This window comes from Chionomys nivalis, chromosome 4, assembly GCF_950005125.1.
Source record: "Chionomys nivalis chromosome 4, mChiNiv1.1, whole genome shotgun sequence".
Classification (NCBI taxonomy): domain Eukaryota; kingdom Metazoa; phylum Chordata; class Mammalia; order Rodentia; family Cricetidae; genus Chionomys; species Chionomys nivalis.
In genome coordinates, this window is record NC_080089.1 from 53,931,040 (window position 1) to 54,168,187 (window position 237,148).

General features: G+C 42.6%; 3 protein-coding genes across 7 annotated transcripts; 2 read left to right on the forward strand and 1 right to left on the reverse strand.

The window, feature by feature from the left end:
* The first annotated feature begins 61,447 nt into the window (after positions 1 to 61,447).
* Ube2q2 (ubiquitin conjugating enzyme E2 Q2) lies at positions 61,448 to 121,113 on the forward strand. 3 transcript variants are annotated; one of them, XM_057768182.1, is made up of 13 exons: positions 61,448 to 61,571; positions 75,277 to 75,378; positions 80,482 to 80,586; positions 89,220 to 89,276; positions 96,900 to 97,040; positions 99,995 to 100,079; positions 101,758 to 101,818; positions 102,471 to 102,561; positions 106,955 to 107,013; positions 111,540 to 111,588; positions 111,994 to 112,089; positions 117,060 to 117,126; positions 119,435 to 121,113. In XM_057768182.1, exons 3-13 carry the CDS (start codon positions 80,557 to 80,559, stop codon positions 119,464 to 119,466), a joined length of 768 nt encoding a protein of 255 aa, XP_057624165.1. In that variant the 5' UTR covers positions 61,448 to 61,571; positions 75,277 to 75,378; positions 80,482 to 80,556; the 3' UTR covers positions 119,467 to 121,113. The 3 variants fall into 3 exon arrangements, with proteins under 3 accessions (XP_057624165.1, XP_057624164.1, XP_057624163.1); XM_057768180.1 differs by lacking the exon at positions 61,448 to 61,571 and adding an exon at positions 61,664 to 62,404; XM_057768181.1 differs by lacking the exons at positions 61,448 to 61,571; positions 80,482 to 80,586 and adding an exon at positions 61,660 to 62,404.
* Positions 121,114 to 122,840: 1,727 nt separating this feature from the next.
* Fbxo22 (F-box protein 22) lies at positions 122,841 to 140,631 on the forward strand. Its single transcript, XM_057767205.1, has 7 exons — positions 122,841 to 123,032; positions 123,194 to 123,332; positions 128,578 to 128,665; positions 130,441 to 130,536; positions 134,749 to 134,913; positions 137,536 to 137,701; positions 139,704 to 140,631. Exons 1-7 carry the CDS (start codon positions 122,899 to 122,901, stop codon positions 140,119 to 140,121), a joined length of 1,206 nt encoding a protein of 401 aa, XP_057623188.1. The 5' UTR covers positions 122,841 to 122,898; the 3' UTR covers positions 140,122 to 140,631.
* Positions 134,966 to 202,356, reverse strand: Nrg4 (neuregulin 4). Of its 3 annotated transcripts, none has more exons than XM_057767209.1 (10): positions 202,261 to 202,356; positions 202,004 to 202,109; positions 201,355 to 201,420; positions 199,570 to 199,663; positions 160,582 to 160,728; positions 154,812 to 154,888; positions 148,653 to 148,731; positions 146,329 to 146,456; positions 141,252 to 141,462; positions 134,966 to 137,886 (listed from the first exon to the last, which is right to left on the reverse strand). In XM_057767209.1, the coding sequence occupies exons 3-7, from the start codon at positions 201,362 to 201,364 to the stop codon at positions 148,715 to 148,717; spliced, it is 345 nt and encodes a 114-aa protein (XP_057623192.1). In that variant the 5' UTR covers positions 201,365 to 201,420; positions 202,004 to 202,109; positions 202,261 to 202,356; the 3' UTR covers positions 134,966 to 137,886; positions 141,252 to 141,462; positions 146,329 to 146,456; positions 148,653 to 148,714. The 3 variants fall into 3 exon arrangements, with proteins under 3 accessions (XP_057623192.1, XP_057623189.1, XP_057623191.1); XM_057767206.1 differs by having other exon boundaries at positions 148,643 to 148,731; XM_057767208.1 differs by lacking the exon at positions 202,004 to 202,109 and having other exon boundaries at positions 148,643 to 148,731.
* Positions 202,357 to 237,148: the final 34,792 nt, after the last annotated feature.

A 237,148-nucleotide genomic window follows, 5' to 3' on the forward strand; every position in this document is an offset into this window, starting at 1 on the left:
CCAGGAGAAAACTGTTCCTTTATTAAATGGACATGGTGTCAAACTGCCTTCTCAATGAATCTTTATGCTTATGCCCATATATTTGTGCTGCCTTTGGTCTTGGTTGGAGAAACTTCTGTTTGCAATAGGCAATGGTCAAAATGCTGAGAATAAGTGACTGTTGAGTTCTGGGCCCTGTTCTGACATCTCTATCACCCCCACCCCCCAGGAATAGGGAGCATTGTAGAAGAGAGGACAGAAAGAATGCATGAGTTGGAGGGTGGGAGGAATGCTGGAAATCACTGTTTTCTGGACATGACATGGACGTGGCTGTTATACCCATGGACTCCTAACAACAGTGACTGCTTGTGCAAGGCCAACAGAAGACTGAACCCAGCTGGGCGTTGGCGGCACAGATCTTTAATCCCAGCACTCGGGAGGCAGAGGCAGGTGGATCTCTGTGAGTTTGAAACAGCCTGATCTACAAGAGCTAGTTCCAGGACAGGCTCCAAAGAAAAAACAAAAACAAAAATAAAACAAGCAAAAACAAACAAACAAAAACAAAAATAAACAAACAAAAAGCCCAGAAGCCTGGACCCATCATCTTTCCATCGTTGGTGAGAAGGAACTCCAGAATGCCTATTCCTCCCTGAGGAGACCTGAGCAGTTAACGGCTGCAGAAAAACGGGAAGTCATTCTTCAGGGGTGCACACACTGGTAAGTTGTTAATTAAACCTCATCCGTGCTCATGCAAGCTCCCCTGATTAGATGCAGTGGGTCACTGGGGGGGGGGGGGGTGACAAGAAAATGACAAGGAGAGGGCTGGAGAGATGGCTCAGGGGTTGAGAGCACTTGCTGCTCTTGCAGAGAAGCCAGGTTTGCTTCCCAGCACCCACATGGTGGCTCACAACCATCTGTAACTCCAAATCCAGGAATCTGATGCCCTCTCTTGACTTCTGCAGGCATGGCATGTTGCACATACATTTGTTACAGAACACGCATGTAAAATAAAGTACATAAACCTAAAACATTTTTTTATAAAAAAAAAAAAAAGAAAAGAAAAACCATGAAAGTAGATGGAGGACTTATTGGAAAGAGGAGATTTGGCGGGAGAGAAAAGCACATCCTGAGAGGGATTTGAGCCAAGTGTATGCGCATGAGGTTGTGAAGGAATGCTTACATTTAACGAAGACCTGGTATTCCTGAGTCATGCTTCCTGAGTCAGGCAGGGACCACGGATGCTTACTGACAGAGGCCCTAAGTGCTGGCTTCAGCTGGGCTGAGGCAGAGAGGAGGGCAGGGTGATGGTTGGTACCTCTACACCTCCGCCTGCTTTACCTCACTAGCCAAGGGGTGACTGCTCTGTCCCTCTCAGAGGCTCTTCAGGGCTCCCACTATGCTCCTGCGGATACATCCGCTCCCAGGGAGGCAGAGGGGTTGGTTCTGCCCTGAACTGCCCCCAAGTTAATGCTCTAAGAGCTCAGGCCTGAGTACCTCCTGGTACTGAGGTAGGAATCCCTGTCACTACAAAGGCCTCAGAAAGTTCCTTCCTGTCTCTGAGTCTCACTCGCTTCCCGCATTGCATTTGTAGGTCTCTCACTTTCAGAGAGAAATACCCTGTGTGGTCAGTTCCCAGAAGCTAGGCCTGGGCAAAACTAATTAGAGCCTCTAGAGGGCAGTTGGTTACCCAGCTTCACCCTCCCAGCATTGCCCAGGCCTGCAAGGTCCAGACCTCTAGAACTAATGGCTAATGCCACTAAAGAGGTCAGAGCTCTTCCCAGATGGACTGCAGAGTTCCAAGGAAGTGCTTTCTACAGACTATTGTAAAAACTGACAATGGCTTTACATTCAGTAACCCCACTTATGCTGTTATCATAGAAAAACAGCTTCATCTGGGCTCCCTCCCCTGTCTCAGAAACTCTGAAGCTTTTTCCTTTATTTCTTAGCACATTACCCCTGAATGGATCGTTTAGTGCTTGTCCTGTGTACTGGTGTGGTTCCTTTCTTAGACCTGGAGCTCCAGGGTAGATCTGGTGAGGCCAGGAAGGAGGAAAAGGACAAGACAAAACAAATTGACCTTTACTCTCACATGGGGTTGCAGGGGGAGGGTGTGTGTTAAGATGTGTGTGGGGGTTGGGGGCTATGGGATGTGGGTGTGTTTTAGTCAGGCAGGGTTTGTTTGTTGATCGGCTGGTTGGTTTTTGAAATGGGATCTCACTGTGTGAGGACTTTAGCCAAGACTGACTTCAAGCTCAAGAACCTCCTGCCTTAGCCTCTCAAGTGCTGGGATCATGCACCACTATGCTCTGCTCAAGAGGGTTCTTTTTAATTGTGGTAAAATACACACAAAACTTACTATTCGAATCCTGTCAGTGTAGACTCCATTGACGCTTTCTGTTGGGTCATCACCCCATCTAGCTCCAGAACCTTCTTATTTCAAAAGAAATCCAAACCCAAGAAACTCCCCAACCCCTCCCCCAGGCAGTTTCTCTGTGGCTTTGCCTGAGTCAGAAAGATGTTTCCATGTTTGTGGTCCATTTAAAATGCAAATAACCACAGAGGGTGCAGAATTCGCATTTTCTATTTCATTCATTTCCACAACACAGGCCATCTGCCCTCCTCTAGTTTAGGGGTGACTTCATCCCTGTGCCGCATTGCTGACACTAGTCTAGACCTGAGGAGGCCTGTGAAATATCATGAAGGCCTCTGAGTCTCTTGGGTCTTCCACACCCCCATCTGGAAGCAGGAGAGGAGAGCTGCATGAATGTCCATCCATCCTCCTGATCATGAATGTCCGTCCATCCTCCTGATCATGAATGTCCGTCCATCCTCCTGATCATGAATGTCCGTCCATCCTCCTGATCGTGAATGTCCCTCCATCCTCCTGATCGTGAATGTCCGTCCATCCTCCTGATCGTGAATGTCCCTCCATCCTCCTGATCGTGAATGTCCCTCCATCCTCCTGATCGTGAATGTCCCTCCATCCTCCTGATCGTGAATGTCCCTCCATCCTCCTGATCGTGAATGTCCCTCCATCCTCCTGATCGTGAATGTCCCTCCATCCTCCTGATCGTGAATGTCCCTCCATCCTCCTGATCGTGAATGTCCCTCCATCCTCCTGATCGTGAATGTCCCTCCATCCTCCTGATCGTGAATGTCCCTCCATCCTCCTGATCGTGAATGTCCCTCCATCCTCCTGATCGTGAATGTCCCTCCATCCTCCTGATCGTGAATGTCCCTCCATCCTCCTGATCGTGAATGTCCCTCCATCCTCCTGATCGTGAATGTCCCTCCATCCTCCTGATCGTGAATGTCCCTCCATCCTCCTGATCGTGAATGTCCCTCCATCCTCCTGATCGTGAATGTCCCTCCATCCTCCTGATCGGCGCACTCTTTCCTACTGTGGCACAGGGGACTGGGTTCTGTGCTCTTCCCAGGACAAACATTTCTCTTCAACCCTCCTCAGACCCTTTGCTTGTGGTTCTTGGCCTCCTAGATATTGTTGTGTGGTGAAAGGGGGCAGAACAGAAGCTGGGAGAGGCGAAGCCAGGCCATCTGAGGGGAACAAAAGGGTGGCTGGGAGGACAGGTGTTGTGATAGGAGCGGTGGGCTGCATTCCCACCCAGCTCTGCACAGCTAGCTGCCCCAAAATAATTACACGGAAACTGTATTCTCTTAAACACTGCCTGGCCCATTTCTATTAATGTGTGTAGCACCTTGGGGTGCGCTTACCAGTAATATTCTAGCCTACGTCCATCCTGGGTCGGAGCTTCATCGTGTCTGCCCTGGGGAGCAGCTGCATTGGCATCTAAGCTCACTTCCTCTTCCTCCCAGCATTCTGTTCTGTTTACTCCACCCACCTATGTTCTAACCTATGAGGACCAAGCAGTTTCTTTATTAATTAATCAATGACCTTCCTCCATCAGACAGGGGTTGGCCTGGTGTGACAGGACAGGGTCAGAGGGGAGGGTGAAGCGAGCAAAGGATTACAGGACTGGGCTGAGCATTGAGTTTCAGTGAAAACAATGAAGAGAGAGTAAGATTTGGACACTTCTGAAAGGCCTAGGCTTGGAGACAGCAGTACTTAGAGGAGGTGTGAGGGATGCTGGATTGCACAGTGTAGTATGTGACATCAGTCCCTCCTCTGTGGGTCCCCAGGAAACCAGCACTGGGAAATTCTGTTCCAGTTCGGTACTTTTGCTCTTGAGTTGGCTATTTTTTCTGGTATTGTATTGTCTTGGCTCTGTCTGAATTACACAGAAACCTCTTCAGTAGGTTTTGTCGCTGCTCAATTTGCCAGATACTGAGTTTCCTGTTCTGCAGGTTATGTTAACCACTTTAAAAGTCTGTCCGAAGGGGAGATACCTTACAGGTCACCTCCGGAACTCTATCTCCCTAGTCCAGGTTCTCCTGAATAGAGAGACATTCCATCCAAAGGATAAACTGAATGGGGTCCTATGCTGCCAACTGAGGCCCCTCACTCCTTCCTGCCCCTTATCCATAGGCTCCTACTTCCTGAACTTCAGGACTTTCCCCCAGGTTCCCTTATACCTGCTGGAGAACAGGTGTAAAGCTTCCTTTGCCTGCCCTTATGCATATTGAATCACTGTGGCAGTCACAGGATTCCAACCAGGGACAGGCTACCGGGACCAGCAGGATAGATGTCCTTGGTATAAAAAGTTCCTCCAGTGTTGCTTGCATTACTCCAGCAACACTGGAGGCTGGTGATGTGGGATTCCCCTCTGTATGCTGTGAATACCATTGGTGAATAAAGAAACTGCCTTGGCTTGTTGATAGAGCAGAACTTAGGTAGGTGGGGAAAACTAAACTGAATGCTGGGAGAAAGGAGGCAGAGTCAGAGAGAAGCCATGGAGCTGCTGCCAGAGAAAGATATGCTGCCTTGCCGGTAGGCCACGAGTCTCATGGTAAAATATAAAATACTGAAAACGGGTTAATTCTAGATGTAAGAGCTAGCAAGCAATACACTTAAGTAATTGGCCAAGCAGTGATTTAAATAATACAATTTCTCTGTGATTATTTTGGGAGTCTGGGTGGCCTGGAAATGTACAAGCAGCCCCCTTACTACAAATTGGCACTCCAACGTATGCTAGCTAAATCTACATAAAACCTGAGGGGTCTTGGAAAGGAATTCTAGACACTGAAAACCAAAGTTTAGTCGCATTCCCCCACCCCATGGACTTTGCTTGCTGGTGGCATGCTGTGACTCCTTTAAGAGAGGTTTTCCTGATTCAGTGGTAGCAGAAAAAAGCCATGCTCTTTTGAAACTGCGGCTTCCTGGCCTGTACTGCCAGCATGAAGTCTGACAAGGTCTGGCTATGGAGACATGCCTGTGTGCCTGACAATGGGGCTGTGAGCATGGCTCGTGCTATACAGACCTCCGCCCCACCATGTTGGACTGGGAGGAACCAAAAAGACAAACCAGTCTTAGTTGCTATTTAGCATTTTAAGAAGCACTCCTGGACAGAAAAGAATTACAGATACACAATAGGACAGATTCAGACATAAAAGACCTCTAAATGAGTCACAGTGTTGGATAAATGTACATAAGCTTGGGAGAGGGAAGGAAAAGGGGTATAGAGAGTTGAAAATAAGTAAATAGTTTAATAAAATAAAAATAAATCTTTAAAGAGACAGAGTAAGACAGTCATTGATTAAAAGGAGTTAAAAAAAAAGCCATGTAAAGATGGAACATTCACAGAGTCTGGATTATGTATATTATTGTGTTTTCTTTGAATTTTTGACTGTGAAGGAGCTAAGTAACCAACGTATATACTTTAAAGGTATTTTGTCTTCAGAATTTGGGTCTAAGGACACGTTGTTTTAGAAAAGAGATTCTTCTTTGGTTTACACAGAGGATGAGAATCTGTGGAATGCTTTCAGACTAATATGGTTTGATGGACAAAGACCCTCTGAAAGGTTGCCATGAATACCCCCGAAAATACTTTACCCAACAAACAGCAGGAAGCAGTTTGGAGAGAACCACACCCATATTCCCAAATATTGTTTATAAATGTTTGTTTACATCTAATGAGGATATGCTATAGATATTTGTATTGGTATGGATCTTGGTTTATTGGTACAAAATTTAGGTCAATTTTGTTATATGTGTATTTCTGCTCTTGATTAAGGTATTGTGTTTGTGTAGCTCATTTTTTAAAAGTAATGTATAATTAAGAAATATAGGTTAATAGATAGTCATCTATAGTAGTCAAACTTGTAATCATGTTAGTTAGATTTTCTAGATGGACAGATGTGTATTTCATATGAATAGGCATTCTTCAACTCTTTCAGAGACCTTCAGAATATGGCATTTAAAATGTTTTAAGAAGTTAGAACTTTGCATGACAGTGAGACATATCTACTCCTGGCGATACCAGTTGCTTCAAGAGGAAGATGGGCATTGAAGAGGCTCCTCATGGAGTTGGTTAGCCATTTGCAATAGCAATAGCAAGAAAATGCTATTGCCTGGAGTGCTTGACTGGACATATAGAACTCACAAAAAAAGGACTGCTGAAGTTGACTAAAGAAGGCAAGACTGACCTTCAGGGTTCCTACTTCATGAAAGAGTCTGTTAGACATTCTGCAGGACACAGAGGAAAATGACAGACAAACTACAAATATAGGCAGAACAGTCTTTGAGATTTCTTGCTTCATGGAAATGTCTGCTGGACACTAAGGGCCTGTAGTCTGAAGATGGTTGCCCCAAGGGTACAGAAGAACTTTGGGTGACTGTCCAGGCAGCGAGATGTCTTTGTCAATTTTAGAGTTTTGGAAGTTGCTTACAGTGTGCTTCCTGTTTACTTAGGTAATATTATATCCTTCTGGAGTCTTTGATGGAGTTAAGAAATTTATAGTGATAGTTATAGTTTTCCTTAATTATGATAAAAAATAAAGTAGATATAAATATTATAACTGTAATTCTTGCTTGATACCTGTCTTGTTATATGCAATTTTACTATGTTAAAGTTAAAGCCTTCCTTTTTATTTAAACAGAAAAAGGGAGGTGATATGGGATTCCCTTCTGTATGCTGAGAATATTATTGGTTAATAAAGAAACTGCTTGGACCTATAGCAGAACTATAGGGGAACAGAGCTGATGGGGAAAACTAAACTGAATGCTGGGAGAAAGGAGGCAGAGTCAGAGAGAAGCCATGGAGCCTCTACTGGAGACAGAAGTTCTGAAACTTTGCTGGTAGGCCACGACTTCGTGGTGATGCACAGATTAACAGAAATGGGTTAAATTAAGATGTAAGAGCTAGCCAATAAGAAGCAAGAGCTAGTCAAGCAGTAATTTAAATAATATAGTTTTTGTGTGATTATTTTGGGACTGTGCAGCCGGGAATGACCACAGTCTCCTTGCAACAGGTTTGAGTCTGTGTCTGCTCTAGCCAGCTCTAGCCCTGCCAATGTGGCCTTCTGGGAAGATATGGGTTCTTGACCTAATCACAGCTTAGTCTCAGAGTCAATGAGCCTATTTCTTTTCTCAATGGCCTCATTATGACCTCTGGCCACTTCTGAAATGAGGCAGTTATGTCTTCCTCTGTGGGCTGCTGGGTGGACAGAGAGAATAGATGCAATATGGTAACCCCATACTCAGTTCAATGGGACCTTGAAATGCCAACCCAGAACTTGGGTGCACAGCTGGTGTGTGTGTGTGTGTGTGTGTGTGTGTGTGTGTGTGAGCATGCATGCATGTGTGCATGCCTATGCACTCCTAGAGGCCAGGGAGGACATTGGGTGGTCTGTTCCATTGCTCTTTGCCATATTTCCTTTAGACAGTATCTCTTATTGAACCCGAAACTAGACTGGCTAGCCAGCAGCTCCCAATAATCCTCTGGTCTCTGCTCCCCCAACCCCAGTGCTAGGCTTACAGGAGCGTGCACGATCGTGTCCAGCTTCTTGCTTGGGTTCCCAAGTTTGGCTTCAGGTTCTTTTGGCTTACACAACACAGTCTTTACACCCTTACCTCCCCAGCCCCCACCCTTGATCTCAAATGAAGCCTTTGAATTTCTGGAACAAAATCTTTTTTCCCTGGGCAGTCAGGTGGCCCTTAAGTCTGTGGTCCAACGCAAGGTCAGGAACTTGTAGTGTGCAGAGAAGAGACACCTTTGTCTTTCTACCCAGCTTGCTCCTGAGATGGCCATATTTCCAGACATCATTTCTATTCTGTGGGGGAGCTTAGGGTCATTTTTGATATTCTACACTGCTGATGGTTAATGGGGGGGAGGGATGCTGGTTCTGTGGTCAGGAGTCCACCCTGTTTCTAGCTCCCTCCCTCTACTTGTCATATCCCACCCCATCCCTATCAGTGAGGTGAGCTGCCCCTGCCTGGGGGACAAAAGAGAGGACAGAAGCAGAGAGAAAAGCAGATATCTCAGGACCAGGACGTGATCCTGTTACAATTATGTCCATGTGGGAGTGGAGTCCTTTCCCTGATTATCCCTCCGCCTCCCCCCAGCAGTGGCCCTCCTGGACCAGAAGGGAGGTATTTGTAGACATAAGTCTCAATGGGGAGGGTACCGGGAAGTTCAGAGCCCTCCCTATGGTATGCTTCCCACAGCCCCTTCCTAATTACTCTGCTTGCTTTAAAGCTAATTAGCTGAGAGCAGTAATGGGCTTTCATAGTGGGGTTCCTAGGCCATATGGCTCAGTGCCTCCTGGGTTCTCCAGGGATGGCATTTGGGAAGCTGAGGGGATGACAGATGGGCCTGGTGACATTCAGGAAATCATGCAGACCTGCTCAGCTGTGGGCCCGAGGCCCTGATTCATGGTGGGCCTCCGAGGCCAGGGCCTGAGAGGGAGAACAAATATGAATTAGTGATCACGGGAGTGTGTCCAGCCAGCTGCTTTGAAACTCAAGGGCCCCTTAAATAAAACTGATAACAGATGAGCTTCCAGGGGGCCCTCCCAGCCCAGGGACTGACTTGTACAGGCAGTGGAGGAGTAACTTCACTGGATTCCTGCCAGACATGCAGCCAGATCACACATCTTTGTCTGTCAAGCGGGGTACAGTTACCTCTCTTAGCTGAGTCTGGAATGAAATCCTGTGTGTATATAAACCTCTCCAGAGCCGGTACAGAGAACTGACTGGTTAGTCTTCCACTCACGGACATGTACTGCCTTCTTTGCTGTAGGAAAAATGGCTAACATTGTGCAATTGTCACCAGCAAGGGGCACATGGAAGAAGGGGAAACAGTCACATACACACCCCCACCTCCACCCCTGAACCAGGAACTTGGGGAAGGAGGAGGAAGGAGGAGGAAGGAGGAAGGCTGGCCTAGTGTATGAAGCCACAGGGGCATCTGCTGCCAGGGAATCGTCATGTGTCAGAAATGACAAGAGCCGTGGGCGTTAGGCACCTAGTAAAGAATGCAGACCTCTGCTAGCCATGGAGAGTCATGGAGACTTTTGAGGAGGTAACAGAGCCGGAGACACCATGGAGAGAAGGTCAGAGGGACTGAGACCCAAAAGTCCAAACCAGGTGCTAAGGGCTAGGGGGGCATGGAGAAGACACTCATCACAGAGGTTGGGATGGTACAGCCAACAGTCACGTAAACTGTGGCCATAGCTGATGGGAGAGGGGTCTAGAATTATGCCCTAATGGGAAGTCTGAGGGCCGGACTAGGAAGGGGCCTCACAGTGGGTTTGAAAAGGGTGATGGGATTGTGTTTGAACACGGAGTGCCTGAGAAGCAATGCAGGAAATGACCAGAAAGGCTGATGGGTCAGACAGAATCCCAGGTTTACATACTTTACTTGGGATTTCCACCCACCCCTTGCTCAGTGACGGCAGTGGAGAATTAGGGCAGCGAGGCTGAGTGGTGTTTGGTACGCACTGCAGTCCTCCGCCTTCTGCTTAAGCAGAGAAGAGGAGATGAGAAGTCATTCTGCTTCTCCATCCCACAGCAGAGCAAGTGTCCTTGCTTGGGGCTCGGCACCGTGGCTCTGCTGCCCTGGATTCTGTGCTCCCAGTCTGCCAGGGTCTCTGTGCTGGCTTCAGAGAATGCGTCTCAGAATGGAAAACTAGGACTCAGCCCCCTCCCGTTAGATTAGAAAAACTAAAGTCCTGCCCTTTCAAATCTCAATTTCTTTTTCATTTCCATAAAAAAGACCACTTCAAGATAAATTTAATCTTCTTTTTGGCCTCAATGACTAAATCTGAAATTGGAATTTTAAATCTCACGCTCTCTGGCTGAAACGAGCAGTGTCAAGCCAACACGAGGCAGCCTCGTAATGCAGCGTGATGTCTAGCAAGGGGTTCTTGAGGCTCTCACTGCTGCTGCTGGAAGACGGAATCGGCTTGCTGGGAAAAGGCAAAGACCTTGTTGGCTTTTGTTAGGAAATGGCCACTAACTGCACAACAGCTTTAGAAAATGAACATGCACACATATTCTCTCTTTAGATTCTGCAGTCCTCACTTAATGATATTGCTTCAGTATCTCCTGAGTGTCTACATCATCAGTAGGTTTTGTAGGACATGTATGAAGACAGGAGTCCACACAGATGAGCCTAGAAATTAGGGTACCTCAGGACATAACAATCTCACCCATTGTAGTCTATAGCTAAGCCAATCAGAGTCTGGCATACCCCCAGCCCTAATGATCACCTGGGAAGTAGGTTCTTGACCTGAAGTGTTCTGTCAGAGTCAAAACTAAAACTTTTGTTAATAGTTTAGAAAATGAACACACAGACACACATATTCTTTTAATATTCATTTAATAGTTAAAGAAAAATGAAAGTTTCCTTTTTTAGATCAGGACTCGCAGTCTTTCCCACTAGGAACCTTTCCACCAGAGGGAGTTGTATGCAGCCTGGGTAGGTAGGTATATAAGTCAAACGTTTACTGATAATAAATCACAAATAAATTTATTTTAATACAAATATTTAGTATACAGACAGTTTTAGCTGTTATAAGAGATGAAAGCAAAGTTGTAAACCACACGAGGTAAATCTGCTTATTTATTTTTATACAAGGAATTAAATCTTGACTGATGCTGCAGGACACAGAGCATCTTTGATGAGTTTTAGAGTCGGTTGATATTTTGATTCTGTAATTTGCAAAACTGAGAACGCCACTTTACATAAATATTCAGTTCAAAAATGGAAGTAGTATGTTTGGGCTCATTACAGAATTTGGAAACTCTGTTGTGATTGCTGAAGCTATTCTTGGGCAGATTCTGCAGGAGGGGCTCGGAGCAAGGGGTCTGTACTCTAAGCAAGATCCAAGAGACATTGCCTTTACAATGATCTGTCTTTGAGCATCACAGCGCTACCGTAGAGAATTCCACACATTAATTAATGGGCAGGCTTGGATTACCTGGTTGGTCCCTAGTGGCCCATGGTGCCTTAAACAGATCGCCAGTTCCAAGAAGAAACAACCCATACTATAAAAAGTCTTCCTAGGCTGGCAAGATTGCTCCATGGGTAAAGGTATTTGCCTTCAAATCTAATGATCTGAGTTACAATCTCCACGTAGAAGGAGAGAACCTATTGCCACAAGTTGTCCTTTGACCTCACACAAACTCTGTGTCATGTGCATATGTGTGCACACACACACAATAAATAAACATAAAAATTAAACCTATTCCTCTACAAAATAGTGAAATGTCCATCTAATCACCCAGCTATGAACTTTACACAGGTGTCCATCCAGTAAGACCTAAATCGCTAGGATACTGATATGGAAACATCAACTCTGTTGTCTGCCCTTCCCTCACCCCCTTCCCCACCCCATAAAAACTACTCAGAAGGAGGCTGCAGAGTTTCCCTCTGCTATCTTGCCTCAGTGGATCAAATAAACTCTCTGCTTGTGTCTTTTTCTGTCTTAGTGAATTCTTTCATTTCTCATCCCTCACTGGCATGTCAATGCCATGACACACTAAACCTAAGTTCTCTTGATATTATATGAAGTTCAAGTCAGTCACTCTATCAGCAATTTTTCTAAGCTGCTTTTTTTGTTTGTTTAAGACAGAGTCCCACTAGGTAGCCCTGTCTGGTCTGGAACTTACTAGACCAGGCTGGCCTCTAACTCATAGAGATCTACCTTTCTTTACCCCTTGAGTACTGGGAATATACCACTATGCCCAGCTTAAAAGAAATTTAGAAAAAAAAAACTGTTTAATTTTATTTTACGAGTATGAGTATTTTGCCTACATGAATATGCACTGCTTCCATGCAGATCAAAAAGAGGGTGTCAGACCCCCAGAAACTGTAGCTATTGACAGAGCTATAATGTGGGTGCCGGGAACCGGTGCTGGATCTTCTGGAAGAGGCAGTCGGTGCTCTTAATTGCTGTACTATCTCTCCAGCCCATCAAACAGCAATTTTCAAAGTCAAAATTGTAATATGATACAGCCAAAACATAGACTAATTTGGTACTTATGTGCTGAGGGATGCTGGTAGAAAAACATTATAAGTCTTTGCTTTTTAAAAAACAAATCATTTTCTAAAAGTAGAAAAATTTGTTCGTACAGTAAGAACAATTGTAACATACAATGGTCTTGAATCTAAGCCAGATGTTAACAAGCATTTATTGGCACGTGCTTTCAGAACCAAAGTTGCAGTGAAGTTCCATAATAGGTCACAGGCAAGTGTATCCAGAACCACCTTGGCTTCTTTATAGATTTGAATTTGCATTATTAGCAATGTGAATTGTATTACATTGTTTTACAGAAACTTCCCAGCTTTGTCAACTTTTTGAAAGCCCCATATTTATCAATGTGATCCCATACGGGGTTTCTGTCACTCAGTTTAGGACGCTGTACTCTGGACGACAGACACAGAGGGTAGAAATGAGACCTGAGCTGGGTGTGGTGGCACATGCCTTCAATGCTTTACCGTGAGTGTGCAGCCAGTAAGTTCCAGGACTGCCAGGGCTGTGTAGAGAGACCTGTCTAGAAGAAGCAGAAGAAGGAGGAGGAAAGGGGGCGGGGGATGAGTCCTGAAGCAGCTTCCGCCATTGCGCGGCTGGGAGGAAAGCTGGATGGAAAAGTAAATGGCTATTCAGAAGAGGGCCAATCTCTGGGGAAGTCATGAAACACTCCCCTAGGTCCCAATCAAACTTTGACCGGTTGCCAGATTTTACTGGCCAGTCTACACATTCCTCCTGCTTAAACCAATTTGTACCTGAAAGAGTTCTAATCGAAACAGGCACATACTGTGTACCTGCCATTTACATGGTGAATCTAATCCAGCCCTTAGAACAGCATTTTAGTTATCGAGCTTGGCAGCCTTGTGGAAGTGCAGAAGCCAGAGGTGAGTGATTCCCTGAGCACTAGGATAAAGGAGTATGTCAGCACAACTGGCCGGGGTTTCTGTTGTCTATAGAAGGAGAGGAAGGACCTGGTTGTCCACAAAGGTTGAGTGGACAGAGGCTTACAGGATGCACCAGCAAAAGCAGCTCAGACCCTTGCAGACGGTTTGAGGATGGTCTCACCCATGTGCCATTGCTGATTTAAGACCACAGGTTGCGAGATACCAAGAGGCAGGGGCCAGGATGAAGGCTGAAATCATAACCTTGCAGAGAAAAACAGCCGCCCCTTGCACACAGAGGAGGCTTGACGTTTATGCAGATTAATTCTAGTTTGACATTTGGACTAAAAGAACGGTTAACCCTTCCCCTCCTGTAGGCCTGACCGGCAGGTGACCCCATCAAGCTGTTTGAAGCCCTTGCCTCGCTTCACATCTTTCTCTAGGACACAACCCTGAGGGGAAGGGCAGCTGCTGTTTCCTGGGCTCATTTGTCACCCTGGCTGTTTGGTTGGAAAGACAGTCAGAGCTAGGTCTCGGTGAGTGAGCCGAAGGGGCAGATGGCGGCAAGCTAAGTACTGGGGTTGCTCAGGGAACTTCCACATGCCCTTTCGCCCTTTTGTAGTCCGCTCTCAAGGCTGGAGAGGGATGGCTTCTTTGACAGCTTTCCAATACAATGCCCCCTCCCTTGTTTCCCCGAACTGTGTGCTTTTGTTCTGTTGGTTCTTCTGGCCCTAGAGACAGACTTGAAAGGAGCAGGCTTGTGTTCGAGTGGAGGCCTGGGAATTAGCAGAGCCCAGCGAGAGCAGGTTGGTTAGCTACCTGGTGGTTAGCTACCTGGTCAAGCCAATGCTTCTAGCTACCAGGTTGGTTAGCTACCTGGTGAGTCAAGCCAATGCTTCTAGTTCTGAAGGAGACATCTCTCTATACACCATACTGCTTCCTTCCTGCAAATAGAGAAAAAAACTAAAAGACTCGGGCTGTAGAGGTTGCTCAGTTGGCAGAGTGCTTACTTAGTGCATACAAAACCCTGGATTTGTTTCCCAGCACTCCGTGAACCAGCTATGGTAGCATATGCCTCTAATTCCAGTATTTGAGAGGTAGAAGCAGGGGAATCAGAAGTTAAGGGTCAGGGCTGTGAGTGAGTTCAAGGACAACTTGGGACACGTAAGACACTATATAGAAAGGAGAGAGAGAGAGAGAGACAGAGAGAGAGAGAGAAGAGAGAAGGAGAGTTGAAACTTAGTATTCATCAACTGCTCCCAGCCAGTTCTTCTCCCAGCACAGCTTCCAGTGCCCTTTCTCTCATGTGCTTCATCAGTGCCCTGTAGACACTGGGCACCACCCGCTTGATGCTCAGAGAATCCATCTCCACTGGGACTGTGAGCTGATCAGGGGATCCCTCCTGACAGCACAATAGAGAATGTTCCTCCATGGGTCATCCCCGGCACACAGTTTTACAGATGTGTAAATGGTACCATGAGGCCTTTAACATTCATGACCCTGACCACTAAGCCCTCTTTGTTCCTCCTCACTCTTTAAAGCCCAGTGGTGGTGGGAGTTGGTAGAGAAGCAGTGGTCTGTTCTCCTGTCTGTAAGCTGAGAATATGGTGTTTGAAGTAAGTCGCCTGAGGATCCAAGCTTTGCTCTACTTTCCCTAGCAGAATAGACTTGGAAGTGTAGCTTCCAGATCTGGAAATTTTACCCCAGAGAGTAATCATAACTGTGACATGAGTTGATGGGTTAAAAACACAAGACTCTATGCCAACACAAAATATTTTTGAAGAAGTCGGGCAGTGGTGGTGCATGCTTTTAATCCCAGCACTCAGGAGGCAGAGGCAGGCGGATCTCTGTGAGTTCCAGGCCAGCCTGGTCTACAAGAGCTGGTTTCCAGGACATGCTCCAAAGCTACAGCAAAACCTTGTCTTGAAAGAAAAAATTTAAAGAGCAATAACAGAAACAGTATTAAGTCCTATTGTTTTAGGACATGCCTATGTACAAAGTAGGAAATCAATAAAGAGGACTTGATTTTTCATTCTCAGAATCTACCTCAGCAACCATGGAGTGGCTTAAATGAGAATGACTCCCATAGGCTCAAGTGAATTGCACTATCTTGAGGATTAGAAGGTTGTGGTCTTTGAGTTTGTGTGGCCTTGTTGGAGTAGGTGTGGTCTTGTTGGAGTAGGTGTGGTCTTGTTGGAGTAGGTGTGGTCTTGTTGGAGTAGGTGTGGTCTTGTTGGAGTAGGTGTGGTCTTGTTGGAGTAGGTGTGGCCTTATTGGAGTAGGTGTGTCCTTGTTGGAGTAGGTGTGTCCTTGTTGGAGTAGGTGTGTCCTTGTTGGAGTAGGTGTGGCCTATTCCTGCCCTATTCCAGAACTTTTGTCATTCCAAAAGGAAAATCGCAGCTCAACACCAACTCTGACTCCCTTCCACCCCAGCTGCTAACTAACTGTTCGACTTTCTGCCTCCCCTGAGTGAGAAGCCCTCTGTTTTGATCCTTATTTTATTAGCATGCTGTTCTTAAGACCCATGCATATTGAGGGTGTATCAGTAATATGCCCGTGTTCCTAGAGAAGATGGACACACAGAGTTCAAAAGTCAGAAGGGACAAAGGAGGGCTGGGAGGCAGTGCATCTGTCAAGCGCTTATTTTGCAGGCACAAGGACCTGAGTTGATAGCAGAACCTGTGCAAAAATGCTGGGTGTAGTGGCACTCACCTGTGATCCCAACATGGAGGACAAAGAGGAGCTTACTGGCCAGAGCCAGTCTAGCCTAATCGATAAGCTCCAGTCTGACCAGAGACCCTATCTCAGAGGAGATGGACGATGGTGTTCCTGAAGATGACACCTGAGATTGTCCTCTGGTCTCCACATGCATACACACATGCATACACATGCTTACATACACAAACACACACACACACACCACAACAGCAAAAACCAAGATGAGGAAGAGGACCTAGCATGCAGAGCAAGTCTCTCCATTCTGCCCTCCGTGCCTCAGCTCCCCTCCCATGACAGCCGCTGCTGGGATTCTGTGCGTCCTTCCTGAGTGTCTGAGCACTCTGCACTCATGTTTATGAGGCATCTGTAAGTTCATATTCACATCAGGGTGGAAAAACCAGACATGTCCTTTTGGCATCTTGTTGATATTTCTGACAGCATCTTGAGGCATTTGTGTCAGTCTTTTCAACAACTACAGATAATCCTACCAGATGAATGTGCCATCATTTATCCATCCTGCTATTTATAAGCATGTAGATTGTTTTGGGTTTTTTCTTCTCAGTCATTCACAGCATCATAATTGTCCTCATCTATTGCTTTTCTTTGATAGACTCTTGCTGTGTAATAAAATGGCTTCAAATTCACGGTCCTTTCGCGTTAAATGACTGGTCATCCCTTTCCCCTTGTTTGGCTTGTAGAATTTGTAAAGATGTGTGTGTGTGTGTGTGTGCTCATGTGTGTGTGTTCATTGATGCTGGGATTCATGAAGAAAGAAGTTGCCACTCAAGTGCCAAGGTTCATGTTATAATGAGAGGGCAGTAGGGTGCAGGAGTCTCCCAGTAAAGGCATTGCTCAATGTGGGGCAAAGGTCCTAGTGTCAGCCGTGCACCACATGTTCGTTGAGTGGCCAGAGAGGCAAGGAAATGCTCACTACAGCCCCCAGTGACGGATGTCTAAGTCCCAGGATGGCAGCAGTACCTCCTGGGATCTGACAAGCCAAGTGTCTTAGGGTTTTTACTCTGTGACAAGACACCGTGACCAAAAAGCAAGTTGGGGAGGAAAGGGTTTATTTGGCTTACACTTCCACATTGCCGTTCATCACCGAAGGAAGTCAGGACTAGAACCCAAATAGGGCAGGTTCATTTCCTGGCTGCCCAGACTCCTGAAATAACCACACAAAAACTGTATTAATTAAATCACTGTTTGGCCAATCACTATAGCATATTACTAGCAAGCTCTTACATATTAAATTAACCCATTCTATTATTTTATATTTTACCATGAAGCTCATGGCCTATCAGCAAGGTTTCATCTGGCAGCTCGAGTCTTTCTCCTCTGGTGGCTCCATGGTATATCTCTACTCCACCTTCTTTCTCTCAGTATTTAGTTTAGTTTTTCCCGCCTAGCTCTACTCTGTCCTATCACAGACCAAGGCAGATTCTTTATTCATTAACCAGTCATATTCACAGCATACAGAGGGGAATCCCACATCACCTCCCCTTTTCTGTTTAAATAAAAAGGAAGGTTTTAACTTTAACATAGTAAAATTACATATAACAAAAGAGTTATCAAGCAAGAATTACAGTTACAATATTTACATCTACTTTATCTTTCATCATAACTAAGGAAAACTATAATTATATATTCTTCAGCTCCATCATGAGTTAAAATGTTTAACATTCTTACATGCTAGACAAACAACCATGCTATGTTTCCCCTGAAAACAGAGATTGACTGTCCCTCTCCATGAAGCAGGGCCTGTGGATTGAGGCTCCCAGCACTAAGCAGTTTACCTGAGCTGGCATGGTTAGTGTTTAGCATCAGTGTACTGAGACTGAGTAGACAGCTTCTAGGGCCACACTCATACCCAATGTTCACTCAGGACAGAAGCAGCTGCATGGAGGTGGTATGTGGCTGAGGCTAGAGGGGCACCAGGGCTACGGCTGAGAGAAGCCCACTGCCTTCATGTCATGGGCAGTCCCAGGTCCTTGGTGTCACTATGACAGAACCTCAGCATGGTGAAAAAGGGTATCAGGGTGTTCTTGGTAACCCTGAATGTGTTCTGTTTTACTATTTTTTTTTTTTGAGACAGGGTTTCTCTGTATAGCTTTGGAGTCTGTACTGGAACTTGCTCCATAGACCAGGCTAGCCTTGAATTTGAGATCCACCTGTCTCTACTTCCCAAATGCTGGGATTAAAGGTGTGTGCCACCACCCAGCTTTGAATGTGTTCTGTTGGAGGGAATTTGCTTCAACTGTTAACTTTTGAGTTCTTGGCAGATGTTCTGTCCAGGCATTCCACACTGCACCCACTGTTACCATGTACTTATGTCCCTGCTTCCCAAGCGTCACTCTCAGATGATTTTAGGGTAGTGTCAAAGTGGACCCATAATCCCTGAGCTTCTGGGTGCTTGCAGCCCACGCAATAAGGACAGTGCTGATCAAAACTGTCTCTCCTTCCTGCTCTGGGTCCAAGCCGGGGATTCTTCTGTTCACCTGGATTTTCCCTGACCCCGGCTCAGCTCTAGCATACATTGAGGTCCAAGTCAGCAAACTGGCCTGGTGACCCCAGATGAGACGGTGTGACCTCCGTGAATGAACTTGTTGGGCTGTTGGGGTGTGGTGGGGGTGGAAAGGTGCTGAATAGTAGGAACACAGGGAATGTCTAGTGGCAAAAGCCACTAGAGGCTCCAGCTGTGCTACCCACCCCTTGGTATGCATGGTGGTCCCAAAAGCCCACAGGGTGAGAGATGCACGAAATGGGTAAATCAAGGCAGATGCAGGGTAAATACAACGCTTGTTCTCTGGAAACCCTAGTTGAGTTCAGGGGTAGGCATTTGATTCTACAAAAAAAAAAAATCTGTTTCCAAATATTTATTCAGACTTTTGTGAACAGAAATTTTCAGGAGAAAAAGCCAGTGTCTTTGAAGCATAAATAGAAAGATTTTGCTGAATTACTGGTATGCTTTCATTTGAAAGATCCCTTTGGGAGAGACACTAAAATTTCTTTAATGCTTAGAGTGCCCAAGGTCAAGGTCCAGACTGGAGAGCTAACCACAACCACCAAACCCCACTGAAGGATGGGGCCGGCAAGACTCAGAACTGAATCCCACCCTCAGATCTTGACAACCCAGCCAGTCCAGGAACCTCCTCCTGCTTCTGTGAACAAAATCTCTGGAGAAGCAGGGAGCTGGAAGGCAATGAGGAGGAAGAGGGGAGGGGTTGAGAGCCAGGCCATGGGTTTCAGGCTTCTCTATGCCTTCCTGAATGCAGGATCCATGAGTTTGGTGTCTGCATTTCTCACGAAGGATTAGTGCCCTAAGAAGAAAAGACTCAAGAGCTTGCTTTCCAAGAAGACATCTGTCTGAGGGAATGGGGATCATTGTCCACCAGAACTCGACCATGCTTGTGGCCTGGTCTTAGACCAGTAGCTCCCAGGATTGTAGGAAGTCAAAGTCTGTGGTATAACCCACAGGTCTGTGGTAATCTGTGATAGATATCTGAGATCTGGCTAGGACAACAGGCTGCTAATGCAGCCAGGCTTCCTGCTGTCCATCCTTGCTGCCCACACACTCAGGGCTTCATTTACACTAGGAAGTGTAGAGGCCAGAGGTCAACATTTGGTATCTTTCTCCATCCCTCTTCATTTCAAAGACATGGATTATATGCTAGGTCCCCCAAATAAGAGCTTCTCTTACTGTCTGTCCATGTGGGTCCTCTCCACACCCAGCACATCACAGCACCCAGTAACTTGAATGAGTACATGAGCGGACAAAGTAGAACAAGTCATGAATGCTGCGGGAGTTCTGAGGGCAGGACTCATCTGCAGGGCCACAGTCAGGGAAGGTTCCCATCGGAAACTTTTAGAGAACAAGAAGTCTGCACAGGCACAGGATGGAGACAGAAAGATCTCAGAAGTGGTATCATCAAGGCCCGATGGAGACAATCAATCAGGTACCAGCGGGACCAGAGCAGAGGCTCCCCAGAGAGACAGGAAATGGCCTGGAAAGAAGGACTTGGCACTGCCAGTCACAAAGGCAGAGGAACGGTCTTAATGGCCTTTGGAGATAATGATTTGAACCTAGATGGTTGATGCAGGCATCATCTTTATCATTTGAGAGCTCCAGAGTGGTCCTTCAGAGCGAAGCTGTAATTACGTGCATGTAGCTCAATTAGCAGAGAGGTTGCCTAATGTGCATTAGCCCTGGATTTGGTCCCTAGCACCATAGAAAACTGGGGGTGTGCAGCTGTAACCCAGCACTCAGAAGGCGGAGGCAGGAGGATCAGAAATTCAAGGTCATCCTTGGCTGCACAGCAAATTTGAGGACAGACTGAATGTCTTAGTTACTTTTCAGTTGCTATGATAAAATATCATGGCCAAGTCAGTGTCTAGAAGAAGTTTATTGGAGGCTTATGGTTCCAGAAGGTTCTGTGATGGTGGAGCAGCAGCTGAGAGCTCACATCTCCAACCGCAAACAGGAAGCAAGGAGGGTACACTGGAATGGCACGAGTCTTTTGGACTCTCAAAGCCAGTCCCCTCCATGCTATTCTTCTAACAAGACCGCACCTTCTAATCCTCCCCCAAATAGGGCCACCAACTGGGGATCAAGAATTCAAATGCACAAGAATGTGGGTGCTATCCCATTCAGACCGCCACCCTGAGCTATATGAAAACTTGAATGGACGCACACACACACAATGAAAGAGAGAGAGATTCAGAAAGACAGAGACAGACAGAAGCAGAGACAGACACACAGAGAAATGAACCCACCTGTATTTTCTGGAGAAAGAACTTTGCTCAACGAAGCCCTGACTTCCACACCCCCCCCCCGCCCCAGTGCCACCCAAACTGACTATGACAGTACCTACTTGTTTGTTGGCACTCAGGAGGTGGAAACAGGAAGGTCGGAAGATCAAGGTCACCCTCAGCTGAGCTCTGGGAGACTCTTTTTAAACAAACAAACAAACAAAGCACAGCAAGAAGAAAGGAGCATGCGAGAGTCTAGGGAAAGCAGACACCAGCTTCTAGTTATTCTCCCACAGACCTGGGCAGTAACCCTCCCAGGACAATGGGTTCAACTCGTGTGGCGTGTCATCAGTCTTGGACTCAACACCTGAACAGAGAGTTGGAGCAGAAGATCCACTAGACCCTTTCAGTCCTGGCCTCAGCAGGCTTCCAGGACATCTAAGGAGACTGCAAACTGTTAGAGTCACACTGTGGTTTATAACAGGAAAGGATGTAGATTAAATCATCCAGGGGCCAGAAAAGCCCTGGGCATGGAACCCCTCTTGTCCCCTCCCCAGGTAATCAAAACGACCACTCCCTAGCCTTGACAGGTGACTGTGATCACCAACCCGAAAGGTCCTAAACTGCCACACAGCCATCTAGTAATCCCAACCCCCCGCTCTAAATTATATTAGTAGATTATCCTTTGGGACATGAGACCCCTGCCATGAAACACGGATGCTCCAAAGGGGTGTTACATACTGGAGATTGTCTCCTCGGAGCTGAGAACAAAGGCCAAACCTTTTCAGAAGCAAGAACAAATGTTTTATATGCACCATGCCACTGCTTTGCTGTCTTTCCCACGTCATCAAAGTATCTTTAACCGACTTGCTAAGGATGGTGTGCTGGTTTGAAAGAAAATGGCCCCCAAAGGGAGTGGCACTACTGGGAGGTGTGGCTTTGTTGGAGTAGGTGTGGCCTTGATGGAGTAAATGTGTCACTGTGGAGGCAAGCTTTGAGGTCTCATATATGCTCAAGTCACATCCAGTGTCTCAGACCACTTCCTGTTGTCTACGAGGGTCAAGATGTAGGACTCTCAACTCCTGCTTCAGCACAATGTCTGTCTGCACACTACCATGTCACACCATGATAATAGAGGTTATTACCAGGATAATAGAGGACCAAACCTCTGAAAATGTAAGCCACCCCAAAGGAAGACTTTTTTCCTTTATAAGAGTTGCCTTGGTCATGGTTCTCTTCACAGCAATAAAAATGCTAACTAAGACAGGTGGTATTGTTAGCTTTCATTTCATAGATGAGGAAACCGAGATTTGGAAAGGTTGCATGAGTGACATTTCACACACACACACACACACACACACACACACACACACACACGTTTCCATTCTTAGAGGGCCCTGAGTCCTAAGAATGTGGGTGTCTGTTGGGGGTGTCAATGTGTCTGTCACAGAGTGTTGTCTGAGTCTTGTTAGTGTGTATGTTTATATCTCAGCAACACTACTAAAGAAAGACAAACTCTCAGTGATCCATCTTACATATGGACGAAAACAATCCTGAGGCTGAGTGGAAAAGCACACAGCACAGCACAATGAGGCAGAGATGTGTCTAATCAAACCTGAGGAAGCAGGGCCCTGAAGATGGCTCAGTGCATAAAGCGCTTACCGCACAAGCCTCATGATGACCTGAGTTTGACTTTTGCTGTTGTTCTTGTTTGGTTTTTAGTTTTTCAAGACAGGGTTTCTCTGTGTAGTCCTGGATGTCCTGGAACTCACTCTGTAGACCAGGCTGGCCTTGAACTTAGAAATTCTCCTGCCTCTGCCTCCTGAATGCTGGGATTAAAGTATGGTCCACTACTGTCTGTCAATGACCTGAGTTTTATCCTTGGCAACCCCATAACGGTAAGAGGAGAGAGCAGACTCCACAAAATTGTCCTCTGACTTCCACATACACACTGCTGTACACAGTGTACGTGAACACAGGCATATGCACACACACACACATACACACATGTACGTGCACTAATATATATACCATTTATCAAGAAATCAAATGTGAAAATAAGTGAGTTTGTTTATAAGACAGATACAGAGCCAAGTGTGGTGGCACATGCCTGTGACTGTAGTTCTTGGGAGTCAAGGAAGAAGGACAGTAAGCTGAAAGCCATTCCAGGCTCTGTAGAAGAATCCTGTTTTGTTTTTTTCATCTGGAACTCTGGTCGCATTGGCAGACATTCTTCAGCGTCTGTACGAGCACCTCTCAGGACCTGGAGGGACGGCTTGGTTGGTAAGGGTGCTTGCTACTCTTCCAGAGGACTTGAGTTGGTTCCCAGTACCCATGCAGAAGAGGCACAACCTCTTCAAGGGATTCAGTGTCATCTTTTGGCCTCCACAGGCCTCTGCACATACATGGTATACACACAGATGAACATATAATAAACATTTAAATTTTTTTAAAGAGCACGGGCCCCTGTACATACAGATGAACATATACATAAACATTTAACTTTTTTAAAGAACACATTCATATTTTATTCTGTAGAAAAGACTCTACACACATTGTCTTGTTTGTTCTGAGCTAGCCTAAGTCTCAGTGTTGTCCAGATGGCCGCTCAGGGGCCGTGTGAGACTTGGTAGCCTTGGTGTAAGCACCACCTTGCTCCCCTTCTACAGAGAGATGAGAATGAAGGAAAAGCAGAATCTCAGCCACAAAGCCGACCTCATGGCCAGAGAGGTGAGACTAAGCTATTGATTGACAGTCACAAAGTCAACCTCATGACCAGAGAGGCGGGACTAAGCTGCGGATTGACAGCCATAAAGCCAACTTCGTGGTCAGAGAGGTGGGACTAAGCTGTGAATTGACAGCCAGAAAGCCAACCTTATGACCAGAGAGGCGGGACTAAGCTGTGGATTGACAGTCTACCTTTGTTTCCCCTCCCTAAATAACCTGTTGGTAAAGATGGGAAACAAGACAGAACTTCAGGCGCCTCGTCTGGTCTTCTAAGGTTGCTGGATCTTAGATAAAGTTCAGTTAAAAATTCACTTCCTAGGGCTGATGAGCAACCTCAGCAGGTAAAAATGCTTGCTGCTAAGTCTAATGACCTGAGTTCAAGCCCTAGGAGAGAACTGGCATGCTCCCACATACGTGTGCACATGTGCCTGAGCACACACATACACACACAAATAAAAAAGACTCATTTCCTTCCCCGCCCCCATGAACCAGCACCAGGAAATCACTGATCACATGTTAATGGACAAAGCTCAAATGACCCCACTTGAAAAATCATCTTTCTTAAGTACTTAAGTAGCATTCTCTCTTTCTCAACAAACTAGGATTCCACAACGCCCCTCCCACCCCACATTGTTCCACAAAGGGCCAGGCAGAGTCTGAGTTATCCCCATGCTGAGTCCAGATCCTCATATTAAGGAGAGAAAATTAAGCTTGGCGTATCACAGTCCTGTCTGATTTCAGTCACAGGATAAGCAAATCATTTTTATTTAAAACCAGAGAGCCCTATAATTTATTCATGAATGCCACACATTAGATCTCCCATTCTGATTTAGCTGCCTTCTTTGAAGCAAATTTATAAGATCTGAATTATGTACAAAATGCTCCCAGGCTAATAGAAAATACTCAAAATATTCCACATTCCAGTGCAGTATGGTGGTGAAGGACATGAGCTCTGAAGCCAGATCACAGTGGGTTCAAATCTCGGCTTCACTACTGCGGGCGAGTTACCCTCTCTGTTCCTCGATTTCCCCATCTGATGACTGGTGCTACAGATAATAGTATCCAGTTCATAGAGCTGCTGATAAGGTTAAATAACAAGCGTGTGTGTAAAAACACCAGGAACCATAACAAACTGCTGAGGAGGCTTTCACTATTTTTATTTCAATTTCTGATGTGAGTCTCTGACCAGTGAGAAGCCTTGGCAGGTAGGAACACTTGCTGCCAAGTCTGATGGCCTGAGTTTGATTCCTCGGACCCACACGGTAGAAGGAAAGAACTGACTCCTACCAGTTATCCTCTGATCTCCACAGTCCCCCCTCCACATGCGTACATGCACATATATGCATACACACACAATAAGAAGTGAATATCTAACATCTTACCCAGAAGACAGGCATCCCTAGGCTGATGTCCCAGTGAAGAGGATTTCCTTAAATTCTCAGCAACCACACAAGGAAGAATCACAGAGGCTGGCAGGAGGAGGGACCTGGTCAGAGATAGGAGAGTTTGGGTTTTGGTTTGTTGGTGCAAAGAATATTAGCTCTCGTCTCAAGGGAATAAGAGACAGTTTATTCCGGAGCTAAAATTGAGTGACCATGGAACAAAGTCATCCCAGCTTCTGTGTTCCCTTGTGGAAGCAGTTTCATAGAGAAGAACAAAGTCAGAAATCAAGGCAAGTTTAAAATGCATTGGTGGGTCCTTCAGAGAGGTGGTTACAGCAAGGTGAGGGGGATCTGGCCTACTGGTCTTAGATGACAGGCTTAGCTTTTGGGTTGGGGAAGTTAATGTTCATAGATGTTCTGTTGGAACCTCCTGCATGTTCCGGAAAGCCCTCTCTCTCTCTCTCTCTTCCTCCCCCTCTCTCCCTCTCTCTCCCTCTCTCCCTTCCTCCTCTCTCCCTTCCTCCCCCCCTCTCTCCTTCTCTCCCCCTCCTTCCTTCCCTCCCTCCCTCTCCCACCTTCCCCCTCCTTCCCCCTCCCTCCCTCTCTCCAAACCTCACCTGCTCAGAGAGTCTACAAACAAAGGAAAGGTTCCAAAAAGCCCAGTTCTGCATTCTTAGCTGGTACTACAGCTCCCCGACTCCCCACCAAGTTGCCAATCGTCCAAGTCCCCAACAAAAGCAGTGCTCAGCTTTGACCATACTTGGGCACAAACCTGGCTTGTATTGGACACATCATCCCTCACCTACAACCTATAAAACTTCTCTGCTTTAGCTTGGGGGTGCAACTTCTTTGGCCTCTATCTCTGGGGTTGGAGAACTCTCCTGGGAGTTGCTTTGCTCAATATCTCTGTTGTTATACTTTTCCAACTCAGCTTGATCTGCCTTACTGTGTTGGCAGAAAAACTGATTATGGGGGAGGGGTTCAGAAAAACCTATTAATATATTCCAAAAGGTTTTATCTCTTAGTGACAGGATGTTAGTTCTGACACGGAGTGGCTATTCAGGAAGTTAAAGCTAATCCAAGGAAAAACAACTAGCTTCTGGACCTGCACAAACTCTCCACCTTACTCAAGTTTATCTCATGAGCATTCTGCCTCATAATTTTGTTATCAAGAGAGGGGGTTCCCCCTTGGGGGTTCTTAGCCTATTTAATAAGAGAATTTAGAAATGGAATTAGAAGAAACTTGAGGGTATTTTTATTAGAGCTTGAGAAAAAACACCAGGACAGGCGAGTTGAAAATCCTGCCTGCTGCCAGGAGGAGGGAGGGATGGAGCTATTTAAGTTATGGCCCAAGAAAACAAGCAGGTTCAGCAATGGAGGTCAGCAAGCAGCTGAGTGTTAGCCCACCAGTTAGATGGCAGGAGGGTGGGAGAGCCTCAGAGAGAGACCCAGTGTTGGGGAAAGCTAATTTAGGATTTAGGATTTTGGCTAGTATACAAAGGAAAAAGATAGAAAAAAAGAAAAAAAATCAAACAGTTTTCTGAGAATTCAGTGTTGCTTGATGAATGCTCTGCAGGCAACCATACTGGTGGTAGTGTGTGTGTGTGTATGCATGTGTGTGCATGTGTGTGTGCACTGCGTGCATGCGTGTGTATGTGTGTCTGTGGTGTGTTCACCTGAGTGTATATGTACTCCATGTGTGCCTGCTGCCTTTAGAGACTGGCAGAAACTATTGGATCCCAGTGTTCTGGGGAGGATGAGTGCGTGAGCTCATTGTTGAGATAATTAGTCCTCTCATGCCCTTAACATGTCTTTAGGTGAACCAGCTTTCTTTTGGGGCGGGGGGGGAAGGATAGGAGGTGGCTCTTCACCAGGTGATTGATGGGGTCAGGTGAATTAACTCTTTTTTTAAAAAAATTATTTATTTATTATATATACACTTTCCAGAATACAGTGCCAGATCTCATTACAGATGGTTGTGAGCCACCATGTGGTTGCTGGGAATTGAACTCAGGATTTCTGGAAGAGCAGCTAGTGCTCTTAACTGCTGAGCCATCTCTCCAGGTCCCCCCCCCCCAGATTAACTCTTAAAAAGGAAGAAACTAGTATGCAATGTTTGGGTAGTTTAGAATGTCAGGTCTCCATATCCAGAGCCAGGGGCAGAATTTAGGCTCTAGTCTTTCTCTCTTTCTTTCTTTCTTTCTCTCTCTCTCTCTCTCTCTCTCTCTCTCTCTCTCTCTCTCTTTCTTTCTTTCTTTCTTTCTCTTTCTTTTTTGAGCCAGTTTCTCTGTAGCTTTGGAGCCTGTCCTGGAACTAGCTCTTGTAGACCAGGCTGGCCTCGAACTTCCAGAGATCCATCTGCCTCTGCCTCTAGAGTGCCGGGATTAAAGGCATGCACTACCACTGCCCAGCTTTTTTTTGGTGTTTTTTGAGACAGAGGTTCGCTGGGGAGTCCTAGGCTCTTTTCTTTACCTTACAGGGACTTAGCAATGTGTGGATGCTACCACCATTTCTCATGTGAAGGAGATCCTGAAAGTGGGCTGCCCTTTCTAGAGCTACAAGGAAAACACAAGGTGGGGTCTGTCAATGGCCTCCAAGGCTGGTGTTTCTAACATTCATCCCTCAAGAGCAGAGACACCAAATCAATCAGGAATCAGACCACTGACCAGAGTCTTTCTGGCTTTTCTGGCCTCCATCCAGGATGGGTTCTGGCTTCTGCCAAGGACCTGAATTGGCCCCTAACCCTAACTCTACATTATCTCTCCTGTCCTCCACAATGTAATCATCTCCTAATGTCACCACTAGAGATTAAGTTTCAACATGAATTTCAGGAAATACAAACACTGAAATGTCAGAAACAATATTTCACTGAAAAGGAAAGGCCACGGGACTAGATGTAACAGTACATCCCAGCCCTCAGGAGCCTAAAGAGGGTCTTCAATTTTGAGACCAGCCTGGCTACAAATTAAGTCCATTCTTGGACTACTTAGTACTATCTGGTCTTAAACAAACACACACATACACACCAAGGAACAAAAAGGTAAATCTTGTCTCTGAATGTGGCCTTTCCTTGGATTTTATGTATTTACAGCCCAATGTCTTGCTTGTCATGTGCTAGCAACCCAGAAGTCTTTCTTAGAGAAGGGTTTCAGTGATTTCTGAAGCTTCTCATACTTATATTATTGAGATAAATCCACAATTTCTGGTTTTTTTGAGACAAGGTTTCTCTTTGCAACAGCCTTAGCTATCCTGGAACTCACTCTGTAGACCAGGCTGGCCTCAAACTCACAGAGATCCGCTTGCCTCTGCCTCCCGAGTGCTGGGATTAAAGGTGTGCACCACCACCACCTGACTATAGACCTACAATTTCTAACTTAGATTTGTTAGGACAGAAACCCAAGGTCATTTGTAGCAATGTATGCATGCCAGCGAGACCATGAACTAGCACAATCCAGCTGTAGAAGCAAGTGCTAGGACAGGACTCTCAACCCAAGACTCCTTCAAATTCTTTGCTCGAATAGCAAAGAAACATCTAAAAATGGACACGAGGAAAGTTCTAGCCCTTAGCCCTTTCTGCTGTGGATGAGTGTTCGCGGCTATTTACTGAAGAGGGTTCCGGAACACAGGATAAATGGCTTGCTAATTCGGTGCTGACTGCAGTAATGGGACACTCTTGGAAATTTAAGAATCATTCCAAATGGAACTTGCCTATTTGCAGTTCAACAAGCCAGTATACTTAAATTCAGAGATAAAGGAGGCTACTCAGAACAAAACGAGAGAAACAAATTTAGTAAGGGGGACCAGAACAGGCAGAAATTGAGATAGGGGTTAAGGTTTCACCCCAACAACTCTGTTTTCTAATTCGCTAGGGATCATAACCGAGGGGCTGTGTTCTAACTAGAAGTTAACACAGTCCTTGGGGCGGGTGATTCGACCTTGGAAACGGCAGGGGCAACGGCTGCCGTTGCCAGGTCACCTTCAAAGACAGGGACGCTTGGGACCGAACGTTAGATGTTTGTAACGAGGAAACAAAATGAAAAGGAAGAATGAAAACTGGAGAAAAGGTGACCAGGGGCCTGTGAGCATACTTTCCAGTTCGTCAGGGACGTGGAAGTTTATATCTGCTGTCAGCCTCACTCGTCCTAGTCCCGCCCTGCTCCCTTCCCCACTCCACCCCCTTCGCTGAGACGGCTGGACTAGGGAGGTGATTCTTCCGCGTTGTTCTGGTGCCACCTGCAGGACATGTTCGGGAATTGCCTCCCCGGCCACAAACCGTGCTTTTATCTAAACCATATGATCCCGAACCTGCAGTAAAGCCCAGATTAAGGAAGACCCAGCTGAAGCCAACCAAACTAAGTTCTTTTCACTCATTCATGTTCTGTGTAATTTTCCAGAAGGGAAAAGAAAGTCTATTTAATGCGTAGGTTTGTGGCGCCCCTGCTGTAGCCTCCCAACCCCTTCTTAATTTGTCTCCAGAACTTTAACAAAGAAGTTAGATAGGAAGGAGAGCCCCCAAACTGAGCGGAGATAGCAGGGTCTGGATGGGCTACTAAGTACTCTTCTCTGCTGGAATTTGAACTCGGGAGTTTTTGTGAAACTGGCCCTAATTTGAGCAATATTTCAAAATTGCAAAAACCAAAAGCCTCATGGGGGAAGAAATCTATTATTGGCCCACATGAGGCTGTGTTGTGAATAAAGAGAATGTCTTTCCTTTGGCCTGGAATTATTAATATGGAAAATCTCCTAGGACTTTAAATAAACCCTGACTGTGACTGCTGTTTGATAAAACTTGTCAAGACAGAGCTCAGGGTCCTAAGGGTCTTGGCTGGTGCAGACAAGCGAGTTCTGGGCTCACCAGTTTTCAGGGTGTTCGTTACAGAATGACTGGGTCTGCGAAGTTTCTCTCTGTCCGTAGGAGGTTTCCTTACCTACGTTTATCCTGCCTGGAAACCTGTCTCCCATGCTTGGGCTTTGTCTCCGTAAAGTAACTATTGACAGGGGTCATTTATAGCTATTGTTATTCTCCGGCTCTCTGTGTCTTCAAGCCAGACCTTTCTCATTGTATACTAGGAAGCCAACAAGGTCATACCAACTCCAACAAAGCCACACCTAGGAGTGCCACTTCCTGTGGGGGTCATTTTCTTTCAAACCACCACACACCTCCTCAGATTTTTTTTCCATTTAAACATGTTATCTCTCCCATGAGACAAGGGTCATTTGTATTTATTTCATTTACTATTGTAGCCCTATTACTTGGAGGTGTATCAGGCCCAAGCCTGATTAAGCGCATAGGCTATGCAGACTTGTGTCACTTTTGCAAATATGACTTAAAACAGGTGATTGCTCTACTGAGTGTTTCTAGTGTGGTGTCATGAGCTGCAGGTGTCAGGAGCTGGAGGTGCCAGGTGCTGCAGGTGTCAGGAGCTGGAGGTGCCAGGTGCTGCAGGTGTCAGAAGCTGCAGTGCCAGGTGCTGCAGGTGTCAGGAGCTGCAGTGCCAGGTGCTGCAGGTGTCAGGAGCTGCAGTGCCAGGTGCTGCAGGTGTCAGGAGCTGGAGGTGCCAGGTGCTGCAGGTGTCAGGAGCTGCAGTGCCAGGTGCTGCAGGTGTCAGGAGCTGGAGGTGCCAGGTGCTGCAGGTGTCAGGAGCTGGAGGTGCTGTGAGCTGCAGGTGTCAGGAGCTGCAGGTGCCAGGTGCTGCAGGTGTAAGGAGCTGGGGGCTGAACCCTGCTTTCCCTTCCTAGGAGAGGAAAAAGCAAAAGAGAATGAAGACTCAGATGCAGGGTTGCAGAATGTCTGCCCTGCTCCACTCAACTCTAGTTGAGGCTCTTGGGGCCTGGAGATGGGCTGTGAGTCACCTTCCAGGGCCTACATCACTGCCTCTACAGGTGTGGAAGGTCACACTTCTCATCCTCACACTCACTCACTGGCACCTCACACTTGAGCTGCACTAGCAGTAGCATTAGACAAGTAAAAGATGAACCCCTTGCTCGTCAACTTGACTCTGGGGCAAGCTGGGTGACAGGGTACGAGGAGGTTGAACATTCCAGTGGAGACACCTGACTACCTTTAAGGATCAAGTGTGTCCCAAATATTGCATGGGGCACACTTACCCACCCCCCAAAATGACTTGATGCTTATTCACCATTCTAGTTTAGCTGGACATCCTGTTCCTTGCTCAATCTCTCAGTCTTCACGCTGGGACTTGCTCCATTCCTATACTGCTTGCTGCCATGCCTAACCTCCACTGCACGCTATCCTAGGCTCTCTAAGCACAAAAAGGAATAAAGCAGGACCCTAGCCTGAAGGAAGATGCTGTCTGGTGTAGAAGGCATAGATGAGCATAGATTCCCAAAGTCATGCAAACTGTTTTTGAACATTTGGGTCCTTGTTGAAACAGCGACAGCATTAGAAGTAATAAGAGACCACAGAACAAGAGGTTCAAATCCAGAAGCAAACCTGAATCTGTAGAAGAATATATATTGGACTGAGATGACATAAAATCCCAATGAAGAGGGCAAGATGGCCAGTTATTAAAGTGCTTGCTGCCCACAAGGACCTGAGTTCAAGTCCCCAGAACATACATAGGAAGCCTGCTGTGGCGGCACATGCTTGTAATCCTAGCACCAGGGAACAGAAACAGGCAGGGCCCTAAGGCTCCCCGCTAACACCTAGCATAACTGGTGAGCTCCAGACCAACAAGAGACCCTGTCTCAAAATCTAAGTTTGCTTGCACCCAGGGAACAACATACACAAGGCACAAGGTTGACCTCTGGCCTTCACATACACAAACAAACATATGTGCCCACATACACCATGCACAAATTCCCCCAAAAGATCACTGAGAAGGGAAATTGATCAATACATTCTATTTAAGCATTTTTTTTAACTGCCTGGAAGGAAATCAAGTTAAAATCATCGTTGCCTTAAGGGACATACCCCAAATTAACAGCCTCTATTCTGAAGGTGTAGCTGACACAGAACTGCAAATGCATTACCAACCAGCAGAAGGGGAACATGAGTATTTATATGGTCTTGGAGAAGATAAGAGACTTTGTACGCTAAATACACAGAACAGGAATTATAAGGAAAGCCAAATCACTATCTTATTGTTTTCTCTCAGTGTCTCTTCTACCCTTTCTTCTGATATTTCCACAACATGTAGAAGTTTTGGATTTTATGTAATGAAATATATCAGTGTGGATATTCCCACTATAATATAAAAAATACTTATCAACTGATGGGGGAAAAGATGGGTCTATTAATGAAAATTTGATCAAGAAAAGGGATGGACAATTCAGCAAAGAAGACACAAACTCACACTCACACACACTCACACACTCACACACACTCACACACTCACACACACCACTCACGCACACACTCACACACACGTGTAGGCAGTGAGGGGCTGGTTCAGTGGGTAGAAGCATTTGTTATACAAATATGAGGACTTAAGTTCAAATCCCCAAGCCCCATGGAAAAGCCAGCTGTGTAATGCAAGTGTCTGCAATCCCAGAGCTCCTATGGAAAGGTGGTGGGCAGAATCCCGGGAACTCACAAACCAGAAAGCCTGGCTTACGTGGCAGCGAGCAACATAGAGTCCCTGTCTCAAAATGGAAGGTGAGGATGGGCACTAAAGATTATCTTCTGGCCTCATCATGCCCACTGTAGCATGTACATCACACACACACAACCCAGCAGTATTCAGTTTCACTAGCAATAATAAAAGGGAAAACCAAGCCTAACCTTCAGGAGGGCTTGAGGAAAGGACATTTGTCTCCTGCTGTACAAATGTAAACACTAGCATCCTGTACTTCCTATATAGTCTGATATATGAAATTTAACCAGTAACTACTAATAATTTATTGTTGCATACCAGAGAACTTAAATAGGAGATGCTTGTTACAGTACAGTTAACAGTAGTCTAAAGGACGAAAGCAATGTGCACATCCGCAAACAAGGTAACTGTTGAGTGTATTGGATATTCAGCTTCCTCACAATTCCCCATCCTGTTCTGAACAGCTTGAAGTGTGGTCTTCCTGCCCTACAGCTCTCAGAGCATGCCCAGTTTCCTATATCCCTCTAATTTGTGCAAAGATATAAACAGTATTCCTTTTAAAAAATAGGTATTTTGTTTCAAACATCAAACACAAAGCTTTCTTTTTTTGAATATATAGGTCAGAGAATTAGTCACAATAGCTTATTATAGAATAATTTTGTAAAAATAGCAACTGTCTGGTGACTCAAGAATATTTTATTCTTCTAAGAGGATTAGAAAAATCAGGTCTCAGGGCTGGAGGGATGGCTTAGAACACTTGCCGCTCCTACAGAGGACCAGGGTTCAGTTCTCAGCGCACACATGGTGGCTCACAACTGTCTGTTACTCCAGTTCTAGAAGAGGATCTGATGCCCCCTTCTGGCCTTTGCAGGCATTGAACACATGTGATGTGCATACACACACTCAAGCACAGACATACACACAGAAGGAGCTCAAGTCTCCCATGCCCACCTGCAAAAGTATTTGCTCATCTGGGATCTTTCTAAAAGTGTCCAGACATATCACTAGCTAAATTGGAGGTTCCGATTGATTTCTGGGGGTGTGGCTTGACTTCTGTGGCCTGGGAGAGAACATTGGGCAGAAATACCAAGGCCCTGAGAACTAACCGGAGGTGGGATAGCACAGCCACCATCTAACGAGGCCATCTTAGACAAGCTACCTACTGTTCCCAAGTCTTCTTATTGCTCATTAAGTGGGTACAATGGCCATATTTCTTTTCTTTTTAAAATTACTTATTAATTTTGTGTGTAAGGGTGTTTTGTCTGCACACCAGAAAAGGGCATCAGATTCTGTGGGACTACAGTTATAGGTGGTTGTGAGCAGCCATGTGGGTGCTAGAAACTGAACTAAGGATCTCTGGAAGAGCAGCCAGTGCTTGTAACCATGGACCACCTCTCCAGCCCCTGCCTCATTTCTAATGAGGCCAGAAAGGGGAATGCCCACACAGCATGCACCATGTCAGCACACAGCAGGCTTGCCTGTTCCAGGATTCTCATTCTCCAGTAAGATTATTCATTTCTTGGTAGTCACCAGCAGCAGGGTATCCCCAGTAGGCTAGCATTCAAGTTGTAGGTGTCTTCATGCTATGTAGTATTGTCTTGCCGGGGTACACCTGAACAAGGCCCACTGTCTTTGATATGTGTGTTGGGGAAGAGCCTGAACACACACTACAGGCTCCGACTACCTCAGTGCTTATGACCAGTGTTACCTGAGTCCTACTTCCTCTTGTGCAAAGAATGAGACCAGACCAGCTCCTTCCCAAGCCTTCCCTGGGGCTCTCAACAGAGGAATGCTGTTTCCACCTGGAAGAGAGGCTGGTTCACTTGATGTTAAGTTGAACCTAGGCAGCTGGCAAGGTTATGATGTGTCCTCTCATCATTCAGGGAGGAGCTAGATGTTAGCCTTCTCCTCCCCCATGACCTTTCAGAGGTAAAAGGCTGCCAGTTTGGGGCACTAAAGTTGGCCATCCCCAGATCTGGATAGCATCCTCCTTAAAGGCAATCTCAAAAGTGGACACCTTTGTTTATCCATCTTCCCTTCAGCCTCTGCAGCTACTGCACGGGGACTGGTTCACAGATTCCTACAATTCTATCTCATTTCATTTGTCCAAGAATTCGGAGTGAATAGGTTTGCCCAGAGAATACTGTTCTGGTATTCATGGACGCAGATGGTGGGAGGAGCCACCTTAAGCAATAACATGGAAACTGCTCCAGGTTGGCTGTGGGATCTGGGGTTGGCAGGTGTGCCCTTGAAGGAGACACGGGGACCCCAGTTTCTCCTCCCTGTCTCGCATCCTGATTGCCATGAGGTTTCCTGACAGAAACCCACAAACTACAAGCCAGGACAAGCTCCTCACTCTTTCAGATGACCATCCCAGCTATTTTACTATAGCTTGAAAAGCTGAGGTGAAAAATGACTCAGCAAAGGGCCTGCTCGACAAGACTTAGGACCTGGATTTGGGTCCCCAGAACACACGACAAGCCAGGTATGGCAGCCCACATCTGTGATCTCAGCCTTGATATGGAGTAACATGGAGACAGACAGATCCCTGAAACTCATTGGTCAGCCAGCCTCACCAAACTGATGAGTATCAGGTTCCATAAGAGACCCTGTCGCAGAAGATAAGGGTAGCAAATGATATAGAAAGACACCCTGCACCGACCTCGGGCCTCCACATCCGTATGCACAAGCGTGTACACACTACATACAATCAGCCCCACCATGCACACAAATAAATACACAAAACTGGAAAGCTGACCATCAGACCATTATGACTATTTTCTTTTTATTGTCTTTCTTTTCTTTTCTTTTTTTTCAATACAGGGTTTTTCTGTGTAACAGTCCTGGCTGCCCTGGAACTCACTTGGTAGACCAGGCTGACCTCGAACTCACAGAGATCCATCTGCCTCTGCCTCCCAATTGCTGGGATTAAAGGCGTGCATCACCACTACCCAGCCATTATGACCATTTTCAAGTGTGCAATTCGACAGTATAACATATGCTAAAAGTGCTACACAGTTTCTTGAGCCATCTTCGTGCGAAACTGAAACTGCCAGGTAAACAATCCTGAGTCCTCTTCCCTGACCTGCCACCCACTCTACTGTTTTTCTGTGTTTGACTGAACATCTGAAATAAGGTGAATCACACAGGATGTGGCTTTACGTAAGGATCCTTAGTGTAGCATTCTGAAGGTCTGTCCTTGCTAGAGCATGGGTCACAGTCTTCTTCCCTTTTATGGTCAAATAATAGGCCATTGTATAAGTGGACACCTTTGTTTATCCATCCATCAAGAGCACCCGGTTTGCTTACACCTCTCAGCTATGTTGAATAAGCCTTCTGCATCAAGAGAAAGTAAAAGCATTAACATGGAACTGTAAGGTGTTCTGCCATAAGGGTGGACACTCCACTCTCCGTCCTCTTGAGTTCTTTTAGATCCAGTTTTGTTTGTTTTATCTGTGTGTAACCCCACAGCGTATCCACGCACCTTCTCCACTGTTTCTTGGGTCTTAAAAAGAATGCCGTCTTCTTCCTCCTTGGGGAACTTCCCTTTTTCCACTAGCTGTCATTGCTAAGGTCTGTACTTCTTGCTCTGCGGGTTCTTTTTAATTGCTGTGTGACATACCAGAGGGTGCAGAGCCTGAGGCTGCTCACACTGCCTCTTGGGTACGAGCTGGTGTGGCCACTCAGGAAAGTAGCTTGTCTCAGCTTCAGGAGGTCAATGTCTCTGCACCTCACACCCCGACAGTGCCTCTCCACACGGGGAAGCTCCTGCCTGCGTGAAACCAGAGATTCGCAGAATGCCCCCAACAGCTCAGCCGGTGGTAGTGGAAGGGTCAGACGAGAGCAGCTGGCTGCACCGCGGTTCAGCAGGAAGGTTTTCCTACTCTTACCTTTCCTTTAGTCATGCGATGGCAGGAATTCTCCTGTGATTAGCTTGAGGACAGGAGTCTCGCAGCTGTCAGTACTTTGGCGATCCTCATGCTCAGCTGTGGAACAACAGCTACAGACCCAAACAAGAGCAGAGCAGATGGGGGTCCCCTGAGACCCACTGAACAAATGGCCAGGTACTGGGGGGGGGGCAACAAAGAGAGAGAAATAGGTCCCTCTAGAATACAGACACACTAAAAATCAGACTTTGTGAACACTTGGGTCACTCAGGTGAATCCAAGAGGCGCGTATCCCCTCAAAACCCTATTGAGTTTATTGGGGTGACCATTTACCAAGCACCTACCATACCTGACAGTGTGCTATGCCATATTACGTCATTTCATCAGCATCATCCTGCAAGAGTTTGTGACAGTGTACCCCAACCAGCTGTGTTATCGCCATCCATAGATGAGGAGCCAAGGCTCAGCATGGTCGACAGACAGCTGGAGACAGCAATAAAACCCAGGACCCCAAAACCAACCCCCTAGTAAAAGCAAGCAATGTCTGAGGGTTCAGGCTAGTTCGCTATCAATAAACCTTTCTCCGTGTGCCCTAAAAATAGCAAATGCCCATCTTTTATACAGCAAACTAAGCAGCAGCCCTTCCTCTTCGCAGGCACTTTCAAGGGAAACTTCTAGAGCAGTGCTCCAAGCCAAAGAGCCCTCCTCCACATCCGTGTCTGCAGGCCCTGGTGTGTCCATGTATGGAAGGGTTTCCCAAGGTGGCCTTCAGGCTTACAGCGCTGTTCTCAGATATGGGTCAGAGGCAGCATAGCACAGCCTGACCATCACCATCACAAGAGGCCGCTTGACTTTTCAACCAGTTGTCTGTTGTTTTCAAAGACTCCCTAAGCAGCAGGCGATGTGGAGATACCGTCTAACCTTAGCATTATCACGGACACGCCCCCCAGTCTCAGAGCCCAAGTATGCCATCTGTACATGCTGCCCCAAGCCATGTCCCAGCATGTCTTCTGCTTAAACAGATGTTGCCCTCTGCTTCCCTCTCACAGATGGCTGGAGCTGCCAGTGGTCCCTTAACACGTGCAACTTGGCGTCTGGCTTAGTTTCAGAGAGGTGCCTGGAGGAACAGAGGTTGGGCTGGACTAACTCCATGAGGGATTCCAATTTGTTGTAAAGTATTAGTTTAAGATGTGCTACATTTGTTTATGCTCTGGAACATTTGTTTAATGATGCAAAGATATGTTGCATTTGTTTAACTCTGCAAAACTGTGTTACTTTGCCTGTCTAACACCTGATTGGTCTAATAAAAAGCTGAACAAACGGCTGATGGCAAGGCCGAGAAAGGATAGGCAAGGCTGGCTGGCAGCGAGAATGAATCGGAGGAAGGAGCAAAGGGGGAGAAGGAACGAGAAAAGAAGGAGGAGGACATCAGGGCCAGCCACCCAGCTACACAGCCAGCCACGGAGTAAGAGTTAATGAGAGGTATACAGAAATAGAGAAAGGTAAAAGCCCAGAGGCAAAAGATAGATGGGATAATTTAAGTTAAAAAAAAAAAAAAAGCTAGCTAGAAACAAGCCTACCGAATCTGGGCATTTAAAAGAAATAGTTACCTTCCGTGTGTGTGATTTATTTAGGAGGTGGATAGTGGGCCCCCCAAAAAGTAAAGAGCCAAAAGAGAAAAAAAAAAGCAATTACACCAGCCCCCTTTCTTGGTTTAGTGACCCCCACCCCTGAATGCTTATTTTCCACATTTCAACATGATAATTCACTATTCTTCCCCAAGCTGGATTGCTCATTAAAGTCAACTGAGGCATGTTCTTCTCGTGTGTGTGTGTGTGTCCAGATGCGTTCACCTGTGCTGACTTCATGTATCTTCTTCTCTCACTCTCCTTCTTATTTTTTGAGATTGGGTCTCCTACTGATCCTGGTCAGGCTGGCTCAACAGTGGGGCCCCAGGGATCATCCTGTCTCCACCTCCCCCGGGCTGGGGCTTCAGGGGAGTACCACCATGTCCTGCTTTTTACTCAGTGACGGAGATGCAAACACAGACACTCACGCTTCCATAGCAAGTACTCTACCCAACGAACCACTTTCCTGCTAAAACTAAACAAATAAAAAGCAGGGCGTTGTGTCCACTTCATTTATCAGTCAAAATGCCAGCTGTGCTGTGAACTAGGGAGTGTGCTGGTTTTTTATGCCTATCTCTGTTAATAAACCCCACTTCACATATCAAGAAACGAAGACAGTAAACTGTTGTGTATGTCACAGCTTGTGTGTGTTGAGCCCATCTTTGAGCTCAGATCCTATGCCATTGGCCATTAGAAATCTAAACTCAGCTACACAAAATTAGAGGTGTGTGTGTGTTTTCAACTACTTCTAAAGTAGGGACTGTGAGTTTGGAAGAATTCTACTCAGACAAGCCATTGAAGTTGAGATTAACTGAGAACAGTAAAAAACTAAGGATCTCTGAAAAACATAAAACAAAAGCCACACGATGTCACTACAAGAGATGAAAATGGTGGCTTTCTTGTGATTGTCTTTTGTTGGCAGATCTTGAGTCACTAGTCAGCCTGTAGCCAGCTGTGCCGGTTCCTGGGACACACACACACACACACTGCTTGTTTGTGCCACCTATGTGAAGTCAGTGACTACCTTGGGTTAAGAGATGAGCATTTCACCAGGCGGTGGTAGCACATGCTTTTAATCCCAGCACTTGGGAGGCAGAGACAGGCGGGTCTCTGAGTTCCAGGACAGCCTGGTCTACAGAGCAAGTTTCAGGACAGCCAGGGGTACACAGAGAAACCCTGTCTTGAAATAGAGAGAGAAAAAGAGAGAGAGAGAGACAGACACAGACATACAGACACACACACCCAAACACATCCACACACATGAGAGAGAGAGAGAGAGAGAGAGAGAGAGAGAGAGAGAGTCATTTGCAGAGAAATCAACTTTGAATCAGGTGACAAGAAAGATAAGGAAATGCTGTGGGAAGGAAACAAGCTCCTTTTGGCTCAGCGACTTGAGCAGGGCCATGGAAGGAGCCTACCACCTGAATCCAGGCTTCTCTCCCATCTCTTTCTTGGGGTCTTGTCTTCCCCTGTTGAGGAACCTCAATAATTTTCGCTTAGATTACCTAATCCAAGATACAAAGCGAAAATTATTGAGGTTCCTCAACAGGGGCTGAAGAGCTAGCCTGTGGACCTAAGTTCAATCCTCAGAACCCACGTACAAAAGCTGGGTGTGGACCATCAAGATGGCTCAGCAGGTAAAGGGACCTGCTATCAAACACAATCACCTGAGTCTGATCCCTGGGACCCACATGGTGGAGGAAGAGAACCAGCTCCTGCAAGTTGTCCTCTGATCTCCACATGTGTGCCATGGCTTGTTTATCCCTCCCTGATAAACAAACAAATAAATAATTTTAGAAAACTTCCAAGCCAGTCATGGCGGGAGGCTGTAACTAGGGCAGTAGAAACAGGCAGATTCCTAGGGCCTAATGCATGAGCACAGGCCAGTGAGAGACCCTGCCACAAAAACCAAGGCAGGCGTCTCAGGAGCACACTGGGCTTGTCCTCTGGCTTTCATGCCTTCACACACACACACACACACACACACACACACACACACACACACACAGACAGAGACAGACAGAGACAGACAGAGACAGAGAGACAGAGACAGAGGCAGAGAGACAGAGAGAGAGAGCCCTCCCAATGCAGACTGTACATTTGGGCTGCCTAGGGATGGGACAAAGACAAACACACACGGAGGAAGAGCTGATTTGAAGGGAGAACAGCCATGGTTTCAGGGTCCTTAGGTGCTCCACAGAGGAATAGGAAGTTCAGTGTCAGCCTTACTCTCAACCTCAGCCCTAGTCTCCCACTCTGGTTTGCTCTCTGACCCCCAGCACAGATGCTGAAGCCAGATTGCCTAGGCTCCAAGCCTAGCAACAGGTGGGTGAATGCAGGCGGTTCCCCCCAACTTCTCTGTGCCTCAGTTTACTTATTATAAAGTGGGAACAATAACAACATCTCTTCTGAAGCATCGCCATGAGTATTAAAGATCTAAGTGTTTACGAGTTTCAAGTAGTGGGCAATACTTAGTGGAACTGATTGTAACCCAGGCCTCTGCTGTGTTACAGTTACCTCAGCTCCTGCATCCAGATTTCTCTGGTTTTTGATTTTTTTTTCTCTGGCTTTGTGATTCTATCAGTTATTTCTGCATAGCGCAAATTTCATATTTGGCTAATTCCAGGATATAATCAAACTTCAAGTCCCCAACTAAGGTGTCCCGTGAATGGACCAGACTCTCCCATCCTGCCTCATCTTTGCCTTCATGTCATTTGGTTTCTGTCCCCAATACAGGCCACGCCCTTTGCTAACAGCCCCACCCCAGCCTCCACCAGCTTCTCCTGGGTCACTGCTCTTTCTCCGCCCCTTAGCTCAGATATCTCATGACCTAGGCTTCCACTGCGTCCCTGACCACTCTGCGTGGATGCCCAGGCTGGGTTAGATAGGTAACCCCACTTGTTCTTCTGTAGGGCACTGGTATCAGGTGGTCTAGCTTCCTGTTACCTACAAAACAATCAGCACCTTGGGACATTGACTATAGCTTTTATCTTTGGTCTTTGTGTCCTCTTAGATCCGCATCTCCCATTCTCCATCCTGTCATCTGTCCTGGAGACTGACCTACTGGTTTAGACTCCCTAGGTTGCTTGTGGTGGTTTGAAAGAAAATGGCCCCCAAAGGGAGTGGCGTTTTAGGGGTGTGTGGCTTTGCTAGAGAAGGTATGGCCTTGTTAGAAGAAGTGTGTAACTGTGGAGGCAGGCTTGGAGATCTCATATGTGCTCAAGCTTCATTCAGGATGACACACAGTCTACTTCCTATTGCCTGTGAGATGTAAGACTCCCAGCTACTTCTCCAGTACCATGTCTACCTGCATACTGGCATGCTCCCCACAATGCTGATAACAGACTGAACCTCTGAAACTGTAAACTGCCACCCCAATTAACTTCTTTCTTTTTGTTTTTGTTTTTTGTTTGTTCTTTCAAGACAGGGTTTCTCAGTGAAGCCCTGGCTATCCTGGAACTAGCTTTTGTAGACCAGGATGACCTCGAACTTATAGAGATCCACCTACCTCTGTCTCCCGAGTGCTGGAATTAAAGGTGTGTGCCACCACCGCCCATTAGATGTTTTCTTATAAGAGTTGCCGTGGTTATGGAGTCTCTTCACAGCAATAAAAACCCTAAGACACTGCTTCTGGTTAGTTTCAACCAGTTTGAGTGAGGCCAAGAGACTAGAGGGAAGGGGTGCAGTCAGGGTCTTTTCCTCTCTCCTAGGAGATAGTCCAAGTGTGGGTGTATCCCTCAGCGGTGGCTGAGGCTCAAGGCTCTTCTTAAGTGACTCTGCAAGAGAATTTCTTAAACTGTCTAGGATTCAGCTAGTGTGTTTTATTTTACTTCCAACCAAGTACAAGGTAATACTTTCATATGTAAAAGATGAACTGTTAAAATACTAATAGAAAGATTAAAAAGCAGTGACTAGAGGCCAGGGAGATGGCTCAATGGGTAAAGTGTTTATCCTGCAAGCATGAGGATTTGAGTTCGATCCCCAGCAGCTGTAAAAAAGTCTGACACACCTGTAATCCCAGTGCTGGGGAGGAGGTGGCCATGAAGATCCCTAGTGCTCACTGGCCAGCTAGTCTAGGCAAACAAGCTCCAGGTTCAGTGAGGGACCCTGTTTAAAAAAAGTAAAGTGGAGAGAGATTAAGGAAAACACTGGACAACTGCCTCTGGCCTCTTCATGCATGTATACCCACAAATACATGTACCCACACACATATGCCCCACCTCCTACATGTACATATATGAACACAAATACACACAAAGATAGAATGAAAAAAATGACTAGCAAATGTAAGATGGGGTTTTATCACTAGACTCAATGTCATAGTTATATTTGAGCACATAACCAGAAGAAATACAACAGAGAGTATACCTGCCCAAACCATGCATGTTACTCAGTGAAAGTGCATGTGGTGGCAACTGTGGGGACTTGCTGTCACTCTGCTAAGACCTTGCCATTGCACAGTCAGCTCTAAGCCAAGGCATTGTGAGGTTACACAGTGGCCCATATTAAATGCTTACTCATTGTGGTAGTTTGAACGTAACTAGACCCCGTGAGATCATAGAGTGTGGCACTATTAGGAGGTGTGGCTTTGTTGGAATAGATGTGACCTTGTTGGAGGAAGTGTGTTACTGTGGGGACAGGCTTTGAGGTTTCCTATGCTCAGAATATTGCCCAGCGACACAGTTGACTTTCTTGTTGCCGTCTAATAAAGATGTAGCCAGAACCAGGTCTGCCTGCTCATGGCCATGCTCCCCACCATAATGATAATGAGCTGAACCTCTGAACTGTAAACCACCACCTCAACTAAATGTTTTCCTCTATAAGAGTTGCTGTGGTCATGGTGTCTCTTCACAGAAATAGAAACCCTAACTAAGACACCCGTATTCTGACAAAACAATGTGGATATCATCACTTTACATTGAAAATTTTTTGTTTTGTTAATTTATCTAACCTAGGTTGGAGTGGCAAAACTAATATATGTATAAAAAATTTAATATTTAAAGAATTACACTAGTAATAGAAAGATCATTATTAACAATGTATGTTGAGCCAGGTGGTGGTGGCCCACACTTTTAATCCTAGCACTCAGGAGGCAGAGGCAGGTGTACCTCTCTGAGTTTGAGGCCATCCTGGTCTACAAGAGCTAGTTCTAGAACAGGCTCCAAAGCTACAGAGAAACCCTGTCTCAAAAAGCCACAGGAAAAAAAAAGTATGCTGGCTCTATTCTGGTTAGTTTTTTTTTTTTTTTTTTTTTTTTTTTCCCAACTTGACACAAGCTAGAGTTATCTGGAAAGAGGGAACTTCAGTTAAGAAAACACCTCCATCGGATTGGCTTGTAAGCAAGTCTGTAGGGTATTTTCTTGATAGTGATTGATGTGGGAGGGCCCAGCCCACTGTGGGTGGTGCCATCCCTAGCAGGTTTTATAGGAGAGCAAGCTGAGCAAGTTATGCCGAGCAAACCAGTAAGTAGTGCTATTCTGCATGGTCTCTGCTGCAGCTCTTACCTCCTGGTCCCTACCCTGAGTTCCTTCCTGGGCTTCCCTTAGTGATGGAGTGATTGATGGACTATAAGCTATATGTGGAGATAAACTCCTCCCCATGTTGCTTTTGGTCATGGTGTTTATCACAGCAACAGAAAGCAAATTAAGATAGACATTCATGGAAGAAGGACCCTAAGCAATTTTAGAAAGCTTAGACTATTTACTTTTTAATTTCTAAATGATGCAAATGATTCTGATTTCAAAATTCATTTCTAATCTCTGTCATCAGCCAATATGAGCAGTTATTCCTATGAAATCATAGTTCTGGATTCATTCATTTCCTGTGTGACCCCTTTTGATATGGGAATCCAGTGCTGTTGAGTTGAATATGTTCTATCAATTGCATGATGTGTTTGGTGTCAAGGTTTCATTACATGTGATGTGTCACGTCAGTGTTATTATTTATAAACATATGGTGGGAGGGAGGCTGGTGCCACAAGGGGCAGCTGTCCCATTAGGGGCAGTGGTGGGCCACATGAGGCCTCGGTGGATCCCCTTGGCAGGTGGGAGACCGCGGTGGGTGAGAGACAGACAGATACACCATGGAGAGAGAGAGAGTTTGGGTATAGAGTTTAGTTAGTGGGTTATGGAGGGAAAAAGAAAAGGGGAAGAGGGAAAGGGGAAAGAGGGGAGAAGGGGGAAGAAAGGAGAGGGGCAGTAGTTACCTCTTCAGAAGAGGGATAGGAAAAGAGAGATCAGGCTGTTGAGAAGGCTGGGGATCCACTTGCCTCAGCAGAAGGGGGAGAGGTTGGCAGTGGGTGGAGCTTGTGTCTTAAAGGGGCAGGGTACACAGGTGACAGGAAGATCAGCAAAATGATAACAGTCAAAATTAGCATCAGCATCTCTGGTAAATAATGGAACTTGCAGCTTGAACTGGTAGAAGGTCCACTTTCCAAGTGTCTATTCTTTCCTCACATGAAAATTCATACTCAAGATCTTAAGCCAAAAGGCAAGTCTGGTGGTCCACAACCTGAAAGTTTTGGTACCAGATGAAATACTAAGAGTTTGGCTATCATTCAACTCTTGGTAGACGGTTTCCTTAGACAACCAGCAGACCTCAGCATGTAAGCACAGCTTCCCATATCATCACATGAATGCATTAGCCTTGATGGATCTTGGCTATGTCTCCTAGCATACCAAACGTTTGTAGAGGTTGGGTTAGGAGCATGATGTCCCCTGTGAAGGGGACCACAAGTTGACACACATTCTGCTGCAAGTGTCTTAGTCTGAATACAGACTTGGGGCCATTTGCCTGTAATCTTGGCCACATTACCAGTCTTCCCACCTGGAACCTAGCTGCATCAGCTGACACAGTCATGTACTTTGATGTTCTGTTAATAGCCAACTACTACACAATGTTCTAAATGTCCACTTGTGATTGCCATCCACATCTCAGCATGGACTGGTGGCAGCACACAGAGCTACACAGCTCTGCATGTCACACTTCAAATGATATCTCTCCACCTGATTCCCTTATTTCCAACTCCAGGACACCCACACTTTCTCCTCTCCTTTGTTCTCTCTAGGCTCCTGCTCTCTTCTGCATGGGACCCTCACAATCACACCTTCATAAATTATTATCTTTTATTTACTTTTAAAGAAACAAGGTCTCACTATGTAGCCTTGGCTGGCCCGTAACTCACTATATCAATCAAGTTGGACTCTAACTCATAGAACTCTGCCTGTCTCTGCTTTCCAAGTGTTGGGATTAAAGGCATGTATCACCACATCTAGCTTTAGGTATACTCATGCATGGGCACATGTGTGAAGGTCTGGGTTGACTTCAGGTGTCTTCTTCTATCACCTCTACTACATCATCACCATCATTATAATTATCATGATCATGATATAATATATTATAATATAATTATAATGATCAATGATGATTATCATCATTACTGAGACAGCCTCTCTTATAGAACCTGTGGCTTGACAATTTGGCTAGACTGGCTGGCCAGCATGGCCTTGGCATTCTTCCTGTCTCTGCCTCCCCAGTGCTGGGCTAACAGGTGCATACTCAGCTTTTCTAAGTTTTTTTTTTTTTTTTTTTTTTTTTTTTTTTGGTTTTTCGAGACAGGGTTTCTCTGTGGCTTTGGAGCCTGTCCTGGAACTAGCTCTGTAGACCAGGCTGGTCTCGAACTCACAGAGATCCGCCTGCCTCTGCCTCCCGAGTGCTGGGATTAAAGGCGTGCGCCACCATCGCCCGGCCATACTCAGCTTTTCATGCGGGTGCTGGGGATCTGAACTCAGGTCTTCGTGTTTGTATGGCAAGCACTTTACACACTGATTGATCACTACAATTCTCCACAGTTATCTTGGGTTTTTAAATAAAGTTCCTCCTTGAATTAGCCTAGGATTTCTGTTTCTGTTCTCTTTGAAAATGTCTTTAATAAAACCTATTAATGTAGCATTTCACCAGTCACAGCAAAGACAGGTGATATGTGTTCACTGGGTAAATGATTGGATAACTGTTTTGAAGAAATAAGATCATGTTTAGAAGGAGGTCAAATAGACAAAGAGTAGCCTGGGGGACTCCTAAAATGTCCGTTTTCCTCTGAATCTGGAGTCTTTGGCAGGGTCATTACTACTTTATATAAGTTGGAATAAGACACAGGTTTTGGAAGGACACAGCCCCTCTGAGTCCTAGGACTTGAAGTGGGGAGCCCTGAAACTAGCTCTTGTAGACCAGGCTGGCCTTGAACTCACAGAGATCTGCCTGCCTCTGCCTCTGAGTGCTGAGATTAAAGGTGTGCAGACCACGACCTGACAAAGCTATGCACACAGTCTTGGTCATTCCGTCTTAGATGGTGACATCCTAAGTGTGATTCTCTGGGGCAGTCTTCTGCTGCTCAGAATCTGTGGAAATATGTTATCCTTGTTTGCAGGATGATATTTCCCCATGCATTTCTTCTTCAGCTTCTTGAATAGAAGAGGACGGTATTTGCTGGCATAATACAAATAAGTAATATTGTAGTTTGAGGGACACAGGAGTTCTGGGAGCAACTACTTACGTTCTGAATATAACCATGCCACCTTTGGGAGGGCCAAATGTAACCAGAGACTGCTCTTTCATTTCCTGGCCACTAGACCCAAATAATCACACAGAATCTATATTAATTACAACACTGTTTGATCAATGGCTCAAATGCATTTCTAACTAGCTCTTCTATCTTAAATTAACCCATTTCTATTAATCTGTGTATCACCATGAGGGAATGACCAACAGAAAGGTTTCCAAACTGGCATATTTTTTCCTTTGGCAGCTACATGGTGTCTCCCTGACTCTGCCTACTCTCTCTTTTTATCCCTGTTCTAATTTCCCACCTGGCTTTGCTCTGCTAAGCAATTAGCCAAAACAGCTTTATTCATTAACCAATGGTAATAAAGTATATTCACAGCATACAGAGGAGAATCCCACATCATCTCCCCTTTTTTGTCTAATTAAAGAGGAAGGTTTTAACTTTAACACAGTATAATGACATGTAACAAAATAGTTATCAAGCAAGAATCTAATTTATCTCTTATTATAACTAAGGAAAACTATAACTATCTGTCTTCAACTATTCAAAGATTATATAATAAAGATAAGATACTATATTCCAGAAGGATATAATATTACCTAAATAAACTTTGTAAGCAATTTACAAAGTTCTAGAATTGACAGAGACATCTTGCTGCCTGGACAGTCACCCAAAGTTCTTCTGTAATGTTGGAGTATCCATCTTCAGCCTACAGGCCCATAGTATCCAGGAAACTTTTCCATGAAGCAGGAAATTTGAAGATCTGTTCCGTCTTGTATTGGCAAAGTTCATAAGTTGTTTTCTTCTGTGTCCTACAGAATGTCTGACAGTTTCTTCTGTAAAGCAAGAACCCTGAAGGGCTGTCTTGCCTGCTTTAGGTAAGTTCAGCAATCATTTTTCTGTGAGTCCTGTACGTCCATTTCATAGAGCATATACCAGAAAGCAGCATAGGTGAAAGCAGTTTCTTGTTCAAATGGCTAGGCTTGTCACATTGAAGGCAGATTCCAAAACAAGTTTCTTTAATGCCCATCAACTTCTCAAAGTAATTAGTGCTGCCAGAAGCAGACATGTCTCACTGTTGAGAAAAGTCTAAGTTCTTAAAACATTTTAAATGGCATGTTCCGTAGGTCTTTGAAAGATTTGAAGAATACCTATCCGTCTGCAATATATTTCTGTACATCTAGAAAACCTAACTATCATAACTAGAAGTTTGACTATTTTAAATGACTATCTAATACATAATTATCTAATAATGTATTTAATTATACATTACATTTTTAAATGAGTGTATAAACATAATATCTTAAATAAGAGTATAAATATACATATAACAAAATTGACCTTAAATTTTTGTATTGATAGACCAAAGTCCATACCAATGTAAAGTATTCATCTCTATATCATGTCTCACACTTCTTTCTAAAAAACGAGATTGACTGTGACCATTTAACCATTTATATCCAATCCCTTTTAAATGAAAACAAGCATTTATAAGCAATCATTTGGGAATTTGGGCATAGTTTTCTCTAAACTGCCTCCTGCTGTTTTTGGGGCAAAATATTTTTAGGGTTCATGGAGATCTTTCAGGTGGTTCTTGTTCCATCAAATCACATTAGCCTGGAAGGAATCCACAGGTACTCATCTTCTGTGGATAGAAAAGCAGAACCTCTTTTCCAAAGCAATGTATCCTTAATCTAAAATTTTGAATATTAAATTTTGAAGATACCTTTAAATTATATATTTTGGTTTAGCTTAACAGCCCCCAGAATCAAATGTCTCTCTGCAGTCAAAAAATTCAAAAAGAATACAAAAATATACATAATCCAGACCCTCTGTGTATATTTGATCTTTACATGGCTTATTTTTCTTTGCTCCTTTAATCTATGATTGTTTGCACTCTTTTATATTACTTTTACTGTCTCTTTAAAGACTTTGTTTTATTTTTTAAACCTATTTCTTTTCATAACTGTCTGTATTCTTTTTCTTCTCTCTCCCAAGCCTACATACATTTATCCAACACTGTGACCCATTTAGAGGTCTTTTTCATCAGAATCTGTCTTTATTGCATAGCTGTAATCATTTTCTGACCAGGAGTGCTTTTTTTAAAATGCTAAGCAGGTGTGACTAGGACCAGCTCTGCAGCACTGTTTGTCTGCTGCCCCATCCAACATGGCAGAGGTATGCTCACTGCCTCTGCAAAGCATGTGCACTGCCCTAGCTCCAGGGACACAACAGGTCTATAGTAGCACACTGCTCACATACCCCATTTAAAATGCAAGGCCTCCCAAAAGAGCCAGAGTTCACGCTGCTAGCATGAACCAGGAAGCCTCCCCATAAAGAAGCCAGTACAGTTTTTGCCACTAAAGCTGAGTCAGGAAATCTTTTAAAGGAGCCACGCCTCTGCTTGCTGCCAGCAAACAGAGCCTATCTGAAAAAATGCAGCTGCCAAGAAGCTGTGCTTAGCTCTGTTCTTTTGTGTCTGGAATCCCTTCCCAAGCTCTCTCAGTTTTTGTGTGGATGTAGTTGCCCCACGTTGGGCACCATTTGTAACCAGAGAGTTCTCTTTTGCTTCCCACCCACTCAGATCCAAATAATCACAATTACAACAACACTGTTTGGTCAAAGGTTCCAGCATATTTCTAGCTAGCTCTCATATCTTAAATTAATCTACTTCTATTAATCTGTGTATCGCCACAAGGCTGTGGCTTACTGAAAAGTTTCTGCTGGCAGCGTCTTTTTTCTTTGGCAGCTACATGGCATCTCCTTGACTCTTCCTACTATCTCTCTATATCTCTGTTCGTACTTCCCACCTGGCTGTGCTGTGCTAAGCCATTGGCTGAAAGAGCTTTATTCATTAACCAATGGTAATAACGCACATTCACAGCATACAGAGGGGACTCCCACACCACCCAAAAGACCCTGTGCTGCCTGTCTGTGACTAAGAGCTGCTCTAGGGGGCAGAGTGGGAGAGAGCTGGCACTGTAAACCAGTTCTTTCTGGCTAGAATGCTGCTTCACTCCCATGGGTATGTAGATCTCAGGAGTGGGCTAGGGAGCAGGAAGGAGGGGTTCAGGAAAGCGGGGTGAGGAAACCGAACAGCTGTCAGGGCCTTGTGATTCAGACCTTCCAGTTGTAGAGGGAGTGATTTGGGTTGACATGAATTCCCAGAATGCCTGACACACCCACGAGCAAGCGGGCCTCAACCCATCCCAGGGACCTTCTGTTAACCAGCTGAGGGCTTGTGTGGCTTCTGCTCTCAGTGCCACTTCCTAGTCTGCAATAAACAGCACGTCCCCGTGAGAGCATCGGTGAGAGTTCACATGAGAAATGGCCAAGAGGCGTGCAGGAGATCAACCCCTTGGTTTTCAACAGGGGAGACTGTTTCAGGGGAACTGGTGCCCTGCCTTTGCTGGCAGCTAACACACCTTAGCTTCTATTATTTCTTATTGCTTAAGCAGATTGGTCAACTGTTGGTTCGCTGGTAATGACAGGAATATTTACTCTGTAATCAAACCAAAAGTGGTGACCCTGGGAGGACATGGGATGGCGCATCTGGGAGACAGGGGGAAGGGCTTGCTCTGGGGCCTGCAGAGAAACACCTTTCCCTGCAGCCGCTGGAGTCAGCACTAGAAAGGAATGAATTCTCAGCATCATGGAAGCTAAAAAGAGTTCTGAGACCACTGCCCCTTTGTTTTAAAGACGGGGACACTGAAACTCAAAGAAGTGTATTACTGCTGAAGATTACCCAGGAAATGATAAAGTCAGGATTAGAATCCCGGTCTCATGGCTGCTAGTCCAGTGTGCCTTCTAGAATGCTCTGCTGGCACACAATGTATCATTCTCTCCATTCATTTGTTCATCATTCTTCCATTCATTCAATACCCAGTACTTATTGAACACTACTATGAGTTGACCCTGTGATAAAAACATATAAATCTAGAGCCATAAAGTTTAGATGTTATAAGACACAGTAAGCAGGTGACTAAATAAAAAAAAAAAAAAAAAAAAGAATTTGAGTGTGCCAATGATACCAGATCTCACAGACCTAACTTGGCCCTGGGGAAGTGATAGTGAGTGTACTGGCTAGTTTTTGTTTGTTTGTTTGTTTGTCAAGATGACACAAGCTGGGGTTATCTGGGAATACCGCAATTGCCTGTCAGATTGCATGGAGGAAAGTCTGTAGGGCATTTTCTTGAGTAATGATAGATGTGGGAGGGCCCAGATTGCTGGGGGTGGAGCCAACCCTGGGCATAGTCCTGGGTTTTACAAGAACGCAGGCTGAACCAGGGTGTAGTGGTACATTCATACCTTTCCCAGGAGGCAGAGGCAGGCAGAGCTCTGTGAGTTCGAGGCCAGTTTGCCCTGTGTAGTGAGTTCCATCCAGGTCAGCTACTGCTAGGTATGTGTGAGACCCGATTGGGAAAAAACCCAAGAAAACAAGATAAAACAATAACAGAAACAATGCAAACAAAAAAAATCAGAGTGGGGGTATAAAAGAGAGAGAGAGAGAGAGAGAGCAAGAGAGAGAGTGAGAGAGCAAGAGAGAGACTGAGCGCGTGAGTGCAGGCTGAGCAAATCGTGTTCCCTGGGGAACAAGGCAGTAAATACTGTTCTTCCATGGCCTCTACTTCAGTTCATGCCTCTGTGTTGCTGCCTTGAGTTCCTCCCTTGGTTTCTCCTGATGAACTGTAACCTGTAAACCAAATAAACCCCTTGCTCCCCAAAATGCTTTTGGTCACAGTATTTGTCATAGCACGAGAAACTTGACTAAGATAGTCAGCTCCCGAAGGCTGTCCCAAGACATTCAAGTGATCCACAAGCTGAGACTTGGATGGTGACCAGAAAATAGTGAGGTGAAGGGAGAGAGGAAGAGAATTTGAGACCAGAGAAAGAATATGCAAAGGGTCTGAGGCAGGAAAGAGGTGGAGCTTCGAAATAACAGAAAACAGGATCTCGGGCCTAAACTACAGATGGAATAGGAAAATGAAATGGGTTTGGAAGAGAGGAGTTAGCTGGGCCACTGAAAGTCTGGCAAATGGTGGTCAGGATTCTGGATTTTATCAGAACCATTGGAGGGTTTTCAAGCCCCAGTGTTAGAACCAGAGCTTTAAAGCTCACTGAGCTGAGTGCCCTGTGGGGAGCCAAAGAGGATGCCAGGAGTCACAAGGGTGACTATAACAGCTCACAGGAGAGAGAAGAGGGCGTGCCTCAGGTGGGGCTGGCGGATGGCGAGGAGTGAAGGAGATATTTAGAACAAAACTTGGTAATGAATGTGAAAGTAGGGAGGAGGGGCGGCATCAGGAGTGACTCTCAGGGTTGTTGTGAGATGGGAAATTTCTGAAACAAACTTGACGGAGAAGTCACGGTAGGCGTGTTTCTGAGAGGCATGGTACCAGTCTGAGGCTAAGAGGAGAGATTTGCTTTGGAAATAGCAAATGAGGAATTGTGTGTGAATTGTCCCTCTCATTTAGTGTGTGTGTGTGTGTGTGTGTGTGTGAGAGAGAGAGAGAGAGAGAGAGAGAGAGAGAGAGAGAGAGAGTAGGCCAAGAAGAAAGGAGATGAAGGAAAGGCCTAGGGATGCAGTTCATTTGACAAAGTGTTTGCTGGGTAAGCATGTGAACCAGAATTTGATCTCCTAGAATCCAAAAAAAAAAAAAAAACAGGCATGGTAGGTACTTGCTTGTAATCCCAGCACTGGGAAGGTAGAGACAAGAGGCTCCCTGGGCTTGCTAGTCAGCTGGTCTAGCCGGGGTTGGATGCGCTCCAGGTTCAGCAGGAGACCCTGTGTCCAAAAATAACTTAGAGAGGACTGAGGAAGACACCTGACATCAACCTCTGGCCTTACATGTATGCACACATGTGCAAGTACATACATGTATACATACACACCTACGGAGATATAAATTCTGAAAAAGAAAGCACGTCTAAGAACCTACTTTTGCTCTTGAGACCTGTGGCTTTACATTGTTCTTTATTGGCCTGTACTTCTGTGCTCGCCTTGGGGAGCTGGGCTACAGACCATCTTTTCCCATTGCTTATCAGGCTGCTGGGGATGCTCAAAGGAGGCTGGAAGGTTGGAGAAAGGAGAATGGATTGTTCTTTTTCTGCTTTCGCCCACCATTCCTGTTGGCATTGTCCCAGCGGGGCAGTTGGTTCCAGGGGCAGCAGATGATGTCATTTGTGGTAGGCATGCACTCCTGCCACATTCTCTAGGAACACCAGACTGGTTGCCCCCAAATTTCAGCATTTTTACCACCATGCTTGTCCAGAGGGCATTCTCCCTGGGCCTAGCCTCTTCCTCATGTTGCTGCACAGGCCTTCCAGCAAGAGCAGAGCAGAAACAGTCAAATGTCTTTCCCTTATCTGTACAGAGACCAGTGAGCGAATAGGGGAGGTATGAGTTCCCTTGCTCTGGGGAAGGAGAGGTTATAATGGGGGAGCTGAGAACTGCAAGAACTCTTAGCTCCAGACTCTGTTCCAACTCCTGCATTGAGGGACTTAACCCAAGTTGAGTATGACTTCAGGCTGCCTAAAAGAGAACACTTTGGAAGCCCAGTCCTCTTTTCTCTTTTCCTTTACTTGCTTGCTTTAAAAATGTTTATTTTGTGTTATTTTTGTTATTATTATTTTGAGGCAGGGTCTCAGTATTTAGCCCTGGCTGGCCTGGAACTCACTATGTAGGCCAAACTATTCTCAGACTCATAGACATCTGCCTGCTTCTGCCTCTCAAAAGCTAGATTTAAAGGCATATGCCACCATATCTGGCCTCCTTTGTTTTTTGAGACATGGTATTTTAATGGTTAGAGTTCACCAATTAGGCTAGACTAGACTGGATGGACAGCAAGCTCCAGGACTTCAACTGTCTCTATTTTCCCAGAGCTGGGCTTCAGGAATCTGACCATACCTGGCTTTTTTTTTTTTTTTTTTTTTTTTTTTAAACATGGGTTCTGGGTATCAAACTCAGGTCCCCATGGGTTCTGGGTATCAAACTCAGGTCCCCATGGGTTCTGGGTATCAAACTCAGTCCCCATGGGTTCTGGGTATCAAACTCAGGTCCCCATGGGTTCTGGGTATCAAACTCAGTCCCCATGGGTTCTGGGTATCAAACTCTAGTTTGCATGCTTTTACGGTTAGCCTTTACTGACTGAGTTATCCTCTCAGCTCCTCCTGCCCCAGTCTTCTCTTTCTTTCTTTCTTTCTTTCTTTCTTTCTTTCTTTCTTTCTTTCTTTCTTTCTTTCTTTCTTTCTTTCTTTCTTTGTATGGAACAGCTCAGAATTGTCAAAAAAGAAACAGCATTATCTGATCTGTTCTGGCCAACACCTGAGATAGACCTGTGTGTGTGTGTCTGTGTGTGTGTGTGTGTTTGTAGCCTTCAACCTAGGACTGTTTTGCTCATGGACTGGAAAGTCATTCCTTTGTGATGTAGTCACCAGGATGGACAGGGAGGAGAGAATCCCAGCTGTGATAGTGACCAGCCAACAGACACAGCCGACACAATTGCACGTACGTAGCCCTCAGCAAAATCTCCTCTTAGAACCTGTTCCCTCGCTCCTCCACCCCTTTATCCTCCATTCTGGCATGCCCAGTCACCTCTGCAAAGCTGGAATGGAGCTGGGCTTTTTCTACTGTTGTCAGAAGTCACGGAATAAAACCTGTTTTCATCACTTTAACTACTGTCTGGTGGCTTTATCGGTCATAGTCAGAACCTGCCCCCAAATAAAGAGATTATTTAAAGAATGATTGGCAGTAATGGGTAGGGCAAACATCAGTAACAGGGCTTTATTTGTTCTTTTCCTTTCACTTTGTGTCTTGTTTCTTTCCAGGAAGGGCACAATCCAGAAAGAGTAACACAGTAAGGCCAGAAGGAAAGCCAAACGGTCCTGAGAGGAGCACACTGGTGAGGGAACAGGAGGAGAACAAAGAACTCAACATAGAGAGCTTATTTCTCTCTTACATAGCAGCTAGGAAGTGAGTTCAGGATCAGAAGGGCAGAGGGATCCTCCGTCACTAGGAGGGGACATGGAAGTGATGTTCATCTCCTCCAGGTGTCTCCCCTTGTCCATCTTAGTTACCTGGCCCCACAGTCTTACAAGGGATGTTGGAAAAGACAGCCTTTGGTTAGGTGTCCCCAAGACCAGTGAGAACTCTTACTATAAAATGAGAAATAGGTGGAATTGGGGGCATATAAATATCCAGAACAGGACATGAGTAACCCAGAGTAAGAGTCAAAGATTTGACTGTCAACATTTTCAGTCTTTCAACACGGGGGGATGTCAGCCACGCACAACACCAGCATAATGTGTCTGATACAGAAAGAGGGAACACCCATGAAAGCAGATTAAAGTTCAGATTTCTCTCACATGGTTGGGATCCTGAGGCATTCTAGAATGTTCCCAGAGTTATCAGAGAGATCAAACTCCAGTTGCCTGCACGATAATCTGATTTGCTTTCCTCTCTCACTCCTCCAAGCCTTTCTACCTGCTTCCTGGGATCAACTTCAACATAAAATACTGTACTGGAATCCTTAATTCTGTGACAATACAGTCTAAGACCACATCTGGGATCCCTTGAAATCCAGAGGGAAACTAAATGACATGACTGTCATATCTAGAAAGTAGAAGAGAAGTCAGTTCTTCAACCAAGACAAAGCATTTCTCCCTGCCCTTCTCCATTCCATGCCGAGAAGCATGACTACCCTGCTTTCACAGGCCCAGTCTGTTGTGGTACTCACGTTTGCTCTGCCTGCACGATTCTGGGCTCCTTGACTCTTCAGACCCTTTGAGCCAGCAAACTCCCTCACACGTTCTTGGAACTAAGCATGTCTGGATGGTGGAAAATAGGGACTCTGTCCAACACCTCTTGACATACAAAGAAACCATGCATTAGAGAATGTGACTGGCCACATGTTCCCTGGAGAGTGACCAGGGGAGCCAGCTCGGTGCCAGTCTGGTTTTCTCTACCACAAGCAGGTTTGTTTTACCCTCTAAGAGGAGTTCAAGGCGTTTAGCTGGAACATGTCTGTAACTGGTAAAGATACCTCCATCCTGAGAGAGCTACGTCGTCTCCTCTTGGCCATAAGGTCTGGAGAACTGTGCTTGTTACTACTTAATTTTTCATATCTTGCAAGATGAGACCTAAATGTAACTAGAGAGATGATCTATTGATTTCAAGCTATTCAAAATCCTATAATGCCTTCACTGATTATGGAAAACGACAAGCAGAATCAAGCTCTTGCTTCCAAGAATTTCTCCTGGAAATCACACCCCTTGATGCCTCCTCCATCCTGACGCCAGAGGAGGAGGATCCCCTAACCCAAACCCAAAGCATCAAGGGTCCTTACTCTGCTTGTTCGAGGGAGAAGGACTTTCTCTGAAACAGGATACCAGTCGTGAAGTGTTAGTGAATTAGCTGTTTGTCTAGGAGCCTGAAGTTCAGGTGTTTGTAATTCAACCTGAGTCACTTCTATTTCAAGTGGCCTTTTGTGATTAGAAAACAGATCAAACCAGGAACTGGGGAAGCAGCTCAGTGTAAACACGAGGTCCTGAATTCGATCCCCAGCAGCCACATAGAAAATATGGGTGTAGAGGTACAAAAGCCTGTAACCCCAGAACAAGGGAGGCAGATAGAGGAGCTCTCCCGAGTTTGCTGGCGAGCTAGTCTAGCTCAGTCTCCAAGCTTCAGGCTCAGTGAGAGACCTCAAAAAAGTAAGGTGGGGCTGGAAGGTGGTACAGTGGCAGAGTGCTTACCTAGCAACCTGTGAGGCCCTGGGTTCAAACCCCAGTATCACCCTCCCCCCCACCCAAATTAGGTGGAGAGTAATACAGGAAGAGACCTATTGCTGACTTCTGGTCTCCTCATGCACATGCATCCAAGCATACACACACCAAGTACACACACAAACACACACACCAAACCAAACCACTATGTATTGGCTCTTTAAAATTTCTTTGCAAAATTCTTCTATGACTGACATCTCTCTACCTTATATATGTATAGACTAACTTAAAATTATGTATTTATGTTACTAACATGTATCTATTCAATACCAATATTTTGGAAAATATAAATAAGCAGATGGAAAATTGAAATAGTCTGAAAACGATTGCCAAGAAATGTTCATTATTAATATGATGGCACATTCTCCTAGGTATATACACAGCCTTTCTAAAGGCTCTCAGTTATTCCACTGGGTAGGTAGATCCAAATGTTCGAAAGGTCTGGTTCTAAGACTCTGGATCCTTTTTTGTTTGTTTGTTTCTTTGTTTCTTGTTTTGAAACAGAGTGTAACAACCCTAGCTGTTCTGGAACTAGCTCTTTTAGACCAGGCTGGTTTTTGAACTCACAGAGATCTGCCTACCTCTGCCTCCTGAATGCTGGGATTAAAGGCGTGCACCACCACTGCCTGGCTTCCTCTTTGTCTTTTACAATAATAAAAGTGTTCCTCTATACACATATTTGTGTGTGTGTGTGAGAGAGAGAGAGAGGGAGAGAGGGAGAGAGAGGGAGAGAGAGGGAGAGAGAGAGAGGGAGAGAGAGGGAGAGAGTGCATAGTGCATGTGCTGTGTGAAGATGAGAAGTCAACAGCAGGCATCTTGCTCAATTGTTTTCAACCTTATTTTTTGAGACAGGGTCTTTCACTGAATCTGGAGCTCACTGACTCAGTTGCTCTGGCTGGCCAGGAAGCCCTGGAGATCCTTCCATTTGTCTCTCCATGCTGGGATTGGTTTCATGTTATCAAGCCCAGATTTTAAAGGTTTAACTAACTCCAGGCCTGAGGTCAAAAGTCTATCCTAAGCCCACGGACAGATCCACACCTCCTTAGGCTGAGTGCGGACACCACTGCCGTCCCACCACGTCTTCCAGACTTTTCAAGGTTCCTTTGAATAAAGCTCTTTATGGACTATTATTGTTTATCAGATCCAGTGGGGTCATAAAAGACATCTCTGGAACTGGTGTGATAGTTTCAAGTCTCACTGACACTCGACTTGCTTCAGTTTTTTTCTCACTACTGACTTGGGCTGGTCCAAAGCCTCTTTTTAAAAAATCAAAATGGTTTTAGTTGGTGTATAAAGTAATCATTTCACCCTAGCATTCTGTCTCTGTCTCTCTCTGAACTGTGTGTGTGTGTGTGTGCATGTAGAAGCCAGAGGACTACCTTGGGTGTTGTTCATCAGGATTTGTCCACTATTTTATAGTCTTTCATTAGTCTGGTATGTTAGACCCCCAAGGAGTGTGCCTGTCTCTGCTTCCCTAGTGATGGAATTACAAGCATGTACTACTATACCTAGTTTAAAAAAAATTGTTTTTGGAGTTATCCTAGCTTTCTATTGTTGTGATAAAGCACTATGACCAAAAGCAACTTGGGGATCAAAGGGTTTCTTTCAGCTTACAGCTGCAGTCCATCACCCAGGGAAGTCAGGGAAGGGGCTCAAGATAGGACACTGGATACTGGAGGCAAGAGCTGACACGGAGGCCATGGAGGAGTGCTGCCTACTGGCTGGCTCCTCATGGCTTGCTCAGCCTGCTTTATTTTACCACTCAGGACTCTCAGCAGCGGTGGTACCATCCCCAGTGGACTAGGCCCTCCACATCAATCCTCAACAAAGCCTGCCCCACAGGTTTGTTCACCATCAACTCATGGGACATTTTCTCAGCTGAGGACTCCCTCTTCTTAAGGGACTCCAGTTTGTATCAAGTTGACAAAACAAACAAAGCTAAACAGGTCAGGGGCTGGGGGGCGGGGGCGGGGGGTTAAGGTGGGGAGGTAAGACAGACAGTCAGAGTCGGGGGTGAGGTGGGGTGGGGGTGGGGAACGGGACAACTTTGAGAAGCCAGTTTTCTCTTTCTAGTTTTACATAGGTTCCAGGAATTGTCAGGCTGCAAGGCCAGCAGGTGTGTTTACCTGCTGATCCATCTTGCTGGCCAATACTTGGTCCCCTCCCCCACGAGGGGTTCTAGATATCAAATTTAGGCCCACCGTGCCTGCAAAGTTCTTGTCTTCTTCCTAACTCCCAGTCCTGACAATGTCCCCTTCCTATTCCCATATGTTCTATTAGCCCCGCCCACCTTAGGATTTCTTCTCTTTTTCTATAACCCTCTTTTCTGCTTTTATGTCTTCCACTCAAACCAGTCAGAATGTCTGCCATCAAAGGCTCAGTGTTGTTTGGAGTTGGAGAGCCTCACGGATGCGTATAGACTGCTCTGTTGGATTAGGCGTAGAAAACTAGAGAGCTAGGTCACTTGGAAAAGTGCTTGTCACATCAGCATGAAGACCTCAGTTTGAACCCCAGAGCCCATGTAAAAGTCTGGGCACGTGTTGGAGACAGAAGAATCCTTGACTTAATGACCAGCCAGCCAGTTTAGAAGCCTGCATGTGCAAGTCCCACGCCTGTAAGGCACCCTATCTCAAAAAGCAAGATGGACATCTCTGAGGAATATCACCAGAGATTGAAACCTTGGTGTGCACATGTGTGTGCATGCACGCACACACAACACATAAACATACACATAAAACAATAATTAAAAAAAATAACTAGGGGCAGATCAAATCTCGAGAATCTGGGTTTATTGTCTCCCTTTGATGGTGATTTTGTCCTCTTAAAAGACCAGCATTAATCCTTTTTGTACAGTAATGCCAATCTACTTTAAATGTGGTGACTCTCACCAGATGAAACTATAGTCCCTGGCGTTATATGCCAAGGCTTCAAAATCTAGTCACAAATGACATATCTCAGCTTGACCTTTCTCCTGGCCCCTGACTGTAGTGTACACAGAAAGGATGTCTACTGGGAGGGTTCTTGACAAGGTTCCCATGTCTCCTTCTGAGACAATAAACCTTTCTGTCTCTAGATACTTGGTCTGGATATGACCAGACATTCAGTCTGGTAGACCCCTTTACCCCTTTCAAAGAATCTGAGTTCTTACAGCTTGCTCTTTTTCCTTCTTTCCTTCCTTCCTTCCTTCCTTCCTTCCTTCCTTCCTTCCTTCCTTCCTTCCTCACTCCCTCCCTTCCTTTTTTCTTTTCTTTTTCTTTTGTTTCTCGAGACAGAGTTTCCCAGTAGCTATGGAGCCAGTGGTGGAACTTGCTCTGTAGACCAGGCTGGCCTCGACCGCACAGAAATCTGCCTGCCTCTGCTTTCTAAGTGCTGGGATTAAAGGCATGTGCCACCACCACCCAGCAGAACCTGAGTTCTTGATGATATTATTAAGCACCAACCCAACCAATCCTGCAGACAACTTTGCTTTTTGATATCTCATTACATGAAGCAATATTTTTTTATTGATTATGCCATTTTCAACCCCATTCTTGTTATTTGCATCACAACATACCAGGAGACAGTATTTTTCCTTTTGATATTTTATACTAAGCTTCTTGAGTTCAGACACTCTCCTCATCTTATGCTGTTAGGGCTTGGGGCACACAGATCCCTATGACAAAATAATTATGTGATAAATATTTGTACACATCTCTGAGATATCATAGATAAGATTGGTCGCAGTACAGATGCTTTTTATCATCTTATAGCACTTAGAGATGACCAAATAAACCTTAGCTTGTTTAGCAATACCTGGTTCTGACCAGAATGGTCCCTTTTGTCTCCAATCCTTGTTTATAACTACTATGTCTGTTAGGATCTTGAGGACCAGGGACTGAAAGAAAAAATGAATGACAGGTTACATCTGTGCTTAGGGCAGCACTCACAACAGCGCAGTATGGTACTTCTTTTTTTTTGTTTTTTGTTTTTTGTTTTTTGTTTTTGTTTTTCGAGATAGGGTTTCTCTGTGGTTTTGGAGCCTGTCCTGGAACTAGCTCTTGTAGACCAGGCTGGTCTCGAACTCACAGAGATCCGCCTGACTCTGCCTCCCAAGTGCTGGGATTAAAGGTAGTATGGTACTTCTAGCTCAGAACCCAGGACTGGAAAGCCTTCTTTCAGCCCGGTGCATGATAGGTGCTGCGGCCACAAGTCTCTACAAGTTTCACAGGGGAAAAGTAATTTTCTGGAAAGATAAGATTGCAACATTTTTTAGGTCCTCAGTGAAAACCATGACCCTTCGGAAGCACCACAACATGGTACCTCAGAAATGAAAATAACCCCAAAAATGTCTCTCTGTGTTGTTATCTTATAATTTAAGGAGTCTGAAGTAGGAGGCATTTAGACGGCAAGGCTAGGTACCTCAAGATCAGTGTAAAAGAAAAAGCAGGGTCCCTTATCTAAAATATTAGAATTTCAAAGCTGGATGTAGTGGGTCACACCTTTAATCCCAGCATTCCAGAGGCAAAGGCAAGGCCAGCCTGAACTACAGAATGAGTTCCAGGACAGCCAGAGCTACAAAGAGAAACCCTGTCTCGAAAAATAAAAACAAAGAATTTCAAGATGGTGACAGCAGGGCATTAAACTAGGCCCGGGGCCTTACTAAGCTAGGAGCCCTGGTACTGTATAGGTTGCATGCGCAGGAAGCTGGTCTTACCTCTGGAACACATGACTACATTTTTATGTGCCTTCCCAATTACATGGTATTCCTTTAGACTGCAATGTAGTCTTTCTTCTCTTAGTGAGGGCACCTCGAATGTGCCAGGAACTGTGTCAAGCACTGGGGATTCTGGATAAGAGCGAGTATTCACTAAATGACACTGGTGTCTACTAGGCTCTCTCCATCCTGGGAATGCTGCCCTGAATTAGATTTCAGTGTAAGCAAGTGACAAGCAACAAACAGAAACAAGTTAACGCAGTGATGGGATACAGGGTATCTACATGGCTCCCTAAGCTTGGTTGATCAGGAGGGATCAGTTTGACACATTTGAGCTGCGACTTCAACAAACCGGCCAGCCCGTGCAGCACAGTAGGAACTCAGGATGCTGAGTCTCTGTGTTAGCGTGAGCACAGAAACGTTTCCGAGAAAGACTGAAATAATGAAGCAGAAGCACGCAGGCTCCATCATCATCATCTCTGGCAAACGGGAGCGAAGGAGGGAGCACAAGTGGGGCGAGAAGGACCTTTCAGGAGCCACACTTAGAAAAGTGGTGGGTGGCTCAGCGCTGAGCGAGAGCAGCAGAGGTGAAGCAGCGAGGCGTGCATGCATCCCTCCTCTCCCCATGCTGGCCGCGCCCAGCCCAGGTGAGTGGGTGGCCCGGGGACAACCACGCGGAGGAGCCACCTCCAGGGGCCCGCGCGCTTCCTGCTGGAGCCGACGTGGCCGGCGCGATAGGCCGCGCACGTGTCTGGCCGGAGGCCCGGGCGCAGAGGCGCGCGGGGGCTTCAGGCTCGTCCGCCCGCGTGTGGTGCGGCCGGCCCAGATCCTCCGGGCTGCGGGTGCGGGGCGCAGGAGCCCCGCCGCGGGGCGGAAGGGGGCTGGGTCATGAGAGGAGGGGGCGGTCGGGAGCGCGCACGGAGCTGGCGGGCGCGCGCCGGGGCGGGGGCAGCCCTCTCGCAGGCGGCGACGGGGGCGGCGTCGCTGTTGCCCTTTTAAGCCGCGGGGCCACCGCCTCTTGCGGGTGGAGTCGGTTACAAAGGCAGGAGCCGGCCCCGGCTCCCGCACGCCCGTTCGCTCGCTCGCCCGCCCGCCCGTCCGCCCGCCGAGGCCTCGCGCTCCTCGCCATTTTCCAGCCGCGCTCGGACGCGGGTCGCGGCGGCGGGGGAGAGGCGGAGCCGCGAGAGCGCGGCCCGGGCCGGCCCCGCGGGGCGGTCGCGGCCGTGACGGCGGCTCCCGGCCCCGGCTCCCTTTCCTCACCCCTCCCGCCGGAGATGAGGGGAAGATGTCCGTGTCAGGGCTCAAGGCCGAGCTGAAGTTCCTGGCGTCCATCTTCGACAAGAACCACGAGCGATTCCGCATCGTCAGCTGGAAGCTGGACGAGCTGCACTGCCAGTTCCTGGTGCCGCCGCCGCCGCCGCCGCCAGGCAGCCCGCACTCGCCGCCGCCGCCGCCGCTCACACTCCACTGCAACATCACGGTGAGGCGCCGGGCCGCAGCCCCTCGGGGCCAGGCGAGGGCGGACGGGGAGCGCCGCAGTCCCGGGACAAAGGGCGCCTGCCCCGGAGACCCCCCGCGCCCCGGGCGCGGCCGGTTGGCGGCTGGGCCCCGGGCCCGGCCGGGAGCTCGGGGCTGCGTGGCCGGGAGGCGGCGGAGGCGCGTCTCGGCTCTGCGCGGGCCGGCTTTGCGCTGTTGGCCCCTCGCGGCCCCCGTCGGGCCCCGAGGTCGCCATGGCCGCCCGCAGCCGGCCTGCTCTGGGGACCGCGGCGCATCGGTGGGCTCCGGTCGTCAGCCCAGGTGGAGAGGCGCTCAGGTCTTTTTTAGCTCTTCATTTCCCCGTCAGGTTTCAGACCCCTTGTCCTTGCTTGTTGGACCAGTTTTTTTTTTGTTTCTGTGCTGGTCTCTGAGGACAGATGAACGCCGAAAGCTTTTGCATTTAAGGAAAAAGTTTAGGACGCAGCCCCGGGGATGGTGTGAACCATCGTGTAGCCCTGACCTGGCTCTGCGCTAAGGCGTTTCGGAAAAGCTCATGGAACCTTCCACGCGGCAGGTGGTGTGGCGAGTGTGCGAGCTGTCCCACTTGTGCGGAAGCTTGGACATTACCAGGAGGGGAAAGGAGATGCTGTCCAGTTTACCACCCGGAAAGAATCAGGTTGGAATAGAAAGCTGGAGAGACACGTGGAAACTTCTTTCTATTTAAGCGAAAAGCGAACAGCTTGGTGAAATACCGAATTTTCAATGAACTCCCTACCCCATCGAAGTGTATCATGAGGCTGGCTATTTATTGTTGACTTGACGTTATGTGCAGAATATACTGTATTACAACAGGAGTTAGGGTGGAAGTTTAAATATGTCTAAGATTCCTTCTGTTAATTCAATACCTAACTCCCAAGTGTGGGAGTTTGCAAAGGCCTTGGCATTATGCTAATTGACCTTAACATAGTTACCAGATTCTACAGGAGAAGGTGGATACTGTTTGTCCTGTTAGTTATTATTGTGTCCGAAAAAAAAAAAAAAAAAAAAAAAGCCTCAGTGTGCTTTAGTGAGGAGAGAATGCACTTTCTGAATATCTGGTTATGTTGTCGTGGGTATTGGTGTTTGAGAGCTTGGCAAACCAGTGCCTACTTGGAGAACTCACACTTCTTGGAGAGTTTTATATAACCATGACAACTACTGCGGTGTTATGAACTCTAAAGGGAGCATCTAATTTTGAGTAGGGAGCTGTGCCGACTAGTTTTTTGACAACTTGGCAAAGGTAGAGCCCTAGGGGAACCTCAGTGGAGAGAAATACTTCCTTAAGATTGACCCGTAGACAAGCCTATGGGGGCATTTTCTTCATTAATGATTGACGAGGAAGGGTCCTGACCATTGTGGTGGTACTGTTCCTGGGCAGGTGGTCCTGTAAGGTAGTAAACGAAGTGATCAAGCCACGGAGCCAGTAAGAAGTGCTCCTCCTCCTCCATGATTTCTGCTTCAGTTCCTGTTTGAGTTCCTGCTCCGACTTCCCTCAGTGAAGGCCCCTTCCCCGGCAGGTTGTTTTAGCACAGCAACAGACACCCTTAGACAGGAACTGAAGGTGTGCCTCGGGAAGCTTGGAGGGGCTGGACAGGTGAGTCCAAACTCAGAAGGCTAGAGAAAGGGTGTTCCAGAGAGGAAATTCCACCCGGATGAGACGCTGAAGCTTGAGAGAGTTGAGGTCTTAGGAGCTGACAGTTAATGCACAGATTTGAGAAGCCCAGGGCTGTAGGCTGGTGAAGATTTCCCAAGCATGGAAGGTAGACAGTAGTAGTCACTGTGAAGTAGGTGGCTAAGTAGATTGGCCTGAACAGTTGGAGGGTATTATTCAGGTAGAAGTTGAAGGTACCAGGACAAGGTACAACTGATCTAAATGATAGGGTACTAAATTTTGTAGACTGACGAGCCACACTTTCATTCTGGTAAATTGAGAAAATATGTCAGCTTTCAGAACTCTTAATAATGGTGTGATATTAGAAAATACATGAATGTGTAGTTTTGTTTATTCCAGTGGGTGTTGGCTGATGCTCTTGGCATGCTGGCATTTACTACCATGGGTACAGGGATGCTAATGTTGTGTAATGTTGGGCAGTCTGCCATGTCAAAGAATTATCTGACCTAAAATGCCAGCAGCATCCCATGGAGAACCATTTTGGAGACAAATATAGGACAGAGAAAGGATAATGATGACTTGGATTAGGCAGTGGCAATGGAAATGAAGACTCATATTCTAGGTGAAATGATGCTTTGGTCTGTACTGGTGCAACGTTGTTGCCAGTAGACCTTGTCACAGTTGAGCTGCTAGTGAGTAATGAGCAGTCGTTATCAAGACAATTACAAATTCTCAGTAGGAGTGTATGTTAACTTCACTATGGAAAGCTAACAAACACCCAGAGCTAAACAGAGACATTGTGTACCCAGGCTCAGCTTATTTATTTATTTTTTTATTTCGTGTGTACTCCTGTTGGATTAATTTGAAGTGTGCTTCGGACATACTTTTTTTCTGCTAACATTTTGGTATGTGCTTATAAAAGGTATACTTTTAAAATAGTGTTTTGATAATCTATGGGGCCTGCTTATTTAGGTTTTTTTGCTCAGAAGGGAAATAGCAAGTGAAAAAATGTGGGTGGGATTTAAATACAAGGACCCTGTCTACTAGGTTTGTGATTTGTTATTTTGTAAAAAGTTATAGGTCCTGAGTATAGTGAGTTTGACCCATTCTTTAACTTTCCTTCTTTAGATAGCAGGAGTATTTATTGAGCACTCTACACACCAGGTCACCAAGCTACCAAAAAGCATCCTTGTGCAGTTTCTGTGATGTTTGGTTGATGACATCTTACTTTTATATACTTATGTACAGTTTCTGAATAATCCTCTGACGATACTGTACCCACTTTTCCTCCTAACCTTCTGGTCAGCTGTTCTTCCTGTTGTAGAATGTGCTCCTGACTCCTGCCTTGTACCCTTCCCAGTCTGCCTGTTCCATGGTTGATTGCCCCTCAAGACTCTTTGTGGGTCATGTGCAGTTCATGGTAACATTTCCCGTTCCTCCCTTTAGGTTTTATTTCTGCTTTATGGTTTCTCATGTTCTCTCATAGTTCTGATTATCTTTTCTCCAAGCTAGTTCTTAATGGTGTCGGGAGAATATTGTGTAATTATAATTTTATGCCTTATCTTTTTTTCCCATTCATACTTGTTTTATTGACTATAGCCACTGAGGACTGAACCTAGGGCCTTGCACTTGCTAGGCAAATGCTCTACCACTGAGCTAAATCCCCAACCCATGACCACTGTTCTAATTATATTATGTTTTAGAAGAGAATTTTCCCTATCTTGAAAGCTAACTGCTAAGAATTTTATTGGAAAGAGTGAGAACATCAGAAAGTATCATGGGTAGTAGCACACAAATGCTTAAGATGTCACTGAGGACTTGATAGGAAATCTGTAATTTGGCTACATATGAAGAATAGTGTCAGAAGTAAAAGCTCAGGCATAAGTGTTTTCCTTTCTAGTCCATGGAAATTGGGCTGTTTGTTTTCTTTTCCCCATCGTGTTTTATAAATTTGTCCTGCTCTTGAATATGAACCTCAAGGAGTCTTTATTTCTTTTCTGTGAACTCATGAAAGGTTATCTGTTATATAAACTTAGGTATTGTTTTTTCCATTTCAGTTAACAGGCTTGGTTGTCAGTCAGTACTAATACCCAGTTGTTATACTCATACTTCTTTAATAGCCTGTGTGACTGTTTTGGGAGTTGGGATATGGCTTTCTTTTAGTCTTTTAAAACTACTTAAGCTGGTAGTTCCATTATGTCTTTTTGGGGAGTAAAGGGATGTTGAGATAGGGTCTTCCTATATTGCCTTGGCTGGCTTGAAACTTGCTATGTAGACCAAGCTGGGCCTGAAACTTCATACCTGCCTTTAGAGTGCTGGGGTCATGGAAAACTGTGTCTGGCTCCATTGCTTCTTGTATAGACTCGTTGGAATTTTAGGAGTATGAGTATGAGTGTGTGTGTGTGTTCATGTGGGTACATGTATTTGTGGATACAGGCGGAGGCCAGAAATCAGCTTTAGGTGGTTTTGGTGGTTTTTTTTTTTTTTTTTTTTTTTTTTTTGAGCTATCTACTTTCTTTGAGACAAGGTTCTTTGACTTGGGGTTCACCAATTAGTTAGGTGGCTATCCAGTGGGCTCCAAGGCTCCATCTATTGTTACGTCTTTGGTGCTGTGCTTAATAGAGTATATCAACATGCCTGCCCCCCCTCCCTTTTTTAAACATGGATTCTGGAAATCAAACTCAGGTCTTCATGCTTGTGTGACAGGTACTTTATAGTCTGAGCCATCTCCCAAGTCCCTGTACTGTGTGTGTGTATGTAGGTAGGTCAGAGGACAATCTCGGCTTTTGGTTCTTCTTGCCTTCTGCCTTTTTAGAGGCAGAGTCTCATTGTTTGCTGCTTCACTAGGTACACCAGTATATAGGCGTATCCTCCTGTTTCCACCTCCCATTTCACCAGATTAATGCTGGCTTGGATTATATAGGCAAGGTGCTACCTAGTTTGGGGGTCTAAACTCCGGTGGTCAGACATGCATGACAAGCAGTTTTACCTGCTGAGCCATCTTGCTGAGAGAGTTTTTCACTATTGTGAGGCTTGATAATTGGCCTAGGTAGTTGGCTCATGAGCCCAACTTGTTTCTGTCTCCCCAGCACTGGGGTTATACAAATATACCACCACATCTGTCTGGCTTCATGTGCATTCTGAGAATCAAATTCAGGCTGTCATGCTTTTGTTGCAAATTCCCAACTGAGCTGTCTATCCTCCTCCACCTTCTTTTTAAGAGTCTTATTCAGCATTGTTCAGGCTGGCCTTGAACTTGCTTTGTAAATGAAACTCCTCCCCTCTGTATGTGCGTGTTGTACTACACACCCAGCAGCGGCTGGAGACTCTTGGGAGTAAATTGCTGTTTCAGAGTTAAAAAAAAAAATCTCCCACAGGAAGTAAATTAGTTGGTATAAAATTATTCTTTATGTTACTTGTATACATATTGGTGTTTCTTCATGAATGATTGTCAGGCTAGTTTTGGTGAATAATTTTTGTTTAGCTAATTTCTTTCATAATTGCTAGAAGTCTCTCCCTCAACAGCAAGCTACTAAATTAACAAATGTTAGCTCTGAATCTGGGAGGGAGAGGTTAGGCATTACTTAATTTTTAGGATCTTAAATCATTTCACTTATTGTGTTTTTCCATAAAAGAGCCCCTTTTTGTTCTGGAATATTATTGGAAAGCTTCTTGTCAACAGTACTGTACTATACCATACAAATGAGAAAGCAATAACCATTATTTTAAAAATACTTTGTGCTGGATAGCTCAGGGGTAGAGTACTCCATCTTGCCGAGCATAAGCAAGACCCTGAGTTCAAGACCAAGCTACAAAGAAAGGAAGGACATAAATTATCTGCTTTGTAATATCTATTCATGGGAAATAAGGCAATGCTGTTAACTTCATGTTTTGTTTTTCTGGTCTTTATACTGATAAAAAGTAGTTCAGTCAAACTTGTACCAAGGAAATAATGAACAAAATGACTGCAGGGTCTAAGAATCTTTCTTTGACTTATTCTCTCACAACAGATTGCCTTTCACATTGAATTTGTAGAGAAGCTGTTGGAAATACCAGAGCTGTCACGTTAAGCTCCTGAATAGTACTTTGAGACCAGAAAGAGCCATTGTTTTCATTTGCTTGACCAGCTAATAATATAGGATCAGATTCCTTGTGGTTATCTGGCTTCTCCATCTCTGTTTTTATGCACTTTCTTGAGAGAAATGAAATTATGGAGAGGTTGGGTTTCCTTTTTGTGAATGATGGTATATACTTTAGTAACTTTTTTTTTTTTTTTGGTGGTGTCTGTAGGATGGGAGTGTTGAGCTTAGACCTGGGAAGGGGCAGTGTTAGGTAAGGTGTAGAGATTGAATGGAAAAGATATTGCCAAATAGAAAACATTACTGGAGAGAAACATAACAAGGCTTCCCCCTTGACCCTCAAGGCTTTTGTACTAGAAGTCTCTAATTGCTTCTAAAGATAATTATGTAAAACAGTGCCTAATCAGAACTACTGAAATCATCCAGAGAATTTGCAGCACAGTTGATTTCAAATCATCTTCATTATTTTATCTGCCTCAGTTCACTTAGGAAGATGTTCTGAGAAGCTGTGGTTTGTTCTCTACTTTGGATATTGAAATAGTTTTTAGAACATGATGCAGAGTTTATGCTGAAAGTTGTTTTCAGTGGTGGATATTTTGTAACATGGTAAACAAAACATTGTTATTGTGAGAAATTTAGAAACCAGAGAATCAGAACTGGGGGATAAAAACCAGAAAAACCACCTCTCTAATTTTAGCACCCATTGCTCTGAATTTTGGTGTCGTATCTTTCTGATTATCTTTTCCCTCAATGTTATGTGCTGATTTTTTAAATTTTTTTTGAGTCAAGGTCTCTCTGTGTAGCCCTGGAACTCTGTTTAGACCAGATTGGCCTCAAATTCACAGAGATCTCCATCTCTGCCTCTTGAATTTGCAGTTAAAGGTATATATACTATCATACCTGACTACTATTTTGAAAAATAGTAAACGAGATTGTTTTGTGACATTTTTCTCACTTAGCAGTGGATTTGTTCCCTGAGGTCCTTCTCCAGTGTCTCCTCTTATGTGATACTGACAGAATTATCTAATGAATTCTGTCTCCTAGTATTGGACATGCAGGTGGTGGTTTCTTCTCTCCTCCTCCCCCATTTTAAGTAATGCTCTGAGCATCAGTAGGTGGATCCTTGTGTATATAGGAAATGTCCTTGGAAATTTTCCTAGAGGTGGTTGCTTCTAATTCTTGTTGCTGATTTGGTTTCTGAAGGTAGAACAAATTATATTGTACTGTATAGAAACTTTTCTTTCTAGCTACCAGCTTTTAGTTATCAGATTGGTAAAACTGTTAGCATTGGGTAAGGACTGAACATCACCACAGACATAACTACACGTCATGACAGACATAGTTATCTACAGCCCTCTGGGAAGAAATTTGACCTTGTGAATTCTCTCAGTTAGGGCAAGGTGAATACTGATTACCCCAGGCTAGCCAGAATTATACCTGTGACCCCAGTTGTCCCAGAAAAAGACTTTTAGTCTGAGAGAAGACACAGATTTTCGTGGCTTTCCCACCTGACCAGCTCATCAGTGGGAGTGGCTAGATTGCGTTCTGGCTAGTTTTATGTCAACTTGGCACAGGCTAGAGGTATCTGAGGAGAAAACCTCAGTTGAGAAAATGCCTCCTATATATGATCGGACTATACGCACGCTTGTAGAGCATTTTCTTAATTATTGATTGATTGGGAGAGGGTCCAAACCATTGTGGGTGGTGGCATCCCTGGGCTAATGGTTCTGTGTTCTATAAGAAAGCAGATTGAGCAAGCCAGTAAGCAACACGCTTCCATGGCCTCTCTGCATCAGCTCCTGCTCCCAGGTTTTCTACCCTGTTTGAGTTCCTGTGTAGACTTCTTTCAGTGGACTGTGACTCAGGATATGTAATCCAAATAAACCCTTCCTCCCCAAGTTGGTTTTAGTACTGGTGTTTCATCACAGCAGTAATAACGCTAACTAAGACAGAATGCTAGAGTTCTTTGGCTAGACCTTGTGTCAAGGGAGGAAGGTAGCAAAGCCTGCCCCAGTGGAACATGTAGGTTAATGGAGAATGGAGAAAAGGATATGCTTCTTCCAAGAAGGAAAGGATTGATGAAGGATAAGGGATTTGGCAGGAGAGAAGGTGAAGCAGCAGTTCTCAATATTTTGGGGGTCAGGACTTAGTTAAACTCATTTTTATCAGTTATACTTTTGGTATTTATCATTAGAGATTATTAAAACAGCCCTCTCTTAAGGAGGGAGTGGGAGGGAGGAGGGTGAGTGGGGGAGCAGGAGGGGATGGGAGGAGGGGAGGAAGTGTAAATTTTTGTTTGTTTGTTTGTTTTTGTTTTTTGAGACAGGGTTTCTCTGTGGTTTTGGAGCCTGTCCTGGAACTAGCTCTTGTAGACCAGGCTGGTCTCGAACTCACAGAGATCCACCTGCCTCTGCCTCCCAAGTGCTGGGATTAAAGGCGTGCGCCACCATCGCCCGGCCGGAAGTGTAAATTTTTGAATGGAAAAATAAAGTTAAAAAAGATTATTAAAACATTAACAAAGAAAACTAGTCTTACATACTACAGGTTTCTTTGGTGCATGTTCTGTCTTTGTTTCTACATTTAGTTTGTTTGAATTTAAAAAAATACATTTTATTAACTGTATTTTATGTGTATGTTTTGTCTCTATGTATGCCTGTGTATCATGTGCATGTCTGGTGCCTGAAAAGGCCAGAAGAGAGTATTATATTTCCTGGAACTAGAGTTAGAGATGGTTATGAACCACTATGTGGGAATTGAACCCAGATCCTGGAAGAACAGCCATGCTCTTAACCTCTTAGCCATCTCTCCAGCCCAGTTTTTTGATGCTTTAATTGAAGTGATGTGAACGAAACTCAACCTCAGATAACTGGTTGGAAAAGAAATATTTTAATAGCAATAGCCTCTTTAAATAATTGGGATCTCTATTCTTATTCTGGGAACGAAACCTAGGGCCTCAAGCATGCTAAGCAAGTGTTATTACCACTGAGCAGCTTTCCCAGCTTGTGAATATTTGTGTGTGTGTGTGTGTGTGTATGTGTGTGATACTTCACAAAAATTTGATCTTATTCTTGCATGTTATTATAGTATCATTCATTGATCATTGGGAAAATATTTGGTTGACATATCTTCTAGACAGTGATAAGTTTCACTATACAATATTAAAATCTAATCACACCACCAGTTTCTTCATAATACTCTGTGAAACTTCTAGCTTACACTGGTGGGTAAGTGGTCCAGGGTTTGAGTGTTTTTCTCTAAAGTTTGACTTTACTATTGGGAAAATGTACCATCCTTTGTTTTGGAAGTGACAAGACTGTCTCTTATTTTTGAGAAGATATCTCCCCAAAAGCCTTGCACCGTCATCTTTTCAAGTAAAAGTGTCTGCTCATGTCAGTTCATCTCAGATGAGTCACACATGCCTACTCGGGTGTCATCCGGGGTGCTCGGGTCTGCTCCTGTTTCATTAGCACAATAGTAAGGGGTATAGAAATAGAAGATGGAATGAATATCACCTTCACTGCTTCATCACAGGCGTTCTGAAGTAAAACCCGGTCTTGTCACAGCTTTGTCTGTTTAAATACTAGCAGTGCAAGATTCTGGCCCACTGGAGTTAGGACCTTGGCTTGTGCAAAGGTAGTAGCAGTTTTACCTCTGCTGAATTTCTTGTGCCCTAGTGAAAATTGAGTGGAATAAAGAAGACCATCAACGGTGTAGTCTTCTTGTACTGAGGGGTCTAAGGCCTCTGAGAAACACTGAAATGAGTGCTTAGACTTGCTACCTAGCCTGTCTTTTCATGTATAGGATTTAAAATATAACATCTCAGGGGGAACTGATCTCCTCTCCCTAAATTTCTCTTAATGTGGTGTGGGTATTTCACTCTACATCAATAGCTCATATGCTTATTCATTTGGACATTTACTAGATAAACACTAATCTATACAGTGAACTTGTAGATCTATTTTTAGTTTTTAAAAGCTAAAGAAAATACAAAAACCAAGCAGTAAAAATGGTCTAGATGCTATATTCCCAAACTAGGCAGAAGAATGAAATTACACTACTCAGTAAGTGCCTTTCTTTAAGAACAGGATTAATTCTGAAGATACTTTACCTTTTAGCCTGTGAAGAGATTTGGAGCCAATAAAAAATGAATGAGAGCCAGGTGGTGGTGGCGCACACCTTTAATCCCAGCTCTTGGGAGGCAGAGGCAGGCAGATCTCTGTGAGTTTGAGGCCATCCTGGTCTTCAAAAGCTAGTTCCAGGACAGACTCCAAAGCTACAGAGAAACCCTGTCTTTTAAAACCAAAGTTGTGTGTGTGATGGGAAGGGGGAAAGAAAGAAATGAATGAGAACACAAAAATAAACCAGCCATTGCTGGGCATACATGTAGATACCACTACTGACCACTAATTTCAGTAGTTCTTTTTTTTTTCCCTAGGATTTGGTAAAATGCTTTAAAATTTTTTAGTTTTGTGCTGCTGGTTCTGTTATAATGAGGTTATAGTTCCTATATAGTGCTAAAGAACTATTTGTGTAATACAGTTTTCAACTACAAAAGTGTATTCAGTAGCTGATATCCACCAATAATGTATTTTCCCAGAGTCCCAGTAGAAAACAGTACAATGGATAAAAAAAAATGTCTGTTAGTGGATTAAAGGATGTAATGCTTCCTTCATTAACTCACTTGAAAAAAACTTAAAATTAAAAAAAAAAATAGTAGTAGCATTTCTCAGTACTTTGTGTGATCGGATATTAGAATTTTATTATGTGATTAGCAATAGATGTATTATTTCTTTCTATCAAACTTAGAAGTTTGTTTTACTTAATTTATTTTATGTGTATAAGTGTTCTGCCTGCATGTATGTTTGTGTACCATGTATGTAATGCCTGCAAAGTCAGAAGAGCATCAGATCTCCTAGAACTGGAGTTACTGGTGGTTGTGAGCACTGAATCTGGGTCTCCTGGAAGAGCAGTCAGTTTTTTTAACTGCTGAGCCAGTTAGACCTTTGGGGAAAAAGGAGCATATGCTTGCTTGCATGAGTATACCATATGTGTTCAGGAGCCTGTAGAAACCAGAAGGTGTTGGGATCCTTGGAACTGGAATTGCAGCTGGCTGTCAACTGCCTTGTGGGTGCTGGGAACTGAACCATGCTCCTTTGCAAAGAGCAGCAAGTGCTCTTTAACCACGGAACCATGGCTTCAACCTCCTAAGTTTAGAGTCTTTAGACAACAAACTTTACTCAGTTTTGTGGATCAGTATCTGTGCACCACTTCCCTTGGTTCTCTGGCCTGTGCTCTTTCCTGGCGCAGGAACATGTTGGTGGAGGCTGCTGTGATCAGAGGGCTGGGAAGGTCATAGTTGTTGGCAGGGTTCTTCTCATAGACTGTTGGCTTAATCTGAGGATTTTGGTTTCATTCTTAGATCTCTTTTTCAATTTCTTGTGGCTCAGAACTCTCCATAGGGTAGCTCACCATGTGGCACTGATTTACATCACCAGGATTAATTGCAAGACAAGAGTTGTATTTTTGTAATTTGATTTCGAAAGTGATATTGGTACTTTGCTGTATTTAGAAATGAGTGGCTAAGGACAAGGAAGATGTGATTACAAAGAGGTGAGAATACCATTGATGGTGTCTGTATTAAAATGGCTAACTCAGAAACGCACTTGTGTGGCAGGTGAAATCTGAATGAGGACTGTGGCAGCCCTGTGCTGCTGTTCACGCTACTTCTAACACCTGCTTTATTTAGAAAGCAGTCTTTAATGCTGATGCAGGTCAGTGGTGGAGCATGAACCTAGGTGTGGCTTTATGTTTGATCCTCAAACCCCCAGAAACAAAACAGGTAGGAGAAACTATCAACACCAAGAAAAGGATTAGGCAAGATCAGATGAAGGTAATCTTCATTTAATATGTCTGTTCTTTATAAAATTGTATTCTAATGCCAGTCTGTAATCCTAGCACTTAGGAAGCTGAGGTAGAAGGATGGTCAGATTTGAGTTTACATATTGAGACCTGGCTTCAGAAAACAAAAGGAAAAACCAAAGAAATAAATTACATCCTCTGTTACAGTCTAAGAAGGGATGGAAAAATAAATGGAGTAAGTTCCACCTTTAGATTTCATTTTCTTTATTTTTAATTATGCGTTTGTGGTATGTGTGGAGGCGGAGTGGTGGGTATATGCACATGAGTACAAGTGTGCTGTATCCTTTGGAGCTGGAGTTAAAGGCAGTTGTGAGCCACCTGACATGGGTGCTGGGTATTGAACTTAGGTCCCCTGGAATGAGTAGTACATGATCTTAACCAGAGAACCATCTCTCCAACTTACCCCCACCTCCCTTTTTGAGACAGAGATTCTCTGTGTATCCAGACTGGCATCAAACTCATGGGCTTCCTACCCCAGCCCCTAAGGTTTCCACTCCCATGCGTGGCTCAGTGTAATACATTTTATACTGGTGCAGGAAAAGAAAACTGCCAAGTAGATTCTGTAATTACACTACTTGGAAGGTCAGAACACTGTGAGTGGAGCATCTTGAAAAGTAGTGTTTGGAGCATTTGTGAACATTTGGAGATATGTATTCCTTGTATTTATTTTAAAAATTCAGAACTAGATATCTAGATAAAATTTAGGAATGTAGCATTATTAAAAGGTAAAAGGTACTGTTCAAATGTATAGGCTGAATTTTAAAGTGGGATTTCTTTTTAACTTGCCTTTTCACTTTGAGAAATTATTGTGATTCATATTTTCAAGCCCTGGAAAAAAGGTGAAAGCTAGAGATTCAGGTCAGGCTAGACCTGCTGTTGCAGTCTTGAGTGGTGCTTGGGTACATTTCCTCCTCTTTGGTAAAAGGAACGCTTAAGGTATATTTGATTTTTATTCATCCTGCTCATTTGGTAAAGCTCTGTTGTCTGATTTTAAACTTACAAATTGTATAACATGGACTAGGCAAGATTAAACTGTTAAACTTAGCAACTTTAATTTTTAAACTCCACAGAGGTATCTGATCTCTCCACATGAATTTCAGTGTTGCCTTTCTTCCTTTGATGCATTTTGTGTAGATCATAATCTCCTTGTGTTTAGTGGTGTGCTTTTGACTGCATATCTGGGCCGGTCTGTTTGTAAGTGTGTTTCACCTGCTGTCTCTATAACAGGAATCTTACCCATCTTCTTCACCAATATGGTTTGTGGACTCTGATGACCCAAATCTGACATCAGTTCTGGAACGCCTAGAAGACACTAAGAACAACAATTTGGTAAGGAGATGAACCAGTCTTTCCTTTTTTCCTTCTCATGGTCTTATAATAGAAATTAAGTATTAAGAGGTAATATGATAAAAAAGTTTATCAAATTAAACTTTACTTCATTTATTTCCTTTTCCTAATATTTTCCATCCCTTCTTAGATCATGACACAAGTTGTTACAGCATATTTAATAATTATAATTTTAGCTACAGCTTTTGAGTCCATCTCCCTCTTTCCATAGATACATTTCCTTTTTACATTAGGAATTGAGGTTCTTTTTTCTTTCATTCTAACTGTTAAACAAGCAGACATTTTTGATAGACTGTGTGGCTGTGAAGGGAGGTCAGGAGAGAATTTTGCTGACAGGGCTCACGAGTCTGCAGTAAAAGCCAAATTTATCGAAGAAAGGTTTGTTTGTTTGTTTTTGTTTGTCCACCTGCCTACACATTCCAAGACCCCTAGTAGAAATCCAGGTCTGTGAGTAACTCTGAGCTCTATGTAAATGAGTTTTCTTCAGTACATGGAACACTAAGAGATTAGTGGTAGCCAGTAGTAAAGCAGAACAGTGAATACCAGGCTCCATGTTAAAAAAATCTTCAAAAGTTGTCTAGTTAGCGTATGTGGACCTTGATTATTACCCTTGGAAAACTAAAATTGTAGAATGTTTATCTAGGAGTAAAGGGGAACAGCTGTGTAAAGAGATTATCTTTTGGGGCTGGAGAGATGGCTCGGGAGTTTAGAGCACTGCCTGCTCTTGCAGAGGAGCTGAGGTCAGTTCCCAGCACCAAAGTTGGGCGGTGACACCTGCTTGTAGCCTTAGCTCCAGGGGATCTGATGCTTTCTGGTCTCCATAGGCATTGTACTCAGGTGTACAGCACACACACACACACACACACAAATCTTGTATCTTTTTTTAATTAAAAATGCTTATTTATTCTTTGTAAATTTTAAAGTTACCCATTGTGAGAAAACTAATAAGTTGTAGACAAACAAAAAGAGAACATTTAGCGTTCCTATAATTTTCTACCTAATATGACCACTGTTGACATAATAGATATTTTTCTGCCAGTTTTTTCTTTGCTAGCAAAATACATACACTATTTCATATGTATTTAAATAGTTGGGGTCATAGTTTGTAGTCTTACATCTCTTTTGAAGTTACTTTGTTTTTTCCATTAAATCCTAATGGAAAAATAATTGTTCTTTGTATATATTGTGGTTTTTTTTTTAATACCCCTCTCAGACCCCTATAAACTGTAAAGAGAGCAGCTAGAGAAAAGCAATTAAATTGTTTTCTTGAAGTGTATTTTATAAAAATATATATTTTTCCAAATGTCGCTGATTACCAGATAGAAAATACAATGTTATTTTATTGATGATTACAATAAAAACTAAACACCTAGAGAATAAACTTAAATGTGGGAGACTTACATGAAGAAAACTACAAATTTTTCCCCAGTAGAATGTAACGACTTAGATATTATGTTCCTGGATGGGAAGACAGATGTCTGAGCTGTTACAAATGTCATTTACCTTCGTGTATTTATATTTATAAATCTAATGCAGTATCACTAAAAATTACTTATTTATTTTGACTTTTTTTTTTTTTTTTTTTTTGGGTTTTTCGAGACAGGGTTTCTCTGTGGTTTTGGAGCCTATCCTGGAACTAGCTCTTGTAGACCAGGCTGGTCTCGAACTCACAGAGATCCGCCTGCCTCTGCCTCCCGAGTGCTGGGATTAAAGGCGTGCGCCACCACCGCCCGGCTTATTTTGACTTTTGAAGACAGGATCTTGCTGTGTATTTCTGGCTGGCCTGGAACTTGCAAGCCTCTTACCTCAGCCTTTCCAGTACTGCGATTACAAGCTGTGTCACTATGTGTAACAAGACCAACAGATTTGTTTGTGGTATTGACAGAATGACTCTAAGACTAAATAATAAAATACAAAATTTAGAAAGGTAAAAGATTTATCCAAACAGATACTAAATGAAATAAAATATTGAATATTGGAACTAGACCATCAGACAATAGAAGTTTAGAAACAGTCATGCAAATGAGAATTTAGAATAAGTAAAGCTGATATTTTAACTCAAGAAGGAAAGATCTTTCTATAGATAGTTAGAAAGTTAGACTCATTAATTCTTTAACTTGTCAAAATAAATTATAGGTGGTTTGAACTTGTTTTTAAAATTCGGAACACTGTGGCTATTGAAATGGCTTAGCAGGTGAAGGCATTTGCCTACAAGATTGAGAATCTGAGTTCAGTCTCTGAGTCCCATATAGTAGGAGAGAAGTTGTCCTCTGATCCCCACACGTGTGTTGGGCACATGTCGTCCGTCACCCCGCAACCTCCATAAGTGTAAAAAATTCAGGAAAAAAAAATGAAGAACCTAAATTTGAAAAGTTTTAAAAGAGTTTAAATCTTAAGAGCCGTGAAAGTAGGAGGTAAGTTAGAAAAGCTAGGCAGGTATGTGTTGACATCTCCAGCAGAGGTGATGGGAAAGAAAGACAGACACAGCCCCCTGTTCCTCAGATTGCTTCTGAGCTAGGCCTGGTGGCACAGGCCCCAAATCACAGCTACTTTGGAGTTAAGGCATGGAGATTGCAAGTTCAAGGCCAGTCTGGTCAACAAGTTGAGATCCTGTCTCAAAAGTAAGAAGATGGTTGAAACTGTAACTCAGTGGGAAAATGCTCACCCACCTTGTGAAGGATCCAAGGCATAATCTCTGGTACTATCAAAAAAACAAATAAACTTGTCAAGTTAACTGGAACAGGACTTAACATCGGACCTAATTATAGAAGGTAAATACTGAAGGAAAAAGCAACACATTTCACTCATAGCCTCTGCCAGTTTCTCATAATAACCTGGTTTCTAGAGAGAGGAGTTGTTTTGTTTTGACTTTTTAATTTACTTACTAGAGTCTAGACTCTGCTATTTTATGGACACTTATTTATTACTTGTCCAATCCAGTGGCTCCTTTTTTTATTATTCAAATTGTTTTTTCTGTGGTTGAAATATTCTTCTTGAACATGTATTACTTAATGCCAACCAATAAAGAATTTGTTAAATTTAAAAATGTGACATATAGTTAAATACTCCACTGTAGTAACAAGGAGTGCGACCAGTCTTTCCCCATAGTACACATAGGACATTCCAAGATACAAGGCATAGAATACTGAGTAATTGTCCTCTTTTGTATACAGTGTTGTAAAATACATATTAGTGCTGGCTTTCTCTGTGCCTACTCCTTCCTTCCCGTAATTGTAGGAAGCTGTTAACACAGAAAAGTATTTTAAGAACATTGATTAGCTTCTCTGAAGCTCTGTGATAAGTGATGTGTATTCAAAGACAAGATGTGTTTGTCCTGAGCAAATTGCTAACCTAGTGGGGACTTCTATGAGACCACCATTCTGATTCTATTCCTTATTATCTTTTCTTGGTCTCCTGAGATGCTCTTCCTTGGTATGTCTCTTTATATAATCTTTTTATTCTGTGCTTTCTCTGTGCAAGCTCTTGTACTCTCATTACTTAAGTCATACTTTATTATCACAGGGATTCCTAAATCTGTAGCTCTAGCCAAAATTTGTCTTCAGAGTTTGAAATCCATACACTTACATATATAGATCCTCTGTGTCCAGGGGATCTTGCATGGATGTGCTATGGGATGTGAATATCAGTTTACATTAGTCTCCATCAGCTCGTCATGCTTTCCCTCACTAATTCTCTTTGTAGAAATGAAATAAAGATACTGGTCATCTGTGCCTGGCCCTGGGAACTTAAGAATTTTTTTTTATACTTCTGTTCCCCTAACCATAAACTCTCTAGTAAGCACCAAAGACTTGTCCATCTACCTTCTAAGTCCCTCCCTATGATCTTAGTTTCTTCCACAGTCCCTGAAGAGGAGGGAAGTATTAAAAATTAAACTTCCTGGAAGATGAACACCCTGTTTTTCCTGTTGCTTGATATGATGCCATCACACTGCTGCCGCCTACAGTACTCCTGCAGGATCCTGTGCCAGGATCCGAGGTCAGGGCTTGTCCTGGTCACCCTATCTCATCTCATTATGTACTACACATTCTGACTTACTGGATGGAGAGCAAATCCACAGTGGTGGGCCCTTTACTTCCCTTCAAGCATGAGGACATTTGTTTGGTCAGATTTAGTGTTTAGCCTTCCTCATGTTCACTTGGTCCTTACCCACTTTGGAAAGGCTTGCTCTTTGCTGGGTTTAACCCATTCTAATCCCGTTTCTGTTTTCTTAGTCCTCCATAGACCTGCTTCTTCTTCGTATCTTTTCTTGGTCAGAGACACTGAACTGTCCAGTGTAGTAAGCTCCTATCTAAATCAACGTATTGCTCATCTTCGATGTTGGGATTTAAAAGCCCAGAATAATAAAAAGTATGTCTAAACATAGTTTGCCTTATTTACTTCCTTAAAGTATATATACCTACAAAATTTAAAATGGAAATTTAAAGAGCTGATTCTATTATGTCAGTTTTCCTAATGATTTCTTTCTTTTCTTTTGGAGAGTGTTAATTTTAATTTTAATTTACTCCTTACTGTCTGTCCTGAGACAGTCTTTATTTCTTTGTTTTGCAGATGGGGAGACTAAAGCCAGGAGCTTAGGTATACAAGGTTATTTATTTCAGGGCTCAATCTACTAGGTCACACTTGTCTTTATAGTTTTAAACAAATATGACTGTTGCATATGTAATTTCATAATCCACATGCAACATTTCCTTTAGGTTTTTTATAATTTTTTATAGTCTTATGAATGCATTAATGTTCTCTTGTCTAAAGCTGCAAGTTTCCAAGATGTTAGCTACTAGACACTAGACAATGTCTGAACCTTCCTTCTGTGCCTTTCTGTTGGTGTTATTTCTAGTTACCATGTTGTAAGGACATACTAAGCTGTAGTAACTCTTTAAGAATAGTGATTTTCTTATACCAGCCGCTCTAAAATGTGTAAAAGACTGTTACTCCATCCGTAGGCTGCAGTTGAGCAGGGACACATTTTCATTTCCTTCTGGATTGATTAACAGTAGTTATAGCATTATTCAATGTCTTCTAAGGGCTCTTTAACATAATGCTTATTTACTGAAATGTGTTTTGTAGCTTCGTCAGCAATTGAAGTGGTTGATATGTGAACTCTGCAGATTATATAACCTCCCTAAGCACCTGGATGTTGAGATGCTAGATCAGCCACTACCCACGGGTCAGGTAAAGTAAACATTCTCTAGTGTTGAGCTGAAATCAATTGTCTTAATCACAAATTAACTAGGATAATTCAAAAATTATTATACAACCTGTTTGGAAGTTAGTTTTGTGTCCTTAGTAAATTGCTTTAGGTACTAAAACAGCCTTTTCATTTCTTGGAGTTGTTTGTGTTTTATTGTGACAGGTGAGCACTTGCTCCCAGACCCCACTATTTTGGTTTCTGTTAAAATTTCTGATTTTTGTGTTTCTTCTTTGATTGTTTGCTTGTCAGTTACCTTCCCTTGACATACCATGTCCATAAGTCTGTCTGTGCTTCTCAAGGTCGAATGCAAAGTTACCTCTCCTAAGCAATGAAAATTTCCACCAATTGAGCAGTTACTCATGACTTCTAGACTTATCTGTTTAGCTAACAGTTACTTTTTATTATAATAAGTCAGGATTTAGCTCTTATACTACCTACCTAACCACCCAATGCTTCCAAAACATTGTTTAGTTATGAACGATCAGTTTGCCATCAGGACATTGGTGTTTTCTGTTAGGGCATTTCCTTACCTGTGACCATGTTTTGTTTCTCAGTGTCTTTTATAATAATACTTCCTAGCTTCTAAAGTTACGTTCTCTTTCTATGGTTTTCTCTCTTTGGAGCCATTGGCTCTTCTGTATTAGTTCTTATGAGCCATTCTCTGGGCTGACTGTACAGTTGTCACCTTGAGGTCTTTCTTATAAACTCTCCTAGAATGGATCCTGGATCATTGATTCCTGGATCTCATGTCATCTCTGGCTTTCCCTCTCGTGCTTGTCTCTTATTACATTGTCAGATCAGAGCCAAAGCATGAAGGAATGGCTTATTTTCTGAGTTAGCTTTTGGAAAATCTGGTTCAGAGTTGGGGTTTCAGAACAAGCTCACACTGGTCTTGAATCTTGGTTCTGCTTACTAGCTCAAGTTCTTGGGTTCTTGAGCCATTTTCCTAATCACTCTGATCATTTCTTATTTGCACAAAGTAGTTTTAATAGTAGTTTGGCAGCACTGTGGGATATTCTGGAAATAGTGGTCAGTGAAGTACATGAGATTGTCTGGGACATCCTTCGTATTAACTGCCGCTATGTTCTCTTTTTACTCAATGTTTGATGAATTCATACATCTAGGATGAAAATTTTGCCTCAGAATTTCAAAAGTGTGCTCTTGCCTTCTAGCCAGTGTTGCTGCTGAGGCTGATGCCATCCGGAATCTTACTTCTGGAAGCTTCAGGGAATTTGTGCTTTCTTTGGTGTAATGAAGTACTACAATGGTGTCCTTAACTTTGGGTCTTTTTTCTTTCATTGTGCTAGGCATTAGTAAGGATATTCCTTTTCAGATTTGAGTTTCGATCTTCTTATCTATTTTTGTACATTAACTTTGCTTTTCCATCTTGATTATTTGGAATTTACTGATTGGACTTTTAAATTTTTGTTTTCATTTTTTGGAGACAAGGTCTCATGTAGTTCAGGCTGGCCTCAAAAAACCATGTGTAACCAAGGCTGATGACTCTCTTGTGTCTGCACCTTAAATGCTAGAATTACAGACTTGTGCCACCATGCCTGCCTACTTTTAGATTTTAGATCTCTTAGTTTGAGTCTTTACATCTTTTGTATTATTCCTTTTGTTAATTTTATTATATTTTTATTTGTGTGTGCATGTTGTGTATGTATTGGTACACACATTACAGGAGTTGTTTCTCTCTGTCCATCATCTTCGTCCCAGGGTTCAACCCCATGTGGTTAGGTTTGGCATCAGATACCTTTATTCACTGAGCCATTTCACTTTTTCTCTTAAAAGATCTTGCTGTTCTTTCAACTTTTACTATTTTTATATGGACAATAGTAACTTTTAAGGTTTTTTAAAAATAAACGCTTTTATGTGTATGAATGTTTTGCCTACATGTATGTATGTGCACCATATGTGTGTAGTACCTGCAGAAATCAGAAAAACCTGTTGGATCCACTGGAAATGGAATTTCAGATGGTTGTGAGCTCCTATGTGGGCACTGGAAATCAAACCCTAGCCCTCTGCAAGAGCAGCAAGTTCTCTTAACCGCTGAGCCACCTCTTTAGCCCCTCAGTTTTGTTTTTAATATATATCTCTGTTTACCACATTTTTTCAAAGTGGGATGGTTTTGAGGTGGATATGGTGGCACAAGTTTAGAACTTCAGCACTCGGGAGGCTGAGGCAGAGTGAATGTGTGTTGAGGCCAAGCTAACCTACAGATGAAGACCCTGTCTCAAAAAGCAAAAACAGGCTGGGCATGATAGTGCACACCTTTAATCCCATGGGGCATTTGGGAAGCAGAGACAGGCAAATCTCTTGCATTTGAGGCCAGTGAGACTTTGTCTCAAAAAATTAAAACAAAACAAAACCTTAATGCCTTAAAATAGTAATTCTTGCTATTGGGTGGATTATCGAGGCTTAGCTGGGTAGTGTCTGCCCGCTTCATTTGAAAATTATTATTATGCACGTTCAGCATAGTATGGCTGTAGACAACTAGAGTGATCTTTATCCCCGAGCTGCACTCAGGTGTCCAACATGGCTTCTTTTTTCTTTGCCCCCCCCCCCCCCTCCCCGCACTCCTCGTGTATCTGGCATCTTTGGCATTTCTTCACATGGTTTCTTTCTGTACATGGCGTCATTTCTCGATTGCCTCTTCAGAAGGCTTCTGTTTCTTCAGAGGTCCTTCGGAACTCTCCAAGAACACAAGAGTGGGCGTTGCTGCACATTCTTAAGGCTTCAACCTGGAACAGATCCAGCAGTCTGTGAGTTAAAGCAAGTCTCAGACCAGCCCAGGTTCTCTGTGGGCTGGGACACCACAGGCTTTGAATGCCAGGGGAGTGATTCGTCTCCAGTTTCTGAATGTGAGCCTGAGATCAGGAGCTTCTGATAACCCCTTCTTCATAGCAGTCTGTATTTGTTGTCTAGGTGTGACAGATTCATGAAGCTGTGTGTTCTAACACTTTCGTCCTCTCTAGTGTCTCTATTTTCTATTTACTATGTATTTTTTTCAGTTTAATTATGTCTTGTTTTATATATTGTAAAGCCTGTCCTGAAATATTTTTTTATTCTTTGTTTGCTCATTCACATTTTAATTGCTTTTTACATATTTTTCTTTTGTACCAGATGATTTGGCATTCCTTATAGTCAAGATCTTACAGCATTATGCTGATTCTCAGCCACCCTTCCCCCTACTTTCCTACTTCTTAGTACTGGTGCACTTTTGTCTGACAGATAAATCTTCCCAGGTTTTGCTTAAGGAGGTAGAGGTGGGAATGCTTTGTATGTGAGTCTGTAGGCTTCCGTCCTGCTTGCTGTTCCTGTTGCGGTGTATGTGGTATCTTCTTCAGGGTGCTTTACAGATGTGCTTTTGTCATTGCTGTCCCCTGACCTGAAGCTTCTCCATTGATTAGTTCCTGTTTGCAGTCATCTAAGGGCAATGGAGTCTTACCGCTCCTGGTAGACCCATTCCTTTTTCTCTTTTTATATTTTTTATCTATACAATGTTTATTCTTTTGTAATTTAGTGGAGCCTAAGAGATGATAAGAAAAAGGTTTTAATTTTGTATCTGTTCAACTTTTATTTTCTAGAGTGTCTGTGGTTTAATTTTTTACCTACAATATATCCTGGACTTGAAGTCTGCCTTGTTTCTCCTGATTGTACATAGGAAGCTCATAGAGATATCTAAGATTATTTGTGAATTATGTAACAAAATGCCTTGATTTTGAATCATCTTTGCATTTTTCTAGTAACATTGCTAGGATAGATACGGTATTTTTTTTTCCCTAATTTTACTTAGACTCCGAGATTATAGAATGGTTTTGTTTCTTTTTAGGCTTCTATTTCTATGTCAGGGTTATGATTTAGGAAGCTTTGCGTCTTTTTTCCATTATACAGTTTAAATTTAGTAAATTTCAAACAAAAGCAGTTTGCTTCCATTGGACAATTGGAAATACCTGGAAGCATTTTGAGTTGTCATCCCTAGCTGTAGCAGAGAGGTGGGATGCTGTTGGTATATTATGATTTGATAGGATGGTTTTTAAAGTGCTGTGATGAGGTGTAGAACCCCACAATAGAGTAGTAGCTGGTTGAGTGTGTCAACATTGCTGAAGTGGATAAACCTTGTTTTAACAGGGTCAAGGCTGATCCATTTCTGAAACTGTTTTATTCTGATGATTAACCAGAGGCTTTTCTGTTTTAATATCTTAGACCCTTGGAGGAATCAGTTCTTTTAAAAATACAATGTGTTATCTTTTTCACCACCCCCCCTTCCCCTTCCCCCGTATTTTAATTAGCTCTACCTCTGCCTTCTACTTTTATTGGTCTGTTGTCATTAGAATTGCTTCTCCGTATGTGTGTGTGCACGTTCTGTGTGGAGGCCAGAGAACAACCATGGGTGTTTCTCAGGTGCCCATCCTTTTAAATTTCCTTAAAATTTATTTGTTTGTATGCGTGTAAGTCTTTTACCCTATTTAAGTGCTCTGTGTGTGCCTTGTGTTCTTGGAGGCCTGAAGATGGCACCAGATTCCCTGGAACTGGAGTTGCAATGGCTTGTGAGCCACCATGTGGGTGCTGGGAACCTAATCCAGTCTGTTGCTAATTCTTGTTAAATGACTGTCTCTCCAGCCCTCAGCCCCCTTTTTTGAGACAGAGCTTCTCACTGGCCTGGATCTTATCCAGTAGGTGAGGCTGCTGTCCAGCAAGCCTCAGTGATCTGCTGTGTCTGACTTGGACACGGGTAGTGAGGATCCGCACTCAGGCCCTGTGCTTACATGACAAGGGCTTTACTCACTGGGCCATCTCCTCAGCTCTTAACATCAACTTTTCTTAACATAGTGCAAAGCTGTATTTTGTGTTTGAGTGCTGGTTGACTTCATGTGAACAAGGTTAACACTTTCATGTGTTTGAATAGCTTGTATTTCATCGGTCTGCTCCACCATCTAGTCACATGCCTATTAAGACTATAGTATGAAATACAACATATGTTGAAAATATGGAAACTTTAAGCTTAGCATAATGTTTGGTTACAGTGAATCCCTGGGAGCTGTTCTTCAGCCACCCCAGGGGAAGAGTTGGAAGGTTGTTAACAGAACAGAAGCCTTCATTATATTCCTTCAGGTCTGCATAGCTAGCCATCTTCTCCTGTTTTCTCTGCTGTTATCATCATGTGTCCATTCTTGTGTAAATTTAGTGTTGCCTGTTTTTGAGCTCCATGTTAAGAGTCACACTATGTAGTTCATGTTTTCTTTTGAAGTTCCTTTTTTATTCATTGTTCAGGTAGAATGTTTACCCTTTTGCCATTTGAGTGTTGATGGATGTTTAGGTTGTTTCTAGCCAGCGCCCCCCGACTTTAGGAAGAATCTTATTGTGGATTATCTATTTGGTTTGTATTTCTGGATACTCCTATGCAGTCATTTCCCTGGGGCACATATGTAGGAGTTACTTTGCTTGAACATTTTACATGAATGTCTATTTTTTACAAAACCAAAAACAAGAGTTATCTAGACAAAACTTTCAGCTGACTCTGGGGGCTACTTTTGCTTTTGTTCATCAGTACATGTATTATCAACAGTTACATAGACTGTGCTATTGGTGTAATTGCTCTTATTGCTCAGGCAGACCCCTAAATAATACATTCTAGCCTTGTTTTTCCTAGAAAGGTTTGGTTTATGAGATGTGTATGGTATGCATGGAGAGTGTTGTATACTTGGTGTCAGTTTTTAGCTATAAAGTGTGTCGGTGTAGGGAATCCACTAGTATACTGATGGAGCTAGTTACAGAGTTCAAAGTTCTTTTTGGGGGTTTCCCAGTTATTTACATTTTTACCTCTCATATTTATTGTTATAGATGAAACTCTAGTGACTGTGAGATTACTATTTCTGTGTGTTTCATTGTTCCTGTCTGAATGTTGGTTTGGTTTCCTCTGTAACTGTGGACTCTGTTTTGCTTTTTAGCATTTCTCTGGAGTATCCAGAGTCACTTGATATGATAAACTCTTTCTCAGATCTTGCCACCATTTGTCTCTTCCTTTCATATTTTCCTTTCATTCTCTGGATGAATATTAGACCTTTATATTCTTGTCCTCTGCATCTCTCATGCTTTCTTTCTAACTCCTCAGGCTTCCACTCATCTCCTTTCTTCATATTCTTGTCAGCTTGGTTGTCTTCATTTTAAATGCTTTGTTTAGAGGAGCTCTTTGCCTTTTTACTGTTTTTCTTCAAATGTTTTTTATTTCCCAAGACTACCTTGTCCTTTTTTTTTGTAACTTGTTCTTGGTTTGTTCTCAACAGTGCTAATGATTTCAGTAAGATTTTAGCTCTGTCTTGCCTTGCCTTAGCTCTCTTGTGTGACCTTTCCGTGTGGCACCTTTCAGGATCAGTTTTCTATTTGTGGTACTTGGTTATTTACTCATTTTAGGAAAGGTACGGTATCAGTTAGTACAGTTGCCCATAGAGCTGTCCACAGGATAGTTACTTTCCTCTGTTGTCCAATATGTAGAACCTGTACTGTCCTGAAGACAGAGGATGGGGCAGTCCTGGCAGGTGTGGTTTCCAACTCCGGAGTGTGTTAGAAAATTCCACTGTTGTGTTGAGTTATACTGAAAAGATTTCTTCTTTTCTCTTTGGTTTTAACACCTGTAGTAGTTGAGAGACAATCGGTTTAGATATGGTTCCTGTAGAATAGAGCGATAATATTAATTGGGACACCTTAACTTAGCAGTTCCTCATGCTAGACTCCTGTGGCTTTCTCAGCCAGAGTGGCTAAAACTTTGTTAGTAACAATAGTATCCATTTGCTTTATGTCTGCTGTTGTCTTGTAGTTGTGGGTCTGTACACTATTTTTCTAATGTAGCAATGTTGTTTTTATCAAAGTCCGTCACCTCCCCCAAACCCTGTTTTGTTTTTGTTTTGAGACAGAGGGGTTTCTGTCCCCTGCTCAGGCTGTCCTAGAACTCACAATGTAGCTGACCTTGAACTCATATCAGTGCTGGGATCACAGGCTTGCCCTACTGTGTTTGTTTTCAGTCTGCTTTTGGAAAGAAGCCTATCAACATGTTCAAATGAAGGCCTTAGGATTTCATGTGCTTAATTGGCTTTGTGTTTTTGTCAAATTACTAATCCTTTGGGAAAGAGTATTGCTCATCTTTCTCACTTATAAAATGCTAGACAAGGACTGGTTTGGTCACTTGTACATGTTTTTCAGGGCAGACCATGTTGTGCTCTTCCGTGGGGAGGATTATTTCTCCTGCTGTTCAATAGTTCTTTGTCAGTGCCCCTTCTACGTTAGTGTTTCTGTTGGTGTCTCTCATGTTCAGATCTTACTTAGGTAGCCATGATGGTAAGACTTCATGAATGTGGCCTCTGTGATATTTCTAGGGGACCAAAATCTCATAGCAAACTTCTTTTTCCTTTCTTTGGCTCTTAACAATCTTTCTGACCCTTCTTTGCTATGCCTGAGCCTTGATGCGTGAGTTGTGTTGTAGATGTGTCATTTAGGGCTGGACACTGCCAGCTCACTTGTTTGTTCTTTGCAGTTTGATTGGTTGTGGCTTTCTATAATGATCTCTAAGTCTTGCATTAAAGTGTATTTGAAGACAGATACTTTGGGATAGGTTCTGAAATTAGATTTCAAAAATGCTTTTCACCCTCGGTCACTCAGACTTGTATTTGGGACCTTGGGATTATTTGGATGGCTATGTTTTCTTTTTGTTTTTGAAAAGATACCAAAAATAATCTGGTTTGGAAATGAAGAAAAGGGTGAACCACAATAATTTTGGGAACTGCTTACTTTTCTCATTTAGTCCCAAGGAAAGGAATAATAAGTGTTTAAAGAGATTTGGATTTAAAACAAGCCTAAGCTTATGCTGTCTATACCTGTACACATTTTCCAGCTCACTGAAGAGTAATGTGCTCTGTGACAATGGACTTTTTTTTCCCCTTAAGACTTGTGTTCTTGGAGCATCTAAGAACAATATACCTTGAGGCTTCTGAGGTCCTGGTTGGTCTGATTTGATCTCTGGTCCTAGTTTCTTGATATTTTAGACAGCAAGTTCCAAACTAAACCCACCTTTATGAATATACATTTCCATATTGAGAGCTGGCAAACTTCGCTCTGGCCGGAGACTTCGTGTATTACTGTTTATGAAGACCCTTTCTTAAACCCCATTTGACTCCTGTGCAAGTGAATAGTAAACCGTGTCTTAGGAGAGGTATTTCATCACAGGCAGACCGGCGCTTCAGTCACTGCCTTATAGTGTCTGTTTCTTCGTGACCTATCTGACCTTTCAAATAAAGATTGTAAGGCAGGTGGATTTATTGAAAGATTAAGGTTTTTCAGGTTAAAGGAGTAGATAGATAAAGGAAAGAATAATTTGGAGCATTTATTATATGCAGAAACCTTTGGCCATATACACATATAAGTAAACATTTTTTTAAAATTAAATTATGCTTTAGTTTTTGAATTTTCTTTATATTTGATTGCTTTTGTTTATTCTTAAGGCATCTAAGCCCTGCTCATGGCACTGCAGTGACAGTGGTTAATGGTGGCCAGCTTTGTGATGTGTTCTGTGTGTCTGTGTTCTGTGTAGCTTTGGCACATTCTTTCTCTGTTTCAGAATGGGACAACTGAAGAGGTAACTTCAGAAGAGGAAGAAGAGGAGGAGATGGCTGAAGTAGGTATTTATATAAGAATAATATTCCATGAATATTTATAATTTTCTCCATTTAATTTTTATCATTTTTGGTCTGTGTGTTTGTGCTATGGCATGCACTTAGTGGTCAGGGGGCAACATTTGGAAGTCCATTCTCTGTTTTTCAAGGATTGAACTCAAGTCATCAGATTTGCAGGCAGTTGCCTTTACCAGCTTATCTATACATCACAGTGGGTCACAACTCATGCATATATTAGTGTTTGACACATTTTATTTAGTAATTCTTAAATCTCCTTTTTGAAGTAGTGTTAATATTGAATAACATTTGTATTTCAAATGGGATATACTTTCTAAGCCCTGGCTTTGCATCTAACTAAGTTATGTCTTTGAACAAATTATTTTATCTGAGGGCAGTAAAAAAATCTTTATATTTAATAATAGTATTTAGCTTATAGTTTGGTTAATTTTAGGAAGAACTACTAAGTTTAACATTTGTGTTTACAGCTGGGAAGATGCCTCAGTCAGTAAAGTACTGAGTTCAGATTTCAACAACTCATGTTTAAAATAGAAAGAGCTTGGTGGTATGGCTTGCATCTGTAACTCCAGCTCTGGGAAAGTAAAGATGGGGGAATCTGTGACTATTAGCCAGATAGTCGGTTAGATTGACTCAGTGAGACTTTGTCTGAAAAAGATAAGGTAGAGAGTGATTGAGGAAGACTGAAAATTTGTGTGAATGATTGGGCTACCAGCTTACAAAAAAGGTCATGTAGATTTACTAATTTGAAAACTTGGCCTTAGCTTAGGTCTGTCCTCACTAGCTCTTAGAACTTAAGTTAACCCATATTTTTAAATCTGTATTCTCCCACGTGCTCATTACTTCATCTCTATTTGGCCCAGCCAGCTTCCTCCATTTCTGGCTATCCTCCTTTTATCTTCCCAGAGCTCTCTGTCCCTGGAAGTCCCGCCTAACCACTTCCTGCCTAACTAATGACCATTCAACTCTTTATTAAATCAACCACAGTGAGACATCTTCACACAGTGGAAAGGAACATCCTACATTTCCTCTTTTTTGTCTAAATAAAAAGGAAAGGTTTTAACACTAACATAGTAAAATTATATAAGATAAGAACAATTGTCAGGTAAAAATTACATTTACAATGCCCAGTCCATTTGCATTTGGCAAATTCAGAGAAAATACCCCATTATTAATATTATCGTGGCGAGTCCAAAGTTTTGTGCCTAGTTTACCACCTAGCATAACTAATGAAAACTATAACTATCTGTCTTTAACCCCATCAAAGACCCCACAAGGATATACTATTGCCTGAGTAAACAAGAAATGCAGAACAAGCAATTTCCAAAACTATGAAATGACAGAGATGTCTGGCTTCCCGGACAGTCATCCAAGGTTCCTCTACAATGTTAGGGCATCTATCTTTAGCCTACAGGCCTAGACTATCTGGCAGACTTTTCTGTGAAGCAGGAAATTTTTGAAGGACTGTCCTACCCTATCTTGGCAAAGTTAGGCAGATGCTTTCCTTTGTGTCCTGCTGGTCCAGTTTGGACAGTATACTGCCAGCAGTTGAAGCAAGGGAACTTTCTTTGCCCAGGGGCTACCTTTTCCCATAGAGAAAGCAAACTCCATATGGAGGTTCTTTGATGCCCATCATCCTTTTTTTTTTTTTTTCTTTTAAGTAGATTGGTGCTGCCAGGAGCAGACATGTCTCACTGTCATGAAAAACCTTATGTTATTAAATATCTTAAATGCCATATTCTGTAGATCTCTGAAGTGTTTGAAAACCACCTATCTAAAATATATGTTTGACCTTGAAAACATACCTAACATGACTATAAGTTTTGATTGTTATAGGTGACTGACTACTAACCTGAATTTATTATTCTAGATAGCTGGCTCTTCATTTTCTTGGAAATAAAAGCATAACCTATTCTCCAATGCAACATATTTTTTGACTTCCATTTTGAAGTTAAGACATTTTTAAATTTATAGTTTGGTTTAGTTTAGGAGTTTCATAATCCAGTGCCTTAGTAGCTAATGTTTGCTTATCAGCAGTCAAAAAATTTAAAGTCAACAAGATACCAGATAGGATCCACACTGTATTTTTATGTGGCTAATCCTTTTTATATTGTTGTATTCTCTCTTTAAAGACTTTATCTTATTATTTATAAACTATTTTTCTATGACTGTCTATACCCATTTTTTTAAAGCATACACACATTTTTTAAAACACACTATAGTTAGAGGTTTTTTTGGGGGGGGGTTCTGGATCTGTCTTTACTGAGCATTTGTATTGTTCTCTGATGGTGTGAGACAAATCTTAAACTGCTATGTCAGCCACTGCATGGTTCAGCTTAGTACATGGCACTGGTACATGACACTGGCAGCTGGCTCTAGCCCTCAGGCAGCAGCTGGTAGCCATGCTGCTGTATGCTGCTAAGCATCAGCCTGCTAGAGAGACTGTTGGTCTAGGAAATTATGTTCAGCTCCTTGTCTAGAACTTTTCTTACCTTTCTTGGGCCTTGTGTTTGGATATTTGAGCCCCCTGTTGGATGCCATTTATAAATGGATTTTTTTTTCCTTTTGTGCTACCAATTCACAAAAAGTGACAGAGACTTATTATTAATTATGAAAGCTTGGCCATAGCTTAGGCTCATACCATTGGCTCTTAAACTTAAATTAACTCATATTTTAAAATCTATATTCTTTCATGTGCTTGTTTCATCTCCATTTGACCCATCCTGCTTCCTCTGTGTTTGGCTGATCTTCTTCCTTTCATTTTCCCAGAGCTCTCTGTCCCCAGGTCCTACCTAATCTCTTCCTGCCTAGCTCTTTATTAAACCAATCACAGTGATACATCTTCACACAGTTTAAAGGAATATTTCACAACACATTTAGTCTCCATAACCACATGAACACAGTATAAACATTTATATATATATATATATATATATATATATATATATATATATATATATATAATATTTGAATGAAAGGAAAATTCAAGGATATCACAGGAACTGCTTGCTGAAAATAAAGGACTTTGTTTTAGTCTGTTTTGTGCTACTGGAATTAGAATACTCAAGACTGGGTAATATATGTTTGCACAGTTCAGGAAGCTATGAAGTTTAGAATCAGGGTGCTAGCTAGCATGTAGTGTCTTGTGAGGGTAGAAATCAGAAGTGGAGAACACCCTAGCCAAATGACCTGTTCAGCTTCCTTTATAGAGGGTTTGATTCCATTATTGAGGAAGGAGGCTTCTGTTATAGGCCATATTTCTTTCCACCATTTGTTTTTCAAGGCAGTTTCTCTGTATAGCCCTGGCTGTCTGGAACTTGCTCTGTACCATGCTGGTCTCCAACTCAGAGATCCTGCCTCTGCCTTGTGAGTACTGGGATTAAAGGTATGAGCCACCACTGCCTGACTCTTTGAATCTTTTCAATTTTTATATTTTATTGTGGTCTTAATTGAAATAGAATTACATTGCTTTCCCTCGAACCTCTCCCATGTTCTCCCACTCCAAAATTGATAGCTTCTTTTTCTTTATTATTGGTATGTATGAATGTATGTGTTTGCACGAGTATGTATATTTGCTGAGTATGAGTATATGTATGTGTATCACATATATACACACGTATGTATATATGTATACACATGTATGTATATGTGTGTGTGTGTGTATATATATATATGCTGTTTGTGTGTGTGTGTATATATATATATACACACACACACACACACACACACAAAATGAGGGGGCTCACCCCTGGGAGAGGCTAATTTTCCCTCTCCCAGCAGTCAGTAATTGCTTGTAGGTCTTTGTCTAGGAGTGGGAACCCCTGAAAATTTTCCTCTTCTATTTTACATGTCCATTAATATTGTCATTGTTCTAGTCTTTTTATTAATCTCTTTTTAAGAGAGACTTTTTCACAATGGATTTTTTTGTTACTTTGGCTTTTAAAGTCTTTCTGCCCCCCTTTTCTTTGATGTTCCCTGAGCCAGAGATGCAGGAGCTGTGATACAGATGTTACCACTGGGGCTGGACTTCGCAAGATCCATTGATCTTTGCATTGTGTCCAGTCATAGTTTTCTTTGATGGTTCCCATTTGCTGTAAAGAAAGGCTGTTTTCATGAAGGGTGATAGCTACATGTGTGGGTAAGAGGAAAAGATGATTTAGAATATAGTAAGGAATTACACTGATTTAGTAAAGTTGCAGTAGTTCACTTTTTCTAAAGTATATGACTTCACTAGTTCCAGGAAAGCTGCCTAGGTGTCCAGTACCAGGCACGATTACTCTCCTGTTGAGTGGGCCTTTAGATAGACAGCTGTTGATTGCCTCCGACTTATGACTGCCATTTATTGCACCTTTATGCATATTTTGCCATAATTGAAATTGTGCCTTGCACTTGGGGAGGGCTGTTTTAATTGCTCCACTTCCTTGGCAGCTTGCATAGTATTTACTGGAACCATGGAGGGTAGACAGGACAGAGGCTCCTGGTGAGATCCATAGACAGGACAGAGGTTCCTGGTGAGATCCATAGACAGGACAGAGACTCCAGGTGAGATCTAGGATAGGGCAGAGAATCCAGGTGAGATCCATAGACAGGACAGAGACTCCAGGTGAGATCTAGGATAGGGCAGAGAATCCAGGTGAGATCCATAGACAGGACAGAGACTCCAGGTGAGATCTAGGATAGGGCAGAGAATCCAGGTGAGATCCATAAAGACAGAGGCTCCTGGTGAGATCTAGGATAGGGCAGAGAATCCAGGTGAGATCCATAGACAAGACAGAGGCTCCTGGTGAGATCCATAGACAGGACAGAGGCTCCTGGTGAGATCCAGTTCCCATCTTTTGAGTGCTCTATCTTAAGTGTGTGGTGTTGTCAGCAATAGGGAAGGTCTCTTTAAAGTCAGCATATCACCATACCTGATTTTTGGAGAGGACACACTCAAATAACAAATTTTAGAGTAACTTTCCAAGGCATTAAGCAATTATCATTCACCAAAAGATTTTTAGACCTCGAAGCTTTGAATTTAAATTCAGGTTTTGAAATGAAGATCCAGTCCTCCATTGACCAGACAAAATGAATATGAATTTCATGATCTTTAAAATAATTGGTTTTTGTTTTGGATCTTATAATTTATTCAGACTTTATTTGAAAAACAATCTGTTTAAAATGTACTTTGAGAATATTTCAAAGCTAAAGAAGTAGTCACTTTTTTGTGTCTGGCAGCAGAATAATTCCTAAAATTATTTGTTTAGACTGACTGTGGTTGGTAGACTGCTTGCTTTACTGTTTTCTTGCACTTTAACCTGGTGGAACAAACTGCATGAGAGCATTAAACTTCCTCCTGTCCCAGTCGGTATACAGAGAAATAATAAAAGATTGACAGGGGCTGAGTGGTGGTGTACAACTTTAATCCCAGCACTTGGGAGGCAGAGGCAGGCAGCTCTCTGAGTTCCAGGACAGCCAGGACTGTTATACAGAGAAACCCTTTCTTGAAAAATAACCCAAAAAGATTTATAGGGAACAGTGATGTTTAGGGAAGTGACTTAGGAGATGTTAGATTAAGACAAGTAAAAAGGATGACATTTTCATTTTATTTGAATTAACATGGGTAATGTTGGGTGTGGTGTGATTCAGGGTACTGGATGCTATCCTTTAAGGGAGAGGAGAAATGGAGTTCTGTTGTTGTACATAACTGGATAGAAAAGACAAAGAGTAAGAGACAAACATTTTTGTTTCATAAGGTTGTTGATCAGGAGACCATAAGCAGAGAATAGAGTGCTGTGAATATTGAAAGATAAGGTATATTTCGGATTTGCTGATTAAAATTCAAGCAAAGTGTGTGGATGGAAATGAGTTGAGTTCGAGTTGAGGTCAGAGGAGGGTGCCATATAGCTTAAGGAGGCAGTCATTGAAATTTTGAAGACAATAAGTATAGGATAGGAGAGAAACATAAGGACATGAAGCCCTATGCAGAATCTGATCAAGATAGAATGTAAAGGGCTGAAGGAGACCACTGGGTTTGTTTTGGATTGAAGGTAGTCACTAACCTCAGTCCAATTTGCAGGAAAAATATGCAATCCAAAGTGTTGAATAAAGACTCCTGCAGAGGTCTTGGTGACTGGATCTTAGAGTAGCAGCTGCTTGAGAACAGTAGGGTCAGAAAGCTTGGGCATAGATATGTTAGAGCAGATGGAATAAATGGGGAAAGAGCAGAATGGACTGGGAGAGTTGTTGGTCTGCGGATATTTTTCAAATTCCTTTTTTGAAAACTTCACCCTGATGTCGGAGGGTCTTTATCTATCCATTGCAGTCGCCTCATTACCACATGACCCAATTATAGAAGTCCAGAGATGCTTACCACAGATAATTTGAAACACTAAATGTAGATCTCAAAGCCTTTCTAGCATTTTCTGTTTCAGTTCTTGTTTTGATAGCATGGAGATTCTATATATTCCATGTTTTTTTTTTTTTTTTTATTTCCGGGTGTTTATTGATAGAAAAAAAATAACTATGTGTCTGTCTATAGCTTGACTAGTAAAGTACTTGCCTAGCATGCACAAGGTCCTGACCTTGGTCCCTGAGCATCACATAAAACAGTGTGCAGTGAAAAGGGCCAAGGGAAAAATACCGGGCCCCCTGACTAGACCAGAGACCTGATCCAAAGAAAAACATCCTGACCCTGACTTGACCCCAGGACCAGGGCTTGAAATCCCACCAATTTCTGTGCTTGCCACAGAGTCAGGCTGCAAAAATCCACCAATCCCAAGCCACCCTGGAAAGCTCTCAAATCTTATATAACCCTATTCAATCTGCAGCTGCTTCTCACCCTACAGGCAGGCAGCCACCTCCTGGATTCTTTTCTTCCCAATAAATCTCTTGAGTAGACACTTTTACATACACCATACACCATACAACACCATATAACCCATATGGTCCACAACACCATATGGTCCCCAAGCACCATATAAAACAGCATGGTGGCACTTGCCTGTAATCTTAGCATCAGGAGACATAGAGGTATCAAAAGATCTGGGTCATCTTTAGCTACATAGGGAGTTTGAGCCAGCCTGTGCTACATAAGAACAGGTCTCAAAAATAAAGAGAATTAGGTTGTTTTTAGTATTTTAATGACCATATGATAGATGATCCACTGAATTAACTGTTTTGCTTTTTTTGGGGTAGGTGTAGATTTTGTTTTTGTAATTATAAGAATGAAGTAGATGTAGTTAAGCCTGAATTAGTGTTCACATTTCTTAGAATAAAACACTAGAGGTCAGGTTTCTAGAACAAAGTATAAATAGCTGAAGTTCTTAACACCTGTCACTAGATTGTTTGAGAAGTTCCTCATAATAGATTTTGAAAGATGACATATTTGGCAATAGTCATGACTTTATGAAGTTGTGAAATCTGCTGTACTCAACCCTGCTTTCCTCCTAATAGAAGGCATTGAAGGAGAGGACCTTCTGAATGGAATGTGGGTTCCCTGTCCTGTCCTCATAGAGTAGATGCAGCCTTCCTTTCTTTTATTCTTTTTATTCCATTCAAAATTATCTTTTGTCTAGCTTCTTAACTAGCAAAGAAGAGAAACCTGAATGAGCCAATTTTTTCCTTTGTAGGATATGGAAGACTTGGATCACTATGAGATGAAGGAAGAAGAGCCTATTAATGGGAAAAAGTCAGAGGACGAAGGGATTGAAAAAGAAAATTTGGCAATATTGGAGAAAATTAGGAAGACTCAAAGGCAAGACCATTTAAATGTAAGTGTGACTAAGTATCTAGAACTTGGACTCTGGTTAAATAGTTAAAGTAATAATTGGGTAATTCATTAATATACCAGTCTCAACTGTCCTCTGTTTCCAGCCTTAAGTGGTGGATTCAGTCATTTGTTTTGTTGACCTAGGCTGCTTCTCCTGATTGTTGACAGCTACTTTCTACCCTGTTCATCTGTTCTTCATATCTTGGAAACATATACTGCTATCTCTATATATAATAATCCTCTGATGGTTAATTGTCAACTTGATATAACCTAGAATTAAGATGGGAAGAATCTCAGTGAGGGGTTATTTACATTGAATTGGCCTGTAGGCATACCTGTCAAGGAACTGTCTTACTAAGTTAACTGATGTGGAAAGACTCAGCCTATTTTGGGTGACACCATTCCCTGCGTAGGGAGTCTTGAGTTCTGTAGAGAAGACAAAAGCAAACCACAATCAAGCAAGCAAGTGGGTGAGCATGTACGCGTTCATTTCTCTCTGCTCTTGACTGTAGGTGTGGTATGACTACCTATTTGAAGTTCTTTTCTCGACTTATCCAAAGTGATAGACTGTGACATGGAATTGTAGATTGAAATAAACCCCATTCTTTCCATGAGTTAGTTTTTGCTAGGGTATTTTTATCACAATGACAGAAACGAACCGAGAGAAAACCCCTCTTTTCATCCTATTGTTGCTTCTTTACTTGCTCCCCTACCATGATTTCTGTATGTTCAGATTCGGCCTCCTACGGAGTATTACTGGGACTCTGTCTCCCCATTAATCTGACCTCTGTCTTTCATGTCTAACCAACCCAGAAATAATTTTTCTCTTTGGATTTACTTAACCCCACCCCTCACGCTCTACAAAGTCTTACTATGTAGCTCTGGATAGCCTGGAACTCTGCATAGACCAGGATGGCCTTCAATTCAGAGATCTGCCTGTTTCTACCTCCTGAGTGCTGGGCTTAAAGGTATGCACCACTATGTCAGGTGATTTATCATGCCTTTTGTGAGAAGCAACATAGCAGTATGAGGTTCATTGTTTGGTGACAAACAATGCTTGTGTGGCCTCAGATTGTTCAGCTTTAAAATGTAGGCAAACAGTGCATAGCCTTTGGATGACTTACGAAAAATGAAGTGTGTGTGTATGTGTGTGTGTGTGTGTGTTGCCCAGACAAGGGAAGTATGTAATGGTACTCTGGTTATCTGACACCTACTGCCCTGAATTAGAGCAGCTTATTAAACTCCATGATGTCAGGGCCCGCTGGGCAAACACTGCGAATAACTTGTTATGCAAGTTAATATCAAGAATTGTAACAAATAAAGTCTTATCCTTCCTTCAATCATATTTCATATGCTAATTTAATTGGCACTTTTATTGAAGAGAACTTTAATTTTAAGCCCACATCTTTATTATTAAAGTAAGTTTGTAGCATCCTGAACTAATACTTTACTTGCTATGTCTTATGATGGGCTCCGGTTTGTATGCTTTATATAGTTAGACCAGCTACGTATTATTGGATACTCTGACATAATAATATAAGACTTAAGTGCTTTATATTACCTTCCCATTTAATCTTCATAGAATCTTCATAGCTGTTGTAGGAATTAGGCACTCTTCATATTTTATAGATGCAAAAACCAGGGCTTAAAACCAGCTCAAGGACTGGGAGATGGTTCAATGGTTAAAGTGGTTGCTTCCTAGCAGAGAGTGTTAGGGTTGGTTGGTGTTCAGATCCCTAGAAGCCACCACATAAGTGTATTATGGCCAGCCTATATTTCTCAACTGAGAAGGCAGAAACAGAATCTCCTGAGCAAGCTGCTGGCTAGTTACACTAGACTGTAGTTCAATTAAAAGATCCTACCTCACTGAATAAGTTGCAAGGCAATCAAGAACGATCCACTGCACACATCAGCTTTGGGCCTGTACATGCATGAGTACACATGTACATTTGCTCCTACACATGAGTGTGCTACAGGTATGCAGATCACATGTATACCATACATATATACATTAAAAAAACTAGTTCGGGATCACATAGCTGGGAAATAGACCTTTGTAACCTTTTTAACAACCTTTAAGCTTTGTGATTTTTTTTTTTAATTATTTTTGCATGTGTGTATAGGAGGAGGGTGCTTGCGATAGCACACACATGAATCAGAGGACAACTTGTGGATATCAGTTTTCTCCTTGTACAGTGTGGGCCCTGGGAAGCAAACTGAGGTCATCAGACTTGGAAACAAGTGCCTTTACCTGCTGAGCTATCTCAGTCTAAAATCTTCATTTTTATTTAATGAAAAAAATTTGCATTCAGCTTCATCTTTAGAAATGTCCCAGTGCTGTGAAGGAAAACCAAGCTGTGTGAAGATAGTGTGCTGTTTTCTTATGATGTAGCTAGACCTCAAGTGTATAACATCTTGTCTTATTGACTAGAATCCTGTTTCAGTCAATGCCGTGTCATGGTGAGGGCCTTCTAACATTTTTAGAAGTTGTGGTTTGAAATAGACTCATACTGAACTCTAAGCTGTAACAGAATCTGCGGTGTTCTGGGCATACTGTGAGGCATCCTCATGATATGAACAAGCTAGACATGTCTTCAGTTTTTTGTTTTTCTTGTTACTTCATAATTCTTTATTCAGTTGAGCTTCTTGCCCTCCTTTCCTTTCCTTTCCTTTTTCTTCTTTCCTCCCCTCTCCCTCCCCTCTTTTTCTTTCCTCCCCCCTCACCAAACAGGGTTTCTCTGTGTAACCCTGGCTGTTCTGGAACTCACTCTGTAGACTAGTTTGGCCTTAAGTCAGAGATCTGCCTGCCTTTGCCTCCCAGTTGCGATTAAAGGTAGTTCCACTATTGTGTGGCACATCTTTACTTCTTAACATTGAATGTTGTTTCCCCAATGTCATTGTAAAGTTTTACATCAGACTCTGATATCTTAAGCTTTTAATTACGTGTTGTTTCAGGGTGCAGTGTCCGGGTCAGTGCAAGCATCAGATCGACTCATGAAGGAGCTCAGGGACGTCTACAGATCACAGAGCTACAAGGCAGGTGAGGCCCTGGCTCTGCTGGCCATTTGTTCCCTCTGAGGAGTGATGGAGGACCATTTAGCCTAAACTGGCTTTGAACTCATTATTTTTTTGTTTAATCATGATGGGGTTAGACATGTGTGCCTCACACCCAGCTTAGATGTGATTAATATAGGAAGACAGAGTTAGAAATTTGTATTGACTTTATTTTAGGGATGCAAAACTCAGGTTTAATGAAATTCTAAAAAATGTAGGAGATAAAATTAGTTTATTTTTTTGTATTTAAAAAAATTATACAAATACACCATAATTGTTCTTTTGCCTTCTTCCTGATGGAGATAAATTCATGATTTTTATCTTCTGTCAAAAGCATGAGTAGTACTACTTTTTAAAATAAGTAAGGTTAATATATTTTGTTGTACTAGAAAAAACTTGCTGAATTTATTTTTATAGTTTTCTTCTGAAACAATAAAACTTAAACATAGGAGTGGTATTCTTTTCAAAATTGATGGATTTCCCCATTTCATAATTGTATGAAGAAAATGTTCATTTTCAGGGCTGGAGATGTAGCTCATTGGTAGAACATTTCTATAGTGCATGGGGCCCTGGGATTCATTCCTCAGCAGTATGAATTAAGAAAAAAGTCTTTATTATCCAGTAAGATTTGAGTGCTATAGAGCTCGAGGAAAAAAAAATATTGCAGTATTAATAAGCAAGAAATAACCAATTTAGGAATAATAAGCTCAATTATTCTGTATTCATCAAAAAATAATGTCAAGTTGTTTTAAAGATTGGCTAGGGTGTGGCTAAGGACTAGAGAGTGGTTAAGAGCACTTAGCTTCTGTGGAGGGTCCATGTTCAGGTCCCAGCACTCATGTCAGAGGCTCCCAGCTGCCTCTAACTCCAGGTCTAGGGTGTCTGAGTCCATGATGGCCTCCACAGGCATGCACATATGTGGCATAGATTGATACACACATATATAAAATAATACAAATAATAAAAAATAAGTTACATGTATGCTGTAAAAAGATTGGCAGAGAAAAAAGACATCTCAAAGGTGAAGATAGTTTATATAGAAGGATTCTATTTTCTTAGAAGTATCTGCATACATAGAAAAATTATTTGCATAATATATGTTTTTAGTGAAAGTGAGTAGTAATCAGTTTTTGTTTAATTCATTAAAGTATCTTTTAGTTGACAGCTTTATTTTTTATTTTTATTTTTTGGTTTTTGTTTTTTTGAGACAGGGTTTCTCTGTGTTGCTTTGGATCCTGTCCTGGAACTACCTCTTTTTTTTTTTTTTTTTTTTTTTTTTTTGCTTTTTTCGAGACAGGGTTTCTCTGTGGCTTTGGAGCCTGTCCTGGAACTAGCTCTGTAGACCAGGCTGGTCTCGAACTCTCAGAGATCTGCCTGCCTCTGCCTCCCGAGTGCTGGGATTAAAGGCGTGCGCCACCACCGCCCGGCCTGGAACTACCTCTTGTAGACCAGGCTGGCCTCTAACTCACAGAGATCCACCTGCCTCTTGCTCCCAAGTGCTGGGATTAAAGGCGAGCGCCACCACCCACCACCTCAGCTTTAATTATTTTAATAGTAAAAATTGACTGTTACTGGATATTTAGTATATTTAATATGTAAATTTATTTACACTAGAGTAATACATAATCAAATGAAGAATAACCAGTGTGCCTGTGTTTCCACAGGGATTTATTCAGTGGAACTAATAAATGACAGCTTATATGACTGGCATGTCAAACTACACAAGTAAGTGCCTCTTATGCAGATCTACTTTCTGCAATGAAATATTTCGGTTTTCTTTTTCTTTTTTTTATTTTCTCATCAATTTTATACTTTTATATTCTGGCATTTACCTGGACATTACTACTCTGGAAGTAGTTGTTAGATTAATTAAGGGAGCTGTTTCTGAGGCTTCCTGGATAAAGTCAGGGAGGAAGGTTGAGTGTTTTAAGACAGTGACAACTTAGAAACAATATGGAACTGTGCAATACTGTTGATGTGTGAAGTAAGGAGGTTTAGGCGGTACATATAGAAGAGTTAAAGAATTTTTTGCAGTGATCTACTTTTCATGGTTTTACTAGTGGTAAATTTATTTCCTTAAACTCCTTGGCTAAAATTATAATTTTAGGAAAGTATATCATCAGAACGTTTTTGAGTTTGAAAAATTACGTGTAACCGGCTGTTGTTCTTTTGAAATGACTGTTAATTTTAAATTTTCTTTGTTCCCAAGGAACTAGAGCCCATTGTGATCCATCTTTTTCTGGGACTGTGGATCACTTTAGAACTTCTGTTTGAGCTTACTCTGAGGCTCTGTTGTCCCTCTTGGATTGGTTCAGTTGGAGTTTAGTAAGAAAGGGTTTTCTAACCTTGTTTGAACTGGCTTTTGTTTTATTCTTAGGGTTGACTCTGATAGTCCTTTGCACAGTGATCTTCAGATCTTAAAAGAAAAAGAAGGCATAGAATATATTTTGCTTAACTTCTCTTTTAAGGTAAGAATATTGTAATGGGATTCCATGTTCTTCTAATGGGTTCAGCTGCCTTGGAAACAGGAATATATTCATATCCTATATAGTTCAGCATTGATTGATAGATAGATTGATTGATTGTTTGATTTATGTCTCACTGTGTAACCTTGACTCGTCTGGAGCTTGTTATCTAGACCAGACTGGCCTCCAACTCAGAGGTCTGCATGCCTCTGCCTCCTGAGTGCTAGGATTAAAAGTTGATACTGGACCTGTCTAGTTACAGGAAATTTATGAGATAAATATATTCCACAAGACGTGAGTGCTTAGACAGACGAGGAAACATAAATGAGAGTGTTCAGAGCAGCATTGCTTGTCATAACCCTAAACCAAAAATAACCCCAGTTACATAAAGTGGAGAGTGTGGAATCTGTGCGATAGACAGACACATTTGAGAAGATGAACCAGTCTTCTATACAGTGTTAAGCGGAAGGAACTAGGCTCAATTCCTAGTCATTTTGTTTAGTTCAATTTGTATAGAGTTCAAAAGTTTGTAAAACTAGTATAGGACACGCATTGTCAGTATAGGTAGGTGAAAATTGGTCCTTTAAATGAGATATTCTTAGACATTATAATGGTCTTTAGCCACAAAACATACATACTTCTACTGTACTGAAATTGCATGGGGCAGGGGAACCTGGTAAAATTAGAAAAAAAAAATTCTAGGAAGACTTTTTAGGTAAGCAACAGCAAGAAGAAAGCTCAGAAACACTGAAGTTGGGGCTCATATCTAGGCAGCAGAACTAGAGAGCAAAGGGGCAATCACTATACACATTAGGGCAAGGGGCTGCTGAGCAGAAAGGGACATCTGTGGGCATCCTGCTTGTAGACTGTTCACCTACTAGAGTGTTGGTCATGTGGGCATCCACTTTACAATACTTTGTAAAGGTGTATATTTATGTTCCTTTCTGAGTTTGTGTTACACTTAGTTATTTTGAAGATGTTAAAAATAAAAGTTAAGAAAGGCTCTAGATAAAATGTTGTGATTTAATGTATAATATAATAAAATCTAATGACTGAGAACCTCCGCGAGATTGAGGTGTTTTGAGGATTTATGTTGAGGTGATGCAGGGCTTCTCTTTGCCCTGTTCTTCTGAGCTGAAGAGGACTAGTGTAGCAGTTGTCACACAGTCACAGTGTCTGTCGGTCCACATCGTTTACCCAAGTGACTTGGAATTGTCTCATGCTCTTTAAGGCTCTGGATTTGTAGTCCTTCTGGGGACAAGGGAGCTGGCTGTTGGGCTGTGGAGAAGAACATGGCAAGCGCACAGTGTCTAGGATCTGCCCTTTGTGGGTCAGTGTCTGCTCAGCTTCTTGTTTTGTCGTAACAGTCATCGCGCTTTCAGCAGTGCTGGGGAATAGTGTCTAGTAATTTCCAGGAGATAACAGTGCTGGGGAATAGTGTCTAGTAATTTCCAGGAGACCAGCTGGAGGCTTTGACTGTAATCCTAGCCAGAAATGGTATAGAGCTTGTTTATGGTACAGTAGGTGAAACAGGATTTAAGATGTTTTGAAGGAAGAAACGAAGATATTAAAGAATATTTTCTTCATATTTAGAATTTATAAAGATCTTTATTAGTTGAATCCCAGGGCACAGTTTATGGAGAAGTCTCTAAACTCTGATGTAGACTTACTTTTTTTTTTTTTTTGGTTTTTCGAGACAGGGTTTCTCTGTAGCTTTGGTGCCTGTCCTGGAACTAGCTCTTGTAGACCAGGCTGGCCTCGAACTCACAGAGATCCGCCTGCCTCTGCCTCCCGAGTGCTGGGATTAAAGGCGTGCGCCACCACCGCCCGGCTTAGACTTACTTTTTGAAACTGAAAGTAGTTCTCAAGTAATCAAAAGAGATTTTATAGCTAATCATTCAGGATCATGTGTTTAGAGATTGTTCTAATAATAGTTCTGTTTTTCCAAGTTGTATGTCCCATGTTTTTGTTAATCTGTTAAATTAGAGGTAGAATTGAAAGTTGGCTGTATGTATGAAAGGGCAGGTGTCTTTCTAACTTGCAGTAGAAATCTAAGATAATCCATTGTAGCCACTAGAAGCGAGCCTCTTCTGCTGGGAGGATTGAATTTTTTTTTTTTTTTTTTTTTTTTGAGACAGGGTTTCTATGTGAAACAGCCCTAGCTGTCCTGGAACTAGCTCTTGTTGACCAGGTTGGCCTTGAACTCAACAGTGATACACTTACTTCTGCCTTTCCCAATGCTGGGATTAAAGGTGTGCACCACCACCACTCAGCCAATTTTGATAATTTTTATGTTCCTTGAAAGCTTGTGAGCAGGCAGGGAAAGTTACTGAAAGTATGGTAATTGTTTTTCAACTTTTTGTCCTCTTGGAAATAATTGGATAAAGCATATTTGTTCCTATCTTGCCTCAAAATGAGTTTTAAAAATAGCATCACTTCCCTTTTAATCATGTTGTTTGAACATAAAAATTGGACATAATTTCTATTGGCGTCCCTTGGTCTCTCCAACAGGAGCAGGAAGTCGTCTCCCCGTCCAGCTGCTGTAGGAAGTTATGGCCGGCTTTACCAGCCTGCTTGTCAGGGAACTAATTTCTAACACTCTGGGTGGCTTTAGCTACTATCCACATGATGAGATGTTTCTCCACCTTTTTAGGGTCAGAGAAGGGACAGGTCCTCTGCCTAGACTGAGATCCTCTTATCCCTGTCTCCCTAGTGCTGGAGTCACCGGCATGTGCTGACGTACCTGACTTCCCTTGGTCCAGGCATCTCTTCAGCATCATCTTTGACTTTTTGAAGCCACTTAGCTATTGTTTTGAATGTTACTATTGATATTGGGTTTAAATCTACCACATTATAGGTGATTTTCTACTTAATGTGCTATGTCCCCCACCCCTTTAGATTTTCTTATGACTCTACCATTTTCTGCCTTTTAGCTTAGTTCTCTTACTCCTCCCATATATATCCTTGAATTGTCAAAGTCCAATATTCATTTTTTGCTCTTGTAGTCTCATAGCCTTAGAACATTTGAGTTCATGTACTCAACATATGGATTTACATTCTATACTTGGATTCTGGGACCAGACAGATTTGGAATTTTCATGTTCCTTATTCTCAGGTTGTATATAGCATGATCTTTTTCCTGCCTGAAAAATATTGTTGAGTGTTTCTTTTTAGTACAGTTTGTAGATGGTAAAATTTGATTTGATTTGATTTTTTTTTGAGACAAGGTCTTGCTATGAAGCACAGACTGGTCTCAAACTCTTCCTGATTGCTGGAGTTACAGGCATGTGCTGCTTTGGCTGGCTTTAACTGCATGCTTGCGGAATATAGATTTTTTTAGGTTGGCAAGTTGCTAACTCTGAAGATACCTTTCACCTCTAATCTTTCCTGAAAGTGCACACAGTGGCCAAACCTGAGGGGTCTTTGAAAAATTCTTATCCAGTTTTTCTGCCCCGTTCTCTTTCTAAGGCTTAAGTGTGTGATAAACCTTGTGACTTTTGTTATTTTTTTGCATTTTCCCACCCTTTCTACCCTTTTTCTACCTTTTCTAACTTCATTTTGGATGTTTGTGATATTTGTGATGTGTTTTCTATTTACTGAATCTCTTTTCTGCAGTTTGTTGCTGTAGTCTCAGTCACTCATTAGGTTGTTAATTCTTGTAGCTCTAGAGTCCAGAACCCTATGGGTTCCGTTTTACTGTATGCAGTTCTGCTGAGGTTTTGCTTCTTCTCTTCCTTCCAGATGTTTGGTTACTCTAACATGTGCCTGCTGACTCTGGTTTTGCTGCTCTGCTTCTGTCTTCTCATTGTGTTGTCCTTTTGTCTTAAGTCTTAGTAAAGATGCACATTGTATGTGAGAGATTGCAGAGGGGTTTACGGTATTGTATTCTTCCCCGGGGGGATTAACATTTGCCCCTGTCAGGGCCACAGGCAGTGAGGACATCTAGAGAATCAGTGATGGAGAGGGCTGAGAGCCAGACTTGACTCCCTGCGGGGGTAGTTGGCTGTTGTTCCCCTTAGGCCCAACCTGACATGCAGAAGGCCCAGGTCTTTCTTTGGTGTGTTCCAGCCCCTCCTCTTGTCTCCTTGCTGCGAGTCTGCATTCTGCAGTTTGCTAACCTCTTCCATTCCTCTTCTGGGCCTGCCCACAGCCATGCTACTTAGTGTACAACGTGAGTTAATGCAGCTCTGCCCTATTCTGTCCTGACTTGAATTCCATATTTGACATTTTTAGTTACCTGTTTCTCATCTTTAGTTTGGTACTAATTTCACTTTTATGACCTTTATATTACCAGATAATAGGAGGATACATTTTCTATTGATTACTTGAAAACCTTCTAAATATTGCAAAATTAAAAATGATGTTCTTAAAATTAATTAAACTTGCATTTTTCTAGGATAATTTTCCATTTGATCCTCCATTTGTTCGAGTGGTGTTACCTGTTCTCTCAGGAGGGTAAGTTACATACACATTTACTTTTCTGTGATTGTGCGTGTCAGGGTCCTTTGCAGAACTAGTTGGACCCTGGGAAGGCTGAGTTTTTGCAATTTTGTGTCAGTTGAGGGAGCCAGAGGATTTACATTTCTAAGACATCCCCAGATGAAACTGATAGCGCTGACTTGGGGTCTACATTCAGGCTGGTACAAATTAGTTATTTATAAGTAGATATCGTAATGGATTTTATTTATAGATATTGATCCTTAAGAATTGGGTTTTAGCTGAGTATGCCTGCCTGTAATCCCAAACTGTCAGAAACTGATCAGGATTGTGAGTTTCAGGCTAGCCTTGGCTGTACAGTATCCGTCCGTCCATCCATCCATCCATCCATCCATCCATCCATCCATCCATCCAGATATGGATATTAGTTAATGTAGTCAATATTTGTTAAGATCCTGTCTTTTGAAAAAGCATTTTCAAATATAGACCATTGAGGATTTCAGGAAAGTTATAGTTATTGTGGTTCCCATAGGCCTGTGATATTGAGTGCAGTCACAGTGATAATTGGGAAACCTGAGTTGACTGGAGCTGATCCCAGTGTAGATAGGTGTTTGCCATACAGCCATACTGAATTTTATATTGCTTCTTTTTGTAGTTAGGAGGCTATGGGAGGCATGGAAAAGATCAAGTTGATTATGAAATGTTCCATAGTCCCCCATATAGGAATCATTAACTGCTTGTAGGGGAGCAGGAGAGATGGCTCAGTTAGAGAGCAGTTGTTTCCCTTCCTAAGAACCTGACTTCAGTTTCCAGCACCCACGCGAGTTGGCTTCCAGCTACATGTCACTCTAGTTTCAAGGGATTTAACGCCCTCTTCTGGCTTCTGCGGGCATATGAACACATGGATGAAAATAAATCTTTTAAGAAAAATTCTTTGAGAATTTTTTTTTAATTGAAAAAAAATTTCCGCCTCCTCCCAGCCTCCCGTTTCCCTCCCCCTCCTCCCACTCCTCTCCCCCTCCCCCCACTCCTTTCCCCCTCCCTCTCCAGTCCGAAGAGCAGTCAGGGTTCCCTGCACTGTGGAAAGTCCAAGGTCCTCCCCCCTCCATCCAGGTCTGGGAAGGTGAGCATCCAAACTGGCTAGGCTCCCACAAAGCCAGAACATGAAATAAGATCAAAACCCAGTGCCATTGTCCTTGGCTTCTCCTCAGCCCTCATTGTCCGCCATGCTCAGAGAGTCCGGTTTTATCCCATGCTTTTTCAGTTCCAGTCCAGCTGGCCTTGGTGAGCTCCCAATAGATCAGTCCCTCTGTCTCAGTGGGTGGGTGCACCCCTCACGGTCCTGACTTCCTTGTTCATGTTCTCCCTCCTTCTGCTACTCATTGGGACCTTGGGAGCTCATTCCGGTGCTCCAATGTGGGTCTCTGTCTCTATCTCCATCCATCGCCAGATGAAGGTTCTATGGTGATATGCAAGATTTTCATCAGTATGGCTATAGGATAGGACCATTTCAGGTTCCCTATCCTCAGCTGCCCAAGGAACTAACTGGGGACATCCCCCTGGGCACCTGGGAGCCCCTCTAGGTTCAAGTCTCTTTCCAACCCTAAGATGGCTCCTTTAATTAAGATAAATACTTCCCTGCTCCCATATCCATCCTTCCTTTATCCCAACTATCCCAATTCCCCAAGTTCCCCCCATCCTCCCCTTCTCACTTTTCTCTCCCCATCTCCCCTTACCCCTATCCCACCCCACCCCCAAGATCCCAATTTTTTGCTCGGCAATCTTGTCTACTTCCCATATCCAGGAGGATAACTATATGTTTTTCTTTGGGTTCACCTTCTTATTTAGCTTCTTTAGAATCACAAATTACAGACTTGATGTCGTTTATTTATGGCTAGAAACCAATTATGAGTGAGTACATCCCATGTTCATCTTTTTGGGTCTGGGACACCTCACTCAGGATAGTGTTTTCTATTTCCATCCATTTGCATGCAAAATTCAAGAAGTCATTGTTTTTTACTGCTGAGTAGTACTCTAATGTGTATATATTCCACACTTTCTTCATCCATTCTTCCATTGAAGGACATCTAGGTTGTTTCCAGGTTCTGGCTATTATAAATAATTCCACTTTGTGAAGCGATTCCTACTGTAATAATAAAATCTAAAAATATTGTCCCTAGGCTGATCATTTCTGTGTTTGAGAGAGTAGTTGGTTACATTTTGTTTATAGTACTGGTGACTCCTAAAGACAGACTTCAGAACTTCTTAGAATAGTCTCTTGTAATATAGAAACAAATGTGCAAAGCAAATATAAGTATAGATGCTATGTTTTTGAGATCACATCCTGCTAAGATTTCTCAGTGTAGTCAGAATATATATGAACTGATGCTGGAACTGCAGAATATTGCAGAACTGGCCAATAGTATCTGTAAAGCTCAGCTAAATAGAAAAACAAACAGAAAACATGGCCTTAAATCCATTTTTATGATGTATTGAGCCATTTAGATGTCTACAACATGATCTGGGAATACGCCTTTAAAAGTTGACTTAGCTGCCTGTGGCCCAATTCTTTGCTGTATCTCCCAAAAAGTTCTGTGGTATATTAATAGGCATTTTGGACACCAGACTAAGTGATGTTCTTTCCAAAGGTACTTCTTGGAGACTTGATGTGATTTTCCAGAGACACTAAATAACTTCTAAATCTGTCTTCCACAAAGATGCTAAGTAACTTATTCTAAATTTCTTTAGTCTTTCCCCCCCTCACTTTGCCATCTCAGGAGATGGTGTCCTCTGGTTTGTTGTTTGGGAAGTGTTGCACTGTCAGAATCCCAAAGTTCTGAGTGATGTTCAGAAAAGCTGAAGTGAACCCTTAGGGATCTTGTTGCTACGTTTGGCAAGCTGTTATAGTGCTGCTGTTCACAGATACTTTTAGAATGAGTAGAGATCACAGGCTAAGAACACAGAACAAAGATGTTTAGAATTGTGAAGATTCGTTTTTTTTTGTTTTTTTTTTGTTTGTTTGTTTTTTTGTTGTTTTGTTTTTTTTGATTTTCGAGACAGGGTTTCTCCGAAGCTTTTGGTTCCTGTCCTGGAACTAGCTCTTGTAGACCAGGCTGGCCTCGAACTCACAGAGATCCACCTGCCTCTGCCTCCCGAGTGCTGGGATTAAAGCCCGGCTAAGATTCATTTTGTTACTTTTAAACATTCCCTATATGCTTTTGGATTAGGCAGGGAAAGTAGCTTTTCTACCATAAAACTTGGACCATTTTTGGAAGAAGAATATTAGGTAACCTAACCAAATATTTACATATACAAAATAAACACAGGGTGGAAATAATGGCGATTTTTAAACTTTTGTATCTCTTGCTCAAAACACTAGCCTTCACCTAGCCAAGTATAGCAACACCAAAACTGCTGTAACATTATAAATTGTGTAACAAGTCATTTTTTCCCCTCCTTTCTCTGGTAAGCACACTTAACCATGGATATTGGATCCACCTGTCATTAAATGGTATAGAAAAAGGGAAATAAGAATTTAAAAAATGTTCTAGGAATGAAAGAGATGACTCAGTTGGTAAAATGTGTGCTGAGAAACTAGGACCTGAGCTCAGATTCCCCAGAACCCACATAAAATCTAGGTATGGTGGCGTGTGCTTTTAATTTTAGCACTGGAGAAGTGGGGCCAAGGAGAAATCCTTGAAACTGATTGGCTAGCCAGTCTAGCCAAATTGGTGAGCACCAGGTTCATTGGGAAGGCAGCTGAGGTTTATCTCTGGCCTTCATACCAACATGTGTACATAACAGACATGCACCACATAATACACAAAAGAAAGGAAAAACATTCTAGAGAGACGGATCCTCTGACCGTACTAAGAGTTTAGGATGGTGATGTGATGCTAGTTGAGACCCCATGCTACTATTGTCTTAGGGTTCAGTGGCAGAAACTGCCAGGCAAAGTCAAAATAGCTTTGATTTTGTAGTCCAACTACTAAGAGGCAAACTGCTGACTGACTGAAAATTTCTGAAGTATGTCTAAAACACAGCTTTCAGTCTAAGAAGACAGTTTAAATTTTGTGAAGCTATGTTAGGTGGTGTGTGGGCTCCACTGTGGAGTCTCAGTGTGTTGGGGTGGGGACACACTCTACTGTTCTGCCTCAACAAAGCAGCTAAAGCAGTTCAGGCTGTATAGCTCCCTGCTGCAGTGTGTAACTCTGGAGAGGGCAGACAGCAGAGCAGAGTTCGCAGCCTTGCCACAGGGTGCAGGGAGAGCTGCAGGGACAGAGGAACACTTGAATGCCAGCTAAGAAAACAGTTTTGACATTGGAAAAGTTTATAAGTATTCTGTTCAATTTGTTTGACAAGTTGATTGTATTAGAGTAATGACTATAAACATTTGAAATGGGCCCCAGTCTTACATCCCTAACAACGGTTTCATTGTTATATGTTATCTTGTAATTTTGTGTGCATGATTTCTTAGTAATGCTTTAGAAGTTAAGGAATATTTATATTTAGAGGATTTTGTATGCTTGCTTTCTTTTTTAAAGGTACGTGTTGGGGGGAGGAGCATTATGTATGGAACTTCTTACAAAACAGGTAACTCTTGTGCACAATTCTCAGTCTTGGTGGACTATTTCCATAAATTATCTGGGTTCTAAGAGCAAAGTTCTTAAATGTAGCAGCTTAAATTTTTTTAAAAAAAATGTTTTAGTAGCACCAACTTTAATAAACAAAATCTAAGGTAAACTGGTAAAATTTCATTGTACTTTGAGCTCAGTCCATGCTGGAACAACCACTGAGAGTAATGTCTGTTTAAAATTCATTTAGGTTTAGATGTTTAGGACACAGGATTGTTTATAAGATCCTAGAAATTGTCCAATATTTTCCTCTTTGCTACAAATTTTTTAGCACTGATTTGCTGTCATTGGGTTCTTCTGTGATGTTTCATTAGGTTTTCCTGAGTGGGAACTATGAAGACCACTGTGTTTTTTCTTCCCGTAGGGCTGGAGCAGCGCCTACTCTATAGAATCAGTCATCATGCAGATCAATGCCACCTTGGTGAAAGGAAAGGCCCGGGTGCAGTTTGGAGCAAATAAGGTACGTACTTCACAATTCCACAGACGTGTGAGGTGCCCTCAAGCTAGCGTAGGTCACGTGTGAGGCATATTTCTGTCTTGATTCTAGTTTTGAAGTTTAGTTATTTTTATACCTATGAGTGTTTTGCCTGGATGTTTGTGCTGTGGACCACATGTGTGCCTTGTGCCTTCAAAGGCCAGAAGAGGACATTGGATGAACTGCAGTTATAGACAGTTGTGAGTCACCATGTGGGAATCAGAACTGAACTCCCATCCCCTCCAAGAACAAATGCTTTTAACTGATGAGTCATCTCTCCAGCCCCCGTCTCAATTATTTTTGAGACAGCTGAATTTTCATTTGATTTTCTTGTTTTAGAGAAGTGAAGGCAGGAAGCACATGTGTAAGACAAGATGCTCACTGCAGTCCCTTAACCCCAGTCTTTCATATTCACAGACATGTTTAGTTTGAGCTCATTATTGTAAAATGTCACATACTAACTTCACAGTTGTCTTCTGATTGCCACACGTATGCTGAGACATGTGTGCCCACACATGTACACATACAATAATAATTATTTTAAATAGTGTTAAAAATATGCTGTTGATGTGTGTTGGTGAGTGCATGTATATGTAGTAGGGACAGCAATGGGGAGGACTGGAGTGCTCTGTAAATATGTATCAGTATAGATTCTTTGGAAGGACATTCAGGTATTAATAGCTATTGTTTCTAATAAAGGGTTTTGAAATACTGATGGGGTCAGACTAGGGATGAGGTTTGAATTTTGTGTTCTTCAAATTTCTTTTTGCCATATATTTATTACTTTAGAGTATTTTAAATATTTACACTTGGTCTTAGTCAAGAAAACAAAATGTAATATTTTAAATGACTTTGTCAGTTATTAATTGAAAGTAATTGAATATACGTGCTTTCTAAAAGCTGATTAACTGACATAAATTTACACATGCTGAAAAACTGAGTTCCTCTCAGCAGACATGATCAAGGTCAGGTTGGACGAATGGGCTGAGAACTTGGTAGCTCTGTGCAAGCAGCAGCCTTGGGAGAGGTGGATGTCCAGTCTGTCCTCAGTGAGAACAAGCATGGTCTTAGAAGGATGGTAGCCAGGCTGTTTCCTGTTCAGTTACTAAAAAATAAAAACTGTAGCATTAACTGGAAGCTGGCTATACAAGTAATAAATCTTTACAGGGTCCTGTTCAGGAAAAGGTAGTTCCCAGCACTTGGGAAGCTAAGGAAGATTGCAAATTTGAGGCCAGCAGGCTACACAGGAATTCTAGGCTCAACTGGGCTATATGTAAGGAGACCCTATTTCCAAAACCATAAAGTAGAGCACGCTAAAGTACATAGTGTGCATGTTACAGAGGGAACATTAGTGAATGGTAGTGAAGTCCTGGGGTATGCAGCCTTCGGGGCAGTGCTGACCCTGCTTCTACACTCAGGACAGGTGTCCCTTTGCTCCTGTCATTCTCTTGTGGGACCCTGAGTGGTGCTCACAAGCCAGGAAAGATCGGTTTTATTTTCATCTTTTCCGGTGCTAGGGAGTGACTAAGCAGCCTCGTCTAGTATTTATAATGAGCCAGGTTGTGGTGCCAAATATAAGAATGTTGGTCTCCACAGGCTCTGTTGTGGTTCCATGTGAGCTGCAGGCACAGCTCTCACAGAAGCAGACTCATCCTCCACAGAAACATGTTTCTAATTGAATCAAACAAACAGGGAATTCAGCTAAAGATTACAACTAGGCCACCCAGGCACCAGATCATAGATAGGGGTAAGGTCTGGGTTCAGAGGCTAGTGATTGAGTGCTTACTTAGTATGTGTTCAGTCCTCAATGCTGCAAAACACAAAAACAGAACAAAATAGCAACTTTATTTTCAAGTGCAATATAATTTATAAAATGTTGAAGCTGGGCACATGGTCACATGCCTATCACCCCAGCACTTAGAAGGTGGAGGCAGGACAATCAGAAATTCAAGGTAATTTTTGGCTACATAGTGAAATCAAGGCCAGGCTGAGCTACATGAGACCCTAAAAGCCAAAGGAAAGAAAACATTTAAAAGCAGAATAGTGAAATTGATCATTTAATAAGACCAGGAATGGTGTTAAGAGAGATTTGAAGAAGAATTTAACAGAACATACAGAGTAGCTTAAAATTAAAGAGAAAACCTCAATTAAACCACAGGGAGAAATAGACCAGTCTGCCAGCAAAGAAAGAGGTCTGCATGTGTGACTTTGAGTACTAGCGAGCAGGCTGTCTGGGAACCAACAGAGCCCTGTGCCCAGTACTGGATCCCTGTCTCCTTCCCAGACATACATGGAAAATGGAAAAAAATCACAGCAGACTATTTTATAAGACAAGGCAAACAATAGAAAAACCTTGTGGTTTGCTACCTTCCAAACCATATTATTCAAATATGTAATTAAGTTAGAAGATAATAATGAAGAGACCAATTAAAGAACAGATGAATTTGGAAATTAAGTGCCTTTCTGAATTATAGTTAAAAATCAAATATAAAATTAAAAATAATTTTTAACTACAATGGCAATAGTAAAATTCTAAAAAACCCTCCTAAAGTTGTTGAGTGAAGCCAATCCATAATGCTGAAAAGAAAAAAAAAGAGACAGATACTCTCTGATCCCTAGTTTAGTTAAATAAGACTGGTAAGTTAGTATGCCAGAAATACATGGTGTTCTGTAGAATTTCAGATTTATACAGCCCTTTGCTTAAATGGGATTTAAAAATAAAATTCTGCAGTGTCTGGGACAGCAGCAACAGTGCAGGGCTAAAGGAGGGCTCAGAACGGTAGTAAAAGAGGAGGAGAAAGGACAACCTCCTCGGACATGGAAGAGGAAGAAGAGAGACTGGAGGCAATGAAGTTACTAGGCTAGGGAAGGTGAGAGAGCAGAATCCACCAAAACCTATCTTGTTAAAAAATGCTGGTACCTAGTTTCTTGTATGCTAATAAAAAAAATAAAAACAGAAAATAACAACAGATCAAAAATCCAACTCACTGTTACAAAGGAGTCAAACCAACTAAAAGGAAAGGGAGAGATTATTGAAGGTGTAAGCAGAAGTCTGCTGCTGACCTAATAGTGCCTTAAAGTGGAGGTTAACCATTAACTGTGTCTGCTGTCCAGAATGGTAGAGGCAGAGTGGGCATAGTATCCCATGGTCATTTGAGAGTATGTTGTGTATATTTTGTTATGCTTAGTCTGTTTCTCTTTTATTTTTCTCTTTCTGGAAAAAAATTAATGTGTATGGATGTTTTTGTCTAAATTTCTTATATGTCAATGCACCATATGCATGCTTGGTGTCCTCAGAGTCCAGAAGAGGACCTCACATCCCTGGAAACTGGAGTGGGAAGCCACCATATGGGGTACTAGTAATCAAACCTTGGTGCTCAGGAAGAGCAGCAAGTGTTTTGAACCATAGAACCATCTCTCCAGCCCATGAAAGTATTTAAAAATTTTTCTTTGCTACCATGTGGTGTGTGTGTGTGTGTGTGTGTGTGTGTGTGTGTGTGTGTGTTAGGTGCCTGATGGCAGGGCTTTAGATTACTCTGTAGAAAACAGCATCTGTTTAAACTGGTACAGAAATGAAAATAAGTGACTCACAAGTGCATGGACTTGGTCAGCTGTACTGAATAGTAGACCAGCAAATGAGACCATTTGAGGATGTGGCTTTAGACAGTGGTGAGGGACTTCAGGGAAGTTCTGTAGGGATGCATACAGATGGTCTTGGCAGCCATAATGGAGCACTTGAGCAAGGCCTCAGCATGGCAAAGGCTGGGTCCTGACGCAGCAGCTCCTCTCTAGATGTTTTTACCATTTGGCAAATGTATATAGGGTTGGTCTTTGGACAACAGCATTCACCCTTGAAAAGTACAAGAAACTAGAAAATGTAGCTAACTTGAGTAAGGGAAGTGGGGATGGGAAGGTGTTGGAGAGGAGGCCACTTGTTCCTTCCTGGCTGCTCAGCCCCAAAATAATCACACAGAAACTGCATTAATTAAATCACTATCTGGCCCATCAGCTCTAGCTTCTTATTGGCTAATTCTTACATATTAATTTAGCCCATTTCTATTCTGTGTATCGCCACGTGGCTGTAGCTTTCTGGCAAGATTCCAACTGGCTTCTGTCTCCAGCAGTTCCATGGTTTCTCTCTGTCTCCACCTTCTTCCTCCCAGTATTCAGTTTAGTTTTCTCCGCATACCTAAGTTCTGCCCTGGTATAGGTCTAAAGCAGTTTCTTTATTCATTAGTGGTAATCACAGCATACAGAGGGGCACCCGTATCAGGAAGGGATAATGTCTCTATCTACATTTTGTCATTGTTCATCACTGTGTGTTTGTATGATGTGCTACTGCAGGTGGGGTGAGCTGTTATAGTGCCTGATAGCAATTGTAGATCTGGTGAGCTGTTAGAGCGTCTGATAGCGATTGAAGTTAGGTGTAAGCCGTCCATGCTTGCGGGACAAAATTCAGTCCCTTGGTGCCTTAGACAAAATTCCTTATTTTAGTCAAAGGAGGTGACTTGGTGGCAATTGTGAGCATTCTTTATATTTCTAACTACAAATATTTAGATGCATGGCGCCTGAGCTTATTGTCTTCTTGTCTGGAAGCAGCATCTCATGGACTGTCCTTTTGGATATAAGAAGGAAGAGTTGGGGTGTTACTCATCTAAATACGTTTCCTTTGACTTGATCAGATAGTGTGGAGACACGTACTAGGATTATAAACTTTCTTGCTTGACCAGTGGTAGGAAGACTTTAAACAACAACTCTGAAGTTTGTGGGGTTTGGTGAAGTACAATTCTGGTTTTGTTATTCTTATAAAATTGTAGCAAATATGGAAAGTTAGTAACACAAATCCTCTGGAAATGAAAATGTCCTTTTAAGCTCAGCAGTGATGCATCTGTATTTACTCTGATGGCTTTCATCTGGCTGCAGTTTTGATTTAATAATATGTATTTCTTTTTCAGAATCAGTATAATCTAGCACGGGCCCAACAATCCTATAATTCCATTGTACAGATACATGAGAAAAATGGTATGTTTAATTCAATAAGTACTTAGTGCCATTCATGAAGTTGTACACAGCATGCTGTTGTTTGCCTTGTTTATTCCTGTGTTTCTGTCTTAATTTTTCTTATCAAATATTGTTAATTATAGTGGGAAAAGCCCTTTACTTTTGCTGTATTAATAATTTCTCAATAAATCTTAACATTGCTTCTTTCTGTACCCTGAAGACTTAAATGCCTTTGAGTCTGAACCAAGAATTCAGCTTAATGGATAAATCCCGTTGCTCACTTGAAACATATTCTGTAACTAAAGGAATTGTGCGAGCAACTCTGTGTAGGAGCTCTCACTGTGCTTGAGCAAGCATAACAGGATCATAACCATCTACTTCTGAAACATCTTCAGCTTTGTGCTTTGGTAGACCTTCCTTCCTCTCTCAGGGTCAAACCCAGAACCCCACCAAGCAAAACATTCTATTGCTGAGATACAGGTTTACTGTTTGAACAAGCCTTGCCTTGTTCTTGCTTTTCTTTCTTTCTTTCCTTCTTTCTTTCTTTCTTTCTTTCTTTCTTTCTTTCTTTCTTTCTTTCTTTCTTTCTTTCTTTTTTTTCCTTCTTGTTTCACTTTTTAAAGATAGGATTACACTAAGTTGCCCAGGCTGATTCTGAGATCACTCTGCAGTTCAGGCAGGCCTTGAATTTTGAATCCTTCTGCTTCAGTCTCCCCAGTAGCTGGGATTATAGGCCTGCATCGCCTGGCCTGGCTTGAAAGACTTGTTTGTAAGTGCCATTTATGTGTCTTCCTAGCTCTTTTTTTTTTTTAAGTCCTATGATTTATTTAGAAAAGAAATATGTGTTTTGTGTGTATGTGCTTGTCACCACACATACCATGTGGGTTCTGAGAATTAAACTCAGGTTTTCTGGCTTTGTGACAATTGCCTTCACCCACTGAGCCACTTCTGTGATCTCTTTTAGCCCCGGTTTCCTCATCTCTAAAGTTGGCAAAGTGTCCTTTAATAAACACGGAGAAAAAGAATAGTGTCCATGCAGCGCACTTTGTAACCAAGTGCCCTGAACAAAGAGTTCATTGTAGTATGGGAGGGAAGCTAATGCTCTTTTGTGCAGAGTAGAAGGAAGTAACTTTCCTAAGGGTCAGTATCTGTAGTAAATGGTCTTAACTTTCTAGAAATGTGTTAGTTGAGCTGGGAAGTTAACCATGCAAGCATGAGGCCCTGAGTTTGTTCCCAGAACCCACATGAAAAGCCAGGCATGAGAGCAGATGCCTCTGATCCCACCTGTGGGGAGACAGAGAACTCTCTGGCCAGCCAATCTGAATTATTGAGCTCTAGGTTGAGACCCTGTCTCAAAAAAGGGGAGAGCAGTTGAGGAAGAAACGGGATGTTGACCTCTGGCCTATGCACACTCAACTTACATATGTATGTTCGTTTCTAAGATTAGATTTGTGTCTTGCACACTTATTTTAATAACAATGCCACTTGTCACTTTTTCAGTGACACTTTTAGAAATAATAGTCAAAACCAAGTCTTAAAGGAAGGTCTTACAATATGAGATTAAGCCCAGGCTTTCATAATAGCCATTTCTAGTATATCAGTGTGTTCCAATGCCTACTTTGTGCCAGGCAGGCATGACTGAGCTTCTAATTGCCTTTCTATGAGAGTTTAGACTTATGTGGAGTAGGAGCAACAGTCCTCTTTGCTCCCTTTTCTTTCTTAAGGCAAACCCTACAATTGACATTCAAAGATATTTATAGAAAATGGTGTGTGTGTGTGTGTGTGTGTGTGTGTGTAAGCCTTGCATTGATGAAAGAGTAGTGGATTCAGTATCAGAAAGCAATTCTAGTTTCCAAAGTTTTACATCTTTTTATTTGTTTTAAATTGACAAAATTGTATGCTTATCATGTGTAACTTGATGTTTGGACATACATTATGAGATTACTAACTCTGTGATAGACTACCTTACATACTTAGAATCTTATGTCATGACAACACTTTACCTATCAGTATTTTTTTTTTTAAATTGTAATTGCCAGGTGTCTTTTAAATACAAAATTGAAATGGAAGGTTAGCATGTAGACTACTATTAGGTCATGCTGTCATTATCAACTAGGAATACCATAGGTGTTGGAAATTATTCATATGCAGTGACTTGATACGGTGAGCATATCTGAATGCTGGGTTAGTAGCCAAAACACAAGTTTAAGTTTCTACAGTAGTGTTAAACAACAAAATTATGAGTAGAGACTGGACCTGCTCTTAGTAGTGCCTTTTCCTAGTTGCTTCAAGGATTGAAGTAGTTAATGTTGTTTCCTTTTTATTTTAGGCTGGTACACACCTCCAAAGGAAGATGGCTAACTACACTGACATATGTCTGGACCAATGTCGCTTTAAAGAAAATTGTTCCAACGTGCAGACATAAGCTTTTGAGTGCCCGTATAACAGCAGTACCGAAGACATTAGCTAATAGATTATATAGCGGATAATCTGTCAACTGACATCCAGATACAGCCTTTTCATTTTGCTCACTTTAGGTATCTTGGACTGAACAGTGGGGCCTTTACTGTATTTTTCCTATTAAGTACACACAATAGCGACTCCCTACCACCTCTTTCTTGAAAAGTGAAATCTTTTAAGCAAGCAGGGAAGTCAGCATCAGTTTACTGCAGCTGTGAATTTACAGTAACCTTCTTATATTGAGCCTATGGGGTATGAAGATTTGCAAAATCTTGTTCGTTTAGAGCCAATAAAAGTTTAACTGATGGTCAATACTGGTTTAGGAATTTTAGGTCTTCTAAACCATAGCCTTTTCAGGTCTGAAATCTTTTTATTGCCAAAATTATGACAGGAAGCCTCTTCATTAAATTGTTAACTTTTTCATGGTTGTGTGAAAGTTTGAACTGTTTCTGGGAGAATGGTCTTAGTTATATTCTTTCATATTAGGGAAGCAAAGTGAGCCATTTGTGAGCAGTGCTTTCCCCTGCTGTGCTGAACCTGCCTCCTCTGGTTCAGCATTTTTTGGGAAGAGCCACAGTGTAGAGCCCGAAGTTCTAAACTATGAAGTTATTTTTACCTTTCCACTTATTAACGGGGTGTTGCAATTGTTGATAAACTGATAAACTTCTAAAGTGATTGGTACAAAGACTCCTTGAGCAAAAGTATAAAAGATACCTAAATTGGAGACCATTAAATTTTTTGCTATAGCCATACAGTGCTTTTCCATCAGAAGACCAGTAAGAATTCTGCATATGTTAGTCTTTTATACGATGTGACACAAATCAATGTACTTTCCATTTTACCACCTTATCTGAATCAGTACTCCATGGTTGGTAATAGTTTTTTTTAATAATCCCTGAATTTGATTTAAATATAAACTCTAGCTATTAAGCACTTTTAAAAAGAAACCCAGAAGCACATTTTCCTGCACAAACCAGTACAGAGTTTTTTTCCTTTTCGTTTTCTTTTTGCTTTTGTTTTTGATTTTCGAGATTTCTCTGTGTAACAGCTGGCCTTGAACTCACAGAGGAGTGTTGGGATTAAAGGCACGTGCCACCATCACCTGATTCAGAAGGTGTTTCTTACACATTTGATTTTAGATTCTTTTCTTTTTCTTTTTAAACTTTGCAAACCACATTCAGGAAACTTGGCACTTGTGCATTTTGTGTTTTTAATTTTTCCTGATTCTGTTTTGTTGGTTAAGAGGACAGGTTAAAGATACCTGGTATTCTCGCTCACTTGGTTCCCTTTAAATGATTGCCAGTGCTCGGATAGCAAGTGACAAGGCAGAATTCTTCAAAGCAGTATAAAGTTCCTTAAGCCTTAAGGCAAAATCTTGAATACATTATTGAATTCTTTAATACCCTAATGGCTAGCAGATTTGACAGCTGCACATTTGGCATGCTTTGTTTTTTGGATTTTATTTTTCATTGCAGATTTATTTGGCAATGTACAGTAAATTTTGTAAACTTGCATCAAGTTTATGAATAAAGAACCATTTAAAAATCACTTTGTCACCTTTCCCTCATAAGAAATGCTGTGATTCAGGTGTCTCTAGCTCTACTAAAATTCTAGTGTAGGGTATTTAAGAGAGAATGGGTGTGGAGAGATTTCAGGGGTGGAGATGAAGACTGATTTAATGAGAGAGGTAGGGAACCTAGAATTGGTATGCACAAACAGTGCACTCAATTTTTCTTTAGCCATTCCCTTTACAGTCTTTAAACTCAAATGTATGTGGGTTTGTTTTTTTGTTGGGTTTGTTGTTGATGTTGTTGTCGTTTTTGTTTTTGTCCCATTTTCCAGTCCAGGCTGTCTGGCAGGGAAATTGTGGCTCAAGTGCTATTTTAATTATATCCCTAATTTTCTCAGGATACTCCCTCTATTGTCTTATGACCCTTATGCACACCGCTGACAGTTTATCTTACAGGCTCTAGCTCAGTATGTTTGGATAATACTCTTTTTCCTCCGTGACTGAAATTTGCCATTCATCTTTGCTTTGAATATTTTATTTGAATGCCATCCACCCTACTTCATTCAGAAATAGTGGCCCACTCCGAAGGTCCTCTTAGGTGTGGGAATCTTTAGAAGTCCTCTTAAACACACTGCCTTCGCTTTCCCTTGGTCCTCATCACATGCCGCTGCCCACCCCCAATGGGTCCATTGAGTAGTTTGGGGCCTATAGTCCTGAAAGTAGGACTTTGGGATTCCTGGAGACCCTGAGACCTGCTGGGGTTTTTATTAACAGAACGCATTTGGGGTTTCACACATTCTCAAGGTACAGTGAAGTTTTTGGAGACTGTATGCCATCTATGTTTGCTATTAAGTAGCCATAAGGTTTCCAGAGTAAAGTGGCACTTTGTTACTGAGGAGCAGGGTGCTTTTAAAGAGGTTTTTCTACATTAAAAACAAAACAAAGCCGGACGGTGGTGGCGCATGCCTTTAATCCCAGTACTCGGAGGCAGAGGCAGGCGGATCTCTGTGAGTTCAAGGCCAGCCTGGTCTACAAGAGCTAGTTCCAGGACAGGCTCCAAAGCTACAGAGAAACCCTGTCTCGAAAAACAAAACAAACAAACAAAAACTTAAGTTGCTAATGTGTTTAGATTATCCCACGTTAAATTTTTTTGAGAAGCTCAGGTTTTCGCCTTGTGAACCTCCTGCCTCCACCTTGCTGGATTAGTCATGCACCACCATGCTCACCTCAAAATGTTGTAATAGGTAAATATATCAGTGTCAGGGGTTATGAGGCCAAAATAAGAAGCACCAGGTCAAACCAAGTAGCTGGGAACCAAAACCCCTTCAATCAGGAAACAAATCTGTTCTTTTCATTTATGGTTCAGAATATGTATGTGAACCACCGGAAGGTTTGTTAAAATAGACTCTTTGGCCTCCTGTTTTTCAGTAGCCCTGGGATGAAGATCTAGTACGAGCAAAAGCATTCTTCCTATTTGAAAATGTCGGTCTGCTTTGGAGTATGCTTCTAGCAGCAATTATAGTTAGTGGCCAAAGAATAGCGAGTGCTATTTAAAATACTCGTTTAAAATTTAAGGGCTAACGTGTTAACCAGATTTACCGAATATATCGAGTGTTTGCAGCCGGCTCAAGGGCCAAGCTGCGCCGTTCCTTTCCGGGCTAACAGCGCAGGCGTTACAACGCGGCGCACCGCTGCTGCCGTAAGACTAGTGCCGGAAGCTGCCCGCCGGAAGTGGCGCGCGCGCCTGCTCAGTGGGCCCGGGTGGGCGGCGGTGTGCCGGCCTCTCGGCTTCTGAGCTTCTGCAGGGCTTCGGTAGGCGAGGAATGGAGCCGGTGGGCGGCGGCGGCGGCTCCTCCTCCACCGACCCGAGAAGTACCTATGTGTTGAGTAACCTCGCGGAGGTGGTGGAGCGTGTGTTCACCTTCCTGCCCGCCAAGGCGTTGCTGCGGGTAGCCGGGTGAGGGCGAATGGCGCGGGAGGAGACTTTCGTCCCCATGGGTGGCGGGTCTGCCCAGACCGGGACCCCTGCACAGGTCTCCTGGCGCTCGGCCCCTGCAGCGCTGCAGACGGCGGGAACGGTCCTCTCGGCGGCAACCTTTTGTGCTTTTGCGTCCCCAGAGTGTGCCGCCTATGGAGGGAGTGTGTTCGCAGAGTGCTGCGGACCCACCGCAGCGTGACCTGGATCTCCGCAGGGGTGGCGGAGGCCGGCCACCTGGAAGGACATTGTTTGGTCCGCGTGCTAGCAGAGGCGCTTGAGGCAAGTATGGGTGTGTGCCGTGGACAGTCATTTGCAGGGCTGGTGGGCCATCTTTCAGAACCTTTTTTTTTTTTTTTAAAAAAAAATCACGATTATGATACATGCTTTTGCTTTTAATTTGGGGACCTTTGCTCGTGGTCCGGAAAGACTTTGTAATAAACGTCAGGTGTTGTAAGGGCGTGCTGCGGATGTTCATTTGATGTTGGGCAATTGAAGTTTACAGGTGTCGCTGTTACAACTTCTGCAGACCTTTCCTTCACTTGTCTCTGTTTTGCAATGAAGGCATTCTTATCAGGATCACACACTAGAAATAAAACTAAAATTTCTACCTAAATTACTTAAGTCACAGCCCTTACCTCATTTGCGTCCCTGGATCCAGAAAAGTCATTACACCGGGAGGTGAAGACAGATTATAGAGCCGGTAGTGAAGTTCCGGTATCTCACTGAGAGGCAGGGACCCTTGAGAGGAAATTGCCAATTTGACGGTCCATTACATCTTATCCCTTAGTATGTATAATATGCAAACATGAATGTTCTATTCAACGACAGTGTCACCTCCAGATTGGAAAATATTCATCAATACATGAGATTATTAGAGTTAGTTTTTGTTTTGTTTTTTTCAACTTAACACAAGCTAGAAAGAGGGAACCTCAGGTGAATGCCGTCATCAAATTGCCCTGTAGACTAGTTTGTAGAGCATCTTCTTGATTCGTGTTTGGTGTGAGAAGGTCCAGCTCACTGTGGGCTGTACCAGCCCTGGGAAGGTGGTTCTGGGGTATATGAGAAAACAAACTGAGCAAGCCATGGAGAGCAAACCAGTAAAGATCGCTCCTCTATGTCTTCTGCTTCAGTTTCTGCCTCCAGGTTCCTGCCTTGGTTTCCTTCTGTGAACTGTCATCAGGGATATGTAAGCCAAATAAGCCCTTTCCTCCCCAGATTGCTTTTGGTGCTGTTCAGTACCACAACAATAGAAACTAAGATAATACATTACCTAAAAAGACATCTGAGGTTGGCTTGAAAGGGACTTTCACTGGTCAAATTGGAGATAATTTTAGCATTAAAATAAAAGCTGCTAGTAATAAATGCATCCTTCAGTAAGAGGCTGCAAACATACTGCTGTCTAGTTTTCAGACTCCCATTCAGATTTTGCCCCATTACTGTTCTTGATAGCAAAAGGATTCAACTCCCAGTAACTTTAACTAAAAGTTTCTTTAACTAAAATGTTTCTTTGATTTGTTCAGTTTCACCAGCTTGACTTTTCCTGCCAGAACACTTAAGAAAATACAAGGCCAGTTAATTTGTAGAACATTCACAAATTGAATGTGACTGAGGTTGATTAGATTTCGTCAGGAATGATGGGAAAGTAAGGGTGTGTTCTCCCAGTATTCTTCCAGGTGGCCTCTGGTTTTCATTTGTCTCATTATTTTAAATTACTTGATTCAGGTGATATCTACCAGAAGCCTCTACCTTTAAATTTTCTGGCCTGCAATGAATAAGTATTTCTGGATAGAAACTTTGAAACTTAGTCTTCTCTTTCCTTTTGTTCATATATATATATATATTATTTAAAATATATGTATATTTGCACATGCTGTTAGTCTCTTATTGAAAGCTATATCTGTTACTGTGTCTATCTTGTGCTTACACTGTCTTTGGTTTGGCTAATGAGCTCCCAATCCAGCTTCAGTGTCTTTTAGGGATGACCTTATTTTTTAGTACCAAATGTTTTTAGGTTGTTTTTTGCCTGCTTCATTTGGGAAATTAGTGGTTTCTCTAGTAGTCTTGATTGCTTTTAGTGGAAGTTGGTATTTAGAATCTAAGATTTGTACTGTGTAAGTACTCACTGCTGCTGAGGGGTTTGCTGCCTCTACTTTAGCCCAGATAGGGGTACGTATATGTATCTGCATATAGTTGTTCTTTGGTATTGTCAGGGTATTCGTTGCCCCATATTGAAGTCCACAGATGCTCAAGTCCCTCATAAAGTGGCATAGTGGGGCTGGAGAGATGGCTCAGAGATTAAGAGCATTGCCTGCTCTACCAAAGGTCCTGAGTTCAATTCCCAGCAACCACATGGTGGCTTACAACCATCTGTAATGGGGCCTAGTGCCCTCTTCTGGCCTGCAGGTATACACACAGACAGAATATCATATACATAATAAATAAACATTTAAAATAAATAAATAAAGTGGCATAGTATTTGTATTAACCTACATAGCTCATCCTCATATTTAAATTTAAATCTCTAGATTATTTATACCTAATCTAAGTAGACTATATAAGTAAATAATGACGAGAAAAAGTTTGTACATACTCATTACAGATGCGCCCACCTCCTTTTTTAAATAGTCACATTTGAGACCTTGAATGAAGAGAGAGGTGGAAAGCTGTCCATATGTGTATCTGGAACTATGTTTCTATCTGTGCATGGAAACTCTTGAGTTTCTTTTAAGTGCATCCAATCCTACCTAAGATTTTGTCTCATTTCCTCTCATGTTTATATCTCCCTTTTTGACAGTGGGAAACATAGCTCTTAAAAAACAAAGCTTTTATTTGTGTGTGTGTGTGTGTCTGTATGTCTGTCTATATATGTGTACATGTGTGCAGGTGCCCACGGAGGTCAGAAGAATGCATCGGATCCTTTGGAGCTGGAGTTAACAGTTGATTATGAACTCTGTCCTCTGAAAGAACAGCAATCGATCTGATCTCTCCAGCATCTCTCCGGCCCTGGCTCTTGTCTTTAATGTGCCTGTCCCAAGTGTGCTGTCCTCAGTTCCATGCTAATCTTGTGTAGGTTTTCTTCTTTGCTCTTTTGGACTCTTGGACTCATACCCAGAAGGCTGGCTAGCATCTCCCAGGCCTGTTGGAGTATTGTTTCTCTCTGATACATTGATCAAAACCTTACAGTTTGTTTTTCAAAATCTGTTATTTGGGAAAATTCAAAATACTAGTAAAGCTTTTTTCCACAGAAGTGTTTTCTGGAGCATCATATACAGTGAGGGAGCTTAAAACAACCCGCTGTTCAGTAAAAGAAGTCATGAAATTATAAATTGCAAGGTACATTCAGTGATAAGATCTTCATAAAGGGGCTGGAGGGATGGCTCCGCGGTTAAGAGCATTGTCTGCTGTTCAGAGGACCTAAGTTCAGTCCCCAGTCACAAATGCCTGTAACAACCGGTTTCTGAGAGCACCTGCACACTCATAGCACACACTTGGACACATACATAAGAAATCAAAAGTTTAAAATGTTGGAAAACAGATTATTAAATTATATAGTGTCATCTAGTCGTGTGATTTTTTTTTTTTTAATGCTCTTTTAAACTACCTGTGGTTGTTTTCAACTTTTTACCACAGCAGGCATTATTCTTCTTTGGCTGTGAATTTCATACATTGTAATGGTTGTTATATACAGAGAGTCTTAGACCCATTTTTGGCTCAAGCTAGCAATGTAGCTTTGACCTCTCTGAGCCTTAGGTTCCATTTTTATAAATTGAAAAGGGAGAACAATAATTCTTTTGTGTGTTTACTGGGTTTGTCTAAGGATTAAATGGCAAAAAGATAATGTTTATAACATGTTATTTATAATATATGGCTATAAATTTTCGATGGATATTAAGAATTGTCATAATATCACTATTAAAGTTCAGTTAGTAGTAGCCCTAAAGAAATCAAACTCGTGGTAAGACAGAAGCATGGTCTCTAAGTGATGTGTTTTCCAAATCATCTTGTGGATAGAGTATTTTAATATAGATATAAGGGGAGTTGCTTAACTTCCTCTTAGAAATATTTTGAACTTTTCTATAAGACAGCTTGCCATTTGTAACTTCTTTGAATAGTGTAGTCCCAGGTTCCTTATGCTACAGTGAGAGTGTTTGAGGCTTGGCATAGTTTCTAGTGAGAATTAGGAAGGGAAATGGAGACGTGTGAGTGCCAGAAAAAAAGAACCTTAGAATCTCAAGACGAGGCTTGTATATTTATCTAAACACAGGACGCTCAAGGCCTGACTACTTTGAAATTTACCGCTGGTTATGGCAGAGGCAGGCTCTGACTCCTTCACTGAGCAAAATTTCTGGGTGAAATAATCCCACGGTTTATTATGATTATTAATCCAATAGACCAAGTGGGTCTGGTAGCTCAGTGGAGTTGGAGGTACTGGACGGTCTGCCTAGCCGTAACTGAAAGGCAAGCAGTCTGAGTGTTGCCAGGGTTTTATCTAAAAGAGCTTCCCAAAATATGTATGAACTCTGGAAATTTAAATTGTGTCAAGTAGTTACTTTAAAAAATGTCAGGTGATCCGGGTGGCAGTGGTTCACGCCTTTAATCCCAGCACTCGGGAGGCAGAGGCAGGTGGATCTCTGTGGGTTTGAGACCAGCCTAGTCTACAAGAGCTAGTTCCAGGACAGGTTCCAAAGCTACAGGGAAACCCTGTCTCGAAAAACAAAACAAACAGAAACGTCCGATAAGACCAAGAATTTGTATCCATAGGTCATAGGTCTTACCCAGCCCACAGAATAGTATTCAGTGTCTTTCATTGGTTTATCTAGAACCTACTCTGAAACATGTAAACCTCCTGCAGACTGCAAGGCAGTGAAGTTGTGCTCCACTCTGATAGAAAAGCACTTGATAGAAGGCTCTTCCATTTAGTGCACACGTGTCTATGATGGGAGGCTTAGGAAAACCAGTGGTCTGAAGAACCCTGCTCAGAGTGGACACAGCACAAGCTGTAAGGATGTCACATGGAGGTCCCCAGTACAAAGGGTGTGGCATCTAGGAGCAGGCATTGAGAGGTTTGTTCTAGGGTACATTAAAGGAAACAAGTTTAAGGTGCTTGGCAGCTAGGGAACGTGTTCAAGTGTGGGCTGGTCTGGTAATACTGAGCTTGGAGCTGGAAAGGAAAACCAGAAGGGGGGGGGGTTCAACCTGTGCACCCGCCGCCGCCATTGGGATGCTTCTTATTTCCATTCCTGTTTAGTAAAGTGAGACGCAACTTTAACTGGTAAACCAAATGTCTGTTCTAAAAGAGTAAATGAACTTCTTGAGGCCTGAGATAAATTTGATGTGAAAAAAAAATACTGCTACTCAGTAAATAAACTGATAAGAGTAGGAGTGACCCATGAGAAGTAAGAGGACTCGGGGGGAGGGAGGGGGGAGGGAGGCAGTAGCTTTTTTGTCCTTAGGGATAGTGGCGGATACTTGGGGAGCACAGGAGCATTTACAGACTCAGATCCAATTCTCTTTTTCTTTGCAGAATGTTCGCATCTTACCACGGACCGTCCTCTACATGGCAGACTCTGAAACTTTCATTAGCCTGGAGGAGTGCCGTGGCCATAAAAGAGGTAAATATAGAGAAAGGGTGGGTTTGTTTCCAACATTTCCTACTGCTGAGAGCAAGCCTTCCGAGGCTTTGGGGCGCCGTTCCTGTATTCATGTCTCTGTCTGGCTTGAGCTAAGGAGCCCTTTGTGTGCAGATTGATATCTGACCTCCTGGTCCAACTGGAACAAAGTTTTTCAGGAAGATTTTTGTTTTGAAATACTCTAAGCCTCCAGTTGTACTTCTCTTTGTTAAAACAAGAGCCTGGCTTTGGTTATCCAAGCCTGTTCATGTATGATGCAGCGCTATGGGGTTCCAAAGCTGTTTGCAGACACTCTGCATCCTTGACTCGCTAAGGGGAAATCCAGCTCAAGAATACAAGATGGGGCCCTTTGGCACAGACTTTGATTTGTACATTGTCTGGCTTGAATCTAACTGACTGGAATCAAGTAGTAGTTGTGCCGTGACACCAGCTGAACAGAGATCCAGTAAATAGCACCTCGCAGACTCAGTGCTGCGCCACATTTGATGCCTTTGGGCAAAAGTAAGGACAAGGGCAAACTATTAATGGCAAAGGGTAGGTTTAGAATTCGAATAAAACAGACACAAAACTGGGGAAATCGCTTATTTTAATCAAAATGTTCAAGCTTGCCAGGTGGTGGTGGCGGCACATGCCTTTATTCCGAGCACTCAGGAGGCAGAGGCAGGTGGATCTCCTTGAGTTCAAGGCTAGCCTGGTCTACAAAAGTCAGTTCCAGGACAGCCAGTACTGTTACACTGTTACAGAGAGAAACCTTGTGTACAAAACCAAAGTCCTCCCTCCCTCCTTCCCTCCCTCCCTCCCATCCATCCATCCATCCATCCATCCATCCATCCATCCATCCATCCATTCTCCTTCCTTCCTTCCTTCCTTCCTTCCTTCCTTCCTTCCTTCCTTCCTTCCTTCCTTCCTTCCTCCCTCCCTCCCTCCCTCCCTCCCTCCCTCCCTCCCTCCCTCCCTCCCTCCCTTTCTCCCTCTTCCCTCCCTTTCTCCCTCTTCCCTCCCTCCCTATCTCCTTCCTTTCCTTCCTCTTTCCTCCCTCCCTCCTTCTATTGCTTCTTCCTTTTTCTTTGAGATAAGGTCACATGTAGCCCAGGCTGGCCTCCAAAACTCACTGTATAGCTAAGGATTACCTTGAACTTCTGATCATCTTGCTGTTGGAGAGGACTTGTTCGTCCCAGCCACCCGGCTAGCTTACATCCGCAATAATCACACAGAAACTGTATTGATTAAAACACTGCCTGGCCCATTACTTCTAACTTCTTATTGGCTATCTCTTACATCTCAGTTTAACCCATTTCTATTAATCTGAGTATTGCCATGTGGCAGTGGCTTACTGGAGATTCTAATCGATGTACATCTAAGGTGGAGGATCCATGGCTTCTCTGACTCTGCTTTCTTCCACCCAGCAATCAGTTCTGTCTCCCTGCTTAAGTTCTGCCCTATCACCAGGCCCAAAGCAGTTTCTTTATTCATTAGCCAATGTAAGCAACACCATCTTGCTTCCACCTTCAAGTGCTAGGACCACAGCATGCACCACTTTGGGGTTCATGTAGTACCATGGCTGATGATTGACCGATCGAACCTAGGCTTCTTGCATGCTAGGTTGGTCCTCTACCAATTGAGTTATGCCCCCAGCCTCAACCTTTTCGGTTGTTAAATATTACTTTTTGTGTCTGTCTTTTTTTTTTTTTTTTAACACTGTCAGATTTGACAATGAAAAGTGGATATTTAATAATTGTGCTGCTTTATTGTTTCAGCGAGGAAAAGAACTACCATGGAGACAGCGTTTGCCCTCGAGAAGCTGTTCCCCAAGCAGTGTCAGATCCTTGGGATTGTGACCTCGGGAATTATAGGTGAGAAAAATTAACAACTTATTTTTTGCTTAGTTTAATGTGGGGTCCCGTGGATTGGTGAAATAATTATAGCTGGAGAGCAGCACATTTACCTTTCTGGTCATCTAAAACCAAGAGCGGTAGACATTTGTCGTAGTGGAACCTTGTATTCGGTGTCTGTCAAGTTGTTGAGGTTCACAGTTCAGATCGCAGGGCTGCCTAAGAGCAGCATATAACCTGACTTCCTTAGCCTTTCACAGGGAAGGAAGGGTCTCATTGTACCTGCCCCATTCCTGTCTGGTCAGTTCACCCACTCTTGTTTCCTGCAGGCAGGGCAACTGAGAGTGACAGGTTACAGTGCGTCGTACAGAGAGACTTGTTTCTCTGCATGCTGCCAGCATGGCACATGAATTTTTGCTGTTATTGTTTGAATTGTTTCCTGTTGATGTAGCGGTGATCCAGTGGTTAAGATAACTGGATTAGGATTCCAGCTGTACCACTTAGTGTCTGTGTTACTTTGTATAGCTTACCTGACATCCATGAGACTTGAGTTTCCTCATCAGGGAAATGGGAAAGCGCCTTCTTAGGAGGGCTGTGAAGATGCAGTGACTCAACACATCTGTGGCATTTAGAGCAAACCATGCAGCAAGAAGATGTCAGCTATTGTTTTCTGGAGCCTTGCAAGTGGTTAGTTGGTAAAGTGTCTGCTGCACAGGCATAGAGGCCCTCATCAGCCCCAGACTCCCATACAAGCACCCTGAAAGACTTTTGGTTTGCATCTCAGAGTCCTGTGCAGTGAAGCACAAAGGGTTCCAGGTGTTTGCAAATGAATAGGGCCTGCTCTTCTCTGCCCCACCAGCTCCTTACTGCAGGGCTGCTGTAGCTCCGAACACACTTGGACTAATGAAGCAATAGCGGTGACTGTGGTTTTCTTCCAACTTTTGAGTTGACTTTAAATAGCTGGCAGCCTTCACCTCATCCCTGGTCACTGTTGGATACTGATGTAGAGTCAGGCACTCATTCCTCACATCTTTTGTCTCGGCTCTCATTATATCCACTGGCTTTACTTGAACACAACCGTGCTTCTTAAAGTTATCTGCTGTAGGAATAGGGGCAAGAAAGGGAAGGCAGCCTTGGTGGCATCCTGCCTCCCCAGCGAGAAAGGGAAGGCAGCCTTGGTGGCATCCTGCCTCCCCAGCGAGAAAGGGAAGGCAGCCTTGGTGGCATCCTGCCTCCCCAGTGAGCAATCGCAGTCACAGCTCTCCTTTGTCACTGCCTTGTTTTGAGCAGCTTTGGCTTTGTGTTGCTTTATGTCCCCATGGTCTTATGTTTGGGGTTAAAATACCATTCCATCTGCTTTGGTCATGGTATGGCTCTGATGTTTGCTGGGCCCTCTTCATACTGGTTGCGGTCATTTAAATAAGAATGGCCCCCACATGTTCATATACTTTTGAGTGCTTGGTCTCCAGATAGTGAAATTGTTTGAAAGGATTACAAGGATTAGGAGGTGTGGCTCTTTTTGTTGGAGGAAGTTTGTGATTGGGGATTGTAAAAGGACCTGTCTCAAGTGCCTGGTCCCAAATAACTGACTTAGAGGATTAATCGCCTGTGGAGCGTGTCAAGCTGGCCAAACTGCAGGAATTGCACGGAGGGTCGTGCAGGAGACTGTGGCAGGAGACCATGGTGCTGCAAGGCTGCCTTCAGGAGGGCCAGGGCGGCTGCCTCTCCCCTGCTCCCCTGGTTATGCTGTGCCCGGCAGTGAGGGGCACCATGGCCACTCTACTTGATGGGGCTGAGCAAATGCTCTGCTGATAGCTCAGGCTTGGTATTAGTTAACTTTTAAATTTAAATTAACCCATATTTCTACCTATGCTTTACCACATGGCTTGTTACCTCATTTTCTACATAACTTGCTTGGCAGCTGGCTGGCATCTCCCTGACTCAGCCCTTCTTCGTCCCAGGATCCTCTGACTCTGGCTGTCCTGCCTAACTTCCTACGCCGCTACTGGTCTGTCATGTGAATATGAGCAATACATATCATAGTGTAGAAAAGGATTGTTCCACAGCAGGGGATGGGCTTCCTTCTCTGCCTGCAAGCCAGGGTGTGGTTTTCAGTGACTTCTCCAGTACCACTCTTGCTGCCTCCATGCTTTCTGCCGTGATGGTCGTAACCCTCTGAAACTGCACCAGCTTCCAGTTGAAGCTTCCTTTTGTAAGAGCTGCCTTGGTTGTCGTGTCTCTACACAGCAGTAGGACAGTGGCTAAGACACTGGTCTTACCAGGCTTCTGGTCTTCACTGCTGATGCTTTTAGCCTAGCTGTTTCTTTACTTTTGGCCTGACAGTCCCTGCCAAAACCCCTATTCTGACTTCTGTGGTGCTAGGGTAGTTTTGCCAGGTCAGTGTCTTATACATGGTTGTTCTTTTTGTGTTTTGGCTCTTTTACTGGGTATAAATATTTAACACATCTTTGAGATGGATTTGTTACATTATAAGTAATTCCTTTAAAGCTGTGTGCTTGCATGTGCGGGTTAGAGGTTGTCAAGTGTCATCTTCTGTTGTTCTTTTGAGACAGGGTCTCTCGCTGAACTTGAGGCTCACTGTTCTAGACTGGCTGGTCAGTGAACTCCAGGGGTTTGCCTTTCTCTGCTTCCCACTTTGCCTGACCTTAGTGCCTGTCTGGGGGTCAGGTTTGGAAGACTCTGGTCTTCAAGCCTGTACAGCAGACATTTTATCAGCTGAGCCACGCCCCCCCGTCCCCACGCCCCCCCCCCCTTCATTTTAGTGTTCGAGTCTTTCTGATATAAATGGGACAGGATTGATTTTCCCATTCTTGTTTTGATAGACTGTGGTTTTTCTGATTCTAGGTATTGTGAATGGGGCTGGGTTTTTTTGTGTAAGTTTTAAGTTTCTCTGAAACTTAAGGAGTTGGGCTTGCTTGGTTTTAGCAGACCTAAAAAGAAAGGCAAGTTTTCCAAGGTTCTACCATTCTGTGCTCAGGAGCAATGGTGGAGGGTGCAGTTGCTGTGACCGTTAGTCAGGCTTAGTCAGGCTGCTAGATGTGAAGATACTCTTGGACGCCAAGGACTAGTTTATGCTCACTGGGTACTTGTCTGTGACTTGTGACAGGGCTGGCTTACTCTGCTGTGGTTTAAATGTGAGTAGATGCAGGACAGTCTACATTAAAACACTGTTTAGGTTTCCTCCTGCACTCTGTAGGGGTTGTTTGTTGTTGCTGTTGGAACAAAATACTGGCCAAATGCAGTGGGGTGGGGAACTTGCATAGTTTGCAGTTGGAAGGTGCATCTTGGTGGGGAGTCATGCGGCAGAATCTTGAGGAAGCAGGTCACGCTGCGTCCTTACTGAAGGAGCAGAAAATGACTGCAGCTGCTGCTTGGTCGCAGGACTCCAGGCTCTGGGATGGTCTGCCTGAAACCCTGTCAATTTAACCTGAGGCACTAGCTCAGGCCTTACCATAAACTTGCTTCTTTTCGTGTTTTAAATATACAGTCTGTGAATCATGTAGGGTGTGTCTTTTGGATTCTTCTCTTTGAATACCACCACTCCCACCCCCCACCATCACCCCTACTACCACCATCCCCTCAGCCCCTTTCCCCACACTGTGGTTTGCATTTCTAGAAACTTAACACTTAAAAAGATTTGTGTGTGGCGTTGTGCCTTCGTGTATGTGTGTACCATGTGCACGTGTGGTGCTCATAGAGACCAGAAGGGGGCATCAGATCCCCTGGAACCAGAGTTAGACAGTTGTGGCCAGCTCGGTGTGACAGGAATTGAACTTTGGTCTTCTGGAAGAGCGGCAGTTCCCTGCATCTTGACTCAGTGACTACAGACAATTTGTCTACCTGCTTTTTCTGTTTATAAAAGCATTTCTTTTGTTTTTTCGAGACAGGGTTTCTCTGTAGCTTTGGTGCCTGTCCCGGAACTAGCTCTTGTAGACCAGGCTGGCCTCGAACTCAGAGATCTGCCTGCCTCTGCCTCCCAAGTGCTGGAATTAAAGGCGTGCGCTCAGCTTTTTGAAAGCTTTTCTTTCTGAACATATTTGAAAGTGTGGTGCAGGGATCACAACCCTAAAATTGCCAAAGAACTTTGTTTGCTCTAAGAGCATCTGTTTGATAACAGCCTAGTGCAGTTAGGAGGATGCAGTGGGTTGATGAAGTTCTTACTAACTCCAGTTTCTGTTGGCTGTCCTCATGACGCTGTTGTTTTCTCTCTAGTGACGCCAATGGGATCAGGTAGCAACCGACCTCAGGAAATAGAAATCGGAGAATCTGGTTTTGCTTTATTATTTCCCCAAATTGAAGGGATAAAAATTCGGCCCTTTCATTTTATTAAGGACCCCAAGAATTTAACACTCGAACGACATCAGCTTGCTGAAGTGGGTAAGTTGTTATTTACTGTTTTATTTACTTATTTGGTTTTTTGAGACAGGGTCTCACTATATATTTCTGGCTGGCCTTGATTTCAGAATCTTCTTGCCTCTGCCTCCTGAGTGCTGAGGTTTCACAGGTACATGGCACATACCCAGCATTGTTATTTATTAATTGCCCATTTGTTGATTAACTTCATCTGTTTTAATTCTGGCCAGCTAGTGACTGCTGGGCTACTGTTGACAAGGCTGGTGATTGGTCCAATTCATTTCAAAGTGTTTTATTGCCATGAAGTCCTAGATGACCCGAGACGAATACCTTTTATATAAATATTCTGTTGCTAAGCTTGCGCATGAGTATTTTACTTGCATGTATGTAAGTATATGTACTATGTGTGTGTCTGCTGCCCATGGAGAGCAGACGAGGACATAGATTCCCTGGAACTAGAATTATAGACAGTTGTAAGATCCGTGAGTGCATGCATGCATTTAATTGTAGCTGAATTTTGAATCTTGATCTTCAGTAGACTTTTAGCAATAATTTTGCCTTATTTTTGTTATTTAAAACAGAAAAACTTAACATTTAAAAATATCCCTAGTAACCATTTATTATACAAGTTTTTAGAAGAAAAAGGTTGGTGCTGGAAGAGAAGGCATGGACTTGAAGTGTGAGGAAATAAAGTCAGGATTGCTCCCAAGTTTGAGAAAACAAGTGTGGACGAATTGAAGTAGGTCTAGTGTCAGACTTTGATGGGGAAACTTACTTGATACATAGGCAGCTGGCTACTCCAGCAAAGCAGTGTGAAGGCTTTTCTTCATCGTCTCCCTCTGTTAAGTAGATGATTGGGCTAAAACTACCACTGTGCTCATCAGACTTAGTGCTAACTCCACGTCTGTGTGTAGATGAGTTCGCCTGAGGACATACACCTCCATGATGTATTAGCATGCAGACATGTCACGTAATAATCAATTCCCCGCCTGTCAGGTTTCCTTGTTGCTAATATGCAAATCAGCTGTTGGGTCCTTGAACTTTTACAGGTTAGTTTCACTTTACAGACAAGGAAATAGGTTTGGAAAAGTTAAGCTTGTCCCAACTTAAAGACCAGCAATAGAAAAATGGGAAAGTTTGGGTTTGTGGCTCAAAGGCTGGAATATACATACTGAGAATGGCTTTTACACTGTCTGTAAACAGGAGAGTAAGACTGGCTGTGGAAGGGATGGAGCTGAGCAGTAAGGTGTGGGCAGCTAATGCTCGAAGCCCTGCATGTGGGCTCCGTAGAAGGCTGGACAGGTGCAGGCACTCTGTCCCCATAGTGGGATTATTTAGAAAACAGGCTTGAGCTTCAGGATGGCTTCCAGGATGGTTGAGACTACTTTCCCTTTTTCCATGTGCACGCATGTTGCAGGTGCATTTGTGTGGAGAGCAGAGGCTGGTGTCAGGTGCACATCTTCTGCAGTGTCTCTTGACACTGACTTCTCTTGAATAGCCGTGCCATTGGCCCAAGTGATCACATCCTGGAAGTGACACCCGTTTCTAAACTAGGCTTGAATGTTGTTCCACAGACTTCTTCCTACTCAGAAAAATGTGTTCCACAAAAGAAAAGGGTCTCGATGTGCCCGACTCATCTGTACGAGGGAGGACCCTTCAGAACTGTGCAAACTTGAGGTTTACTATGTGGAGGGTTAGAACTGATCCAGCGGCAGAGTCTAAAGTTTTATTTGTAATTGATTGTCTTGTCAGCAGCTCCATGCTGTGACCTAAAGATAAAGTTTCCTAGATTTCAGCACAAAAAAGAATTCCAGGATGAGCTAGTGTAAAGCATAGTTAGTTTATTAAAGGAGGTTTTTAATATAAATTTCAGCATGGGGGTTGAGAGATATTTAGGGAGAGTGGATGTGGGCTACTCAGAAGAAAGGTCACATGTCATTGTCTTTACAAAAGCTGTCACTAAAGGATTGCTGAGAAGTTAAGCTGGGATGCAGGACAGGCATTTGATAAGACAGAATTCTAGGTCACCAGCATGGAGTTAGATGCTAATGTGCTGGGAGTCTTGATTCTTAATTGTTCAAGCCTGAGCATTGTGGTCGGCGGGGCTCCTTTCCTTCTAGCCTGCTTCAGTCTTGCTGAGGGACCCTTCCTTTTATCACCATGGAAGGCATGTGGCTGAGTTAAATGGAAACATCTGTGTAGTTAGGGGCTGCATTTTCTTCCTGTCCCAGAAGCCACCTGTTGTAATACTGTTCGGTTTCAAATGACTGCTGTGAAACAGGCTGCCAGAGACTCGGAAGGAAGCTTGGAGCTCTGGGAATGAGACACTACCGGTCCCTTGAGCCATGCTGCCTGCTAGTGGTGGAGCTGCTTTTAGAGCACGTTATAAACTCTAGGTCACTGGCCCATGTGGACTTGGAATGTGGAACAACCCCACATGGTCCGCTAGGCTGCTGTTCTGTCTACAACTGTGTCCTTGCTTGTGTGAGGCGTTGACTGGATTATATTCAAATAGCCGTTTAGGTTTTTATTAATGGAAAACCAGGAACTTCAGTGCTGCACAGCACCTCTGGTGCCAGTCAGTCAGCAGGAATAACTAACAGCTCGTTGTGTTTTAAGGCTGTCTTATCTCTCACTTCTCTGCAGGTCTTCTGGATAACCCTGAGCTTCGCGTGGTCCTTGTCTTTGGCTATAACTGCTGTAAGGTGGGAGCCAATAATTACCTGCAGCGAGTGGTCAGCACTTTCAGCAATATGAACATCATCTTGGCTGGAGGCCAGGTGGACAACCTGTCTTCACTGACTTCTGAGAAGTAAGCCTGTGCACTTTGCTTTTTTCCCAGGGTGAATGGAAACGGCTTCAGGTTCTTACAACAAATTCGAGGAATCAGTGTGGTATTGTATGCCAGTACTATGAGGCAGGAGAATTTCTTGAATTCAGTACCAGCTTGGTCTACACTGATGACTTCCAGGCCAGACAAGGCTACAAAGTGACAGTCTGTCTCAAAAAATAGAAAAGAAAAGGAATTGCTAATGTACCAATTCATTCCATTTTGCTGTTGCCAAGAGGCTCACTGAACACAATTCTGCTTGCAGTCAAAAAACTAAACTTGTATTTATTGTCCTTTAAGAACATCAGAGTTAGGCTCCTTCAGCACTGCCTGTTGTTAAATTTTACAGCTCTGGTCCTCGTGATGTTGCTCCTCCAAAGAAGTCACTAATGGGGCTAAAATAAATGCATAAGGCTTATTTCAGTATAGAATTGAGTTGCTAACTGGGAGATAGAGGTTTCATAGAAATAAGGAAGACTAGGTTTTTAAAGGAAAAGAACTAAGGTGAGGTTGAAGCAGCTTGTTTAAACAGGCAGCAGTGCCCTTGTGTGGAGTTTTGAATGAGCTGAGAATGGACTGCCGCTGGGGTCTGTGCATACACTAAGCTGAAGGTCAGCAGCAAGCGAGTCATCTCTGAATACTGTGAAACAAACTTCTACCTCTCAAAGATGCTCTCTGTGGGTCGCAAATTCTCTCTTGATCAGACTGTAGCCATTTAAAATGTTTCCTGGAGAAGGAGGTACACGGGTCAAGTAAGTGCTCCTGACAAAACTCATCAGGCTCTAACACTCAGGGTGGGGTGGCATCTCCCCGCTCTTCTCCAGGGAACAGCAGCCTATGGTATCTTACTGGTGTTCCTTGGCCTTCAGTTTTGGGACCTATATACTAGATTGTATTTATTTTGTGTGTGTGTGTATATGCACCACTGATGCTTGGTGCCTCAGTATCTTAGTTTCTTACTAACCCGGAGGATCTCATGCATTCTGTAGATTCAGTTGTTGATAAATGTAATGGGTACTTAGGGGGGGGTCTCTTTCCTCCCAGTGGGTGTTCACTGTGTGCTTTATAGCTTTACTAACAGGCATTTTCTTTTGTAAGCATAAGATGTTTGATTGAAATAAGTCTTTACAGGGCTGATGAGGCACTCGCCCCCAGGGCTGAGAATGTAAATTCAATCCCTGGGACCCACACGGTGGAAAGAGAAAGGACTCCTTTGCTCTCCATCCATATGCCGTGCCATATGCATGCTCACCAGACTTACACACAAAATCAGTGTCATAGGAAAAGGGCATGAAAGATTTGTTTCAAATAAATGTAGTTGATATGTGTGTGTCTGTTACATGAGTGAAGGTGCCCTCAAGGACCAGAGGTATTAGGTTATGAATCCCTGTTGTGGGGTGCTGAGAATCAGACTGGGATCTCTGTACAAGCAGAACACACTCTTAACTTCTGAGCCACCTCTCCATCCCTCCCCCCCAGTTTGAAATTTTAAAATTCAAACTCAGGCTCAAAACAATCAATAAAACAGGAAGCATTGAAATCATAGTTCTTTAAAGGCTAGTTAACACAAAGCTAAAACCTGCAGAGTTGAAAATCATCCACCATGATTATATATATTTTTGTTTGATTTCTTGAGAAACAGCCGTGGTCATCCTGTAACTCACTTTATAGACCAGGCTGACCTCAAACTTAGAGATCCACCTGCCTCCCTGAGTGCATACCTGGACCATGATGATGTATTTTTTAATACATCTTTTTCATAATTTAACAGTGGATGATGGGGTGCGATGCCATAATGTCAGTCATACTCCATGGGATAGGACTGTCAGTTCGTGTCAGAGTGCTTGCCAGCACCTCCACCACAGACCCGGTGCAGATCTCTCTGGGATGAGAAGTCTCGGAGTAGAGCGTAAGCTGCAAAGGCAGCAGAGCTCCCTTTTTAGTTAATCAGGAGGTGTTGATGATTTTCTGTTTCTGTTTCCAGGAAGCCTCTGGATATTGATGCCACAGGTGTGGTTGGACTGTCGTTTAGTGGACACCGAATCCAGAGCGCCACGGTTCTCCTCAGTGAGGATGTGACTGATGACAAGACAGCTGAGGCAGCCATGCAGCGTCTCAAAGCCGCCAACATCCCCGAAGAGAACACCATCGGCTTCATGTTCGCGTGCGTGGGCCGGGGCTTTCAGTACTACAGGGCCAAGGGGAATGTGGAAGCCGACGCCTTTAGGAAGTTTTTTCCCAGCATCCCCTTATTCGGTTTCTTCGGAAATGGGGAGATTGGATGTGACCGGATAGTCACCGGGAACTTCATACTGAGGAGGTGTAATGAGGTAAAGGAAGAGGACCTGTTCCATAGCTACACTACCATCATGACGCTCATTCACCTGGGGGCCTCTAAATAGGATGATGTCTTGTGGAGACTGGCTCTCACAGGATGTAACTTTGGGAGGTTGCCTTTTTCAGAAAAATGGAAACTTGGGATATAAGTATTTTAAAACCAAACTAGCTCCTTGTGCTTCGTAGCTGTAGTGCTTGGGTGAGTTTAATACATAGATGAAGGGCAACTTTGTTCACAGATCAGAAAGTGGGAGGAGGCCACCAGGAGGATGGAGGTTGTTTTCCCTTAAAGGTGAAAATTAAAGAGATGGTGGAGTCTTTTTTCCTGCTTTTCATTTTTCTCAGGAGCTGTAACAAATTTACTGACTTTTTACTTTTCTGATGAAGAACTACCTTTGCTTTTGTACTATATAAAGTTGTTCTCGTCGTTATGTTAGCATTTTCCTCTTCACGGTAAAGAGACTGTAAGGGAACAATCTTTTTCACATAGTTCTGAAAATCACCGTATTTTGGTTTTATACCAATAAAATACACTTGAAAACCCATCAACTAGTATATTCACTGCTTTTGATGAGACATGAAGGTTGTCAGCTACTCCGCTGAGAGCTGGAGCGGAGAGAAGTGAGGAAACGCTAGTTTCCCCTGAGCATTGGCGTTTACAGAGCATGTGATGGGAACTTGGATTTTCACTTACTCACAGCCTGTATTTCTCAATAGGGCTTAATGTGTTCTGTGTCCTTAACAGCGGCATGACCTCGGATTGTCCCTTTCTCCTTACTGCTTGGAATATGAGTAGGTCATGAGTCACCTTGGACACCACAGAGAAGTCAGTACTCCATTGTAGCAAGGACCACAGGGATCCTGGGTGTCTTCTGCTGTATTCCCGTAATGGACCTGTGCCGCCTGTTCCTAGACTTGTACAGGGCAGACGTTAACGTGGATTGCACCAGGTCGTTGTTGGAGGATATGCTTACAAGGTGACATTTCTGTACTGGTCAGTGGTTTCTACTAAAAGGACACTAGATAATTGGTAGGGAAAATCAAATACAAGTATTAAAAGAAATAATTGCGGTTTGTCAAAAAAAAACAAACATGCCTAGAAGTGAGAACTGCTGCAGATATATATAAAAGCTGCAAAAGTAATCAGATTTAACCAACGCCGAATGAGCATGGCAGTGAAGGTGTGTCCACATACCGAGCAGCCTCTCAGTCGAGGCTCAGGAGATCGTCAGCAGCAAGGCTTTGAAATCACCGACTTCTCTATACCGCCAAGTGAAAATGCAGCGGGGGCTCTAGTTTGTTCAGAAGGGCTGCCTCCAGGAATACATTTCCATCCCTTTGGTCCAAGGGAAAGGGAGTGGAACCTTAGCATAGAGTGCCGAAATGGTTCAGCAGGCAGAATGCTCCTGTGAACGGTATGAGGAGCGTGTCAAGTAGGAGTCTTCTTACCTTAGTTTTCTCAATTTTGTTTAAAATTGATCTACGAGGCCAGTAGCAAAAGACAAGTGGTTTGTGCGCAAATCTAACAAAATAAACATGCAAAGAATTTCAGTAAAAATAAACTTAGAAATTGGAGTGCTTTCTAGACACTGGAAATTTTTCAATAGAAAAAAAAGTGCTTTTTTTCATTTTATAACCACAAAGTCTGGCTCAAATTAACTTCACTGTAAATTCAAGCAGAAGACTCCCAACCCATGAAAATAAAGGTAATTTCCCTTATTTTCAGTTGTAAACTGGGTATGAATTGGGTTGATGTTGGGTTGGAAATGTGAATGAAACCTAGTAGGCTCCATAGTAAAAGCCTGTGTTTAACTGCAGAGCGACATTGTTATTGTGTACAATTACCAAAGTTAATATCGGCTCCTTTCAGGGGTGAGCAGTGAGGTGCGCCAGATGTGGTTTTGTTATGGATAGTTCACTTCTTTCCTGTGCCACATCTGGAGATAAGTTTCTAAAACATGTGCCAGTATAAAATTCCTGGCAGAAATCAAGAAAGTTATAGGGCAGGTGTTTTGGAGGTAAGAGTGTTGCATTTAAGGCAAATTTTTGTCCTATTTTTTGTTCAGGTCAGTAGCAGACAAAAACAGCATGATGGCATTAGTTTTAATAGAAAATGATTTGGCTGAGAAACAATTTGAGACCACTGTTTTAACATTTTTCTTACTGTCCAAGGTTCGGTCACCCTGTGTTTACTCAGTAAACACACCTCGTCCACAGTCTCCCGAAACCAGAGCTACAGACCGCAGTGAAGCACCCTGGCCAAGAAAATCCATCTTCAAATGGTTGCTAGGTTCTGTAATGTTTTCAGCCCCTTTCTCCCTTGTGACAAAGATTCTTAAAACCATAGAAGCCCAGTTCTCATTCATGAACCCCCCCCCCCCATCTGTAGAGTTGTGTACAGCTGTAACCCTCTAGATAGTATTAGAGGTGCTAGGTTGGTTGGATTCTTTTGATTTTTGTCTCACTTGGGAGTTGTTGGGCACTGCTTGTAAAAGCTGCAAGGATCCACAAATGCCAGCCAGAGTCAAGAGAAATGGGTGGAGATGCAGTATTGACCATTTGAGGAAAGACATTAGGACATTCGAAAGCCACCACACAGACGCCCAGAGAAGCCACTGTTCTAACACCCTGATCTTTCTACTGTGCCTGCCCCCTAAGTTCAGGGACCAACTGCCTGTCAAAGGATTTCCCAGCCAGTTTTGGGGAAACTGGCATAAAGGGAGAATGCTGTATAAATAGTTGAATACAAGGTGTGTGTGGTTGGGGGGGGGGGGAGTTGTCAAATGACAAACCTGCAGAAGGTTTGGAGAGTAAACACTTGGGTGACGATCTTTTGTTAAGAGACAAACCAGCACACCTAGAGATAGAAAGGGGGCAGAGGTGGGATGGGTGGGGGATGATATTGTTAAAATAATGGCATAGCCAAAATGAAAAGTAACAGATCTCAGAGGAACAGAGAAATGAGGTCCATTCAAAGAATCAAATGCTAGCCAGGTGGCTCAGCAGTATTGCCACCAAGACTGACAACCTGAGTTTGATGTCCACGACACACGTGATGGAAGAAGAGAGCTGACCTTTGATCTCCACACATATGCTGTGGCATGCATTTGAGAATTTGAACACATAATTGAAAAGGAAGATAAGCTGGTGCTTTCTCTAATGAAAGTCCAACGTGAAACTTAGAGACCTCATTCAGTGTGCTCACAGCAACTACAGAAGATGAAAAGGGACAGAATCAGTGTCTACAAAGAGAAGGGACTTACAAAAAGCCTACATATCTCCTAAAAAAAAAAAAAACAAAAAAAAAAACAAAAACAAATGACCTCACCAGAGACTTTCAGAGGCCACTGGAACTGGAAGAGTATAAACAGGTGAACCCAGCGTGAAGGATTTGTGTGACAGACACAGACCACTGCCCAATCAGCACTGCTGTCTTCAAGAAAAACTAGGAAAGCCATTTGGTAAAAATCATTCTTTTGTGATTAAAAATAAAACCAACTATAAGTACAGGGAAACTATGTCAACAAAAAGGCCACCATAAGAACATACGGTGAACTTCCTGTCTGGTGGAAGGATGCTTGTCTGCATCATTGCTAGTCAACATGGACTGGCTGGAGCGGCTGGTGTCAAATGGGACAAAAATAAAATTACCTGTTCACAAACGATATGATCTTACACACAGAAAACTAAAGATTTCACAGGAGACTTTCAGAATCAGTCAAGTACTCATAGAAGCAGGGCACAAGATCAACACAGGAAACCAGCATCATTTCTGTACTTCAGCAGTGAACAAACATTAGAGCAGTTCTTTCTACAGCGGCATCAAAAACAGTAAAATACTGGGAGGTTAACCAGAGGTGGGAACCGCCACAGAAATGATGGAGCACATCCACGTTGATGGGCTGGGATCTACAGGGATTCCCAAGGCAATCTACAGGGTCAGTATAATCCCTAGCAAAACATGACCTTGCAGTATTGGTTTGGTTTGTCCAGACAGAAAATACACCTTAAGGTTCAAGTACAATCTCAGGGAACGAAGAGTGGCCAAATCTTGAATATTAAAGGTAGGGTGAGTCATCTGATTCCAAAACAGTGATTCTGGCTTCAAGATAAACTAATGGGACAGAAACACTTAGGGAAGGGACCAAGATTTTTCAATAAGGAAGATACAATTTTCCAGAAAACAGTGTTACAGTTAGGAACTTAAATAATGTCATATATTAAAATTAACTCAAAATAGGTTTTAAAAACAATAGTAGGTTAAAGAAAACTGTACAACTCTTGGAAGAAAACGGTGGAAAATGTCAGGATAATGAATTTCACAGAGATTTTGTGGAGTTGTTCCCAGATTTTCAGGGATCAAAAATTAGACGTAATGGAATTAATCAAAAATTAAAATTTTGTGCATTACATGAAAATAGATCATACTTAAAGAGCAAAAAAAACCATACATAGACTTGGAAGGTATACTTGCAGCCCATGAATAAGGACTTAATATCCAGAATACAGAACTAATGTACAACCACACACGTCTAATTAAAAAGTGGCCTGGGACTTAAACAGGTCTCCGTAGAAGATACATAGATGACTAACAAACACTGATGCACGGGAGAATGCAGGTTAAACTCCAATGAGACATCACCCCGTTAGGATGGTCTGTCTTCCTTCTCCCTGTCTCTCTTTCACTCTGCCTTCCTACACACACAGAAACAGCACAAGAAGTGTTGGGCCCTGCACTGCTGGTAAAACTGTAAAGTGGTGGATCTGGCAAAGAAAGCAGTATGATCCTTGTCAAATTAAGCAAAAATTACAATTTGATTCAGAAATTCTACTTGAAATGTAATTTTTCAAAATAAAAGCAGGGGTCTGGTGGTATATATTGTAAAATCACTGTTTACAGCAGTCAATTTGTAAATAATCCAAATGTCTTTGCATGGTATATAGGATGTAATAGATCCACACAGTGATACTGAACTCTTATTAAAAGAATGGAATTTTGGTTAAGTATGGATGAGCTTTGAAAACACTGAATGAGATTAGTCAGTTACAAAGGACAAGGAGTCTGTATCTCCAGTTCCTCTTCGTTAGGCTGGGGGTGGGGGTGATGAAGATGTCCTGGGGAGTCATAGTGGTCATGGCCCTACACAAAGTGAATGCATTTCCATGCCACCGAGCTTTCCTCTTCGAAGCAGTGTAAAGCACAAATCTCCTTGTGTAGACTAGGCTGGCCTTGAACTCAGAGATCCACTGGTCCCTGCCTCCCAAGGGCTGAGATTAAAGGTGTGCTTCATCACACCCATCAGTGAATCTTAAAACTTTACAGTTGAGCTGAGCTGCCCTGGAAGTCCTCCCTGAGGAGCAGCTCTCTAGTACTGAAGGCCTTAAGAGTAAAGCAGTCAATGATCCTAACCAGCGGTAGCACATATAAACAACAAGCAGAACGGCGAGACGTGAAAGGTGCATAGCAGCATTGAATCCTAGGGAACAGCCATTAGCTGGACTTCACCAGGGGATCGATGCCTGGCAATGTCAGCCTAGCCCACAGCCTGTGGCTGAGGAGCCATGGACCCTACAAGAGGACCTACTACTACCATCTCACAGACCAGGACAATTCCTAGCTGCATTCTAAATATTTGTCTTCAGACTTGCAGCTCATGGAGATGATTGCAGGAATCCACAAAGTGGTCAAACCCAGAGAGCCACCGACTGGTGACGGCCCCAAATGATCTATCAACAACCAACCCATTTACCAAGGCACGGGGAACACGGAGGAAGATGAGGAGGAAAGTACCAGGGGTCCAGAACGGGACATCTGCGAGACTGTCTTCTATATGTGGCAGCGAAGCTGCACCCATGAAACCTCAACAATGACTGCCCAAGAAAGACCTTAAAAATGACACCACCAGTTGACATAATGGGGGGACTCAAAAAAACTTCACTCCCAGACGAGATACAGGCAATTATTGGTTGCTGAGAAAGAATCTGTCTTTTCCAGGGATAAGGCCTCTGATAGACTAGCCACTCCCAAGAGGTCAGCCCCAAGCATACATGAGCAACACAAAATGACCTCAGCGGGTTGTATTCATAAGTATGTGTGTGTATATATATACATACATATGCACATACACAAAATACATAAAATTCTCAAAAAAAATTAAAAAGCCATCAAATAAAAGAAACGGAAACTCCAGCCATTAAAACGGAAAATGCAGCTGTGAACTCCAAAAGGGAAAGACTCTTAGATGGCGGATGGCCGGTTTGAGACTCCTTACCGTATGATCGCAGCGCTAGAGTCCAGAAAGTACGAAGTGAAGACATCAGTGGTTGTCACAGGTCCACGGGGAAAGGGAGAGTTGAATTTGGGAACAGGAGAGCTATTTAGGGAAGGAGACTTGGTGACCTGTGATGGTGGACACACAACAGGCGTTTGTCAAAAAGCGTTTACTAAGGAGCTGAGCGGGAGGAGGAGGCAGGTGGGAACTACACCGCCTGCTCAGATTTCTTGAGCAAGCCTCCACTTACTACGGAATCATAGCCTGCCCAACCTTCTAGAAGCTGAGAATATTCATGAATCATTTAATACACACTTCACCTAACAAAACTCCGTGGCGCCCACAGCTGTCCTGATCATGGATGAATGGAATCATGAGATAGTTTGCTGCTGATGGCCAGCACCCAATGACGATATCTTACCACATATTTTGAGCTTTGGAAAGATAATATTCAGTTTCTACGGGATGAGTACCAGCTTCACTAGTGTGCCACAGCTGCCAGCGGGACCACCACTGAATTAAACTGAGGTGGGGCTGCCTCTCAATCAAGTCTTGTAAAGCAGTCTTAGTTGAACATGTGAGTGTCACTTTCCACTACCTCAACCCCTGACACTCCTGGTTTGTTAAGTGACGATGGGTGAGGGGAGGCTTGTGTGACACACAAGCCTCAGGGCCTCTGCCGGAGGGGGCTGTATGGGAAAAGCCTGCAGGCAGGGGTCGGGAGTGTGCTGTATCTTGGCGGTGCTTTAACAGTCATTAGCCCTGGACTTCGGCAAGAAGGTTCTAGAAGTTTCTGTGACCTCTTGTCTCCTATGTTTCAGTGTAGCCTCAACAGGAAAAAAGAAACTGGAGAAATCGTTCTGGCCCAACCAATTAATGTTGCCACCTCCAAAGAAATGAAATTTGCTTTCTGCAAAATATGCACTAAAAAAATTACAGGCCAGGGGGCTGGGGAGATGGCTCAGTGGTTAAGAACACTGCCTGTTCTAAAGGTCATGAGTTCGATTCCCAGCAATCACATGGTGGCTCACAGCCTTCTGCAATGAGATCTGGTGCCCTCTTCTGGCCTGCAGGCACACACACAGACAAAACACTGTACACATAATAAATAAAATTACAGGTCAGGTGATGAAAATAGGTCTGGAACTTGGTAAATGTTCTGAATAATTTTATGTCAACTTGACACAGAGTCATCTGAGAGGCAGGGAACCTCAATTGAGAAAATGCCTCCCTAAGATCTGGCTATTGAAGCCCTGCAGGGCATTTTCTTAATTAGTGGTTGATGGGAGTGTTCCCAACCCACTGTGGGTGGAACATCCCTGAGCTGGTGATCCTGGGTCAGGGCTGGAAGTCTTAGGTTCTATAAGGAAGTATGGTGAACAAGCTGCGAGGAGCAGGTCAGTAAGCAGTGCCCTCCCCCACCCATGGGCTCTGCATCAGCTCCTGCCTCCAGGTTTGAATTCCTGCTTTGGCTTCCCTCAGTGGACTGTGGTCCAGGATATGAAAGTCAAATAAACCCTTTCCTCCCCAAGCTGCTTTTGGTATTGTGTTTGATCAGAGCTATGATAACCCTATGACAGAAGGACAGTCCTAACCTGGAATGGCTCTCCATCTGTATGTACTTGCCTACAACCTGATCGTAGGCATTTTCTCCATTGAGGTTGCATCCAGGTAACTGATAGGTCTCAAACCTGAGACAAATAGCTAACTGAGGTGCCTAGTAATCCTATCAAAGCGGCCCTTCCTTCCTTCCTTCCTTCCTTCCTTCCTTCCTTCCTTCCTTCCTTCCTTCCTTCCTTCCCTCCCTCCCTCCCTCTCTCCCTCTCTCCCTCTCTCCCTCCCTCCCTCCCTCCCTCCCTCCCTCCTTCCCTCCCTCCCTCCTTCTTCCTTCCTTTTTTCATTTAGTAGCCAGCAGTGAAATGAGGTGTTTTGTTTTGGTTTTTTTGAAACAGGGTTCCTCTGTGTAGCAGTCCTGGATGTCCTGAATCTCACTGTAGACCAGGCTGGCCTTGAACTCACAGAAATCTGCCTGCCTCTGCCTCCCGAGTGCTGGGATTAAGGGTGTGCGCCACCACCGCCCAGCTGGTGAGGTGTTTTATAACTCAGTACTCTTTTCACTGAACACATTTTCATCTCTTTCCTCTCTGCAGACATTGCTCAAGATTTTGGCTTATTTTGATGGTTCTATCAGTGCTGGAGAGATTGCTGGATCTCCACACCTTGTACCGTGTTTCACCCCTTCCCTAGACAGGCTGCCTTGGATAGGACTGCTTACCAAGCCTTATGGCTAAGGAAAGGAGAATTAAGGTGTTACCTTCTCTCACCGTGCAGTTTACTTTCTGCCTGTGTAAGGTGACCGCAATAGTGCCCTTCACTGGGCGTGCCTTCAGTGATCTCTGTGACCTGTGGAAAGTAAGATTGTACTTGTACACCCAGTTTTCTGCATATACATGCCCACCTACCCTCTTATCTGCATGTATAAACCTGCAGCTTCTGTTCGAGGTGAACTAACCTCAGACATCCGCATCCACAGCAGCTGCCCTACAGCACCTGTGCACAGTGGGTCAGCATCCCCATGCTAGTCTTTCAAGTGCACACCTCTGTCTTCCTGCTACCTGAAGTTCTAACAAGCATAATGACTGTTCTAAAATAGTCACAGTTACAAAGGGCTGGGTGAGGGTCCAGCCCAGGGCAAGTCACTGATAGCAAAGACAGCAGCAGATCCCAAACATGGTAGAAACAGCAAACACAAGGATGGGAGAATCCTAGAGACAAAGCTGCTCTGGTCAGCGTCCCCAAGGATCTGCTGAAGGCCACATGCAATAGGGAACATGGGCTTGGAGGCCAGCAACACACCCAGCCATGCAAGGAGCAGAACTGACCCCGTAATAGTGTCCTGTGATCTCTGCATACCCCCACTCTTACAAAGGAAAGACAGAAAAGCATGGGTTTGGAAGCCAGATACATCTGGGCTTAAATTCTTGCTCTACTATTGTCTAGGTGCAAAAGCTTGACCTCTGAGCCTCCATTTTCCTTTGTATAGAAAGTACCTCTGAATCAGACTTAGAAACGGTCACATCTGAAACAACCACAGTGACAAGCACACATAGGCACGGGGGCTTGTGATTGAGTCACAGGCTGTAGGGACACGAACCATGTAACACATGCTGGGACTTGACGCTGTGGGTTTTCTCACTGAACTAGTAAGGAGGGTTGCCAAGAAGCCTCATCCCAGAATGCCCTCCCTGTTGTGGTCCCTGGTGGACTGAATCGAGGCTTTGGGAGTGGTTTTCAGCACCAGGGTTGACTGTGACCTCTGACCTTTGTAATTTTCACAGCACAGGTCGGAGCTGAGGCTGCTGAGTTTGTCCTGGTGTCTGTAATGCACTCATCTCAGAGGTCAGCTTTTATCTCAGCCTGAAAACCGCATCTCCTTTGCGGTGCTATGGTTTTAGGCACTAACATTGCTTGGCCAGAGAAATGCCTAGTCAGATAAGCTAATTTTGTAAACTAAGCCCAGAGCTCATCCTATCTTGGTTTTTGGGTGGTGTTGTGGTCTGGCTGTCTTTTTTCCTCATTAAAAAGACTCATTTTGGGCTAGAAAGTTGGTTCAGCAGTTAAGAGCACTGGCTACTCTTCCAGAGGACCCAGGTTCAATTCCCTGCGCCCACATTGCAGCTCACATCTGTCTGTAACTCCAGTTTCTGGGGATTTGATATCCTCACACAGATATACATACAGGCAAAACATCAATGCACATAAAATAAAAATAAATAAATCTTTTAAAAAATACCCATTGTATCCAGGCACGGAGGCTCACACCTGTAACACCAGCACTTGGGGAGGTGGAGGCAATGGGATTGTTTCAAGTTTGAGGCAAGTCGGAGCTCCATGGTGAGTTCCAGGGCATCCTGAGCTCTGGGGGGCAACAATCTCAGAGAGAGGAAGCAAAAACAACTAATATGTCAAGAAAAAAAAGCAATTTGAATTTAAACTTTTCCCCAGTGTAGGGTGTATTTTATATATAGAAAGGCTGTGAGATTGCTTCCTATTCCTTTATTATGTGTATGTGGTATGGGATGGTTTCTGAGTTTGTGGGGTCAGAGGGCTAGGACCCCCTGGGAGCTGGAGTTACAGGTGACTGGGAGCTGCAGCATAGCTGCTGGTGGCTGAACAGTAAGATCAGTGTGTGCTCTTAACCAGGACCATCTCTCCCCCTCCTCCTATTTTTACAAATGTGTCTTTGCACATAGGAAAGGGATAAGCGTGTTTTATCTGTGCATGGTTTGTAAGGGACACATCCTCTTGGCGTCTTGGAACTGATGGTGTTGAGCACATGGGAGCTCAGGGCATCGTCTGGTAACATCATTCACGATGGCGTGTCCTTCATTGTGAAATACGTAACAGAATTTACCATCTTAGCTACTGTCAAATTCAGTGACATTAAGTAAAATCATATAATAGGAATAGTCATCATCTCCAGGAATGTTTCATTATCCTAAACTGAACTTTACACATTAAACAATAACTCTCTCCACAGTCCCTGGTAAACAGTTACGATTTCTGTCTCTGTGGATCTGACTGCTCTAGCATCTCATTTAGTGGAGTTACACAGTGCTTACTTTGGCATCTGGCTTTCTCACTAAGTGTAATGTCTTCAGAGTCCAGCCATATTGCAGTATTAGAATCACATCCCCTTTTAAGGCTAAGTAATGCTCCATTTATGTGTATCTACTTATCAATTCACACATCACTGGACAGATGAGTGGCTTTCCACCTTTTGACTATTAAGAATTCAGCTCCTATGAGTGCAGGTGTAAAGATATTTGCTTATGTGTGTAACCCCCAGTAGTCAAGTGTTGGATAAAACAGTGATTCTGGTGGCTGGAGAGATGGCTCAGAGGTTAAGAGCACTGACTGCTCTTCCAGAGGACCTGGGTTCAATTCCCAGCACCCACATGACAACTCACAATTATCTGTATCTTCTGTTTTAGGGGATCTGACATCCTCACACAGATATATACACAGATATATATAGACAGGGTTTCTCTGTAGCTTTGGAGCTTGTCCTGGAATTAGCTCTTGTAGACCAGGCTGGCCTCAAACTCAGAGATCTGCCTGACTTTGTCTCCCAAGTGCTAGGATTAAAGGCGTGTGCCACCACCGCCCGGCTGTGATTCTGGTTTTAAGACTAGTCATTCCATTTAGCACAGTGACCATAACATTTTATATTCTTACCAGCAATACACAAGGGTTCCAGATTCTACACATCATTGCCAACACATGGTCATTAAACAGCCACTGCCCTAATGTGGGAGGGGTCCACAATTCCCTTTTTATCTCCCCAGTGGTCAGTGATGCTGAACACATCACATGCTCTTGGAGAAATGTCTACTGAAATCCTCTCCCAATTTTTGAACTGGGTTGCTTTTATTTGTTATGAGTTATTTATTCAGGATTATTTCTTGTTATTGATTTAAGTTGCTATTAAAACAATAGGTTTCATTAAGGCATTTTCATATATGTGTATCATTAATGTTGCTCACATTTGCCCCACTACGACCTTCAACGTCTTCCACCCTGCCATGTCCCCCTTCCTCCTCTCTGTAGTGGGATTAGTCCCCTGGGCGCTGGCAGAGTAACTCCATCTTGCAGTAAGATGCTATTTAAATGTTCTACATGCCTTCCTAGAGTTGGTCAGTGTTTGCTGAGACCAGCAAACCTCAGCAAAAGAAAAGGCAGCATCCCCATGGACGCTAACTTTCCTAGATCTGCTTTATCTGTGGCTTGTTGCCTGAGCCACAGTCACCTCTCCTGACTTAACACTAGGTAGCACTCTGAGCCCAAGTTTGTATCAATTCTGATGCCAACTAAACCATATGGAATCAGAGCTTAGCGAATGAGGCTTGGGCCTTTGGTGTACCTGTGAGTCCCCTACAGCCCTATAAGTGACCCCAGTGAACTTATTCATCACACCAAGCTAAAACTGGCAGAATCTTTCTTAGGTCTCTCTGTGCTTGTTCGAGGTAAATGGATGTTTCTTTACAACTTTTCCAGGAAAATCCCACACCACTCAAAAAGTTTCTTGTCTGTTTTCATGCACACATATGCACACATGTAATGAATTCTCTGCATTAATCCCACAGCTGCAGGGGTCGAAAGTCTCTTATCCTGTCCTGTGGACTGCCTCTTTGTACACAGTGTCCTTTAATTTCATCAACTTTTAGTTTTGATAAAGTCCAATTTATCTATATTTCCTTAGTTGACTATTTTTAAGTGTTGTTTACAAGAAACCATTGCCAAGTCCAGCTTCGTAGAGTACTTCTCCGAGTTTGCTGGAGTCTTAGAATTTTGGGTCTTCTGTGGAGTCTCGCTCGCCCACTTGGAGTTCATATGGTGCTAGTGGTGCAGCTTTGATTTTTAGTAGATTCACACCCAGCCTGACATGGTTAGTTGAAAATTTGACTTCTACCAAGTTTACTAAGATATAACCCACAACTTTACATTCACTTTTATATCCTGTTCACTGGCTCGAAAAGATTACAGTCATCCAGCCACAACCATGACCCAGTTTTAAAATAGATCCATCGCCTGGGGATACTTTCCAGGGCTGTCTGCAGTCATTACCTTAGGAGCCCACTCACCATCTTAGTATAAAGGTAAATGCACAGGGCATCCTGAAGCTTCTACCACACAGCACAGCTGACAGTGACCATGTGACAGACAGCATGTGCAAACATGCGGTGCTTGGACAGCTACGACTGTCCATTTTATGGGCGTGGCAATGGACATTTGGGTGATTGCCACTCCCTGGTTACAGGGAGGAATGCTGTTGTGAATATTTGGGTTCATATTGCAAACCCAAGCTCTCATTTACTTGGGTAGCTGACAAGGAAGGGAATTGCGGGGCCATACAAACTTGTTCCTTAAGAAACTGTCCGCACCATTTTATACATACAACAACAACGAACTGTGCGTTCCCATATCCTACAGACTTTAAAGAAATAAATCACAGCAGTGGTAGTATGTTAATTGGTATTTTGACTTTTCAACCCTTTAATGGATTACAGTGTCAAGTATTTTTCATGTGCCTAGTATTTTGTGTATTTTCTTGGTAAAATGCCCACAGTTCAGTTGTTTTCTGTTACTGAGTTGGTCTCAACTTCAGTTGAACAAGTTCATATTTTGAGATTTGTTACAAATGTTTGTTTTAAAAGTTTCTTTACCTAGACGTTTCTGATATATGGAAATATACTTTACTTTTAATATTAATGCTCTATCTTGCAAGATTGATAAAGTACCAGCTGATCTCATATACTGTACTCCCTTCAATGTTTCTAGATGAACTTATGTAGAATTGAAAGCTTGGCATAAGTTCAGCTATTTGGGGGTGGACTGTCATTGAAGAAATGTTTCTATACAAATTCAATCAATGGATATGGAACTGTTTGAATTATCATTAAAAACTTAATTTTACATATTACTCTTCAGATTTTTTTTTTTGAAAACAGAGTGCATGTAGCCTAGGCTAGCCTCATTGTAGCTGAAGATAACCTTGAACTTTTGTTCTTCCTGTCTGTATTTCTTCTTAAGGGCTGTAACTATAGGTCCACATAACCATCCCTGGTTCTATGCAGTGCTGAGGACAGAACCAGGGCATCTTGCAGGCTAGGCAGGCACTCGGCACACGAACTGCTTCTGCAGCTCCTTAAATGACCCTTCTTTGGTAGTTTTTATTCTTCAGTTTGTCTGTTTAATTTAAATTATGCCAAATCTTCTATCACCCTGTTGTAGTATTGGTAGGAATGTCACCTAACCTTTATTGTTGTTGATGTTGCTAATTCCTGTCATTTCCCCCCTGAATTAACAGTATTTTTTGGACACGGGGTGTCATCTCAGCCTGGGTCTTACTGATGCAGTGAGATTATGTGGCCAGCAAACCCCAGAGCTCTTCCTGTTTCTGATTTTCCTGCAGTAGGACTATAGGAGCCAGATTTTTTAAAGAAGTGCGCGCGCATATTGAGAGCAGAGGTCAACCGTTGCTTCAGTTTGTCCATTTCTCATTGTTTTCAAGTGAGAAGAGGGAAATCTAGCACTTGCTGTTTAGCCAGAAACCTCAAGAAAGCTTAAAAACTGATTTATCCACAGTTCTCCCAAAGATTGGCTCACTCCTAAGGTACCTCCCTGCCACTGCGTGCCCAGCACAGCTCACATCAGAAGGCTTCTGCAACCCTGGTCCTCAGATCTGCTGTAGAGCATTACAGCGAACACAACCATTTCAATGTGGAAATTCATATAATTTCATAATATTTTGGGGAAAATACTACTTCTGTCACACTGACAATAAATTTATCCTCACGTGAAAAATAATGGTTAACACAAAAGCCATGGAAAAGTTTTTGAACGCTTGTGAACACAAGTCCATGCACAGAGCAATGAAGATCTCATCCACACCTCTAAACATCCATTCTTCGTGTACTCACTGTGGTGGGCGCCGGTGTTTCTCTCCACCAGGCTGATCTCACACTGGACTGAACTGGCCCTCTGAAAGTGGCCCTTCCTGCATCAAAGAGAAGAGAAAACCAAATGGGAAAGGGGTAATTGGAAAACACGCCAGAAGAATCAGAAAGAAAATTAAGCTTGAGTATTTGGAAGCTCATTCTCTTTCTAGAACTACCTGAAATCGTAGGGCTGCCCTAATGTTGTACCCTCATTTAAGCACACCACCAGCAGAGACCACAGTGGCACTTGGGGTGCTGCTGAGCCTACGGCATGGCACAGATGCTATTTGGGAGAGCCTAAGACCTGGCCCAGATGCTACCTGGGGAGCTGCTGAACCTACAGCATGGCACAGATGATGCTCGGGGTGCTGCTGAGCCTACGGCGTGGCCCAGATGCTGCTCGGGGTGCTGCTGAGCCTACGGCGTGGCCCAGATGCTGCTGGGGGTGCTGCTGAGCCTACGGCATGGCCCAGATGCTGCTGGGGTGCTGCTGAGCCTACGGCGTGGCCCAGATGCTGCTGGGGGTGCTGCTGAGCCTATGGCGTGGCCCAGATGCTGCTGGGGTGCTGCTGAGCCTACGGCGTGGCACAGATGCAATGTCAGAGCTGTTTCTGTAACACAGATCACTTCCCACCATTGTGGACCCTTTGTGAACCATGGGTGGCTTTAGTGAACAATTCTAATTCATGACATTAAACACCATCAACTTTGGATCATCTGACTATAACCTTACATAAAACTGCTTTAAATATTAAATAAAATAAAATGTAAAAGTGGTTTATTTTTTTCAATATGCCAAACCTAATGTAGTAACTTACATTAGTGAAAATGAATTTACATCATATAGCCATAGCAACATGACATTTTCTAAAAACACACCAACCTCTACCCTAAAATGCCAATTCTAGAAGATGTTTTAGCATTGGGGGTTGGGGGCATCTTGGACCTCATTCAAGTGGCATCATTTCCTAAGTTATGGAAAATCCAAAAGGCTCTCAGGTCAAAGCACTTTCAGCTACCAGCAGGTTCAGTCAAAAAATTGTTTGCTTCCATTCTTTTTTCATTTATTAAATATTTTCCCCTCCTTTTCTTTTCCTCCTTCTCTGCCATTGTGTATGTGTGTGTGTATTTGTGTGGATGTGTATATATATGTGTGTTTATGTGTATGTGTGTATATGTGAGTATTATGTGTATGTGTGTATGTGTATGTATGTGTATTTGTGTGTATATAAGTGTGTGTATGTGTGTATATGCATATGTATGTGTATATGTGTATATATATGTGTATATGTGTCTGTATGTGTTTATGTGTATATAAGTGTGTGCATGTATGTATATGCATATGAATGTGTGTATATATGTATATGTGTATGTGTGTTGTGCATGTTTGCCCATGTGGAGACATGAGACTGTCAGTGTCCTCCTCTGTCGTTCCCTGCCTAACTCCCTTGAGACAAGGTCTTTTTTTTTCCTTTTTTTTTTTTTTAACTGATTTTTATTGAGTTCTACATTTTTCTCTGCTCCCCTCCCTGCCTCTCCTCTCCCCTTCAACCCCACCCCAAGGTCCCTATGCTCCTAATTTACTCAGGAGATCTTGTCTTTTTCTACTTCACATGTAGATTAGATCTATGTAAGTCTCTCTTAGGGTTCTCATTGTTATCTATGTTCTCTGGAATTGTGATTTGTAGGCTGGTTTTCTTTGCTTTATGTTTAAAAAACACTTATGAGTGAGTACATATGATAATTGTCTTTCTGGGTCTGGGTTACCTCATTCAATATAATGTCTTCTAGCTCCACCCATTTGCTTGCAAATTTCAAGATGTCGTTATATTTTTCCCGCTGTGTAGTACTCCATTGTGTAAATATAACACATTTTTCTTATCCATTCTTCGGTTGGGGAATATTTAGGTTGTTTCCAGGTTCTGGCTATGACAAACAACACCGCTATGAACATAGTTGAGCACATGTCCTTGTGGCACGATTGAGCATTCTTTGGGTATATACCCAAAAGTGGTATTGCTGGGTCTTGAGGAAGGTTGTTTTCTAATTTTGAGAAATCAACATTCTGATATCCAAAGGGGCTATACCAGCTTGTGCTCACACCAGCAATACAGGAGTGTTCCCTTTACCCCACAACCTCTCCAGCATAAGTTGTCATCAGTGTTTTTGATCTTGGCCATTTTTTTTTTTAAGATTTATTATGTATACAACATTCTGCCTCCATGTATACCCACACGCCAGAAGAGGGTGCCAGATCTCACTACAGATGGTTGTGAGCCACCATGTGGTTGCTGGGAATTGAACTCAGGACTTCTGGAAGAGCAGCCAGTGCTCTTAACCATTGAGCAATCTCTCCAGCCCGATCTTGGGCATTCTTACAGGTGTAAGATGGAATCTGAGTTGTTTTGATTTGCATTTCTCTGATGACTAAGGATGTTGAGCATTTCCTTAAGTATCTTTCAGCCATTTTATATTCCTCTGTTGAGAGTTCTCTGTTTAGGTCTGGACTCCATTTTTTTTTTATTGGGTTATTTGTTCTTTTGATGATCAGTTTCTTGAGTTCTTTGTATATTTTGGAGATCAGACCTATGTATGATGTGGGGTTAGTGAAGATCTTTCCCCATTCTGTAGGCTGTCATTTTGTCTTGTTGACTGACTTTGCTTTACAGAAGCTTTTCAGTTTCAGGAGGCCCCATTTATTGTTTCTCTCAGTGTCTGTGCTGCTGGGGTTCTATTTAGGAAGTGATCTCCTGTGCCAATGCGTTCAAGTGTTCTTCCCACTTTCTCTTCTATAAGGTTCAGTGTGACTGGCTTTATGTTGAGGTCTTTGATCCATTTGGACTTGAGTTTTGTGCATGGTGATAGATATGGATCTATTTTCATTCTTCTACATGTTGATATCCAGTTATGCCAGCACCATTTGTTAAATATGCTTTATTTTTCCATATGATATGTTTTTGCTTCTTTGTCAAAAATCAGGTGTTTGAAGGTGTGTGGGTTAATATCCAGGTCTTCTATTTGGTCCTCCTGTCTATTTTTATGCTAAAACCAAGCTGTTTTCAATACTGTAGCTCTGTAGTAGAGTTTGAAGTCAGGGATTGTGATGCCTCCAGAAGTTCTTTTATTGTACAGGATTGTTTTGGCTATCCTGGTTTTCTTGCTTTTCCATATGAGGTTGAGTACCATTCTTTCGAGGTTTATGAAAAATTTTCATGGCTTTTGATGGGCATTGCACTGAATCTGTAGATTGCTTTTGATAAGACTGCCATTTTTAAAAATATTTATTTATTATGTATACAATATTCTGTCTGTGTGTATGCCTGCAGGCCAGAAGAGGGCACCAGACCCCATTACAGATGGTTGTGAGCCACCATGTGGTTGCTGGGAATTGAACTCAGGACCTTTGGAAGAACAGGCAATGCTTTTAACCTCTGAGCCATTTCTCCAGCCCCAAGATTGCCATTTCTACTATGTTAATTCTACCTACACAAGAGCATGGGAGATCTTTCCACTTTCTGGTGTCTTCTTCAATTTCTTTCTTCAAAGATTTAAAGTTCTTGTCATACAAGTCTTCCACTTGTTTGGTTAGAGTTACTCTGAGATATTTTATGCTATTTGTGGCTATTGTGAAGGGTGATGTTTCTCTGATTTCTTTTTCAGCCCATTTATCATCTATGTACAGGAGGGCTACTGATTGTTTTGATTTAATCTTGTACCCTGCTACATTACTGAAAGTGTTTATGAGTTGTATAGCATGGTATAGGACACTTCAGATTAGAATTTTCTTCTTTTTGTGCCAGGGTCTCACTTTATAAACTATAAACTATAGACTATGTTTAGCACAACCATATCCAATCCATGCACTAACCCATAATGATTACATAGGAGGAATAAGAAAGCTTTGATTTTTAAGCCATTAAACTGTAAGATTGCATCAATCTTTTTCTGTTGCTATACAAATACCCTTGACTAGGTAATTTATAAAGAACAGATGTTCATTTAACTCATGGTTCCAGACACTGAGGTGTCTAAGACCATGGCATTGACATCTGTTCATCAGGTAAGAACCATCTAACTGGGTCATGGCATGGCACAGGGTATCACATTGTGAGACTGGGCCATCAAGTCAGAAAAATTAGGATTAGATAAGCTTACCTTTTGGCATATTTTGTTGGAAAACACAATAGAGGGATTCAGAGTGAAGGGTACAGTCCCATGATGACTCATGTCTACTTTGTAACATGCTACTCTAAACGCACTAGATTAAAATTCTCTCTCTCGTGGTTCTATTGGTTGACCACTGAGCTCTTTCCCCCTATTAGAGCCTCTGTGTGTTTGCAGGCGACCAGTAGATAACATGAGTCTCCTGAAAGTTCCAGCAAGCAGGATGCTTAGGGAGCCTCATTCAGAGATGGCTAGCAATTGCTGCTGACTGAGAATCGAGCTGGGGCTCTTTCTTTTCTCTGCTTAGGTTTCTTACAAGACACTGGCTGATTCGAAGATGGAGCTTTTGGTCCACTCAAAGGCTGTGTTGTCAGCTGTAACATTTACCCAATGTTCATGACTAAAGCACTTGTTGTACCTTCTAAAGAAATAAATTCTATTTCTTATCGCTATTCAATGGCTTGGACCCAGAACGCTATGCCTGCCAGACAAGCACACCATGTCTGAACTGCAGAGCCCTAGGCCTAAATTCTAACTCTTGCTGGTTGAGTGGCAAGGTCACACTGAGAGGAAGGGCATGTGTAAATGGCCGATCACACAGGAAACGCAATCCCATGCAATGGGCTGGTAAGTCTTGTACCTGAAGCACGCCAGATGCAAAAACTATAGATAAGATCTACTAGGTTTCTTAAATGATACTTTGGAAAAAGGCACACCATAATGCACATGAAATAATACACATTTAAAAAGAGCAAAGCCCCTCAAAATTTTAATAAGGGTTTATGAGATTATTTAATCTACATATTATTCTTGGAATATTAACCTCTTCTCAAGACAACTTGGATCGTTTTACAATGACCATAAGCTCCATCATAACCAGATGAGAGTAACCAGCGCATATTTAATACTTATAAATCAATACAAAATAACTACTAAACTTAATTTCATGCTCACTTTTAAAAATAAATTTCAAAAAAATTGAAGAGCAATAAAAAGGAATCAATACAAGTGATCTTTAATGTGTATAGCCTTGAAACATGTTATTTTTCCTTTTGTTTCTCTTAGAAGATGCCAGTTTCACCAATTTAACCTTCTGCTTTTTTATCTGTTTCTCTAGATTTAAACAACTCATGAATTTAGGCAACATGTCTACCTTCTTGGCCACTATGATCACTATGTCTGGCACATAACAAATGTTGGAGAAAAGACTGACAACACACATCAGCCATATGCTTTAAGCTTCTAAAGCACTGTGTGAGTCACGTAGCCTTTAATACTCAAGACTTCTTTAAAAACACCTCCCCTAAAGCCTTGTGTGACGTAAGCATAGTTACTGTAGGGGAGGGTGGGTTCTCCTGGCTTAGAGACATCACAGAAAGAGATGACGTCGGTGGCAAGGAACTAGTTGACTTGCTTAAGATGCTTTTAAAATGATTTATGGTTTATAACAAAATTGTATTCAAATGATAATGGTGGGCATAAAACAGTATCTGGAGAAACGTCTGGAAGTAAAGAGCATGCAAGTTACTCAGAGACCGTGGCCTTGCGTATTGCTTTCTTTCAGAGGGTCTGTCTCCACTTCAGTTACCTGCACAGAAGGCAGAGCGCTGCGATGGCGAGCGTGACTAGGATCGCCAGGGCCACCAATGTTGCCGACAGGTTACTTCTGCTTTGGATGCTGGCGCTTGGGAGAAAAATCTCTTCGCAGCGAGCTCCTGTGTAATTCTCAATGCACCTATAGGATAGAAGTTCAGATAAAGATCAGATCTGTTCCCTATGTGTATGTGGACAACACAAGGTCCCCAGCTAGAATGAAGGGAAAGGCCTCTATGTTTCAGTCTGTGAGTGTGGAGCAGACAAGCTTGAAGTGACGCTCAAAGAGCCGCGGGTAGAGACAAATGCATTATCGTACACCTGCCTCCGTCTCTTTCCAGCTCTTCCGCAGCTTAGAATAGAGAGGAACTGGGTAGTATTCAGACTCCGTGTGCAGACAGCGTCGACGCCTTCTAGGCTTGTCTCGTCTTCCTGCCAACTTTTACAGATGTGTCTTGCAATACTGTTCTAGTTGTCCTCAACCCCTGACTCAAATGATCCTCCTGCCTCAGCTTTCCAAGTAGCTGGGACTGCAGGTGCATACCGCCAGGGCTTAAAGTCTGCATTCTCAATGGTGTAACTGTCAGTATATAACTCAAATTCACCTGGAATTTATTGTATTTTACATAGATGTGTAAATGAATGCAACTTTTCCTCAAAATTCTTGTTTCTTCCAAACTCAGAGTTTTTGAGTACAACATCCCTTCCCTACTACTCAGCAGTGCCTTCTGGAACACACGTCAGCTTTATGTGGTTAAGAGCATTTCTATCTTTCTTCAGAGACAGCACGAAACAGCAAAGGATACCACAAGGTATAAGCAGCCAGCTCCTTTCCCCTCTTAACACGCTCAAGGGATTAATATACATTAATAAGAATTATGCTGTTCGGCATCCCATCAATTTATGTTCCAGCTGAATGTAAAATAAAAGTATTTTAGCTGGAAATGGTGACACACAACTATAGTCTTAGCACTTGGTAAACTGAGGCAGAAGGATCCACTAAAACTGGAGGCCAGCCTGGGCTACTTGATGAGTTTTAGGCCAGGCCAGGCTGGAGTGTGAAACTCTCTCAAAAAAAATTATTTTTTCTTTTCAATATGAACATTTATTTATAAAGTAACTCAAGAAGTTATGTAGGAAATTTACAAAGTATATGTAATAAAATGAGTGTGGCCGGGTAGTGGTGGCGCATGCCTTTAATCCCAGCACTCAGGAGGCAGAGGCAGGCAGATTTCTGTGAGTTCGAGGCCAGCCTGGTCTACTAGAGCTAATTCCAGGACAGGCTCCAAAGCTACAGAGAAGCCCTGTCTTGAAAAACCAAAAAAAAAAAAAAAAAAAAAAGAAAAAAAGTGTGTGTGTACATACACATACATGCATACACACTTTAAGTTATTCTTTTACCAAACAAAATGAAAGAGTGATTTTGCAAAATTAATTTTCCTCCTCCCCCTTTTCAGATTAGTCAGGTATTTAGAAATCTATTCTCTCGACCTCCCACTTACACTGATAAGGACAGGAGGCCTAGAAAATTCCATGTGAACTAATTGGTTTTAACAACTAATGTGACAGGATAACTAATAGCCACATATAAATAAGAGGGGGGACAGTAATTTTAGCACATGGAGTGAATTTGGTGACCAAATAGCCGATGTTTTATGAGCCTCATGTCATCCTGATGAAGGCAGAAGGTTGCTGCTGTTGGCTTCGTGGGGAGCTCTCTGAAATTATCACAAAGATTGGCTTGTAGAGACAGGAAAGGAACATGAGGGCAATATACAAGCGACAAGCTGAAGCATCGAGTAAGAGGTATTTGGGGGAAAGCTCATAATTACTTACAGTACAAACATTAAAATACTATTTTTCCTTAGGCTGGAGAGATGGCTCAAGTGGTTAAGAACACTGACTGCTCTTCCAGAGAACCTGGGTTCAATTCCCAGTACGCACATGGAGGCTCACAGCCATCATCTATACCTCTAGTCCTTGAGGGCCTAATGCTGTCTTCTGACCTCTGCACCAGACATGCACACGGTGCAGGCAGGCAGACATGTGAACAGTTCACTCATGCACATCAGATAAATGAGGAAATGTGAATGTACTATTATTTCCATAGACTACATTAAACACACATGAAAAGAAAAAAGATAAGTAAAAATTCATTTCGTTCTTCTCTAATTTTACTTCCCACTTCCCAGTACAGACAGACAGACAGACAGACACACACACACACACACACACATATTCTTCAGAATACAGCATCATAAGCTGTAATTCATATCCTTGTATGAGGTCACATAACTTAGTGCGTGGGGTTATGAAAATTTTAGCTAAAAATAAAAGAGTTCTGAACAGGCAAAGACCACAACACAATTTGCAGTAAAATTGTTGGTGATTCTGGCAGGGCTCACGTCCTCTCAAGGCAGCATGTCCCTGCAGCTTCACTCTGAACACACACCACACACACCACACACACACCTTACATTGCACATGGAGTCGTCACGCAGCTCCAACAGCCACTGCCTGTTCCACCTTGGCTATGATTTAAGATCATTGTATGTTATAAACTGTTGCATTTTTATTGTGCATACAAAGGAATTACAGGAAACAAAGCTTTGATATTTTCCTACTGTTGTTCCTTAGCATGAAAATATCAAAAGAGTGTATCTTTGGATAGTACTGTTAGAACATTTGAATTTAAAATTGCCATTTAACTTGCTAACTTTTTTTTAATAAAAGGTAATTAAATGAATTTGGCTTGGGATTGGGATAGAATTTCCAGTAATTTCTGAAGTGGCCCTAAGCATGCCTCTACCATTCTGTACTATATATCTATATATCATGGTGAAGAAGTCTCTGCATTGAGGATCAAAGTTTCCATTAGGTATGAAAAGTGTTGAAGATGTTTCATGGCATTCAGTACCAAATACATAGCTAAGGCTTAATTCTTTCTGCAAAAATAAGTACAAAAAATAAAAAATAAAAAAGTAAGCATATGCATCTCATTAATATGTAAATTTGCTTTAATCACTAATAAATGGAAAAATTATTTTAGCCAAGAATTGTTTTAAAATACAAATTCTTGGCATGCATCATAATTTTATATACTTATCTACATGGGGTCAGGGAGAAATGTCTTAGGAGAAAAGGGGTGGTGGTGTGTGGGAGAGCTGATTAGGTTACCAATCAACTACCTACCCTAGAGGGTAACCCAATGGCCCATGACAACACACAGTGTGAAACAAACTCAGGAAGAGGTGGGTTTCCACGAGATAAAACCCTGCTGTAAATTCAGTTCCAAAAGTTGCTCTAGAGGCATGAAAATGCAATAAAAACTCCCCCATGATTTCCTTAAAATTATTTTCTTTTTAAATAGAATTTGATTAACATGTATGCCTTACAGAAGATTTTAAAAAGAAAGAAAATTTAGCCACTGAGGGAAAGTCCTGGACAGTCTGGGAACGAAATGTGTAGAAGTTCGGTCATCAGATCAAGGACTGAAGCAGACAGGAAAAGGTATGGGAGAAAGAGAAGCAATCAATGGAGTTCCCTACCATCCACATCTGGCAAGAAAATAAAATGCTGATGGAAATTTTAAGCAAAATAATGTCAAGAAAAAACCCAAACCTTTTCATTCTTCACCTCACTAAAAGAGAACTCTGAGAAAGGCAGAGACACAGTGTACTGCTGGGTTAGCCTACTGGTGAATTTTATTTTCCAGCCGGGCGGTGGTGGCACACACCTTTAATCCCAGCACTCGGGAGGCAGAGGCAGGTGGATCTCTGTGAGTTTGAGGCCAGCCTGGTCTAGTTCCAGGACAGGAACCAAAAGCTACGGAGAAACCCTGTCTCGAAAAATCAAAAAAAAAAAAATTTATCTTCCAGACATTTATTATATAAACAGGGAACATTGCGTGCCCAGTGCTGTGCACAAGAAATCTGTTCTGAAAGCTCCAGCTAACTTATGAAAATGTTACGGTCTCAGTTGTAACACAAATGTTAGACTTAAAGCAAACATAAGTTGGGGAGAGCAGAGTGCAGACACAGTGGGCCGGGACTAGAGCTAGTGTGAGCTGCAGAAAGGCACGGTCAGGTCAAGTGTTTCAGTGGCGTTTGCACAGAGCTAAGCAGCCTCTGTTTTTATGGAATTAAATCTTGCTAAAGTATTCCTGGGGTTTACTTCTATACAGACTGCCAAGTACCAAGAGGCTGTGTCACTGAATTTGGTAAGCACCATGTGGTAAAACACTTTCCTGGAACTAAAGGTGAATGCTGGAACGGGTGCAAACACCCAGTGACACAGAACCTTCCAGACTCAGAATCCACATTATACAGCATCTTCCAGATGCACCAAGAGTCTCACTGTCAGCATAGAAGCCATGTTTAATACGCTGGGCATGAGAAGAGTTCATCTGATCGTAGTGGTCAGGGAAAGTTGTTATGATATTGAACGCCTTCAGCAAGAGTGAAGGAATCAAACTTCCTGCGAGACTGAGACAGGAGGATTAGTGCGGGTCCAAGGCCAGCCTGGACATTTGGCGGTGACCCTTTTCAGAAACAAAACAACCAAGAAGTTGTGACTCCTGAACAGAGCTGCTGTGTTCCAAAGACCGAACGCTGGACTTGAGGCTGAAAAAGCTAGTTCCCTGACCCCGTCGTGCTCGCTGTGTATGCCACTTATGCTTTATGGTTTTTAAAAGTACTGGGGCTGGAGAGACGGCTCAGTGGTTAAGAGCACTGACTGCTCTTCCACAGGTCCTGAGTTCGATTCCCAGCAACCACGTGGTGGCTCACAACCATCCAGAATGAGATCTGGTGCCCTCTTCCAGCCTTCAGGCATATGTGCAGGCAGAACATTGTATAAATAAAAGTCTTAAAAAAAGTTTAAAAGTATTTATGTATTTTACATCCTAATCACAGTTTCCTCTCCCTCCTCTTCTCCCAGTCTCTCCCCTACCTCCCTCTGCCCCCATCTACTTCTGTTTCTATTGTCACTCAAGCTTTAAAACACAAAGTCAAAGTAACAACTCCCACCTCAATTATTTCATTTAGTCATTTTCACCAACAAGACACCTAGCCGTGCCTTAGGCTAGCACGACAGCGTACAGGTAAAAGAGGAATGTCTCTTTACCAAAGCCACGTTTACACCAATGCTGGACTCCAGGCAGGAAGCTAGGAGCACAGTGGTCAATAAACACATGACTATTACAGCCCCCGAAACAAGACACAAGTACCATGCTCAAAGAGTCACTAATGAAGGAAGACTCAACACCAATGTCATGTCATTCAGATACCCTGGGAGAACAGTTCTACCACTGTGACCCCAGAGCTGACCCCACTTTACCAATACTCTATGACAATCAAAGTTCATGAAACTCATGAAAAATGAGAACAATCCAAAAATAAAATATTTACAAGCATTCAAGAAAAGACATTGACAGCACGTCTTAGATCCACTAATTCTACTCCTTAGGATACACAAATACATGGCCAAGACTCTGTAAAATGCCAACCAGATCTGTACTGTTGTGGGATATTATTTTAAGTTGTGTTACATTTGTTTATGCTGTGGAGCATTTGTTTAATAATGCAAAAGTGTGTTGCATTCTTTTATGTTACATTTATTTAACTCTGTGAAGCTGTGTTACTTTGTCTAAAACACCTGATTGGTCTAATAATAAACTGAAAGGCCAATAGCGAGGCAGGAGAAAGTATAGGCGGGGCTGGCAGGCAGAGAGGATAAATAGGAAGAGGAAATTTAGGAGGAAAGGAAGAAGGAGCAAGATCAAGGAGAGGAGGATATCACAGGCCAGTCACCCAGCTACACGCAAACCACGGAGAAAGAAGTAAAGAAAGGCATACAGAAATAGAGAAAGGCAAAAGCCCAGGGGCAAAAGATAGATGGGATAATTTAAGAAAAGGTGGCTAGAAACAAGCCAAGTTAAGGTTGGGAATTCATAACTAAAAATCAGCCTTTGTGTATTTACTTGGGAGCTGGCGGGCCCCCCGAAACAGCCAAAAGAGTGAAAAGAGTATAAAAACCCAACAACACTGCATAGGCCAAGAATGCGAAGCTGACTGGCACACAGGCTTTGCCTCTCGTTACCTGGCACCACAAACGCATTCAGCATTTTCCAGCTTGATTATGCCTAGAGAGATTCAGCTAAGACCCACTCTCGTAGAAATGGCTGTTTATGTCAGAATGTAACATTTGCACCACTAAGGATAGATAATTATAGGCACTTCAAGTGGGCTAGCCCAATTTAAAAGCAAATCTTAGATTCCTTCAGGATTGATTGTCAGCCAGCTAACTCAAGTGTGGGATAAATTTCAGGGTGTATCTGGATAGAAATGGCCACACTATCCGCACGGAGAACCATCATGCTTACCATTGGGTAAGTTACTGCTTGTAGATTTATAAAATTTACTTTAAGTAAACCATGGAAAATTTTAAATATTTTCTTAAAGTAGCTAAAGCCCAATGAAATACAGCAATGAGCAAGTTATAGGCTGTGAACACAACCTTCATCTCCAAGTGTGCACAGGCCAGTCTGCCCCAGTGAATTCTGGGAGAAGGGCCTACACACTACTTCACACGAATACTGAGACAAAACTCTGGTTTGTGAGCTTTCGTAATATTGTCCTCTTTCTCCATGCTAACAGAACTATTTATCTGTATCTTTGTCTTCCCTATTTTGCTTACCTCAAAAATAAGATCAGGGAGAAAATTCTAAAAGTCCCTCAACCCAAACTAAAGTGTATTGCTTTTTAAAATGTCAAAAGATAAAGTAAAACTAAAAATAAAAAAAATATGCGTACAAGGCATAGTGGCACATGCCTGCAATAGCAGCATTCAGGATGGAGGAGGGGTAAAGAGTTCAAGAGCAAGGCTGGGCTCAGCATAGAAGGCCACTGGCTGCTCTTCCAGAGGACCCCAGTTAAGAGTCCAGCACCTACAACTATCTATAACTACAGTTCCTGGGGATCTGGTTCCTCTTCTGGCTTCCACAGGCACTGCACATGGTACACAGATGTATGCTGATAAAACAGCCATGCATAAAATAAAAATAAATAAATCAAAACAGAGAGAGAGTTAGTTCAAGGGTAGCCTCAGCTACACTGTGAAGTTTGAGTCCATCCTGGGCTAGATAGACTCAGTCTCAAACAAAAAACATATGTATACTTTCCATCACTTATGTCTTAGAGATTTTATATATCTATGTATATATATACATATATATATAATACTATATATACAGTATTTATATGTAAAATTATTGTCATGTTTTGCCTTAATAAATATTTTCAGTTTATGTAAAATCTATTTGAATATAAATAATAGATAAGTAGGCCTTCCAAGTATAGACATTTTCCCCTGTTCATGTCTTTGAAGGGCTCATTAACACCATCAAGTAGGAACATCTGGAAAGACTGGAGTCGTTAAAGCAGAGTTTTAAATGTACAGTGTTTATGCTGGCATCTTACCTTCCCAGGCTGCAGGGAAAACCTCATGACCCAACTGGAATAAGACAAAGAGAAGCCAGCATCAGTTCACTTCCTGACAGAAGAAGTTAAGGGTTAGAGCTACGTGAAGTCATGGCTGTTAGTGTTCTGTGTAGAAACTAAGTCTTACAGATGATAATTGAATTTTAGTTGGCTGTACTCCAAAGGAGATGAGGGGTGATAAACACAGGTACCCAAGGGATAATCAAAATCCAGGCACCAAGACATAATTGTACCAACTCCATTATGCAACAGTAAGAAGAGGGCAGAGGGCTGAGCGCGTTGGTGGTGAGGGGCGAGTTCAGCTCTTGGTAAGGCAGACCAGGAAGACAAACGTGGCTGGAAAAAGTGACGGAGCAAAAGGAGCTGGCATGTGTGCACTGCTCTCAGCCACAGCTTGCCCTGTGAGAGAGGTGTCCGCAGGCAAAGTCAGAGTCGGGAGATTTATGCTCCTAAGTTCTGTTCTAAACACTGAGGTCGAGAGGTATGCATCCCTTGTTTCTGCTGAGAACACTAATGAGGGAGTCTATAATCAGAAGGAAGGTTACTAAAATAAAAAGCATTAACAAAATGCATAAATGGAGCAGCTGCTGGAGGCATTTGCATCTGTTCTATTATAAGCACCCAGGCTGTTATTTCTGCTCTGTAAAGGTGTTCTAAAGATCAGCCTAATTCCAGATGTTTAATAAAGCATACGACACAGTGTCAAAGATCAAAGCAAAAAGGACTTTGCTGAGTTTAATACCAGAGACATTTTGAAATTTTTCCTTGAAGTACAACCTTCCACTAATTCAGAGACGCAGAGGCTGAATCTCATCTGAGGACCACCCCATTAAGAACTGACCTTAAGGGGGCTGGAGAGTCGGCTCAGCAGTTAAAAGCACTGGCTGCTCTTCCAGAGGTTCTGAGCTCAATTTCCAGCAACCACATGGTGGCTCACAACCAACCAAGATGAGATCTGGTGCTCTCTGTTCTGGCCTGCAGGCATACATGCAGTCAGAACAAGGTCTACACAATAAATAAATCTTTTTAAAAAAAGAACTGATCTTAAGAAAACTTTAACATTTTCTGTGATTAATAAAGTGACTCACAAAACTCTGAAATTCCCTCTGGAAAGAATCTGGTAGAACATAGGGCGGTGTGTTTGACTGAGTAAGAATGATCTCCATAGGCTCATGTATTTGAATGCTTAGCCATCAGGCAGTGGCACCGCTAGAGGGGGTTAGTAGGTGTGGCTTTGTACAAGAGTGTCCTGGGAGGCGGGGACTTTGAGGTTTCAAAAGCCCAACCCAGACCCACTGTCTCCCACTGATCTGGGTGTAGAACTCTTAGCTACTTCTGCAGTACCATGCTTGCATGTATGCCTGCATACCTCCATGTTCCCCACCATGACAATGGACTGAACATCTGAAACTATAAGCAAGCCCCAGTTAAATTCCTTCTTTTATAAGTGTTGTTGTGATCTCTTCACAGAAACAGAACATTAAGTCAGGTGGGGCGTCCCAGAAAAGCTGGGACAAAGAGACAACCTACAAGTAAATGAGATGATGTGTCAACTACAGAAGCACAATAGATTTTCATCTTTTTTATTTACTTTTTACATATACAGTGTTCTGCCTGCATGTATGCCTGCAGGCCAGAAGAGGGCACCAGATCTCATCATAGATGGTTGTGAGCCACCATGTGGTTGCTAGGAATTGAACTCAGGACTTCTGAAACAGCAGCAAGTGCTCTTAACCACTGAGCTATCTCTCCAGCCCCCATAAGTCATCTCTCTAGCCCTCCTTTGTCTTATTTCTGCATGCCTAGTCTTTCATAGATTACATGATTGTTCTTCTAAACAGTCCTTGGTCTGTACAATCACATGACAATGGTTTCTACTGCCCAAGAATAGCATCGCTACTGCTCCAGGGGGGCAACAGAGCTCAGCTAAGTCACAGAAGCAGGAAGCCACTCTGGTTGGATCTTGTGGCCATGTGAGCAACCTACACTTTGGCAGAGTCCTGGTGGAACTTACTCTCAGTGGGTAACTGTTCACACTAGATAATGCTTTGCCAAGTTAACTTCCTCCAATCACAAAGCTGAATGCCATGTACTGGTTGGCTCTGAAGTGATCTCTGGACAAGTCACAAGATAGAGAGGAAAGCAAGGCAGCCCACGGGGCCTGGCCCAGCTAGTGACGCAGGCACAGGTGAAGACAGACCATTCCTCCACTCTTGTGGCTTCACTGTAGTACGTTCTGGTTGGAAGTTCTACTTGGCTGCCTTTGTGTCTAAACTGTTCAAGATGCCAAAGGCTAGAAGGCTCCTGTCTAGATTGTTCTTCAAAAAAAGACTCTGACATCAACCACAAAACACGTTCCCAGATGCATGGCAAACATACTTTCTTAGTTATCTGCCTCCACGGAGACCTGTACTTGACCTGTACTTTACCTTTGAGCTATTTTACAACCCTGTAAATTGCAAACCTTAGGAGACTACAAGTAAATTCTGCTTAGAATACAACAAGAGCTCGCTGTGTGGGTCCACGTCAATCCCATGCCTATTCACACATTACTGAACTATCCTGAGTCTGTTGCAACATCTCTTGGTCTTCTTGTAAATAAGCAGTTCCTCAAATACACCTCTGACACATGCTTGTTTTTGGTTTGTGAAAATCGACTGTCTCTTTTATAAATTTTAAAACTTTTAGAGACTATTTGGTGAAATGCTCAGTAGACTCACTGGGTAGGATGAATGGGGGTACCCGGGGATGACCGCACGCTGGGGCCTTATATGCCAGGGAAGCCTGCACACTGGGCCTGCGTGCTGGGCATCTTCCCCCAGTTCTCAGAGGTGAACTCAAGGAAGCAGAGCTTCAGACATGCCGGTTCCCTCATATTCTGGGCTTCCCATTCACTATCATTTATCTTGTGGGTTTTGTTGTTAGTTGTTGGGGTTCGCTTGTGCTTAACGGTTTGCTTCCTGTTAGTAAGATCATGTGGAAGGCCCTGGCTGGACTATCCAAACATACAAGCAGGTGGCTGATGCTCAAGAGTATCTTTATGGAGAGAGAATGATCACACAAGGAAGAAGATGTACATAGAGGAGATTCTTAGAGCAGAAAATCCCTCAAATTCAAAGAACTCTGTTTGGCCTGACATATATACTGACCAGCTCTGAAAGTTCATTGTAGGACAATAAGAAATATATCTAATATTCTAATACCTTAAATATAACAAACTTAAGAAAGATATTCTTATTAAAACCACAACACATTTTAAGAACTCAAGTTATATTAGTAGATCTTTGTTAAGTAAGATTAGCTTAATTTGACTTAATAAAAATAGACTGTCTTTTCTCTGATTTAGAGGATTGAGTAAAACATGCCTACGTTTTATTTGACTTAAGATCTGTTCTCTAAACTTATGTGGGTTCACTGATCAAATAAGCTATTACCTCTTTACATATTGTTAAAAATTTTAAGAATGTAAAACTGTTCAACGAAATCATTATTTTTCTGCTTTACTTGCTTGACAGCAAGTGCCTTTACCCTCTGAGACCTCTCACTGGACTTGATGTTTGAGTTTAGAGATGGGCTCATTCTAATTTTGCTCCTTTTCCCTTTAAGTGATGTGAGGGATAAAACTCAGAGCACCCTGCATGCTGAGCAGGTTCTTATCACTGAGCTGTCCCCTCAGGACAACATAGCCCTATACAGCCCACAACAGAGGCAAAATTTTCATTAATATAATACAAATCTCTTATTCACTCAGTATTTATTCAGTTTTCTCAAGACAGGGCTTCTCTGTGTAACAGCCCTGCCTGGAACTTGCTCTGTAGACCAGGCTGGGCATGAATTCAGAGCTCCACTTGCCCTGCCCGAGTGCTGGGATCAAAGGCAGGCACTGCCGGGCGGTGGACAGTGGGTAGTGGTGGCAAGTCCCAGCAGGGTGAAGTGCTGGCAAGCCTGATGGACTGAGTTCCATGCTCAGAACCTGCGTGGTGGAAGCAGAGAAGCCACTCCTACAAGCTGTCCCCTGAGGTCCACACAGAAGTTGGGGCACCCTATGCACTCACACACCCACACACAGATAACAGAAAGAAACGTTAAAAAATTAAAATCTTAAAAGGGTGTGTGTAGAGGTTGAGTGTAAGGTGTGTAATGTGTGTGTTTGTGACTTGTGCCTATCTACGAAACTGCCTCTTCCGCTAGACAGTTCCAAATGACCCTGAACCTAGCTTTCCTTGTGAAATGGGAACCAGTTACTGGGTTAAAAGTTACAGCTGCTGTGAGCAGGGAGACTACTAGGAACAACTGTGACGGACGGAGACTCCCGTGAGCACACGCACTTCTGCTTTTAAAGAAAAGTAGTTTTGAAAACAGAAGTTCTCAGTTTGTTTTTTTGACCTCAAAGCCAAAGATGGGAAACTTACCCAGGCTAGGAACTTCTGGCACAGGACACAGAAGCACAAGGAAGAACAGTTGCTGATTCATTTGAATAAGAATGGTGGCTACACCTACACACACACACACACACACACACACACACACACACATCACCTCAGCGTTAATGATTAAATGGCTGCTGCCTGGAGCTCACTGAGGTTTTTTTAGACTCTAAAACGATTTGTTAAGGGAATTTCTTGTATCCTATGAAGTGTGTTCTCAGTTCTCGGTACCCTGATGACGGCTTTCAGCGGATGAGCCACTGTTGTCTGTCCAGGGAACGGTGATTCAGCATCTGATGCTTTTCTGTGCTTAATGCTGAATTTTACATTCTGGATTATGTATGGGAAGAAAAAATTAACTCAAAAAGAAGGGAGGGAGGGAAGGAGGAGGCAGTGACTAAGGCTCTTTATGACTGTTGCTTTCTACTTTTATTTTGAATGTTGGCTGTCCCTTTGAGAAAAGAGACATCCATGAACTCTTTCTCGGGCACCCACAATACTATACCCAAGTTTTAAATCTTGCTTCCCTCAAATTGAACCTTGAACACAGAAAAAAAATCAAAATATCATTCATACTGTTGGGTCCAGGGGGGCCATGCAACAATGGGGACAGACCACCAAAGTCTAAATCAGAAGCAAACTTTATTCCAGAAACCAGATTCCAGGAAAACCAGAAGCAGATTTTAAAAGAAAAAAAGAAAAAGAAAAACACCACGGAGCACAGAAGCTTACCAGCTACCTGAGACCACAGACAGAGTTGGCACTCTGACACTGTGGCAAAAAAGAGTCCTCGAGGTCCCCTTCTTATAGTAAGGAGTACCAAGCATTAGGTCTGAATAAAGGAATTCTTATAATCTGAAGGTAAAACTGAGATACAGATTGTCTTACTTTACAATCTTCATCTTTCAGTTCCTTGGTACTTACTTCCAGGTAGTGTTTACTGAAGTCCTGTGCTCTCCCCTTGATGCTGCCAGTTTCCCATAGCAGGGACAATGCCTAATCAGAGGTCCCCTATCTCTTTAACTCAGCTCATATCTGTCGTTGATCAAGGATGGCCAGGAAACTAAGAGAGAAGCTCTGGCCTTGTAAATAGATCAGCCAGTTGTAAAATGAGATGACCTGAGCTGATGGAGGCTTCTTAAGTGGGTGAGAAAATAGCTCCCTGTGAAGACTGATCCTCGATCTGCGGAGAAAGCTGTGGGTAGTCTGCTTAGGTTTACAGATTTATGTGTTTCTCTTCCTATATCCTGAGCTTCTATATTCTAATCTTTGGTATCTATATTTCTATTCCTATATTTTCATTCTTATTTCTAGACCCTTCACATACCTTAAAAAAAAATCTTAAAAATCAGTGTCTTTTACATTATAAAAAATAAAAATGGTAGTGAGAGAGGAACACATGAAGTTAAAATCTCTGGATGCTCCTGGAGCTTTCTAAACACACTCTATTCCATATGTTTGTGTCTTTGCTTGTCTGTTTTAAGATGGAATTATGCCCTTCTTGATCACCAGGGCCAGAGTGACTCCCGTCTCTACCTTCTGAGTAGCTACAGTCACAAGCATGTACCACCATGCTCAGATGCCATGAAAGGTTTACCATACAGATCAGAACCCATGTGAAATAGTTACACCATACACTCCAGTGAAGATGTTTGCCCTTCTCCATTATTGGTTATAGGAAGAAATGAACCATAGCCATTACCTGCCACCTAAACTTCTTGTGTTTCTCTTCTGATGCCCGGTGTATGTGTGTATGTTCATGTGCATGGGTACACGTGTGCACAGGCCAGAGGTTGATGCCGGGCACCTTTCTTTAATCACTCTCCATTGTATTTTCTGAACATGAAGGAGCTCACCATTGAGGCTGCAGTGATCAGGCAGTGAGCTCCCAGGATCCTTTCCTCTCTGCCTTCCCAGCACTAGGGCTACACAGACCTGGCTTTCTACACAGGCCTGAGAATTAGAACGGCAGTAAAGCACACTGCAAGTATCCTTCTCTGAGCCGTCTCCAGCAGTTTGTTTTAATCGGATGCTTGGCAAAGGCTCCGAGTCACATGGGAAATAAATGACAGGTACAGCTTAATTCTTCAAAGAAGAGATTCTTGGGAACAAGATTCTAAGATGATCGGTATTTATAGAACATTCACACAGAGTCAACCGGCTGAGTCAGGATTTTCCAGGATCCATTGCACTTTAGAAGTAGACAGCTTAGGAAGCAGCTGGGTAACTCCAGTCATGACGAGCACAGGACAGCACAAACCACTGAGGGGCGACTGTTACAGACACTTGCTTAGATTGCTATTAATATTTTAATGAAATATTCTTTTTACATTAAATTTTTTCTCTTTCTTCAGAAGGTATCTAGAGCCTACAAAAATTTGGTAAATATTGCTTTTATAAACTAAAACTAAGCCGGGCGGTGGTGGCGCTTGCCTTTAATTCCAGCACTTGGGAGGCAGAGACAGGTGGATCTCTGTGAGTTCGAGATCAGCCTGGTCTACAAGAGTAAGTTCCAGGACAGGCTCCAAAGCTACAGAGAAACTCTGTCTTGAAAAACCAAATATATATATATATATATATATATATATATATATATATATATATACACACGTGTGTGTATGTGTGTGTGTATATATATATATATTAAAACTAAAACTAAATATTTGAATTACCTGATTTTCGTTGACTTGCATTATCTAGCGTCTATTCCTATAGAATGACACTGTTTTTACTTGCAGATCTCACATCTAACCAAGCCCACTCAGGACAAACAGCCTGGTCCCTGGCTTACAAGCCCTGAAGACAAGAATGTCTTTGGCTACCAGGCTGTGAACCTCAGAAAACTGGGTGATTCCAAGACAAGAAGAATTCACTTACATTTCAGTACTGCCTGTGAAATCTGGAGGATAGTCTCTTAGGCGTGGTTTCCTGACCTCATAACAGCCAAGAGGCCTTTGGAACTCTGCTCCAAGACCCTTACTGAAATGCTTAGGGAAAAGTGAGTGCTGTAACTTTCATGGATTCATTGCTGAGTGGCTGAGACTTGTAAGAACACACTCACAGTGCTGTCAAGACTCTTCCTCATTCACAAAAGTCCACACCAGACGTGTATGACCGAGAACAACGGAGCATCACATCACAGCTACCGGGAAATGGCTGGGGGAAGACCACAAGTTCAAGGCTAGCCTGACCTGGATTACTTATCAAAAACCTGTCTCAAAATAAAGAGTTTTAATTTTTTAAAACAGAAACAAGAAACCTGGGTTGGAAAACTGGCTCAGCAGCTAAGAGCATCAGTTGCCCTTGCAAAGGACCCAGATTCAGTTCCCAGGACCCATGTAGTGGCTCACAACCACCTATAATTCCAGTTTCATGGGGCAAGGCATACCTGTGGTGTAGATTCATTCTTACAGACAAAACACCTACTCACATAAAATAAAAAATCTAAAAATAAATATTTAAAAAAGCTTTCTTAAAATATGCAAAAATTAAACACCAGAAACCCAGATCATTTAATCAATGAGTAAGCTGATGAACCGAATAGATAACTCTCAAAGGAAAGTGCACAGACAGTCAGTAAGAAATCAACAAGTGTTCAACGTTCTTAAACCATCTGAAATGCAAATCAGAGCCGCTTTGGGATCCACGTCGTTTTAGTCAGAATGGCTACCCTCAGCCGTCAGGAAAACAAACGACGACAAATGTTGAAGAAGATTCAAGGAAAGGAGTTCCTGTTCACTGCCACTTAAAGTGTAACCAGTGCAGTCGCCATAGAAACCAGCAGTAGGGTCCTCAAGAAACTAAAAATAGAACTACGGTACACTCAGACACACGGTGTACTCAGCCATCCCATTCCCAGACACACGCCCAAAAATGATGTGCCCTACTGCAAAGATACACGCATATCCATCCACTCCATTGCTACATTATTCACAGTGGCAAGGCGATAAAATCAGCTTAGCCATCCATCAATAGATGGGCAGACAAAGCAAATACAGTGCAGATACAGTGGAATTTTGAGCAATCACAAAGAAAAATAAAATCATGACATTTGCGGGAAAGTGAATGGAATTGGAAATAATTATATTAAACAAAACATGCCAGATCTAGAGATAAATACGTGTTCTCTTATATGCAGAACCTAGATCTATGAGTGTGTATGAGTGTGTGGGTGTGTGGGTGTGCTCACTCGTGTGCATGCTTGGAGGAGGGATCCTGAGAGAAGAGAATTCGTGTGACATTAAAGTAGAAGTGGAACTAAATGGGAAAAGGAAGAAAGGGACCGGTCAGAGAGGTGTAGGAGCGACAACCAAGAGCAAAGTACAAAATGTGTGTGAGGATGTACCCATAAAACCTATGGCTTTGTGTGACAACCCCCAAAGAATAATAATTTAAAAACAGCATAATAGTTCAACTGATAAAAAGACTGCCAAACATGACAGCCTAGTTAGTTCCCAGGAACTCACATGTGAAAAGGAGACAACTGACTCCTGCCTGTTGTCTCTATATATGTGCCATGACATGTGTGGGGGTGCACACACATGCATACATGCACACACACACAAAAGCGCACTTGCACATGCACACACACAGCACACTCACATAGCAATGCACACACATGTACACACATATACACACACAGTACACTGATGCAGGAATGCACAGTCAAGCATGCACATGCACGCGTGCTCTTGCTCGCGGACATACACACACTCCGAATTGAAGGGGTAGGGAAATACCTCAGTAGTCATGCACACGTGAACAAGGCCCTAAATTCAATCTCTAGTACTGAAAAAAATAAACAACTTTGGAGATTACTATAATCATGAACAAGATGTTTATAAAAATTATGAAAGAATTTGGAATGGGTAAAAACAACAACAAGATGTAAAAGATTCCTGGGACCTGGGCATAGTGGTACACACCTATGACTCCAGCATTTGGGAGGCCGAGGGAGGGAGGACCAAAAGAGTTCAAAGCCAGCCTGAGCTGCTGGAACCCATCTCCGGAGAAGTCCTGGGGGCCTGTGTGGTGGGCTGAGGGGGCCGCTCAATGTGCTGGATCACAAGTCTGAGGTTTGTAGACAGTATAACATGGCAAGGGACTCTTTTCTGCAGAAATACAAATAAATTCTACCTGGTGAGATACAATTGATTAATGACCTGCAAATATTGATCAACTTTGTATCTATTCATAAGTTCTTTTCAGAATTCCTAGTATCTATATATGCATCTGCTGCTTGAATTTTTGAGCTGCTGATAACATCTTATTGATTTCCTAAGTCACCATCTAGTTAAAATCTTTGGAAAGTTTTTATATTTGTATGACTATGCTTTTACCTTTTCAAAACAATATTTTAAAGGGTAGCCGGGTGGGGTGGCACAAGCTTTTAATCCCAGCATTTGGGAGGCAGAAGCAGGCAGATTTCTTTGAGTTTGAGGTCACCCTGGTGTACAATAGTTCCAGAAGATATAGAGAAACCTGGACTTGAAAAACAAAACAAAAAATTTTTTAAGGGTTCCAGAACCTTGGAATTCTTATGCCCTGACTGAGCTGCAGGTGGAGAAGGGGACAGAGACTACACACTGTCACATGGTGTTTGGCTGTCACAGTTTTTCACAGATTTCTAGCATCTGACTGAGGACTGAATTCCAGCGTTCAGGAACACATTGCATGAGAAGTTGGTAAGACAAAAATCACGATAAAACAAATTACCCTGGGTCAAGACTTAAAAGAACTAATGAAGAATCATACTTTTAAAGTTTCGTTCACTTGCTATCCTACCTTTAATGACTAAGAACATAAAATTAAAAATGAGAATTCTTTCAGATTTAGAATATTTTATAGGTTAATTTTCTGCTATATGTATACTACACCATGGGCAGGAGAGAAATCTCAAAAGTAAATTTTAAAAAGAATGCCAAACAATAAAGTGATTAAAAATTCTATTCATTTTATGATGAATAAGGTGGTAGGTTGGTAAAATCCATTGGGAACAGACCCAACAAGGTTCCCATCAGCCCTGAAGAAATCTACGGAGGACTGGAGAGCTGGGGCCACCATCTGCTTCTGCTCCCAGTTCAGCTGCAAAACCCGTGTAGCTAGCGAAAGACATTAAGCTACTTGGTGACGTTTATACGTTAGGGTGACTGGAGATTTTCAGAAAGAATGCACATTATAAGGGGGAAGTCATGACCTAAGAAGAGACAAGAGAGGTAGCTTCTGCTGTCTTCCAGCTGGTCCCTAACAGCAGCCACTTTTCTTGGGTTGTCTGTAGGGTGAGTGCTCCCAAGCACAGGGCTGGGATGCGCAGCGAACAGCTGAGCGGCAGGATAAAGGAAAACTGCCTGAAATAAGTCATTGGTGTCTGGAGTCTCATATCCACCTCGGAGCGGCCCAGAGGGATGAACTGTTTTGGAAGCACACAGCATGCCAAGGTGCTCAATTGTAGGAATGATTTAAGCAGGAAATGGCTTAGAAATGAAAGACAAAATAGAGAAAGAGATAACATAAAGATTTTTGTTGTTGTTGCCAGAGGGTCAATGCAGAGTTTACGCATGTTAATTACACGCTCTGCCCGTGAGCTACACCCCAGCCCAACAATGCAAATTTTGAAACACTAAACAAAATTCTCATTTAATCCTGAAGTTTATGCATAAAGCTGGAATAAATTGCACATGTCCAGAACATTTGAAAAAGCAATATTTACATAAAATCAATAAAGGCATAATAATTATCTCATTTTCTGCACTTTCTCTAAGTTTTAGATAGTCACAATTCTAAGTGTGTAAAAAGCTAAAAATATAATTAAATATCTAAAATTTGTCCTGCATTTTCTCCCTGTTGTGTTGCTGTCCTCAGCTGGAGTGCAAAGACAATCACTTGCTTTTATTCCAGATGGTAACTTAGGTAAATTCTTCCCAGCATGTGGCCCTAGCAGAAATGCTGCCAGCTGGGCAACCTTGGGACAGCCCAGCACAGGCTGTGACAGCATCAGCCTGTGCTCTGTCAGCAAAACTGGTCAGACTGCTCTTTCCTTCTCTCCGAATTGGGTGCATTTTGAGGGCTCCAAGTGGGGCAGGTGGGGGTGGGGTCATTAGGCTTTTAAAATGACATTTATTTGAATACAAAGATTTTAGCACACAATTTTATCTCAAAATACTATTAGTCAAGGTGAAAAATGCTAAAATTAAATGAGTTTAAATGACTTAATTTTATTGAGAGTCCTTGTTTATTACATTTCCTGTTTGAATCATAACTATTTTAGTTCAGTAAAATTCTGACCAAAGTCACCAAATTCCCCACACCAGTGCCAATCATTTTCAATTTTACTGTGTTTAACTTATAGAAGAGGTCAGTATACTGAATATATTGCATTTTAATAGTTTTATTGTCAAATTTGTTAACATTAATTGTTCATGCCTCTAGGTACCCTTAAGGAGTATTAGTGGAGGGGGAAGGCACGCCCTGGGTATGGTTGGACCGTCTGACAGGCTAGTTCTAGGGCAATAAAGGGGGAAGAATGAAGACATTGGTTAGTGTGGGCGCCCTCTGCTTCCTGCCCCACCACTCTCACCAGACACGGAGGAACAAGATGGCTAAAGCTGTCCCAGAACAACTCCTCCTTTTTAACTGTTTTTCTTGGTTTTCATTTTATCACAGTGATAAAATCTGATTTCAGAAAACCCCCAAATAATTACTGGCTACATTTATCTCACTACAGAGATATCGAGCGACTGGTGAAAGGATTAGTCTTAAGGAAAACATAGTTGACATTATGGATAACTAAGGCTCTTCCTAGTAAGTCAGTCAGAAAAGGAGCGGTACTTCATACCTTAGCTTGGAAAGTTCACGTCTGTTCTTTACTCCTTACCAATGCTATGCAGATACCTTCTCACTTTGTGTGTTTTTGGACAATAATGCTCCTTATGACGAATCAGTGAAAGACAGGGAAAAGGGCAGAAACGGCGACATATCCCTCCACTCTCATTATCCTTTAACTATTTTATCTCATCATAGAATCCATACAGGTGCAGGCTCCACAGACCACACTTCTCAGTCCCACCACTCAGTGAGGTCATAGCATAGGCAGGTTCTAGCCATACAATACGAAGAAAATGATGGGACAAGTTCGTCTTTCAGTAAAAGCCCTTTAAAGGTCAGATTTTTCTCCTTTCCTCTGCACACTGTTTAAAGGGCTGTACTCCAGACTCATAAGTGCGTGAGAACTGTCGAAAGCGAAGATGAAGCAGAAGCTACAGATGAGTTCCAGGGACTAGAAGGGCAGTGGGAACCAAGACAAAACAGCAGCCTACAGAATGGGGTTGATCTCCAAAATATACAAAGAACTCAAGAAACTGGTCATCAAAAGAACAATTAATCCAATAAAAATGGGTACAAACCTAAACAGAGAAGTCTCAACAGATGACTCTAAAATGGATGAATGACACTTAAGGAAATGTTCAACATCCTTAGTCATCAGAGAATGAAAATAAAAATAACTCTCAGATTCCATATTGGTCAGAATGGCCAAGATCAAGAACACTGATGACAGCTTATGCTGGAGAGGTTGTGGGGTAAAGGGAATCTTCTTCCATTGCTGGTGGGAGTGCAAACTGGTACAGCTGCTTTGGAAATCAATATGACGATTTCTCAGAAAATTAGGAAACAATCCACCTCAAGACCCAGCAATACCACTTTTGTATATATACCCAAAGGATGCTCAGTCATACCACAAGGACATGTGCTCAAGTATGTTCATAGATATTTGTTATAGCCAGAACCTGGAAACAATCTAAATGCCCCTTGACTGAAGAATGGATAAAGAAAATGTGGTACATTTACACAATGGAGGACTACACAGCAGAAACAAACAATGACATCTTGAAATTTGCAAGCAAATGGGTGGATATAGAAAATATCATAGAGTGAGGTAACCCAGACCCAGAATGACAAATATAATGCATACTTAATCATAAGTGACTTTAAAAAAATACAGCAAGGAAAAAAGCCAGCCTACAATTCACAGTCCCAGAGAACCTAGACAGCAGTGAGAACCCTAACAGAGACATATGTAGATCTAATCTACATGGGAAGTAGAAAAAGACAAGATCTCCTGAGTAAATGGGAGCATGGAAATCATGGGACAGGGTAGAATGGGAGTGGGGAGAAAGGGAGGGGAGCAAAGAAAAAGAAATACAATAAATAAATAAGTAAATAAAAGCTAATGCTTCCAGAGCTGGATGTAGTGGCGCACACCTTTAATCCCAGCACTCAGAAGGGAAAGGCATGGATCTCTGTGAGTCTGAGGCTAGCCTGGCCTAAATAGTGAGTTCCAGGCCAGCCAGAGCTACATAGTGAGGCCCTGTCTCAATGTATGAATGAATGTATGAATGAATGAATGTCCAGTAACGACCTATGACAACATTTGTGAAGTTCTGTCTACCACAGAGGCTTCTCAGAGACTCAATGCCCAAGGATTTTCCTGGCAGCCGATCACGAACTCACCTCTGTCTAGCACACACCATCATGCCAGACTTGCAAAAGGGAAGCAGGTGTTCAGGACCAAACACATGGCTTGCATAGTGAGACATCCCCGTTTAGAGAAGTTTTACACAGAGAAAACTGGGTACCAGCCAAGTACTGTACAAGCAGGCCTGTCTAAGAGCGACTGTCTCAAGTCTGCCGCACGAGCTCTGCTCGACCAATACAAACAGGGCAACCCCATCGGTGACAGCTGTGAATTAGAGGACATTGAGTTATCATTGTTCTGCCCGAGGGGAGGGATGGCACACACCTTTAATTTCAACACTTGGGAGGCAGAGGCAGGGGGATCTCTGTGAGTACAAGGCCAGCCTGGTCTACAAAGCAAGTTCCAGGATTTCCAGAGCTGTTACAGAGAAATCCTGTCTCAAAACAAAACACACAAACAAAAACCAAGCCTGCCTTTTTTGCTGCCTTCTGTATTGAGTGAGCTAGCCGGGGCAGTGCTGGGGAACTCACCCAGTGGTGATAATCAGGGAAAGCTGGTGGGCTAAGGTGGGCTAACCAGCCTAGATACCACCCAGGCCCAGAACCAGGGTTATGAGTTAGCCCACCCCAACATGCACTTCATCTGTGAACTGTTGGAGCACGGGAAGAGACCAGTGGACCTGCAGATCCAAAGCTGCAGGATCTCCCTGACACAGGGCAACAACAGGATACCCGAGGGGTCCCAGAAAAGTCCTCGTGTTGATAGTACAGCAGAAGCCAGACCAGTGACTTATTGCAATGAACACTTGCAAGTAAAGATGCATGCCATGTATCAAAGGGTTAGAAAAAAAAGGTTAAAAAAAATTCTGCTTGATAATGAGGTGCTTCCACAGTAGCTGTTAGGAACTGCGATCCCATATGGAGCATCTCAACAACGTCTGCCAGAATTACAAATATCTATCTACCCTTCAGCCCAGGAAGATTCTTGAACTGTGCTTGCATCTGTAAAACAAAGGGTTATCAATTTTGGCACTGTTGTGCAAAGCAACCCGAACTAACATATTCATGTTCGTGTTGATGCTCATTTAAAGAAAGTGATTGACTGGACGGTGGTGGCACACATCTTTAATCCCAGCACTTGGGAGGCAGAGGCAGGTGGATCCCTGTGAGTTTGAGACCAGCCTGGTCTATAACAGCTAGTTCCAGGACAGCTAGGACTGTTACACAGGGAAATCCCATCTCAAAAAACAAAAAAACCAAACCAAAACAACAACAAAAAAGTATTTGCCCTGCCAGTACATTAATTACTACACCCAGAGGGCCTACTAGATGGGTTCACGGGTAAAAGAGCTTGCCATCAAGGCTGACGACCTGTGTTGGACCCCCAGAACCCAGAGTGGAAGAAGAGAACTGACTCCCCAAAGCTGTCCTCCACAGGTGCACTGTGGTATGCGTGTCCCCACCTCCCATACACATATACAAGAAACAAATGTTAAAAACATCACATATATAACCACATACAGTATATAATACTTGATGACACTAACAAATATCACCGCTGGTTTAAGTATTTACTATAATACACATTGCACCACTATAGACGGTGAGCTGTCTACTTGCGAAGCTTTCTGTTAAGAACTGATCTGTGTTACACCGACAGTGAGACGACACACTTGTGTTTACCACAATCACTTGATGGCATAAAGAGGCTATGTTGGGCGACCCGTCTTGCACCACCTACGTTTGCACAAGCGCGTTATCATGTTGGCACAATGACACAATCGTGTAACACACTTATCAGAGCACACCCCGTCATTAAGCAACAGAGCAGTGATAGGCATCGATTTCTGCTGGGAAAGAAGCTTTAAAACCGCTCACGTGGGAATGGAAAACAGGTCCAAGGCAGGAAGAAGTGAAACTGCGCATGGCGGACCCGTCACTATGGCTTGAATTTCTTTTCGCCCTGTGAATTTGTCATCATTCTAAAAAGAATGTCAGCAGCTTCCGGAAGCCACACTAAAGCAATGGCAGGAGATGGCTGCTAAAGGAAAATCTTGAGAGCCCTGTCCTCAGCCCTCTGCTCACGTCTCCGCTGGACAAACAAAACCCTTAGCGCTCCACGTTCTGTGTGTCACAGTGGCCATTACCTCTGAGCACGGTGTACACTGAAAGATCCAAGGAACCAAGCAGCCATCCCACTTCTAATTTGAATATGCAAATCCGCGGGCTTCTGTATTAACCTCTGGGAAAGATTATTGGCTAGAGACAGTGGGATCGGTCTACAGATGTGAACCCACGGAGCCTGTGGGAGATGAGAAACACTTTATTCCAGACAGTGCTGCACAGAACCATAGACAAACTTCTGATAGTAGAAGAGCACCATCTCTGCTTTGCCTCAGATCGACACCAGGATGCTTGTCCCCTTCTGACCTCCGTTTACTGTTGCCAAGGAACTGTTTTTAACTGGGAGCATGACAATGACGATTTATCTGCAACATCTCAGAACGCCAGCCAGCGAGTCAGGTAGTGGAGAAAAGTGTTTGCCACCAAGTCTGATGGCCTAGTTTGATCCCTGGAACCTACATGATGGAAGGAGAGAACTGACTCCCACAAACTATCCTCTGATCTCCATATGTGCTATGGCTCATGTACAAGGACACACACGTACGCACACAAATTTAAATATAAGAAAAGTCTTAGAATACAAAATACTCTAGTTCTCACTGCTTCTTCTTATATACATATATTTCTATAATATAGGATATATGTCATATGTATAATATATATAATATAAATAGGAGATATATATGTCTGTGGGACATTTTATTGATTACTAACTGGAGTGGGAGAGGTCTGCAAATAGGAGATATATATGTCTGTGGGACATTTTATTGATTGTGGATGGTGCTGTCCTTGGGCAGAAGGTCCTGGGATGTACAAAAAGCTATGTCAGCAATCAGTGTTCCTCCGTGGCCTTTACTTCAGTTCCTGCCTCTGGGATCCTGGCCTGACTTCCCTTCAAGACAGTGACCCATGCGAGGCAATAAATCCTTTCTTCCCTAAGTTGCTTTTGGTCAAGGTATTGATCACAGGAACAGAAATCTAACTAAGACAGAGAGCAAATCTAGTCCACCTATGCTATCAGGCAGAAGACACAGACTCAGTGCCTACAGGATCTCTGCAGTAACATCTCTATTCTTTCATTGTTGATGTTGGCAATTTTATCTATTCTTTCTTGGGTTCTGAAACAAGAAGATTATCATTAAGTTTGAGGCCAGCCTGGGCTACATAGTAAGTTCCAGGCCAACCTGGGATACTATATGTATTCTTGTCTCAAAACAATATTTTGTAATAAGAGAACATATTCTATGACAAGGGTCAGAAAACATGTTTTCTGTAAAAATAAAGTGGATGTTTTAGGCACTGTGGCTCATAGTGTCTGCAGCAGTACTCAAAGTTATAGATGGTATAAAAATGAACATGACTGTTTATAAGAGTATTGGCAAATATTGAGCTTTGAATTTTATATAAATCACCTATGTCAGAAAATACTCTTTAAAGACACTTTCAAATGTAAAACCATTATTAACTGATGTTCTATAAAAAGTGGTGGTGGGAGAGATTTGGCCCATGGACTTGCTGATCTTCGTTCTGTAAAAATTTCAATCACAAATTCACTTGGAGATTCCTTAGCTCAGTATAAGTTATATCTTGGCAACTGCATCATGAACATTCAATAGAATAAAAATGATAAGTTCTATCAGTAGCAATTCAGTCTAGCAGGGGTTGGTAGCAGTTCTTAGGATAATCTGTCTACCAACAACTGAGAAAGGGGCATTAATATCTCTAATTAGTGGACTTATCCATTTGCCTCACTGATTTTTCAAATATTTCATGCATTTTCAAATTCTGTTGCTACTTTCATACATATTTATGATTATTGCGCCTCCCTAACTAATTGTTCTTTCCATTATAAAATACTCATCTTTGCTAAAAAGGCTCTAAGAGCCGGATGTCATAACATCTGCAGCAAACAGGTTCAGGCAGATGAGACACACCACTGCACACATGAACTCACGGCGCCTGGGACTGTTGGCACCAGGACTACATGAGGTTAGGCAAAACCCCAGACAAAATCCCAGGAGCTTGTGTGACTCCACCCTAGCTGACCAGCTAACTTCTGTTGGTGTTTATTGTGGGAAGAGTCCGTTTCCTTCGGAGGTATATCCCTGAGAAGCTACTCAAGCGCCAGAGGCCCCACCCCCATGCACATGCAGGCAGCACTAAGAGGACTCAGTGGGTTTTGAATAAGGAACAGAGTAATATGAAGTTGGGAGGGCAAACTGGTGGAGGGGAAGCAAGAGAACCGAAGGGGAGGAAAGGGGGTCTAGAATAGCTCAAAACATTATATGCGTATATAAAATCTCAAACAATAAATAAAATGACATTTTCTACTTCCAAAAAGTAAGACATTCCTCTCACCTCAGGCCATCCCTGCTTTGAGGCTTACATCATCTGATACCACTATCATTACTCCGGCCGTGGCCTACTGTTTCCATGCTGTAACTGGTTTTGTTCCTTCATCCATTACTGCGGCTTGTTAAAGTTTCTATCCTCTCCTCTCTCTCCTGCCTTGTGCATACATGTGTGCTACTGTCAATACATCTTTAGCCGGCATGTTTGGTCCACCCACAGTTAGCAGAGTTGATAGGTTGATCTCGGTCTGCCCTGAACCATCACCCTTTGCACCTTCAGCTGCTCTCTGTAGTTTCCGCTTCCTCCTTTTGGACTGAATTGTTTTTAGAATTTCATTCTAACGTGTCTGTGACCTTTCAGTTAACTCTGCATTATGTTCCTGAGGTTGTAATATTCATTATTTTTAAAATATTTTTTATTATTTATTTTTATTAATTTATGTGCATTGATACTTTGCCTGCATTTACCTCTGTGAGAGGGTGTTGGATCCTGGAGTTATAGACAGGTGTGAGCTGCCATGTGGTGCTGGGAATGGAACCAGGGTCTTGAAGAACAGTCAGTTCTCTTAACCACTGAGCCATCTCTCCAGCCCCTGCAATATGCGTTCTTAATTTGTCATAACATCTTTCCACCTTACTATGTCATCAAACCTGCCCCTCTGTGCTCTGTGGTCACAGGTCATGCCTCTGCGTGGTGTGCCCCACCATACATCTTTGGTTTAAATAGTCACAAGTATCTTACCTATGCTGTAGCACAAGAGATAGTCTGATGTGCATTGTGTTAGTCAGGGTTCTCTAGAGTCATGGGGTTTGCGGAACGAATAAATTCCTTAAGTTATTCTCTCTGTACATACATATGTTCATATATATTCAGATATATATGAACTTATTGGAGTGACTTACAGGTTGCAGTCCAGTAATGGCTAGTTATGAATGGAAAGTCTAAGAATCTAGTAACTGCTCAGTCCCACGAGGCTTGGTATCTCAGCTGGTCTGCTGGGATTCCGAAAAAGGATGGGAAGTTCTGACGGAGGCAAGGCCCAGCAGGCGAAGAATGAACCCTTTCTTCTTACATTGTCCTTACACAGGCTTCCAGCAGGTGTCACCCTGATTAAAGGTGTAGCCCAGGGTCTGGATTAAAGGCCTGAACCTTCCAGCCTCGAGATCCGCATCCAAGGTGCTGTGTCATCTTGCCTCAAGTTCTGGATCTCAAGTGTGCCTCCGTTTCTGGATTATAGTCATTCCAGTTATTGTCAAGTTGACAACCGAGAATAACAATTGCACGCATGTACATTTTAATTCGTTTTAAGTGTTCTTCATGCCCTTCCGTAGACGTAGGCATCACTTTCCCTCCATCTGGAGAGTTGTGCATCTCCTCTAACGTGGCTCACTGGCAATGAATGGTCTTTGGTTTCACATATCTGAAAATATCTTTATGTTGCCTCCACTTCACAGCTTTATTGAGAATAATTTCTACATAATTCACCCATGCAAGGTATATGGGTCAGTGATTTTAGTATATTCACAGGGTTATTAATCCCACAGTCTAATTTTAGGATGTTTTAATCCTGTCTAAAAGTAACACCAACCCATGAGCAATTAACCCCACTTCCTACCTCACTGCTAATCTAATTTCTTTGCTACAAAAACTCTCTGCAAGATGTCTGCCATCAAGTTCCAGATGTGGTAATTGCCTTACCAGGGACTTATCCAGAGTCTACCAGGGCAGAAGGCCACTCACATGGTGGCGGTCCCCATTCCAATGCCTCTTCTTTTCCTGATTCCACCTACTCCTAGTCACTTTCTGTGCCTCTCTCTCAGCACTGTTAGGTTTGCAGAGTCCACCATTTTTATCTGAAGGTGGGAAGGACGTTAGTCTTTTCTACAGAACAGGTTTAAACCAGAACTTGTTCTGAAAAACAAGCATGAAAGACTCCATGGGATTTAAAATTGAGGAACTTCTCTAAAGATGAAGTAGAGGGGCTTGTTAGCCACACAGATAGTATTCCCGAAAAGCAAGACTTAGAAGAGAAATGTAAAAAGGAAAATGAGTCGGGCAATAATAAGTATTTCTTATACTTTGACCATTTTCAGGTTGCCTGCTAAGTATAAGCAGGAAACTGATACAATACTCAGGACCGGAGGAAATAAGATCATTTCATTCAAAATCAGTTACAAAGTTAATGAACCAGAGCTAACAAAACAAAGTTCCCTTAAGTAATGGAGACTGGCTTAATATACACTAGCATATAAAGAAAGAGTTGTTTACCTAGAGAAAGTGTTGGTTGGCAAAGAAACCCAGGTACGGGAAGGACAGAGATAAAGACCAGTAATGTGTATTTAAGCACTATTCCAGTTCTGGCCAGAAGACACGATGCAATTAGAGTCCAAAGTGAAATTTTTTTCCCTCTCATGGAAGCAAATGCAACAAGGAATTATACATTCAAATTAGATCACTTTCTTGGTTTTATTTTTAAAATCAATAATGTTCTAAACTAAATAACATTCTGATCACAAATATGGCTTCTTACCTGTGTCAGTCCTTAGGGAGAGAAAACGCCTGGCTCTCAATAACTCAAGTCTATGTTAGTTATATTCATTATAAACCAATAAGTCAACATGCTCAGTTTCAACATGAATTTCTGTAAAGCCTACTCAGTGTGTGTCTGATCACAATGAGATCCACTACAGTGCAGAAATGTCAACTGTCCAGCACTATTGCCCCACAGCCCTCGACACAATCTTCTACATTAGGTCCCTAGACACCCGAATATTAACTGCATTGAGTAGTGAAAATTTTGTTTTAACTATAAGAACTTGAGACTCATTTTTTGCATTGTTAAACAAATAATGTTTGGGTTTTTTGTTTGGTTGTTTTGTTTTTGAGACAGGCTCTCACTATGTAGCACTGGCTGTCCTGGAACTTACTCTGTAGACCAGACTGGCCTCGAACTCACAGAGATCCATCTGCCTCTTCCTCCCAACTTCTGGGATTAAAGGTGTGTACCACTATGTACAGCTAAGCTTTGTTTTTTAATGTACCACGTATGCTTGACTACATCAGTCAGGGAGATTAAGTTAATTAGTTCATTTAGAGAGCTAGTTGATAGTCATACAAATTTCCCTAGATGCAGCAAAAAAATAAATTCATTCACAAAATTGGAAAATGTGCCAAATTACTTCCCAGCAAATTATTGCTAAAGTGGCTAATTATTTATTTAGATCATTTATCTACATAATCAGCATGTTTATTATTATTTTATCTGCTTATAGTCTTGTAGGAATCCAATGAAATGGTTATATCAGAATATGAAAATAAACAGGGTCTAATTCAAAACTCAAAAAATTTCCAATGAAATGCATTATGGGTACCGCATAATGAGGATCCATAAATACCAGTATTGCACACTTCCATCTGATCACCAGGATCGCTGCTATATTTGGAGTTTCATTTCACACATATTGGTCGAGATGATTTGTAAAAAGGATGAGGTAGGTGTAAAACAGAGGACACTATCTGTCAGTAGTCCTAGGGCTCCCTCCCCTGCCACTAAAGCACTTTCTCAATTTCATACTCTATCAGACTAAAAAAAGTCTGAGAAGTTCTGAGGAGTTGATTCGTTAATGGGAGAAGGAAACTGTGAGCTAAATAAGACTGAACGCAGTTCAGTAACATTCTTGTTCAAAAATCTCAAATAAACTTTATGAGGCAAGTTTATCCACTAGCTTCCCTAGTAGAAAGCAAGATGATTTAAAATTTTTGGTACCAATTCAACTTCATGGAAAATTTAAAACCATACTATGTCACATGACATTTGTGATAGTTATTCGTATTGTCAACTTGACTAGATTTATAGTCACCATGGAAACATGCCCCCATGTATATCTATGAGAGTGTTTCCAGAAAGGTTTGACTGAAGAGGAAAGCCCTACTTTTGAATGTGGGCTGTGGTCACAGACTGAATAAAAAGAATAAATTGAACATCAACATTAATTTCTGTTTCCCAGTGGAGCATGCAGTGTGGTCAGCTGCATCAAGATCCTACAAACTAGAAGCCAGGATGAACCCTCCCTCCTGTCACAGTTCCCAGGATCACTTGGGAAGAGGGACGCTCATCTGAGGAAATGCCTCCATCAAGTTAGTTTGTGTGGATGCCATGGAGGTGCCTTCTCACCTGCTAACTGATGTAGAATGGCCCCACCCACTGGGATCAGTACTGTCTGATAGAAAGGCCTGGATTACACAAGAAAGGTCAGGCCAGAGGAAGTGATCACTTTGTTCCCCCAGGGTCTCTGTTTCAGTTCCTGCCTTGAGCTCCTATCCTGGCTTCCCTGTTTGATGGACTGTGATGGACCAGTGTGAATCAAATAAACCCTTTCTTCCTCAAGTTGCTCTAGGTAACAGTGTTCATCGCAGCAACAGCAAACCAGTGCCCTCCTCCCACCCCCCCCCAACCCCAAGTTGCTTCTTGTTGCCTTGAAAGCAAACTCAAATGCTAGTAGGTCAATGCAGCAAACTCAAATGCTAGTAGGTCAATGCAGCAAACTCAAATGCTAGTAGGTCAATGCAGCAAACTCAAATGCTAGTAGGTCAATGCAGCAAGTTTTTCTCCATCCACCATACAGTCTAATGCCCAGTGCCAACCCAGTGAGCTTCTCAACCTCCTGGTTCTGCTTCCTGGAAAATAAGGCTCTTGGGTCACTGGGAAGGACTAGCGAGGGTTGCAGTGTTCCGGAGATGGCTTTAAAAGCTAAAATTGCCAGTTGCTGGCATCTCTTTTGTTGATATCCATGGTGAGGATCTGTCATATGGACCCAATCGAACTGCAAGCAAGACTAAGAAATGGAGAGGGGAAGACAAGTCTATACTGGACACTAAGAGCCTCTGCTACAGTATATAGAATAGAAAATGGTAAACTCTACCTTAAGAGAATCCTACATGTATATATTCCACATATCCTTCATAAAGGATAGAAATTTTGGGTGAGTTTCAGAACACACTATTAATTTTGACCCTATATGATGAGAACTCAACAACTATCAGAAACTTTACAAACAATAAAAGACTTCAACAAAGCAGCAGGGTGTTCATTCCAAAGACAATCTTACTCAGTAACTGTTCTACACCTATTCTATGTGGAATGAAAAAATAAAACAAAACATATAAAAACATATTCTTCCATTTAATTTATATCCTACCTGAGGGAGCTAGAAGGTAAAGAACGAACGAATCAACATTAAGTAGTAAATCAGTAGATGGTGAGGGTGTGGGGAAATAGAGTGGGAGTGTGAAAGTGGGTATCAGCTTCCACGGAGAGGGTGATAAAAATATGAAGGAAGTAAGGGGTTGTCCTTGAAGAAATCATAGAGAAAACACAGAAGGAAGCAATGGAGAACACCTGAACTCAGATCCTCCCAGTGCAGGGAACAGTAGGGAGGCTACTGTGACTCAAGAGATGGGTGGTGTGGGAGGTCCTTCTGTCAATGTGTTGCTTTTATTGGCTAAGGAATAAAGAAACTGCTTTGGACCTATAGCAGGGCAGAAGTTAGGTAGGCGGAGAAAACTAAGCTGAATGCTGAGAGGAAGAAGGGCGGAGGCAGATGCTGGGAACTTTAGCCGGTAAGCCACAGTCATGTGGCAGTATACAGATTAATAGAAATGGGTTAAATTAATATAGGAGTTAGCCAATAAGAATCTAGAGCTAATCAGCCAAGCAGTGATTTAATTAATACAGTTTCTGTGTGATTATTTCAGGGCTGAGTAGCTGGGAATGAAACAAGTGGTCTACTCCAACAGATGGGTGAGGACAGAGCAGGAGGCTGAGTCCTTAGGGTTTTAGAGGCCACTGACTTTTATTAGCATGAGAAGGATCCAGCAGGTCCTAAGCATAGAAATAACTTACTTTTTAAATTCACAGAGAAAACTGATTTTAATAATAAAACATGAACTGTAGGGGAAAAACTCCCTTCAGGAATGTTCAAAAACATTTATATCATGCTGAGGACATTCCTGAAGTACATGACAGAGTCTTTGAACAGGAAATACATTTCTCATTTATAAGCAAATAAATGTTCTTTAAACTTAATGCAACTAAAATGAAACCCAAGAAACATGTTCTTTTCCTTCTGAACGGATAAATGGATTCTAAAGTTCATACGGAAAAATAAAAAAGCAAGGACATCTATGGGCAGGGGACAAAGACTAGACTCATTGTATGTTAAACTCACTAGAAACCATCAGCAGCTAAGGGAGGTCGTTACTGGCACAGCAATAGGGAGTAGATGCAGGCCCCTGTGCTCGTGGGGCCGGTGGGAACTGTGACAGTCAGAGCCATGATGCTGGGAGAACAGAGTGTGCTTTCAACCCGTCTCCTTTGAAATGCATGTTCAGACTCACTCCTCACTGTGTGCTATTGAAGATGCACCCGTGCTTTATACCCAGGAGCAAGCTAGCACAGGCCCAGTGAGGGCTCCAAAAGCCGGGTCTTTGCTCTTGGATCTAGTAACCTCTAGAACTGGGAGGAATACATTTCTATTGTTTATCCAGTCTCACATATCTTGTGAGCAGCACAAACATACTAAGCAAATATTTTACAGAATGTAAACTTAGATCTGTATCCACATAATATACAAAGTCCAAATATTTAAAGAGAAGAAAATTGTCTAAAACAAACATGGGCAAATTCCTTATAAATGTAGGCCAAGAAGGACGTTCCTTACTATGACTGAAATGCTAAGGGCTTTAAGAAGTAACAGAATTTGACTTCAAGAAAACAAAACAACCACATGGAAAAATATATAGGTTAGGTTAAAAAGAAAGAATAAACTATGATTTTCTACAACTGATATAATATTTAAAAAAATCCAAACTTATAATGGAAGTTCTAAGAGGAAATGAATAAAAACCCTAATTATTAAAATAAACAAATACTGATAAAATATTTTAATTATACTTAAACAGTGATATAGTCAACTCGACAAAGGATTAGGAGAATATGATTTAAAAGGATTCTGAGATGCTATGTTTTATTTATCAGTCTGGTAAAACTCCAGAAGTTTGTGCTCTCTTTTTCAAGGGTATACCTGGAGAAAAGGGTACACAAAGACCTTATTAGTGGGAGTTCAACTGGCTATCATATCCAAAGTCCTCCGGAGAGCAAGGTGGTAACACATTAAAATCACAGATGTGTTTTTATCTCCAGCCTCCTCACTCACAGAAATGTGTTTTACACAACGGGTAGATATAAGCTCTGGTTTAATAGGTACCCAGTGAGTTTCCAAAGGTAAGTGTAGAGATGGGTAGTGGTGGAGATTGCACAATGTTGGGAATATTTAATATACTGATGTGTTCATTTGAAAGTGGTTAAAATAATAAATTTTTTGTTATGCATATTTTGGTACAAAAAAGCTTGAAAAAATCATTAACATAATCCTAGTACTCAGGAGGCAGAGAAAGGCAGATCTGAGTCTGAGACCAACCTGTTCTACAGAGTGAGTTTCAGGACAGCCAGGGCTACACATTAAAAACCCTGTCATTTATACATGGATCTAATCTACATGGGAAGTAGAAAAAGATAAGATTTCCTGAGTAAATTGGGAGCATGGGCACCATAGGAGAGGGTAGAAGCTGAGGGGAGAGGTAAGGAGGGGAGCAGAGAAAAATGTATAGCTCAATAAAATCAATAATTTTTTTTAAAAGACAAAAGAACCCGTCTTGAAAAACAAAATGAAAATAATACTTAAAAATAAAAGTTTTAAAGCCAGGCGGTGGTGGCGCACGCCTTTAATCCCAGCACTCGGGAGGCAGAGACAGGCGGATCTCTGTGAGTTCGAGGCCAGCCTGGTCTACAAGAGCTAGTTCCAGGACAGGAACCAAAAGCTACGGAGAAACCCTGTCTCAAAAAATCCAAAAAAAAAAAAAAAAAAAAAAAAGTTTTAAATGCCATTTAAATACCAACCAAAAACTATTAAAATGCCCATTTTAAAAACAGAAGTCTTCAATTTTAAGATGCCAATTTTCCTCATATATGATCTAAAGATTCAATTTCATTTAAAGTCTTATGGGTCTTTGTTCTTATTTTGCAAGTTGGAAAGATGTTTATCTCTGACACAGTGGTAAACCAGATGAGGTAGTCCACATTGAGCTGAGGCCTAGCTGCAAAGAATCCCGATCACCAAGTGGTCAACCTAGTATTACTGTTGCCTCCAACTCCCTGACCAAAGCATGTGCAGATCCTCTCTGAAGAACTGCAACACCAAAGGCCTTGAATGACCTCTATAGTTTCCACATATAATGTCTGACACAGAATAAATAAGTGACCAGGCAGGGTGGCGCAGGCCTTTAATCCCAGCACTTGGGAGGCAGAAACTGGTAGATCTCTGTGAGTTCAAGGCCAGCCTGGTTTACATAGTGAACCCCTATCTAAAATACATAAATAAAATGGCTGTACAAGTACTCAAGTGACCTCATCAAAACTGAGCACCTCTCTATATAACAACAACAACAACAACAGGCTGGTCTTAACACCCTTAGGGACTTTTAAGATATATTGATTAGCCAAAACGTTCTTGAGAAAGAAAACTGGAGGACTCTACGTAGAATATTAAAAAATATTGTGACGGGCTGGCAGGATTATTTGGTGGGCAAGGGTGGTTTTCATCAAGCAAGGTAGCCTAAGTTTGATTCCTGGATCTCACAGGGTGGAGAGAGCCAAGTCTGTTCTCTGACCTCCATACAGGTCGTAGCATGCACACCTCCCAACATATAAATATATGATAAATATTAAACTGTGATAAAAATGTAAATGCAGACTATGGACCAAATGGAGTAGAAATACAGAGCCCCAAAATAAGCCCTCACACACATGGGCAAGTCACCAAGCCCATGCCATGAGGAAAAGAGAGCTTTTTACCACGTGAGGTTAGAAAAACTGCATGGGCACATAAAAACAACAAATAGCAAAAACAAAAAACAACAAACTCATACCAAATACAACATTAATGTAAAATAGATCAAAGACCTAAACAGAAGAAAGCATGGGGAAACTTCAGGGGTCTGGCAATGAATCCTTAGATATGACAACCAGAGAAAAAATACTTGTGACTTAATAAAGAATTAAAACATTTCACATGTCAGCCCTCATGCTAGTGTGACACTGAGGTGGCAGGGGCAAGGGAAGGAGACCCCACACCTGTCTAGACAGGATGCAGGAGGCTTCACAGAGAGTAGGCAAGTCATATGCCTCACGGACAGAGGACAGCATCTCTGGCGGGGAAGCAGCATGGTTCAGTGCACGATATATTGTCAGGAATCATTGTCCTAAAGATGATAGCAGGGACCATTGTCCTAAGGATGTTTGCAGAGAGCTCCACATCCCAACTATCCTGAGAAACTGTTTGTTAAGGGAACCACAAAAGAATGTTTCCGCGTAACAAAAACACCAGGTGTGCTAACTGGTGACCTTTGCTACCCCCAACCCCCACCCCAAGCCAAGTTCCTCATTCAAGGGCTATATAAGCTGTAACCATTACCCTAATAAACGGAAACCTTGACAATTGAATTTTGCTTGGTCTCCTTTTCTCTCGCCCATGATTCTTACAGGTAAAGCCTCTTCAGAACCTGAATAACTGGACCTGCTGGACGGGTCAATATATCTAAATTTAATACACGTAACTCAAGGTCCTAGAGCTAAAGGCAAGTACGGAGCTGGCCCTGGCAGCAGCACATGCCTGGAATCCCCGCCAGCATGGGTTATGTAAGAGTTCCAGGCCAGCCTGGGTTAGTTACATAAGAGTTTCAGTCCAGCCTGGGCCAGTGTGAGATCTTGCCACAAAACAAAATGAACCAAAACACACTGAAAAGGTCAGAAGGAATCTTTAAAGTACAGTAGAAATCATAAGGGAAGACGTTTAAAAACAGATTTAAAAATTCAATACTATAACCAGAGAAACAAAATTTGATTAACTCTCATTAAAAGAAAAACATTTTAGACATAAAAACATTTGGATATTTTTCAGCTTATTTTGCATAATTTACAGACACACCTAATAAAAAGTTGAAGGGAAAATTCTACTAGTCAAATAGTCAACAAGGGACAACTGGCTCAACCACCCTAATGTCAATGAAATAGATGTGGGCGGCAGAGAGCAGTACTGGGGACAAAGAAGACCACGATCACACAATGGCGAGAGGAGTCTCACCAGGAAGCAATCCATTATATATTTACATGGACTTAATAACATTACTTCAAAATATTTTAAGCAAAAATTAACAGAAACCCACTGAAAATTCAAAATCGCAGAATTTTAGCTATTGACAAACCACACAGATAAGAAACACAGAAGACTGGGAAAGGAAGAAGCTTGGACTAATAGACACGTACAACCTGTACCTGTCACTCAGAACCCACATCCCCCCTAGCACAGGTTGACCACTTTAAATTCTGTCCGCGAACCAGAATTCAAAGCTAATTTTAATACACACCAAAGATTTTTTTTTTTTTTTTTTTTTTGGTTTTTCGAGACAGGGTTTCTCTGTGGTTTTGGAGCCTGTCCTGGAACTAGCTCTTGTAGACCAGGCTGGTCTCGAACTCACAGAGATCCGCCTGCCTCTGCCTCCCAAGTGCTGGGATTAAAGGCGTGCGCCACCACCGCCCGGCGGATTTTTTTTCTTTTTTTAAGACAGAGTCTCACATTGTCTCCCAGGCTGGCCATGAAGCCGCAACACTTCTGTCTCCAGCCCCTGAGTACTGAGAATGCGTGAGCACCACACCCAAGAAAACACGGAGGAATTCACATCAGTCACTCAATTGAAATGCTAGCTTAAATCATTTACTTAAAGACTAACTTATATAGATAAATAACTTATAGATAAATTATATAAATTATATAAAGAAAACTAGAGTATGTTCTGAGAAAGCTCAGTGAGAAAGAAGTATAGACAAGAGGGAAATGCCACTTACTGTTTGCAGGGAGAGATTGTAGCAGATGGATAAAGAATATTCAGACATTGCCATTGTGGTGTTTTCTTTCCTTCTTCCTTTTTTCTAATTCACTTAGCTATTTCACTAAGAATACTGATCACTGATTCAGATATAAAATTATTTCTAAGACTTCAGCATGGATAATGGATCATTCAGTCAACACAAGACACAAGACATGCCTACAGGTGGTGAGACAGAATGGGGCTATTTATATTCCAACAAGAGTGATGAGTAGATAAATGACCCAAATATAAGGTAATAACTTTCCCATGTTTCTGTAGAAGTCCACAGGGGAAAGAAGTTAGCGTGGATTTGTGATGGGCTTAAAGATTAGGGAGAAAGTAGCCTTGAAATATGGGTAGGTTTTGAATGTGGCTACATAACAAGAGGCAGAACAGTTGGGAATTCAAGGTAAATAACATAAAGTGTATTTAGCACAAACAGTGCTTCGAGACCAAGCACTGATCAAACATGAAGCGAAGGCCACAAAGGTAGGTTTGGTACCAAATTAAAAAAGGCTCTAAAAGCTATAGGCAAAACAGTGAAGCTTTGGTCCATAGGTAGTAGACGTGTAGGCACATGGTCTGTTGTTCAAGTTTCTTGATGTATCCGGTACAGTGATGTGAATGCGGCTCCAGAAGTTAAGTCTGCAGACTGTGTCTGTTGGACAAGCCTGGGGTCATGGAGGTTTGAGCTAGGAGATCAATAGTGAAAACAGAAAGGAGTGGGGAGATTAAAGACATAGGGCGAAGAAGAAATCCTGCCTACAACCGGCTGAACCAGCAATACCAGTCAGAAGTGAGTCTGTGTTTCTTGATGGCAAGATGACTGGGAATACAGGAAATATATGAAGGGGATGGAAAATGAATTTATCATCCTTAGATGTTGCTATTGCAGTCTGTAGTGAGAACTATATTAGAAAGGTAGTCCTAAGGTCCTTGGAAAGCAATTATTTTTTATTATAAAATACATGATTTAAAATATAATATCATTCAACTCCCCTGAACCTTCAGACGCCCTATTCCTTTACTCTCAGCCTTCCTTGTCCTTCCATCTCCTGCAGCTCAATCCCCCTTCCTCCAGGGTGTTGAACAACTCTTGGTCACATGGTTCATCCTCTGCCTCATGGGACCAGCCCCGCTAAGCTCTTACAGAGACACAATGTGCTGACCAGTCTCCAGAGCCTTCAGTCTCCACCCACCACGGACTTAGAGTATGGTGTCAGCTACTTAGGAATTGCTGCTCAAAAGTAGAAATCAAGAAGAAACTCAAAAGATTCTTAAATTTAGTATTTTACCAGGAAAACTGCCCGTTCTCCTTCATTGAGGATAACTTTTTGGAAATGTACTAAAAACACATTTATTGAAGTAAAAAAGCTGCAGGCAACGGAGCTTCCTTCCCATTTTAATGAATCTCCGAGTCCTGGTATTCTTAATACTGTCTTGTTGTTTTGAGACAGGGTCTCACTGTGGTAGCCCAGGGTAGCCTGGAACTCATAGAGATCTGCCTGACTCAACCTCCCTAGTTCTGCTATTAAAGGAATGTTCCACCATGTCTAGCTTTAGTGCCATCTTTTAACTCAATACAGACAGCTCAGTGGTTCAAATGTTTTGATCACAATGTGATTAAGTCACACATTAGGGGATTATAACAGAGAAAAAAATACAGATGTAAAAAAAGTCACAATGGAAAAGAATTAGAATTTGGAGGATGAACTACAATGTCTTTCCAATCTCTTGAAACAGTAGTTACTGTCTATTAGAGAGAAGGTTAAAGATCAGTTAGTTATTTTGTATTTACGTATTCTATATTAAAGCAAAACGTCTTGTTTGGGCTTTTCATACTAGCGATTTCTCGTGATGTTTTGTTAGCAATGTTGAACGGACCACTTTCCCGAAACTGCTACAGTTCAGAAGGTTCTCGCAGTGTTCTTTATAATCTCTCTAGGCTGATAACCACGAACACCACACTGAGACTTTGTTTTTCTTCCAGCATCGAATTGTCCTACATAAAGAGAACAGAGCATCCCCACTCCCCTTCACCTTGCCCTTTTTACCTTTAAAGGCCCTTCACAAGGCCTCAGACAATGAGAACTGCAGTCACCCTCTCCCCCAGTCCCTTTCACTCACCTACAGAATGGGCTGGGAATAGTAGGAATCACATAACATATCCCCCCATTCAGGCAAAATGACCTGAGACTGGGGCCACAGGGCTCCTCGTGATCTACAACACACATGCATATGAAATAGAGAGCGGGTTAACCTTTTCTGATGCCACCAGGAACTGGACCGTCTAACCTAAGAACGAATCAGCATTTACAAGAGAATGAAGTTTTCTTTTTCTCAGGTGAAAAAAATCTTACTCATTATTTCCTAGGCCAGGGTGTCTATCCCTTTGAAAGAGAAATCATTCTGTTCTAAGGATCTGGCTGCTGATAATAATAAATATAACAGATCAAAAATCTTCAGTTAGGTTACAGCACAGTGATGTGGGGCTTGCTACAAAATGGGTGCAGTCTGGAGAGCCCATGTGATACAGACACATCCTGAACAAAGCTGTATTTAGATTCTTACTCTACTTTTTATGTCTCAAATATATTGTAAAAATTCTGAAATTGTAGTGGAAAAAATTTAGATAGTTGAAACAGATTCTGAATTTCTAAAAAAAAAACTTTACATATCAATGTCAAAACTCAAAGGAAAATATAATCGAATAAGGTTTGATTTTCAAAGGTATTTCAGTTAGAGCTTGAACTACGGTCTTAAGGAAAACTGAAAACTTCAACTGTTGCTTAGACACAGCCTAAATGTTCAGAATACCGAGGAAAAGAACCATGTCTTCTCTCCTGACTTCCTCTTTCCCTACTTTTTCTCTAGCTTTTCTTTCTCTTTCACCTTTGACCTTTCTGTAATCAGTCTTCATCAACTACTATTTACGATGAGAAACTTGAGAACTTCTCCCTAAAGAGACCATCATATCGCTTTAAGATTGCGTGTTGCTAGTTCCTGACTGTTTCTGTCCAAAACACAACCTAGATTCATCTAACGTGCAAGAGAAAATAGTATTACTTCCATTTGGCATTCAATGTGGAATTAAAATATAATACGCCACTAAAAAGCCTTGCTAGTATATTGGCCTCTACACTACTGACGCCTGTTAGGATAAAGTTGTTAGGAGCTCCAAATCCCAGTCTGAATTTGAAAAGTTTAAATTTTCCTTTTACTTTGAAATGAGAAAAAATATGTTCAGCTTCTCATGGCAACTATGAAAGTATATTTAAAAAAGTATAAAAAGTAAAGAGGGAAAAACCTCAGATCTACAAAGGATTTAAGTGTTTAAAAAGAAAGTAAACTGGCCTAAACTAGTTTTTTTTGACTCCCTTTTCTTATACAATGCCATGTTTCTTAATAATCTAACTTGTGACATTATGTAACATTTTAGGAGTGACTTGGCTAAAATGTAATGCTAATTATCATCCCACCAGAACCAGGAACGGCAACATTTTAAGATTAAGGATGGAATGACACAGCCACCCTGGAATCGATGTCTTTGACTTTAACTGCATTACAAGTTACCTCGGTAATACCTGCTGTTTTATCAGTAAAGGAAACTTGTCTGACTTGAATTACTACCTTTGAATATATTTTTATCCTGATTTCATTCAGTTAGTATTTGAGAAGTTGATACAAGAGAGAAAGCTAGAATCTGTCACTTTGTAAAAACAACAACAAAAACCAAACAAACAATAAAACATGTAAGTAAAAAGTAACATAGTTGTATGTTATATAGGACTTTAAAACTATAATGTTTCTGGAAGACTTTACATGGGAGACAATATAACTTTATATCAATATACATTTGCTGTTTTATTGCTAAGCAAAACTCACAAAAAGTATGAACTTACAAGAAATTACCTGTTGGCATCTTAATTTTTAAATAGCTTCATTCTTGGTGAAAGGATTAGGGTTGAAAGACAGCACCTAAAATAATTTAAAATTTATATTTTAGGGGAAATTATCCTGTTTTGAGGGCATTATAAAGTGTCAAATGTTCAATTAGCAAAACTAAAATGTTGAAAAAACGTGCATGACAGAATTTGAGTGTCTTAGCTACACACATTCCGCTGAAACACGAACTGAGCAAACAAAGGCCAGCACTAAGGTTAGCTTTGGAGAAAGGCTTCAGTGTTGCCGAACGTGCATGAAGATGTCAGCAGCATGGTCGATTGAGTCATCTCAGGACATCTGTGCTTTTCCATGAGGCTTCTCAGAAAGCTAACTTCCCAGAAGAACCCATAACCTCCCACTTTTCCAACTTGTTGAAAATGGTCCTCCTTGGAGAAAAATCTCAAGAGCACTTCGGTTACAATGGTAAAACTTTTATAAGTGGTCTTCATGTCTAGAAGAGGTCTCACACCCTGCCTGTCAATCCACTGACACATGCCTTGCTTTAAACAGCGCCTGCCATTTGGCAAGGCAAGGTAAATAAGGAGACTTGTGTGTGACCTTTGCTACTCTAACAGAAACAAAGGCATCGGAAAAGAGCTGAAGCTGTCGTACTTACATCGTGACTGCAGGTTCCTGACTTAGTACAGATACAGCAGTGAACGCTTAATCCACTGCTTCAGACAAGAACAGGTGCAATATCAAAGTCTTCGCCTGACCAATCTCTTTTACAGTCAGATAGGGGTGAGGGAGGGAGAGGGAGGGAGAGGGAAGAAGGGAGGAAGAGAGAAACAATCAAGAACCAACACATAGTAGAGTAAAAGTATATCAACTGATTCCTTCTTTTTTTTCTCCCCCACAACGAACAGGGCTTACCTCAGCAAAAATTTATATTCCCATACAAAAGTAAATTTTGCTAGACATGCAGCGTTTCACAAGTTTTTGAATACTGAGCACTTCGGCAGCAGTGACTTGCACTTTACAACAAATCAAAAATCTGATTTATGTTCCTTCAGTGTGGGTGAGGTCAAGGCAGACCAAGGTGTGCACAGAGGTCAGGAGCAGGCAGCCGAGGGAACCACTCCCACATATTTCCAAACTGCAAGTGGGCAGGATTTCACTCATGAAGTTTGCTGCACTAGGTGGCACCCTAAAGCACGGTCCAAGTTTCAGAGTTATGAAATTGAGCCACTTTCTTTAGAGTCTTTACTCATCTCTGCATGCCCTGCTAACTTGTGAGTGTTTTGTAAGCTTGTGGAGAAATAGCATTTTGATGCGAAACTAATGGGCAGGCGAACTACAGGGCTTAAAAAATAATTCCCTTATAGCTATGTAATATTTATACATAGTGACTTGAACTTACAAAACTGAAGGCAACAATAGCTGTAACCGAGCTTACACCTATGTGCCAGCCAGAGATGGTGTAACTAGTGGGTCTGATAATATAAGCCACCTGAGAACCGAGACAAAGCCATTTGAGCACGCTGCCACAGTGTCCTTGAACCCTGGTGTGTCAAGTCCTGTTGTGTCTGGAGAACGCTGTCTCCTTGGAGTCATCCGTCACCTCTGGCTCTCACAGTCTTTGCACCTTCTTCTGTGTATGCGATCCCTGAGCCTCATATATACTAAGAAAAGTTCCAAAAACCATGTTTTAAAATATCAATCTATAGATCTGTCTAAATGAAATCCGGGTGTTTCCTTCACATAATTATCTAAGGTATACTAAGCATTTGGATGGTGATGTTTTCTAAGAATCACAATTCAGATAACATCATTACTTCATGGGTACAAAACACAGAGAAAAACATATTTGTTTTCTAATATATATATATATATAAAGCGTTTGACTATAGATTTATTTTCATTGCCACATATTATCTCCCACATTCAAAGGAAATTTTTATAGCTATAGTAATTACATACATATGTACACATATATATACATAAATCATTTTAACATACAGTATTTGAGACTAAAAATGAGATGATAAAAATATCCTTCACTATTTTATTAGGAAGCTATTATACTGTTAATAGTTTTCATATGTCAATATATTAATATAGGAATGAGCACTAAAGATCATGTGGGAAATCATGTGGCCTTATGCTATTCAAGATACATTTATTAAGAGAAATATCACCATTTGTACCATCATTTATACACTAAAAATTAGTAGCAAGGAGAGATATGTGATTTCTTATTTTATCATTTAAGACAGAGTCTTGCTGTATAGGCCAGACTTGCCTAAAATTTGTAGTCCTTTTGCCTTAAACTCCCAAATGCTGAGTTTGCAGATGTGAGCTAACTGGATGCATGTGATTCCATCTTAGAAAATAAGATTTCCAAGTTGGCATTTCACTGAATGGAAGCCTTGGTACTTAAGAACAATGTCTCCATTTACTGTGAACATGTGTGCTAAGTGGTGAGACTCTTTTAAACAAATGCCCTCTTTCTGCGGACACAGGAACGACAAGCATAAACGAGTAACTAAAACGGGGTGTGGCTGAGTCATTGTTGTGGTTTGGATCTTAAGCTTATGTGCTGGATGGTTGGTTCCTATGTGATGGCAGGGCTGGAAGGTGTCTGAGCCTTTAGGAGATGGGACCTAGTAGAGGGGGTTGGGCCGTTTGACTTGGCCCTTAGTGCATCTCACAGGTACATAGCGACCCTGGCCCATCCTGTTTCCTGGACACCGAGATGAAGGGCTTTGCTCCATGTTCTCTGAGGTGATGTTCTATCTCCCAAAGGCCCAAAAGTAACAGTGCCAACTAACTACGGACCAAGGCTGTGAGCCAAAAGAAGCCACCCCTTTATTTACTTTCTCAGTGCTTCCATAGTGACAGAAAGCTGAACAAAAACTCACATGTGAGATTTTTACTTAAAACGAGGATAATTCCATGTGGATCAATCTACAATTCTTGCCAATTCCTATGTATGCGTGCTATTTTATTATTTAAGACAGAGTCTTGTTGTGTAGCTCATGCTGTATAGCACTACAGAAGCACACATCAAACCCAATAATATGGGTTAACTAGTGAGGAGAAGTGAGAGACTCCAAAAGCAGTATTATTTTCAAGTAACCTTGGGAAAAAAAGGCATTTGTAAGCAGAAATGAATGAACATTACACACAATGTCCAAAAGCACAAAAAGCCAAGGTGGTCAACCAGTTGTTGGCAGGCCCAAGGCCAGGATGTGTTCGGATACATATGGGGAAGGTGTACAGTTTACACGAGTGTGAGGTGGTGGAGAAAGCAGTTTCAGGTGCAAGAAAGGTGGACCCCAGGCACAGACATCATCTGAAGAGCAGCAGGAAGTCCCTGAAGAGTCTTTGGCAATGGAGTTGCATGGTCATGTTGGCAAGTTAGGACGTTCATTTTAATGATAGTATAGAAAATACTTGGCATCAGAAAAATATTATTAATTTTAGTAATCAAGTATAGTGGAGAAGTAAAGTAAATAGAAATCAGGATAAAGAACAGCAATTAAAGGTATCCTTAAGAGGCACACCACAGATAGGAAAGCAGAGTAAGGATGAAAAGAATCAAGGGTGGTTTTCAAATGCTGCTGCAATTAAACACAGTAACTACCAGGTAGATGAACTGATGAGAAGCCTCCTCAGACCAACGTGAATCGCTAAATCACAACAGTGCCAATATCAAGTTCTGACAAGGATACAGAGAAACCAGGACCCACACTCATGGCTGTTGAAACTATAAAACAGTACATCTACTTCGGGAAACACTTTGGGAGTTCCTGAAGAAGTTAAACACAAGGACTGGGAATACAACTCAGTGACAGAGTGCTTGCAAGGCCAGCAAGTTGATTCCCAGGGCCACAGCGGAAAAAAGTTAAGTATACACTAAGCGTATAAATGCATATGAAAGAAATGAAAGCACAGGTCTACACGAAAACCTTTATGCAAGTTTTAAAAACAGCTCCATTCTTGCTTTCCTCAAAGTAGAAAGTATCCATATATCCATCGGCTGACAAGGATAAACAAGCTGTGGGGTGAGCACGCAATGGAATACTGTTCACATATGTTAAGACATGGATGAACTTAAACATGCTAAGTGAAAAGGTGAGTTACAGAAGAGCACACATATGATGTCACTGATGCGAAAGGCACAGAAAGGCAAATCTGTAGAGACAACAGCAGAGTAGTAGCTGCCTGGGCCAGAACCATAAGCTAGAGGTGAATGTGAGCAATCTTTTCAGAGACAAAACTGTTCCAGAACTGGGTTATGGAAATGGCTATACAACTCTGTAAATGTAAAAATGTCACAGAATGACTCGCGTGTAATTCTACTGTCCAAAACAAGAGAATATGGAAATACAATCCACGAGTAAGATAATGGTTCTTACCTGAAATACTGTAATGTTTTGAAGGAAAATGGCCCCCATAGACTTGTTGAGGGCATTATTGGAGATTTCTATTTTTGGGAGGAAGTGTGCCACAGGGGGAGGGTGGGGGGGCTTTGAGGTTTCAAAAGCTCAAGCCAGGCCTAGTGAATCACGGTCTCTTCCTGCTGCCCTAGAAATCCAGATGTAGAATCTCAGCTACCTCTCCAGAGCCATGTCTGTCTGCATGCTGCCATGCTTCCCACCATAACAATAATGGACTAAACCTCTGAAACTGTAGCCAGTTCCAATGAAATGTTTTCCTTTATTAGAGTTGCTGTGGTCATGGTGTCTCTTCACAGCAAAAGAAACCTTAAGACAGACATACTAAGTTTTTAAAAGACTTTTATTTATGTGTGTGGGGGGAAGCATGCCATGTGTGAAAAGGTGCCTGCAGAGTCTAGAGCAGTGGTTCTCAGCTTAATGCTGTGACCCTTTAATGCAGTTCTCCAAGTTATGGTGAACCCTAACCATAAATTGCTACTTTATAACTGTAATTTTGGTACTGCTATGAATTGTAAAGATCTGATATGCAACCCCCAAAGGGGTCACAACCCAGTTGAGAACCACAGGCCTAGAAGACAGCATCGGATCCCCTGGAGCTGTAGTCAGTTGTGAGCATCACACCATTTGCTGGGAACCAAACTTGGGTCCTCCGGAAGAGCATCAAGTGGTCTCAATGCCATCTCTCCTGCTCCCTAGGCATTAGTATGTCTTCAAGTGCCGTGAGGACATGCAGGAGTCTGAAAATGCAGGTCTCCCACTCAGAAAACCATTAAGACCAGAGAAGGTGGCCTCTGGACTTGGATCCCTTAATTATGCATGTGTGTGAAAGGCCAGGTATCGTCTACTGTACTGAACACTGGTGGTTGAAGCAGGGCCAAGGAAGCAGAAGAACAAGAGAAAAGCCATAGTCCCTCTCTCCAGCGGCGAGCTCTTCCTAGCAGATTTCCAGTGCTTACCTCTATAATTCAGATGTAAATCCTCATTTCTGTGTCTATCACTCTAGACAAGGTTCAGTCTCTTAACACTATCCCACACTTCTTTAAACCTTTCTTCATTTCAACATTTAATAAGTTACTTGTTTCTCCTCTTGGCAACATTTATAATTTCAAATGAGATAAGTGGTCCCTTGGTATTTGCCAGGGATTGAGTCCAGGACTTCTTTTTTTCTAGTTTTTCAAGACAGGGTTTCTCTGTGTAGCTTTGGATCCTGTCCTGGCACTAGCTCTGTAGACCAGGCTGGCCTTGAACTCACAGAGATCCGCCTGCCTCTGCCTCCCAATTGCTGGGATCAAAAGTGTGTGCCGCCACCACCTGGCTAGGGTCCAGGACTTCTTACAAAGACCACAACCCATGAGCACATTTCCTATGTGTCTCCTCTTTTGTATATTTTAATCTTTTCCAGATGACTCATAATACCTAACCTAACACAATGCCAATACTATGTAGGTAGTGGGAACAGGATCTTGCTCAAGAAATAAACCTCTACATGTTCAACACAAATGTCACTTCTCCTGAGTATTGTGGATCCACAGGTGATTGAGCCATTGGTTGTAGAGCCCAGCAAGCATGGAGCCCACTGGGTAAGGATGCCAACTACACCTCTACATCTTTATAAGCGGGGGTCAGTATACAGACTGACTTTTAAATATTTATTTCATACATAGGAATGTCTTACCTTCAGGTATGTGAATGCAACACATGTGTGCCTAGTACCTGTAGTAGCCAGAAGAGGGCACCAGATCACCCTGGAATCAGGTTGGTGATTGTGATCATCAAGAGATGGTTGTGAGTCACCATGCGGGTGCTGGGAATAGAACTGTGGTCCTCTGCAAAAGCAGAGCTCTTAACTTCTGAGCCATCTCCCCAGCCCCACAAACTAACTTCTTTTTATAACTAACAGTATGTCCTCCCTGTCCCATTTCCCCTTCTTTCTTAGCTGCGTCTTCACCCTTACATCATGATGATTTTAACATTTACATTCTGATCTACCATCTGAACAAACTATTTTATATTTTGCCTCTGACTTACTCTAAAAGTTAAGAAACAATAAAAAGTACTTGGATCATTAAGACTATCCAAAAAGTACTTGGATATCCAATTAGTATTCGTGGACAGATTCATGAAGTTTGCAAGAATAATACGGCTTTTTCTCATGCAGTAGGGTCTCTTTTGAAGATGGTTTAAAATCATTTTATGTTTTGTTTGCATCTTATTTGACTTTTTATAGATAGGAAGTTAAAGAGTAACATAATTTTAATATCACAAATATTAGCATTTCAGGCATTTCCCTTTCTTTCCCAAGACGTCTTCTCTTCCAGAGCTCTCCTGTACCCTGCATCTGACTGGCTGTCCTCTAGAACTGCTACCGAACAATCAAGCTGTCGTTTCAAAGCTTCTCTTCCCTGGATTGATCCCCATTTCCCAGAGGCCCTATCTCCCATTTTGTTTGCTCTCTCATTTGGCTGGAGCCATTACCTAACATCCTATCACAGGGAGCAGTACCCGCTTAGAGTTCCTACATGATGAATGACATCTCTCTTTTCTCTTTACACATGATAGCATTTATATATGGTTATATTAATGTACATTGAAAAACAACTCCCAATTTGGATACTGTACTGCTATCTTTAGTGTCCAGCAGTGTAGACCAGAGGATGGTGCCTGCTCAGTCATTAAAACCTTACAAGTTACTTTTCTCCTCTCCACTGAGTATGTGAGATCTTTTATTTCTGTGGAAGGTTCCAAAATTTTCTGAGAATGCTACCTAAACTTATCCTTGGAAAAGTTTTCAAATAGTGCTAGATAACCAGGTGGGGCATTCCTGGCTGAGTCCCACATCCATCCATTCCGGGCTTGGCTAACCTACTCCCCCCACACACACACACACCGTTCTCTGCAGCCTAGATCTGGGGCGTGCAGGCTCCTCGGCCTCACATCTATATTTGTTTACATGACCCATTTTTTGACAATGTGTTGAGGGTTTTCCAGCTGTACCTTGTTGTATTCTTGCCTTTAGTGGTATATCGATTAAGAGATCTTTAACTGCATATCTCTCCTATGGCTGTAATTAAGGGACGCAACAGCTTCTCTCATTTCTCACAATATACCAGTTAAAAACATCTTTAAGACTGGAGACACGGCTGCTCTTCCAGAGGACCAGAGTTCAAGACCCAGCATCCATACCAGACACTCATAACCACCTGAAACATGCTTATACCCACACATACATGTAATTAAAAAGAAAATCTTTTAAGAAGTATTTCTAGGTTCTGTTTGGTTCACTTAATTTCATAACTTCCAGGCCTGGGTCATCTGTAATCAAAGTTGCTTTTCCTGGCCTGTTTGAGAAGCCTGACTACTCACGTGCTTGAGCTGTTTGTTCTTGGTTGGCACTTCAGATAAGAGGTGTTGATTCTGCCGATATTGCGAAATTACATCTGCTTCCCAGCAGACCTCACGCCCAGCATTCTGTACTCCCTGTACCTGGGCAGAACTTTTGACTGGCAGCTTTGTTTTGGGGATGAGCTGGCCAGGAGCCCACTGACAGAGAGTCCAGCTCTCAGATGACACAGAGAGAGGAACCTTCTCTTACAGCAGATGTAAACCCATGACATACCCTAGACCAAGTGCTTCTGTATGATGCTTGATCACGAGCAGCATGTGCATGTGTATATTAGTGTGGGTGGGACCTGGGATGAGTTTGTTTCTTCAGACAAGGCCTCAACTAGTTGGAGCTGGTCTGGAACTGCGGAGCCTAAGCTGGCCCTAGACTTGCGGCAGCCTGCTTGAGCTCCCAAGTGCTATGATTGTGGGGATATGCTATGTGAGGGGGGAGCAGAAATACCTGACAGGTTAAAAATATTTAAGGATTATAAACATGTAAAATCATACAGAAATATGTCACACAAGCTGTTATGGTTTATATGTTTATATCCCCTTAAAAATTCATATTGAACCTTAATTTCCAATGACACCATGTTAAGAGGCTTCTACAAGGCAATTGATTCAAAAGGGATCCTCCCTCATGAATGGGACTAAGATCATAAAAGAGGATTTGGGCTGGAGAGATGGATCTTCTCACAGAGGATCAGAGTTCAGCTCCCAGCATCCACTGTAGGGAAGTAGGGAAACGTACAGCTGTCTATAACTCCAGTTCCAGTGCTTCCAACACCCTCTCCTGGTCTCTACAGACACCTGTGTGTGCATGTGGGTCTCTCTCTCTCTCTCTCTCACACCACACTTCTAAAATTTTTTTTTTTTTTTTAAGAAGCTTTATAGAGTATCCGGATTTGTCACCCTCTGTCCCTTCACGCCAGAACACTATGTTCTTCTCTGGAGGACTCGGAAACAAGGCTATAGCACAGCAGCTGAGAGCATCCTCACCATACTCTCTCACTTGCACCTTGACACTGGATTCCAAGTCTCCAGAGCTGTGGGAACACTGCCATGTGTTGCTTACTAACAGGCATCCCTTCTAAGAAACACATCTGTCACTGGTTTCATCCTTGTAAGATCATAGATGACACAGCCTACTGGTTATACAAAACACACTATACATCTGGTTATACAGCATACACACTCGATACATCTGGTTATAAAGCACACACACTATAATCTGACTATACAGCACACACTCTATACATCTGGTTATACAGCATACACACTATACATTGGTTATACAGCATACACACACTATACATCTGGTTATACAGCATACACACACTATACATCTGGTTATACAGCATACACACACTATACATCTGGTTATACAGCATACACACACTATACATCTGGTTATACAGCATACACACACTATACATCTGGTTATTCAGCATACACACACTATACATCTGGTTATTCATCATATACACACTATACATCTGGTTATACAGCATACACACCACACATCTGGTTATACTGCATATACTCTATACATCTGGCTATACAGCATACACACACTATAATCTGGTTATATAGCATACACTCTATACATCTGGTTATATAGCATACACACTATACAGTTGGCTATACAGCCTACACACCATACATCTGGTTATACAGCATACACTCTATACATCTGGTTATACAGCATACACTCTATACATCTGGTTATACAGCATACACACACCATACATCTGGTTATACAGCATACACTCTATACATCTGGTTTTAAAGCATACACTATACACATCTGGTTATACAGCATACACACTATACAGTTGGCTATACAGCATATACACTTACATCTGGTTATACAGCACACACACTATACATCTGGTTATACAGCACACACACCATACAGTTGGCTATACAGTATACCCACTATATATCTGACTATAGAGCATACACACTATACATCTGGTTATACAGTATACCCACTATACATCTGACTATAGAGAATAACCATTATATATTTGGCTATACAGCATACCCACTGTACATCTGACTATACAGTATACCCACTATACATCTGACTATACAGAATAACTATTATACATTTGGCTATACAGCATACCCACTATACATCTGACTATACACTATACCCACTGTACATTTGGCTATACAGCATAACTATTATACATTTGGCTATACAGCATCAACTATTGTACATTTAGAGATACAGCAAACCCATTACTCTGCATGTGGTGCAATAGTGACTAAAATGTCATTACCTAGAATGCAGCTATCTCCGCAGCACTTTCAATATATATTGCAATGTTATTTAAGACAGAACTAAGTTTATATGGTTTAAAAATCCTGAAATATCTACCATCCGACTGTTTACATAATTTTGCTAGCCCTTTATTTAGAGCCGACAACCACAGCGGAAGTCTCATTTTCATTGGATTTCTTTGATGGTGTGGCCAATCGATAAGCTAGAATTAACCAGACCAGCTCAATACAAAAGATTTAGTTTAATAATTGGAAAAAAGGGAAACTCACTTGACCAAGGGTCCAGTGAATACCAGGAGCGCACACCAGGAGCGCAGAGAGAACAAAGAGAGGGGGACAAGTGCACCTGGATGTTTTTATCTTTTTTTCTTGGCCTCAGGGGGACACACCCTAAACAAAATTTGTGATTGGCTGAAGTTCCCCATCATTTCTTCAGCAAAAGAGTTTCCTCCTTGAGCAGACTGCCCTCCTCATAGCTTGTTTTTCAAAGGAAAAAAGAGGAAAGGGGCCGTTTTCACAGCTGGCGTACATGCTGACTTCGACTGCACCCACCAGTGGCACTCAGTCCTATTAGTCACCCAGGTCTTGCCAGGTGGAACTGAATTCTCTGACTGGAGGATGCTAAGGCACCAGCTTTGGTGTCAATCTACCAACATCCTCCAGAAACAGTTAAAAACATTATCTGCTAGTAGGAAACTTTAACTCCCCATTCCTTTTATTACTGCTGTTTTAAGGTTGCTCATTTTTATGGTCCCCTAGTTAATTTTACTGCCATGTGAAGCTGAGACAAGATTGTAACCAATATACCTCATTAATCCATCAGAACCAGGAAGCCATTTCCCAATATTACCTTTTCTTTGATAGATACAGAATAGAAAGGTCTTATTGATTAGTAAAAAAACCCCTTTTTCTCTAATTTCAAAATACTAGGAAAGACCAAAAGAAAAATCATATAGCAAATGTTATGAATAGGGGAAATATAAAAAGTCACAACAAGATGACAACTACAGAAGATAAAGAAATACTTATTAATTCCTATTACGTGTGCGTGTGCATGTAGGTCAGAGCTCAGCCTCAGGTACTGTTCCTCAGGTGGCACCCACCCTAGATCCTTTGAGACAGGGTCTCTTATTAACATGGGTCTCGTTGATTATGCTAGGTTGGCTGCTAAGCAAGCCTCAGAGTCACCTGTCAGTGTGTGCCACGAAGCCTGGCTTTTTTGTTGTTTGAAATGTGAGTTCTGGGAGTAGAGCCACGACCCTGAGCTTCCATGGCAAGCACTCTTCTAATTCCTCAATTGTCTCAGTTCCAATTCCATTTCTGTGAAGAGACACCATGACCAAGGCAACCTTATAGTAGAAAGCGTCTAATTGGTGCTTGCTTACAGTTTCAGGGGCTGAGTCCATGACATCATGGTGGGGAGCTGAGAGGCGTGGTGCTTTGCATCCTAATCCACAAGTCACAGGCAGGGAACCCCTGGGCCTGCTGTGGGCCCATCCCTCAGTGACACTCCTCCTCCAACAAGGTCATGCCTAGTAATTTTTCCTAAACAGTTCCACCAACTGGGGACCAAGCATTCAAACATATAAGCCTAGGGGGCCATCCTCATTGAAACCACTAAACCAGCCCAAAATCTTTGCTTTCTATTAAATGTAAATATTCTTGGAGATTTTACTTTTATTAATATGTAAACTGACAGGAGTTTGAGAGCCTTTCAATATTTTATAACAGAATCCTGTATTGGTGAGCAAAAGCACCTGGCATGGTTCATCTATGTGCAGTGTATGTAAACTGCTTTGCATGACCACTTATGTGCTGCTACTCAACTTCTCACGTTTCTCTACGTGAGACTATGCATCTCTTTATTTATTATGTATACAGTACTCTCAGTATTCTGTCTGCATGTATGCCTGCAGGCCAGAAGAGGGCACCAGATCCCATTACAGATGACTGTGAGCCACCATGTGGTTGCTGGGAATTGAACTCAGGACCTTTGGAAGAACAGGCAGTGCTCTTAACCACTGAGCCATCTCTCCACCCCACCCCCATGTATCTCTTTAGAGTAGAAAGCATTTTATTTCCTTTGTAGATCCTTCACCATTTGGTACTAAGTAGAAATATAAAAGATCGGATAATTTAAATTATGTTGTCAGTTGAATATAACAGTGGGACATTAAATTTATGTACAAGGGTCTAAAAGTAGAGCCGAGAATATAATGTTATACATTACAGAACTTCATTGTATAATGGTCAATCAGCCTGATATAAGGCAGATAAATTCCACTGGTTGTGACATATGTTTCTATTTATGCATCATTAGATTTTATTACATTGAGGGACCTTGTATCCCTGTTCATGGGAGACAAAGGACAGTTTTTTTTTTTTAAATATCTGGAAACACACTTGGTTTTTGTAATAGGGCTCGAAGAACCTTACAGAATGAATTAGAAAGCATTTCTTTTGCTTCCACTGTAGAGAATTGGTATTGTTTCCCTCTTAGTGTTGACAGAAACCACGCTGAGTCATCTAGGGCTGGTTCTTTCTATTTTGGATAGTTATGCAATTTCCTTAACAGAGATATATTCGAATTGTTTCTTCCTCTGCGAGTCAGATTGGATCCTTCAAGACATTGGTCCATTCCACTATGGTTGTCAAATTTGTAACATATTCATTCATATTTGTTATTTTTATTGCCTATGCAATTTATAATGTCCCTCTTTTGGTGTTTTTGGAAACATGTTGGTGCATTCAAGTGCCCATGTGTGTGAAAGTAGGCACATACATGTATCACATGTAGGTACAGTCCACGACCCATCCTGTTTGCTTCTGGAACTCATCAGTTCAGCTTGGCTGACAACCGTCCCCAGGGACCAGCCTGTCTCTGCCTTCCTAATGTAAAAATCAAACGGCGCACTACCACACCCACCTGTTCACAGGGCGCAGCAGCTTCAGTTTGTGCAGCAAACACTTTCCTGACTGGGCTATTGACCCAGTCTCTCTTCCATTTTTCATATTGGCTATATACAGTGAAAGATTATTGTAATGACAGTTTGGAACGTTCCTCCACTTTCAAAAATGGAAGGATTGTTTAGCTAGAAAATCAATAAAGAGGGCCAGCAAGATGGTTCGGTGGATAAAGGTGCTCGTTGCGAAGCCTGATGACCTAATATCGATCTCAGGAACCCACATGGTGGGAAGGAAAGACTCATCTTCTACCAGATGTCTTCAGAGTCTACATATGCACTGTGGCACAGGCACCCCCATCCCCCGCCACAAATAAATGAAAAAAGAAAACCAACACAGAAACAATGAATGAACAAAAGATGAATTGTTCAAGTATGCTGGTTCCTCTAACACCAGCATTCAGGAGGTACAAACTGGAAGACTGCACACTGAGGCCAACCTGGGCTACACAGTAGCAAGATATCCCAAAAAATAAACAAAAGCCAAGAACTATAAAGAACAGAAAATTGTATTTGTTCAAAATTAAAACTGCTACTTTCTTTGTAGAACCATTAAGACAAAAAAAAAAAAGTCATGCCACAGGTTGGAAGAAGAGTGTTTCTTATATGCATATCCAAAGAAGCACTTATATCTAACATACATGTATTCCAAAACTGCAGAGGTAAGATGGCTCAGTTTTAAAATGAAGGAAATGTGAAATCTTTTTGCCAAGGAAGATATTGAACAACTGGTTAATAAGCACACGGAAAAGTGCTCAAAACCATAGTCATTAGATAACAGCGACTGTAAAGCCACAGTGAAGTCCACAGAGCTGTTAGAAAAAGGTCAGACGAGCACAAAGCCATGGATCAGTTGATGGGAGTGTCACGAATAGTAATGACTTTACAAAAGAGTGCTATAGCTTCTTACAACCACCACTATGGGTGACAGCCTTCAAGATGGAGCCTCATGGGCTCTACTTCCTAGCATTCACAGCCCAGACAATCTTTTCCCTCTGAATATGGCTTGGACTTAACTCACTTTTACAGCCCAGAATACGGCAGCATGATCAGAAGTACTTCCAAGACTGGATTTTAAAGAGAATGGCTTCCTTCCTGGGTATTTTGTCTGCTCTCAGCCTGTTTCACTCCTTAGGAAAGTCAGATGCCTTGTCAGGAGGTGATTGACAGCCAGGACTGGTAGGAGTAGAGTCTAAGGCAGGTGATCCCTGAGGTGAGCAAGCTCCCTGCTGACCCCTTGACTGGCTGAATCATCCCAAGATTCCTGACCTAACAAAACAGTGAGATGACACATTCTGTTGCTTTCAGCTTCTGGGTATCTGCTATGCAACACTAGAGAACTAATGAGCCTAGTAAACAGCCAATTATTGCATCCCCATATACTTACCTAAGGGAAATTTTTAAAAAAGCAAGTCTGCATTTAAAACAAAGAAGTGTACCCAGGTGGTGGTGTACACCTTTCACCCCAGCACTCGAGAGGCAGAGGCAGGAAATTCTCTGAGTTCAAGGTCAGCCTAGTCTACAGAGTAAGTTCTAGTATAGCCAGGGTTACAGAGAAACCCTGTCTCAAAAAAACAAATAGATAAATCAATAAAACTGCAAATAAATCATCAGGCTACCATTATTCACAACAGGTAAACTGGAAAACCCCAAATGTCAATCAACAGGTGAGCAAATAAATTGTGACATGTTTATATAACAGAACACAGAGGTCAGTGAAATGGAACAAAATGGAGACACACATGGACCAGCCTCAAAAAAGACTATGAAAGAAGGAAGCCTTAAATGATTACCTCTCTCTCTCTCTCTCTCTCTCTCTCTCTCTCTCTCTCTCTCTGTGTGTGTGTGTGTGTGTGTGTGTGTATCCATGAAAATGATTTTTTAACATTTTCCAATATAAGGACTTGGAATGCCGTACTAGTTACTGTTTCTCAGACTCCAGTATGTACCAAAACTACCCGGAGAGCTGGTAAAGAACAGACTGATATCTTTACCCAAGATCTTCTAGTTCTGCAGTTTGGTGAGGAGGTGGAGACGCAGCATTTGTGAAGAGTTCCCAGGTGATGCCGATACCATCTGGTCCCATTAGGTGGTTGGCAGCTTTGAATGTGTATAACACTCTGTGCTGTGTAAATCTTTTTTTAAATTATTTATTTTCAAGATTTATGTATTTCTTGTGTATATAGTGTTCTGTCTGCACATATCCCTGCAGGCCAGAAGAGGACACCAGATCTCATCACAGAGGGTTGTGAGCTACCATGTGGTTGCTGGGAATTGAACTCAGAACCTCTGCAAGAACAGTCAGTGCTCTTAACCTCTGAGCCATCTGTCCAGCCCTGTGTAACACCTGTTGAGACTGACATCAGAGCATGAATTTTGACGGTGTCTTTAGAAAGATGGCTGACCAAAACTTCCTACCATTCTTACCGCCACCCCAGCTCCCTATCCAAACAGTGAACAAAGAACTGTATTTCAACCAAACTGAGGGACAGTGGGGAACCGTGAAGCAGCAGCCGCTGTCACCCTGTGGAATACAGAAGCCCAGGGCAGCCACTGGGGAAGGAAAGCACTCTGCTTCCACCCCTCATCCTGTCAAGCAGGAAGGGGTCTCTCTGCAGTATAAGGAAGATCCCCAACTATCGTAGGATATTTTACTCTTTTGACTTTTTGAGGGGCCCACTAGCCAACTCCCAAATAAGCCACACGCAGAGGCTCATTCATAGTTATGAATGTCCGGCCTTAGTTTGGCTTGTTTCTTGTCAGCTTCTCTTAAATTATCCTGGCTGCCTTTGCCTGTGGGCTTTTACCTTTCTATTTCTCTATACTTTTCTTTGCCTCTTTCTCCAGGGCTTGCTGTGCATCTGGGTGGCTGCCCCTGATGTCCTCCTCTCCTTGGTCTCTTGCTGTTCTCCTCCTAGAGTTCTCCTATTTATCCTCACTGCCTGCCAGCTCCACCTGTCCTTGCTCCTGCCTCACTATTGGCCGTTCATCTCTTTATTAGGACCAGGTGTTTTAGACAGCTTCACAGAGTTAAGCAAATACAGCATAAACAAGAGTCACACATCTGAAAATAATATTCCCCAACAGCCTGTCACACTGTGGGTAAATTACTGGAGACTCCCCTAGTTCTCAGGCACTGAGCCTAGAGACAGACTGAGCTTCCATCAGAAGCGTAGATGAGTGTAACATTAGGTTGGGTGCCATTCTGTAACATGAGGGCTGACTTTTTGGGGTTTGTCTTTCCCAGTTCCCGCAGCTGGTAAGTCCCAAAGAAAATCACACAGAAGTCTACATAAGGTATAAAACTGATTAGCCTATTAGCTCAGGCTTCTTATTAACTCTTAAAACTTATATAGCCCACTATTTTTATCTATGTTAGCCACATGACTCGGTACCTTTTTCAGGGGTAGGTCACATCTTGCTTCTTCCGTGATCTGGGCTGGACTGCAAGAGAGAGCTTCCTTCTTCCCAGAATATTCCTGTTCTCATGGCCCTGCCTCTACTTCCTGTCTTGTTGACCCGCCTATACTTCCTGCTTGGCCAATCAGTGTTTATTTAAAATATGATTGACAGAATGCAGACAATTCTCCCGCACCAGATGAGTTTGCTTCACCTCTTGCATTAGTTCTGAGCCGCAGCATCCAGGAACTAGAGCTACTCCTTCCATGTGCCCCGTTCCTGGTGCAATCAGCCATCACATCTCTCCACTGGGAGGCTCCCTGCACTATGCCCACCAAGTAGCACTACAACCCTAAATGAAATTATTTCTGTGCCCTACCCTTGGGGCCAGGCTACTGCAGAGTTGTCTATATTCCATTGCAGAAGATAGTTCGCCATTCCTTTAGGGCTGAACTGAGGTGGTCCCCCAGTCAACACAGAGTATCAGTCTTCCAGATCTCCTCTAGTCCAGAGCTGAGCCAACACCTGGCCACACAGGGATCCCAAGCATCCTGTCTATATGAATGTAGCGCCTGCACTATGGGGCGGTATGCAAACTGGGAACTAAGCTGGAGACTTAAAAATACACGCACGCACAGACAGAGACACGGGTCATTCTTGATACAAGAATGCCAACTTTATTGTGCTCCAGGGAAGCTTATATAGGGATCCTTAACTGATAGCCACGCCCCAGCTCTCAGGATCTTTCAGCTGCAGGTCTCACCAGAACTCACTCCCCTGCTATCAGGGTCCTGTGCTCAGAGCAGCTGCAGACACAGATAAACAAGTTGTTTTGTTCAGTTCACTCCAGCAGGCAAAGGGTCTGAGGCGGGCAAAGAAAGTCAAGGGGCCAGGGGTTTGTAGCCCCCAACATATGAATATTAGCAGCTTCATGACCACAGGAAAGACTCTACCTAATTTAATGCTCTCCCTCAAAGTTCCAGAGGCGCCACTTGCCCAAAGCATCATATGACATCCATTCACACAGGCCAAATTGTCGCAACTCCCCAGCTCACCTGGCCCTGGACTAGACCCTCATGCTCCAAGTTGCCGAGAAATCTTACCTCTCTAGAGAATAATGTAGTTCTCTGTGCTGCTTCTGAACCTTCAGGTCTACACTGCTGCACCCAGGCCCACAAAGCCAGGGCTACTACTGTGTTCAACACCCCAGGGTCTAGAGTCACACAGCTTAGGGTACCTCATCCACTGGTGCAGTCAGACTGTCCCTGTGCTGTCAGCACTAGGTCACAGAATAGGCGCCCTGATCCCTGGGGACTGACAGTCCAAAGAATCTCTTCCTCTGGGCCAACAAGTGTCAGAATGATAGCTGGACCCGAAGCGCCAGACCTCAGAGCAACAGATCCTGGTTTAATGGGAGAACTGCATTCACTCATGTACTGGAAAGTGAGTGACATTAAATCTGAAGTCCCAGACTATGGTAGTTTTGTAAGTCCACAAACCCAATAAGTTGAGTCTACAGCCACCCACTATGTCCTGGATCCTAACGTGGTTGCCTGAGCCATTAGTTCACAAACCAAAAGGGAGGCCTCCAGCAAACGCTCCCCACAGTTAGAAAGACAGGAGCAGAAGGATCTTCGAAAGCTCTCGTCCTAATAGTCTGTTCAGTCCCATCATAGCCCAGACTCCTCCAGCTCAGACCACTGACAGCCACAGTCACAGCTACACTGCTCACATCTGAAGCTACACGGAGAGCCACTGCTCCACCCAGAGAGCCAGAGAAACCTCGCCCAGCCAGCTACCTCAGTGAATACTGAACACCCGTGTTTCCTGATCAGAACAGTCAAGACACCACAGGGACTCAGCCGAAATGTTCATCAAGCAATGAGTACATGAAGAAAATAATCATTTTATTCCACTGAGAGGAAGAATGAAATTATGACATTCACAAGATGGATGCAACTAGAGATCAATTTATCAGGCCCAAACTGTGCAGGTTGTATTTATGTATTTAGGGATATATGTGTGCGTGCCTGCATGGGTGTGTGTGTGTGTGTGTGTGTGTGTAAAACAACAATTGAAGATAAAGAGGCCACGAGTAAGGTGAGTGAGCAAGGGGGTTACTGGAGGGAGGAAAGGGAGAGGGAAATGATGTAATATAATTTTAGAAATTAAATTATGAAGAGAAGAGCATGGATGAATCTTTGAGATACAGTGCTCAGCCAATGCTATCATGAACAATAAAGCAAATGATTCAATTTATCTGGCATTCAAGAACAGGAAAAGTTAATAATGGTGATGAAAAAAGAATTGTACTGGCTGGTTTTGTGTCAGCTTGACATAAGCTAGAGTCATCAGCGGGGGAGGAGCTTCAGTTGAAGAAATGCCTCCGTGAGATTCAGCTGTAACGCATTTTCTCACTTAGTGATTAATGGAGGAGGGCCCAGCCCATTGTGGGTGGTGCCATCCCTGACCTGGTGGTCTTGGAGTCTATTTAGAAAGAAAAAAGCAGGTTGAGCAAGCTAAAAAGCCATGGTTTCTGCATTAGCTCCCACCTCCAGGTTCCAGCCACGCTTGAGTTCCTGTCCTGACTTCCTTTGGCGCTGATCAGCGATGTGGAAATGTAAGCTCAATAAATCCTTTCCTTCCCACCTGCTTTTTGGTCATAGTGTTTCATCAAAGCGTAGTGTTTCATTGAACCCTTGATTAAGACAAGAATCATGGCTGCCTTTGGGAGCAGACTGAACTTTCTGAGGTTATGAAATGTTTTGTACCATTTGTAAAACATTAACAAATATGGAAGACATATACAGTTTCCAGAAAGATAAAACATACTAATAAGTCATCCCACCAAGGTCTTAAAAACTTCGTGCTGAGTCAGAGAAAAGATATTTTACAAAATTCCTACCATGAGGTCATGGAAGCCAGGTATGGTGGCTGATACCTCACAATCCCAGCCCTTTGGGAGTGAGGCAGGAGGATTACAAGGTCTATGCTGGCATGGGAGACAGAGAGAGACCCTGTCTCAAAAACTAACTAATAAACATAAAAGAGGTAATGAGTTAATTTTTTTTCCTTCAAAGTTCATTATCATTATCTACTTTTGTATATTGCTCATTATTTTACAAAGCGGCTGGGGAACAACACAGTCGCATAGATGGAAAGAATTATAACAAAGTCTACAATTTTCAGCCTGGTTCGTGCTAAAGCTCAACATGGTTTATTAGGTTTTGCTTTAGACTGTCAAGAGCTACTTCTTTTCCCTCTCTTTCCTTCCAGTTGCTTTTAAACAGGAATGTTTGCCAGCCACTGGTATTTGGGATTTTATAGCATGTGTATATATTATGAGATTATTTTGGTAGAACAATGTAATTTTAGTCAATGTTCATTTTCAAGTCTTTTAAGCAGTGACTGGAACTCTGAGTGTGTGTGCTCCCTGGTGGCCTTTTGATGAGCTCTAAACCTCTAAGTCCAATAAGGTATGCTTTTGAGATGACAACATGTGGAAATCAATGTCTTTTTTGATCATACGTTCAGATTGCTAAATAAAACAAGCCACTATTTGGGGTTTAGATCCGGTTCCACTGCCAGGGATAAATGGATGGAGTCACTTGTGCCAGACTCCGTGTCTGTAAGTGGAAACAATTGTTTTATCTGAATTTCTGAGGGATATGGAGGAGGATGGCACCTAAATCCCAAACAGACCAGTTTTAGCTGGTATGGTTAGGAAGCCTCTCTGCTTTGGCCCTCACAAAAGTAACTTGGGGTTAGGAACCCACCGCACAGCTACCTCCTCGCTCCTACTCAAGTTGGCCTTTTAAACCAGAATGTTTAGCCGTGATGACAGAGAACCTTTTCCTAACCTTTACAGGAGGTGCAGTTCAACTCAGAACTCACTTTAAAATAATTTCTACAGACCAATCGTAGAAATGTGTTGGATGTCTTAAAGACACTGGCGCTGCCCTGCGCCCTGCCATTAGGAAGCGAGCCTGCACTGCAAGTAAAGGACCATGCACTGCTGTCTTTTCTTCCAAGAGTGGTGGCTGTGGCCCTCTGTCCCCATGGGCCTCCAGTTTTCAAGGAAAATGTAAGGCTTGCCACTTAACAAAGTTCAAGGTGAAGTAGAACTTGAACTCTGAAAAATATCAAGTGGAAGAAAAAGAAAACCTTTGTGTGGACTGGTATAGGTTCCTTAAGTTGTACACGAGAGGTCTGAAAGCAATGCCCCGGGAAGTAATAAAACATGCGAAGGAAATTTAGCCTATGCATGCTTATCATATAATTAGTAGCATGCTAAGCACAGCAAGTACATTTTGAGATAGATTGAATATGACAATACTACCTAATTTACCAGAGAAAACACACACACACACACACAAAATAATTACTAAACGTCACACAATCTTTCAGGAGTAAAATGTGCTACTCAAGTAGACATGACTGTACCCACAATGTATTATTTCTCAATCTACCATCTTAATTCAATAATCATATTTTTTGTTTAAGTCAGATCCTACTTTAAATAGTAAGACTAGATTTTAATACTTCACATTGTATCAAGAAAGAATATGGTCTGAACTGAGCTAAACTTTGATTACATAAATATAATATATTAATATATATATTAATATATATTAAGAGAAAAGAGGTAACAGAAGCTCAATAAAGAATGTGGGAAGTGAAAATTATAGAAGCAGAATGTGTTTGAGTTTGTCAGTGATGACGTCAACACCACCATCTCCCCACAGAGGCCAAAGAGCAAGGGCTGTGCTTTCAGGTGTGGGCTGTGTAGCAGGAGATTCCTTTGGTATCCCTTATTTTTGGCATGAACTTTTGTGGGAGAAGGTGGCTCATGGCATCCTAGAGACATGGCCTTTGAGGTGTTAGAATGTTACTGGGTTTGTGTTTTCCAACCTGTATGGTCCTTGGTTGAGCCCAGATGAGAAGTAGGTTCAGAAGTGGGATAGAGCTTAGTCAAGAAGATAATCTGTCATGATGTGGGATTCCCTTCTATATACTGTGAATATGCTTTATTTTCATGGTTAATAAAGAAGATGCTTTGGCCTACGGCAGGGCAGACTAGTGCTAGGCAGGAAAACTAAACTGAATGCTGAGAGAAAGGCAAAGTAATGGAGACACCATGTCGCTGCTGAAGGAAAAGATGCCAGAACCTTACCAGTAGGTCACAGCCTCATGGAGATATGGAGATTAATAGAAATGGGGTTAATTTAAGGTGTAAGAGCTAGTTAGGAATATGCCTAAGCTATTGACCAAACAGTGTTGTAATTAATATAGTTTCTGTGTGATTGCTCGGGTCTGGGCAGCCGGGAAGCAAACAAGCAGTCTCAGTTTATACTGTCACCTACTAAACGCCAATCAGATGCAACTGTATAGTTGAAGACTAGACAACGAATCTTGTAGAAAGAGCTGAAATAGGAGCTTTTGATTAGACATGGTCCACTGTCATCCGAGGAATGTGCCACCGAGACACTATCTTGCCCTGGCCCCTATAGGAAGGTCGTGTGGTCACCAACCGATTCCACCTGCTACTTGACAATGAGTTGGACCCTTTCAGAATATTGAAGGCAGCAGAGAACATTCCTGAGCTGCTCTCCAGGAATACCCCAAGGCCTTCAGTCTGTTAACTCTGAACTGCTGTTACCCATCAAGGCGACAGAGTTCCTTTCTGTCCCTTGTGGAAAGACTCATTTCCCATCTGCAACAAAAGACCCCTGGCCATGGTATAACTTGAGTAGCACCTGAAGGTGATGGTAAAGGGGAGTGGCCTTCTCTAGCCCACAAGGGTATAAGAGGTACTTTAGCTCCTCCTGGGAGACCCTGCATTCTGTGTGTGGCACAGATGGCAGCAATGGCTCTCTGAGACGACCTGCACACACTGTAAGGCTCCACCCCCAGCTCGCTCCTCCTCCTCCTCACCATTTATCACAGCTCTCTAGAGAGGGGAGGAGCTGAGCCTGTGGCTGACAGTGCTGTGCTTGTATCAGGAAGCCTCAGCCAGAGACCTACTAGGAACCAGGTCTCCGTTTTCTCCAGGACAGGGAGTCCCCTTCATGTTCCCTCATGACTGGTATGTGACACAAAGTACTAATTTGTCACAGTTTTAGTTTGTGAGCTTTCTCTTCAAGGTCAATCTAGCCTGACCCACGCTGTTGGTTTGGCTCCAGAGAGAAACCGCATCCCCCTCTGGGAATTGGGTTGACTCAGAGCCTGAGACTGGGTCTCACTCCGACAACAGGAGAAGTCTGCTGCCCACACCCCCGCCCCAGGTAGATGTTGTACTTCTATGGGACCCATATGACAGATCCTGTGTTTTCTGTCCCTTCTGACTCACTTCTGGGATGTAGGCTGGGTGGTGGTGCCATATTTCTTTAATCCCAGCACTCGAAGACAGACAGATCTCTGTGAGTTCAAGAGGCCAGCCTGGTCTACAAAGCAAGTTCCAGGATAGCCAAGGCTACACAGAGAAACCCTGTCTCAAAAACTAAACTAAACTAAACACAATAACACAACAAAAGGAACAGATCTAAATTTGATTCTCAGACTCTGAAAAAGAAAACCAATTTCCTTCACAGGAAAACTTGACCTTTAGCCCACTTCCTTGGCCCTTAACCCACTTTCAGATGGATAATGCTGGCTGCCTTGGGGTGCACTGAGTTATTACTTCACCTTGCTATTAGATTTCTTTGTAATTTAGGAAAGGACTCTGATATTTCTCATAACCACACCTTCATGGCTGTCACAAGACCGAGATGCAAGAGGGATGTTCTTTGCACTTTACTAGATTCATCTACATTTGTGACTTTTCTTAAACTCGGTCATAGCTGACCTCTCCTTTGTATACGTCCTCCGTGCTCAGCTTCCAGCTTCTCTCCTGCCACCTACTCCTTCACCTCCCCCACACCTCCCTCTTCAACTTCTCCTATCCCTCCTCCTTCTCCCTCCAGGTCTCCTTCCTACCACACCTCTCTTTACATTGATAGATTCTCTCCATCACACACTTGCTCAGGAACTCAGGGAGCAATAAAAGCCATTCACTCCTTCAGATAACACCTCTCCTCTTCCCAAGGCAGCAAATGAGGACCGCAGTACTCCAGCTACACAGTCCCTTTCCCATGCCCAATCGGTCCCCAACACAATCCAAATTAGGATCTTTCAGCCAGGACGCCCCTTCAGCTGCATTAGGGAATTCAGAAGGTTCATTGTGACCTTTGATCTAACATAGTAACATCTACCTAATTTGTTTGCTTGTTTGTTTTCGAAGACAGGGTTTCTCTGTGTAGAAGTCTTCTGGCTGTCCTGAAACTCACTCTGTAGACCAGGCTGGCCTCAAACGCACAGAGTGCTGGGATTACAGGTGTGTGCCACTACTGTGCAGCTTCCATAATTCTTATTATCTGCTACACACATGAACAATTAAAAATTATTCCTTTTCCTGTAGAGAATTTTCCCCTCGATGAGGTGGCTAATAAGGACCTTGGCACTGTTCAGACACACATCCTCTTTCTGATCTGTCCCAAATCAGGCTCTTTTAGTCATGATCCCCCCCAGCTTCTTTATGGAATTCAAAGGGTCACTGAGCTTTTGCCCTAGGCTAACAACATAGTCCCATCACTCTACCCACCTGCTGCACACACGAGAAGCCTCATCTGGTCCTTAGCACTTGCCTGCTGAGCTTTGTGTTATCATCCAGTTACAGCCAGGCAAGCTTCCATGGTTGTGACTATTATGGGATCCCACTAGCCATATCAGGGCACTGATGACAAGGAAAGGACTGAGATAATATAATTATCTATGTATTAAAGGGAATTAAAATGTCATCATCAAACCCATTAGCTATAACAACTTGTAGCAGCCAACCCAGGAAGCTGCCAAGCATCCTGGTCTCTTTCAGTTTAGGCTAGCTGAAACCGTGTACAAGTGTACCAATGTGGACTCCCATAGTTATTAAGGCTAATCCATCCTGGCTGTACATTTTATAAGCCAAATTTCTTCAGAGAACAGACAATAGCTTCAAATACTACACCAGGGACCCAGACTCCTTTCCCCACTTTATTAGATGCAGACTTTATGTTCTTTAATAACCAGGAGACCCCAAGAGCCAGAAAAACCAAACTGGAGGGATCGAAATGTTAAACATGACAAGCTATCTTCCTTAGTGCAGGACTGACTGCTGGCTCCTTGTCCCGCTCAGAAAATACTACAGCGCCACCTAGTGGCTGAACAGTTTCAGTCTCAGGACCTAAACCAGATTCTGGTGGAAAGACTTCTTGTGGTCAGGTTGGTCACATTTCAGTCTGAAGTGCCCAGGCTAGAAGCCTTTCCCCGCCTATGTCCAGTCTTCAAAGTGGAGACCCATTGGAAGTAAAGGCCCCTCCCTCCTACATGAGGGAAGCCTGACCTCCCACCAAGGCCACCATGATTAGGTTAAAATGGAAAAACGTAATGTCCATGACTTTATTCCTAAACTACAAAGAGCATCATGAAGAGGACTGATGGGGCACTGAGGCTAAAAGGCTCTGTATTTTCTATCTCCATAGAGATGACCTTTGAGTGACCCTAGATTGCCAAGGATCAAGATTATAACACGCATTGATAAGGGAGTGACTTTCCTGCCCCAGCACCTTTTGTTGTTGGCTATCCAGTGCCTGCTTCACCAGAAGCTCCATCCATCCCACTTACCACCAATTCTGTTAAACAGGCAAACATCTTTCTACTCATTCTTGTCTGGTTCTACCAAGCTGCCCCATTTCTGGGGTAGAGATACCATGTCTGAATTTCAGACCCATTGCAGGCTTTTTGAAATTCCAGACACTTTTACGTCCTCCTAACACCTAGAGTCTTTACTAGAGCATCATCCTTGTCCCCGTGGTGTCTGCGCTACTTCCCTCTCTGAGCACTAAGAGCCGCTCCTTCCACAACGACCACTGATGAGCCCAGCAGCTTCCCTCGAAGGCCCAACCAGAAAGAGCTCCCAGCTTCTCATGGATAAGTCCCCGGCTTCTGGGTGACTGTTCCCATGTAACTCCACATGCAATCTCCTTATCTTGGCATTAAAGAAGCCAGACGGATTCTACAGGTTGGTCTCTGACCTGGGGACTACAAATGAGGCTATAGTCCTAATATAACCCATAGTTTCTGATCCTTACACCTTCTTGGAGCAGGTACCCTCCCCAACCTCCTGGTTCACAGTGTTAGACCTTAAAGATGCTGAATTTCATATTCACACGGACTCAGACCCTCAGTTCCTATCTGGCTTCAAATGACAGGAAATTCCTCCTTTCACCCTCTCACCAGTTCTACACATTGTGATTCCCTTATACACTGTTGATGAGAATGGAAATTGGTCCAGCCTCTGTGAAATCTGTACGGAAATTCTTCAAAAACCTAAAAATGGAACTACCATATGACCCAGACATACCACTTCTGGTCTAAATTAATGTATGTCAGAGATGCCCAAATGTCCACTGTTCACAAGTACCATGTTTTGAAATCATCTGTGGTTAGACAGGTGGACAAAGAAATGGGGTTTATATGCACAGCAGTCACACACACAAAAAAATCCTATCATTTGCTAGAAAATGGATTTAACTGGAGATGATCATATTCAGCAAGATGAATCAGACACGCAAAGATAAATATTGTATGTTTTCATTCATTTGTGCCCTAGAATTCCTCACAGATACATAAAATCATGTATTCATATGCATGTATTTCCTGGAAAGCAGATGGAGACTGGGGTAAAGGAAGAGAGCAGTGCGAGAGAGGGCGACTGAAGGAGAGGATGGGGTGATTACAGATGTACATGACACACTGAGGAGACTGGCCATGGGAATCCCACACTGCGTGCCCCAACACTGTGCTCCAACAGTGCGTGCCCCAACACTGTGCCCCAATCCCACACTGCGTGCCCCAACACTGTGCTCCAATCCAACAGTGTGTGCCCCAATACTGTGTTCCAATCCCACACTGCGTGCCCCAATACTGTGCTCCAATCCCACACTGTGTGGCCCAGCACTGTGCTCCAATCCCACACTGTGTGCCCCAGCACTGTGCCCCCAAAGCCCAGTTTGTCCTCCCCTCCCCCCCTGCACGTCCCTTCTCGGGCTCCCAGTGTTAGGTCCTCCGTCTGCTGGCCCTGACTTGGGTGTTCTCTCACTCAACACTCAGGGGCGTCCCCACCTCTAACCCAGCAGCTCCCTCTTTCTCTTCTGTGTCCCCTTCCCCAGCAGCAGCAACCAAGACTGCCAGCTGGCCTGTCCTGCTTCCTCTCTCAAACTCCAGCCACACTGTCCTGCGGTTTACTTCGGAGTCTTTTCTCTCTCTTTTATGTGTTTTTATTAATTCTGTGTGTGCACACAAGTGTGTGGAGAAGTTTACCATATGGGCCTCCAGCTTGTGGGGAAATGCATTTACCTGCTGAACCAGCTAGTTCTGCCCGTCCTCTCTCATCCAGGAAACTAAAGATGTGCAAAAAGGGATCATATGTCCCCTGGTGAGCACCTAAACGTCAGAGAATGGGCTCTCCAGGGGGTGGAGAACCAGCCAGGTTGGTTCAATCACTTTGGCTAAGGTGCTACCCCTCACAAGGTAGCTCAGCTTAGTCCATGTTGAAAGAGATAGGCAGAATAATTAATCCTTTAATAAAATACTGTATTCCCCCCTCCCCCACCAACCTCCCTCCTCCAAGTGTGGAGGCTTAAGGGCCAAAGCCAAAAGGAGTCTAAGTCTCCCATTTGTAAGTTTACCTTTTCTTTTCTGAGCATGTTTTCCCTAACATTTTGGGCTCCTTCTGCCCAATATTTTGTGAGCCACCATGTGGTTGTCAAGAATTGAACTTAGGACCTTTGGAAGAGCAGGCAATGCTCTTAACCGCTGAGCCATCTCTCCAGCCCCCCTGTCCAATATTTTGAACTTCCTTTCATTTTCTCTAAAGTTTCTCTCCCTGCCCCATGACCGCTAGTCAGCCATGTGTCTGACCGCCATGCCAGTTTAAATACCCGGCTTTTTCTTTCTCCCCTCCAGGCAGCTGCTTTGCTGCTGCCCTGAACGACCGTTTTCTTTCAAACTCTAATAAAATTATGCTCGTATTTCCGTCCATTCTTAGATTCCTTTATTAATGAGATAAGACCCTGGAAGGGACCTGGAATGTAGCAAGAGAAACAGTGGAAATGTTCCGTGTATTTCCAGGCTCCCCTGTCCTTTCCTGTAAACTGTGATACAGGCAAGGCAGAGAATACTGGGCATTCCTTCTCTACAGTCTGGCCAAAACCAAAGAAACCAAACTTGCTTTACCACACTCTGTCCCATCTGTTTGCTGGCTTTGGTGATTTGGTTTGTTTGGTTTGGGTTTTTCAATAAGCATGGGAGGTCACTAAACATATCTGTTACACATGGGCATTTATAGTTTTTAAGAAACTCATCTTTATTTGGTAAAAATTCAGACACTGACTGAAGTAGGGGGAGCACCTGGAGCAGCGCCCCAGGAATAAATCTGAGATAGAGATCCCCACTCAGAAGGACCGGTTGTGCCCAGTGCCTGCCCCTCGGGTACAGTCCTTCAGTATTTCTGCTTTGCAGGCCCCCTTCCTGCCTGAACCCACACATTTTCTAAAGCGCTCATGTTTATTAACAGCTGTTTCTATGGCAGCAGAGCCCTGTTTTTAGGGCTCGGGGTGGAAGCTATTTATAAGCCAAAGAATGATAGCACATGCCAATAGCAGCTATTATTGATGAAATCCTTTCAGGATCTCTCGGATACAAAATACGGCGGTAACAAGACAAAATATATTTAACATGCCTATTGTTTACCAAAACCACATCTGAATTCTAAATTTGCTTCCCATCTAGGTTCACTGACTACAAGACAATACATAAGCCATGTAATAGTTTTAGCTCTTGTGACCCCTGGCATTCCATAGTAGGTGCATTAAGCCATGGATCCAAATGAGTCTTCTCTGTGACAGCACTCAACAGATCAGGTCCTCCCACCATTAGACAGAGGGTTAGGTCTGATAGCCGACTAAGGCTTACTGTTCACATGGTCTTCTGGATAGTAATAGTTGGCCTGGGCCAAGCAGCAAGCTCCTCCCATTCTGATTGCATCAACATAAAAATCTACTTTTAAAATGTTTATGGAATCAATAAAACAATGTGTATTCCACGTAGCAAGCCTCACAAGCTACTTTCTTTCATATAGATTGTGTCGTCTTGACACCTGTAATGGTCTGTCCTGTCTTTTTAAGAGACAAGCCCCACCCTCTTCCTCCCCCACCTTCTCCCTCCCCCACCTAGGCAGTCAGATCTAAGCCCTTTCTAGTCTCTCTCCCAAAGTGACTCCTCTCTCTCTCTCTCTCTCTCTCTCTCTCTCTCTCTCTCTCTCCTCTTCTCTTCCTTCATCTCCCCTTCTCCCCTTTCCCTTATTCCTCCATAACCCACTAAATAAATACCCACTTCCTCTGCATGGTGTGCCTACCCCTTGGTCTCACCTGCCATGTGGCTCCCTGCCTGGGACTTGCTGCTTTTGGGCTCTCACCTACCAAGTGGTTCCATATCTAGGACCCGCTGGGACTCCAGCTGCCTTCGTGGCCTGCCATGGTCTTGGGACCCGCTGGCTGCTGCCCGCTGCTGCCTCTTAGTGACCTGCAGCATTCTTCCCACTGCGCCCCTCGGGGAACCCACAGCATCTTATTTAAACTGTAACACCATTAATAAATATATTAAAATCAGTCATTCAAAATATGATAATTCCAAAGCAAACCTTGATTCACACTTCTGATATATAAAAAAGTATATAGCATAAATAGCATTCAGAGCATTGTTCTGGAGCAAAAAGGTTAGAGGACAAATCTTAGTTCTAGAAACTATTCCATCCCATAATGAGTATGTATCACTAGGCAACAAAGCACCATGACCCATTTTCTCATTATACAAGAGACAGAGAGAAGGGGACAGAATATTAATACAGGTTGAGTATCCTTAGTCTGAAGTCCAGAATGTTGTAAGAGCTACAAATTTGGAGGCATCATGTCAGTGTTCAGGGTGTCATGTCGGCACTCAAAGCTTGGGCGTCAGATCTTGGAACATTTCAAATTTTTAGAGCAGAGATAGATATTCCACCAGAAATTCTATTCAAATATTCCAAAGTTTGAATAACTCCAAAATCTGAAACACTTCTGGCCTGAAGCATTCCAGATAAAGGATATGTAACCTCATCTATTTCAAAAGAACACCATAATCATGACATGCATTTATACATGTAAAGTGCCTGGGGAATAGACCACAATCCAGGAAAAACTAAATTGTGTATGGCTGCATTTTAAGCAACATAAATGATGACAAAGATTAACTTTATTCTAAAAATGTGTAACACAAATTCCCCCGTTAATAACCCATGTCAATGTCCAAGCTGGCTTCTATGCAACTCACATACTCTTAAACTACTACCCCATGGCAGTAACAAATGTTCCACTCTTCACTGCCATGACTAAGTCTTGAGTTATTCAGGGTTCCTACAAAATGTCAGTGTTCCATATGGGATGCTAAGGGTAGAAGAACTGTAGATCTCCCAAAGCCTAGGATACTTTCAAGGTTACGTCCATCCCCTGGACTTTCTAGAGGACTATGTCTCTGAAGTCTAGAAACTCAGACTATAATCAATACTCATAGGACGCATCTCCTAGCATTGTTCTACAGAAGCTCTTGGAATAAGGGGACAGTTGGTTTTGTGACTTTTCATGTGAAATGAACGCCCTTTTCAGGCCTGAAGAGTTAGTTACCAGTTTCAATTCCTTGGTGCACAGAAATGGTGATTCTTATTCTTATTATCTCTATCATATCCCAGACCAGCAACAAAATCACAATCCTTCTGCTTCAGCCTTTTCACCCTGGGAAACAGATGTGGTATGGTCCAGCTCAGTCTTTCCACCCTGGGAAAAAGATGTGGTCCGGACCAGCTCATCTGTCTTTTTCATTTCCCTCCTACTTCACTCTAAATCTGAGCTAGGTGTGGTGGCTCATGCCTGCAATCACAGGCCTCTAGAGGCTGAGGCAGAAGGGCTGCTTTGAGTTCAAGGCTAGTCTGGGCTGTACTGTGAATTTCAGTCCAGCCTGGGTATAGAAAAAGACCTTGTTTCAAAAAAAAAAAAAAAAAAAGAAAAAAGAAAAAAAATCAAAATAATATCTGGTCCTTTAGTCCACAAACTGTGTTTTCCAATCTAACCATTCGTCATACTTTCCGACTCAATTAAAAGAAACAAAAAACCAGTCTTCTTGCTTCCAAATGCCATCTTCAGATTACCACACTCCGGTTCACCTCTCATATCTTATCTCACATTTCAGAGAACTATTCTCAATAACCCTTCTTGAATATACTATTTTTAAACTCTGTCTTACATCCTTCTTGGCACTCTTGATAGAGACGATTCATTAAGAATCCACAATTCAATGTCAATGTCAATAAAGGTATTCGGAGACATTACATGAATCATCAAAATTTAACAGGCTAGTGTTAGCCACATGACCAACGGAATAAGCAGAATAAAACACAAGACTTTCTGTGCTTAAATTTTAACAGTTTCCAAAAATATAAAAGAAATATAAGTTGCCTGTTTTTAGAACTATGCTGGCTATTGCTCCAGAGACCACCACCTGTCTGTCTGTCATGCCAGGCCCACCAGACAGACCACCACCTGTCTGTCTGTCATGCCAGGCCCACCAGACAGACCACCACCTGTCTGTCATGCCAGGCCCACCCGCACTGTGGCGTCAGGAAGAAATGGGAAGGCAGCTGGCACACAACCACAACTTAGAGGACCTTCTAGAAAAAGAATTCTACAATTTCCCAAAGCAAATAAATCCAATCTTAAAGCCTTCTTAATGTCACAATCTTTTAATTTTTCTAACCTAAGGTTCCCTATGTTCCCTGTAGGCCTTGGGGATGGACAGCACTCTGCTCAGTGTGGCAGCAGCTCACCCTCGCGGGCAGTACTCTGCCCACCCCCTTGCCACAAGGCCCTCAATTTTTCTAAGCGTGACAATGTGGACTTTCTCCGGATTCTTCCATCTCAAAATTTTAATTCTATTCCTGTTATTTTTACAACACAAAGAACAGACATACAGTACTTTGATGCTTCTGATATGCTATTTTTCTAGCTAACATATAATGGAACACAGGCTTCTCAAGTATTAGAATTGAAATTTGAAAAAGTGAAACATTACATGATTTTACTTGTTACAGAGAATACTCTTTATAGTCTGTTAAATCAAACCATGATCTAAAATTACAGCTAACAAACTGTCCCCAAACCACATTAAGATGAAGCCACCCACCTGCCACACCTTTAGATCCAGGCCCCTCTTCTACCACTAGGCTGCAGAGTGGGGAGCAAAGGGGCCTTCTCTCTGGGGCTCACCTCCACTTTTTCCGTTAAAGTAAGAGTCATGGCCACTGTAAAGGAAAGATAAAAATGAAGGATTTAGCAATACATGATGAAAAAGGAAAGTATAATATTTACACATTTCATATGAGTTTTTAGTGATTTCAGAGGACTTGAGAATTAGGAGCAGAAGCTTGCCTTTGTTCATGGTATGCTATTTTAAAGTCCCAGGTGGGGCTGGAGAGATGCTCGGCAGTTAAGAGCACTTGTTAGTCTTGAAGAGGACCTGGGTTTGGTTGCCAACACCCATGTGGTTGTTCACAACTATCCATGACTACAGTTCTGGGTGACCCAATGCCTCCTCACCTCTGTGGACACGAGCACACATACAGTACACAAACATACATGCAGGCCCAACACTCATACACATAAAGTAAACCTAAAAAAAAAATAACAAGGCCACCAGAAAACTATTTGTTATTGTTATTTCTAAACACAAAGTTAGAAGTTAAAGAAAAATAAAATTTTATTTAAAAGTTACTAGATAGGAGGAACCCTTTTGAAATATACAGGTAGGGATTTTGGGAAAAGGGCAAGAAATTAATATATACCTAGTTTTGTGAATATGATAGGTGTTTGTATGTAGGGGTGTGCATGTCCACAGGTGTGTAGATGTCAGAGGTTGATGTCATGTGTGTTCGTCAATCACTCTCCACCTTACTCTTTGAGACAGGGTCTCTGGCTGAATCTGAAGCCCGATTGGCCTAGCCTTACTAGCTAACCAATGTCTGCTTTTTCTATTCATCCCAGCAAACCTGTGAGGTTATGGTAGCATGCTGCCATTGAGACTCTTATGTTCTGGGAATCCAAATTCAAATCCCTGTGCTTAAATAGTAGGCTTTTTACCAACTGAGACATCTCCCCAGACCATAAAAAGATTTGATTTTTATTATGAAACTATTCTTTGTATTATCTGCCATAAGAAAAAAATTTCACATATATTATTACAGACACTTAATATGGATTGTCATCTCAATAGGGTGGTATTCTTCATCAGAAAGACGACAAGTGGTATATAATATGATCTACCCTCTATTTGCAAAGTTCATCTCCCCCCAAAGCATTCATTTTATATGATACTGAAACAGAAGATCAAGACAGTGGTTCAGAACACTCTAATTATATAAAAAGTGTCCTATACAAATGTTGGGACGCATAGCAAACAGTTCAGGACCTTTTCATAGTCATATAAATAACAACACGGTAGGTTTAATAACAGTATGCTTACCAAAAATTTATCTACTTTCAAATTTGACCATGCCAGCACTTTATTTCAAGCCTGATAAGTTAAAACAAAATCACCTTTCTCTTTTTTAGACAAAATATTCATAATAAAAAACCTAGAGCTAGAAAGGTCAGAGAATGCCTGGAGTGAGTTAAGCCCTTTCTAAATCAACCCTATTGTTGTAGTGAATGAAGACAGCAGAATGGGTTAAGAGATGGAACCCTGGGATCAGAATGCTTTTGCATTTTGCCACAATGCTCACATTTACTTGGGCACAGCTCTGTGTACACCTGAAGCAGCAAAACCTGGGGGCTGAACTTCAGGTCTCTGATTCAGACTGCTCAGGTCTGAATCCCGGCTCCTTACAAACTGTAATACCACGAACAAGTGACCTACTCCCCTCTGCCTCCCCTATAATGACTACACCTTTCCAAAGAATTGTTACTAAAAATTAATACAAATAAAGCTTGTAGAATGATGTCTGGAATACTGCATTTAACAAATGTCAACAGTTATTAGAACTTGTCCTGGTTATGGTTTCTGTTGCTATGATGAACTCCATGACCAAAGCAACTTGTAGAGGAAACGGTTTATTTTAGCTTAAACTCCCAGGCAACAGCCCATCACTGAAGAACATCAGGGCAGGAAATCAAGGCAGGAACCTGGAGGCAGGAGCTGTTGCAGAAGCCATGGAGGTGTGCCACTTACTGGCTTGCTCTTTATGACTTGCTCAGCCTGCTTTCTTACAGAGCCCATGATTACCAGTTAAGAGATGGAACCACCCACAATGGCCTGGGCCCTCCCCCACCAATCACTCATTTTAAAATGCCATACAGTCTGATCTTATGGGGGCATTTTCTCAATTGAGGGTCCTTCCTTTCCAGTAACTCTAGCTTGTGTCAAGTTGCCATAAAAATAGCCCTCACGAAGTCCATCGGTTAAAAACAAGGGGCTGTCTTTGCTACGTTTTAACTCAGTCCAGTTACAGTATACCAGAATTAAGCACCGGATCTTTTGTTTTCAAATACATATTTTTTGATATTCCACTTTGACATATGAGCTGTTTAACCAATGAAATAATTGGCTCATGAGGCACATGCAAACTTCCAAACAGAAACACTTAGGAAAGCTCACTAGAAAGCAGAGTAGTATTCATTTGGTGATCAGATACTCAAAGAGGATTTGATATTCAAAAGAATCTTCTATAGATATCCATTACCACATACAAAAGCATTTTCAGCAATGGTCACAAAATGAAATGTGAGTGGCCAAGAAATAAAGATGGGGTTAAGATCCAAACTTCAACTCTTGGTTTGCCTTGAACTTTTTTTTTTTCTTTCTTTTTCTTTATTTTTTTTCTTTCATTTTGTCCTTCTAATCACATTTTTTTCCGTTGTCGTCTTTTTTTATCAATTAATTTATTTAATTATTAAAGATTTCTGCCTCTTCCCCGCCACCACCTCCCAATCCCTCCCCCTCCCCCAATCAAGTCTTCCTTCCTCCTCAGCCCAAAGAGCAAGCAGGTTTCTCTGCCCTGTGGGAGGTCCAAGGACCACCCACCTCCATCCAGGTCTATTAAGGTGAGCATCCAAACTACCTGGGCTCCCACAAAGCCATTACGTGCAATAGGATCAAGAACCCATTGCCATTGTTCTTCAGTTCTCAGTAGTCCTCATTGTCCATTATGTTCAGCGAGACCGGTTTTGTTCCATGCTTTTTCAGACCCCGGCCAGCTGGCCTTGGTGAATTCCCGATAGAACATCCCCATTGCCTCAGTGTGTGGGTGCACCCCTCGCAGTCCTGAGTTCCTTGCTCGTGCTCACTCTCCTTCTGCTCCTCCTTTGGATCGTGAGACTTCAGTCCAGTGCTCCAATGTTGGTCTCTGTCTCTGTCTTCTTTCATCGCCTGATGAAGGTTAATATTCAGGGGGATGCTTATATGTTTGCCTTGAACTTTTATGAATTTATTTGGAACATACTGAGCAGCTGAGGTCATGTTTCACTAAAGGCTGACTACATCAGAAGGGTTTTCTAAGTTAATGCTCATGTGGAGGAGAAAGTATGTCACAGGGTAAATAGTTAAAAAGCGCTAATTTGGAGGGGATGCTGGTGACTAAGTCTGGGGCCTTCTTCCAGTGTGAAATTCTCTTTCTCTCTCTGCCTGTACATGTGCACACAGGTGAACATGCATGTTTACTAGGAACTGAACCTTTTTCTTTTAATATTGTGAGAAAGGTACAGAAAACTATGCAGGGCAGCCTCAAAATGTCTGTGCAGTTAAGGTTGGCCTCAAAGTCCTCATCCTCCTGCTTCAGCCTCCTAAGGAGCTGGGGCCACAGGTAAATACCACCACGCTCACTAAGAAAACCTTTTTACAGTTGTTTGTTGAAGCTGAATAAATGCATGCTATTGTATTTTCTGTTGCGTCCAATACAGACCATCTGCATATGAATGTTGCTAATTATGTCACCTATATTTACTCATTAAAGCTATCTCAGCAGGATTTTTATATGACTGTAGTTAGTAGTTACTATGAATACTTAAGCCGCAGACAAATATCACACCAAATAATATCTATCTACTTTTCCAGCTCTCACTAACAGCTTGGCTTTCCCCTGTATGATCCGCATCAGCAAAGCTGTGTTAA

What these genes read in the sequence shown, in the direction of transcription:
- Nrg4 (XM_057767208.1), bottom strand. An exon ending in ATTCCCAGCCCATTCTGTAG is followed by an intron (nt 160,729 to 199,569) that starts GTGAGTGAAAGG and finishes TCTATCCTATAG; the next exon opens with GTGCATTGAGAATTACACAG. An exon ending in GCGCTCTGCCTTCTGTGCAG is followed by an intron (nt 154,889 to 160,581) that starts GTAACTGAAGTG and finishes TCTTTGATGCAG; the next exon opens with GAAGGGCCACTTTCAGAGGG.
- Fbxo22 (XM_057767205.1), top strand. Translation starts at nt 122,899, where the DNA reads ATGGAGCCGGTGGGCGGCGGCGGCGGCTCCTCCTCCACCGACCCGAGA. An exon ending in GTGCCGTGGCCATAAAAGAG is followed by an intron (nt 128,666 to 130,440) that starts GTAAATATAGAG and finishes TTATTGTTTCAG; the next exon opens with CGAGGAAAAGAACTACCATG. An exon ending in TCTTCACTGACTTCTGAGAA is followed by an intron (nt 137,702 to 139,703) that starts GTAAGCCTGTGC and finishes TTCTGTTTCCAG; the next exon opens with GAAGCCTCTGGATATTGATG.
- Ube2q2 (XM_057768180.1), top strand. Translation starts at nt 62,210, where the DNA reads ATGTCCGTGTCAGGGCTCAAGGCCGAGCTGAAGTTCCTGGCGTCCATC. An exon ending in AAAGGCAAGACCATTTAAAT is followed by an intron (nt 97,041 to 99,994) that starts GTAAGTGTGACT and finishes GTGTTGTTTCAG; the next exon opens with GGTGCAGTGTCCGGGTCAGT. An exon ending in TGGCATGTCAAACTACACAA is followed by an intron (nt 101,819 to 102,470) that starts GTAAGTGCCTCT and finishes TTTTATTCTTAG; the next exon opens with GGTTGACTCTGATAGTCCTT.